General features: G+C 41.1%; 3 protein-coding genes, 2 non-coding genes and 2 pseudogenes across 10 annotated transcripts; 4 read left to right on the plus strand and 3 right to left on the minus strand.

The window, feature by feature from the left end:
* The first annotated feature begins 8785 nt into the window (after positions 1-8785).
* On the plus strand, positions 8786-16419 carry LOC105481366 (RNA binding motif protein X-linked). The gene is made up of 9 exons (XM_011740893.2): positions 8786-8941; positions 10083-10213; positions 10408-10514; positions 11407-11578; positions 13143-13295; positions 14218-14332; positions 14421-14546; positions 14634-14716; positions 15353-16419. Exons 2-9 carry the CDS (start codon positions 10105-10107, stop codon positions 15661-15663), a joined length of 1176 nt encoding a protein of 391 aa, XP_011739195.1. The 5' UTR covers positions 8786-8941; positions 10083-10104; the 3' UTR covers positions 15664-16419.
* On the plus strand, positions 10261-10332 carry LOC112426592 (small nucleolar RNA SNORD61). The gene has a single exon (XR_003017970.1). It is a non-coding gene; the product is annotated as a small nucleolar RNA SNORD61 (small nucleolar RNA).
* Positions 16420-17526: 1107 nt separating the features above from the next.
* Positions 17527-90693, plus strand: LOC105481367 (GTP-binding nuclear protein Ran-like; annotated as a pseudogene).
* LOC105481456 (ras-related protein Rab-28 pseudogene) lies at positions 39785-40435 on the minus strand (annotated as a pseudogene).
* Positions 90694-111999: 21306 nt separating the features above from the next.
* Positions 112000-231413, plus strand: LOC105481369 (Rac/Cdc42 guanine nucleotide exchange factor 6). 5 transcript variants are annotated; one of them, XM_011740895.3, is made up of 22 exons: positions 112000-112657; positions 113888-113971; positions 145739-145823; positions 147989-148113; positions 149550-149751; positions 160733-160803; positions 179653-179747; positions 184620-184715; positions 186360-186482; positions 206626-206764; positions 209371-209430; positions 211379-211525; positions 214372-214458; positions 215246-215324; positions 216338-216483; positions 217547-217684; positions 219261-219281; positions 220491-220584; positions 221787-221876; positions 224848-224947; positions 227444-227498; positions 228754-231413. In XM_011740895.3, the coding sequence occupies exons 1-22, from the start codon at positions 112493-112495 to the stop codon at positions 228892-228894; spliced, it is 2343 nt and encodes a 780-aa protein (XP_011739197.1). In that variant the 5' UTR covers positions 112000-112492; the 3' UTR covers positions 228895-231413. The 5 variants fall into 5 exon arrangements, with proteins under 5 accessions (XP_011739197.1, XP_011739199.1, XP_011739200.1 ...); XM_011740896.3 differs by having other exon boundaries at positions 112008-112657; positions 217559-217684; XM_011740897.3 differs by lacking the exon at positions 113888-113971 and having other exon boundaries at positions 112001-112657.
* LOC112426590 (U6 spliceosomal RNA) lies at positions 119219-119325 on the minus strand. Its single transcript, XR_003017968.2, has one exon. It is a non-coding gene; the product is annotated as a U6 spliceosomal RNA (small nuclear RNA).
* Positions 231414-236542: 5129 nt separating the features above from the next.
* CD40LG (CD40 ligand) lies at positions 236543-248762 on the minus strand. Of its 2 annotated transcripts, XM_011740901.2 has the most exons (5): positions 248487-248762; positions 246504-246635; positions 242489-242546; positions 240506-240568; positions 236543-237895 (listed from the first exon to the last, which is right to left on the minus strand). In XM_011740901.2, the coding sequence occupies exons 1-5, from the start codon at positions 248640-248642 to the stop codon at positions 237519-237521; spliced, it is 786 nt and encodes a 261-aa protein (XP_011739203.2). In that variant the 5' UTR covers positions 248643-248762; the 3' UTR covers positions 236543-237518.
* Positions 248763-288358: the final 39596 nt, after the last annotated feature.

A 288358-nucleotide genomic window follows, 5' to 3' on the forward strand; every position in this document is an offset into this window, starting at 1 on the left:
AGGAGTTCAATATGTGAATTTTAGCTGGGTGTAGTGATCAGTGCCTGTAGCCCCAGCTATTCCAGAGGCTGAGGCAGGAAGATCTCTTGAGCCCAGAAGTTGGAGGCCGCAGTGAGCTAGGATCACACCACCGCACTCCAGCCTGAGCGACAGAGTGAGACCCAGTCTCTTAGAAAACAAAAACAAAAACAAACAAAAAACGATGAAGAGTCTGGGCGTGGTGGCTCATGCCTGTAATCCCAGCACGTTGGGAGGCTGAGGCGGGTGGATCACCTGAGGACAGGAGTTCGAGAGAACAGCCTGGCCAATATGGTAAAACCCCATCGCTACTAAAAACACAAAAAATCGCTGGGTGTGGTGGTTCATGCCTGTAATTCCAACTACTCGGGAGGCTGAGGCAGGGGAGTCGCTTGAAGCCGGGAGGCAGAGGTTGCAGTGAGCCAAGATCACACCATTGCACTTCAGCCTGGACGACAAACCGAGACTCTGTCTCAAAAAAAAACAAAAAACAAAAACAATATATTAATCTGGGGAGCATACAAATATTTAAACCATAGCACCCCTTCAATAAAATGTTTGCACCAGGCAAGCAGGGACTGTTGTCTTTTTGTTCACTGATGTATTCCCAGCACCTAAAACAGTGCTGGCACATAGTAGGCATTGAAAAAATATGTGCTAAAAGAATGAATAAATGTATAAATCGTCTTCATGACAAGATTATAAAAGCATCTACCCATTTTTTTCTAGTCTTCAATGGTTTTAGTGTTTACATTTAAATCTTTGAGCTGAAATTTATTTTGGAGTAAAAAGTGTGGCATGGATCCAGATTTTTTTTCCCTTCAAATGGCTAATTGTCTTGACACAATTTATTAAAAAATTCATCACACCCCCTCCCCACCAAATGTTTCTTTTTTCTTTTTTATTTTTTAAATTTTTTTTAATTTTTAATTTATTTTTAATTTTTAAATTTTTTTATTTTTGAGACGGTGTTTTGCTCTTGTTGCCCAGGCTGGACTGCAGTGGCACAATCTTGGCTCACCACAACCTCTGCCTCCTGGGTTCAAGCGATTCTCCTGCCTCAGCCTCCCGAGTAGCTGGAATTTCATCATGCGCCACCATGACCGGCTAATTTTGTAATTTTAGTAGAGATGGGGTTTCTCCACGTTGGTCAGGCTGGTCTTGAACTCCTGACCTCAGGCGATCTGCCCGCCTTGGCCTCCTGAAGTGCTGGGATTACAGGCGTGAGCCACCACACCTGTTTTTTTTTTTTTTCTAGACAGAGTCTTGCCCTGTCACCCAGGCTGGAGTGCAGTGGCACGATCTCGGCTGACTGCAACCTCTGCCTCCTGGGTTCAGGTGATTCTCATGCCTCAGCCTCCCAAGTAGTTGAGACTACAGGGGCATGCCACCACCCCCAGCTAATTTGTGTATTTTTAGTGGGGATTTCACCATATTGGCCAGGCTGGTCTCAAACTCCTGACCTCAAGCAATCCACCTGCCTTGCCCTCCCAAAGTGCTGGGATTACGGGCATGAGGCACCATGCCTGGCCCAAATGTTTCTTAAGGCATACTTTGGTTCCTTTTAATTGGATATGAAGTTTGGTTAAAATGCATCGTCTCCATTGTGGAGAAAGATACAGTAGAATTTTATCTTTATTTAGTCAGTTCCAATATAGATACCAGAGCCATATGTTGGTTAAAAAGTTTTCATTTCTTGCTCTTTGTAGCTAAGCTAAGTAGGCTATCTTCTGGATGGCGGCTACTTAAAGTGGTTTGGAAAGTTTCCCAATTTTTAATCACATCTACTTCTTCCTTCCCTTCTTCCTTCCTGCTTTGCTCTAGATAAGACTTTTTTTTCTTTTCTTTTTTTTTTTTTTTAAAACATGTGGCAGGGCCGGGCACGGTGGCTCAAGCCTGTAATCCCAGCACTTTGGGAGGCCGAGGCGGGCGGATCACAAGGTCAGGAGAGCGAGACCACAGTGAAACCCCGTCTCTACTAAAAATACAAAAAATTAGCCGGGCGCGGTGGCGGGTGCCTGTAGTCCCAGCTACTCAGGAGGCTGAGGCAGGAGAATGGCGGGAACCCGGGAGGCGGAGCTTGCAGTGAGCCGAGATCGCGCCACTGCACTCCAGCCTGGGCGACAGAGCCAGACTCAGTCTCAAAAAAAAAAAAAAAAAAAAAAAAAACAAACAAACCATGTGGCAGGGTTATTTTTCTGTAGTTTGGAGAACGAGCATAACTGGAAACAGAGTGACATTACAAATGCCCTTCCTGTAAAAATGCAAGCCTGACAGGAGAACTTCAGTTTACTCATCCCAGAGTGATTCCCAGTTTGATGACTGAAAGTTTATTTCTTTTTCTTTCTTTCTTTTCTTTTTTTTTCTTTTTTTTTGAGATGGAGTCTCGCTCTGTCGCCCAGGCTGTGTTGCAGTGGCGATCTCGGCTCACTGCAAGCTCTGCCTCCTGGGTTCCTGCCATTCTCCTGCCTCAGCCTCCTGAGTAGCTGGGACTACAGGCGCCCGCCACCATGCCCAGCTAATTTTTTGTATTTTTAGTAGAGACAGGGTTTCACCGTGTTAGCCAGGATGGTCTTGATCTCCTGACCTTGTGATCTGCCTGCCTCAGCCTCCCAAAGTGCTGGGATTACAGGGGTGAGCCACTGTGCCTGGCCTGAAGAGTTATTTCTTAAATTTAGTTGGTTGCAACTTTTAAAAGTATGGGTTTGCATATTGTTATTCCTTTTTTAATATAAAATATGAGCCCCTTGTATTTAAACCGGGATTTAAGACAAGGCCACCAGTTATTTATTAAATACTTCCGGTCAGGTGCGGGGGCTCACGGCTATAATCCCAGCACTTTGGGAGGCCGAGGCGGGTGAATCACCTGAGGTCAGGAGTTTGAGATCAGCTTGGCCAACAGGGTGAAACCCCATCTCTACTAAAGATACAAAAAATTAGCCAGGGCCGGGCGCGGTGGCTCAAGCCTGTAATCCCAGCACTTTGGGAGGCCGAGACGGGCGGATCACGAGGTCAGGAGATCGAGACCATCCTGGCTAACACAGTGAAACCCCGTCTCTACTAAAAAATACAAAAAACTAGCCGGGCGAGGTGGCGGGCTCCTGTAGTCCCAGCTACTCGGGAGGCTGAGGCAGGAGAATGGCGTAAACCCAGGAGGCGGAGCTTGCAGTGAGCTGAGATCCGGCCACTGCACTCCAGCCTGGGTGACAGAGCGAGACTCCGTCTCAAAAAAAAAAAAAAAAAAAAAAAAAATTAGCCAGACGTGATGGTGCACACCTGTAATCCCAACTACTCAGGAGGCCGAGGCAGGAGAATCGCTTGAACCCAGGAGGTGGGGGTTGCAGTGAGCTGAGATTGCACCACTGCACTCCAGCCTGGGCAACAGGGTGAGACTCCATCTCAAAAATAAAATAAAATAAAATTATAATCAAAACTTCCTATGCACCCATCTCATGCTGAGTGCCATGAAGAATAAGAAGAGATTGCAAGTCAATTCAGCCATTTATTTAGCACTGATTATATTCCAAGGTTACCCAGTAGTGAAGTAATATCGTTTGACTCAGTGTATCTGTCGATCACTGAGATGGCATCTGAAGACAAAACAATAAGGCAAAGGAAAGATTATAGCAAAGAAAAAAAATGCAACTACATTTAATGACAATATAAAAGAGTAAATAGAAAGAGGCAAAGAGAAAAATCTAGAAGATCCATGAGGGGGAGGGATGGGATTCGGAAATTACTTTTGGGCAGTGTGAGACCTGCTTATCCAACTGCCTGTTGGCCAGAGTCCCTCACACTCAGCACGCCCACGTCCCCCTCTCCTGCATTACATCAGCAATACCCTTCTGATTTGTCTCCTTGCTTCCTGTCTCTCCCTCCCCCAATACAGTCTCCAGACTGCAACCACAGTAATCTCATTAAGATGAAATCTGATTACCATACTCCACCTCTTAAAAAGGCTCCCCTCTCGGCCGGGCTCAGTGGCTCACATCTGTAGTCCCAGCACTTCGGGAGGCCGAGGCGGGTGGATTACCTGAGGTCAGGAGTTCAAGACCAGCCTGGCCAACATGGTGAAACCCCATCTCTACTAAAAGTACAAAAATCAGCTGGGCATGGTGATGGACACCTGTAATCCCAGCTACTTGGGAGGCCGAGACAGGAGAATCACTTGAACCTGGGGTGCGGAGGTTGCGGTGAGCCGAGATGGCACCACTTCACTCCAGCCTGGTCAAAAGAGCGAAATACTGTCTCAAATTAAAAAAAAAAAAAAAAAAAAAAAAAAAAGAAGGCTCCCCTCTCTAATGCCCTTCGGATCTAGTCAGTAGCACTCTGCTTCCCCCTCAAGCTTCTTCTTTTTCATCTCTGTCCCTACTGGATGACATGGCCAACTGATCCCCTCCTACAATTCCTTTAACTTAGCCATCCCTACCCCACCCACTCGCTTTTGGTCCTTGGAAGTGGTGTTTGCACCCAACACCACCAGCATGCTACTTCTCCTCCCCCACATTCCTGGGTGTGAACTGCAGAGGCCAAAGTGAGCTGGTCTACCGGGATGCACATTTCCTTTTTGAGACCCAAGAGGACAGGGTTATCTATTGTCGAGCCTGCCCCATTCTGCCCAAGACTAGAGGAGACCTGATTTACACTCAGAGCCTACAGGAGAGTCCTGTAGTCTCTGTTTGGATTTGAGACAGAGAAAGAGAGTGCCTGCTTCCACAGGGTGAGGGATTTATCCTGGCTCCCTCTGGGGGTACAGGTTCTGCTTGCTGAGCCTGGTGTTTAAGTCATTTTTGCCAATTCTCAAATGGCTCCAGACTCGATAATTTACATAACTCATTCAAAAGGCAAATGAACATGCCTTTTGATTTACTTTTTATTATTTGGCTGGGGGGAAAAAAAAAAACAAGAACAAATATTCTCGTCCTACTGGGCATTACTCCCCCTATTAATGTTAATAATTCAGAGCTGGTTTCGAAGCTCCTTGGGGGCTTTTACCCATGACCTGAGTATTATTTACTACAACCTGCCTGGCATATATCAAAATTCACCATGGGCAGGTAATTGTAACTATGAAGAAGAAAAGGGCTGGCACGGTGGCTCATGCCTGTAATCCCAGCACTTTGGGAGTCCGAGGCGGGCAGATCATCTGAGGTCAGGAGTTTGAGACCAGCCTGGCCAATATGGTGAAACCCTGTCTCTACTAAAAATACAAAATTATCTGGGCATGGTGGCGCATGCTTGTAATCCCAGCTACTCAGGAGGCAGAGACAGGAGACTCACTTGAACCGGGTAGGCGGAGTTTGCAGTGAGCCAAGATGGCGCCAGTGCACTCTTGCCTGGGCAACGAGAGCGAAACTCCTTCTCAAAAAAAAAAAGAAGAAGAAAAGTGAAAATTGTCCATAAATTCTACCACTCCAAGATAAACTGGTAACATTTTGGCATATTTCCTCCCAGTTGTTTTGTCTCCACATATTTTTTTTAATAGCTCTTACTATGTGATCTTGGGCCTTCTTTTCCCACTGTACTTTCTTGTTTGGTGGTTTCATACATTCTGATGGCTTTTATTACATCTCTGAGATGATAATTTAGCACAGATCTATGCTCTGAGCTTCAGATTTTTCTGCCCCTATATCCCAAACTTGCTCCTCTGAAACCATTTTCGTAAATGACTGTTACCATCTGTCCCACTAATACCAGATACTTGGAGTCATCCATAATGATTTTCTGTTTCCGCAATTCTTCCCCACCCCTTTCCCATCTGTCTTAGTCCATTCCTGCTACTATAACAAAATACCATAAACTGGCTGGCTTATAAACAACAGAAATTTATTTCTCACATTTTTGTAGGCTGGTAAGTCCAAGATCAAGATGCCGGCATATTCAGTGTCTGGTGAGGGCCCACCACCACCAGTTTTCTGGTTCATGTAAGTGGTACCTTCTCACTGTGTTCTCACATTGGTGGGCAGGGGCCTCTTTTATAAAAGTGTTAATCCCATTCATGAGGACCCCGCCCTTGTGACCTAATCTTCTCCCCAAATCCCCACCTCCTAATGCCATCACCTTGGGTATTAGGATTTCAACATATGAATTTGGGGGATGACACAAACATTTAGACCATAACACCATTAATTGTTAGACATAGTCATCTAACAATTGTTCTTTCCTCCCCGTGTCCACTGCCACCACCCTAATTCAAGCCACCATCCTCTCTTTCTGGTCTGCTCCCACAGCCCTATTAGTGTCTTTTTCCCCACACTTAACCCCTACAGTCATTTAATGGGCTCAAAGGTCCTGCCAATCTTGGCTCCCTCATTTCATGCCCCTCGAATTCTTGTCACCTGGCCCTCTTTCTGTCCCTTGATATATGCCAAGCTCTTCTTCTCTACTTTGTGCTTAGTATTCTCTTCTTTTCCTGAAGGCTTTTCCCTCAGCTGTTCCCATAGCTAGTTTCTTCTCTTCCTTCAGTTCTGATCTCCAAAGTCACCTCTTCACATAGACCTTCCCTGATGTTTTAATCAAATTTGTTCTCCCTAATATTGTCCATCAAAGCAACTAGTTTATTTCCTCCCTGGCGTTAATCACAACATGACATTCTTTTGTTAATTGTATTCAATTTCTTTCTTTAACACAAAAATTAAGTTAAAAAATTTTGTAGTTTCCCCCTAACAAGTAGGATGGGCAGATGAAATATAGAATGCTCAGTCAAATTTGAATTTCCGATAAACAGTGAATTTTTAAAATATGAGATTTGGGACATAATATACTAAAAAAAGTATTTGTTATCTGAAATTTAAACTTAACTGGGCGTCACATTTTTGTTTTCTTTTTAGACGGAGTCTTGCTCTGTTGCCAGGCTGGAGTGCAGTGGCATAATCTCGGCTCACTGCAACCGCCACCTCCCGGGTTCAAGCAATTCTCCTGCCTCAGCCTCCCGAGTAGCTGGGGCTACAGGCACACGCCACCACGCCCGGCTAATTTTTTAATTTTTATTTTAGTAGAGACGGGGTTTCACCATGTTGCACAGGCTGGTCTCAAACCCCTGAGCTCAGTCAATCGGCCCACTTCGACCTCCCAAAGTGCTGGGATTACAGGCGTGAGCCATCGCGCCCGGCCGCGTTCCATATTTTTATTTATTTATTTTTAACAGCTTCGTAGAATAAATTAGCGTCCCGCATTTTCTTTTTCCTTTGAGACGGAGTCTCGCTCTGTCGCCTGCCCAGGCTGGAGTGCGGTGGCGCAGTCTTGGCTCACTGTAACCTCCGCCTCCCAGTTTCAAGCGATTCTCCTGCCTCAGCCTCCTGAGTAGCTGCGACTACAGGCGCGCGCCACCACGCCTGGGTAATTTCTTGTATTTTTATTTTTATTTTATTTTTTTTGAGACGGAGTCTCGCTCTCTTGCCCGGGCTGGAGTGCAGTGTTCGGATCTCAGTTCACTGCAAGCTCCGCCTCCCGGGTTCACGCCATTCTCCTGCCTCAGCCTCCCGACTAGCTGGGAACAGGCACCCGCCACCTCGCCCGGCTAGTTTTTTGTAGTTTTTTTTAAGTAGAGACGGGGTTTCATCGTGTTAGCCAGGATGGTCTCGATCTCCTGACCTCGTGATCCGCCCGTCTCGGCCTCCCAAAGTGCTGGGATTACAGGCTTGAGCCATCGCGCCCGGCCAATTTCTTTATTTTTAAAAAGAGACGGGGTTTCACCGTGTTAGCCAGGATGGTCTCCATCTCCTGACCTCGTGATCCACCGGCCTCGGCCTCACAAAGTGCTGGGATTACAGGCGTAAGCCACCGCGCCCGGCCTCGTATTTTCATTTCTTAAATCCGGCACCCTTACCCACAGGCCTGACTCTTGTCTTTTCCTGGGGTTTTATCTTCCTGGCCTAGCCCAGAGCCCACTATTTACAAGGTGCTCAGTAATTGTTCTATGTGAATTAACTATCTGCATGCTGTTTTGTATGTTTTTTTTTTTTTTTTTTTTTTTGAGACGGAGTCTTGCTCTGTCACCCAGGCTGGAGTGCAGTGGCCGGATCTCAGCTCACTGCAAGCTCCTCCTCTCGGGTTCACGCCATTCTCCTGCCTCAGCCTCCCGAGTAGCTGGGACTACAGGCACCCGCCACTTCGCCCGGCTAGTTTTTTGTATTTTTTAGTAGAAACGGGGTTTCACCGTATTAGCCAGGATGGTCTCGATCTCCTGACCTCATGATCCGCCCGTCTCGGCCTCCCAAAGTGCTGGAATTACAGGCTTGAGCCACCGCGCCCGGCCTGTATGTTTTTTACTCATCTGAAATTTACATGTATTTATTAGAAATGCCCACACCCACTAAAAACACTTGTTAAAGACAATTTTTGAAAATATATTATATTGCCAAAACTTCTTTGTTTTCCGTTCCTGCAAAATTGGTATAGTAGGAGTATCTTCCCTTATCATATTTTGACAATTAGAAGAGTTAATGGAAAAGTAAAAGTAAAGTTTTGCATCGTGCCCGGCCCACTAGGCGCTCAATAATTTCAGTTCTTTATTAAATGAAGCCTGTGCACCATTTTAGAGCAAAGCAAAAAAAGCGCGTTTGTAAAGAACGGGTGGGGGTAGGGAAAACGGTTAGAAAGGTCCGCCGACCCAACACGGAGGGCCCGGGAAAAAGGGAGGAGAGAAGAGTGAGTGACAGAGGAGGCAGCCAATGGGGAGACTGGGAACTACTTCCCCCCTCCCTTTGCGTTTCAAATTCTAAGCTCCGTTTCCATCCGGGTCCTTCAGCCTCGTTCCCGGGCAGTATAAAGTTTGCTGTCTCCTTTGTTCGCCCTCGTTGCGCAGTAGTGCTAGCGGCTTCGCGGTTTGGTCTTCCGACCGAGCAGCCGCCACTGGTGCTGAGCTGCTCGGAGGCCCGTGTCGGCGAGCTCGTTGGAGCTTGAACCCATTGTCACCCCTCCGGTACGTGTCTCCTTTCCTCAGTCCGTTTTTCGTGACACTCTCGCCGTGTTAGGACTGGGGATTATATCTCCCTGGAGATGGGGGTGGCGGGCGCCATTTTAAGAACCCAAAGGTTCCGACCTATTTAAATAAAGCAGAAGGGGTCGAGGGAAAACAAATGAGGGGGCCCGTTTGGTTGTATGCCTCTCGAGAAAGTTTGGCTGCCGCCTGCGGGAGTTGGTAGCGGAGGTCGGGGCTTTGTAGGCTGGAGCGGGGCGAGGAGCGACCGCACCACCGCGATACCTGCATTGGTATGGCGCTGGCGCTAATGATGGGCATGTGGACTTCCATGCGGGCTGCGGGCTACGTATTCATTGGCGGCCCCGGAGAAGAAGCCCTCTGAATGTTCCCAGCCAATGTTGGTGGTAAAAGTTAGTCCCCTGACCAGTGTCAGTGGTTCTGGGTTGAATCCAAGTGTCGCCATTTTGTCTTTTACACGCGGTTTTTAATGACGAGTTTTAATTAGGTTCCGCTGCAGTCACGGAGTGTCGAGTGTTAGTGTGTGCGTCCGCGTTCCGTTACTTAATAGGAAACGAGGTTGACAATTTGTTTTTATCTTTTTGGCTGGATAGTAGAATTTTAGGTAGGGCGGGGGCCGGTGGAGAAGAGGCGGCATAACTTGGCTCAAACTTCACATTTCTCCTTGGATTTAGTAGGGAATTCTAGATAGGAAAAGAGGACGTTGGAAGAGGGCTTGGTGTTAAGGTCCTGTGCCTGGCCTGTGACCTTGGGAGTCTTTTAAAACCCCATCGTTAGGAATGGCGTGATGAGTAATTGAATCTTTCAAAGGCAACAGAACTAGAACTAGAAGTTGGTTTTTCAGATGTTAAGCAGCTGTTGCTTAAGAACAGCTATGGGTGATCAAGGGTAGTGGTAAGAGTTAAACTGGCCCTTTTAACCAGTTTTATGTAAATTGCAGTGTTACTAATCTACTTAATTCAAATTGCTTCCTACTGTGACTGAGGCTTAGCTTGTTATCCTTTTCTTTAGTTATTAAGAAACAATGGTTTTAGTGGAAAATATGAAAAATGTGCCAAAGTAAAAGTGTCCAATAAACTTGAGGAACTTTTTGCAGTGAGGTAATACTATTCCTTTTCAACAGACTCACCGGCAAAAAAAAAAAAATGGTTGAAGCAGATCGCCCAGGAAAGCTCTTCATTGGTGGGCTTAATACGGAAACAAATGAGAAAGCTCTTGAAGCAGTATTTGGCAAATATGGACGAATAGTGGAAGGTGAGTTGTCTGGCAGTACAGGCTGGGCTATGATAATTAAAATATAAGCTATGATGAATTTGATTGCATTGATCGTCTGACATGATAATGTATTTTGTCCTCTAAGAAGTTCTGAGCTTTCTGTTTACACATTTACTTTGGTTATTTCATTTGAACTAGGGTAACACTTTATTTTTCTGAAAACTACTTTTTAGTACTCTTGATGAAAGACCGGGAAACCAACAAATCAAGAGGATTTGCTTTTGTCACCTTTGAAAGCCCAGCAGACGCTAAGGATGCAGCCAGAGACATGAATGGAAAGGTGAGATTGTCTACCCAATGGATGATAACCTCTTAACAGTGCATAACATAACATAGTTGCCCAAGTCTGGTCTAGGGCAGCTTTTGAGTTTTCGTCGTTTTTCAGTATATACCTCTCTGAGACTCATCCTGTTTGTGATCCCGTTCCAAAGAGTATTCTGTAATTGCAGAACCAAATCTGGTAGTGAGTTATATCTTAGGCTGTTAACATTCTCTCGGTTCAGAATAATTATGACATTACGTGATACCTGATACCTTTTTTTTTTTTTGGTAGTCTCTCTCTGTCACCTAGGCTGGATTGCAATGGTGTGATCTGCCCACTGCAACCTCTGCCTCCCGACTTCTAAATGATTATTCTGCCTCAGCCTCCCGAGTAGCTGGGATTACAGGCACGCGCGACCACACCCGGATAATTTTGTATTTTTGGTAGAGACGGGGTTTCACCATTTTGGCCAGGCTGGTCACAAACTCCTGATTTCAGGTGATCCACCCGCCTCAGCCTCCCAAAGTACTGGGATTACAGGTGTGAGCCACTGCACCTAGCCAACATGATACATTTTGTCTTGAGATCCATAAACCATATTTTGATAACTTGGCTTTTAGTTTTGATAACAAACTGATACCTACTTGGCCTTGTTTTAAATTTTACCATACAGTAATGCAGTGGATTCACGTTATGTTTCAATCCAGATCATCAGTATCATTTTCAAGTATTAAGAATTTTAAGTGGAAAAGCCCCATTTAACTGGCTATATTTGCAATGTTTTTTCTTAGACTAATTAGTGAGCAACACTTATCCATAACTGTATTTTGAAGGACCCGTTAGTGTCTCAGTGCATAGTAGATGTGCAAATTGTTAAAATCTTGATTTAACCATATCTTTTTTTTTTTAGTCATTAGATGGAAAAGCTATCAAAGTGGAACAAGCCACCAAACCATCATTTGAAAGTGGTAGACGTGGACCGCCTCCACCTCCAAGAAGTAGAGGCCCTCCAAGAGGTCTTAGAGGTGGAAGAGGAGGAAGTGGAGGAACCAGGGGACCTCCCTCACGGGGAGGACACATGGGTAATAACTTGCATAGACCTCGGGTTTGGTGTGTAAGTTAGGGACTGCAAGCTCCCACCAAATGGATGCTTTGGTTAAGTCCTTGAGGAAAGGTGCCAACTTTTGAAATTGACAACACTTGTTCATCTATCAAAGTGATTGCCAGTTGAAAGCATGGGAAGCATGTGAGATTATAGTGTTAAACCGTGGACAGTGTTACTTCTTGTCCAAGTAGTTTACTCTGTAGGAAAGGCATTTAAAAATTGATAAGCCAAGGTGTTGGACATGAAAATGAAATCATTTTTCTTTTATTTATTTATTTTTTTTGAGATGGAGTCTCGCTCTTTCACCTAGGCTGGAGTGCAGTGGCGGGATCTCAGCTTACTGCAAGCTCCACCTCCCGGGTTTACGCCATTCTCCTGCCTCAGCCTCCTGAGTAGCTGGGACCACAGGCGCCCGCCACCTTGCCCGGCCAGTTTTTTGTATTTTTTAGTAGAAACGGGGTTCCACCGTGTTAGTCTCGATCTCCTGACCTCGTGATCCACCCGCCTCAGCCTCCCAAAGTGCTGGGATTACAGGCTTGAGCCACTGCGCCCAGCCCATTTTTATTTTTTAAAGTTAGCTGGGCATGGTGGTGGGCGCTTATAATCCTAGCTACTCAGGAGGCTGAGGCAGAAGAATCACTTGAACTCGGGAGGCGGAGGTTGCAGTGAGCCGAGATCGTGTCACTGTACTCTCCAGCCTGGGGGAACAGTGAGACTCCTCAAAAAAAAAAAGTTTAAGACTACCTTCAGTTCTTACTTCCCCAGTCTATATAACTGCACTGCATGTTCCATCAAGTACAAGTGAAACTAGACTAGCCAAATTAATAATGGTCATTTTTGTTCGTTCGTTTGTTTTTGGGAGACAGAGTTTAGCTCTTGTTGCGCAGGCTGGAGTGCAGTGGCACGATCTTGGCTCACAGCAACCTCTGCCTCCCAGGTTTAAGTGATTGTCCTGCCTCCGCCTCCTGAGTAGCTGGGATTACAGGCATGCACCACCACACCTGGATTTTTGTATTTTTAGTAGAGACAGGATTTCACCATGTTACGCTGGTCTTGAACTCCTGGTCTCAGGTGATCTGCCTGCCTCGGCCGCTCAAAGTGCTGGGATTACAGGCCTGAGCCATTGTGCCCGGCCTAATGGTCATATTCTTCATGAAGCAAAGGAAATTTTGTAGTGGCTGAGTTTGGTGGTTCACGCCTGCAATCCCAGCACTTTGGGAGGCCGAGGCAGGAGGATCACAAGGTCAAGTTCGAGACCAGCCTGGCCAGCATGGTGAAATCCTGTATCTGCTAAAAAAAAAAAAAAAAAAAAAAACAAGAAATTACCTGGGCATGGTGGCGCACACCTGTAATCCCAGCTACTCGGGAGGCTAAGGCAGGAGAATTGCTTGAACCCAGGAGGCGGAGGTTACAGTGAGCTGAGATCCCGCCACTGCACTCCAGCCTGGGCGACAGAGCGAGACTCCGTATCAAAAAAAAACTCTCATATCTTTCTTGATTCTTGTGAGTAGTAATCTTTTTCTTTTCTATTCTTGATGTAGATGACGGTGGATATTCCATGAATTTTAACATGAGTTCTTCCAGGGGACCACTCCCAGTAAAAAGAGGACCACCACCAAGAAGTGGGGGTCCTCCTCCCAAGAGATCTGCACCTTCAGGACCAGTTCGCAGTAGCAGTGGAATGGGAGGGAGAGGTAAATGTTCCATGTATGACAATCTGTGCTACTACTGTAACAAAGAATTGAGAGGTGAATGATGCTTAAAAGTTTAATTGGCTGGGCGTGGTGTCTCATCCCTGTAATCGTAGCATTTTGGGAGGCCAAGGCAAGAGATTGAGACTATCCTGGCCAACGTGGTGAAACCCTGTCTCTACTAAAAAAATACAAAAATTAGCTGGGCATAGGGTGGGTGCCTGTAATCCCCGCTACTTGGGAGGCTGAGGCGGGAGAATTGCTGGAACCTGGGAGGCGGAGGTTGCAGGGAACCGAGATGATGCCACTGCACTCCAGCCTGGCAACAGAGAGACTCCGTCTCAAAACACACACACACACACACACACACACACACACACACACCCCCACACCCCCCCCCACTTTATTCGTGGAGTCTGGGCGCGGTGGCTCACACCTGTAATGTTGGCACTTTGGGAGGCTGAGGTGGGCGGATCACGAGGCCCGGAGTTTGACGCTAGTCTGGCCAACATGGTGAAACACTGTTTCTACTAAAAATACAAAAATTAGCCGGGCACGGTGGCGGGTGCCTGTAATCTCAGCTACTCTGGAGACTGAGGCAGGAGAATCACTCGAACCCAGAAGGCGGAGGTTGCAGTGAGCCGAGATCCCAGGACTGCACTCCAGCCTGGGTGACAGAGCGAGACTCCATCTCAAAAAAAAAAAAAAAAAACTTTTGGTCATGTGTTCTAGGTGATCTAGATAAATGGAATTAGCACTGAAAAAAATTTAAAATGTGAATCGGAAATTCTAGAAAAAATGAGATGATCTAGCCTCCGTAATGTCATCTTTGAAGTCAGTCTCGTTTTCATAGCCTGAATGTAAGTTCACGTTTTAACTTCTTTCTCTGACTGTGTTTAAAAAAAGTGATGTAATTTTCCTTAAGCTCCTGTATCACGTGGAAGAGATAGTTACGGAGGTCCACCTCGAAGGGAGCCACTGCCCTCTCGTAGAGATGTTTATTTGTCCCCAAGAGATGATGGGTATTCTACTAAAGACAGGTAATAGAAAATTGCAGCTTTTTAAATTAATAATTAAGGTTGAAGGAAAGCTTATCAAAAGCATGAACCAAAACTTTTGTGTTTGTAGCTATTCAAGCAGAGATTACCCAAGTTCTCGTGATACTAGAGATTATGCACCACCACCACGAGATTATACTTACCGTGATTATGGTCATTCCAGTTCACGTGATGACTATCCATCAAGAGGCTATAGGTAAGTGACTGCTTCTGTGGCTTGCATGTAAGAAAAGTTGCTATAAAAGTTGATGCTCTGGGACTTAAAGGTTTCTCTTTAATTTAGCGATAGAGATGGATATGGTCGTGATCGTGACTATTCAGATCATCCAAGTGGAGGTTCCTACAGAGATTCATATGAGAGTTATGGTAAGATACTGGTTAAGGGTCTTGAGTATCACCAGCTTGAGTTTTTAGGTTCGTGAGCCAGTTTTTTAGGCTGCGTGGTGCTTGCTTTTTAAAGGGATGTTTGCTTGCTTTTAAAGGGGTAACTTTATCAGCTGGGCTTTTCCTAGTTTTGTGAGGGGCTTTTTTTTTGTTTTTCTAAGTTTCTTTTGAGGCTGTTTGCTTGCTTTGGAGGGGATTTTGCTTGCTTAAATTGGCAGCCTTATGTGTTTTCCCCCAACAGTGAAAATACAATTTAAAAATTTTATTAACAAGATCAAATATTTACCATTGCAATATGAAGGCAAGTTCTACAGTTCAAAATTGCAACTTATCACTGGAAAGTGGCTGAGTGTCTACTATAAAATAACAAGCTCTCTGGAATATCCTCTTGAAATACACACCGTCTTCAGTCTTTTCAAACAAACATTAAAATGAATCCATTTCCATATCTCAGCAGATGAGCAAATCCCTGTTATGGCCAGCAATGGCAGAGTTTAAAACCTCCCACCCAGTTGAGAAAGTAAACTTTTAATACAAGAATTCTGTAAATTCAGATTTAAAATGTTGTATATATACAATTTATAGTGTTGCCATATTACCTGACCATTGACCCTGCAGGTAACTCACGTAGTGCTCCACCTACACGAGGGCCCCCGCCATCTTATGGTGGAAGCAGTCGCTATGATGATTACAGCAGCTCACGTGACGGATATGGTGGAAGTCGAGACAGTTACTCAAGCAGCCGAAGTGATCTCTACTCAAGTGGTCGTGATCGGGTTGGCAGACAAGACAGAGGGCTTCCCCCTTCTATGGAAAGGGGGTACCCTCCTCCACGTGATTCCTACAGCAGTTCAAGCCGCGGAGCACCAAGAGGTGGTGGCCGTGGAGGAAGCCGATCTGATAGAGGGGGAGGCAGAAGCAGATACTAGAAACAAACAAAACTTTGGACCAAAATCCCAGTTCAAAGAAACAAAAAGTGGAAACTATTCTGTCATAACTACCCAAGGACTACTAAAAGGAAAAATTGTGTTACATTTTTTAAATGCCCTGTTAAGTTTCCCTCCATGATTTTTATGTTCTTGTGAGGAAAAAAGTAAAACATGTTTAATTTTATTTGACTTTATGACATTGCTTTTCAACAAGCAAATGTTCTTGTGAGGCAAAAAGTAAAACATGTTTAATTTTATTTGACTTTATGACATTGCTTTTCAACAAGCAAATGTTAAATGTGTTAAGACTTGTACTAGTGTTGCAACTTTCCAAGTAAAAGTATCCCTAAAGGCCACTTTCTATCTTGATTTTTCCCAGTAAATGAGGCAAGCAATTCTAAGATCTTCCACAGAACATCTAGCCATCTAAAATGGAGAGATGAATCATTCTACCTATACAAACAAGCTAGCTACTAGAGGGTGGTTGGGGTATGCTACTTATAAGATTTCAGGGTGTCTTCCAACTGAAATCTCAATGTTCTCAGTATGAAAAACCTGAAATCACATGCCTGTGTAAGGAAAGTGCTATTCACCCAGTAAACCCAAAAAAGCAAATGGATAATGCTGGCCATTTTGCCTTTCTCACATTTCCTTGGGAATCTGCAAGAACCTCCCCTTTCCCCTCCCCCAGTAAGACCATTTAAGTGTGTGTTAAACAACTACAGAATACTAAATAAAAAGTTTGGCCAAAACCAACCATGAAGCTGCAAAGGTGCTTGCTCTTACTGTTTCAAATTTTTGCAACTCTGTAGTGTCTCACTTTTAAAGGAACAGCTTGATTGCAAAGGAGAAAATAGATAAGCAATGAAGTTATCTCCAACTTCCTAAAGGCTTATGACTTCTAAAAAGTGAATCTATCAGCATTCCACATCAGATTTAAAGCATCAAATGCCTGTGAAACAGCAAAGATGGTAAGCAAAGCAAACTAGTTTTTCCGTCTAAGTCGAAATTGAACACTTACCTTCCTCATAGTACAGTGAAACATACTGTACCTCAAGGCAATGGAAATGCCTTCTAGATTAAAAAAACTTTTGGAGAAAAGAAATATTCAATAGCATATTAGAAGTCTTCCAAATTCAACACTTGGATTCTTTTTTTTTTTTTTTAAGCATGTATGACACTTTATTTATTAATAAAGCTGTTGTTTACCAATGGCGATCTGGGGCTTGGGAGGGGGTATTTTTTTCAAAGTCCATTTTTGATGAAGACCTTTAAACATGCTTTATATATTTTAACATTTTTTTCAAATTAGTCTTTTAGTCAATATAGGAAATGGCTTAAGTTTGGGGTCCCCCTTTTTACCCCTGTAAGCCATTGCAAACTTGACATTTAGTTGGATGCCTGACTTGTTTTTAGTTCTATGAAACTACACTGTATGGAGAAAATCTATTGCAAGTGGTCTTTAAAAAGCAAAACCTGAGGCAGCATGACCCAGGTCCAGCCATGAAGTTGAAAAAGATGCTCTTGAATATAGTAAACTTGAAGACCTCCAACTAAAAATCCTTATACTGCACTTATTCCTTCAAATAAGTTTTGTTCGTTCAACTTATGGATTTAACGTGGCAGTGCACCATTGGAACAGAATGACAATCCATAAGCCATGCAACTTAACCATTTAAGCCATTCCAGTCCATCCCGAGCCAGTGAATCTTCCACCACTTAAGAGAAGTAGTAGAACATGAAATATATTAAGCTGCAAGTCTGAACTTGCCTTTTCTCTCTGGAAAAGAGGGCAGTAATAGGCAAGTTTTAAAGAATTTCCTTAAGAGAGATAACTAGTTTTCATTTATTTAACTTTTGCAGGTTGATGATTATGCTCATTATGGTCGTGGAGTGCTGATTGATTCACAGTAGATAAAGCTGGCAGTAAGAGAAATCAAATGCTAAGGTAAGTGTTGAAAGCAGTGGCCTTTGAAGGTTTAAATGCTGTGTAACTACCCCTTAGTTTAGCTGTGACATTGGCAAGTTACTGTGGTCCTCATTTCATCTGTAAAAATAGTGCTTGGAATTGATGAAATTAAGTGCTTGAATGTGTAATATCTGCACATTTCATGGTGAATATAGAGTGAGGTTACATTTTAATGAGTGTGGCTCATTCATGCGATTATTCTTAGCTACTTTTGAACTCATAAAGCTTGCTAATAGCTCTTCATATGCAAGCATTCGCAACAGGAAGTACACACGTAAGAAGTTTGCTTGGCTGGGCGCCGTGGCTCATGCCTTTAATCCCAGGACTTTTGGGAGGCCAAGGTGGGCAGACCACGAGGTCAGGAGTTAGAAACCAGTTTGGCAAACATGGTGAAACCTCATCTCTACTAAAAAAACAAAAACAAACAAACAAAAAAAACACGGAGAGTGGTGGCATTCGCCTGTAATTCCAGCCACTTGGGAGGCTGAGGCAGGAGAATTGCTTGAACCCAGGAGGCAGAGGTTGCAGTGAGCCGAGGTCACACCATTGCACTCCAGCCTGGGTGACAGAGCAAGACCCTGTCTCAAGAAGAGGAGAAAAAATGTTTGCTCAGTGCATTTTGTAAAAGGATATACTCTCATTGTTACTAGTTAGTGCCTGCTCATTTGCACAGCCACAATACAAATTGACTAAATGTGGAGTTAATGATGCAACTGTGGCTGCAAGTTCCCTGTTTGATTAACATGATTTTGACATAATGATGACATACTATGTAATTTTAATGTTACCAATTTTTTTTTTTTTTTTTTGAGACGGAGTCTTGCTCTGTTGCCCAGGCTGGAGTGCAGTGGCGCGATCTCAGCTCACTGCAAGCTCTGCCTCCTGGGTTCACGTCATTCTCCTGCCTCAGCCTCCCCAGCAGCTGGGACTACAGGTGCACGCTGCCACGCCCGGCTAATTTTTTTGTATTTTTAGTAGAGACGCGGTTTTACCGTGTTAGGCAGGATGGTCTCGATCTCCTGACCTTGTGATCTGCCTGCCTCGCCTCCCAAAGTGCTGGGATTACAGGCGTGAGCTACCAAGCTCAGCCGCCTGTGGTTGATTTTTAAAGCTTGCGTGTTCTTTTTTTTTCCTTTCTGAGGCAGTTTTGCACTTGTTGCCCAGGCTAGAGTGCAGTGGCGTGATCTCAGCTCACTGCAATCTGCTTCCTAGGTTCAAGCGATTTTCCTGCCTCGGCTTTCCAGGTAGCTGGGATTACAGGTGCCTGCCACTGTGCCCGGCTATTTTTTTGTATTTTTAGTAGAGATGGGGTTTCACTGTTGGCCAGGCTGGTCTTGAACCCCTAACCTCAGGTGATCTGCCTGCCTCGGTCTCCCAGTGTGCTGAGATTATAGGCGTGAGTCACTGCATCCGGCTTTCTTTTTTTTTTTTTTTTTTTGAGATGGCTTCTCCCTGTGGCATGATCTCAACTCAGCGCCGCCCAGGTTCAAGCGATTCTCCTGCCTCTCAGATTCCCAAGTAGCTGGGACTACGGGTGTGCACCACCATTCCCGGCTAATCTTTGTACTTTTTGTAGAGACAGGGTTTCACTATGTTGGCCAGGCTGGTCTCGAACTCCTGACCTTGAGTGATCTGCCTGTCTCGGCTTCCCAGTGTTGGGATTACAGGCGTCAGCCACTGCGCCTGCCCAGAGCTTGCTTTTTAAAGAAATTTTATTTTTAGCTAAAACAACAAAAAATACATTTAAATGATAGTTTGGGGGGAAGTACTTCACAGTAAAACAAATACTATGTAACAGGATCCCATGTGTTTTTCATTTTACAGAGTTGTTGAAGCAGAAGGCGGCTGATTGTCAATAAGTCACTACAGTTGCATAAGCAGTGCTGTCAGAATTGGTTTGGTGCAGGCAATAGATTTTGCCTTCAGGGGTTCCTGTGGATCTGAGGAAGGCATCAGTGTTGATTAACACTCATAACTAGGGAGCGAGTGGTAGTTACTTAAAGCAAGTAATTGGCCAAATGGAAAAGGGGAAGTAATTAAGGAAATTGGTAAGTGGAGGTAGTCAGGAAGTTCTTGTGGTTCTTTACATAGATTTTACAGCTTTGGCTTTCATTTTGTTTAGCTAAAGTCACGGGGACAACTCTTCAATTTAGAACTTAAGTTGAATTATAAAAATGATGGATATAGGTGGTAGCTCTATTTAGTGAAGTGTCTGTCAGAAAGTGAAACATTTTTTGGTGGTGACTTATCCACAAACAGTTTAGTTGTAGAATAAAACTTATGATTGACATCTGGAAAGTAACCATGCTAAGATGGTAAGCACACTGGAAACATGTAGGCCACTTGGCTTTGTTTTGCTGTATTGTTTTATAAGCCTACTTTACCTCCCAGTCTTGGAAACAAGTTTTAGTTTATTGGTTTGGAGACTAGAGCCAATAGTATAATGCTCTCAAAGGAAACAGACTTGAGTTGTTAGATTAGAGGAACTAACCCAACTTCTATGATTTTTTTTTTTTTTTTTTTTTTTGTCGTGTAGTTATGGCACTGTCTTGTTTGGAACATTTGCAACTGGGGATAGTACCACGTTTTTAACTCTCATTTGACAACCTACTACTAATCACAGACCCCAAGGTTAATGACCAAATTTATGTGGTTTTTGCACTTACATAGTTGTCTCAGCCCAAACCTTCTATACTCTTATGATTACTTGAGTTACAGCTTCTGTGAGGACCTTTTGGCTCTTGAGATATTTAAGGTATTTAGATATCTTTTAAGATAGTATAGGATATAGAGATTGTACCAAATAGGAATATTAAGTTCAAAGCAAGGAGTATGTTAAAATGACCAGATACCTGTTTGATAAATAGTTTACTGACCTAGCAGACGTGTGAAAAAAGAATCGGATCTTGATTCTTCTGGGTTTATACTGGTTGTAAAACGATACAGAAAATGTTTTCCTTGTTTAACTGGTAGTTGAACATAGAACTTGGGTATTATAGATCACTTTTCACTTTTTGGAATGTTTTGTATTGAAACTTAATAAAACTTTAACATGGCATCTTTTTTGTGGCAAGGGGCTTTTTTTTTACTTTTAAGAAATTAGGGGTTTATGTTTTTAAGTGTTTTTCCCATATCCGCCTCCCCCAAACACTAGCTCTGTTGCATTGATGACAATCAGTTTTGCATGGGAATGTCCAGAGTCATTGAGGCTGTTCATGTGACTAGGCCTCCTTTTTTTTTTTTGAGAGTAAGCTTCGGGCGGAATGTAGATAACTTCAATCCTCATTGTAAAAGTTAAGTGGAAGCACAATCACACACCTAAGAAGCAGAGGCTAAATAAACCAGGAATCAACTGTAGTGTTTTTATTTAATTCCTGCTTAACTCTTCGGGATAAACAGGTCAGCAGCTACTCAGTTGTGGCTGTGGATTCTAAATGCTTTGGGTTAAGCGAAGCATATGATAATATGTTTATGAATTTGTAGTTTTCAGTTTCTTTACCTAGTGTCCTGTATATATTTGATTAGTTGATGTTCATTTTTGCATCTAAAACTGGACATTGCATTTGGGTTATGTAGTCAGTTGAACAGAACTCATCACGTGGAGAAAGATGCAGCTAAGCTTTAAGATGGGAGAGAAAGCCCTAAGTATTGTCATTCTGTAAATAGCCTCAGCTCTACACCTATTGTTTTTTGGGGGTTTGTTAATGAGATGAAGTCTCGCTCTGTCCCCCGGGCTGGAGTGCAGTGGCGCCATCTCAGATCACTGCAACCTCTGTGTCCTGGGTTCAAGCGATTGTCCTACCTCAGCCTCCCAGGTAGCTGGGATTACAGGCATGTGCCACCATACCCAGCTTATTTTGTATTTTAATATAGACAGGGTTTTCATCATGTTGGCCAGCCTGGTTTTGAACCTCCTGACCTCAAGTGATCTGCCCACCTCGGCCTCCCAAAGTGCTGGGATTACAGGTGTGAGCCACTGCGCCTAGCCAACTCTATACCTATTGTTCCAGGAAAACATTACCCATCCCATCAGTACTTTATGTTGTACATGTCAATATAATTCCTGAAAAATAACTTGAACTTTTCTATCAATGAGTTCAACTTGAATCGATTTTTAAAATAGCATTTAAATCTGAAATTGTATTAAGTGTACCATTTTATGAACTGTGAGAAATGTGTACCCTATCAAGATAATTACCATCATCTCCAAATACTAGAGTTTTAGCCATGTATACATCAGTAGTTCCATATTGCCAAGTATGAGTGTAGTATGCTTTCCCATTCATGGAAACCTGTTTTTGGCTTTCATTCATAAAGTTGCTATAAATGTTCTTATACTAGTTTTTGTAATTACTGAGATGACAACGGGTGCAGAATTGCTGAATCAGGATAGATGTACATTTTTGAGAGATCGCTAGGCATTTTTTCCAAAGTAATATTTTGGAAACACTTAGCCAATGATGTGTGAGTTATTAATCCATGCCTCCTCAGTATCTGGTGTTAAAGTTTAGTCCTTATGGTGAATTTGTGGCTTATCCACTGAGGAATGAGTAGCACTTAAAAAAAAAAGTATATGGTGAAATGCACTGATCTCATGTACAGTTTGATCAGTTTTGAGAAATGCTTAGCACATCAAGACACAGAACATTGCTCCAGAAAGTTGTGTGTGCCCGTTCTCAGTCAGTAGACCACCTCCCAACACCAGCAACAAACACTGACCTGGTTTCCATCATAAGATGTTTTTTGCATATTTTGATTATGTAAATTCTGTTGATGTAATTTATGTCTAGCTGCTTACAGAATGTTTTTGAGATTCATCCACATAGTTGCATGTATATTTTATTGTGGAGTAGAATTGCAGTGTATGACGTGACTATTGATGGACATCTGGGCTAGTTCCAATTTTTGGCTGTTACAAATTCTGCTTTGAGTATTGTACGAGTCTTGGACGTAACAGTTTCGTTTGGATAAATATCTTGAGTGGAATTCATGAAGTGACAGGGTAGATAATACAGTAATCTTCAACATTGTTGAAGATTTATTGAAGGGTTCTTGGAAAATTTAATAAACCAATTTTACCATAGGCTAATTAACACAAGAATTAAGTTCCTACAGCATATTTGTAGTTAGAAACGTCAGACTTTTTTTTGAGACATCATACTCTGTTGCCCAGGCTGGCGTGTAGTACCATTATGACTTACTGCAGCCTTGACCTCCCGGACTCAAGCAATCCTCCCACCTCAACCTCCCAAGTAGCTGGGACTGCAGGCGTGTGCTACCATGCCTGGCTTGGTTTTTTTGTTTTGTAGAGACGGGGAGTCTCCCTTTGTTGCCCAGGCTGGTCTTGAACTTTGCAATCCTTCCTCCACCTCCCAAAGTGCTGAGATTACAGGTGTGTGAGCCACTGCACCTGGCACCAAATAAAAGCCAAAACACATCTAATACTAAACATTGAAATAAACGTGAGCTGTGCATGCATTTAAGTGGAAAAGTTGAAAAGCTATATAATAATTTGCCCAGTTCAATTTAAGAAAAATTGAAAAGCTATATAGTTATTCACCCAGTTGTTTCAGTTCAGAGTCTCAAGAAACTAGAACCTATCTAGCCAGCTGAAGGTCATCATGGTAACTGATCATGGCCAGGAGACCGTCCCATTGCAGGGCATGCTCACACCCACATTCAGTCAGATTGGAACCATTCAGACTTGCAAGTATACCTTTGGGATATGGGAGGAAACCTAGTACCCAGAGAGAAAGCCCATGCATACACAGAAAGGATGTATTAAACTCCACATAGTGGTCCCAGCCAGGAGTTGATTTTTTTTTTTTTCCTCAACAAAATGATGTTGACCAACCAAAATGACTTTTTTTTTTTTTTTTTTTTTTTTGAGACGGAGTCTCGCTCTGTAGCCCAGGCTGGAGCGCAGTGGCCGGATCTCAGCTCACTGCAAGCTCCGCCTCCCGGGTTTACGCCATTCTCCTGCCTCAGCCTCCTGAGTAGCTGAGACTACAGGCGCCCGCCACCTCGCCCGGCTAGTTTTTTGTATTTTTTTTTTTTTTTTTTAGTAGAGATGGGGTTTCACCATGTTAGCCAGGATGGTCTCGATATCCTGACCTCGTGATCCGCCCGTCTCGGCCTCCCAAAGTGCTGGGATTACAGGCTTGAGCCACCGCGCCCGGCCCAAAATGACATTTTTTAAGGACCCTGGTGTATGTTTAATTTTTAAGAAACTACCAATGTTTTCCCAAAGTGGTTGTACCATTTTATGCCCTCAGTAGCATTTTTTTTTTTTTTTTTTTTTTTCATTTGAGAGGGAGTCTCTCACCCAGGCTGGAGTGCAGTGGCACGATCTCGGCTCACTGCAACCTCTGCCTCCTGGGTTCAAATGATTCTCCTGCTTCAGTCTCCCAAGTAGTAGGGATTACAGGCACCTGCCACCACACCCAGCTAATTTTTGTATTTTTAGTAGAGACGAGGTTTCGCCATGTTGGCCAGTTTGGTCTCTGATATCAGGTGATCCACCCTCCTTGGCCTCCCAGAGGGCTAGGATTACAGGCATGAGCCACCGTGCATGGCCTCATTCGCAATTTGTGAGAATTCTGGTTGCTCCATAACATCCTTAACAACATGTGCTGCTGTTGATCAGCTTCATTTTAACCATTCTGGTGGGTGGAGTAGTATTGTGATTTTAATTCACATTTCCCTGATGACTAATGATGCTGAGCACTTTTTAAAAAAAGCTTTATTTGGGGATAATTTTAAATTTTCAGAAGTTGTAAAGTATAGAGTTTTTGTATATGCACTACCCAATTTCCCGTAATTTTAATATCTTACGTAACTATGGTGTTTATCAACTAAGAGACTAATGTTGGTAAACTCCAGACTAGATTGGGTATGATGTCTCGTGTCTGTCATCCCAGCATTTTGGGAGGCCAAGGCAGGCAATCACCTGAGCCCAGGTGACCAGCCTGGAGAACATAGTGAGACCCAACTCTACAAAAGAATACAAAAATTAGCTGGGTGTGGTATCAGGAACCTGAGATGGGAGGATGGCCTGAGCACAGGAAGTTGAGACTGCAGTGAGCCGAGATGATGCCACTGCACTCCAGCTTGGGTGACAGTGAGACCATGTCTTAAAGAAAAAACAGACTTTAGATTTCACATATTTTCTGCTGTCTTCTCTCCATTCCAGGATCTACTCCAATGTCTCACATTGTACTTCATACTGGGACATTTTGTTTTTTTGTTTTTGAAACAGTCTTGCTCTGTCACCCAGGCTGGAGTGCAGTGGTGCAATCTCGGCTCACTATAACCTCCACCTCCTGGGTTCAAGCAATTCTCCTGCAGCCTCCCGAGTAGCTGGGATTACAGGCATCCACCACTATGCCGGGCTAATTTAATTTAATTTAATTTATTTATATAGAGACAGAGTCTCACTCTGTTGGCCCAGGCTGGAGTGCAGTGGCATGATCTCGGCTCACTGCAAGCTCTGCCTCCCAGGTTCACACCATTCTCCTGCCTCAGCCTCCCGAGTACCTGGGACTACAGGTGCCTGCCAGCATGCCTGGCTAATTTTTTGTATTTTTAATAGACACGGGGTTTCACCGTGTTAGCTAGGATGGTCTAGATCTCCTGACCTCGTGATCTACCTGCCTCGGCCTCCCAAAGTGCTGGAATTACAGGCGTGAGCCACCATCTCCGGCCCATATGCCAGGGTAATTTTTGTATTTTTTCTTTTTTTTTTTTTTTTTTTGAGATGGAGTCTTGCTCTGTTGCCCAGGCTGGAGTGCAGTGGCGTGCTCTCAGCTCACTGCAACCTCTGCGTCCTGGGTTCAAGTGATTTTCCTATCTCAGCCTACTAAGTAGCTGGGATTACAGGCGTGTACCACCACGCTCAGCTAATTTTTGTATTTTTAGTAGAGATGGGGTTTCACCATGTTGGCCAGACTGGTCTCGAACTTCTGACCTCATGATCCACCCGCCTCAGCCTCCCAAAGTGCTGGGATTACAGGCATAAGCCGCCGTGCCCGGCAATTTTTGTATTTTTAGTAGAGATGGGGTTTTGCCATGTTGGCCAGGCGGGTGGGCAGTTTCTCACGTGCTTAGTTAGCCATGTGGCATAACTACTATCACAAAGTGTCTAAGACTTTTGTCCGTCTTAAAAATTGGGTTGCCTGCTTTTAAACGTTACAGAATTTCTCCATGTGTTCTGGATACAAATTGTCAGATGTGTTTTGAATTTCCCCTCCCAGTCTATCTTGCCTATTTTTTATTTTTTTCAATGAGCAAATGAAATCTAGTTTAACAAAAATGGTTCTTGGTTTCTGTGACCTAACAAAATTGCCTACTCCCTGGTCATAAATATTTTTTCCTGTCTTCTAGAAGTTTTGTAAGTGTTGTAAGTAGACCAGATCTCAAAACCTCATGACAAGGTTTCACCATGTTGCTTAGGCTGGTCTTCAACTCCTGGGCTCAGGGGATCCACCTGCCTAGGCCTCTCAACATGCTGAGATTACATACATGAGACACCATGCCTGTACAAGTTTTGTGGTTTTAACTTTTGTGTTATGTCTGTAATCCATTTTGAATTTTTTTGGGTATGAGGTAGGTGTTGAAATTGATTTTTTCAAATACAGATAGGCGTTTGAGTATCTTTTTTTGAAAAGACTAGTCTCCAGTACTTCAGTATCTTAATAGGAAACATACATACCTGTGTCCATTACTGTACTTAAAAAAATTGATCGGTAATGTCTATGTCTATTTTTATCTGGATTACTGTAGGATTTTTTTTTTTTTTTTTTTTTTTTTTTGAGACATAGTTTTGGTCTTGTCACCCAGGCTGGAATGCAATGACATGATCTCAGCTCACTGCAACCTCCGTCTCCCAGATTCAAGTGATTCTCCTGCCTCAGCTTCCCGAGTAGCTGGGATTACAGGCGCCCACCATCATGCCTGACTAATTTATGTATTTTTAGTAGAGATGGGGTTTTGCCGTGTTGGCCAGGCTAGTCTCGAACTGCTCACCTCAGGTGATCCACCAGCCTTGGCTTCCTAAAGTACTGGGATTACAGGCGTGAGCCTCTGCGCCCGGCCTGATTACTGTAGTTCTATAGTAAGCTCTCTAAGGATATTAATCTCTTAAAGTCCTAAAGTTTTCTTCTTGCAGAGTGTATTTCTTTTTCTTTGAAGTTACTATTGCTGTTTTTTTCTACTTCAAACTTATTAGGGACTTTCCTCAAATAATTGGAAAGTTTTGGCTCTGTGTTCATGATTATAAGAAGAGAGGAGATTAACATGTTTATAAGCTCTGAGGGCTTTTTTACTGAGCTTCACTGTGGATGCTGTTTGTTGGTGAACCCCTGTGCTATGGTTTGAATGTTCCCTCTGAAACCCATGGTGAAACTTTTTTTTGAGATAGAGTTTCACTTTTGTGGCCCAGGCTGAAGTGCAATGGCGTGATCTCGCCTCACCGCAACCTCTGCCTCCCAGGTTCAAGCGATTCTCCTGCTGCAGCCTCCCAAGTAGCTGGGATTACAGGTGGGCGCCACCATGCCCAGCTAATTTTTGTATTTTTAGTGGAGATGGGGTTTCACCATGTTGGCCAGGCTGATCTCAAACTCCTGACCTCAGGTGATCTGCCTGCCTCGGCCACCCAAAGTGCTGGGATTACAGGCATGAGCCACCGTGCCTGGCCCATGTTGGAACTTAATTCCCAGTGATTCATGGATTAATGGGTTAATGGATTATCATGGGAGTGGGACTGGTGGCTTTATGAGAAGAGGAAGATACCTGAACTAGTACACACAGCTTCTTCACCATGTGATACCCTGCACTGCTTTGGATTCTGCAGAGTCCCCACCAGCAAGGAGGCTCTCACCAGATGTGGCCCCTTGACCTTGGACTTCTCAGCAAGCAAAACTAAAAGGAATCAATTCTTTATAAATTACCCAGTCACAGGTACTCAGAAAACAGAATGAGATACCCTGATATCAATTTCTTCAGGGATTTTTTATTGGAAAGAATTCCTCAGGGAACATATGGCCAAATTCTTGCCTTGAAAGTATAGGTTGTATTGACCAGCTGAAGGTGTAGTTTTCAGGGTGGCCTGTGTACCTGCACATGTAATATGGTCCCCTGTTCAACTGGGCTCCAGTGCTGCCTAAATGGAACCCACCTCCTACTGGCTTGGCACAGATGTTCTTTGTCTTGCTGTGGTGATGAGGTGGGAGATGATCTTTCTGGTGCAATGTTGCAGGAGAAAGGGCACAATGACACATTTCACCCCTAGCTTCTCCTCTGTCCATGGAGCCCCCTCCTCCGTTTTAGGCTACCCTTACCTGACTTCGTTCCTACCCCAAACTCGCCCTCCCCTGTCTCTAGGTGTTTCTCTGTTCTATCTAGACTGAGTTCACATCCCAGTTTCAGCATTACCAGCTGTGTGACCTTGGGCAAGTTGCTTAACCTCGCTAGTTTTCTCATCTATAAAATGGGAATAATAATTATATCATTGGCTGCTAAGATAAATGAGTTAATAGTTCCTGGCATATGGTAAATGCTGCATAAGTGTTAGATTTTATTATTTTAATCAATTTTCTTCTTGTGTGTCATCTTTAGGGCTAGAATGAGGGGAAGGAACCAGCACTTTGTTAGATCAGTATCTTGTCAAGGACAGGATAAAGCTGAGTTTCTTCCTTTGTCTTCTGAGTTCGTCATACTCCTCAAATATTTTGGTGTATTCTGATTAGTACACACAGAGCCGTCCTCATTTTGTTTTTACTTTTCTTTCCCATTCCGACTCCCATACATTCACCTACCACTGGCAATCACTTTAATGCATTTAATGTATGTCCTTTTGTTGTATGTGTTTTTATGTTTTTGTTTTTGTTTGAGACTGAGTCTTGCTCTTGTTGCCCAGGCTGTAGTGCAGTGGCACGATCTCGGTTCACCACAACCTCCACCTCCAAGGTTCAAGCAATTTTCCTGCCTCAGCCTCCCAAGTAGACAGGATTATGGGTGCCCGCCACCATGCCTGGCTAATTTTTGTATTTTTAGCACAGACGGGGTTTCACCATGTTGGCCAGGCTGGGCTTGTACTCCTTACCACAAGTGATCCGCCCGCCTCAGCCTCCCAAAGTGCTGAGATTATAGGTGTGAGCCATTGCATCCTGCCAGGAAACTTTTAATACTGTTTCTTTTTCCTGGTTATTTAGAGGCAAAGTTATCAGCTGAAAGTGAGGAGTGAAAAGTAGAGATTTGAGGAGAGAGAATAAATGAGACAGTCATTTGAAAAGTTAGAAAGCAAACAAACTAGAGATTTGGTAATTTTGAGTCCCATTTGAGATTTGCATCATGAATTTATAGAGACACCAGTTGAACATGCTTATATATTTGTCTCTAGCAGTACTTGCAGCTCGAATCAGTGAGGGAGAAGTAAATGCTCGAAGATAACTTGATGTACCATGAGAAGGTAGAAAGGATATGGGACAGTAAAATCAACAATAACTATGCATTACGCTATGCTGTCCACATACTACCCCAGTTCCTTACTCTCCTTTGTGGCCAAATGTTTTGAAAGTCACTCATGCCTGCTGCCTGCAATTCCTGTTCCCACATTCTGTTTAATTTCATTTCAGTCAAGTTTTCACTCTCATCATTCCACTGAAACTGCTCTTGTCAAGGTCACCAGTGACCTGCACATTGTTAGATTCAATCCAAATTTTCCTCTTCCATATTTTGTTCCATTAGTCACTTTTTCCCTGATAGAATATCTTTTTTTGAATTTTAGGATAATACGCTTTTTATTTTTCTTTTTCCCTTTTGAGACGGAGTCTTAACTCTATTTCCCAGGCTGGTAGTGCAGTGGCGTGATCTTGGCTCACTGCAACCTCTGCCAGCCGGGTTCAAGTGATTCTCCTGCCTCACTGTCCTGAGTAGCTGGGACTACAGGCACCCGCCACTACCCCCAGCTAATTTTTTGTAATTTTGGTAGAGATGCGGTTTTGTCATGTTGGCCAGGCTGGTCTCGACCTCCCGACCTCAGGTGATCCAGTAACCTTGGCCTCCCAGACTGCGGGGATTATAGGCGAGAGACACCGTGCCCAGCCCAATTCCTTTTTCTTTTACCCCACTGATCACTCCTAGTCTCTTGCTGATCATCTTCCCTAACCACCCTTTTTTTTTTTTGTTTTCCTTTGAGACAGGGTCTCACTCTGTCGCTCAGGCAGGAGTACAGTGGTGTGATCTCTGCTTATGGCAATCTTCGCCTCCTGGGCTCAAGTGATTCTCCTGCCTCAGCCTCCTGAGTAGCTGGTATTAACAGGCGCTCACCACCACACTTGGCTGATTTTTCTTTTTTTTTTTTTTTTTTTTTTTGAGACTGAGTCTGGCTCTGTCGCCCAGGCTGGAGTGTGGTGGCCGGATCTCAGCTCACTGCAAGCTCCGCCTCCCGGGTTCACGCCATTCTCCTGCCTCAGCCTCCCGAGTAGCTGGGACCACAGGCGCCCGCCACTTCGCCCGGCTAGTTTTTTGTATTTTTTAGTAGAGACGGGGTTTCACCGTGTTAGCCAGGATGGTCTCGATCTCCTGACCTTGTGATCCGCCCGTCTCGGCCTCCCAAAGTGCTGGGATTACAGGCTTGAGCCACCGCGCCCGGCCTTGGCTGATTTTTCTAGTGTTAGTAGAGACAAGGTTTCCCCATGTTGGACAGGCTGGTTTCGAACTCCTGACTTGAAATGATCTGCTTGTCTCAGCCTCCCAAAGAGCTGGGATTACAGGCGTGAGCCACCGCGACCTGCCGAGGTACCGATTTTTAAATACCCATTGTTTCTTTTTGTCTTCCCGTGATAGAATATAATCTCCCTAAGATGAGGGATCTTTGCCTGTTTTGTTTATTCTTGCATCCCCAAAGCCTGAAGTGATGCCTAGAACATGGTAGGAGTTCAACAAGTATGTGTTAAATGAATATGCTTCACTTCTCATAGTTGTTCTTCCAAAAATATCTCTGGACACACTTTAACTGTTTTGCGTACATCTTCAAGTGTACTGCCTTACGGCCACCCCGAAGAAAGACAATCTAAAGTTCTGTGAATAGTTGGATTCAACTCCAAGTGTAGAATGTCTGTAATCTTACCTCCAAATTTTCTAATACATAAACTAAAAATGTTAAAATGTATCCCTAAACATTCTATATAAAATATTGGGAGAAGAGAAAACAAGAGTATGATACAGTAAAAGGAGAAATTCAGGTAGAGACTATAACTCTTGCTTAGGTAATTGGTCACAAGGCAATAACTGTTAATTACAATATCCTTCCTAAAATACCCATTTTGTATATATATTTTTTACCTTAGTTAATCCTGGCATTTTACTTGGTTTACTAAACCTTCAATCCAGAGGGTTCTAAGCCTGTGTGATGTAATACTCTTCCTTTAGCTTTTATGGTTTTTTTTTGAGATGGAGTCTCCCTCTGTCCCCCAGGGTGCAGTGCAGTGGTAGGATCTCGGCTCACTGCAAAGTCCGCCTCCAAGGTTCAAGGGATTCTCCTGCCTCAGCCTCCTGAGTAGCTGGGATTGATTATAGGCATCCACGACCACGCCCAGCTAATTTTTATATTTTTAGTACAGACAGGGTTTCATCATGTTGGCCAGGCTGGTCTTGTACTCCTGACCTCAAGTGATCTGCCCGCCTCAGCCTCCCAAAGTGTTGAGATTAAAAGTATTGAGATTACAGGCGTGAGCCACTGTACCTTGCCAGGAAACTTTTGGAAACTTTTAATATTGTTTCTTTTTCCTAGTTATTCAGAGGCAAAGTTATCACCTGAAAGTAAGGAGGAGTAAGTGGAGGTTTGAGGAGAGATAATAAATGAGACAGTCATTTGAAAAGTTGGAAAACGAACAAACTAGAGAAATATTTGGTAGTTTTGTGTCCCATTTGAGATCTCTATCATGAATTTATAGAGAAACTAGTTAAGCATGTTTATATATTTTTCTCTACCAACACTTACAGCTTGAGTGCAGGTGCTGGTTCCACAAAGCAAGTATACAGTGAGGGAGAAGTAACTCCTCGAAGATAAATTGATGTACCATGAGAAGGTAGAATGGATATGGTATAGTAAAATCAACAATAACTATGCACTACACTATGCTGTCCATATACTATCCCAGTTCCTTATTCTCCTTTGTGGCCAAATGTCTTGAAAGAGTTACTTATACCTGCTGCCTGCAGTTCCTCTTCCCACATTCTCTTTAATTCATTTCAGTCAAGCTGTCACTCTCATTGCACTAAAACTGCTCTTGTCAAGGTCACCAGTGACCTGCACATTGTTAGATTCAATCCACATTTTCCTCTTACTTCCATATTTGACTCTGTTAGTGTCTCCTTCCCTGATAGTATCCTAATTTTAGGATACTACACTTTCCTTTTCCTTTACCCTATTTATCACTACTATTTTCAGTCATTTGCTGATTCTCTTCACTAACCTTTTTTTTAATTTTTTTTTTTTTTGAGACAGGGTCTCACTGTGTCCTGGAGTGCAGTGGTGCAATCTTAGCTTACTGTAACCTCCGCCTCCCTGGTTCAAGTGATTTTCCTGCCTCAGCTTCCTGAGATTCTGGGATTACAGGTGTCCACCACTACACCCAGCTAATTTTTTGTATTTTTAGTAGAGATGGGGTTTCACCATGTTGGCCAGGCTGGTCTTTTAACTCCTGACCTCAGGTGATCCAACTGCCTTGGGCTCCCAAAGTGTTGTGATTACAGGTGTGATTCATGGCTCCAGGCCCAGACTTTGTTCTATGTACTTTTCATGAACATATTTGTTCCTCATTGCCGGGCGCGGTGGCTCATGCCTGTGATCCCAGCACTTTGGGAGGCCAAGGCTGGCGGATCACTGGAGGTCAGGTGTTCAAGACCAACCTGGCCAACATGGCAAAACCCCGTCTCTGCTAAAAGTGTAAAAATTAGCCGAGCATGGTGGTGGGTGCCTCTCATACTAGCTACTCAGGGAGTCTGAGGCACGAGAATCGCTTGAACCCTGGAGGTGGAGGTTGCAGTGTGCTGAGATCGCGCCACTGCACTCTAGCCTGGGTGACAAGAGCATGACTCTCAAAAAAAAAAAAAAAAAAATTTTTTTTTGCCCTCACAAGAACCTATAAGGTAAATACTATTATTTAGTATCCTCTCATTGAAGGCATGAGGAAATTCAGTTACATAAATTAAGTAAATTACCCAAGTTACATACCTATATACTGATAGACTTGGATTTCAAGTAGTGTTGTTCCAGAAATCATGTTTTTAACTAGTATGCTACATGACCTGTCATGTATATTAATACATGTAATACTTTATGAATCATTACTTAAGGTGACGTTTAGTCATCCACACAGAAATGTCACATGTAAAATTAGGTGTAAGTAATGAGGTTGCTGGAGTGGTATGGGTTGGAGGTAAATTTGGGAGTCATAAGCATGTGGATGGCACTATAAGGTATGAATATCAAAGTGGGTGAGATCACTCAGGAGGAATGTAAATCGAGAAGTCCAAGGACTGAATCCTGGCATGCTCCAACATTTTAGAGGCCCACGAGGTGAGAATGTAACATGAAATCTGAAAAGGAGTGGGCTCAGAGGTAGGAGGAAAATCAGGATAGTGTGTTTTCTAGAAAGCCAAGAGAAAGTTGCAAGAATGACTGTTGAATGCCACTCAGAGGTAAAAAGGAGTGAGCATTCGACACAACATGCTACATGGGTTGGGCGTACTAACATGCAGTCAACAAAAGCCATTTCAGGGGGATGGAGGGTGCACAACCGTATTTGAAGTGGGTTGAGGTGAGGATGGCACAGAAACAAAGACAAGAACTAGATTGAGCTATTTCGAGAAGTTTTGCTGTGGTGAAGGACAGAAAAGTAGGAGGATGTGGGGTCAGGGGAGGTATTTTAAAAATGGGAGATACTAGAATATCTTTATTTTTTATTTTTTATTGAGACGGAGTTTTACTCTTGTCGCCCAGGCTGGAGTGCAATGGTGTGATCTCGGCTCACGGCAACCTCCCAGGTTCAAGTGATTCTCCTGCCTCAGCCTCCCAAGTAGCTAAGATTACAGGCACACGCCACCATGCCCGGATAATTTTGTATTTTTAGTAGAGCCAGTGTTTCTCCATGTTGATGAGGCTGGTCTCAAACTCCTGACCTCAGGTGATCTGCCCAACTCGGCCTCCCAGAGTGCTGGGATTACAGGTGTGAGCCACTGTGCCTGGCACTAGAATATAGGTTTGTGGGACTGTTCCAGTAAAGGGGCAGAAATTAAGACATGAGAATGAGGGGATGACAGTATTAATGAAGTCTTCAGATAAGGGAAGATGGAAGCCAAAAAAGTTATAGGCTGACGTGAAGAACAGAAGTATTGGCCGGGCATGATGGCTTAAGCCTGTAATCCCAGCACTTTGGGAGGCCAAGACGGGCGGATCATGAGGTCAGGAGATCGAGACCATCCTGGCTAACATAGTGAAACCCCGTCTCTACTAAAAAAAAATAAAACTAGCCGGTCGAGGTGGCGGGCGCCTGTAGTCCCAGCTATGCAGGAGGCTGAGGCAGGAGAATGGCGTAAACCCGGGAGGCGGAGCTTGCAGTGAGCTGAGATCCGGCCACTGCACGCCAGCCTTGGCGACAAAGCGAGACTCTGTCTCAACAACAACAACAAAAGAGCAGAAGTATTTCATCTACCACATTACGAGGGAAGGAAGGCAAAGAATGAGAGTGGACAAGCAAGAGATTAGTAGATTAGGTTGTGGGAAAATAAGGAAATTTACTTATTTATTTATTTATGAGATGGATCACCTTCTGTTCCCCAGGCTAGAGCGAAGTGGCATGATCTCGGCTCACTGCAATCTCTGTCTCTTGGGTTCAAGGGATTCTACTGCCTCAGCCTCCTGAGTAGATGGGATTACAGGTGCCTGCCACCATGCCTGACAAATTTTTGTATTTTTAGTAGAGACAGGGTTTCACCATGTTGGCCAGGCTGGTCTTGAACTCCTGACCTCACGTGATCTGCCCGCCTCAGCCTCCCAAAGTGCTGAGATTACAGGCGTGAGCCACTGTACCCTGCCAGGAAACTTTGATTAGTATTGTTTCTTTCTTCTAGTTATTTAGAGGCAAAGTTATCAGCTGAAAGTGAGGAGGAGTGAGAAGTGGAGGTTTGAGGAGAGATAATAAATGAGACAGTCATCTGAAAAATTGGAAAGTGAACAAACTAGAGAAGTATTTGGTAGTCTTAAGTCCCATTTGAGATTTGTATCATGAATTTATAGAGAAACTAGTTAAACGTGTTTATATATTTTTCTCTACCAACACTTACAGCTTGAGTGCAGGTGGTGGTTCCACAAAGCAAGTATACAATGGGGGAGAAGTTAATGCTCGAAGATAATTGATGTACCATGAGAAGGTAGAATGGATGTGGGACAGTAAAATCAACAATAACTATGCACTACACTATGCTGTCCACATACTATCCCAGTTCCTTATTCTCCTTTGTGGCCAAATGTCTTGAAAGAGTTACGTATGCCTGCTGCCACAATTCCCCTTACCACATTCTCTTTAATTCATTTCAGTCAAGCTTTCACTAACAATGCAAAAAGACTTCGCATTTCAGTCAAAGCAGTCCTCAAGGTCACCAGTGACCTGCACATTGTTAGATTCAATCTGAATTTTCCTCTTACTTCCATATTTGACTCCTTCCCTGATAGTATCCTAATTTTAGGATACTACACTTTCTTTTTCTTCTACCCTATTGATCACTACTTCCAGTCTCTTGCTGATCCTCTTCCCTAACTTTTATTTTTTTTTGTTTTGGAGACAGGGTCTCACTGTGTCACCCAGGCTGGAGTGCAGTGGTATGATCTCTGCTCACTGCAACCTCCGCCTCCCAGGCTTGAGGGATTCTCTTCCCTCTGCCTCCTGAGTAGCTGGGATTATAGGTGCCCACCACCATGGCCGGCCAATTTTTGTGTTTTTAGTAGAGACGGGGTTTCATCATGTTATCCAGGCTGGTTTTGAACACCTGGCCTCAAATGATCTGCCCGACTCGGCTTCCCAAAGTGTTGTGATTACAGGTGTGAGCCACTGTGCCGGGCCGACGTACCAATTTTTAAAAACCCATTGTTTCTTTTTGTCTTCTCTTTTTTTTTTTTTTTGAGACGGAGTCTCGCTGTGTCGCCCAGGCTGGAGTGCAGTGGCGCGATCTCGGCTCACTGCAAGCTCCGCCTCCCGGGTTCACGCCATTCTCCTGCCTCAGCCTCCGAGTAGCTGGGACTACAGGCGCCCGCCACCACGCCCAGCTAGTTTTTTGTATTTTTAGTAGAGACGGGGTTTCACCGTGTTAGCCAGGATGGTCTCGATCTCCTGACCTCGTGATCCACCCGCCTCGGCCTCCCAAAGTGCTGGGATTACAGGCTTGAGCCACCGCGCCCGGCCTTTTGTCTTCTCTTGATAGAATTACAATCTCCATAGGATCAGGGATCTTTGCCTGTTTTATTCCTGCATCCCCAAAGCCTGAGATGATGCCTAGAACATAGTAGTAGTTCAGCAAGTATATGTTAATTGAATGAATATGCTTCACTTCTCATTTGTTCTTCCAAAAATACCACTGCCTAACATACTTTAACTATTTGGCATACATCTTCAAGTGTACTGCTTTATGGCTGCCCCAAAGACAACCCTAAGTTTTGTGAATAGTTGCATTCAACTCCAAGTGCAGAATGTCTGCAGTCTTATTTTTCCAATACATAAACTGAAAATGTTAAACTGTATCCCTAAACATTCTATATAAAATATTGGGAGAAGAGAAAACAACAGTATGATGCAGTAAAAGGAGAAATTCAGGTAGAGACTATAACTCTTGCTTAGGTAACTAGTCACAAGGCAATAATTGGTAATTATAATATTCTTCCTAAAATACCCATTTTGTATATATGTATATATTTTTTACCTCAGTTAATGGTTGGTATTTTACTTGGTTTACTAATCCTTCAGTCCTGAGGGGTCTAAGCCTGTATGATGTTGTAATAATCTTCCTTCAGCTTTTTTTTTTTTTTTTTTTTTTTTTGAGACAGAGTCTTCCTCTGTCGCCCAGGCTGGAGTGCAGTGGTGCGATCTCAGCTCACTGCAAGCTCCGTCTCCAAGGTTCATGCCATTCTCCTGCCTCAGCCTCCTAAGTAGCTGGGACTACAGGCGTCCACCACCACACCCAGCTAATTTTTTTAGTAGAGTCAGGGTTTCACCGTGTTAGCCAGGATGGTCTCGATCTCCTGACCTCGTGATTCGCCCGCCTTAGCCTCCCAAAGTACTGAGATTACAGGCGTGAGCCACTGCACCTGGCCTCCTTTAGCTTTTAAAAAACATTTTGGCTGGGTGTGATGGCTCACAACTGTAATCTCAGCACTTTGGGAGGATAGCTTGAGGCCTAGGCAACATAGACCCTGTTTCCATGAAAAATAAAATTAGCTGGGCATGATGGCACTTGCCTATAGTCCTAGCTACTCAGGAGACTGAGGCCAGAGGATTGCTTGAGCCCATTAAGCCTGCAGTAAACTATGATCACACCACTGTACTCCAGCCTGGGGTGACAGAGCGAGACCCTGTCTCATAAAACAAACAAAACCGTTTTTATTCTACCACAAAAATGGGCATGAAAAAGATTTTAAAAATTGAAGTGTAACACACAGAGAAGTAAACAAAGTAACTTCCACTTCTGGAAATGATGGAGTAATTGATACAGTACCTGCTGTCTCCCCATAAACAACTGTAAAACTAACCAACATATAATGAGGCAACTGTTTTGAGACATTGCATAATAAGTACTCTAGAAATACAATCCCTGAGAAAACCACATGAGGAGAGCCCCATGGAGCCCCATGTTCATTCAATTCTCTGACTAGGGGCAATTTTCTGATTGTAGCACAGGAAGGTGAAGTTCAAACACAGCACACTGTTCTCACTCACTGGACAAGGGAAGCAAAGATCACAGTTTGGGTTTTGAAGTGGAAAAACATAGTGTCCCCCAGATGTTGATGTGGGGGTTCCCTGTGGGTCTTTTAAAATTTTATTTTGATTTTTGAGACGGAGTCTCACTCTGTTGTCCAGGTTGGAGTGCAGTGGTGCCATCTTGGCTCACTGTAACCTCCATCTCCCAGATTCAAGTGATTCTCCTGCCTCAGCCTTTCGAATAGCCGGGACTACAGGCATCCACCACCATGTCCGGCTAATTTTTGTATTTTTAAGTAGAGATGAGGTTTTGCCATGTTGGCCGGCTGGTCTTGAACTCCTGACCTCAGGTGATCTGCCCACCTCGGCCTCCCAAAGTATTGAGATTATAGGCGTGAGCCACCACCCTATGGGTCTTTTAAGAAAATTTAAATTTGTGAGAGAAAAACATCTGAACATCAGGTACAGTCTGATTCGCAAAGATTCAACAGTATATCACTGCCCAGGTGTGGTAGCTCACACCTATAATCCCAGCACTTTGGGAGGACGAGGCAGAAGGATCACTTGAGGCCAAGAGTTTGAGACCAGCCTTTGAAACATAGCGAGACCCCATCTCTACAAAAAACTTAAAAATTAGCTGGGTGTGGTGGTACCTGCCTGTAGTTCCAACTATTTGAGAGGCTGAGGTGGGAGGATCACTTGAGCCTGGGAGTTCGAGGCTACAGTGAGTGTGGTTGTGGTTCTGCACTCCAGCCTGGGTGACGGAGGCCCTGTCTCAAAAACAAACAAAATCTGAAAAAATAAAACCCACCACCACAACAGACCCCCAAAACAAACAAAACCTATGTCATAACTCATTCCTGGACTATTCTTACGCAGTTTGCAGGAGAAATTCCAGGTGGAGCATCAGCTGAACATTTATCTAAATTCATAAAGTCATCTAACCTATTACACAATACATCATGACTACAGTCTACAAAATAGGCAATTTAGGCCCCATTTATTCATTTATTTATTTTGAGACGGAATTTCGCTCTTGTTGCCCAGGCTAGAGTGCAATGGCTCAATCTCAGCTCACTGCAACCTCCGCCTCAGCCTCCTGAGTAGCTGGGATTACAGGCGTCTGCCACCATGCCCTGCTAATTTTTTTTGTATTTTTAGTAGAGACGGGGTTTCACCATGTTGGCCAGACTGGTCTCGAACTTCTGACCTCAGGTGATCCATCTGCGTCGGCCTCCCGATATGCTGGAATTACAGACGTGAGCCACCGCGCCTGGCCAGGCCCCTTTTTAAAAATGAAAAAATATTTCTATTACAGGCTTATTTTGAGCATGTTCAGTTAGATGACAGCTTTATTTTTATTTGCAACTGATAGCAACAGAATACCTTCTCAAGTATCTATAGGCAAAATATGTTAGTTGTGTGATATTTGCACCCTGAAGTATACTTTGACATGTGTGTGTTCACATGAGAGAATGAAACCACTGTGACAAGATCCTGGCTGATGATCAAGACTAGGATATTTTTCATATTTGTTTAAAACATTTACATCAGGGAAAAAAGGAAGAACATACAGAGAAGCAACACCATTGTTTTTTCTTTTTTCTTTCTTTTTTTTTTTTTTCCCAGATGGAGTTTCACTTGTTGCCCAGGCTGGAGTGCAATGGTGAGATCTTGGCTCACTGCAACCTCCACCTCCCGGGTTTAAGTAATTCTCCTGCCTCAGCCTCCCGAGTAGTTGGAATTACAGGTGTACACCACCACGCTCGGCTAATATTTTGTATTTTTAGTAGAGACGGGGTTTCACCATATTAGTCAGGCTGATCTCAAACTCCTGACCTCAGGTGATCGATCCACCTACCTCGGCCTCCCAAAGTGCTGGGATTATAGGCATGAGCCACTGTGCCTGGCCAGACACCATTCTTTTTCAGTGAAACAGTCTAATTCCGGAGAATGAGCCTTCCAGTTTGAATGCAATGTGTGTGGTCCCAGTGTTTAATTCTTTTGAATCCAAGTACATGCCTACGGCTAGGAGGAACACACAAGGATGAAGCAAGTTTGGAGGAAAGTATTAACTGAACTACAGAGATGGTCACTGATAAAACAAGTTCTTAGAATTTCTCAGACACACCCAGAGGTGAAGGGCAGCCGGAACTATCAACACAATGGAAAAATGAGCTCACCCAGCTGCACACACAGAGCTTCTAGAAGGGTTAACAGCTCTTGCCATAGGTTCCTGGTTGTAGTTGACAATATCTGCCTTCACCACACTCTGTGACTGTTCTGTTTCTGCTTTGTTTAATTTGATTCCAAGGATTTCAGCAGCAACTTTTTGAAAACACAGGAAGACAGAGTCTGTTGCCTTGGCTGAAACCAAGTGGCTATTAAAACCGTTTTCCTGGCAAAACCGTAAGTGTTTTTCAGGTTTTACTGTTCGATTATGCTCCAAATCAATTTTATTGCCCACTAAGGCAACCAGTGGCTGAGTTTCTGACTCTTCACTCACTTTCTTCATTAATCTTCTAAAAATTCTCAAAGCTTGGATAACTTGTAATATCATATACCAAGAGGATTTCCTGTGCTCCATAGATGCATCTGTCCAACATTTTGCTTCCTATTGTCTGGCCTCCTGTATCCCAGACTAGAGAGTAGCATTCAAGTTTCCTGGCAATGTTATCGTTTTCAAAATAAATCAAGTCCTATAGTTTGTACTGGTTCCTGAAAGTTTTCTGAGCAAAATCTGCAGCTAAGGAGGTCTTCCGGGAGGTGCTGTTCCCCAGCACGATGATTTTCAGTGCTGTTCCTGGCTCTCTTCCTTAGAGTCCTACATGATGTCCCAGGAACCATGCCCACCCCCCTCCCCCAGGTGGAGGGAGGAGGGGAAGGAGAATGTCTCCAGGGGTGAGGGAGGAAGAAGGGAGGTAGTGGGGACAGTACCTCACTTGTCTGCTGGATGTCAGCAGCTACTGGAGAATCTCTTGCCAGGTGCCATCTTGCCAATCTCTTCTCCCTCTGCCCCCTGTGGGTCTTTTGTTGAGGGCTGGGCTGTACATGTGTAGTATGAGATCCTTTGAGGCCTAGAAAAGAGCAGCTGCTATGGGGTTGAAAGAAGAATGGAGAAGGCCAGGTGCAGTGGCTCATGCCTGTAATCCCAGCACTTGGGGAGGCCAAGGTGGGCAGATCAGTTGAAGTCAGAAGTTTGAGACCAGCCTAGCCAACATGGCAAAACCCCATCTCTACTGAAAATACAGAAATTAGCCGGGTATGGTGGCTCATGCCTATAGTCCCAGCTACTTGAGAGGCTGAGGCAGGAGAATGGTTTGAACCCAGGAGGCAGAGGTTGCAGTGAGCCAACATTGCGCCATTGCACTCCAGCCTGGGTGACAGAGCAAGAGTCTGTCTCAAAAAAAAAAAAAAAAAAAAAAAAATGGAGATACCAGAGGTTGCACAGTACTGAGAAATATGAGGTTCTGACCTCGCCAGAGTGGAGAGAACTTTTTAACATCATAGGCATTCACTTGAAAAACCACACCTTAGGGGAAAGAACCACCTCCTAGAGTAGGGACTACTCTAGGCGGGGCGTGGTGGCTCACGCCTGTAATCCCAGCACTTTGGGAGGCCAAGGTGGGCGGATCACGAGGTCAGGAGTTTGAGACCAGCCTGGCCAACATGGTGAAAACCCGTCTCTATCAAAAATACAAAAAAATTAGCTGGGCATAGTGACGTGCGCCTGTCATTCCAGCTACTTGGGAGGCTGAGGCAAGAGAATCGCTGAACCCCGGTGGCAGAGGTTGCAGTGAGCTGAGATTAGGGCACTGTACTCCAGCCTGGGAGAAGAGCAAGACTCCATCTCGAAAAAATAAAAGGCCGGATGCGGTGGCTCTGGCCTGTAATCCCAGCACTTTGGGAGGCTGAGGCAGGCGGATCATGAGGTCAGGAGATCGACACCATCCTGACTAACACGGTGAAACCCCATCTCTACTAAAAATACAAATAAAATTAGCCAAGCATGGTGGCGGGCGCCTGTAGTCCCAGCTACTCGGGAGGCTGAGGCAGGAGAATGGCGTGAACCCGGGAGGCGGAGCTTGCAGTGAGCTGAGATCGTGCCACTCTACTCCAGCCTGGGTGACAGAGTGAGACTGTCTCAAAAAAAAAAAAAAAAAAAAAGGACTAAGACTGCCGTAATAAAGCCTAAATTATGCCTCACTAGGATCAAGGATCAAGAAAATTAACTGCCTCTCAGAACAAAACTCAATACTTTTCAAAAGATGCAGCATAATCCAGATTCCTTACAACATATCACTCACAGTGTGCAATCTACAGTGAAACATTTACTAAACATGCCATGAAACAGGAAAACATGACCCATAAACAGAAAAAATGCCATAGGTTCCCGTTTTTTATTCCCTTCCTATCTTCCCTTTCCTTCTCTGCTTCTGTTCCTTTTCCATCTTTTTTTTTCTATGCACCTCTTCCCTTTCTTTCCTTTCTCTACCTATTTCCTTTCATTCGCCCCCCACCTCCAATTTTCCATCTGTTCTCATCTTTTTTTTTCTTTTTTTTTTTTTTGAGATGGAGTCTCGCTCTGTCACCCAAGCTGGAGTTCAGTGGCGTGATCTCAGCTCACTGCAACCTCTGCCTCCCAGGTTCAAGCGATTCTCCTGCCTCAGCCTACTCTGAGTAGCTGGGACTACAGGCGCCTACCACCACGCCCACCTAATTTTTATATTTTGGTAGAGACGGGGTTTTACCATATTGGCCAGGCTGGTCTCTAACTCCTGACCTTGTGATCTGCCTGCCTGGGCCTCCCAAAGTGCTGGGATTATGGGTGTGAGTCACCATGCCCAGCCCTCTTCTCATCTTTCTTTCCCTTTCCATGTTTTCTTTTATTCTGTTACCATCTATCTTTCCCATATAACCATCGTGTCCCACATTCTTCCTTTCCCTTCTCATTTCCCAATCCCTTTCTTTATTTCTTTCCTTTCCCTCACTGTCACTTCTTTTTTTTTTTTTTTTTTTTTTTTTTTTTTTTTGAGACCGAGTCTCAGTCTCTCGTTGTCCAGGCTGGAGTACAGTAGCGTGATCTCAGTTCCCTGCAACCTTTGCCTCCCGGTTCAAGTGATTCTCCTGCCTCAGCCTCCAGAGTAGTTGGGATTACAGGTGCCCGCCACCACGCCTTGCTGATTTTTGTAGTTTTAGTAGAGACAAGAGTTTCACCATCTTGGTCAGGCTGGCCTTGAACTCCTGACTTCGTGATCCACCCGCCGCAGCCTCCCAAAGTGCTGGGATTATAGGCGTGAACCACCGCCTCTGGCCCCTTTCCCTCACTTCTAATCATTTTTTCTCTTCATACCTTCCCTTCCCTGTATGGAAAAGTTGGCAGTGGGTCACCACGGGGCATCAAAGAAGTAAGGGGAGAGCTACACAAAGGCATATTGATAGCATGTTCACCAGAGTTCAAAGTTTTAGGGTCTTGGTGGGTAGAGGGATCATGAAGTGGCAAGAAGATGAGATTGCTGGTGTGGTGGGGTGGGGATTACTTGCACTGAGCAAATAAGTAAATGTATTGAACGGGCTCAATAGCAGAATGAATATGACAGAGGAAGGAATCAGTAAACATGAACATAAAATAATACAAATTATCTAATCTGAGGCCAGGTGCAGTGGCTCATACCTGTAATGCCAGCACTTTTGGAGGCTGAGGCAGGAGGATCACCTGAGCTCAGGAGTTTGAGATCAGTATGGACAACATGGTGAGACCCCATCTCTACCAAAAACTTAAAATTTAGCCGGGCATGGTGGTGCATGTCTGTAGTCCAAGCTACTTAGGGGGCTGAGGTAGAAGGATCGCTTGGGCTCAGGAGATGGAGGCTGCAGTGAGCTATGATTGTGCTGTTGCCCTCCAGCCTGGGGGACAGAGTGAGACCTTGTCTAAAAAAAAAATTAATCTGAGCAACAGATAGAAAGTAAACGTAAATATATGGCCGGGTGCAGTGGTTCATGCATGTAATCCCAGCACTTTGGGAAGCTGAGGTGGGCAGATCGCTTGAGCTCAGAAAATCAAGACAAGCCTGGGCAATGTGGCAAAACCCCTTCCCTACAAAAATGTAAAAATTAACCAGGCATGGTGGTGTGCACCTGTAGTCTCAGCTACTTGGGAGGATGAGGGTGAGAGGATCGCTTGAGCTTGGGAGGTGGAGGTTGCAGCAAGATTGTGCCACTGAACTCTAGCCTGGGTGACAGAGCGAGACAGTCTCAAAAAAAAAAAAAAAAAAAAAAAGAATAGAGCCCCAGAGACCTGTGGTACAATAACAAAAGAAGTAAATAACACATATTGTAAGAGTTACAGAATAAGAAGTGAGAGAAAATGTGGGGTTGAAAATATATTGGATGAAATAAGGCTAAAATTTTCCTAAATTTTGTGAAAGGTGTAAACTTACAGATTCAAGAAGTTGTGAATGAATGCCAGAGGATAAACTCAAAGAAATACATGCTAAGATACTTTTTTTTTTTAAGAGGAGTCTCACTCTGTCACCCAGGCTGGAGTGCGGTGGCATGATCTCGGTTCACTGCAACCTCAGCCTCCCCAGTAGCTGGGATTACAGGCACCTACCACCATATCCAGCTAATTTTTGTATTTTTAGTAGAGACGAGGTTTCACCATGTTGGCCAGGCTAGTCTCGAACTCCTGACCTCACGTGATCCCCCTGCCTCGGCCTCCCAAAGTGCTGGAATTATAGGCATGAGCCACCGCACCTGACCCGCTAAGACACATCTTAATTAAACTTTTGAAAACTAAAAGGAAAAGTCTTGAAGGTGGCTACAGAGAAATGATGTGTTGTATATAGGGGAACACCAATTTGAATGGCAGCAAATTTTTCACCTGAAACAATGGAGGTCAGAAGGCAGTGGCACAATATTTTATAAGTTATCTCAAGGAAATAACTATCAATTACAAATTCTCTCTCTGGTGACAATATCCTTGAGGAATGAAGGAGAAATAAAGACATTTTTAGACAAAGGAAAACAGAATTTGATGCTAGCGGACCTACCCTCAAAGAATGGCTGATGGAAGTTCTCCAAACAGAAAGGAAATTACAACAGAAGATGTGGAACTTCAAAAAGAAAAAAGAACAATGGAGTAGGTAAAAGTAGGAATAAGAATAATAGACTATCTTCAACAGTTCTAGAAATGTTTGGTGGTTGAACCAAAGTCATATCATCTGATATGGTGCTCAGTGTAGGTAGAAGAAATGTACATTGTCACCACATATGCTTTGCATATAATTATATTTTTAAATGGATGTAATATGTAAATATGTTTTAAGAGTGGGGAGGGTGAAGAGACTTAAATGGAAGCAAAGTTTCTGCACTTCATTCAAAACATAAATTGTATACATTGTTGATATCACTAGACTGTGAATAGTTATGTATTTATATTGTGATAGAGTGACCACTAAGCCAATACAAAGTGGTATGTTCAAAAATACTATAACTAATTCAAGATACAATTCTACAGAATGTTTAAGAAACTCACATGAGGCCAGGTGTGGTGGCTCACGCCTGTAATCCCAGCACTTTGGTAGGCTGAGGCGGGTGAATTACCTGAGGTCAGGAGTTCAAGACCAGCCTGGCCAGTATGGTGAAACCCCATCTCTACTAAAACTACAAAAATTAGCCAGGCGTGGTAGCTCATGTCTGTAATCCCAGCTACTCGGGAGACTGAGGCAGGAGAATCAGTTGAACCTGGGAGGCGGAGTTTGCAGTGAGCCGAGATGGCGCCGTTGCACTCCTATCTGGGCAACACAGCAAGACTGTCTCAAAAAAAAAGTAAAGAAAAACAGAAGAATGAGAAACTGAGAAACAGAAGGGACAGAAAAAAAATAAATGGCAAACATAAGCCCTAACACATCAATAATTATTATGAAAGTTAATGATCTGAATATACTAATTATAACACAAATTGGAAGAGTAGATACAGAATGTAATCCAACTATGTGCTATGTACAGTAAACTGATTTCAAAACATGGTTCACATAGGTAAGTTGAAAGTAAAAGGATGGAAAAAGATGTCATACAAGTATATAATGAAATAATCAGGAATGTATTAATATCAGATACAGTAGACTTCAAAGCAAAGAAAATTACTAGGGATAAAGAGGGGCGTTATTTAATGATGAAAGGATCAATCTAAAGAAGACGATGATCCTTAATTTTGTATGCACCAAACAACAAAGCTTAACCTTCATAAATAAAAACTGATAGAATTAAGAAGAAATTTAAACATCCATAATCACCAAACAACAAAGCTTAACCTTTATAAATAAAAACTGATAGAATTAAGAAGAAATTTAAACATCCATAATTGTAGACAGGGATTTCAATATCCACACTCAGTATTGACAGACTACTGTAAATATAATCAGCAAAGATATAGAAGAACTGAAGAATGTCATCAACTAAGAGGATCCAGTTGACGTTTATAGAACACTCTACCAACAACAGAATACACATTACTTTCAAGTGCCCATAAAATATTCGCCAAGATAGAATCATATCCTGGGTCATAAAACTCAATTAAAAAAAATTCAACTCAGAACATATTTTCTGTTGCTGCTGTAACAAATTACCACATACTTAGTGGTTTAGATAATTACAAATATATTATCTTACATTTCTGTAAGTCAGGTGTCTGACATGGGTCTCAGGTTAAAATCAAGGCACCAGAAGAGCTGCATTCTTTTCTTTCTTGTTTTTTTTTTTTTTTTTTTTTGAGATGGGAGTTTCACTCTTCTTGCCCAGACTGGAGTGCAATGGTGCGATCTTGGCTCACCGCAACCTCTGCCTCCCAGGTTCAAGCGATTCTCCTGCTTCAGCCTCCGGAGTAGCTGAGATTACAGGCATGCACCACCATGGCCGGCTAATTTTCTATTTTTAGTAGAGATGGGGTTTCACCATGTTAGTCAGGCTGGTCTCGAACTCCTGACCTCAGGTGATCCACCTGCCTCGGCCTCCCAAAGTGCTGGGATTACAGGTGTGAGGTACCGTGCCTGGCCGGCTGCATTCCTTTCTATAGGCTCTAAGGGAGAATCCATTTCCTTGCTCAATTGTTGACATACTTCAATTCCTTGTGGTTATAGGAATGAGGTCCATGTTTACTTGCAGACTGTAAACTGAAGCTGTTCCCAGCTTTTAGAGGCTAACAGATTCCTTGGCTTGTGTCCCGCTTCCTTCATCTTCAAAGTCAGCAATGGCAGATTAAATCCTTGTCATGCTGCATCTCTCTTTTTTGCTTCCCTCTTCCACTTTTTTTTTTTTTTTAGACCCAATTTCGTTCTTGTTGCTCAGGCTGGGGTGCAGTGGTGTGATCTTGGCTCATTGCAGCCTCCGCCTCCTGGGTTCAAGTGATTCTCCTGTCTCAGCCTCCCGAGTAGCTCTGATTACAGGCATGCGCCACCACACCCTGCTAATTTTGTATTTTTAGTAGAGATGGGGTTTCACCATGTTGGTCAGGCTGGTCTCGAACTCCTGACCTCAGGTAATCCACCCATCTCGGCTTCCCAAAGTGCTGAGATTACAGGCGTGAGCCACCTTGCTTGGCCCCTCTTCCACTTTTATGATTAGATTGGGCCCATGTGGATAAACCAGGGTAATCTATTTTTAGTAAACTGATTAGCATCTTTAATTTCATCTGCAGTCTTAATTCCTCTTTGCCATGTATCATAACATACAGGTTCCAATGATTAAGATGTAGACATCTTTGGGTGGCCATTCTGCCTACCACACAGAATATGTCCTCTGACTGTAGTGGAACCAAACTAGAAATCAGTAATAGAAATACATGCCACCACGCCTGGCCGATTTTAGTTTTGTAGAGATGGGGTCTCACTTTGCTGTTCAGGCCGGTCTGGAGCTGCTGGGCTCATGTGATCCTGCCTTGGCATTCCAAAGTGGTGGGATTATAGGCATGAACCACTGTACCTGGTCTAATTTACTTTTTATAGTGTACAATTCAATGTTTTGGGTTTTTTTTTTTTTTCTTTTTAAAGCATATTTACAGAGTTGTGCAACCATCACCACTATCTAACTTAAGAATATTTTAGCCAGGCATGGTAGGTAGCACGTGCCTGTAGTCCATGCTACTTGGGAGGCTGAGGCAGGAGAATTGCTTGAGCCCAGGAGGTTAAGGCTGCAGTGAGCTATGATCACACCACTGTATGTCAGCCTGTGTGACAGAGTGAGACCTTGTTTCCAAAAAAAAGAAAAAAATTTCCATCACCCTAAAAGGAAACCCCTTATTTACTCTTAGTCACTTTCTATTCCTTTCTGCCCCTGGGCCCAGAAATAACTACTTTCTATTTCTATGAATTTTCCTATTCTGTGCTTGCATATAAATTGAATCATACAATATTTAGTCTTTCATGACTGACTTCTTTTACTTAGAATGTTTTCAAAGTTCATGCACATTGAGGTATACATCAGCACTTCATCTCTTGGTCAAATAATATTACATTGTATGAATGTATCATATTTGGTTTGTCCATTCATCAGTTGATAGATATTTGGGAGTTATACTTTTTGTCTATGATGAATAATGCTACTATGAACATTCCTGAGCAGGTTTTGGTATGAACCCCTATGTTTTCAGTTCTTTGGGGTATATACCTCTGAGTAGAATTGCTGGGTCCTAAGGTAACTCATTGTTTGCCATTTTGAGGAAATACAAAACTATTTTCCAAAGTGGCTATACCATTTTACAATTCCATGAAAGAAAAATTTGTAATACTAAATGATGCTTATATTAGAAAAAAGGAAAGATCTCAAATTAATAATCTAAATTAATAATCTAAGTTCCTGATTCAAGCAACTAGAAAAAGAAAAGCAAATGAAACCAAAGGGCTGGGCGCAATGGCTTATGCTTGTAATCCCAGCACTTGGGGAGGCTGAGGTGGGAGGATTGCTTGAGCCCAGGAGTTCAAGACCAGCCCAGACAACATAGTGGGACCCTCTCTCTACTAAAAAAAAAAAAATTAAATATTAAAAAATAAAAATAAACCAAAGAAAGCAGAAGAAAAGAAACAATGTAAGAACAGAAATCACTGAGGCCAAGCGTGGTGGCTCATGCCTGTAATCCCAGCACTTTGGGAGGCTGAGGCGGGAGGATCACTTGAGGTCAGGAGTTTGAGACTAGCCTGGCCTACATGGTGAAACACCGTCTCTACTAAAAATACAAAAATTAGCTGGGTGTGGTAGCACACACCTGTAATCCTAGCTACTCGGGAGGCTGAGGCAGGAGAATAGCTCAAACCCAGGAGCTGGAGGTTGCAGTGAGCCGAGATTGCGCCACTGCATTCCAGCCTGGGCCTCAGAGTGAGACTGCCTCTCAAAAAAAAAAAAAAAAAAAAAAAACAAGAAAAAAAGAAAAATCACTGGAATTGAAAACAGGAAAACAATAGAGAAATCAATAAAACAAAAATCCGTTCTTCTAAAATGTGGTATATATACACAATGAAATTCATCCATAAAAAAAAGAAGAAAATCTTGTCAGCCGGGCGCGGTGGCTCACGCCTGTAATCCCAGCACTTTGGGAGGCCGAGGCGGGCGGATCACAAGGTCAGGAGATCGAGACCACGGTGAAACCCCGTCTCTACTAAAAATACAAAAAATTAGCCGGGCGCGGTGGCGGGCGCCTGTAGTCCCAGCTACTCAGGAGGCTGAGGCAGGAGAATGGCGTAAACCCAGGAGGCGGAGCTTGCAGTGAGCCGAGATCGCGCCACTGCACTCCAGCCTGGGTGACAGAGCGAGACTCCGTCTCAAAAAAAAAAAAAAAAAAAAAAAAAGAAAATCTTGTCATTTTTAACAGCATGGATGGAGCTGGAAGATATTATGTTAAGCAAAATAAGCCAGGCACAGAAAGACAAATATTGCATGTTATTACTCATATTTGAGAGCTTAAAAAAAAAAAAAATTGAACTCATGAAGATAGAGAGTAGAATGGTGGTTACCAGAGGCTGGGAAGGGTAGTGGGAAGAGAGGATAAAAAGTGATGGTTAATGGGTATAGAAATACGGTTAGATACAAGGAATAAGATCTCATGTTCAGTAGCATGATAGGGCAACTATAGTTATCTCTAATTTATTGTACATTTTGAAATAACTAAAAGAGAGGAATTGGAATGTTCAAAGGCTTGAGGTAATGGATACCTCAATTATCCTAATATGATTATCACACATTGTACACATATCAAAATATCACATGTATCTGATAAATAAGTACAACTATTATGTATCAATAGCAATTAAAATACGTTAAAATATATGTTGCAAAAAAACCTGGTTATTCTTTCTTTTTTTTTTGAGAGAGTCTTGCTCTGCACCAGGCTGGAGTGCAGTGGTGTGATCTTGGCTCACTACAACTTCTGCCTCCTTAAACCTAGTTATTCTTAAAAAATAAAAATAAAATTTATAAACCTGTAGCAAGATAGACAAAGGTAAAAGGAGAGACGACGTAAGTACCCCTATCAGATTCAAACAGTGAATATCACTACAGAGCCTACGGTTGTTAAAATGAAAAAATATTAGGATCAACTCGACACTTACAAATTTGACAACTTAGAGGAAACTGGTCAGTTTTTCCAAAACTGTGCAGATACCCAAACTAAATCAAGATAAAACAAATCGGGCCAGGCGCAGTGGCTCATGCGTGTAATTCCAACACTTTGGGAGGATAAGGGGAGGATCACTTGAGCACAGTAGTTTGAAAACAACAACGGCCGGGCGCGGTGGCTCGTGCCTGTAATCCCAGCACTTTGGGAGGCTGAGGCAGGCGGATCACCTGAGGTCGGGAGTTCAAGACCAGCCATGACCAACATGGAGAAACCCCGTCTCTATCTAAAATACAAAATTAGCCGGGCATGGTGGCACATGCCTGTTAATTCCAGCTACTCAGGAGGCTGAGGCAGGAGAATCGCTTGAACCCAGGAGGTGGAGGTTGCAGTGAGCCGAGATGGCGCCATTGCACTCCAGCCCGGCCAACAAGAGCGGAACTCCATCTCAAAACAACAACAACAACAAAACCCCCAAATCATCAGAATAGTCCTTTAACCATTAAAGAAAATGAATTCATAACTACAAGTCTTCTAAAAAAGAAATCTCCGTGCTTATATCACTTTGTTCACTGAAGAATCTTCCCAAACATTTAAAGAATTAACATCAATATTACACAATCTCCCCCCAGAAATAGAAGAGGATGGAACACTTCCTAGCTCATTTTATGAGGCCAGTATTACTGTGATCCAAAAACTGAAGAGAGCACAAAAACAAAAACTATAAAAACTATAAACTGATGTGTCTCATAAACATAGAAACAAAAATCCTTAATAAAATATTAGCAAATCAGGCTGGGTGCAGTGGCTCATGCCTGTAACCCCAGCACTTTGGGAGGCTGAGGCAGCCAAATTGCTTCAGGCTAGGAAGTCAAGACCAGCCTGGCTAACATGGTGAAACTCTGTCTCTACTAAAAATACAAAAGTTAGCTGAGAGTGGTGGTGCACGCCTGTAATCCCAGCTACTTGGTAGGCTGAGGCAGGAGAATTGCTTAAACCTGGGAGATGGGAGGTTACAGTGAGCCATGATTGTGCCACTATACTCCAGCCTCGGTGACAAAACCAGATTGTCTCATATATATATATGTGTGTGTATGTGTGTGTGTATTTCAAATCAAATGCAGTAACACACAAAGCAAATTATACACCACAACTGTGATGATTGATTTTGGGTGCCGACTGCTTAAGGAATTCTGGAAAACTGGTAGATAATTCATTATTATTAATGTTTCATTAAGCACTGAGCCCATCCCTCTTTTGCTTAAAGGGAAGCTCAGGTAGTTTGGCATTAGATTAGAATGATTTGGCTGTTCCAGGTGTGTCTGTGACGGTGTTTCCAGAGGAGATTGGCATTTGAGTTGGTGAACTGAATGGACAAGAGTTGCCCTCATGTTGCTGAGCACTGTTCAATCAGTTGGGAGCCTGGGTGTAACACAAAGTTGAGGGAAGGGAAAAATTCTTGCTCTTCTGGAGCCGGGACACCCTTCTTCTCCTGCCCTTAGATGTAAGAAATCCAGTTGTTTCTCTGGCCTTTGGGACTCACACCAGCAGCCCCCTGGGCTCTGGGGCCTTGAGCCTCAGGCTGAGCATTACACTACCAGCTTCCTTGGGTTGGAGGTCTTTGAACTGGAACTGAGCCATGCCACTGGCTTTCCTGGTTCTCAGACTTACAGATGGCCTGTTGTAGGACTTCTCAGATTCCATAATTGAGTGAGCCAATTCCCCTAATAAATCCCTTCTTATATATCTCTTTCTATGTGTATTCCATTGGTTCTTTCTGGGGAACCTTGACTAAAACAGATGAAGAGATTTAAACCAGTAATGCAAGACCGGTGCAATATTCAAAGATCAATTAATGTAGTCCACCGTATCAATAGACTAAGGAAGAAAATAGGCTGGATGCAATGGCTCACACCTGTAATCCCAGCACTTTGGGAGGCCGAGGTGGGCAGATCATTTGAGGTCAGGAGTTTGAGACCAGCCTAGCCAACATGGTGAAACACTGTCTCTACCAAAAACACAAAAATTAGCCGGGCATGGTGGCACACACCTATAGTCCCAGCTTCTTGGGAGGCTGACGTGGGGGAATCGCTTGAGCCTAGGAGGTGGTGGTTGCAGTGAGCCAAGATTGCGCCACTGCACTCCAACCTGGGCGACAGAGTGAGACCCTGTTCCCCAAGCCCTCCTCCAACCCCCCCAAAAAAGAAAATAATAATATATCGATTGATGCAGATAGCATATACAAGATTATTCAAAATTTTTCATGAAAAGGAACAGTCTCTAAAATACTTAAATTTGAGAAAGAATAAAGTAGGAGAAATTACTTGATGTTAAAGCCTAATACGCAAATCCTATAATCTGGACAATGTGGTATTTGTTGAGGGGTAGTCATATAGATTAATAGGACAGAATAGAGAACCCAAAAATAGACTCATACAAATATGCCTAAGAGATTTTTGTTGTTTTTTGTTTTTGAGGCAGAGTTTCGCTCTTGTTGCCTAGGCTGGAGCTCAATGGCGCTATCTTGGCTCACTGCAACCTTTGCCTCCCGGGTTCAAGTGATTCTCCTGCCTCAGCCTCCTGAGTAGCTGGGACTACAGGCATGCACCACCACACCTGGCTAAGTTTTGTGTTTTAGTAGAGATGGGGTTTTACTATGTGGGCCAGGCTGGTCTTGAACTCCTGACCTCAAGGGATCCGTCTGCTTCAGCCTCTCAAAGTGCTGGGATTACAGGCGTGAGCCACCATGCCTAGCTGCCTAAAAGATTTTTGACAATGGCATAAAAGTAACTCAAGGAAGAATAGAGTTTTTAATAAACAGTGCTGGAACAATTGGATATCTAGGTTAAAAATAAAAAAGCTAATCTTAACCTAAACCTCATGACTTATACAAAATTAATTCCAAATGGACCTCATATTTAAATATTAAGTGTAAAATTATAAAACTTTTAGAAAAAAAAGTATGACAAAACCTGTTGAACCTAAAGACAGGTGAAGAGTTTTTGGATTTGATACCATAGTGCAATCCACAAAGGAAACAAAATGGATAAATTGAACTTCATCAAAATAAAAAACTTTTGATCTACAAAAGACCCCATTAATAGAATAAAAAGACTAGGCAAAGACTGAGAAAATATTTGCAAACCACATATCTGACAAAAGCCCTGAATCTATAATATATAAAGAGCTCTCAAAATTCCACAGTTAAAAAAACAAGCATTTCAATTAGAAATTGAGCTAAAGAGTGCTGGGTGTGGTGGCTCACACCTGTAATCCCAGTACTTTGGGAGGCCAAGGTGGGTGGATCACCTGAGGTCAGGAGTTCGAGACCAGTCTGGCCAACATGGTGAAACCCTGTCTCTACTAAAAATACAAAAATTAGCAGGATGTGGTGGCAGGTGCCTGTAATCTCAGCTACTCGGGAGGGTGAGGCAGGAGAATCGCTTGAACCTGGGAGGTGGAGGTTGCAGTGAGCTGAGATCTTGCCACTGCATTCCAGCCTGGGTGACAGAGCGAGACTTAGTCTCAAAAAAAAAGGAAAAAGAAATTGAGCTAAAGATAGGAACAGACATTCACTGAAAAGGACAATGGATGGTAAGTAAGCACATCATAAGATAACATCATTAGACATTACAGAAATGAAAATTAAAACTGTAGTGAGATCACTATATCACTATCAGGTTGGCTAAAACTAAAAAAAAAAAAAAAATAGTGATAACCTGTATTACTCCATTCTCACACTGCTATAAAGATACTATCTGAGACTAGATAATTTATAAAGGAAAGAGGTTTAATTGACTCAGTTCTGCACGGCTCAGGAGGCCTCAGGAAACTTACCAAATCATGGTGTAAGGGTAAGCAGGCACGTTTTACATGGTGGCAGGTGAGAGAGTATGTGAGGAGGAACTGTCAAACACTTATAAAACCATCAGATCTCATGAGAACTTGCTCACTATTGTGACAACAGCATGGGGGAAATGCCCCCATGATCCAATCACCTCCTACCAGGTCCCTCCCTCAACATATGGGGATTATGGGGGTTACCATTCAAGATGAGATTTGGGCGGGACACAGAGCCAAACCATGTCAACACCATATGCTGGTAAGGATTTACCAAGCTGGATCACTCATACATTGCTGGTAACAGTGTAAAAATGGTATAGCCACTCTGGAGAATATTTTTGTAGTTTCTTAAAAAATTACACCTCACTTACTATGTGATGCAGCAAGTGCACTCTTGGCCACCACTTATTCTAGAGAAATGAAAACTTAGGTTCATAAACCTGTATGTGAATGTTGAAAGCAGCTTGCTTCCCTTTCCTTCCTTCCTTCCCTCCTTCCCTCCTTCCCTCCTTCCCTCCATCCCTCCATCCCTCCATCCCTCCATCCCTCCATCCCTCCATCCCTCCATCCCTCCATCCCTCCATCCCTCCATCCTTCCATCCTTCCATCCTTCCATCCTTCCTTCCTTTTTTTTTGTGAGACAGAGCATAGCTCTGTCATCCAGGAGGCTGGAGTGCAGTGGCACGATCTCGACTTACTGCAACCTCTGCTGCTACCACCCCTGGCTAATTTTTGTATTTTTTTTTTATAGACAGGGTTTTGTCATATTGGCCAGGCTGGTCTCACTCCTGACCTCAAAGCGATCTGCCCACCTTGGCTTTCAAAAGTGCTGGAAGTACAGGTGTAAGCCTCTGTGCCTGGCTGAAAGCAGCTTGCTTTCTACTAGCCCAAACTGCAAATGACCCTAACACATTTCAGTGGGTGAATGGTTAAACAATGTGCTATATCCATATCATGAAATACTACACAGCAAAAAAAAAAAAAAAAAAAAATGTACTATCAATACATGCACATACCTAGATAAATCAAAAGAGAATTATGCTGAGTGAAAAAGTCAACCTCAGAAAGTTGCATAATGTATGATTTCATTTAAATAACATTATTAAAATAACAAGATTATAGAGATGGGGAACAGATCAATAGTTGCCAAGGAGTGGGGCATGGAGGGGCTGAATGTGGCTATAGAGACTGAATGAAGGAGCATTATCATGATGGAACAATTCTACATTTTCATTGTGATGATTCCATGAATCTACAAATGTAAGAAACGTGTAGATTAACACCTGGCCTCTCATCAGAAACAAGGGATGCCAGCAGGCAGTAAGATGATATATTCCAAGTGCTTAAAGAAAAGTCTGTCAAGCAAGAATCCATATGCAGCAAAAATATTCTTCAAAACTGAAGGCAAAATAAATTCCCAAATGAATGATAAAATGTATTGCTAGCATAACTGCCTTACAAGAAATTAGAAGAATAAACCCAAAAGAAATGCCAAAATAAGTTCTTTAGGGAGAAAATAACACTAGATATTAAATCGAATCCACACAAATGAAAAGCACAAGTAAAAGTAATTATGTAGGCAATTATAAACAGTGTAAGGTGTATATATCTACACACACATACACACACACAGACACGGAGTTTTCTAAAAGTTCATGGAAATGCATATTATGAAAAAACTATACATGGATTCCAAAAATTTTAGCATCCAAATAAACCTGTACTAACTTGTTATAACATACCTTAATGCCCTAGTTTGAGGCATAAAAAGAATAAGACATCAGTTTGGAAATAGCCTCTATCAGAGCAACATGAATTCTGCTAAATTTGAAGTTAGAACAAACATTAAATTTATGGTGAAGCTTGGGTGGAAGAATGGTGAAATCGTTGATGCATTATGAAAAGTTTGTGGGGACAAAGATCCAAATAAATCAGCAGTTTACAAATGGATAACTCATTTCCTTTTTATTTTTTGGGACAGGGTCTTGCTCTGTCACCCAGGCTGGAGTACAGTGGCATGTTCGTGGCTCACTGCAGCCTCAACCCCCCAGGCTCAAGTGATCCTCCTACTTCAGCCTCCCTGTTAGCTGGGACTACAGGTGTACACCACCATGCCCAGCTAATTTTTATGTTTTTTGTAGAGGTAGGGTTTCACCATAATGCCCAGGCTGGTCTTGAACTTCTGCAAGTGATCTGCCCGCCTCGGCCTCCGAAAGTGTTGGGTTTGCAGGCGTCAGCCACTGTGCCCAGCATGGATAACTCATTTTAAGAAGGGATGAGACAATGTTGAAGATGAAGCCCACAGTGGCAGACCATCCACATCATTTTGTGAGGAGAAAAGTTGCTCCTTCAATTGGTACTCTTTCAATTAAGGCATGAGTTCATCTTGCTCATGCCCTAATTGAAGGAGTACCTAATAATCACCAATGATCAATGACAGAAACAATAGCCAACATCATAGACCCTTCAGTTGGTTCAGCTCACCCAATTCTGACTGAAAAACTAAAGTTGAGAAAATTTTCTACTTGATGGATGCCAAAACCATTGTAGCCAGATCAGCTTCAGACAAGAACAGAGCTTTCAAAGGAAATCTTAAATAAGTGGGATCAAGATTTTGAAGCACTTCTTTGAAGACTTGTGACAGGATATGAAATGTTGCCTTACCAGTACAATCCTGAAGGCAAAGCACAAAGCAATGGCTACCAACAGTTGGAGTGGTTCAGTCAAAGCAAAAACACAGTAGTCAAGAACAAAGGTCATGGCAACAGTGTTTACAGATGCTCAAGGCATTTTGCTTGTTGACTTTCTGGAAGGCCAAAGAACAATAAAATTTGCTTATTATGAGAATGTCTTGAGAATGTTAGCCAAAGTTTTAGCAGAAAAGCACCTAGGAAAGCTTCACCAGAGAGTCCTCCTTTACGATAACAATTTTCCTGCTCATCATTGTCATCAAATAAGGGCAATTTTGTGAGAATTTTGATGAAAAATAATTAGGCATCTGCCTTGTAGTCCTGATTTGGTTCCTTCTGACTTCTTTTTGTTTCCTAATCTTAAGAATCTGTAGAGGGCACCCATTTTTCTTCTGCTAGTAATATAAAACAGACAGCATAGACATGGTTAAATTCTCAGGACCCTCAGTTCTTTAGGGATGGACTAAATGACTGGTATCATCCGTTACCGAAGTGTCTTGAACTTGATGGAGTTTATGTTGAGAAATAAAGTTTATATTTACTTTTTTTTTTTGAGATGGAGTTTTGCTCTTACTGCCCAGGCTGGAGTGCAATGGCACGGTCTTGGCTCACTGCAACCTCCGCCTCCCGGGTTCAGCGATTCTCCTGTCTCAGCCTCCCAAGTAACTGGGATTACAGGTGTCCGCCGCCACATCCAGCGCTAATTTTTATATTTTTAGTAGAAATGGGGTTTCACCATGTTGGCCAGATTGGTCTCGAACTCCTGACCTCAGACGATGCATCTGCCTCAGCCTCCCACAGTGCTGGGATTACAGGCATGAGCCTCCACGCCTGACCTTACATTTTTGTTTTTAATTCCATTTTTCCCACAAACGTTTTGAAGTCCCTTATGTGTGTATGTGTACAATTAATCTTTTATTCTCTTAATAGATTTAAAATAATTCCATAAAACTGCAATTATAAAATCATATTCTTAGACTTTTAACATATAAAGATGTAATATATACGATTTTTAAAATTTTTAAATTTTTAACTTTTTTTTTTTTTTTTTTTGAGACGGAGTCTCGCTGTGTCGCCCAGGCTGGAGTGCAGTGGCGCGATCTCGGCTCACTGCAAGCTCCGCCTCCCGGGTTCACGCCATTCTCCCGCCTCAGCCTCCGAGTAGCTGGGACTACAGGCGCCCGCCACCACGCCCGGCTAGTTTTTTGTATTTTTAGTAGAGATGGGGTTTCACCATGTTAGCCAGGATGGTCTCGATCTCCTGACCTCGTGATCCACCCGCCTCGGCCTCCCAAAGTGCTGGGATTACAGGCTTGAGCCACCGCGCCCGGCCAAATTTTTAACTTTTTGAGACAGTCTCACTCTGTCGCCCAGGCTGGAGTGCAGTGGCATGATCTCAGCTGACTGCAACTTCTGCCTCCCGAGTTCAAGCAGTCCTCCTGCCTCAGCCTCCTGAGTAGCTGAGTAGCTGGGATTTACAGGTGTGCACCATCACGCCTGGCTGATTTTTGTATTTTTAGTAGAGGTGGGTTTCACCATGTTGGTCAGGCTGGTCTCAAACTCCTGACCTCAAGTGATCCACCTGCCTCGGCTTCCCAAAATACTGGGATGACATGCGTGAGCCACTGTGCCCAGCCAAAATGTGATATATATGATGATAATAGCATAAAGAAGGAGACAGGGATGAAACTACATTACAGTAAGTAAATGACACCAAAAAGAATTTGAAACTACAGAAAAAATTGAAGAGTACCACAAATGGTGAATACATAAGTTAGTACAAAAGAATTGAGCGATCACTAAAAAGAAAAAAACCCTCAAAATAGAGAAATCATTCAACAAAGGAATTAAAAAGGTACAGTAGAAAATATACGTTTAATACAAAAGAAGAAAATAAAAGAGGAACAAATGAACATAAAAGATGAGACATACAGAAAAAATTATCAAAATGGCCAACATAAATCCAGTCATACCAATAATATTAAATGTGAATGGATTAAACAACTGAATCAAAGGAAGATATTGTCGGAGTGGGAAAAATATCCCAAGATCCAACTATATGCTGTCTACGTGAGATGTACTTTAATTTCAAAGGCACAAGTAGGTTGAAATTAAGAGGATGAAAAACGATGGCCAGGCATGTTGGCTCATACTTGTAATCCCAGCACTTTGGGAGGCTGAGAAAGGCAAATCACTTGAGGTCAGGAGTTCGATCCCAGCCTGACCAACATGGTGAAGTCCTGTCTAAAAATACAAAAATTAGTCAGGTGTGGTGGCAGGCGCCTGTAATACCAGCTACTCGGGAGGCCGAAGCAGGAGAATTGCTTGAACGCAGGAGGCAGAACTTATGGTGAGCCAAGATCACGCTGTTGCACTCCAGCCTGGGAGACAGAGTGAGACTGTCTCAAAAAAAAAAAAAAAAAAACAAAAAAGAAAAAAGATGTACCATGCAAACAGTAAACGTAAGACTACTGGTGTGGTTATATTAATATCAGATAAACTAGACTCTAATACACAAGGAAATGTAACTAGAGAGAAATTAGAACATTATATAATGACTAAAGGTCAATTCATTAGAGATATGAATTGTAATGATAATTATAAACATGTACACATACTCACCACAGGGCCCCAAAATACAAGAAGAATAACAGAATTGAAGACAGAAATGAACAGTTCAAGACTTAATTATTGCTCTCAGTAATGGATAGAACAAATATTCTGAAGACTTGAGCAATGCTATAAACTGACGTTTTGTTTTGTTTTCAGAGTCTCGCTTTTTTGCCCAGGCTGGAGTATAGAGGCACAATCTCAGCTCACTGCAACCTCCACTTCCTGAGCTCAAGCGATTCCCATATTTTAGCCACCCGAGTAGCTGAGACTACAGGTGCGTGCCACCGTGCCTGGCTAATTTTTGTATTTTTAGCAGAGATGGGGTTTAACCATGTTGGCCAGGCTGGTCTTGAACTCCTGACTGCAAATGATCCACCCTCCTCGGCCTCCCAAAGTGCTGGGATTACAGGCATGAGCCACCACGCCTGACCAGTATTATATTAAATGTCCAGAAAAGACAAATGTGTATAGATAGAAAATAGATTAGTTGTTCCTTAGGCTTAAGGGAGTGGAGATTAACTGCAAATGAACATTAGGGATCTCCCCTGGTTGATGGAAACTTTGTGGTGGATTGTAGTGATGGTTGTACAACCCTGGAAATTTACTAAAAATTGTTGATTTGAGCAATTACACCAGTGAATTTTAAGGTATGTAAATTGTGCCTCAAGAAAGGTGTTTTTAATACATTGAACATGAAAATATGATCAATATCATTAGTTATGGAAATGCAAATTAAAACTACAATGAGATATCATTGCATATGTACTAGAATTACAGAAATAAAGAAAAAAGCACACAGTAAAGAATTGGGACAAAGATACAGAGAAATGGTAATCCTCGTAAATTCCTGATGGGCACGTACATGGTATACTCACTTTGGAAAACAGTTTGGCAATTTCTTAAAAAGTTAAACATAAATTTACCATATGACCCAGCAATTCCTCTTCAAGGTATATACACAAAGGGGATGAAAGCACTTGTACACACAAAGGCTAGTGCAAGAATTTTCAGAGTAGAATTATTCATGATAGCCAAAAAGTAGAAACAACCCAAATGTCCATCAACTAAGGGCTGGATAAACAAAATGTGGTATATTCAAACAATGGAATATTATTCAGCCATAACAAGCAAGGAAGTACTGATACATGCTGCAACCTAGATGGACCTAAGTGAAAGAAGCCAGTCACAGAATTGTACAAACGGTATGATTCCCTAGAGACAAGAAAGTAGTTGCTTGGTCCTCATGATGGGGAAAAGGAGTAACAATAAATGGGATCTTATTGGGGTTATAAAAACATTCTAAAGTGGATTTATGATGATAGTTAACACAGCATGGTAAATTTACTAAAAATCAGTGAATTGTACACTTGAAATGGGTGAATTATATGATACATAAAATATGTATAAAGACAGTTAAAAAAAAAAAACCGTTAAATGTTAGGAGGTTGTACTGATTACTGTTGTTCTGCCCAGATCCTCTCAGATTCCTTTAACAATTTCTTGAACTCCTTCCCTGGCTTTTGTGTTTATTTACTTCCTTTTTTTTTTAGACAAAGTCTTGCTTTGTCACCCAGGCTGGAGTGCCGTGAGACAATCTCGGCTCACTGCAACCTCTGCCTTCCGGGTTCAAGTGATTCTCCTGCCTCAGCCTCCGGAGTAGCTGGGATTACAGGCATATGCCACCACTCCCAGCTAATTATTGTATTTTTAGTAGAGACAGGGTTTCACTCTGTGTTGGCCAGGCTGTCCTCAAACTCCTGACCTCAGGTGATCTAGCTGCCTCAGCCTCTCAAAGTGCTGGGATTACAGGCATGAGCCCCGATGCCCGGCTGTGTATATTTACTTCTAAAGGCCTGCACCTTTGCCTCTCTGGCTCTCTTGGAAGCCTGTTTTCAGGAGCTGCTTTGCTTGTACATGCAGAGAACTGACAATGCCTGAGAATTTATATTCATCTTTTTGCAACCCCACCCTTTTCCGCTTGCAAGTTCTGGATAGTCTTTACCAAATGAAGGTTATTGGGTGAAAGTTTAATTCCTCTGTCTTGAGTAGGGACAAACCCTGTGACATAATTTATGCTCTGCATTCTCCTGTGGGATCATGTGGAAGCAACCCTCCATGGGATGTTGCCTGAAATTACACATTTGCTTAGCTACTTCCGCTTTCCTGTCCCACTTCCTCAATTTCCTTATTGAGGTCTCCTGGGAGCACTGCCTTAAATTAACTGCATGTACTTGAATCCTCATCTCAGAGCCTGCTTCTGGGGAGCCAACCCAAGACAAGGGGGATTACTTATTCCTAATTTACCCAGTTTTCAGGTGAAGGGACACATATTCAGGTCACACTCCAGGCTTTTCTATGCCCTTTGCTGCTCCTCATGGGAGGAGGAGTGACATGCTGAATTGTGATTTGGGACTAAGAATTTGGCATCTGTGACTTATCCCCTTTCTTTGGGGCATTCCTGACTGCAAGGAGCATGTGCTCTGGTCAGTAAGCTTAAGGAAAATGGCTCTGCCTTTGCATGAAAGGCCCAGAAGCAGAGCCTGAGGCAGGCATTTAGGTGTATGTGATTTATTGAGGGAGGGCTCTTTAGGAACAACCTGTAAAAGAATGACAGTAGGAAGATACGGGGGAGGAATGCGTGTGGTCATGGCCTGTAACATGTGTCAGGAGTTGTTTCATGTAGCAATGAGGAACTTGAGGAGTTCTTCCATTAGGAGGCAAGGAAGTTAGGCCTATCAGTCAGTCATTGGTCATTATTGTTGGTAGTGGTGTGGGGTGGGGGTGGGAGGTGTTTGAATTTCCCAGTTGTCTTCAGAAGAGGTGGCTCCTCTTAGCAAAGGGTAATTATTTGGAGATGTTTAAAGGTGTAAACTCTTAGCCACAGCACTCAATGTAGCTGGGGAATGGATGCACCAGTTAATGAAGGTGATCAGTGTAAGGCACCAACAGTGTCTACAGTTCATTCCTTGGACCTATCAGATCCACCTGCTACTTCCTATTAAGTTCACTGTATTTGGGCATGGTTTTTCCAGGATTCTAGTTGGTGGGAGATTTAAACAAACCACAGCCTTAAAGAGGAGATTTAAACAAACCACAGCCTTGACTGCTCTGATTGGTTCTGAGACTTTAACTGATATTCTCCTTTTCTTCTTTCATCACCCATTCTAGATTCCCCTAACTTGTTTGGTTCTTCTGCTGGTCTAGGTGGCTTTCCTGATGGGGTGACCTATACCTTTATTGCTGTGTGTCTGAGCTCGTTTTCATGCCCTTATCAGGTCTGTGGTTGCTTCACTTGCTCATTCATGGCTAAAACTGGGCATTACAGTAGCAAGAGATGCCCCATTTGGTCACATGAATGCCAAACATACTCTTCCCTGCTCATATTATATAGCAGCAACTTTACATCCTCACGATAATCTAGGGCCAATCCCCACTGTCAATATGGCAACTGTTTTTCATACCTACTGATCTATTGGCAGAAGGAGCCCAAGTGACCAGCTAATAGGTGTAGCTTTGGGTGTAGTCGGACTCCTACTATGTCCTTTTGTGGAAGTGATCCCCGTCTGGGAACTGGGTCTTCTAGATGCATAGATCCTAAAGTTGTGGAGACAGGAAGCATAAATTCCTCAAGTAGTTCATTAGGAGTGATGATGAGAGGGTCATTCTTACTTCCATGTCTTGGTTCTTACACCCATGTATTTACCCTGTTGGGGCCAGAACACTATATGATGATCTCTGAGTTAGAGCTAGAGTCAGTAAGCTTTTTCTATAAAGGGCCAGACAGTAAATATTTTAGACTTTGCAGTCCATATGGTCTCTGTTGCTGCTACTCAACTCTGATGTTGTAACATGAAAGCAGCCAAAGACAGTATGTAAACAAATGAGCATGGCTATGTTCCAATAAAATCATATTTATCAAAACAGGCAGTGGGCTGGATTTGGCATGTTGTCCATAATTTGCTGATCCCTGGTTTAGAGTACAGATGCTCCTCAACTTTGTTAGTCAAAAATGCATTAAATACACCTAACCTAGTGAACATTATCGCTTAGCCTAGCCTATCTTAAACATGCTCAGAACACTTATATTAGCTTACAGTTGTGCAAACTCATCTGGCAACGTTGTACACTGTAGAGGATTGGTTGTTTACCCTTGTGATTGCCCGGCTGAGTGGGAGCTCAGCTTGCTGCCCCTGACCAACATCACAAGAGAGTATCATATTACATATTACTTCCCCAGGAAAAGATCAAGATTCAATATTCAAAGTGTAGAAGTGTAGTTTCTACTGAATGTGTATCACTTTTGCACTATTATAAAGTCAAAAAATTCTAAGTGGAGCCATCATAAGTCAGGGACTGTCTGCAAATACTGCATCTTGAAGGATAGTGCCCTATCCTCACAGGGATAGTTTCAAAGCTGGTGCTTTGTCTGTGCCTTTAAAGTGCCTTTTTTAAAAAAATTATTTATTTATGTATTTATTTATTTTTTTGAGACAGAGTTTTGCTCTTGTAGCCCAGGCTGGAGTGCAATGGCACAATCTCGGCTCACTGCAACCTCTGCCTCCTGGGTTCGAGCGATTCTCCTGCCTCAACCTCCTGAGTAGCTGGGATTACAGACACCCACCACCATGCCCGGCTAATTTTTATATTTTTAATGGAGACAGGGTTTCACCATGTTGACCAGGCTGGTCTCGAACTCCTGACCTCACATGATCCACCCGCCTCGGCCTCCCAAAGTGCGAGGATTGATGACAGGCGTGAGCTACCGCAACCGGCCCTAAAATGCCATTCTATCACTCTATTACACCAGCAGCCTCTGAATGGTGCACAATGTTGTAGGGCCAATGAATTTCATTGTCATGTGTTCACTGCTGCATCACAGTTGTCATAAAGTGAATCTCTTGGTCTGAGGTGACATTAGGAGAGATTCTATGTTGGTAGATCAGATACATCATGATCTCAGGTAGTGGTGCTGACTGAGTCCTTGCAGGCAGTGAAGGAAAAATTCGTATGTGGCATATGTGGCAATCTCTGTCATAATGAACCACTGACCTTTTTAGAGGGAAGGGGTTGAATGTAATCATTTTGACACCACATGTCTTGATATCCTCAAGGGATGGTGCCATACTGGGGACTTGGTGTGGTTTTTGTTGCTAGAAGATTAGACATTCAGCCACAGCCATCTCTACATTAGTCTTGGTGAGAGGAAGCCAATGTTGTTGGGCATGCGTAACCTCCGTCTTTGCCACTGTGGCTACTCTATTGTGTAAGCACTGGGATGGCAGAGGACAGACTGGCTGACATCTGCTGGCCAGATCATCCTGTCCTCTTGGTCATTTAGTGCTGCTTCTGCAGCAAATGCATTCTGATTAATGTTAAAATAAAGAGACAAAACCCTTCACACTTTGTACCCATTCCCATAGTCCCACTCATATGCCTTTTCCCCAGACCTCCTTGATCCCAATCTTTCCATCTTTCCCTTCCAATCCCCTGACCAACTAGCCAAACCATTCACTGTTTCCCATGAATCAGTATAATAAGTTTGGGCCACTTCTTCCACACAAAGTGGGTGACCAAGTGTACCACCCAAAGCTCTGCTCACTGTCTTTCAGAGACACCTTTGAGTGGGGTTGTAGGGCAGTAGCTACATATTTTCAGCTGGTACACAAATACTGAGCCGATCTATCCATGAGCTAAATTTGAGATTTTTCCTTTTATGCCAGCTGATCATAAGGAATACTTCCCCTTCCGTGTGCCCATTGGTGTTAGTTAAGGAAGAAGCACCAGTGCATCAGTTGTGGGTGACATTGGTGTCTGGACCACCTGTTTCTATAGCTTGCTTGGGTCTTTTGGCCTGCTAGCACCCAATCCTGCTGGATGTACCACTTTATCTTACAATAAATTGCTGCTGGGGCCTGCCCAACCTTATGACGGGGTGGGTCTGACAGACCCAAGCTCATGATGAGCAATACTGGGAACACGGATACTTGATATCCAAAGGGCAAGGACTCAAAAAAAAAAAAAAAATATCTGGGCCAGGTGTGGTGGCTCACACCTGCAACCACAGCACTTTGGGAGGCTGAGGTGGGTGGATCATCTGACGTCAAGAGTTTGAGAACAGCCTGGCCAACATGGCAAAACCCTGTCTCTACTAAAAATACAAAAATTAGCCGGGTGTGGTGGCCCATGCCTGTAATCCCAGCTACTGGGGAGGCTGAAGCAGGAGCATCACTGGAACCCGGGAAGCAGAGGTTGCAGTGAGCCGAGATCGCACCATTGCACTTCAGCCTGGGTGACAGAGTGAGACTCCGGTTCTAAAAAAAAAAAAAAAAAAATCTGAAGAGCAAGTTCTCAGTCTCTACCAGGGCCCAGGAGCATACCAGGAGCTCCTTTCAAATGGTATATAGCTTTCTGCTTCTAGATGGCGTGGCCTTGCTCCAGAACCCTAAGGGTCTGCACTGCACGGTTCCTATTTGGGCTTCTTAGGGAGTCCACATTTTTCTTCTACCACAGATACATCTCATGTCAAGGAATCTTTTGGAGCATATTACCCAAGTGGTGCAATTGCATTTACTGCAGCTTGGACTTGCTACAGAGGCATTTCTTGTCCTGGGATCCACTCACAACTAGTAGCCTTCTATGTCATTCAATAAATGGGTTATTATGGTATTTCTAAGTGTAGACTATATTGCTTCCAGACCCAGAGTCCCACCTTTGGACTCTTTCTTAAAGGTGGGAGGTTAAAGGTGCAATAATTTGTCTATCACTTTGGAGTGGATGTCCCAGCATTCCCCAGACCCTAGACCACTGGATCCCTAAAAACTTCACTCATGTAGCTCATCCCCGAATCTTTTTGCAGGGTTTTTTTACTTTCTAGAATGTACATCTTATTATGACACCCAGGGTACTTCTGCTGCTTGCTCATCAGTTCCAGTTAACATGATACCATCAATAGAGTGGACCAATATGATGTTCTATAAAGTATTTAGTTGGTTCAGGTCCCGTTAAGTTATAAGAGAGAGCAGAGAAATAACTTAGCCTTGGGGTAAGACTGGGAATATATACTGCTGTCTGTTCCATGTGAATAGAACCAGTTTCTGATTTTCCTTCCTGACACGTATGAAAGAAATGTATTAGTCCAAATCAGTAGCCATATACCGTCTACCAGAGGTGTGTTAATTTGCTTTAGTAAAGATACTACATCAAGTTCAGTAGATACAACTGGGACTATCATGTTTACTGGGCAGGTGGTAGACTGATTAATTTTTTTTTTTTTTTTGGAGACAGAGTCTTGTTCTGTTGCCCAGGCTGGAGTGCAGTGGTGTGACCTTGGCTTGCTGCAACCTCCACCTCTCAAGTTCAAGTGATTCTCCTGCCTCAGCCTCCTGAGTAGCTGGAACTACAGGCGTGTACCACCAAGCCCGGCTAATTTTTGTATTTTTAGTAGAGGCAGGATTTCACCATGTTGGCCAGACTGGTCTCGAACTCCTGGCCTCAAGTGATCGGCCCACCTTGGGCTCCCAAAATGCTTGGATTACAGGTGTGAGCCACCATGCCCAGCCCCCAGACTGATTAATTAAAGAAAGATATGACGAGGACCATGCCTCCTGCATTATTTAATATTTTGAGGGTGACACTAATCTTTGCTATTTCTCCTTTCCCCCAGATGCAATATTGGTTTTTATTTACTGTTTTGGCCATTGAAAGGTTTTTCTTCGGGGATGGTGGTGACTTTCAGGGGCTTTCATAGGCCTTTTCCTATTATAATAGCTCTCACTCCATAGAGCAAAGAACTGAGGTAAGGATTCTGCAAACTGCTAATGTATTCAATCCGATGATTCATTTGGGAGTCATGGAGATGACTATTGAACTCATTGTGAGACAAACCTGGGCCAATATCCCAATTATTTCCTGACCCCCATAAGCTTCTCTCTAACAAGTGGGCCACAGTAACACTTTGGCCCCTGGGTATCAGTGTCTACTTATTTCCTGGGTCCAGCAGACTTGAAAGAGTCTCTGTATTCCCCTTTCCCCAGCTATCTGAGTAGATGGTCATAGACACTTTTGGAGAAGGCTTGGAGAATACTACTAAATATACTTACCATGTTGTTGTAGGGCCCTTTCTCATGGGAACCTGACCTTTTCTTCATTTTATGGGCTTGGGGTCTGAGAACTGGCTTAGGTCTGGAAGTTAGAAAAGAAGCTGTGACTTTCCATTGAGGCAACTGACTTCAGACTTCTGCTTATCTATATATTTATATATAGTAATACCCTTGCTGGCTGTTTATCTGAATTGCCCCTAGGAACACAATGTTCTATGGGCCATCTCATTAAATCCTTGTGAGTCAGGAGGCATCCCTTGGTGTCATTTCAACCTTGCTGCCTATACTTAGAACCAATTCACTTTTGACGGTTAAGTGTCGTCACCTAGTCTCCCCTATTTCAGAATCCTATCACCTCTATTAGCACTAGGGAGCCCAGTTCTGTATGAGCATCTCCTATCATCAGCTTGGTTTTATAGAGGACAGCTACTGCTATGGAGCTTTTCTTTTTTTCTTCTTCTTCTTTTTGTAGAGATGGGATCTCCCTATGTTTCCCAGGCTGGTCTTGAACTCCTGGGGTCAAAGAATCCACTCACCTTGGCCTCTCAAAGTGCTGGGATTACAAGCATGAGTTACCATGCCCAACCGACTATGAAGCTTTTATTTATTTATTTATTTATTTATTTATGACGGCGTCTCACTGTTGCCCAGGCTGGAGTGCAGTGGTGCAATCTCGGCTCCCTGCAACCTCTGCCTCCCAGGTTCAAGTGATTCTCCTGCCTCAGCCTCCCAAGTAGCTGGGACTATAGGCGTGTGCCACCATGCCTGGCTAATTTTTGTATTTGTTGTAGAGACGGGGTTTCACCATGTTGGCCAGGCTGGTCTCGAACCCCTGACTTCAAATGATCTTCCCCACTTGGCCTTCCAAAGTGCTGGGATTACAGGTGTGAGCCACTGCGCCTGGCTGAAGCTTTTCAATAATGCTTGTGTCCCCTCACTATCACCTTCCTTATTGTTTTGGTAAGTGAACTATACTCTGGGCCCCTCCAATGAACATAGTCAACTGGTCGGTCTTCTTGTCTCATGTAATAAATCCATCCTAACATGTTCACTTCTCTAAGCCTTTTGATCTATTCCTCTATAGTCTACCACTAAGTTCTAGTATTGCTACTTCATTTAGTGTGGACCACTGCTTTTTTCTGCCTTCCTAAAACCATTTCAAAACTGACCTCTGGGGCCCTTGCCAGTGTGCTGAATCCTGTGTCACAGGAGAGTACCTCCATATTAACACACTTTTCTCTATTCAGTTTTGTAATCCATCCTGTAGATCCAGCATCCTCAGATATACTCTTCCAGTTTTTGCTGGTAAATGTCAGCTAAGTTCTGTAGCTCCTTTTGTGTATGTAATGACTCTCTTTTTGTGTGTAATTCCTCTCCTCCCTCAGCAGGTCAAGCACTTCTCCAGTTATCCCATGTTGAAATTTGACCATAGTTGGGCCGGGCGCGGTGGCTCAAGCCTGTAATCCCAGCACTTTGGGAGGCCGAGACGGGTGGATCACGAGGTCAGGAGATCGAGACCATCCTGGTGAACACAGTGAAACCCCGTCTCTACTAAAACTACAAAAAACTAGCCGGGCGAGGTGGCGGGCGCCTGTAGTCCCAGCTACTCGGGAGGCTGAGGCAGGAGAATGGCGTGAACCCGGGAGGCGGAGCTTGCAGTGAGCTGAGATCAGGCCACTGCACTCCAGCCTGGGCGACAGAGCGAGACTCCGTCTCAAAAAAAAAAAAAAAAAAAAAAAAAAAAGAAACTTGACCATAGTTATTGTTCTAATTGCTGGGAAGGGAGGGGGTCAGATCCTGAGAAGGGCAGGCATTGTCCCAGACAGTGCCTCATTTGAGTTCCTTTCATGATCTTCAATCCAGAGGTGGGGGGACTGCTGTCCTCTAAAATGAGGATTGCAGCACTTCTGCATGTCCAGAAGTTTCTGGAGGATCTTGGAGTTCAAGGTTCCCAAATGCATCTACTCAGTGATCTCTCTTCCGAGTCTTAGGGTCCCATTCTTTACTGGGACCCTGATTTTGGTGTAGGAGACTCACCGAAACTGAGAATTCAACCTTCTCTGAATTTTGGCTGCTCTTATGATTTGCTTCTGATCCTTGTGATATGGTTTGTATTTGTGTCCCCAACCAAATCTCATGTTTAATTGTTATCCCCAAGGTTGGAGATGGGGCCTTATGGCAGGGGACTAGATTATGGAGTTGAATTTCTCATAAATGGTTTAGTACCATCCCCTTGGTACTGTTCTCACAATTGTGAGTGAGTTCTCTCAAGATCTGGTTGTTTAAAAGTATGGGGCATCTCACATGTACACACAAACATATACTATACATAGCAACATGTGCAGTCCAAGAGAGAAATATAAACAACAGTAGAGATGCAATGTTGAGTCATAACTGCATAAAATTAACTGTAGTATATACTGTACTACTGTAACAATTTTGTAGCCACCTCCTGTTGCTATTGTTGTGAGCCCAAGTGTTGTGGGCATCTGCTTAGAACTACGTGGGACACTAATCATCTCTGCATGAGTAGTTTGTCTCTCCAGTAAATTGCGTATCACAATAAAAAGTGATCCTTGCAATTTTCATGTGTTTTTCATTGTGTTCAGTGCAATACCATAAACCTTGAATATCACCATGGGACCTATGGTGGGACAAACCTTGAATAATGCCACAGGATGAAGAGCCACTAGTGATGTACTCCTAAGAAGCAGATAAAAATCATGACATTACAAGAAAAAAGGTGAATTGCTTGATATGTAACATAGATTGAGATTTGCAGCTGTGGTTGCCCACCATTTCTTTTTCTTTTTCTTTTTTGAGGTAGAGTCTCGCTCTGTCACCCAGGCTGGAGTGCAGTGGCATAATCTTGGCTCACTGCAAGCTTCGCCTCCCGAGTTCATGCCATTCTCCTGCCTCAGTCTCCTGAGTAGCTGGGACTACAGGTGCCCACCACCATGCCCGGCTAATTTTTTGTGTTTTTAGTAGAGACAGGTTTCACTGTGTTAGCCAGGATGGTCTCGATCTCCTGACCTCATGATCTGCCCGCCTCAGCCTCCCAAAGTGCTGGGATTACAGATGTGAGCCACCGTGCCCGACCTTTGGTTGCCCACCATTTCAAGATAAATGAATCCAGTGTAAGGACTAATTATAAAAAAGAAAAGGAAATTGATGAAGTTGTTGCTGCAGCTGTGCCAGTAGGTATGAAAACCTTGAACTTTTTGCAAAATACCTTTTTATGTTGTATTGAAAATGCAGCAGGCCGGGCGCGGTGGCTCACGCCTGTAATCCCAGCACTTTGGGAGGCCGAGGCGGGCGGATCACAAGGTCAGGAGATCGAGACCACGGTGAAACCCCGTCTCTACTAAAAATACAAAAAATTAGCCGGGCGCGGTTGTGGGCGCCTGTAGTCCCAGCTACTCGGGAGGCTGAGGCAGGAGAATGGCGTGAACCCGGGAGGCGGAGCTTGCAGTGAGCCGAGATCGCGCCACTGCACTCCAGCCTGGGCGACAGAGCAAGACTCCGTCTCAAAAAAAAAAAAAAAAAAAGAAAATGCAGCTTTTGGCCAGGCGCAGTGGCTCATACCTGTAATCCCAGCACTTTGGGAGGCTGAGGCAGGTGGATCACTTGAGGTCAGGAGTTTGATACCACCCTGGCCAACATGGCGAAACCCTGTCTTTACTAAAAATAAAAAAATTAGCTAGGTGTGATGGTGCACGCCTGTAATCACAGTTAGTCAGGAGGCTGAAGTTGAACTCGGGAGGTGGAGGTTGCAGAGAGCCGAGATCTCGTCACTACACTCCAGCCTGGGTGACAGAGTGAGACTCCATCTCAAAAAAAAAAAAAAAAAAAAAAAAGTCAAGATAGGCCAGGCATGGTGGCTCATGCCTGTAATCCCAGCATTTTGGGAGGCTGAGGCAGGCGGATCACTTGAGGTCAGGAGTTTGAGACCAGCCTGGCCAACATAGTGAAACCCCATCTCTACTACAAATACAAAAATTAGCTGGGCCTGGTGGTGTATGCCTGTAATCCCAGCTACTCAGGAGGCTGAGACAGGAGAATTGCTTGGACCCAGGAGGTGGAGGTTGCAGTGAGCTGACATTACGCCACTGCACTCCAGCTTGGGCGACAGAGCAAGACTCCATCTCAAAAAAAAAAAAAAAAAAGTCAAGATAACCGGAGAAGCAGCTTCTGCTGATCAAAAGGCAGCAGACAAGTTTCTAGATGTCATTAAGACAATCATTGAGGAGAAAAGATATCTGCCTGAACAGGTTTTTAGTACAGATTAAAGTGCCCTATTCTGGAAAAGAATGCCAGAAAGGACATTTGTTAGTAAGGAAGAGAAGCAAGCACCAAGATTTTAAGCAGGAAAGGACAGGCTAACTCTACTGTTTTGTGCAAATGCAGTTGGTTTTATGATAAGAACTGCTCTTATCTATAAAACAGCTAAACCCCTGAGCCTTGAAGAGAAAACATAAACACCAGCTGCCAGTCTTCCGGTTGTATAACTAGAAGGCTTGGACAACAAGAACCCTGTTTCTGGATTGGTTCCATAGATGCTTTGTCCCTGAAGTCAGGAAGTACCTTGCCAGTAAGGGACTGCCTTTTAAAGTTCTTTTGATATTGAATGATGCCCCTGGCCATCCAGATCCCTATGAGTTCAACACCAAAGGCCTTGAATTGGTCTCCTTGTTCTCAAACACAATGTCTCTAATCCAGCTTCTAGATCAGGTAGCCATAAGGACCTTTAAGGCACATTACACATGGTACACTATGGAAAAGATTGTCAATGCTATGGAAGAGAACTCTGATAGAACATCATGAAAATCTGGAAGGATTACATCGTTGAAGAAGCCATGGTTGTTATGGAAAAAGCCGTCAAGCCCAAAACAATAAATTCCTGCTGGAGAAAACTGTGTCCAGCGTGACTTCACAGGATTTACAACAGAGCCAATCAAGGAAATAATGAAGCAGATTGTGGAGGTGGAAAAAAAAAGGTGGTGGTGGGTGGTGGGAAGGGTTTCAAGATGTGGATCTTGGAGAAATTAAAGAGCTAATCAGCACCACACCAGAGGAATGAACAGAAGACAACCTGATAGAGATGAGTGTTTCTGAACCTGTGCCAGACAATGAAGAAGATGTAGAAGAAGCCGTACGAGAAAACAAGTTGACATTAGGCAATTTAGCAGAAGGGTTCTGATTATTCAAGATTGCTTTTGACTTCTTTTATGACATGTACCCTTCTATGATGCATGCACTGAAACTAAAGCAAACTGTGGAAGAATTGGTACCATATAGGCACATTTTTAGAGAAATTAAATAGCAAAAAAGTCAGACAGAAATTATCGTGTATTCAATTTCCATAAAGTTACACTAAGTGTGCCTGTGTCTCCTGACTACACTTCAACCTCTTCCACCTCAGCCACCCCGAGAAAGTAAGACCAACCTTTCCTCTTCAGCCTACTCAGCCTGAAGACGAGGACAAAGACTTTTAATTAATTAATTAATTTATTTATTTATTTATTTATGAGATGGAGTCTCGCTCCCATTGCACAGGCTGGAGTGCAGTGGCGTGATCTCGGCTCACTGCAACCTCCACCTCCTGGGTTCAAGTGATTCTCTTTCCTCAGCCTCCTGGGTAGCTGGAATTACAGGCACGCACCACCACGCCCAGTTAATTTTTATATTTTTAGTAGAGATGGTGTTTCGCCATGTTGGCCAAGCTGGTCTCGAACTCCTGACCTCAGGTGATCACCTGCTTCGGCCTCCCAAAGTGCTAGGATTACAGGCATGAGCCACTGCGCCTGGCCAAAGACTTTTATGATCCACTTAATAGCAAATACATTTTTTATCATGATTTTCTTCATAACATTTTCTTTTCTCCAGCTTTTGTTATAAGAATACAGTATATAATACATTTAACATACAAAATATTTGTTAATCAGCTGAGTTATCAGTAAGGCTTCTGGTCAACAGTAGGTTATTAGTGATTATGTTTTTGAAGAGTCTAAAGTTATATGGAGATTTTCAACTGCACAGGGAGTGCCTCTAGCCCCCACATTGTTCAAGGGTCAACTATATTTTCTTCATATATACGCGTGTGTGTGTGTGTATGTGTGTGTGTGTGTGTGTGTGTATATATATATATATATATATTTCATTGAAATTTCAATGAAGACTTTTGAAGACTACATAGACCTTTTAGCAGCTTCACGACCTAGAAATGTCTTTCTCAAAGACCTGGGAGCCATTTCTTTAAAGTGTAAACATCAAGTGAGGTAGCACCCCATCTCCCAGTTTTTGTGGGAGTGTAGAAATCTAACTTTGGTGGGCACCTTGCTCCAAATTGCAAAGCTATGTCCTGTTATAAAGATATGATTATTTTTTCCTCTAGATAAAGCCAATTAACTAGCACAGAATGTCACCTCAATTACTAGGTAAAGTTTGGGTGAAATATGTGTGACAACAATGCTGCCAAATCTTCTTACTTGAGGACTAGTCATCATTTATTTACTTGAAAACATGTAAACAATGGATTGTATCTGCTTGGCTGTATTAGCGGGTGAGATTCCTTTCTGTTTTTGCAGTCTCTTAGTGAGTTACTTGGAATGTGCATCATGCTCTGGTTTAATGCTGACTCAATAATAAAACGTTCTTTCTCTACTACCATTGTGGAGAGGAATTCTGGGTTAGAGAAGATTTTGTGTTTAATTATATTTCCCCAACAATTTTGTTGATGAGAACATGGAAATATGTGGTAGCTCCTGACATGAGCAGACAACTGACAGTCTGTAACCATAAAACAATCAGGTAGGAGACCTGGAATTATAAAAAGTCTTCTTTCTAGTGCTCTCTTTTTTGGGATTACTACCTAGACAATCCAACCTGTCCAAATTCAATATGTTACTATTAAATAAACATGGGTAATGTAGACTCTAAAATTCAATCAGGGTCATCATATGGTTGAAAAATATGGGAAGACAGGAATATTGCCTTCAAGTTTCTCTCTTAAATAGTTAATATCTCTCTGTCACACTTGTGATGGTTATGCACATGAGAATCCAGTTATGTAGTGGTGGGAGGATGGTTCTTTTGATTTGGATAGATTAACACATCCTTGGAGGGGCTTCATCCTGAACGAATGAGTTCCTGGTATTTATGGGATAAATATTGTTCTAAGAGTAGTGTTAAAAATGATTTAGGGCTGGTCAAAGTACAGTGCTGTTTACAACTAATTGATCACAACTGATTATAGATTTCTTGGTGTCTTCTCCACTCCCACTGTTTTACTTGACTAGCCTTAAAAAAGATTCAGATAGGCTGGGCATGGTGCCTCTCGCCTGTAATCCCAGCACTTTGTGAGGCCCAGGCAGGCAGATCACCTGAGGGCAGGAGTTTGAGGAGCAGCCTGACCAACATGGAGAAACCTTGTCTCTACTAAAAATACAAAATTAACCAGGCATGGTAGTGCATGCCTGTAGCTTGTGATGAGCCGAGATAGCGCCATTGCACTCCAGCCTGGGCAACAAGAGCGAAACTCTGTCCAAACAAAACAAAACAAAACAAAACAAAACAAAACAAAAGATTCAGATAGCCAGATGAAAAGAAAAAAGAGGGGAAATGCAAAAATTAAAGGCACTTTCTTTTTCATGGAGACCTCCTCCTCCTTTCTCTGCTGTGCCTGCTCCCTCTGCTTCCCCTGCATGTCCTTATCCTTCTTTGCTTCTAACTGACTGTAGTGGCTCCCAGGCAAGGGGGAGGTGATGATCTTTTAGAGAATAGATTTCCCTGTAAAGGGAGATGAAGGTACAACTTTCTACAACTACCTGCTCTATTTGAGGATACAAGTTTGCCTGGTGGCCTAGCCCTGAGTCTACTTTATGTTTTAGACCAGATTCCACCTCCAGGAGGTCTTATCATCTACATACCACACAACACACAACTAGAAAGGCAGAAATAATAAAGAGACATTATCATGGGATGATTGAGAACTTGGATAAAAGACTGTGCTGTGGTTTGAATGTGTCCTCCAAATTTCATGTGTTGGAAACTTAATCCCCAAATTCGTATTTGATAGTATTTGGAGGTGGGGCCTTTGGGAGGCAGTTAGGATTAGATAATTTCATTAGAGTAGGGCCCCCATGATGGGACTGGTGGCTTTATAAGAAGAGGAAGAGATACCTTAGCTGACATGCTGTTACTCTTTTGCCATGTGATACCTTCCAGCACGTTATGTCACAGCAAGAAGGCCCTCACTAGATGCTGGCTCCTTGATGTTGTACTTCCCAGCCTCCAGAATCATAAGGTAAATAAACCTCTGTTCTTTATAGATTACTCAGTCTGTGGTATTCAATTATAGCAACAAAAAATTGGCTAAGACAGACTGTGTTCCCATATGAGGCAACAGAATGGAGAGTAGCTGCACTTGTCACTTGGAAAAAGACAGGCAACCAAGGTATTAAACTTATGAATGTCAAAACTGGAACTGAAGTGTTGTGTAGTTTACATTTTTATTGTCTCAATGTGAGGAAAACCAGACCTTCCTATTTGGATAGCCAGCAAAGCTGATGCCATTGAGTAGCTAGCTACCCAGGACTCTTGGGTGGTTCAGATCCTTTTCTTACTCATTTAAAGGCTTCTCTTCCCTGTGCCCCAGAAATATGCAGTACTATGCAGCATGTTTTCAGTTTACAGCCCCATGTGTGGAGATGTGTACTGGCTACTGCATGGAATTTTGCAACGAGCAGACTTTGATCCTTTGATGGAGCAAGGATGTTGGTGCCCAGAAGATTACCACATCAGGGGTATGGTGGCCAAGAGAAGTTGACTATCCACCATCCCCCACAAATATGGATAATCTGAGGATAGAGGTTCCTTGAAACCTTTCTTGTAAAGAGGAACTGGAAGATATTGCAGGTGTTCACTCATACGACAGGTGAGTACCTCATTAATTTCCATCAGTGACTTGTTCAGGCATTCTAAAAATTTATTGGCATGGATCCAAGGTCATATAAAAATTGCCCTCTGGCTCTAACCACCTTTATTTTAGCTCTCTCACTGACTATCCAAACCCAAATTAAGGAAAAGGTAGTAGGATGGCAAAGGCAAACTATTATTCAAATCTTAGCAGCAGCTACTCAGTTTTGGGATAATCTAAGAACAAAAAAAGAAAAAAAGTGATTAAAGTTTGCTTTGTTCTCTGCTTAGTTAGAACTCTTTACTGAAGGGAATAACCCCGCAATGACCAATCCAGAAAGGGAAGAAAGAAAGATGGGAGGCTATATGTTGTTATTGCAAGAAGCCAGGGTGTTGGAAGAGGGATTGCAGAAGGACACTCTGGATGATGCAGAAACTGCAAAGATAAGAGAATTAGGAGAGCCTAGAACAAAACTTTCAGCGAGGAAATACTTGGCAGATGGTTCAAAATTGACAAATTGAGGGAATCCCAAAGGTGAGAACTAGTGGACTGTAATGTGTCAATAACTTTTCCCATCTGGTGACAGGTTAATACAGGTTATGAATGTTTTGGGTCAGCCTTCTACTTGTCCCCTTTCCTCTGTCACTCCCATAGAGATAGGTCCTTTGACTAAGGAACATGTGTTCTTCATTTCTCCTGAATCTCCTATAAACCTACTGGTGAGAGACCTGCTGTGCAACTTAATAGCTACTGGATTCTGTACTGTGGATGAAGTGTCTGTGGAGCCTTTTGGGAGAAGGCACCTGATTTGGATACTATATACTTCTGAAAGAAAAGAGGTATGGCAAAGAGTGGCAGTCTCATACTGTGCTGGAAAAGTCCCCACAAGCTGAAACAAGTCACTTAAATGTGAAGTAAAAAACTATAAATCTTCTAGAATAAAACACAGGAGAAAATCTTCATGACCTTGAGTTAGGCAAAGATTCTTAGATACAACACCAAAAGCATGACCCATAAAAGAAAAAATAAATAAACTGAACTTCATAAAAAATGAAAAAAAAATTGCATTTCAAAATATTCCATTGAGGAAATGAGAAGACAAGCCACAGACTGGGAGAAGATATTTGCAAATCATATATCTGATAAAGGACTTGTATCCAGAATGCATTAAGAACTCTGACAACTCAATCATAATAATGATAATAATAATCAGACAACTGAATTTAAAAGTAAACAAAAGACTTGAAGGAGCATTTAATCAAAGGGAATGACAATATTGGATTAATTTGAGATATAAAAAATAGCTTAACAAAAAGATGAGCCATGGCTATGTGTCAACAATATCCTTTGTTGAGACCTCAATTAAACATAATAAAACCAGTTATAAAAGAATTAGAAAAACATGTAATCCCCATGCTTTGGAAGGCCAAGTTAGGAGGATCAGTTGAGGTTAGGAGTTTGAGACCAGTCTGGGCAACATAGTGAGACCTCGTCTCTACAAAAAATAAAAATAAAAAAAAATTAGCCGGGCGTGATGGCAGGTGCCTGTAGTCCTAGCTACTTGGGAGGCTGAGATGGGAGGATTACCTGAACCTTGGAGTTTGAGGTTACAGTGAGCCATGATCACACCACTGCACTCAAGCCTGGGTAATAGAGTGAGACCCTGTCTCAAACAAACAAACAAACAAACAAAAACAAAGGATAATTTAAAAGGGGTACTTACCCTGTAGTAATCCCACATTTCCAGTAAAGAAGAAAGGTAAATTTGATAAAGGTGGGTAAGCTCTGTATAGATTTGTACTGATTTTAGAGAAGTAAATTAATTTGTTGTCCCATTAACACCTGTAGTTACTAATCCTTCATCTATTCTGATGTCAGTATCGTCTGAAAAAAATATTTTTGTTTTTCTATGCTCTGCCCTCCCTTCCTCTCTCTCTCTCCCTCCCTCCCTCTCTCCTTCCCTCCCTCATTTCCTTCCTCCCTTCCTCCCTTCTTTCCTTCCTTCCCTCCTTCCCTTCTTCCCTTTTTTCCTTCCTTCTTTTGTTCCTTCCCCCTCTTTCTTTTCTTGTAAGTGGACAAGTCTAAATTCTTATTTGCTCATAAAGGAGTCTGATGCTTATGGCAGACAATTCCTCAAGGGTTTTGAGACTCCCCCTACTGTTTTATCTAGTCATTTACAGAAACACTTAGAGAAATTTGTTTCACCAGAAGGATCTATAATTTTTCAAAATATAGATGATTTTGCTGGTAGCTTCAGAAACTAAGGAGCAATGCAAAACGAACACTGACTTTGTTACAATTCTTTGCTTCACAAGGGCATAAGGCCTCACTAGATAAATTGCAACATTGCTTTTCTGAGTAAACTATTTAAGGCATCTGTGTTCAGCTGTGGGCCTTAGAGTGGTACAATCTAAGAGTCATCTCATTTTGCAGATCTAACGGCCAAATGTAGTGCTGTGGTTGGAATGTTTATGTCTCATTCTCTCCCCAATTCGTATGTTGAACCCTAATCTCCAATGTGATGGTATTAGAAATAGGGCCTTAGGAGGTGATTAGGGTGTTGCCCTAATGAATGGGTTGAATGCCATTATAAAAAAATGCCTCAGAGACCTTCCTGGCTCCTTCCGTCATGTGAGGATGCAACCAGAAGGCACCATCTATGAGGAAGTGAATCCTTACCAGACACTGAATTTACCAGCATCTTGATCTTGTACTTTCTAGCCTCCCAAAATGTGATTAATAAATGCCTATTGTTTGTAAGCTACCCAGTTTATGGTATTTTGTTATAACAGCCCAAATGGACTGAGACACAGTTTTGGTACTAATACGGTATTAAAGAGAGTAGATTCCAGGTTTTGCAGAGTGGGCAAAACCTCTGATGGAGCAACTACATGATAATCCTTCAGATCTTCTGGTTTGGTTCCTAGAATCTGAAGAGGCTTTTGAACAGCAGAAATTGGTGATAGCCTCTCTGTTAGCTTTGAAATGTCCAAAGTTTGAAAAATCTGACCTGATTTATGTAATATTCCTGTTCAAAATGATATAATAATGTTTATGAATTGGTAATGTAGTATGGCTAAAAGTGACCCACTTAAAAAGCTTCCTAGCTGCAGCGACTTATCACATGGCTTCGGAAGCTTATGCTTTATCTGCAATTAATTCTGCATAAGCAGATGAGTTAATACCAGTTAGTAGAACTGCAATTCTTAGTTCTGGAGTAAAAATAAACATAAAAATATAAACATAATAAATATATGTTTGGTGTCTGTCATGCAACAGATAACATTTTTTAAATAGAGGATTTTTGACTTCAATAACAACTAAAAAAATCACATGGAAAATTGATAGCTGATTTGTTAGGGACTTCACACCTGCTTTCTCAGGTACCAGTAATTCATTTTGCTGATAGAGCTGTAAAAGCTGCTTTTATTTATTTTTTATTTTTATGTTTTAGATAAAGTCTCTCTGTGTCACCCAGGCTGGAGTGCAATGGCACGATCTTGGCTCACTGCAACTTCCGCCTCCAGGGTTCAAGCGATTCTCCTGCCTCAGCCTTCCAAGTAGCTGGGACTACAGGCATGTGCCATCACACCCAGCTAATTTTTATATTTTTAGTAGAGACAGGGCTTCGCCATGTTGGCCAGGCTGGTCTTGAACTCCTGACCCCAGGTGATCTGCCTGCCTCGGCCTCCCAAAGTGCTGAGATTATAGGCGTGAGCCACTGCGCCCTGCCAAAAGCTGCTTCTAAAACATGGCTGGCTCCAAACTTAGAAGCTCTATTTTTAATATGACAAGAAGTTTTTGTTCATTTTTTAAAATGTGCTTCACAAAAAGAAATGAGCAAATGAATTGAAAAAGGAGCTAAAAGAAATTTGATTGGACTGTGGGAATTACCTAACAGTAATTCCTATACTTCAGTCCCAATTTGCTTGGTTAGTGGTGGTGTGTCATCGACACAATGATGTGAACAAAAGAGGAATTTTAAAGGCATTAGACCCCTACTAGGCCTACCAAAAAGATACAATTGTTCACAACATATTAAAGAGATTTGCTATGTAATGTATGCTATTGATATGCTATTCTTTACGGGCACTCCATATATAAGCACAGGAAGTTCTCTGTAACCAACTTTACCAGGAACGTGGTGGCAGTTAGATTTCACAGAACTAATGCTTATAAAAGGCAAGAGATATTGTCTAGTTGTGGTATGTATGACATTTGGATGGCCTGAAATCTTTCTGTCTTCAAAAGCTGATCTTCAGTTAAGCAAGATGAATAAACTCTAAAGATCTACTGTACAACATTGTGCCTATAGCTAGTAATACTATATTGTACTCTCAAAAATTTGTTAAGAGGGTAGATCTCTTGTTAAATGTTCTTACCACAATCAAATAAAATTTAAAAAGCTGATGTTTGGAACAGGAAACCAAACACCGCATGTTCTCACTCATAAGTGGGAGTTGAACAATGAGAACACATGGACATGGGCAGGGGAGCATCACACAGTGGGGTTTGTTAGGGGATGGGGAGCAAGGGGAGGGAGAGCATTAGGACAAATACCTAATGTATGCAGGGCTTAAAACCTAGATGACGGGTTGATAGGTGCAGCAAACCACCATGGCACATGTATACCTATATAACAAACCTGCACGTTCTGCACATGTATCCCAGAACTTAAAATAAAAATAAAAAACTGATGTTCAGGCAGTGGTAAAGTTTCTCTTAAAACTCACAATTCCCACTTCTGGGATACCAGAGCACATTGACTAGGACAGAGGAAGTCATTTTACTTCTACTGTTGCCCAGGAATTATGCCAAATGTGTGCAGATTGCTATAAACCTCAGTCCTTTGGACAAGTAGAGTGAATGAATCAAACTCTAAAATTAAACTACTTGGCCAAGATTTAGTAATCTAACACGTTAAAATGGCTTAGAGCTTTGCCACTAGCCTTATCAAAAATTAGAGTGACCCCTGCAAGTAAGCATAGTATCTCTCCCTTTGAACTTATGGTTGGCAGGCCTATGAACTTGGGTCTGAGACCATGTTCTGTTCCCAATTTAACTGAATCCTCTCATAATAATGTTCAATAGTTAAAAGGCCTTCTCTTTTCCCTAGAAACCCTGAGACTTAAAGTTATAAGGACTTGCCTGAGTCAGTCTGCCACCCTTATAGAACAGTAGAGTTCATCCACATAAAGGTATTTCAAAGGAAAGACAGGTTGTCACACCATTGGGAGAGACCCTTTCAGGTGCTGCTGATCACTCATACTGCTCTCAAAGTGAAGGAGAACCATAGCTGGATTCATGCTTTCTATGTGAAGCCAGCACCGCAGGAGGACTAGACAGTTGTTCCCACAAAGAACTTTGCTAGAGTAATGGATATTGGTACTGAACTCAACTGAAAAGAGGTATTCTTTATTTTTAAAAAAAATTTTTCATACACGGTATCACTCTGTCCCCCAGGCTGGAGTGCTGGAGTGCAATGGTGTGATCTTGGTCACTGCAACCTCCGCCTCCCAGATTCTAATGATTCTCTTGCCTCAAAAAGATGTACTCTAAAAAATTGATTGCTATTCTCATAGTACTACTCAGGAAGAGGTTATTTGAATCACCACAATAAAGAATCACATTTATTGGAAAGCAAACATTATTATTACACCAAAATTTCTGCACTCCCAGTAATGGTTCCTCCAACTACATATTTCCAATGAGCTCTAAACTGTACTCCCATTGTGGATATGCTCTGGATTATTGGCCGAGTACAAGTGAGATCATCCTCATTAGTAATTTTTGATAATAACAAAGTTAAAGTAATTAGTATGCATCCAGGTACTCAAGTTCTAACTTTAACACAAAAATGTTTTATTAACTGGCTTGATTGAAAGAATGACATAAAAAAGAAAAATATCTAATTAACAGATGAACAGAAATCTGGCACCTACAGATTACTAGCAACCACAAAAGACAGATATAGTGTCACTACTAACATTGGGAGGCAGATTTTCTCCAGTATGGGTGGATAAACAAAGGTGGATGCCTGTTATTTATAGAGATTTAGCTGACTGTTATATAACTATTTAGACCAGTGGAAAAAATGGCCCATAGGATGGATTTTTCCTTAAGGCTTAAAACACTAAAGTTGGCTGGACATGGTGGCTTACACCTGTAATGCCAGCCCTTTAGGAGGCCAAGGCAGGTGGATCGCTTGAGCCCAGGAGTTTAAGACTAACCTGGGCAACACAGCGAGGCCTCATGCCCTACAAAAATATAAAAATTAGCTGGGTGTTGTGGTGTGTGCCTATAGTCCCAGCTACTTGGGAGGTTGAGGTGGGGGAATTGCTTGAACCCAGGAGTTTGAGGTTTCAGTGAGCTATGATCATGCCACTGCACTCCAGCCTGGGCGACAGAGTGAGACCTTGTCTCAAAAAACAAAACAAACAAACAAAAACAAAAAAAGAAAACACGAACAAAAAACCAAAAACCAAACACAAAGCAAATTAAAGTTGTGCACATTAAACACTAGAAGTTCAATCCGTACTCTAAAATCAGTGTCTTGTAAGATTTTTAACTAGATGATGGCCATGGATTTCTTTCTACTTCTCATCTTAAAACAAAGTTATTTAGGAAGATGGAGCAATCACTGAATGGCCTAAATTACCATGTAAATGTGATGTTACTCATGTAATTGATGGAAACTCAGGAGAAATTTATTGGGGCATCAAAGAAAAACTCTTAATTAAAAACTGAAATTAGCATGGTTCTGAGTTAAGCTACTCTATAGGCTTGGATTGGGCAAGACTTCATGAGGAACTACAAAATATTGCTCCATAGTTAATTATTTGAAAGTGCAAGCAATAAAGAAATCACAACAATTTGTAAAATTAATGTATGAATGAAACTTTTTTTGTTGCTAATTAAGACTTCGGGCTTCTGCCATCTTTTCAGCCTCAGCTGGATAGGCACAGAGACACTTCTGAAAGGAACACAATGGTGGCTGCCCAAGGACAGCCCCAAGTCCAGTTCAAATTGGTATTGGTTGGCGATGGTGGTACTGGAAAAACTGCATTCATGAAATGTCATTTGACCAGTGAATTCGAGAAGTGTGTAGCCACCTTAGGTGTTGAGGTTTATCACCTTGTGTTCCACACCAACAGAGGATCTATTAAGTTCACTGTATGAGATACAGCTGGCCAGGAGAAATTTGGTATACTGAGAAATGGCTATTGAATTCAAGCCCAGTGTGCCATTATAACATTTGAGGTAACATCCTGAATTATTTACAAGAATGTGCCTAACTGGCATAGAGATCTGGTATGAATATGTGAAAACATCCTCATGTTGTATGGCAACAAAATGGATATTAAAGATGGGAAACTGAAGGAAACATCTATTGTCTTCTACTGAATAAAGAATCTTCAGTATTATGACATTTCTGTCATAAATGCCAAAAAGTATAACTTTAAAAAGCCCTTCCTCTGTCTTGCTAGACAGCCCATTGGAGACCCTAACTTGGAATTTGTTGCCATGCCTGCTTGTGCCTCACCAGAGGTTGTCATGGACCCAACTTTGGCAGTGTAGTATGAACATACTCTAAATCAGAGGTTGCTTGGACAACTGCTCCCCCAGATGAGGATGATGACCTGTGAGAATGAAGCTGGAGCCCAGTGTCAAAAGTCTACTATTATAGGCAGCTGTTCTGTGATGTCAAGTGGTACACTGTGTGTGCCACTTTATTATCTAGCTAAGGGCAACATGTGCTCCATCTGTGGGATGCTAAAGGAGATGAATGGGCTTTGGAGTGAATGTGACAGTTTAAAAAATACCTTCATTGTTTGGACCTGCATATTTAGCTGTTTGGGAAAGCAATTGATTTCTTCTTGAGTTTCAAATGTAAGACTGCTACTGTCACATCACAATATTCAGTTGTGCCTAACTGGCATAGAGTTTTGGTATGAGTATGTGAAACATCCTTATGTTGTTCAGTGGGGAAATTTTGTTTGTTACTGTCATTGCCATTCCTTTTTGTTTAGAATCAGAATAAAAGTGTATTTCAAATATCTTTTAAAAATCTAATTTAACTATTCAGCATTAGTATAATATATTCAAAGGTTTTTTCCCCAAGGCAGATAAAAATATCTAAAAATTTCACTTTCTACAAATTTAGTAATTCTGATGTTCTATCATGCTTCTAATAATTGCTTTGCTTTGTATTTTACTACAGATTTGCTGATTTTAGATGGCTACAACTGCCCAGAGAAAGGGGAAAAAACCACAATAAAGATAACTAAAAAAAATTTCACGTTACTATTTTATAGTAATACAGGCAGGAGATTGTAAGGACAGATACAAATTAACAATAAGAGGCTTAGTTACCCCAGTTGAAAATAAGGCATTAGATTTCTCTCCCCTCCTTTTTTCCAGAACATTTATTTGAGAAAACTTATAATTGTAAGCACTTTCTCCTCTCTTTTAAATGTGCATAAATCCTTTTGCAGACTAAATAGGTCTTTTGACATCTTTGTGACCCACAAATATCTTTCTCAAGAATGAACCTAAGAGTCATCTCTTTGAAATGTAAACATCAAGGGAGAAAGCATCCTCATTTCCCAGTTCCGGTGGGAGGGTAGCAGCCTAACTTTGGTCGCCATCTTACCAAGTGTCAGAATCACTTCCTATCATAAAGATATGAGAATTTAATTTTTCCCCTGGATAAAGCCAATTAGCTAACACAATGGTAATGGTAACCTGGTGTCTTAGTCTGTTTGTGCTATTATAATGAAATACCACAGACTAGGTAATTTATAAACAACAGAGATTTATTTCTCATGGTTCCAGAATCTGGAAGGTCCAAGATAAAGGAATGGACAGATTTGGTGTCCGGTTGTTACTGGAAATGAGTCCTGATCCAGACCCCAAGAGAGGGTTCTTGGATCTTGTGCAAGAAAGAATTCGAGGCAAGTCCATAGAGCAAAGTGAAAGCAAGTTTATGAAGAAAGTAAAGGAATAAAAGAATGGCTACTCCATAGGCAGGGCAGCCCCGAGGGCACTGCCCATTTTTATGGTTATTTCTTGATTATATGCTAAACAAGGGGTAAATTATTCGTGCCTCCCCTTTTTAGACCTTAGAGGGTAACTTCCTGATGTTGCTTTGGCATTTGTAAACTGTCATGGTGTTGGTGGGTGTGTAGCAGTGAGGATGACCGGAGGTCAGTTTCATTGCCATCTTGGTTGTGGTGGGTTTTAGCCAACTGCTTTACTGCAAACTGTTTTATCGGGAAGGTCTTTATGACCTGTATCTTGTGCCAACCTCTTATCTCATCCTGTGGCTAAGAATGCCTTAACCTCTTGGGAATGCAGCCCAGTAGGTCTCAGCCTTATTTTACCCGGCTCCTATTCAAGATGGAGTTGCTCTGGTTCAAACGCCTCTGATGTGGGTGAGGGCTTGATCTCTGCTTCCTTGTTGCTGCATCCTCTGTCTTAGTTAGCCCAGAAAGACCCATGTTGGACTTCTACAGAACTTTAAGATAATACCTGTGTGTGTGTTTTTAAGTCACTAAGATTGTAGCAATTTGTTACTGCATCAATAGAAAACTAATAGAACAAGGTATTTCCCAACAACTGAGTGCAATTCTATGGAGAAGATTGCAGTTATAAGCTGTTAGCAGCAGCACTCCCAGGAACTGGAGGGTGGGTGCACTCGTCGTTAAAGGGTTGGCAGTGTCCACTTTAGTAAATCTGCCTAATTCTGGGATGCAATTTAAGGAAGGCTACTGTTTATGATTTTGGTTGCTTTTTGTTGGTTTGTTTTGGTTCTTTTTAGAGAGCTATTCCTTACCTCAAGGTAAAAAACATATTCTCTTACATGTTCTTTAAATACATTTTTAGTTGGGTTTTACACATATAAAGATTTAATCCATCCCTTCCAAAATTTGTGTACGTGTGTGGTAGGAGGTGGAAATTTACCTTTTTCCAGATGATAGCGAATTGTCTCAATTTCATTTATTGAGGAGTCAGTCTTCTTTCCCTATTGATTTGAAATATTATGTCTATCATAAACCAAATCCACAAATGCACGGGTTAGTTTCTGGGCACTAGTGATTTGCTCACCTAATCCCAAATCAGCACTACACTTATTTAATTATTATAACTTTACAGTATGACTTCGTATCTTATGAGTAAAATTTGTTTTCTTTATCTTAAAAAATTGTCTTGGCTTTATGAGGGGGTGATGATGGTATTGGTGATGTTGACTTCATCTCTTATTTAAATATATATATGTAAATATATATGTAAACAGCTTTATTGAGATGTAATTTACACACCATACAATTAACCCACTTAAAGTGTACAATTCAGATTTTTAGTATACTCACAGACATGTGCCAGCATCGCTGCAATCAACTTTAGAAACCCTGTACCAAATAACATCCTATGAAGAAACCCTGAAAGAAATTCCTCATTCTCCCCTCCCCCTGAGCCCCTGGCAACCTCTAATCTACTTCCTATCTCTATGGATTTGCCTGTTCCAGATAATAAATAAAAATGGAGTCATACAGTGTGTGATCTTTTGTGTCTGTCTTTTTAATATAATGCTTTAAAGGTTCATTCATGATGTAGCCTGTATTGGTACTTCATTCATTTTTATGAGTAAGTAATATTCCATTATAATGATAGTGACTGGAAGCAGCCAAATGCCTAGGCAGATAGAGGTGGGTCCCTGGTGAAACCCCACCTTCAAACCCAAAACAGCCTGAAACCCAGGGCCCAGAGTGAGAACTTCTATTCCTGTTTGCCTGCTCTCTCCTGATTGGTTCTTTCTGAATAATGCCTTTTAACCAATTGAATGTTGCCTTTTCCAATACTACCTAGGGCCCACCCTGCGCACGTCCTCTACCTAAAAAGACCCCAGACACGGTCAGTAGAGAGAAAGAGATGGCCTGACTTCAGGGAAGAGACCTCCTGACTTCAGGGAAGATGACCTGCCCTTCCCATTCCCTTTCCAGCTCTCTTCTCTGCTGAGAGCCATTTTAATTGCTCAGTAAAATTCTCTACCTTCACCATCCTTCAGTTGTCGGCGTGACCTCAGACGTGCACCACCACACCCGGCTATTTTTTTGTATTTTTAATAGAGACATGGTTTCACTATGTTGCTTAGGTTGGTCTCGAACTCCTGATCTCAAGTGATCCGCCCTCCTCAGCCTCCCAAAGTGCTGGGATTACAGGTGTCAGCCACTGTGCCCAGCTGACATTTGATATTTGACAAAAATACCAGAACAATTCAATGAGAAAAGATAGCCTTTTCAACAAATGGCAATGGAACAATTGAAGATCCATTTACAAAAAAAGAACCTCAAACTAAACTTCACATCTTATGCAAAAATTGATTAAAAATGTATCACTGACCTAAATGTAAAACATAAAAAGCATAGGAGAGAATTCTTTTTTTTTTTGAAACGGAGTCTCGCTCTGTCACTCAGGCTGGAGTGCAGTGGCACGATCTCGGCTCACTGCAAGCTCCGCCTCCCGGGTTCACGCCATTCTCATAGGAGAGAATTCTTAGGATTTAGGACAAGGCAGAATTTTTTTTTTTTTTTTTTTTTTTTGAGACGGAGTCTCACACTGTTGCCCAGGCTGGAGTGCAGTGGCGCGATCTCGGCTCACTGCAAGCTCCGCCTCCCGGGTTCCCGCCATTCTCCTGCCTCAGCCTCCTGAGTAGCTGGGACTACAGGCGCCCGCCACCGCGCCCGGCTAATTTTTTGTATTTTTAGTAGAGACGGGGTTTCACTGTGGTCTCGATCTCCTGACCTTGTGATCCGCCCGCCTCGGCCTCCCAAAGTGCTGGGATTACAGGCTTGAGCCACCGCGCCCGGCCAAGGCAGAGTTTTTAGACTAGACACCAAACATATGGTCAATAAAAGGAAAAACTGACAAATTGGACCTCATAAAAATTAAAAACTTCCTCAGCAAAAGCCTGTGTGGAGAGGATGAAAAGACAAGCTACAGACTGGCAGACTGGGAGAAAATATTTGCAAACCCCATATCTGACAAAGGACTAGTATCAAAATTTCATGAAGAACTCTCAAAACTCAACAGTAAGAAAACAATCCAACTAGAAAATGAGCAAAATATATAAACAGACATTTCACTGAAGAGGATATCCAGATGGCAAATAAGCACATGAAAAGATGTTCAATATCATTAGCCATCAGGTAAATGGAAGTTAGAATTATAATGAGATATCACACATGTATCAAAATGGCTAAAGTAAAAAATAGTGAGAACACCAAATGCTGGCCAGAATTTGGAAAAACTGATCACTTGTATGTTGTTGATGGGAATGTAAAATTATACAATCACATTGGAAGTAAATTTGATGGTTTCTTACAAACCTAAACATGCAGCTATCACACAGCCTACCAATTTCACATTTGGGTATTTATCTCAGAGAAATAGAAACTTATGCGTACACAAAAACCCATACACAAATGTTTGTACTTACTTATTCATAATAACCAAAAGCTGAAAGCAACCCGTATATCCTTTCATGGGTGAATAGTTCAATTAACTGGTACATCCATGATGGAATACTACTAACCAATAAAAATGAATGAACTATTGACACATGCCTTTTCAACAATCATGTGGCCTTCTCAATATCCAGCTAATGAACTTCCTTTGTAATTAACCATCCAGAGTCATCTCCTCTTGCTTGCAGCTAAGAAAACTGATTGATACAAAGAGAAATAAATGTAAGAGGAAACTACAAGAAACAAGAAGTAGAAGTTCTTGTTAAGGTTTATAGTTGCCTAAATAACCAAAGCCAAAAAATGATACCATAGATAAAACTAACAGTCAGGTGATAGGCTGAGAGAAGATCTTTTCAATGTATAAAATTGGCAAAAACTTAATATTCAAAATTTAAAAGGAATTCTTCAAAAACTACCTGAAGACTGGCAACACCATAGAAAAATGGGCACAAGGCCAGATGCAGTGGCTCATTCCTGTAATCCCAGCATTTTGGGAGTCTGAGATGGGTGGATCACTTGAGGTCAGGAGTTTGAGACCGGCCTGGCCAACATGGCAAAAACTCGTCTCTACTAAAAATACTAAAATTAGCTGGGTGTGGTGGTGGATGCTTATAATCCCAGCTACTCAGGAGGCTGAGGCCAGGAGAATCACGTGAACCTAGGAGGCAGAGGTTGCAGTGAGCTGAGATCACGCCACTGCACTCCAGCCTGTGTCACAGTGCAATACTTTGTCCCAATAAAAAGAAAGAAAAATGGGCAAAGCACTTGAATAAGCAAATCACGTAAGGGGAAACCAAAATGACTAAACGTGTATGAAGAGATGCTCTACCTCACAAGTAATCAGAGAAATGCAAATGAAAACAACAATGAGATATAAGTCTGGACCCATCACATTGTCAAAAGTAAGTTTAATGATCAAGTGGTTGTGAAAATATGAGAGGATGAGAGCAAATCCTTGGATTCTGCTAGTGTGAGGTTAAACCTGTGCAGCCATTCTGATGAGCAATCTGGCAGTGCCTAGTGAAATTAAGAATGTGTGCAACCCAGAGCAATTCGACAGGGGAAAGGAAAGTCGGTTTAATGGAGGGTACTTGAAAAACTGCATATTTATATGGAAGTTAAACTAGAACTTTGACCTCCCTACTCAATACAATACACAAAATAAATTTGAGAGAGATTACACACTTAAAGGAAAAACTAAAGCTATAATGCTCTGGAAGAAAACTGGAGAATTTTCTTTCTTTTCTTTTCTTTTCTTTTCTTTCTTTTCTTTCTTTCTTCTTTCTTTTTTTTTTTGAGACAGAGTCTCACTCTGTTGCCCAGGCTGGAGTGCAGTGGCAAGATCTCGGCTCACTGCAACCTCCACCTACTGGGTTTAAGCAATTCTCCTGCCTCAGCCTCCCGCATAGCTGGGATCACAGGTATGTGCCACCACACCTGGCTAATTTTTATATTTTGGATAGAGACGAGGTTTCACCATGTTGGCCAGGCTTTTCTCAAACTCCTGACCTCAAGTGATCCACCCACCTCAGCCTCCCAAAGTGTTGGGATTACAGGCGTGAGCCATCGCACAAGGCCGAAAACGGAAGAATTTCTGTATGACCTTGGGATAGTCAATGACTACTTAGAGGACACACGATACACTAATTGCAAAGAAAAATAATGGATAAATTGGACTTCATCAAAATGGAAAAATGAATGCTCATGAAAAGATACCTTAAATAAGCAAGCCAAACACTGGGAGAAATATATGTTTTTTAATTTTAGTTTTTAATTTTTGTGGGTACATAGTTGGTATATATATTTGTGAGTTACCTGAGATATTTTGATACAGGCATGCAACACATGTTAATCACATCAGGGTAAACAGGGTATTCATCACCTCAAATATTTATCATTTGTGTTTCAAATAATCCAATTATACTTTTAAAGTTATTATTATTTTGAGACAGGATCTCACTCTGTCGCCCAGGCTGTAGTGCAGTGGTGTGATCATGGTTCACGGCAGCCTTGACCTCCTGGGTCCAAGCGATCCTCCCACCTCAGCCTCTCAAGTAGCTGAGGCTACAGGCGTGTGCTATTACACCCAGCTAAATTTTATTTTTGTAGAGACAGGGGTCTCCCTATGCCCAGACTGGTCTTGAACTCCTGGGCTAAAGCACTCCTCCCACCTTGGCCTCCCAATGTGCTGAGATTACAGGCATAAGCCACTGCACCAAGCCTCTTTTAGTTATTTTAAAGTGAACTATTAAATTATTTTTTACTATAGTCATTCTGTTGTGCTAGCAAATACTAGGTCTTATTCATTCTTTCAAACTATTTTTCTGTATTCGTTAACCATCTCCCCTTCCCCCTCCAACTCCTGTCCTAGCCTTTGGTAACTATCCTACTCTCTATCTCCATGAGTTCAATTATCTTAATATTTAGCTCACTGGGAGAAATATCTACACTACAATGCACCTGACAAAAGTTTTGTATTCAAAATGGATGAAGAACTCCTAACTCAATAATATCAACAGAAACCAACTTTTAAAAAAGGGCAAAGCATTTAAACGCATTTCTGAAAGAAGATATGTGAATGGCCAATAAACACATGAAAAGGTGCTCGACGTTGTTAGCCAACAGAGAGATTACAATTACAACTACTATGAAATATCACTACACACAAGAATAGCTAAAAGCCAAAAGAATGATAACACCAAATGTTGGCAAAGATGTAAAACAACTGAAATTTTCATATATGCCAATAGGAGTATAAAATGATACAATCACTTAGGAAAACTGTTTGACAGTTTCTTAAAAAGTTAGACATGTATATATTTTACAGCACAGCAATCCTACTTCTAGGTATGTATTTCATAGAAATGAAAGCTTAAGTTTACAAAAAGTCTTGTATAAGGACAATCATAGCAGCTTTATTCATAAGAGCCCCAAGCTAGAAACAGAGCAGATGTCCCTCACCAGAAGAATATATAAACTATGGTATATTCATACAGTCAAATACTACTCACCGATAAAAATGAATAACTACTGATGTATGCAACATGGATGAATTTCAAAACTATCAGGTTGAATGAAAGAGGTCAGGTAAAAAGAAGTACATACTATAAATTCCCATTTATCTGATGTTATGGAATAGGAAAGACTAACCTATAGTGATAGAAATCAGATCAGTGGTTACTTCAGTCAGGAGGACATGGGATTAATTGGGACAGGGCATGAAGGAACTCTCTGGGGTGATGGAAAAGTGCATATCTTGATTTGAGTTACCTGAGTGAGTGCATTTGTAAAAACTGGTTGAACTGTACTTTCAGATCTGTGAATTCTGCTAAATGTAAATTATATTTCATTTTTTTCAAATACAAATATAAAACCTGCTGTTAGAATACACCTCAACCTCACAGTAGTGGTTACCTGGGTAAAGGAAGAAAGTAGAAGGAGCTAAAGTGAATGCCTTATCTGTACTCATAACTTGAAATGAAGAAAGAGAGAGAGTGTGTGTGTGAAAGGGAGAAAGAATGCATGTCCCATGAACTTGCTCTAGTATTCCTCCTAATTTTTTTTTTTTTTTTTTTTTTTTTTGAGACACGGTCTTGGTATGTCGTCGAGGCTGGAGTGCAGTGGCGTGATCTCGGCTCATTGCAACCTCCTCCTCCCAGGTTCAAGAGAATCACTTGCCTCAGCCTCCTGAGTAGCTGGGATTACAGGTGTACACCATCATGCCTGGCTAATTTTTTTGTAATTTTAGTAGAGATGGGTTTCACCATATTGGCCAGGATGGTCTCGATCTCCTGACCTCGTGATCCACCCACCTCGGCCTTCCAAAGTGCTGGGATTATAGGCGTGAGCCACCGCACCTGGCTTTTATTTTTTTAATTAAAGGATAACTTGCATACTGTAAATCTTAATGAATTTTTACATATAAATAGACTTGTGTACTCATCACCCAGAATACTGCCATCAACACAGACAGTGCCTCATGCCCCTCCACAGTCTATACCATCTACCAGAAAGAATCACTATTCTGATTTGTATCATTGTAGATTAGTTTTACCAGTTTTTGAACTATATCTGCGTGGAATTATACAGTATTTACTCTTTTATGTCTGTCCTCTTTTGTTCAAAATTATATCCATGAGATTAATCCATGTTGTTGGTCATATCAGCAGTTCATAACTATTAACATTTTGATGTATGTCTTTTCAGAAATTTTTCTATACACACTCAGACACTAAAATAGTGTCTATGTTATGACCTTTTTCTCTTTTTCATGTCATACAGGAATGTATCATCTTACAATTGTTTTGTTTGGGTTAAAAATTCAATACATTCTTACTGTATAAAATGAAATGCTACTGAAATACATAATTTAAAAAGAAAAAGTCTCCCACAATTTCCTAATACACCCACAATAGCACTAACATAGAGGAGGTCATGGACATTTTGGCATTTATCATTCATTCAACAAGCTTTTATTGAATGCCTTTTATGTGCTAGGCATTTTTTGACACTGAGGGTATAGCAGTAAACAAAACAAAGCCCTAGCTATCATGAAACTTACTTTATAGTGGGAGCTACTAACAAATAAACAATTAAATATGTAATGTAATATTAGGTTAGTGATAAATGCTATAATGATGTTAAAAAAAGAGAGAAGGAGTGATGGTGGATTTTCAATAGTATGGTCAAAAAGAAGGCTTTTGGAAGAAATAATATTTTATGAACAGAAAGAAAAGCAAGTGCAGGACAGGTGTGGTGGCTCACACCTGTAATCCCAGCACTTTGGGAGGCCGAGGTGGGCAGATTACCTGAGGTTGGGAGTTCGAGACCAGTCTGGCCAACATGGTGAAACCCTGTCTCTACTAAAAATACAAAAAAATTAGCCAGGTGTGGTGAGAACCTGTAATCCCAGCTACTCAGGAGGCTGAGGCAGAATTGCTTGAGCCTGAGAGGCAGAGGTTACAGTGACCTGAAATTGTGCCACTACACTCCAGCCTAGGTGACAGAGCAAGATTATGTCTCAAAAAAAAAAAAAAAAAAAAAAAAAGGAAAGAAAGTGCAAAGGCCCTGAGGTTGGGACCTGCATGCATGCAAGGAGGCCAGTGGGTCTGGAACAGACCAACCAAAGAGAACTGTAGTAGAAAATAGGGTTTGACATTCTGGACATAGGAAAGGGCAAAGATTTCACGATGAAGATACCAAAAGCAATTGCAACAAAAGCAAAAACTGACAAATGGGATCTAATTAAACTAAAGAGCTTCTGCACAGCAAAAGAAACTATCAACAGAGTAAACAGACAACCTACAGAATGGGAGAACATTTTTGCAAACTGTGCATCTGACAAAGGTCTAATATCCAGCATCTATAAAGAACTTAAACAAATTTACAAGGAAAAAACAACCTCATTTAAAAGTGGGCAAAGTACATGAACAGACACTTTTCAAAAGAAGACATACATGCGGCCAAGAAACACATGAAAAAAACCTCAACATCACTTATGATTAGGGAAATGCAAATGAACACCACAATGAGATATCATCTCACACCACTCAGAATGGCTATTATTAAAAAGCCAAAAATAACAGATGCTGACGAGGTTGCAGAGAAAAGGAAGTGCTTATACACTGTTGGTGGGAGTGTAAATTAGTTCAGCCATTATGGAAAGCAGTGTGATAATTCCTCAAAGAGCTAAAAACAGAACTACCATTCAACCCAGCAAACCCATTACTGGTAGGTACCCGAAGGAATAGAAATCATTCTGTCATACAGACACATGCACGTGTATGTTCACTGTAGCACTATTCACAATAGCAAAGACATGGAATCAATCTAAACATCCATGAATGACAGATTGGATAAAGAAAATGTGGTACATAGACACCATGGAATACTATGCAGCCATAAAAAGGAACAAGATCAAGTCCTTTGCAGGAGCATGGATGGAGCTGGATGTCATCATCTTATGAAACTAATGCAGAAACAGAAAACCAATACTGCATGTTTACATTTATAAGTGGGCGCTAAATGGTGAGAACACGTGGAGACATGGAGAGGAACAACAGATACTGGGGCCTAGTTGAGAATGGAGAGCAGGAGGAGGGAGAGGATCAGAAAAAAATAACTAATAGGCACTAAGCTTAATATCAGGGTGATGAAATAATCTGTACAACAAACCCCCATGACATGAGCTTAACTATATAACAAACCTGCACATGTACCCTTGAACTTAAAATAAAGGTTGAAAAAAAAAAAAATAAAAGAAAACTTGAAAGTAGGCAAGGGTCAGATATTGTAGGGCCTAGTAGTCTATCTAAGTCCTTTGAATTTTATTCTAAATATGATGGATCTATTCTAAATATGATGGAAAGTTCCATATTCTAAATATGATGGAGAGTTGAGAGCAGGTGAAGGAGATTACCTCATCTGTGTTTTGAAAGAATTATTCTGGCTCCTGTGTAGAGAATAGACTGCATAAAGGAAAGAATAGAACTGGGTACCCCAGGTGAGGAGTTATTGGCAGTGATCCCGGTGAGAGACAATGTGGCTTAGGCCAGGGTAGCAGCAGGGGAGGAAGTGAGAGGAGCATTGGTTCTGGACTTGTGTAGAACTGACAGGACTTGTTAGTTGCCCTGATACAAAGTGTAAGGAAGAGGATACAAAGTAAGAGGAAGTGAAGCACAACTCCAAGGTTTTTAGACTTGATGATTTCAGTATTCACATGGATCAATCAAACCTCCTTGCCTCCCAGTTCCTTTAGGAAGAACTGGCTTGATGCATGCATTGGGCGAAAAGGTTAGGTGCCCAATTTGGGTCCTATTGAGTTTGAGATTAGATCATCCAAATGGAGATAGTGAGTAGGCAATGGAAATATGAGTCTAGAGTTCAAAGTAGAGGTCAGGGCTGGGGATTTACTGCCATGAAGCTGGATGAAATCACCCAGGGAGTAAATGGAGATAGAAAACTGAAGCTGCCCAGGGCCTGAGTCCTAGAGCACTCCCATATTTAATAACCTGAAAGAAGAGGAGAAACTGGCAAAAGAGACAAACAGAAACCAAGGAGGCCAAAGGAAAACTGTGTGGAGTCATGGAAGCCAAATGAAAAATCTGTTTCAAACAGAACCACTGCTATGCCATATTATTCCTGTGTGAAAATAAAACAATACAAACCAAAAGCCCTATCTCTTCCTCAAGTAGAAGAAAATAATTAATATTCTATTTATTTCCAGTAAGAGTGGTTACAAAACCCACATACTCATTTTGTATAAATTGTACAAATCAAATATTGAACACAAAAGTATAGACAATCCCAAAATTTAATCACAATTAGCAACTCAAAGCCACCAGGATATAATAATTTATTATAAAATAATTTCACATCTTGCTTTTATCAAAACAAAATTCTTTATGGCGGTTTCAATGCTTGCTTGCTTGCTTGTCACTATACATGACAGTCTTTCTTTTAACACTGTACATATTAAGTAGTTCTTAATAAATTTTAATTTTGGGAAGCTACATTCTTTAATGGTGGTCATTGTTGACAAAATTAATATATCCTGAGAGCTCATGAGCTATTTGGAAATGTACTGATAAATTATTGCTGCAAATATGTTGCAGCACTTCAACAAGAGTCTTAATCGTTTTTTTTATTTTTTATTTTTTAAGACAGAGTCTTGCTGTGTCACCCAGGCTGGAGTGCAGTGGCACGAACAGGGCTCACCACAGCCTCAACCTCCTGGGCTCAAGCAATCCTCCCACCTCAGTCCCCCAAGCAGCTGAGACCACAGGTATGTGCCATCACATCTGGCTGATTTTTAATTTTTCGGTTTGTAGAGGCAGGGTCTCCCTATGTTGCCCAGGCTTGTGTCAAACTCCTGGGTTTAAGTGAACCTCCTGCCTCGGCCTCCTAAAGTGCTGGGATTACAGGCACAAGTCACGTCTGGCCTAGAGTCTTACTAGATTTTAGTAATCAACTTTTTAGTTCCAGATTTTAGTTCCTCACACATTAAAAATCATCAGTATCACTCTCCATATATATTTTCATCAGTCATTTCAATTGTAAAATTTTTGTAGATGTATTTGTTAATTTTATTATTGGTTTATGTTTATATTATTATTTTATAATAATTAAGTTTTATATGTTTTTTAGAACACTGTAAAGGTAATTATACTTGGCTGAATAATGGTCCCCCAAAGACATCAGTTCCTAATTCCTGGAACCTGTAAATGTAACTTTATTTGGGAAGCAGATTTTTGCAGATGTAATTAAGTTGAGGATTTTTTTTTTTCCCCCCCGAGAGAGGGTCTTGCTCTGTTGCTCAGGCTGGAGTGCAGTGGCACAATCTCAGCTCACTGCAACCTCCACGTCCTGGGCTCAGGTGATTCTCCCACCTCTACCTCCCGAGTAGCTGGGACCACAGGTGCCTGCCACCTTGCCTGGCTAATTTTTTGTATTTTTGGTAGAGACAGGGTTTCACCATGTTGCCCAGACTGGTTTTGAACTCCAGGGCTCAAGCAGTCTGCCTGCCTTCACCTCCCAAAGTGCTGGGATTACAAGCATGAGGCACCATGCCCAGCCCAAGTTGAGGATCTTGGGCTTAGGAGGTTATCCTGGATTGTCCAAGTGGGACATAATGCCATCACAAGTGTCTTTATAAGGAAGAGGCAGCGGGGAGACTACAGACACACAGAGGAGGTACTGTGAAAACAGACACAGATTGTGGCTACAAGCCAAGGAATGCCAGCAGCCACCAGAAGCTGGAAGAAGCAAGGAATGGATGCTTTCCTGAAATCTCTGAAGGAAGCATGGCCCTACTGACAGCTTGATTTCAGACTTCTGGCTTCCAGGAGACTGTGAGTGAATACATTTCTGTTGTTTTAAGCCACTGAATTTGTGGTAACTTGTTATAGCAGTCATAGGAAATGAATACAGCCATTATAATCTTTATTTTAAATTTTTCCTTTAAATATGACATTTTATTTACTTATCTATTTCAATTTGAAAGCACGTACTGTTTGTTAACTGACCAGATTAAAAAAATAATCACAGTAGACACCTTAGTTCATTCTTCTAAGAAGCCTGCTGATCTGGTCCTCCCTGTTGCCAGCATCTCCACCTTCTACAAAATGGGAGGTCTTTTTCTTCATTCCACCTCGTGGAGAGGATAATTTGAAGGGCCACATGAAGTTATTTGTTTCTTTGAAGCATTTTTCCAACAGTATAGATCTCATTAACAAGATCATCCCTGCAGATGATACTGTATTTACCAAGAGATCGAGCAATCAAAGTGTTATCTGTCAAGGCAACTCATTTCATTTCTTTTTTTTGAAACCCCAAGCATCAGTTTATAAAAGGAACTTTTGTCTTTTTTGTTTTTTAATTTTGTGCCACATTTTATTTTTATTTGTTTATTTATTTTTATTATACTCTAAGTTCTAGGGTACATGTGTACAACGTGCAAGTTTGTTACATATGTATACACGTGCCATGTTGGTGTGCTGCACCCATTAACTTGTCATTTACATTAGGTATATCTCCTAATGTATATCTGCTATCCCTTCCCCCTCCCCCTCCCCACAATAGGCCCCAGTGTGTGATGTTCCCCTTCCTGTGTCCAAGTGATCTCATTGTTCAATTCCCACCTATGAGTGAGAACATGTGGTGTTTGGTTTTCTGTTCTTGCGATAGTTTGCTGAGAATGATGGTTTCCAGCTGCATCCATGTCCCTACAAAGGACACGAACTCATCCTTTTTTATGGCTGATAGTATTCCATGGTGTATATGTGCCACATTTTCGTAATCCAGTCTCTCACTGATGGACATTTGGGTTGATTCCAAGTCTTTGCTATCCTGAATAGTGCTGCAATAAACATACGTGTGCATGTGTCTTTATAGCAGCATGACTTATACCTCTGGGTATATACCCAGTAATGGGATGGCGGGGTCAAATGGTATTTCTAGTTCTAGATCCTTGAGGAATGGCCATACTGTTTTCCACAATGGTTGAACTAGTTTACAGTCCCACCAACAGTGTAAAAGTGTTCCTATTTCTCCACATCCTCTCCAGCACCTGTTGTTTCCTGACTTTTTAATGATTGCCATTCTAACTGGTGTGAGATGGTATCTCATTGTGGTTTTGATTTGCATTTCTCTGATGGCGAGTGATGATGAGCATTTTTTCATGTGTCTGTTGGCTGTATGAATGTCTTCTTTTGAGAAGTGTCTGTTCATATCCTTTGCCCACTTTTTGATGGGGTTGTTTGTTTTTTTCTTGTAAATTTGTTTGAGTTCTTTGTAGGTTCTGGATATTAGCCCTTTGTCAGATGAGTAGATTGCAAAAATTTTCTCCCATTCTGTAGGTTGCCTGTTCACTCTGATGGTAGTTTCTTTTGCTGTGCAGGTGCTCTTTAGTTTAACTAGATCCCATTTATCAGTTTTGGCTTTTGTTGCCATTGCTTTTGGTGTTTTAGACATGAAGTCCTTGCCCATGCCTATGTCCTGAATGGTATACCCTAGGTTTTCTTCTAGGGTTTTTATGGTTTTAGCTCTAACGTTTAAGTCTCTAATCCATCTTGAATTAATTTACGTATAAAGAGTAAGGAAAGGATCCAGTTTCAGCTTTCTACTTATGGCTAGCCAAATTTTCCCAGCACCATTTATTAAACAGGGAATCCTTTCCCCATTTCTTGTTTTTCTCAGGTTTGTCAAAGATCAGATGGCTGTAGATGTGTGGTATTATTTCTGAGGGCTCTGTTCTGTTCCATTGGTCTATATCTCTGTTTTGGTACCAGTACCATGCTGTTTTGGTTACTGTAGCCTTGTAGTATAGTTTGAAGTCAGGTAGTGTGATGCCTCCAGGTTTGTTCTTTTGCCCTAGGATTGTCTTGGCAATGCGGGCTCTTTTTTGGTTCCATATGAACTTTAAAGCAGTTTTTTTCCAATTCTGTGAAGAAAGTCATTGGTAGCTTAATGGGGATGGCATTGAATCTATAAATTACCTTGGGCAGTATGGCCATTTTCATGATATTGATTCTTCCTATTCATGAGCATGGTATGTTCTTCCATTTGTTTGTGTCCTCTTTTATTTCACTGAGCAGTGGTTTGTAGTTCTGCTTGAAGAGGTCCTTCAATATCCCTGGTAAGTTGGATTCCTAGGTATTTTATTCTTTTTGAAGCAATTGAATTGCACTCAACTCTGCACTAAGCGGACCTAATAGACATCTACAGAACTCTTCACTCCAAATCAACAGAATATGCATTCTTCTCAGCACCACATAGCACTTATTCCAAAATTGACTACATAGTTGGAAGTAAAGCACTCCTCAACATATGTAAAAGAACAGAAATTATAACAAACTGTCTCTCAGACCACAGTGCAATCAAACTAGAACTCAGGACTAAGAAACTCAATCAAAACCGCTTAACTACATGGAAACTGAACAACCTGCTCCTGAATGACTACTGGGTACATAACGAAATGAAGGCAGAAATAAAGATGTTCTTTGAAACCAATGAGAACAAAGATACAATATACCAGAATCTCTGGGACACATTTAAAGCAGTGTGTAGAGGGAAATTTATAGCACTAAATGCACACAAGAGAAAGCAGGAAAGATCTAAAATTGACACCCTAACATCACAATTAAAAGAACTAGAGAAGCAAGAGCAAACACATTCAAAAGCTAGTAGAAGGCAAGAAATAACTAAGAGCAGAACTGAAGGAGACAGAGACACAAAAAACCCTTCAAAAAATAAATGAATCCAGGAGCTAGTTTTTTTAAAAGATCAACAAAATTGATAGACCTCTAGCAAGACTAATAAAGAAGAAAAGAGAGAAGAATCAAATAGACGCAATAAAAAATGATAAAGGGGATATCACCACCGACCCCACAGAAATACAAACTACTATCAGAGAATACTATAAACACCTCTATGCAAATAAACTCGAAAACCTAGAAGAAATGGATAAATTCCTGGACACATACACTCTCCCAAGACAAAACCAGAAAGAAGTTGAATCCCTGAATAGACCAATAGCAGGCTCTGAAATTGAGGCAATAATTAATAGCCTACCAACCAAAAAAAGTCCAGGACCAGACAGATTCACAGCCGAATTCTATCAGAGGTACAAGGAGGAGCTGGTACCATTCCTTCTGAAACTATTCCAATTGATAGAAAAAGAGGGAATCCTCCCTAACTCATTTTACGAGGCCAACATCATCCTGTTACCAAAGCCTGGCAGAGACGCAACAAAAAAAGATAATTTTAGACCAATATCCCTGATGAACATCGATGCAAAAATCCTCAATAAAATACTGGCAAACCAAATCCAGTAGCACATCAAAAAGCTTATCCACCATGATCAAGTGGGCTTCATCCCTGGGATGCAAGGCTGGTTCAACATACGCAAATCAATAAACGTAATCCAGCATGTAAACAGAACCAAAGACAAAAACCACATGATTATCTCAATAGATGCAGAAAAGGCCTTTGACAAAATTCAACAGCCCTTCATGCTAAAAACTCTTAATAAATTCGGTATTAATGGAACGTATCTCAAAATAGTAAGGGCTATTTATGACAAACCCACAGACAATATCATACTGAATGGGCAAAAACTGGAAGCATTCCCTTTGAAAACTGACATAAGACAGGGATGTCCTCTCTCACTACTATTCAACATAGTGTTGGAAGTTCTGGCTAGGACAATCAGGCAAGAGAAAGAAATAAAGGGTATTCAATTAGGAAGAGAAGAAGTCAAATTGTCCCTGTTTGCAGATGACATGATTGTATATTTAGAAAACCCCATCGTCTCAGCCCCAAATCTCCTTAAGCTGATGAGCAACTTAAGGCAACTCATTTCTCATTGATTTTTCCATAACCACGCTTGTAGCTTAGGTCATTTACTGACTTCAGCTTTGGGTACCCCCATGCAATATATGGTTTTACAATCATCAACTTGTTAATTGAATCCTTGTTGAGCTTCTCAAAGGTTCCATTGAAGAAAGTGAAGAAGCTGCAACACCTTTCGGACCTTTGGGCTCAGAGCATTGCTACCTCTGATCCTGATGATAAATGCCAATTTGGGTTTGTGGGTACATAGAAAGTTGCCAGCTTTTCTTGCCATCCTAGCTATTTTGATTTCAGCTCTGTACATTTATCTATATTCCTTGTGACAGTGCTTCATTTTTTTCATACAAAAACTTCCTCCTTGCCTTTCAAAGCATCTTTTGAGCAAACTTCTTTCTCAGGCTCTGCGAAATTCCTCCACTTTTTCTTAAGGGTTTCTGGAACAGCAGGAAACTTCTCTTCGATACCCTATGGTTTCAGCCAGAAAAGAGCTAAATATGATATTTTATACAATGCTTCTTTTTCTTTTGAGACGGAGCCTTGCTCTGTGGCCCAGGTCAGAGTGCAGTGGCATGTGATCTTGGCTCACTGCAACCTCTGCCTCCCGGGTTCAAGTGATTCTCCTGCCTCAGCCTCCCAAGTAGCTGGGATTACGGGCATGGGCCACCATGCCCAGATAAGTTTTGTATTTTTAGTAGAGACGGCATTTCACCATGTTGACCAGGCTGGTCTTGAACTCCTGACCTCAGGTGATCTGCCTGCCTTGGTCTCCCAAAGTGCTGGGATTACAGGCGTGAGACACCGCAATCGCCCAAAATGCCCATTGACCCCGACGTGATAGGAACGATTTTTTTTCTTTTTCCAACTTCTATTTTAATAATAGGTTCAGCGATTGCATGTGTAGGTTTGTTACATAGGTAAATTGCATGTCACAGGTGTTTGGTATACAGATTATTACCCCAGGTAATGAATATAGTACCCAACAGAATACCATTCTCAACATAGGCCCTGGCAAAAATTTCATGGTGAAAACTTCAAAAGTAATTGCAACAAAAACAAAAATTCACAAGTGAGATCTAATTAAACTAATGAACCTCTGCACAGCAAAAGAAACTATCAACAGGGTAAACAGACAACCTACAGAATGAGAGAACATATTTGCAAACTATGCACTTGTCAAAAGTCTAATATCCAGAATTTATAAGGAATTTAATATTTTAAAATTTGAATTTGAAATTGATCATAGATTGGCTCTATGGGGTTATATAGATCATATATGGGCTCAGATATACAGTTGAAATGAATTGTCTTTTGCCTTTTTCTAGTGTTTCTATATTGGAGAAGTTGGTGTCAATTTTAAGAGACCCTACAATTTGTTTAGCATTATTAATAAATTTTTCTTAAATAGTACATTCAGTTTTTGTCAAATAATTTCTAACTTCTTTCAATGCTTTAAAGAGAACCTGTACTTGGATGATAAATAGCCTTTTCAATTGTGATGACATGACATGCCAAACACTGAGCTCCTGATACTCACCAAACTCGCTGTTCCTCAAAGAACTGAGAAAATAGGATGTTGAATTGATCGTGTACAGTCATATTGAAATCACCAATCTGAAATCCCTGAGCTCTTAAACTTAGAGTCTTTGAATTGTAAAAATATTAAAATATCTGTGATTGTGAATAGCATTGCTTTTAAGGCTCTTGTGCAATGGACAACCTGAACCTCTTTTCTGCACAGAAAAGCGCATTACATACAGTATGAGAGAACATGGATATTTAATGACATTTATTATGCATATTAGAATGGCATCTGTGAGGGGAATAGTGTTTGTGAATGAAGGGAAAAAATGGGAGGAGAGTTTTTATATGTATGATAAACTGAGTGGTATGATCAATTTAACCTTCTGCATCTGAAGTTGAGGAAACATCTAATGAATATTCAGTAAAAAGAGCTGCGTTTCTAGTCCTTTTCTTTTTTTTGAGACAGGGTCTCACTCTGTCACCCGGACTTGTTTTGACTCACTGCAACCTCCACCTCCCGGGTTAAAGAGATTCTCCTGCCTCAGCCTCCCTAGTAGCTGGGATTACAGGTGTGAGCTGCCATGACTGACCATTGTATTTTTTTAAATAAGGACAATTAAGCATCTATTTTTACAAAGGGGATCAGACCATATGTGCTATTTTGCAATTTGCTTTTTAAACTTAGTATATTTTGGATATCTTTCCATGTCAGTACATGATTTATGTCATTCTTTCTAGAAGCTGCTTAAGTATTTGATTTGATAGGTGCATTATAATTTAAATCAATGCTCCATTGATATTTGATTTTTTAAAAAAGAGTATTTTGTGTATTTATTATTTTATGGCAGAATGCCCAACATAGAGCAATATTGCAAATATTCAACTGTGCAAAAATAGTGTGTGGTGGTTTAGTACAAGTGGGACTGGTTTTAAAAAAATACTGAAACAAAACTTGAGGGTACCATAAGAAACATTTAAACTAAGTGGTTTCTAGATCTGCTTAGCTTGAGATCTGTCCTCTGTAGACCTATAATGATGGTTGCTGCCCCCGACCATGATCAATATATACAGAATAATCAGTTCCAATGATCAAATGTGATCACAGCGGGTCTCCTTCTCTGTATCTTTCTACAGACATGTCTACAGACATGATCTGGCCTGGGTAAAAAGACAATGGAACTTTCTCAGTGGTTGAAAATAATAAGCATGGTACATATTCTCATGATTCTCTTGGTTCTCATTTCTATTTAGATTGCACTTAGATGGCTTCTTCAGTTTGTCATAAAGAATGAGCATTTCACCAATGCCCCTGAGAACATTGGACTATGCATCTTTGTTAAAGGCTTTTCCACATTCATCTTTAAAATCTTCAACTCACAATATATGAAGGTTCCATTATGTATGATGTCAATTCTTTGTGACCAGACTGCATCATCACCTACCCCATCGTGGTATGGAGTAGGGAAGAGAACACACTGGCCATCCAATTTGGTGATTTTACACAATAGTCTTCTATGCCTTTGAATTTTTTCCCCTTGGCAGATTTCCCAATATTCGTTGCCCAATGGGTTCTGGCAAAACCTAAGGAGTAGGAAAAGCTGAAAATGACTCCTGATGTACCACCAGAGGCCAGATTGTCAGCAAAATGCCTCCAGAACCCAAGTTGCCCCTCCAGAAGAAAAGTATTCACTTCTCCTTGGGAAAGCAGACTATATAATCCTCTATGCCTTTGTACTGTTTGTCAGAGGCAATATTTTTACACACACATTGTATCTCTGGCATTGTGAGACCACTGGGCGTCTTTCATTTCAAGAATATTATATAAATGAAATCATACAGCATATAACTTTTTGAGACTGGCTTTTTTTACTCAGCATAATTCCCTTGTGATCCATCTGAGTTGTTGCATATATCAATAGTTTATTCCTTTTTAGTCCTGAGTAGTATGCCATGATATGCATGTACCACAGTTTGTTTAACCATTTAACTGTTGAAAAGCTATTGTACATTATGTAAAGTGTACAATTCAATGGCTTTACGTATATTCATAGAATTGTCCAACCATCACCAAATCAATTTTAGAACATTCTTGTTATTGCTCCCCTTCCCCCTTAAAACCCTCATACCTATGAGTGATAACTTATCATTTCCTCTCAACACTCACCCCAGTCCTAGGCAACTGCTGTTCTACTTTTATGTCGTTAGGGGTTTGCCTATTCTGAATATTTCATATAAGTGGAATCATACAATATATTATCTTTTGTGTCTGACTTCCTTCATGTAGCATAATGTTTTCGAGGTTCATTCAAGATGTAGCATGTATCCGTACATCATTAATTTTTTATGACCAATATTCCATTATAACATTTTATTTATCAATTTATCAGGTGATACGGACATTTGAGTTGTTTTCAATTTTTACTGTTATGAATAATGCTGCTGTGAGTACTTGTATATAAGTTTTTGTGTGGATATATGTTTTCATTTCTCTTGGAGTGGAATAACTGGGCCATATGGTAACTATGTTTAACATTTTGAGGAACTGCAAACTGTTTTCCACAGCAGCCCCATCACTTTACACTCTCACTAGCATTGTATGAGGATTTCAGTTTCTCCACATTCTTGCCAACGCTAGTTATTGTCTGTCTTTTTTATTATTGCCATCCAAATGGGTATGAAATGGAATCCCATTGTGGTTTTGATTTGCATTTCTCTGATTGCTAAAGATGTTGAGCATCTTTTCACGTGCCTATTGGCCGTTTGTACATCTTCTTTGTAGCAATGTCTACTCAGGCCGAGGCAGGTGGATCACAAGGTCAGGAGATCAAGACTATCCTGGCTAACATGGTGAAACCCCATCTCTACTAAAAATAAAAAAAATTAAAAAAAAAAAAGTAGCCAGGCATGGTGGTGGGCACCTGTAGTCCTAGCTACTCGGGAGGCTGAGGCAGGAGAATGGCATGAACCCAGGAGGTGGAGTTTGCAGTGAGCTGAGATAGTGTCACTGCACTCCAGCTTGGGCGACAGAGTGAGACTCCGTCTCAAAAAAGAAAAACCAAAAAACCAAAAAACAAAACAAAACCACCACTACCACCAACAAAAAAACCCAAGAAATGTCTACTCAATTTTTATCCATTATACTTATTTGTCTTTTTATTATTATTTAGTTATGAGTTCTTTATATATTCTAGATACAAGTCCCTTATCAGATATATGATTTGCAGATATTTTCCTTCCATTCTGTGGGTTGTCTTTTCACTTTCTTGATGGTGTCCTTTTGATATGGTTTGGCTGTGTCCCCACCCAAATCTCGTCTTGAATTGTAGTTCCCATAATCCCCACATATCATGGGAGGGACCTGGTGGGAGGTAACTGAATCATGGGGGCAGTTACTCCCATGCTGCTGTTCTCGTGATACTGAGTGAGTTCTCACGAGATCTGATGATTTTATAAGGGGCTTTTCACCCTTTTGTTTGGCACTTCTTGCTGCCACCGTGTGAAGAAGGACATGTTCACTTCCCCTTCTGCCATGATTGTCGGTTTCCTGAGGCCTCCCCAACCATGCTGAACTGTGAGGCAATTAAACCTTTCCTTCATAAGTTACCCAGTGTTGAATATGTCTTTATTAGCAGCATGAGAATGGACAAATACACCTTTGAAGCACAAAAATTTTAATTTTAGTGAAGACCAATTTATCAATTTTTTTTCCTTCTGCTGCTTGTTGTGTTGGTGTTATATCTAAGAAACCATTGCCTAAGCGACATTCACATAAATAGTCATTCTGAACTATGAGGTGACAAGCTAAGTATGGCAAGGAGGCAGGAGAGTAGAATCCTGGGTCTCTGATGATTACGAAACTGCATTTTAGGCTTGGAAAGCCAAATTCTACATTTATTTTACACAAGAGTGAGATAAAGTATTTCATTTTTAAAAATTAAGACCCTCTGTTCCTTAAAAGACACCATAAAATGAAAAACAAAGATATAAGAAGATATTTGCAAACACATATAAATGACATAAATTTCATATCTTTAATGTACAGCAAACTTTCACAAACCAGTAACAAAAAGACAAACAACCCAATAGAAAAATGGGCAGTAGGAAGGAGTATCTCACAGAAGAGGAAACATATATGGCCAATAAGCATATTAAATGCTCAACCTCATTAGTAATCATAGAAATGTAAATGTCATACCCACGAAATAACAAGATTTTAAGTCTGAAATATCAAGTGTTACCTATGACATGGAGCAATGGGAAATCATACCCTGCTTGTGGGAATGTAAATTTGTATACTCATTTTAGAAAAAAAAATGATTTGGAGATACCTATGAGGTCAAGGAATTGTAGTGGGAGTAACAAGCAAGCTGGAAAGATGGTAGGTTTTTTAGAAAATGTAATGTTGGGCCAGGCGCGGTGGCTCATGCCTGTGGTCCCAGCACTTTGGGAGGCTGAGTCAGGTGGATCATGAGGTCAGGAGTTCGAGACCAGCTTGACCAACATGTTGAAACCCCGTCTCTACTAAAAATGCAAAAAAAATTGGCCAGGCCTGGTGGTGTGCACCTGTGGTCCCAGCTGCTCAGGAGGCTGGGGCAGGAGAATCGCTTGAACCTGGGAGGTGGAGGTTGCAGTGAGCCAAGATGGCGCCACTGCACTCCAGCCTGGGTGACAGAGCGAGACTCTGTCTTGAAAAAAAAAAAAAAGTAATGTTGGAATTCATGACTTAGGAGACAGAGAAATTTGTGTGATAAAAAAGTACAAGGTGTAACCTTCCAAGAGGTTAGCTAAAGTGGAGAGGAAGTATACATTTAAGATAATAAGATGTATCAGTTGGGGTCCAATCAGAACATAGACACTACATAGTAATTTTTTTTTTTTTTCTTGAGATGGAGTCTGGCTCTTGTCGCCCAGGTTGGAGTGCAATGGCATGATCTTGGCTCACTGCAAACTCTGCCTCCCGGGTTCAAGCTATTCTCCTGCCTCAGCCTCCAGAGTAGCTGGGATTACAGATGCCCCACATGCCTGGCTAATTTTTGTATTTTTATTAGAGACTGGGTTTCACCATGTTGGCCAAGCTGGTCTTGAAGTCCTGACCTCAGGTGATCCACCCACCTTGGCCTCCCAAAGTACTGGGATTACAGGTGTGAACCACCGTGCCCAGCCTATTACATAGTAATTTTAACAAGAAAAGTTTAACATAAAGAATTAACAATAACAGGGGATTGCAGTATTGAAGGATTGGCTCGTAATAAGTGAAGGAAACTCTGAAAAATATGGGATAGCAGATATAAATAGCAGACAATATAAAAATAATGTGTAATGGCTGATACCTCTAGAGCTGTGATAACCCTCCTCTCCACCCAAGGCTGAGATCCAGGCCTTATTGGAGAAGTTGCTCTGGTGCTGAGTCGGTGGAACTTATTGGACGTACATTCTCTGGAACTTGCTGAAATATATCCCTCTACGGTGCTGGTTCACATGGAAGGTGTCTCATCAGAGATGCTTTGCTGCCTAAACACTCAAGGGTAGTGCCTGGGGAGGCTGCTACCTGCTGTTTGTTGGGAAAACCAGTGCTGCAGTAGGTAGGCAATAGGAAAGCTGGGAGCTCGGCAGGAGCTTGTGGAGTGAGCACACAGAAAACAGGAAGTAAAACCCCTTCTTCCTGCAATGTCTCTCCACCACTGCCTACTGATAAAACTTCATATCATGCCAGCTGGCAAAGTCAAAAATATTTCAAGGCCCCAGGTCCATTTTCTCAGAATAGGCATAAAGGGGAAATGAGAGGTAATAAATTGATTACAGGTTGAGAAGGTCAAGGAACTGAGAGGTCATGATGTTGGATTGTTGTTCTTGTGGATATTGAAATGACCCAAGTGTTGGCAGAAATTAGAATGGGGTAGAAGGTTAGAGACCGATAAACTCATTTCTCTAAGTGTGACCTTGGTCTATCTGTATCAGAATCAAGTGGGATACTTTGAAAACACAGATTCCTTTATCCCACTGCAGATCTTCTGAACTAGAGTATCTGGGAAGAGAGCTCACAAATATTATTTTTAAATAAGTGCCTTAGTAGATTTGAAATGAAAGAGAATCGGTTAGTAACATTTTAAACACATGAAACTAAATAGTAAAACAGGTACCAGTGTACCCAGCATTCAGTCTTAATAAATGTTCACATTTGCCTTATTTCCTGAAGATCTTTTGATTTTTCATGAAATGTTACCTATTTTAGCTTACGTTCCACGCCTCACAGGAGATGATCATATGAACATTGTTTTCTGTCAATCACTGCTTTAGGCAATAGAGAGCCTTTGAGGGTTTTTGAACAGGGGTATTAACACTAGAGGTGTTTTTGGAAAATCAACCCAAATGTGCCTTGTTAGAGAGTTCATTAGGATGAGAAGATGGAAGTGGGAAAGCCCTTGAAGAGGCAGGTTCAGTGGCCCAGAGGGTGTGGTACCGAGGTTCTGAGGTAGGGTGAGAGATCTTTGCTTTTTTTTTCTCATGCTCTTGTGTGAAGCCTGCTCTTTGTGTTGCTGTGACCCCAGTCTTTGGATTCCCTCTCTCCCCACATTCCCTCAGTTCTTCAGCTCCTTTCTATCTTCATTTGAGTCCCTAACCAGCCTGGGTTTCGTGGGTACCCATTTCACCTATATGCTTGCCACTGCCCTGGAATTCCTAGATTTGTTGACATTTTAGCACACCAACTGTAACTTCCAATCTTTATACAAATAGAACTGGTTCTTTTGCCTTGAGGCAGTGGCCTTGCCATTCTGATATACTTTATGACTCATAGTAATATTTGCTGTAGTGAGTGTCCAAAATGAGGCCGAGTTTTATCCAGATGACCTTGGTGAACTCAAGCCTGTTTTGGAGGAGGCTGGGTTCACAAAATTTACTCAGGCTTTGTTCTTCATCAGAAGATGTAAGTGATACCTCAATAATACTGCCAGATTTTGTTTGTCTGTAGAGTAAAATTTTGATGAGCAATTGTGAAAACTGTTCAAATGACATATAAAAATGTGTTTAAGTTCGTCAGATTTGGGAATTTTATTTATCAACAAATGGATTATGTTTTTATTTCCATTACATAGATTTGGCCATGGGTCAACGTCAATGAGAACTTTTGATTGACTATACTTATTTTGCTTAAGTCACAAGTACATCAAACAAACCTTGTTATAGAACTATGGACAGACACAATAATATGAATGAGTCTGAAAATGATGATGTTGAGTTAAAGAAGCCAGGAAAAAGATAGTACCATACTGTGTACTTCCATTTATATAAGATTCTTGAAAATGCAAACTAATCTATAGACACTGAAAATAGATTGGTGGTTGCCTGGGATTTGGAGGCAAAGGGGAAAGAAAGAATTGAAAGGGCACAAGGAAGATTTTGGGGGTGATGGAAAGGTTTATCTGGATTGCATTTGTGTGATTGTATCAAAGATGTATGTATATGTCAAAATTCATTAAATCATATATATGCAGTTCCTTATGTGTCAGTTACAGCTTAATAAAATGGTAAAAATCATTAACGAGAAAAAATATTTGTTTTAAGTCATTTAAACTAACCAACAAACAAAAAAATCCTTGCTATAATCAGCTACTGTCTATATCAGGGACGCCGTCTGAATACATTCATTCATTTATTCATTCATTCATTCAACATTTTTTAACATCTACCATGTATACCTGGCAGTCTGCTGGTAACACAGTGTTAAATAAAACAAACAAGACCCCGAGTTTAGGAAGCTTACATTCTGGTGGAGGAGTCAGATCATCATATCAACAAGTGATAATAGTGAAGTGTGACAAGTGTCCTGACAGAGCAAGAAAGGGCAGCTTTGAAAATGTTTAGTAGGGTTATCTAAGCTGATTCTTTGGTAGTAGATGCCTGAAGCTGTGTTGAAAAGAATTCTGAGGCTTAGCAGGAAAGAGCTATAAATGATCTGATGTTTCCCATGCTTGAGGAGAGGTGATGATGGTAAGTGCCACACATTTGCCAACATAGAGTTATACTATTAAAGTTGGCCTTATCATACATTTCCCAATAGTATGCCTATTTCAAGTGGTTCTGAAAATGTTTGAGAATGATGAAGATCTCTTGTTATAGACTTTTTTTTTTTTTTTCAGAGCAGTATTTTGAGTGCAAAGTGTTTTTTTGTTGGGGAAATATGAATCTTCCACATTGTAGTGTAGATAGAGGACAAGTGCTCTTTTGTTCTCAAACATTCTATTTTTTCAAATGTATTTTACCCACTTATGTGACTGAGTCTGAGCCTTTGCTTAGGGTACTGCAGCTGGATTATGTAGTGGAACCAGGTCCAGAAAAAGAATTGCTAAAGAATGCAAGTAAACAGGATGTCAGATGTTATCCTTAGCCTATTTCCCTAAACATAGCTTTTTGGCTGCAAAGTAAAATGCCATTCTTCTAGCTTCTGCTTATACACAGTGATGGCTGGCAGCAGGCACAATCTTCGTTTGCTTGGCACGTTGTCACCATGCAACTCAACGTGTTTTGCAAGGAATCATCGTGACACACCATCTCTGGGAGATAGTATGAGGACGTCCGGTTATTTCTTGGAAGAATTTTCTGCCTACCTTCTTTGAGCCCTGTTGTGCCAGCGTATCTCCCCATGAGGCTCAGATCTGTCTGACCTAAGAGCCAGTTGGCATCGTCCTCCTAACAGAAGCCAGATTTTCACTGGGGCTAGACTATTTATTGACAGTGTTTTCCCAGACTGGCCCATGAGTGTCTCATTTCCAAGGTCCCCTGAAGTGCTGGCTCACCTCTGTTTCCCAAAGCACTTGCTTGCTTGTCTCTCCTCCCTCCCCAGCATCCTTCTCACTTTCTTCCCTTATAACTTCTCGCACTCTGTGTGCGTGTGTGTGTATGCATGTGTGCATGTGTTTTTCTTCCTCTTTTTTTATCCTAATGAGTTTGTTTTACAGGTTTTGAAAAGGAAAAACCAGTGTTATCCAGGATTGTTAGGTTAATTCTTATCTGTTTCCACGTCTTGGACCGTGATCTCTGTGGTTTTAAAATCCTGTATTTTGAGTGGGTTCCGCTGTTGTTTGAGAAAAGTTGCTTTAAACCTTTGCTCTGCAAGCACCCGAAGAGAACTCATAAAAAGGAAGACAACAGCAGATGCAATCGCGGATGTGGCTTAGTCCTTGCAGCTGCCCCAGAGTGCTGTTTGGAGTGTACTGTCCTCAGTAATGAATCCAGAAGAACAAATCGTGACATGGCTTATATCTTTGGGAGTTTTAGATTCCCCTAAAAAGACCATCTGTGATCCGGAGGAGTTTTTAAAGTCCTCGCTGAAAAATGGGGTAGTTCTGTGCAAACTGATCAACAGACTCATGCCCGGCTCTGTGGAAAAGGTAAGGGAAATTCGTAGTCTCTTTGGGATTGCTTATCACCAGAGAGTAGCAATCATATAACTCTTGAGATTTTTCTATTTCCCAGGCCGTGGGAGTCTCCTACTTTAATATTTTTCTAAGAGTTAGACATTTTTTCTTACTGTTTTTGTAGTTTGAAAATGTAAGAAAATGAAATGTTGTTCTTTAGTAATTGGCCCCCAAATTGTAGTATAGGGAAAACCTGTGACACTACTGGCAATAGGGGACAAGGAGAACACTCATATCACAAGCTTGCTCTATCGTGGAGATGCATGTTACATCTCCTTGTGTACCGAGGACATGTTTTGAACTTGGGGTACTTATGAGTCTGTGGAAAAATAGAATGATTTATAACAGATCTTGGTGGTGTTTTTTGGCAGTTTGACTAAAATCAGTGTAGATTTCGTTTTACAAAAATCCATTGAAGGAGAGACTATATAGCAACTAAGAGTAATAATTCAAAATGTCACATAAAGTTTGTAAAAGCAATAGAAACCAGATATATGTTTCGAATGCAATGTGCGTTCAAAGTGAAACTAACTTTACTCTCTTTAAAACAATTCAAGATTTTTAATAGCTGGAAACCCATGATCACAAGAATAGATAATTTCTTAAGTAGGCACTTTAAGTAGCTTAAAGGTACAATTTTACATTTACTTTCTTAAGGTCATCATGGACTGTGAGTATATCACTTTTGCCTGCATGGACCAGTTTGTATTTTTATTGAGCAAATAAATTTACTTATAGTTTCTTAAACTTGAGAAAGAGTGATTACCTAGTGATAAAATGTAAAGAAATGGGATCAAATGTAGAGAACAGCCAAGGGGAAATATAATTTTATTAAATTATCAGGGGGAAGCGAGGAGAGAGAGAGGTACCAGGGATTGCTTCCTTTCTTGAAAGCAAGAACTAAGCTAAAAAAACTGTCTTGGTCTCCCTAATTTGCCATCAGCACACTGGAATAGAAGGCATGAGAGAAAGCTTGTAAGTAGACATGACTTGCCACTAAAGGTTTGGTGACATTTGAAACAAAGATCGACCGTTTAGATTTTTGCATCACTTCCTTCAGTGGTTATTTCTCTTCCTGGATTGACAGCAGTGTTGCCCCATACCTTAAGAAGCCTGCTTTCTCTAGTTATCAGCAAATGATGAATATACTTTGCTTGGCATGGGATGACAATCTCCAAGTGACATTTCACTGTGTTCCTCTAGTTTTGTCTAGATCCCCAAACTGAAGCTGACTGCATCAACAACATCAATGACTTTCTGAAAGGATGTGCAACCCTCCAAGTGGAAGTAAGCCTACCCCGGGTGCCTTCCCTGTTGTTATTGTTTTTTTTTTTGCTCTGCTAATCAAGATTGGCAGTAAAAGTACTTGGTTTATTTTCACTGTCATTGGCCACTGAGTTCAACAGAGGTAGCAGACTGGTGGTCCCCAGTAATGGATTGCTAGTCTGTCTTTTCCAGAAACCAGTTCCAAGCAAAACAAAACAAAATCAAAACCCAAACAATGATGTCTTTTATATACAGCATCCAAGCCCTGTAAACAGGCTTCCAGTGACAAAGCTTGTGTGGGTGTGTTCCCCTACTAAGGGGGAACCAAAAGCAGGCCACTGACTGTTGGACAGGGTCACTGTAATCCTCCCAAGTTGAGAAAAGAGGAAAGGCCATTGTTACTCCTTCCCATTAACACTTTAGAACAGGGGCCTTGAAAAGCTGAGAGAACTTGGCTCTGAGGTAGAAATTGTGTAGTAAATTTTGTTGCATTATTTTATATTATATGGATCCCTACAGTGTGTATAGGAAGTGTTGCTGAAGGGGAGTTGATACTTCCACATGTGCATCAAGTTGCTTAACTTCTCTGTGCTTCATTATTTCTATCTGTAAAATGGACATACTAATAGCCAACTCATGGGATTGCTTTAAGAATCAAATAAGGCTGGGCATGGTGGCTCATGCCTTTAATCCTAGGCCAAGGCAGAAGGATTGCTATAGCCCAGGAGTTTGAGATCAGCCTGGACAGTGTGGTGAAATGGTGACTCTACAAAAAATACAAAAATTAGCCAGGCATGGTGGCGTGTGCCTGTAGTCCCAGCTACTCGGGAGGCTGAGGTGGGAGGATCGCTTGAACCCGAGAGGCGGAGGTTGCAGTGAGCTGTGATCTCACCACTGCACTCTAGTCTGAGTGACAGAAAGAGACCCTGTCTCAAAAAAAAAAAAAAAAAGAATCAAATAAGATACTGTGTAATAATTTAGGGCCAAGAGCTCCAACCTCATAAGATCTATGAGATAATTTATGTACAGTCCTTAACATAGGGCCTTGGGACAGAAGTAGTACTCTATATTAATTGATTAGCTTTAGTCATATTATCTGTGGACAAATAGTTGTGGTTTAAGCATTGACTCTAGTGCTAAACTTCTTGGGTTCAAATCTCAGTTCTCTCTTACTAGCAGCTTTGTGACCTTGGGCATGTTACTTAACTATGACTCTAGGCCTCAGTCTCCCGACCTACAAAATGGGAATAATAGTGGCACCTAACTCTTAGGATTAGTGTGACCTTTTGTAAAAATATTATTTCAATAGTTTGGGGGGAACAGGTAGGTGGTGTTTGGTTACATGGATAAGTTACTTAGTGGTGATTTCTGAGATTTTGGTGCATCCATCACTTGAGCAGTGTACACTGTACCCAATGTAGAGTCTTTTATCCCTCACCCCACTCCCACCCTTCCCCCTGAGTCCCCAGAGTCCATCATATCATTCTTAGGCTTTTGCATCCTCATAGCTTAGCTCCCCTTATAAGTGATAACATATGTTGTTTGGTTTTCCATTCCTGAGTTACTTCCCTTAGAATAATGATCTCCACCTCCATCCAGGTTGTTACGAATGCCATTATTTTGTTCCTTCTTATGGCTGAGTAGTATTCCATGGTGTGTGTGTGTGTGTGTGTGTGTGTATGTGTGTGTATGTATATATATATTACCTTTCCTTTATCCACTTGTTGGCTGATGGGCATTTAGGCTGGGTCCATAACTTTGCAATTACAAATTGTGCTGCTACAAATATGTGTGTGCAAGTGTCTTTTTCATATAATGACTTCTTTTCCTCTGGGTAGATGCTCAGTAGTAGGATTGCTGGATCAAATGGTAGTTCTACTTTTACTTCTTTAAGGAATCTTCATACTTAAGGTTTTCCATAGTGGTTGTACTAGTTTACATTTCCACCTGCAGTGTAGAATTGTTTCCTTTTCACCACATTCATGCCAACATCTAATATTTTTTAGTTTTTTAATTGTGGCCATTTCTGCAGGAGTGAGGTGATATCTCCTTGTGGTTTTGATTTGCATTTCTGATGCTTAGTGATGTTGAGCATTTTTTCATATGTTTCTTGGCCATTTGTATATGTTCTTTGAGAACTGTCTATTCATGTCTTAGCCCACTTTTTGATGGGATTATTATTATTATTATTATATTTTGAGACTGAGTCTCACTCTGTTGCCCAAGCTGGAGTGCAGTGGTGTGATCTTGGCTCACTGCAACCTCCACCTCCCCAGTTCCAGCGATTCTCCTGCCTCAGCCTCCTGAGTAGCTGGGATCACAAGCGCCCGCCACCACATCCGGCTAATTTTTGTGTTGTTAGTAGAGACAGGGTTTCACCATGTTGGCCAGGCTGGTCTCAAACTCCTGACCTCAGGTGATCCACCCATCTCGGTCTCCCAAAGTGCTGGGATTACAGGCATGAGCCACCATACCCAGCCTATTTGTTTATTTTTGTTATTTATTTATTTATTTAGTTTTGCTGATTTGTTTGAGTTCCTTGTCGATTTTGGATATTAGACCTTTGTCAGATGCATAGTTTGTGAATATTTTCTCCCACATTGTGAGTTTTCTGTTTGCTTTGCTGATTATTTCTTTTGCTGTGCAGAAACTTTTTAGTTTAATTAGGTCCCATCTATTTATCTTTGTTTTCATTGCCTTTGTTTTTGAGTTCTTGGTCATGAACTCTTTGCCTAAGCCAATATCTAGAAGAGTTTTTCCAATGTTACCTTCTAGAATTTTTATGGTTTCAGGTCTTAGATTTAAGTCCTTTATCCATCTTGAGTTGATTTTTGTAGAGAGGTGAGAGATAAGAGATGAGGTGAGAGATGAGGATCCAGGTTCGTTCTCCTACATGTGGCTTGCCAATTATCCCAGCACCATTTGTTGATTAGGGTGTCGTCTCCCCGCTTTATGTTTTTGTTTGCTTTGTCAAAGACCAGTTGGCTGTAAGTATTGGGCTTTATTTCTGGGTTCTCTATTCTGTCTCATTGGTTTATGTGCCTATTTTTATACCACTACCATGCTGTTTTGGTAACTATAGGCTTGTAGTATAGTTTGAAGTCGGGTCATGTGATGCTTCTAGATTTGTTCTTTTTGCTTAATCTTGCTTTGGCTATGTGTGTTCTTTTTGGGTTTCATATGAATTTTAGTATTGTTTTTTCTAGTTCTGTCAAGAATGATTATGGTATTTTGATGGGAATTGCATTGAATTTGTAGATTGTTTTTAGCAGTATGGTCTTTTTCACAATATTGATTCTACCCATCCATGAGCATGGGATGTGTTTCCATTTGTTTGTGTCATCTATGATTTCTTTCAGCAGTGTTTTGTAGTTTTCCTTGTAGAGATTTTTTTACCTCCTGGGTTAGGTATATGCCTAAGTATATTCTTTTTTTTGCAGCTGTTGTAAAAGTGGTTGAGTTCTTGATTTGATTCTCAGCTTGGTTGCTGTTGGTGTATAGTAGTGTTACTGACATATGGATTTTGTATCCTGAAACTTTACTGAATTCATTTTTCAGATCCAGGAGCTTTTTGGATGTGTCTTTAAGGTTTTCTAGGTATACGATCATATCATCAGCAAGCAGTGAGAGTTTGACTTCCTCTTTACCGATTTGGATGCCCCTTATTTCTTTCTTTTGTCTGATTGCTCTGGCTAGGACTTCCAGGACTATGTTGAACAGAAATGGTGAAAGGGGGCATCCTTATCTAGTTCCAGTTCTCAGGAAGAATGCTCTCATATTTTCCCTGTTCAATATAATGTTGGCTGTGGGTTTGTCATAGATGGCTTTTATTACCTTAAGGTATGTCCCTTCTATGCTGATTTTGTGGAGGGTTTTAATCATAAAGGGATGCTGGATTTTGTCAAATGCTTTTTCTGCATCTATTGAGATGATCATGTGATTTTTGTTTTTAATTCTGTTTATGTGGTGTATCACATTTATTTACTTGCATGTGTTAAACCAAGCCTGCATCCCTGGTATGAAACCCATTTGATCATTGTGTATTATCTTTTTGATATGCTATTGGATTCAGTTAGCTAGTATTTTGTTGAGAATTTTTACATCTGTGTTCATCAGGTGTACCGGTCTGTAGTTTTCTTTTTTGTTATGTCCTCTTCTGGTTTTGGTCTGAGGGTAATACTGGCTTCATAGAATGACTTAGGGAGGATTCTCTCTTTCTCTGTCTTTTGGAATAGTTTTAGTAGGATTGGTACCAATTTTTCTTTGAATGTCCAATGGAATCATCTGACGTTTCAATGAATTCAAATATATGAAAAGGCCCCAGAAGAGTGCGTGGAATGTAGTAAGAATTCTCAGCGTGGTAGATATTATTATTAGCAATACTGGTAGCTTTGCCCCAGATAAACTTTGCTTCCTTCACCATTTTTCCTAAAGTTAGCCCTAGGGCCAGGTTATATCTGACTCAGAATATTTTATTCCACTTTCCCCTGTTGCCCAATTTGCACCCTCTCTCTCAATCTCTGTTTCTTTCTCTCTCGCTGTTTATGTGTGGGTCTGAGTCTGTGACTTTTGAGGTTGGTGTGATGGGCAACCACTTTATATCCCTTATAGAATAATGTCTACTATGGAATTTTCTCTTTTTCTATTATGGTCCAGACTCTTCAGGAAATTTAAAATTTTTCTTTAATAAATGCTGAGATATTTTCCTTTTTTTTTTTTTTTTTTTTTTTGGGAGACAGAGTTTTGCTCTGTCACCCAGTCTGGAGTGCAGTGGTTTCATCTCCGCTCACTGCAACCTCTGCCTCCTGGGCTCAAGCGATTCTCGTGCCTCAGCCTCTCAAGTAGCTGGGATTACAGGCATATACCCGGCTAATTTTTGTATTTTTAGTAGAGACAGAGTTTCACCATGTTAGCCAGGCTGATCTCAAGCTCCTGACCTCAAGTGATCTGCCTGCCTCGGCCTCCCAAAATGCTGGGATTACAGGCATGAGCCACCGCACCTGGCTAATACCATGGTATTTTTTTTTTTTTTTTCAAATAAAAACATGGTGAAGTTGCCAATGATTTCTGCATTCTAAAGCTGCCAGAAGGTTTGCCGGGCTTCTTTGCAGTTCTAAGAATACTGGATGATACAGAAATACCTTCCAGGTTAGGCATTGTTCAGGATTTTTCTGATAACTAACGCTTACTCCTTTAAGCACCAATGCTTAAAATATTCTTCCACTTTGAATAGAAATATTTTTTTAAAGTTATGTTTATTACTTTTATTTTTTTATGGGACACTTCACAAATTTTTGTGTTATTCTTGTGCAGGGGCCATACAAATACTCTCTATCTCATTCCAATTTTAGTATATGGGCTGCTGAAGTGAGCACAAGATAGAAATATTTCTAAAATGTATGTCTTAATTTTCTCTCTTCTTAAATAAGAGACACTGGAAACATTTTTATCTCTTTTTGATAATTCTTGCTGACCTGAACATTATATGAATATTGTAATGAGGCAATATCTGGCATCGTGGTTAAGCACATGCCTTCTCTAGTTTGACAGACCTAGATTAGAATCTTGGCTTGGTCAATTACTGGCTGCATAACTCTGGGAAAGTTACTTGACCTCTCTATGCTCCTTTTTCCTTATCTGTATAATGGAGACATTAATAATATCTGCTGTATATGATTGTTTTAAGGATCAAATGAGATAATACATCCAAGGCACTCAATATAGCACTGCACATAAGGCATGCACAATAGCTGTTTTCTGTGGTGTTATTACTAGGTAATGTTCTTTGCATTGCTGTGTGCAAAATTATTCTTGTAAGGGATATATAGGAGCCATATCAAGGCACTCCTAGAACCCAGAAAGAAGTCTAATAGTCAGTACATAAGGAATGAGACCAAAAGCTGAGCTGGGGAGCATAAAGCAGCCAAGAAGACTCATCATCTTGTCTCAAGCTTCCAGGTAGCTGGAAGACAGACCTAAACATAAATATTTGCAAATGTCACTGGATAGAGTCTCTCTCAGGCCCAAAGTGCCTGGCACAGTGCCTGGCATAGGACATACCTAATGGATTTTTGTTGACTCTATAAAACTGTAGATGTACAAAAAGCAAGAAGAGCAGGACTTGATTGTTGCTTAGAACACACTATTATTTATCTAAAGAAAGAATACTGGCTTGAAATTGTCAGCTTGAAAATGCAGAAAAATGGAGCCGCAGATGCAACACCATACCGACAAATTGAGTATTGGGCTCTGAGGCATGGTGACCACATTAAAAAAGCTGTTGCCTTCTGGTCCTCTGGGTGGCCAGTTGGCTTCTCCAAGTGACCTCCATCTGTGTGTTCTCATATGGCTACAATGTCGTAGGGTCTTTAGAGGATCACACATTTAGTAACTGATCAGGAAAGTCTGTTGAGACATCTGGGAACAAAGCGCTCTCTGAAGCACCCCACCATCTTCTTGATAGTGTCCTTTGTAACACAATTTTTTTGTTGTTGTTGTCTGTTTGTTTGAGAAGGAGTCTCGCTCTGTCGCCCAGGCTGGAGTGCAGTGGCACAATCTCGGCTCACGGCAACTTTGGCCTCTTAGGTTCAAGTGATTCTCATGCCTCAGCCTCCCAAGTAGCTGGAATTACAGGCGCCTGTGACTATGCCTGACTAATTTTTGTATTTTTAAGTAGAGATGGGGTGTTGCCATGTTGGCCAAGCTCTCCTGGCCTCAAATGATCCACCTGCCTCAGCCTCCCAAAAGGCTGGGATTACAGGCGTTAGCCACTATGCCTGCCCCATAAAAGTGTATTAATTAGACATTTTTGTTTTTTATTTTCAATTTTTGTGGGTACATAGCAGGTGTATATATGTGTGGGGTACATGAAGTGTTGTGATACAGGCATGCAATGTGTAATAATTCCATCATGGAGGATGGGGTATCCATACTCTCAAGCATTTGTCCTTTGTGTTACAAACAATTCAATTACACTCTCTAAGTTATTTTAATATGTACAATTATTATTGACTATAGTCACCCTGTTGTGCTATCAAATAGTAGGCCTTATTCATTCATTCTTTTTTTTTTTTTTTCATTTTTTTGTACCCATTAACCATCCCTACCTCCTTCCCCACTACACTTCTCAGTCTCTGGCAACCTGTCTTCTACTCTCTATGTCCATTAGTTCAATTGTTTTGATTTTTAGATCCCACAAATAAGTGAGGACATGTGATGTTTGTCTTTCTGTACCTGGCTTATTTCACTTAACATAATGACCTTCAGTTCCATCTATGTTGTTGCAAATGACTGATTCTCATTCTTCTTTGTGGCTGAATAGTACTCCATTGTGTATACATACCACATTTTCTTTATCCATTCATTTGTTGGTGGACACTTAGGTTGCTTCCAAATTTAATTTGCGAACAGTGCTGTAACAAACACAGGATCGCCGTTATCTCTTCCATATACTGATTTCCTTTCTTTTGAGTAACATACCCAGCAGTGGGATTGCTGGATCATATGGTAGTTCAATTTTCAGTTTTTTGAGGCCCCTCCAAACTGTCCATAATGGTTGTACTAATTTACTTCCCACCAGCAGTGTATGAGGGTTCCCTTTTCTCCACATCCTCTCCAGCATTTGTTATTGCCTGTCCAAAAACTTTTAATTTTGATGAAGTCAAATTCATCTCTTTTGTTACTTGGGCTTTTGTTGTCATATCTAAGAAACTCTTTTGTAATTAAATGTCTTGAATTTTTTTCCTGTTTTCTTCTAAGAATAATATAGTTTTACATTAAGGTCTTTGATCTATTTTGAGTTAATTTTTGTATATGGTAGGAGATAGGGGTCCAAATTCATTCTTTTGCATATGCACATCCAGTTGTTTCAGTACCATTTGTTGAAAATACAACATTAACCAATTCCTCCATTGAATTGATTAATGTAGCTATGTAGTAAGTTTTAAAAGCAGAAGGTATGAGTCCTTCAACTTTGTTCTTCATTTTCAAAATCACTTTGGCCATTCTGGATCCCTTGCATGTCCATGTGAATTTTAGGATCAGCTTGTCAATTTCTGCAAAAAAGACCAGCTGAGATTTTGATAGTGATTGTGTTCAATCTATAGATTGCTTTGGGGAGTGTTGCCATCTTAATAATATTAAATGTTTGGATCCATGAACATGGGATGTATTTCCACTTATTTGTCTTTAATTTAGTTCAGCAATATTTTGTACTTTTCAGTGTACATGTCTTATACCTTCTTGGTTCAATTTATACCAAAGGATTTTATTATTTTTGGTGTTATCAAAAAATAGGATTGTTTTCTTGATTTGGTATTTAAATTGTTCACTGCAAATGTATAGAAATATAATTTTTTTTGAGACAAGATCTTACTCTGTTGCCCAGGCTGGAGTGCAGTGGTGTGATTATAGCTCACTGCAGTCTCAAACTCCTGGGCTCAGGTGATTGTCCTACTTCAGCCACCTGAGTAGCTGTGACCACAGGTGTGGAGCACCATGCTTGGCTAATTTTTGTATTTTTTATAGATACAGGATTTCACCATGTAGCCCAGGCTGGTCTTGAGCTCCTGCACTCAAGTGATCTACCTGTCTCAGCCTCCCAAAGTGCTGGGATTACAGGCATGAGCCACGGTGCCTGCCCAATTGATTTTTTCATGTTCATCTTGTATTCTTCACTTTGATAGAACTTATTCATTAGTTTGAATAGTTTTTTAGTGGATTCCCATATGGTTTTCTTATACAAGAGTATGCCATTGGTGAATAGGGATAGTTTTACTTCATCCTTTCCAATCTGGATGCCTTTTATTACATTTTCTTCCCTAATTTTTCTGGCTGGAACCTCCGGTACAATGTTTAATAGAAGTGATGAGAGCAGACAGTCTTTCACCATTGATATGATGTTAGATGTGGGTTTTTGGTAAATGCCCTTTATCAGATTGAGGAGGTTTCTTTATATTCTGAGTTTGTTATAAATGTTTTGTTTTGTTTTGTTTTTATCATGAAAAGGGTTTGATTTTGTCAAATGCTTTTTCTACGTCTGTTAAAATGACCGCTGGTTTTTGTTTATTATATTTGTGTGCTGTATTACATCAATTTATTTTCATATATTAAATCAATCTTGCATTCCTGGGATAAAAACCAGTAGATTATGTTATATATGCACATAGAAATTCGTGCACATCTGTGATTATTCTTGAAGGATCTTTCTTCATAGAAATTGGATTACTGTGTGAAATTATGATAGATAATGTCAAATTGCCCTACAAAAATGTTATACCAAGTTACACTCTCACCAACAGTGTACACAATGTCTTCTTCCTGTCCCTGGCAACACTGGATATTATTTGTCTTTAATGTTTGCTAAACTGATGGATGAAAATGGCACTTCATTTATTGCTGTAATTTGTATTTCATGATTACTAATGAGTTTGGACATCCTCTTATCCCTTTATAGTCTATTTGCATTTCCTTTTTGTGAACCAAATATATCTTTCTTATTTTCTTACAGAATGGAGAAGGCAGGGAAAAATGCTCAGATCCCAAGTGAAAAGTTTCCAGAATATATGGAAGAATCCTCCTGTCTAGGTAGAGGGTTACTGATGTCTCTCAACAACAAAAGTTCTAGCAATGGCAGTTTTATTTTTGTGTTGCCCCTGAAGTTGGTGAGAGTTGGGGGCACCTACAATTCTTCTGATCAGTCAAGAATGGCCTGGGTAGTACCTCTTTGATTGCATTGTCCTGGCTACAACTACATGATCGACTGGTCTCTGAAAGCTCTAAACCTATGGTTTTCCTCTTAGCCAATCCTTTCCACTGCCATATCCCCAGAAGGTAATCTGCCTTTGTCCTCTGCCACCATTACTACCAGCCCATTGCCAGGGATACCCTACCATCTCCAATTCTGCTCCTGAGCCAAGTTTATTATTTATTTATTTTTGAGATGGAGTCTCGCTCTGTCACCCAGCTGGAGTGCAGTGGCGTGATCTAGGCTCACTGCAGTCTCCACCTCCTGGCTTCAAGGGATTCTTGTGCCTCAGCCTCTCAAGTAGCTGGGATTACAGGTGCCCGCCATCATGCCCGGCTAATTTTTGCATTTTTAGTAGAGACAGGGTTTTGCCACGTTGGCCAGGCTGGTCTCGAATTCCTGACCTCAAGTGATCCATCTGCCTCTGCCTCCCAAAGTCCTGGGATTACAGGCATGAGCCACCGCACCCAGCCCCAAGTTTATTTTTTAAAAAGATATTTCATTCTGGAGGGATTTCATTGAATGTATATGAGGTTCAATTAGTACTTATTTCACTTTCTTTCTTCCTCCTTCCCTCTCTTCCTCCTTCCCTCACTTCCTCCTCTCTTACTCCCTCTCTTACTCTCTCTCGCTCTCTTTCTCTTTCTCCCCCTCTCTCTTTCTTTCCAGTACCAGCTGGTAGCAGTATGTTTTTTTCTCTGCCCCCACCCCCTCATTCCCTCCTGTCTCCCTGAGTCACTCCATCTGCCTTGTCACCGGAACAGCATGGGTGCCCTCCCCAAAGTGAGGTTTGTGGGATGGACGATTTGCCATTTCCCAGGGTCTGCTCTGCAGGGAAGGAGTTCTGAAAGTAAGGCAGCTCTACTAATGATTATGAGTCAAGGCTAAATATCTAGCAGCGCAGTGCCTCCTGGGAGGAGTTAGGCACACGGCCCAGCAACTAACCAGTAGTTGTAATGGGTATCAGCAGATCTTCTTTCAAGCCCTGACCCTGCCACTTGTGTGAAGTCAGGATCTCCTTTTCCAGGCCTCAGTTGAGTCATCTGTAAAATGAGGAGACTAGAGTAGAGGTTGGGTAATGTCTGGTGGTTGTAATGTCTGTTTTTAACTGGCCCATTTCCATCAGTTTCTGCTAGGCAAAGCTTTGCATATTTAGCTGCTCAGTTGGAACTAGTAGGAAGACCAAAGAGGATTTTGGCAAGTTCTTTTCTTCTGTTGTGCAAATCTGACATGCTTAATGGAATTTCCAAGAGTTACATTAAACGTCACCCATGAGTCTGGCCATCCTAATGTTTTACAGAGTGCATTGTATTTCTGTAAAAATTAGACTTTGAGTACGATTTTAAATATTTCCCATCTATCATGAACGTTTTCGTTCTCTCTCATAAGAGACTATTTGATTTGGGGCCTGTTATCGGAAAGGCCGGGAAGGGCATCGAGGATAGTTGGAGGCAGGGTGGTATGTGAAGGGCCTCTGGAGAGCCAGCGCTTCTCGGGTGTCTCGGCGGCTCACCCTAGAGTTTGGGGGTTCTGAGTTGCATCTGGGGGTGAGGGAGGAAGCAGGCCACCAGAAAGGGCTAGTCCATGAGTCCGGGAATCCCGCCTGAAGCTCTGGCAGTGACCCGCAGCATGCCAGGCACCACCGGCAGCCCTCCCGGTAGAGGCTGAAGCAGACGGCAGCAGCATGCGCAGTGTGGCCGCCGCCAGTACACCGCGGCTTTTGCTGCTGCCACAGCTACCAGGGCTGCTGCTGCTGCTGCTGCTGCTGCTGCTGCTGCTGCTGCTGCTGCTCTGCCTGCGCCGCTGTCACTTCCAGTTCCTACTTCTGCGATCCAGGTCCGGGTCACTGCTTACCCGCTGCTGGCCCAGTGCCTCCAGGCCGCTTTCCCTCCTCTGCTCGGCTCTGGCTCGGGCTGCGGGCAGGAGGGGACCGGCATGGGCAGCTGAGCGTGGTCTGGAGAAGCCTCGCGGGCTGGCTCCCCCGGCAGTCGCTACCCTCCAGTCGCCGCCCTGCGCACCCTCGCCCGGCTCGCAGCCAGCGCACCCAGCGGGGCGCGCCCCCGGCGCCCCCAGTTCGGCCCCGCGATCCTCCGCCCGCCAAGCGGTACGGCTATGGCAACAAGAACTTGAGGACAAGACTCTGACTTCCCTTTAGATTAAAAAATAATCTCTGGGCTGCAGAGGTTGCGGGAGCGGCACAGAGTTTGGAGACGGGCGCCCCCTCCTCGCCCGCGTCCAGGCGCAAAGTTGCAGCAGCCCCTCCCCGCTGGGGCGAGCCTAGCCCAGCTCTCCAGTTTCGCCCTGGTGGCGGCCGCGCTCAGGGCAGGGTCCCAGCTCCGGCTGGGTTGATCGGTTCCCGCAGCCTTGGCACAGGCTTGCCCGCCCGCTCGCCGGCCCCGTGACTCGGGAGGGCGAGCGGCTTCCAGGAGGCGGCGGCGGCACGGCTGGAGTGAGGGAGCAGCCGGAGGACAGGCGGGCAGCGGCCGAGCCAGGTGACCTGCCTGGGGGCAAAAGGGTCAGGGGAAGGGGAGCGCGCGAGGGCCCGGGGGTGGGTGCCGAAGGACCCCCTTTGGAGAGGAACCGCCCTTCTTCCCCACTGCCGTGGCTCGCAGCCCCAGCTGCGGGGTCCGTTCTCTGCCAGGGCCTCACAGTTCGCTAAGATCCAGGGTGCCGGGAAGGGGGAGATGGGGGCCGAGGGCGCAGAGCGAGGACGCGCCAAACTTAGGGGCGAGTTGTCCAGCTCTGGCCGCAAGGTTTGCATCCCACTGGATTCTTTCCTTCCCCCAGAACCAGAGCAGGAGTTAACAGTACCATTTTTAATACTAATTTGATGCCCTCCCAACCCCGAGCATCCATACATTTGGGGATGTTTTCTGCGTTGAGTACAGAGATCTGTCGCAGAAATGGTTTGTGGATGGAAAAGACCTGTATTCTACAAGCTGTTCCAAAGTGCCTGTAGTTAATTTCAAGTTTTCATTTTCTAGTCATTTAGGAACCCAACAGGTATATGAGCTATTTCGTTTCTTAGCTCTACGGCGGAGAGCCCTCAAGTTTATCTCTGCCTCTTCAAAGGTCTTATATTTTCATTTTTGATTTGTTATTGTTTTTGGATATAGGGAGAACTCACATGATATTTTTCCCTTTTCTTAATGTGTAGTGGGAGTAAAAATACAGTAAATGAATATATTTTCCTCTGCAATTATGTGTATTTTGGTCGATAAAAGCTTCGCATAAACAAAAAGAACCTTACAAAATAGGATAAATTTCAGTTGATGTTCTGTAAAGTATTAATAATTTTAAAGGCAAGATTCAAAGGTTGAAACTGTTTTTTTTTTTAACTTATATTTGCCTGGAAAACTCATAGTGTCCTTGGACTTCCTATCTTAATTTTGACATTGACCACGGTAAGAGGATCTCTGATGACATCATTTGCTCCAGGCACAGTCTGGAATTCTGTGACTGAGAGCACCTCTCTCCAAAACATAAGGCCTGGTCCTGCCCTTGTGCTTCAGCTGAGGCATTTCCAAGGATTTCTCTTCGCAAAGTATTATGCTACGTGCCAGGCAATGCTGCAGTCCCTGCTTACATAATAAGCCAGCTTCAGGCCGGTGTACACTTTGGGTGTGCTTAGAGCAATTAAAACAAGGGAGTGTTCTGTCTTAGTCTGGGTGCTGGGGCAGATGATTGGAGTTTTGGACAAAGTAAATTTCCAGCTACTATTGTCATATTGCATTTCTTTGGTGCTTAATTTTTTGAATGCCTTCTACTTATCTGAAACTCCCCATGCCCTTGGAAAGGATGTAGGAGAGATGGCATTACTTTCACTTGACAGAGAAACAGAAAAGTTTAGTTAATCGAAGTCATACAGCTTATCACTGGTAGGATCAAAACTCTAACCTGCATCTCCAGCTTTCAGCCTAGGTTTTTTCTTTGTTCATTTGTTTTTACTAAAACGTGACATTTTATACAAAAGTGTTTTGTTTGGCACATTTTATGGATGGTATGTCTTCCAAGCTACTAATTTTTCCTATTCTTTTTTGCCTACTCACATCTCAGCCTTGTCTTTGCTTGTGCAGGGCTGGTGCTGTTCTTAGGGGTAAGGACAAGAGCAGAGTTTTCCAAAGGATGGTCTGTGGTTTGTATTTACCTACAGTCTGCCTCCTCTCCACTCACATTCAGGGATAGCAGGTGCTGAATAGAGTGAGTAGCCAGGGCCCCGAAATTTCTGATATTCATTTGACATCATTAGTCCAAGTATAATATTACTTCAATCTTTACAAAGAAACTCATTCAGGAGAGGAAATTGAAGAGTATGAGTTTTGTTCCTTTATAGCAATCTGTTTATCACTGTGCTTAGGACCGTAGATGCAAAGGAGGAAAAGGAGTTGAGTATCTACCATTTCTCAGGCACCTCCTATGTTCCAGGCACTATGCTAGGTGCTTTAAGTCTATTATCATATTTAACCCTTGCAACACTCCTGGGAGGTAGGTGGCATTGTACTCATTATACCCTGGTGGAAACTAAGGTTTGGAGATGATCCAGACTGATGCCTCATCCTGCCAGTACCAAGAAGAACCGGAATGTAATCACTGATGTACTTGACTCCAGAACTCATTCCCTTTGTCTTGTGCTAGGCTGTTGCCCCCAAAGCTAGTAATAAATATAGGAACAGCTAGCTCCTTTGTGTTCAGACATGGCTGTACATTGGAGTCACTTGGGATGCTTTTTAAAAATACAAATGTTGGAGTCTTGTAACCCAGAGATTTTGAGTTAATTGGTCTGCAGTGAGGCCCAGCCACTGGTATTCCTTTTTAAAAAAATGCTTAAATCAACTTTATATTTACATTCAGGAAATTGCACAAATCCTAAGTATATAGTTTGGTGAATCTTCACAAACTGACACACTTGTACAGTCTGCACCCTTACTAAGAAACAGAACAGTATCGGTGCCCAGAAGCTATCCTCGTGCCCCTTCCCAGTCACTATGCCTCACCAAGGGGCACTACTATCATGACTGTCCACCACTATCATAGTAGATTCTCTGCCTTCCTGCCTGTTTTGATACTCTATATGAGCGGACTCATACAGTATGTACTCATTTGCATGAGGTTCCTTTCACTCAGCATAATATTTGTACAAGTCACCCATGTTGTTGCAGGTAGTAGTGGTTCACTTTTTTTCTTGCTGTATAATATTTCATTGTGTGGCTATACCATGTTTTGTTTTTCTATTCACTTGTTGATGGACATCTACATTGTTTCCAGTTTTTGTTTGCTGTGAACAATGCTGCTATGAAGATCCTTGTGAGTGTCTCCTGGAGCATATGTACACCCATTTCTGTTGGGTTTTATGTATTACAGTGGCACTGGTAGGTCATAGGGTCTGTATGTGTTCAGCTTTAGTAGGTACTGTCCAGCTGTTTCCCAAGTTGGACAAGCCTCGTGATTTTTTGTTTTGAAAGCTCTGCAAGTGATTCTAATGTGCATGCAGAGTTGAGAACCATTTCCCTGGTTTATCCATAGTTCAGCAACCTAGTGACCTCAAGTGTCTGCCACTAAACTGAGAACCATACAGAGGGAGATCCCAACTTTCTTCTCAGCCTGGAATCTTCTGGGCAGTCTTCTCAGCAAAACTGGGCAGCTTACACCCATTTTCCCATAATCCCTTGTGCCAAGCTACCTTTATACTGCTCGTCCACCCTTGCTTTGGTTTATCTGTGAACACATCTGCTAATCTCAGAACTTTTCAAAGGTAGGAACTGAAGCCTGATCATCTTTATTTTATTTCTTTATTTATTTTGAGACAGAGTCTCACTCTGTTGCCCAAGCTGGAATGCAGTGGTGCGGTCGCTGCTCACTGCAACCTCCGCCTCCTAGGTACAAGCGATTCTCCTGCCTCAGCTTCCTGAGTAGCTGGGATTACAGGCGCATACCACCACACCCGGCTAATTTTTGTATTTTTAGTAGAGATGGGGTTTCACCATATTGGCCAGGCTGGTCTTGAACTCCTGACCTCAAGTGATCCACCCGACTTGGCCTCCCAAAGTGCTAGGATTACAGGCGTAAGCCACCGTGCCCAGCCCTGATCATCTTTATAACCCTAGCACCCAGTACAGGACATGGCACAGAGCAAGTGCTTAGGAAGGGTTTGTTAGATGAAAGATTGATAGAATGACTGAGTACTCAGAGAAGATCTGGGCTGCAAAAGAGACATCCCATCTTTGCACTAAGAATTATGTACTTTATTCATAGGACACTGCTTCAGGCCCTCGCTCAAAGCCTAATTGCTTTTACTTATCTCAGCATGTTAGCATTATGGGTAATCTGGTTGCTTACCCTGAAACTGATTAGAAATAGCAGATTAAATGAGATGAGGTAAGGTATGTGAAAGCACACTGTAAACTGGAAAATAGCATCTAAATAGAAAGTTGTGATAAAGGGAAATGAGGGGCTGCTCTAGATTCGGTACACTGGCAATGGCAGAAAGTCTGTGTGTCCATGTATAACGTGGAAGAACTGAAATCAACAGCATGTCAGCAAAGGAGACAGAAAATCTATAAAAAGCAGACCCCCAAACACATAACTCTCTGGGGACTTTTGATGTGGTGTCAGGCATGCTATGTGGTCTAGTCGCTAGAATATGTTCCTTTTCCTGCCTTGGTCTGGGTTTGAGTCCTGGTCAGGGCAGCCTTTTTTTCTTCAGAAGTAGTATACCAGTGCAGGGACTAAAGAGCTTGAGCTTTGGACTTGGACTGACCTGGTTGGCCACTTATTAGGTATATGCTAACCTCCTAGGAGGTGGGAGTAATACCACTTATTAAGTATATGCTTCTGGCTGGGCGCGGTGGCTCACGCCTGTAATCCTCACACTTTGGGAGGCCGAGGTGGGTGTGTCACTTGAGGTCAGGAGGTCAAGACCAGCCTGACCAACATGGTGAAACCCCATCACTACTAAAAATACAAAAATTAGCCAGGCATGGTGGCATGAGCCTGTAATTGCAGCTACTTGGGAGGCTGAGGCAGGAGAATCGCTTGAACCTGGGAGGCAGAGGTTGCAGTGAGCCAAGACTGTGCCACTGCACCGCAGCCTGGATGACAGAGAGAGACTCTGGTTAAAAAAAAAAAAAAAGTATATGCCTCTTCCTAGGGTTAAATGAAAGAAAGCAAGTAAAGCACTTAGCACTGTCCTTGGCACTGAGTGAACTCTCAATACAAGCTAGTTCCTAATTGGAATTTTAATATATCCCAGTAGATCAGTGTTCTGGGATATATTAGATAAGAAACATTGCATTATTTAAAAACAAAAGTTCACTTAGTTCAGTTATGTTAAGCTAACTCTGTTTAAGAAGTGAGTCACTGATTTTTAGAAAGATTTCCTTTTGAAGATTTAACATTTAAAAAAATTGAAAGGGTAGGCTGACATGATGGCACACACCTGTAATCCCAGCACTTTGGGAGGCTGAGGCGGGAGGATCACCTGAGGTCAGGAGTTCAAGACCAGCCTGGCCAACATGGTGAAACCCCATCTCCACCAAAATACCAAAATTAGCTGAGCATGATGGCAAGTGCCTGTAATCCCATCTACTCAGGAGGCTGAGGTGGGAGAATCGCTTGAACCCAGGAGGCGGAGGTTGCAGTGAGCTGAGATTGTACCATTGCACTCCAGCCTGGGCGAAAAGAGCGAAACTCTATCTCAAAAAAAAAAAAAAAAAAAAAAAAAATTGGAAGGGTAAACTGTGGGCTTTCCAAGAGTTCTGAGGTTTTACTAGTTACATTTGGAATTTAGACAGGGCTAAAACTTGAAATAGGAAAAACAAAATCCAGCCATCTTGTCTCTCAGTTCTATGCTCTATTCGGCAGAGAGCACTTGTTTTTGAGAAAACGTTTTTAAAAATAAAGTCAAAGGTAAAATCCTCAAATATTTTCTAATACTTAACACATCTCTAGAAGGCAACACAAAGTTGAATATTTCTGGGCTTCTTAGATGAATAGTGATGTCAGACTTGGCCTCTGTTCTCCATGCTTAACAGCAGAAATTAATCCTTCAACGTTATTAGCATCTTTCACTCACTATTAAAGTGCTTTTGTTTCTGAGTTTAAAAGTCTCTGTGTTTTCATCATAGAAATAATTCAAATTTAGATTACAGCATGTTGAAATGTGTTTAAAATAATTTGGATATTATATTTGATTGGTTTTTATATTTTATTTGGAAGGCTACATAAAGACAGTTTAAATTTCTGTGATATTGCAGCCCAGTGATACCCATGGAACAGAGATTGGAATTTTAAACTACAGTTTCAGACAATATACATGCATTCTGAAGAGTTTTAGGAACTGCTTGTAAGAGTTCTTGTTCTTTCCCTAGCTTATTGACTTGCTGTTGCTCTCAGTGCTTAGCATGGTCAATTTTTAACTGCTGAAAACAATTTGTGTATGGTTTCCTTTATAACAGCTCAGGACTAGAAATATATTTGGGGATTCAGTTGTAAAGAGGAACTGGAGAAGACAAAGCAACTGAATTCTTCAGAGACTATGAATTATTCAGTTGTTAACCACAGTAACTTCTTGAGCTACCATTTTGTGTTCTAATAATAGAAACAGTTTGGATGGATTCCTCTGGGTATTGAAAAATCAGATCTTTTCATTCTTTTCTAGTCTATGCATAAACTAGAAGAATGTGAGAAAAGACTATTTTCAGTTGCTCATGTTTACCTGGATGAACTAGTTTAATTTTTGTCTTTTAAAACAGACATATTTATTTTAAAATTAAAATAGCTTGAAATTTAAAAATCCACCCCAAAGCAAGATGATCGTTTAAGTTAAGTTAAACAATGCAGTGAATGGTCTTTTATTTTTGGTGATGATTGCCAAAAACCTCCCCCTCTTGCCTTCAGGAAATAAGCAATAAACCTGATGAATTGGGCGTAGTTGAGGGGGAAAATAAAAATCAATGGCTTCTATTTAAAAAACACAGTATGTAATATCTAAAAAAGAAAGACATTGTTTCTGAATTGGAGTGAATGTACCAAATATATACCAAAAGGAATGCATTTTGTTAGAAAATTTGATTAATTATTAGACTCTTCCTGACTGGAGATGTAAATTATCTTGTTTTAAATCTAACTCACTCTAATTTGGTTTTAATGTTGACTGTAATCCAGGCTGTTTCTGGGGACAACAAAACACAATACACCTCTTTATTCAAACGACATAATCTTGGCCAGCTATCCCCTACTCCAGTCCCATTCTAACTTGGTCTTAGAGTTATCATTGAGGTGGCCCTCAAGGATCAGTCTGAGAGGTGATGGGATGTTGCCAGCACAGCACAAGGTATGCAGAGAGATTGGTGATGACATCTGGGGTTAGTACCAAGAGGAAATGCAGGGTCGGGTCTTTGAATTGCAAATGAGGAAGTGTGAAGGCACTTGCCAGTTTCTTAGGGCCCTCACTTTACCAGCTTTTTAGAGGAGGTAGTGTATGTCCACTTAGTCCAGAAACTACTCTGTTTCTGCATTTCAGCATGGGCAATGGCACTTCCTCTGCTGTCAGCTGGAAGAAAGACCTATGACACTAGACATCTGTCCGATTAGCTCCAGGCTTTGTCATACCCTGGCAAACTGGGCCTTATCACACAAAGAGATGTATGGGCTTAGAGTGGATCATCCAAAACAGCATGTAGTCACATATCATTTCTGTTGGACTTCTGGCAGAAGATTTACCTTCCTAATTAAGTTCTACTTAGGCAAATCTGGTAAAATCCAAGGTTGATACTTTCTTGGGGACTTGAATATTATTCCAGAGATCAGACATGTCAATTGAGTGAGTGAATAGGGCAACAGGGAAAAGAAGGAATTAAATTAAGGTGAGATAAAATGCAGCAGTTTGCAAAGTGGCAAGTGAAACTATTATTAAGGACTTGTCTCAACCTTGACAATAACAAAGATGTTTCCCTACTTCTTGGAAGCATGGACGTTATTTTAAGGGGCATTTTTTTTTTTTTTGAGAGAGAGTCTTGCTCTGTTGCCCAGGCTGGAGTGCAGTGGTGCGATTTTGGCTCACTGTAACCTCCGCCTCTTGAGTTCAAGTGAGTCTCCTGGCTCAGTCTCCTGAGTAGCTGGGATTACAGGCACGTGCCACTATGCCTGGCTAATTTTTTGTATTTTTAGTAGAGCTGGGGCTTCACTATGTTGCTCAGGCTGGTCTCGAACTCTTGATCTCAAGTGATCCGCCCCCCTTGGCCTCCCAAAGTGCTGGGATTACAGGTGTGAGCCACCGCGCTGGCCTTAAGAGGCATCTTTAAGGTGTCAAACTCTTAACATCGTTTATGAAAAGCCCTGCCTGTGAAGCAGGCCTGAACACTAATTTGTATGTTCTTCATGTGGAGGTCTCCAGCAAAAAAGAGGTATGTACTAATAATTTCTGAGAAATGTATGCAAATCAGGAGACTGCAGTCTTTCACTAACAAAAGAAGTTTAACGACTTCTTTGTGAGAATATACATTGTGATAGTGGAAATAAGCATTTACACTGTTTGTATAGCCACTTTGCATTCTCTGAAGAAGGACTGGTATTTGGGAGTGTGTTGTGTATTGGGGCAAATCTTGATTTGAGATTAAAAAATCACCTTCAAGTAGAGACAACAGAATAGAAAATGGTTTTAGGGCTAATATACCTGTGGGTGACTTCATTTGCCAGATTTTATATAGTGTTCTTTTTATTTCTCATCTTAAAACAAATTTATGTATTACTGCCTGGCATAGACACCAGGTGTTCAATAAATATTTGCTGAATGGATAATGAATGAGTATTTGAATGGCAATGAACTTTTAAAATTTCATTGTAGACAGCTTGTGTATTTAAGAGTCTACATGTAGATGGTCAGGAGTTGACTTTTATTCATAAAAATGACTCTTTAATGGGTAAAAATGAGGACAGAAAGAAAGCTGGGTTTCCCCTAAGATAGCATTACTTTATGCCAAGCTAGAGTACTTGTTTCAAGTTTTTTAAAAATTAAAAAAAAAAAGAAAATTAAAGGTGTGAGATACTAGCTCCTGTGATGTCATATGGAAGCCTTTTTCTACCTTTCCAGTCTCTAGGCTACTTCTTATTTCTTCTATTACTGAAACTCTCTTGCTTTCACTGGGCTTTCAAGCTGTGAGCTCTGCTTGTGAGGATTCTCTAACTGTGGTTTTCTCCAAAGTGATCCCAGGCAGTAACTTCACTTCTTTTTGGTGAGGTAAATGCTTTGTCAGCATTCTTTAATCATATTCTTCAAAAAAAAAATTTATTTTTGGCCAGGTGCAGTGGCTCACGCCTGTAATCCCAGCACTTTGGGAGGCTGAGGCGGGCAGATCACGAGGTCAGGAGATCGAGACCATCCTGGCTAACACGCTGAAACCCCATCTCTACTAAAAATACAAAAAAATTAGCTGGGCGTGGTGGCGGGCGCCTGTAGTCCCAGCTACTCAGGAGGCTGAGGCAGGAGAATGGTGTGAACCCGGGAGGCGGAGCTTGCAGTGAGCTGAGATGGCACCGCTGCACTCCAGCCTGGGTGACAAAGCGAGACTCCATCTCAAAAAAAAAAAAAAAAAAAAAAAAAAAGAATGTATTTTTACCAGGTGGTGGAAAATATATGAGCCTTGATTTATCAAATTCTACTAGAAAAAAATTTGCCTTTTCCTCCTCTCTTTCCTTCTGGGAAAGGCATGCCCAAAGGGCAGGTGCTTCTGGTGGAAGAAATACCTGTTTGAATTTTCGATTGGGAGAGAAAACTGACACTTAGCAAGAACTTGTTCAATGTCTGTAAAGTGAGCACCATGCCTGGCACTGTGGGCTCCTACCTATTGGACAGAGGCAGCATGTGTGTGTGAAAGAGTGGAATTTAACAACATTTAGCAGTGTATGGTTAGGTGTCCAAGTTAGTGGTTCTAGAATCTAGAGTCTAAATTCAAGAGGAATTCAGAAATAGGGAAGCCTGTTGTGTACTGACACATAGTGTTTGGGGAAAACAGCATGGAAGGGAGTAATTTGGGATGGGCCCTGAAGGATAGCTAGCATTCAGATGATTGAGGGAACTTTCTGAAGGAGAAGTATAAATGTCAGAGAGAGGCACAGTGAAGAAAGAAGATTCTGGAGCATATAAAGAGATGATGGTGAGAAACGGTGGGCCTGCTAAGGTCTGTCTTAGAGATACTTGAGAAGAAATTATTTTAAATTTATTTATTATTACTATTTTTTGAGATGGCATCTTGCTCTGTCACCCAGGCTGGAGTGCGACAGGCTAGAGTGTGACAGGCTAGATTGTCAAGGCTAGTGGCGCGATCTCGGCTCACTGCAACCTCTGCCTCCCAGTTTCAAGCGATTGTCCTGCCTCACCCTCTCCACTAGCTAGGATTACAGGCATGTGCCACCACACCCGGTTAATTTTTGTATTTTTAGTAGAGACGGCCATGTTGGCCAGACTGGCCTTAAACTCCTGACCTCCAGTGGTTAGCCCACCCCAGCCTCCCAAAGTGCTGGGACTACAGACATGAACCACTGCGCCTGGCCTTGAGAAGAAATTTGAATGCTAGTCTGAAGAGGGTGGACTTGATCTTGGGTTATATTAGGCTTTTTATTGGATGCCTTTGCTGTATTTTGAGAGACATGAGTGCTAACTAAAAGCACCATTTCTGATGTCTCTGAGATCTGAGCTCCTGAATGCCCACCTAACAGTGTTTGGATTGTTTCCTAAGTGCAAATCCTGTTTGGAATAAGTTGGAGTAGGATTCATTAATTAATTGATGTCTGTTAGGCATTGATGAGTGTCTCTGAAAATGACATACTTTTGAAAAAGTGAATCACGCAGATATATAAACGGGAAGAGCCAAAAGTCTTTGCCAAATGAATGACTGAAGGTAATCTCTAAGTAAAGAGAGAAAATAATAATAACTTTGGCACAGCATCCTTTCCTCCAAGTTTAGCTGGTGTTAGGAGGATTTGGGGCATGTGAATTGTAGTCTTTCCAATTACACGTTACCCCTTCTTGCTGCTGGTAAGTTGCTTTGCCATGTCCCGTTGTGCTCTGGCTGTGAGTTGGAGCTAGTTTTAGAGCATGGGCATGAACAGGGGAGGGTGGCTTGTAGTGTTTGTCATTTATTCAGTTTTACAACAAAAATGGTTAAAAATATAACCAATTCCAGAAAAAGCAGTAAAATCCCACAATTCTTTGCAGCTTCTCTTCTCTGTAATGATGAGGTCATGGTGCTTTGTGATGACATTTAGAGGAACCTCTATTACCTGGGACAGGCAAGCAATTGCGGATGTTGCCCACACTCAGCACACAACTTAAAAAATTAGCAACCATAGAGTTTGAAGCACCTTTGGTCACCTCACGGTCACACAGCTTAATTTTGCTGATGAGTACAGGTACATCTAATTTTAGATGTTCCATGTTTCCTGGAAAATTGCGTGGAGATTTTTTTTTTTCTTCTCTAAGTGATATCTCTTTCTGAGTTTATTATACTTTCTGCAATGCTTTTTCTTCAAGTATGACTAATTATCTATTGATGAGAACATCTAAACTCTCATTAATTAATCAAATATCTGTTGAGTGCCTACTATGTGACAGGCACTCTTCTAGACACTGAGGATCCAGAAGTGAAAAAAAAAATTGAAATCATAGGGCTTGTGTTTAGGCATAATTTACCTTTAAGTCTCTCTGACAGAGCATCCTGTCAATCAACCAATGAATGGTTATTTATCAAGTATTTTGTATATGTTGAATACTGGGGCCAGGGCTGTGGGGGAATGTGGACTTCAAAGAGCCTACCTTTTAATAGGAAATTCAGGAATAATCTCAACACCTGCATAATGAATAAAGAATACTGGGCTGATAGACCACTGAGAGCTTAAATTTACAATATCTCTACAGACTGTAAAGCTGTAGCTGTTTGGAAAAAAAGAAACATGAAGGTAGGTCAGTGAGGACATTATGGATAGCAACAGGTGATACTACTGGAAGGGCTACTGCTGAAAATGACTAGCAGTGGCTCTTTTGTTTCATGGCCCTTGTTTCTCCCTAGTCTTTGTGTGGGGCTATTTACCACCAGTCTCTGCTGTAAATTCTGGTAGGCTCTGGGGCTCCCACCCTAAATCTTAGTAGCTGCTAGGAAAGCAGGGACCAAGGGAGCCCTCTCTCCATAGGTGAGGCTCCTCTCTAACTGCCTGGATTGTTAAACAGGCAGAGAGGAGCTGCTGACTACTGAAATTTCTGAGGATATTCTCATAGACTTCATATATTTACCTTGATTCTCTCATCACTAAGAGTTCTAAAATAAATAGTACCCTGAATGTCTCGGGCATTTGTTCATCTTTTCTATGAAAGGACAAGGAAAAAGCATAAAGGATGTTGGACATTGATTTGGGAACACATGTCTGGCCACTCTTCAATATAAAAACAAATTATTTTCCAAAAGTTCATTTTTAAGTGATTATTAGGGACACAGAAAACATTTTCCCATAGAAACAAGGCTCTACACGGTGATTATGTTTTCTGGCTGGCCCGCAACAGCCTGTTGAATACTTCATGTGGCTGAACTATAGAACTCACAGAGGCTAAGTGGCAGGTGTGATGCTGTTTCTGGGAAAATGTGTTCCGCATTCCAATTTGGAACACTAGGGAGTCAGTCCCTGTTTCTGAAGAGGTGGGAGTGGGGGCATTGGGGAAGACACCCTCAGGTCTGGCACACAGATGCTCCAGCAGCTGAGGGTTCACCCATCCACTCCACCCCGCAAAACTGGCAACCAGTGTGCTTTTGCAAAGGCTCTGGTGACAGGAGCACAGGAGGAGGGGCAGGAGCCGGCCAAGCCACAATGGCTGGCTGACTGTGAGGCAGCTGAGTCTAGGCCTCCTGCTTCCTGTCCTTGGCTTGGCAAGCGCTATTGACGAGAGATACTTCATTTTTCCCTTTCCTTCGTGCCTACTCTCTTTTTGATGAGATTATTCAAAACCATTTGTTCCTTCTTCTTTTTTCTTTTCTTTCTTTTGATTTTTCTTTTTCTTCTTTTTCTTTTTTTTTTTGTTTTGGGGTGGGGTTTTGCTCTGTTGCGCAGGCTGGAATGCAGTGGTACAATCTCAGCTCACTGCAACCTCCGCCTCCCGGGTTCAAGTCATTCTTCTACGTCAGCCTCCCGAGTAGCTGGGATTACAGGTGCCTGCCACCATGCTTGGCTAATTTTTGTATTTTTAGAAGAGACGGGTTTCACTATGCTGGCCAGGCTGGTCTTGAACTCCTGGACTCAAGTGATCCACCTACCTCGGCCTCCCAAGGTGCTGGGATTACAGGTGTGAGCCAGTGTGCCCAGCCATCAGTTGTTCTCTTTTGCTCTCCCTTTATTTAATCCTGTGACTGGCCCCACTAAGATGCCTATATTGTTCCTCATTAATTCCCCTCTTACCTGAACAGTTATTACTCAACTAAAGATAAATCTCTGTTATAGAGAAAGGGGTTCTCCCCTATAGGAGTGCTAACAAGGAAGAATGAGAGTCCTATGGTGATGCTGAGGTAGCCATCAGGAATGAGATTGGTGACTTTTAACGAAGAGTGAGGGAGCAAGCTCAGATCTTGGCTTCTGTCATAGGAGCTCCATGGAGCTGAACTTCCTGGCTCTGGATTCCATGAGGTTCGAATAATCTAGGAGTCCGTATTAGTTATGTAAAGTGACTTTATAGGAATCCACAGAGCCAAAAAGAAAACATAGAGAGTTAAAGCTGTCCATGATCACAGTCCAAATGCCATGATGCAGTGGCAGCAAGATAAAGCCAGAATTTATAAATAGGCCATTTAAAAATGACATTTTGAAAATCAGCTTGTAAACAGGTTATAATCATGTTAGGCTGCAATACCCCAGACTCTCTTTGCTCTGATTCTGTAGTACTCAACACAGTTCTGATTATAATTTAGCTCACCAGAGAGATTTCTCTATGGGGAGAGAGTGCTCTGGCCACAAAATGGGAGTATTTAGTCTCCTTAGTGCTTCATTTATTTTTAGTAAAAATTAAGAAATTGGCCTTTTGGTTTATTCATTGGCCTTTTGTGAGCTTGGCTTGTGTGAGTCCATTCTCAAGAGACTTGAGAACTGAAGACCAGATTCTGGGCTTTGGGGACCCAGCCAAGATGCTGCCTTTAAGAGCTCCTATTTAGATGATGGACCACAAGACCTCTCGCTGAGCTCCTTTGCTCAAAGACACTTTCCAGATGGGAAATGGAGCCTCATAAAGGTAGTGTTGCTTTCCTAAGGTCCTCACGACTGCTCAATAGTGACAAAGCTGAGATTGGAGTCACAGTCTTCTGACTCTCACATCAGTGCTCTTTCCACAACACTGTATGTTGTTTCAGCTACAGGCACAGATTAGATCTTGGAGAGAAAGGGAGGAAATAAAAGTTGAGAGCCGGGTTTGCTCCCTTTTAAGTTTGGTCCATATCAAATAGGAACAGCTATTATTTAAAACCAGGCAGAGTAGAAATGCCACCCACTATATTCTAGTAAGTGGAATACCAGTGGGTAATGAATCCAATTTCTGAGCTAAGAGCATTATTTGTTGCTGACTTTGTGACTGCTTTTAGTAGGAGCTATGTGCACACATCCCAGATCACGTTCACAGAGCCAGGAGCGGTACCACCCAGTGAAATATGACTAAGCAGCTCAGATTTGCTTGCTCTGTTGCACTATGTAATGACATTTCCACCAAAGTTGAGGGGTTAACAGAGGCAGTGTGCTCAGCTGTGAGAATTAGAGAATGTGATTCAAGATGAGCTAAGTTAATTTAAGATTTTGTTCAATAAGAGCAATAAGAACAAGGAAGAGCTGGAATGTTCCTAAATATTTGGAATCTTTTTTAAAAAACAGGCTTGAAGTATAAGCTATATGTCCTTGTGGTCCCAATGAATCACTTGCTTTTCAGTTGATTAGACTTTTAACTCTTGAGTAATGGAACCTATTATAATCACCCCCAACCTTAAATTACCTTTAAATAGAAGTTGATTGGGTGTTACTGAAACCACATGACGTTAAGGATGACCAGTTCTGAACCAGGATAGGGTATGCCTTCTTTTCTTAACCAAGATGTGGCTAGACGGCTGTGACTGGTTAACTCAGGTGGTTAGAGCATGATGTCAAGAAAATCAGGAGGCTAGGTGTCATTGCACATGGCCCAGATGTTTTAGCTTGGTTCTGTAATCACGAGCTGGACCCCTACCAGACCAGGACCTCACAAATATGGGCCATGGCTCATGAGGCAGACCTGGTTCAACAAATAGGAGGAGCTTAGTGCAGTTTTTCCCCTCTTTTGGCAAATGTGGCCAAGTGCCTCCTGGGTGAAGGCTGACCCTTGAAATGAGAAGGACAGCACAGGAATTAGCAAGGCCCCTGTGGAGACAGTCTTGTAATATGGAAGATTTTCTCTTTGCTGTGATTAGTTGAATTAATCATTTTAGAGGCTATAACAAACTCGATGCAGATGACACAGATGCTACTTGTATTGACAGAAGCAAAGGATTTCTTTTTGTATACAGACTCATGGATTGCTTTTTCATTTTTTCTCTATGTCTCATGGAAACATAAGGCGTGCATGGAGGACTACAATGCCCCTCAGAGCACTTTCTTGTGTATCTTTATTGGCTCCATCATTTTCTTGCCCTGTGACTTAACTACTCTGAGTCTTAGTTTACTCATCCATGGAATGGGGAAAATAATTGTACTGACATCATGGGCTTGCTGGGAGAATCAAATGCACAGAAAAAAATATATTTGTATCTTAGTCTGTTCAGACCACCAGAACAAAATGCCATAAACCAGGTAGCTTATAAACAACAGAAGGATATTTCTCATAGTTCTGGAGGCCGGAAATCCAAGATCAAGGCATATTTGGTATCCTGGCGAGGGCCTGCTTCCCTATTCGTAGATAGTACCTTCTCTCTATTTCCTTACATGGTGGAAGGGACAAGGTAGCTCTCTGGGGACCTCTTGGATAAAGTCAACAGTCCCATTCATGAGAGCTATGCCTTCGTGATCTGATTACCTGTAAATGCCCCCACTTCCAAATACCATTATACTGGTGATTAGGTTTCAACATATGAATTTGGGAAGGGCACAAACATTCAGACCATAGCAGTATGTATGTGATGTCCAAGCGTGGTGCCAGGAATATAGCAGGAGCTCAGTAAATCAGTGAACAGTAGCTATACGATAAGTGAGGGAATGGAACAGGGAGCTGGGAAAGTTTCTTCTCATATGCTTTCTGGCTTTTCTAAGTTTAGGGAAAGTGTCATAAAATAGCATACATGTTGAAACTAAGAACTACTCCAAAAGGTTCTATTTGTAATGCTGTAGAAATATTAACTTCTTGCAGTTTACATTGGCAGATCCCCAATAATTCGCAATTAACACCTGGTGTTTAGTGGTTTGCAAATAGGTTTTGCTGTCATTGCGGATATCTAGAATAAAAAGCTGTGAGGAAACATTTAAAAATTAAATGTCTGGGCTGGGTGCAGTGGCTCACGCCTGTAATCCCAGCACTTTAGGAGGCCGAGGTGGGCGGATCACTTGAGGTCAGGGGTTCGAGACCAGCCTGGTCAACATGGTGAAACACCGTTTCTAATAAAAATACAAACAAAAACAAACAAAAATTAGCTGGGCATGGTGGCAGATCCCTGTAATCCCAGCTACTCGGGAGGCTGAGGCAGGAGAATTGCTTGAACCTGGGAGGCAGAGGTTGCAGTGAGTCGAGATCGTGCCACTGCACTCCAGCCTGGGGGATAGAGCGAGACTCTGCCTCAAACACACACACAAATAAAAAATAAATAAATAAATAAATGTTTGATTTCATCTGCTGATGTAGGAATGCAACTTCGGTTGGCTATATGTAAATACTTAAAATATCTTTAATAAAGTTTAATCCCTGTCTGTCCTATTGGTTAGAGTAAATGTTTTTATTGTTGTTAGATTTGAACCTTGCATCATCTGATTGCAGGAATGATACCTTGACACCACCTAGCAGTAGTCTAAGAAGTAGTACTTTTTTCTTGTCTGAGTCACAGTAGTGGTAAGATGAATGGAGGGAGGGAATCCTGCTGTTCATCTGGCCTTCACGGATCCAACTGGAACTAACTGGCTTTTTGTGCACCAAAATAGGTATAAAGAAAGTTCAGCTAATCTGGGACTCAGTCACAAGCCAGAGACACTGAACAGACTAGTGAGGCTTGCACAGGGTACTAGAAGATGAGTATCATCATGACTTTGCCATGATTTGACTTTGACTTTAAAATTTCATTGAAAATGACTTACGAAAATTACATACAGCATAAATGTGCAAATTTACATTAGCTTTTTAACAGATTCCAGTGCTTTGCAGGCAGAAAGGGGAATTGGTTCTCTATTTTGAATGTATAAATGAGTGGGTACTGTAATCTACCTTTCCCTGTTCTTCTCACACCCTCTCTACACGGAATTCTCCTTTGCTTTCTCCTTATTTGGGGACCAGAGCCCTTAGTCTTTCTCCACATCATCATCTCTAAACTTGGTCTCACACTTCTCATTTCCACTAAGACATAAATGACTGATAGTGGCTGAAAATGTGATCCCTCCAGATAATATTTCCATTTTCATAGGGGAGCTCTCTGAAGTGCATGGAAGAAAGATCTAGGGTGGAATTTTCAATATCGTTCAATTTGGGACTCAGAAGGGTATAGTGTGGTGGAGGGTGTTTGTGGTTGTATCTGATTCTCCAGTTACTCTGAAATAATAATGCTTAGGCGTTGCTTTCTCTAGCAGTTCCCAGAGGCTTCTTCCAACTCCTTCCTGTGTAGTTTCTAGTGCCTCAGAATAGGCTTGCAGCAAGAAGAACAGTATCCATGGATAAACTTGAGTATATTGGGGTTTTCTCAAAAGAGAACCGGGTACAGTTCAGGAAGCTTCCCTCAGGCAGATGCAGTGACTCTTGTTGATGCACATTTCATTTTCTGATCAGTTTATTTATTTTCAAAATCAGTCAAGTACCAGTACAAATGAATAATACCAGTGTTGCCATGTATAGCATTTAATAACCCTGGATAAGGAACAACTAAAACCAGAGGGAGAGGTTTTTTTAATCACAACTTTTGCTCTCATGCCTTATTCTGCTAATATTTAACTTTTGCTTGTTATTTTAGATCTACTCATCTCTACCACACCCACCCAAAACATGTATCCACATGGACACACACATGCACACTCCCATTAGGACTGGTGGGCTAAAAACAAGTGAATTTTTTGCTTTGCTACTATTTTGGCATACATGTCATTAACATTTTCCCAGTTGATCAGTTCTAAGGGAGATTCAATAAGTCTGAAATCCCCTGAGATACTAGACACTCTCTCTAGTCTATTGCCTCTTGTTCACCCAGGCTTTGACAAACTAAAACAGAACTCTTGTCAATGTATTTCTGGAAAACTTTGAATTTTATGTTGTAGCATTCAGAAATATATTTGGATTGTGTTGTTGTTTAACTCTTTAGTAATATTAGTATTACTCTTTTATCAGAAATATATTAATGTCTCATTTTTAGATGCAACTGGGCTTTTTGGTCATTTAAAGTTTGAATGCAAAACATTCATTGATTAAATGAATAAAGCGGTGAATCCTAGAATAGGCAGACTGGTGTAGGTTTGCATTTGCATGTATCTTTATTGACCCCCCAAAACGTGAAAAAATTGATATTACATATTTTCATTCTAAAAACAGATGATAGGTTTTCAAGAACATGTACAAAAAAGATAGAAATTTGTCTTGATATGGTTCCCAGAAAATATGCAGATTAAAAATGGAACAAATGCCTCTACCTAATGGGAAGACAGACCCTTCAAAATCCTATGCCCATTACCAATCATGTCCCATATGAAAAGGTACATTTTATTTCCGTCACCACATTTGGGGAAAAAATGATGCAATCTGTTTTCTTTAGGAGACTCCTAGACATCCGGGAACAAAATGTTTTTAGAAGGGGCATTTCCATCCAGAAAGTGGGCATCTGGTTACCTACAGATATACATATTTACATTGTTGGCTGGTACATTAATAGATTGTACCTGTGCATGAGAACACTTCTAATTTCAAATATACGTATTTGGGATTCAATATATTTTAACACACTGACTACATTTCAAAGGTAACAGTTAAATTGCATTGTAAACAACAACATCTGATTGGTATCTTCACTGGGGACAATAGCGTATCAGATTGACAGTTGACTGGTAAAGTGAAATGTATTTACTTAATGTGTTTTTTGCCAAGAGTTGAGTAGTATCACACAGGCTAGAGGTCATATTTGGAAAAGTCATCTAAAGCCAGGAAGAGCCCATAGGCCCAGGCAGGCAAATACTCGAATTCATGATGAGCTGAGAGGGGCAAGGTCAAGCAGCAGAAACTGGGAACTGAAGCTGGGAGCGAAGGGCAGACCTGGGCAGAAAGTTTGGGCAACATGGAATTGGGATCCTAGGCAGTTGGGATGCAGCGGGTGGCAGTGGGGAGGAAGGAGAGCAGAGAAAAAGGCACTTCTGACAATGACTCAACTAGGCACAGCTAATAAACTGTACAGATGCAAGCATGTCAAAAAGGCTCCACCTCCTTATTTGTGGACTGTCCAGGACATTCTGTAGGTGATGGACATTAATTGTAACCCATGCATATGAGCTTCCTGTAACTGGGCTGAAACTATTGATACATTCAGGTCAGAAGAGTGGGTCTGAGTATGCGCTGTTCATTTCCTGGTGGGCGCTGCCTTCTCAGCTTGGCTCTCATTTCCCATTACTGCTTTGCTCTGACTCACTGATGGCCTGCCACATGTCATTAGGCAGCTCAGCTGCTGCTCTCATTTCTCCCAAAGGTATACGGAGGTTTGTGTCTTGGCTTTTGCACCTTTTTTTTTTTTTTTTCCGGAGAGCTGGAGGAAGTGGCCTTTTGATAGTTTTGTTTGTTGAGTTGAATACTTGTAGTGTCTTACGGTTTCAATTTTCCTTTCTCATAGGTATTTGATCCTGATGACCTTTATTCAGGGGTCAATTTCTCCAAGGTTCTGAGTACTCTCTTAGCTGTCAACAAAGCAACAGAAGGTAAGCTGGGCTTGTGATTTATGTGTTCTGGGTGACATTTTTGAATCCATGTGTTTGTGATTACCCTAGGAGCCAACTCTGGCCAGGATTGTTCTCTTGATGCAAATTTTCCCCCTGCTCCCCCAAATACACCCCAACAAATGTCAAATGCTTGAATTTTTCATAGCTTAGGATTTAAAACATACCTATGATAGATGTTATTCTAATGCCCTTAATATAATGATAAGAGCCAAGAAGTTATTCCATTCAAAGCTCTGAATAGCCAACTGAGTATAAAAAACTAGAAAAGAAAAAGGAAAGACCAGTTCCCTTTTTCATAGAGTTTACAAAATACAGCCGTCACTTCCCTTTCCCCACTAGAGACATATTTTTCTCATTGTTTTCTGTATGCCTTTGTCCATGTAAAGGAACCCTTCAGTAGCCTTGCACCAAAAATGAAATCTTGGGTTCATAGGGAGTGAAAATAATATATTTTATTTAAATGTTTAACACCTACCACACTAGAGGTATTAAATATAAACGCTAGTAAATGTGAAGAAAATGACGATACATGTAGAATGTAACTTCACTGCTTCCCTGGTATAATATTTAACCAACAGCTGGATAGTAATAATCATACTTAAAATGCTTTGAGCTCTTGCCCTGGATCTAGGCTGTCAGAAGAGCCACAGGTGATCTCATTCAATCCTTGAAACAACACTGGGGGCAGGTATTATTATTATTAGGTCCATATTACAGATAAGGAAAGTCAGGCCAACAGTTGCCCAACTAGAAAGTCAGTGGCTGAGTTGGGATTCAGACCCACATCTAACTGACTGCCGAGCCCTTATGCCCAAGCACGAGGCTTGCTGCTTAAACTGTTGGAGAGTCAAGAGGCTGTGTAGCCAACATCACCAGGTGCTACAAAAAATGTCAAAGCTATGGTCCCTGCCTTTGAGAAAATTACTGTCTATTTAAGGAGACTCAACTTACCCATGTGAAACAATTAGAGGACAAGAACAGACAATATAATCAAGTGCCAAATAGGTTAGAGCATCTAGGAAGCTATCGAGTAATTATAGTTTTAGTCCAAAGAGCTGTATATAATAGCAATACATGTAAAAATACTTCTCCAAAGTTGTTCTTTTGCTATTTGGAAAAAAAAAATGCTTTTGAGCTATTGCATGGCGTATAGCTGAAAGTACAGCTAATTCAAGTAACTATATTTAACACACATGACAACTATCCAGTTCTAGTCAGGGAGGATCGTGTAATTCTAACATTATGCCACACAAATTATACGTTCTTTTGCCAAACTCTCCTAGCAAGTTTTACAGTCTCTTCCCTTGCCACAGATATTTATAAAATACAAGGAGGTGAAAGTTAAAACCCACAGCATCAAGGAAATTACTTGGATACTGAGCTTGTCGCCTAGGGAATGTTTGGGCTTTAGACTTTTGCAGTTTATATCTTTTAAAAATAAATGGAGAGGAAAAGAACCCTTATTTAAATTTGTCAAGAAGCCAGCTTCTCTCTTTTGTATACTCTCAACAAACTGAAAACATCCAGCTCAGCTCTGGCCTGGTCGAATTTCACAAGGTTTCAAGGAAGAGAAGACTCTTGAATCTGATTGTTAAAAAAAATTATTCTAGTATCAAGATTGCATCTTTCCCAAACACACCTTCTCTTTCACTCTCATTCTCCACCCTGCCCCACACACATCAGGGAGATTTTACATTATATATGCCACACATATTGTTACGTGTGAGTAAGAAATGAGCCACTGAGTTATGGGCCAAAAAACAAAGAGAGAAATTTGAAATATTTCAAAGTAATAAGAGCCACAAACAGCTGTTTGGTGCCCAATATAGTTCTGCCTTGGATAACAGGGCATAGTGTTGCAACTGGTTCAGGAGGGAAGAGTTGTAGGGAAATGGTTAAGAGAAAATGTGGTTCTGTCGCTGTTTTTCATTCTACTGGAGCACAATGGCCAGTAAGGTTACGAACAGGAAGTTGGCCACCAAAAAGGGAAGGGGGATTGAAATACACTTGCCGTGTTCATGATGATAACAGTTAGAATTACAGCCAGGATGCCTCTGATAGTATCCCGAGAAAGATAATGTTATGTGGTAGATGTTTTTCTGACCTGAGTGGTTCCTTTAACATGCCTTTTCCTCTTTTCACAGATCAGCTATCAGAAAGACCATGTGGACGTTCCTCTTCTCTTAGTACTGCTAATAATTCTCAGACAAACCCACAGGGAGCAGTTTCTAGCACAGTTTCAGGGCTGCAAAGGCAGTCAAAGACAGTGGTAAGTATAGTCCCCAATTCTCCGTCTGTTTTAAAATCCATAAAATTAGATTGATATCCTAGTCGCATCTCCATATGTGGTGAGACAGCCATCCGGTTTGTTTTGGGCATCACTGAGAAAACTAATTATAAACTGAGCACCAATTCAGGCTGGCCCAAAGGAGCAAATCAAAGGCATGTGGTGGGGGCAAAAATCCAGATTGACGCTCCAGCTCTGTCCCTTACAAGAATTAGGCAAGTCACTTAACTGAGAATGCTATGCAAACGGAAGTCATTATGGCTACTTTCTGATGGCAATTTGCTATTATTTTCCCTATCCTTTGTTTTATTAGAACTAAATAGTGCCTGACACATAGTAGGCAATCAATAAATATTGATCAGTATCCTCATTATTATTGTCATTTTTATTTTTCTCTTTCCATTCCTAATGAGGAAGGCCTGATTTTAAATTTCAGTCTATGATGAGCTTCTATATTGGGATCTCCCAGTTGCCTTTTCACTTGGTCTTATTGGGAGCTTTTATTTGGGAGGAAATGCCTCATCTTCTACTCTTTGGGTGAAACCTTTATTTCCTGTCAAAAGCTACCCACTTCTAGTGAGACATTATGACCAATTACTTCCAAAGCATTTGAGTATGTGGTTCTTAACCTTTTTAGATCACAGATCCTTTGAAAGGCTGATGAGCACTATGGCTCTACACCCTGGTACCCTCTTAAATTGTGTACAAAAGCCCATGTGTATGAACTCGTTTAGACAAAGATCTGTTGTGCTTATCAGATTCTCTAAGGGGTCTGTGACCCTCAGAAAGGAAGTCCAGTTTATACATGACAGATTAGAAATTCCTGACTTCATATATCCATGTAATAAAACTGCAGTTGTACCCCCTAAATCTATACAAATAAAAAAATGGAAAAAAGAATTCCTGACTTAGGCAACTATGGGGTATTTGATCTTTGCATATAAATAAGTCTTAGCCAAATTAAGATATCCTTAGTAATTAGGAGATGGGAGGCAGATTTTTATGGAGGGTAGGTTAGTACATCTTAGTTATATAATTATGTGGACTGTTTGTGTGTTGAGTAGAGGCAGGGTGGAATAGCTTATCCACGGTGGAATAGCTTATCACTCTACTTTGTTATCTGGCTTAGTTAAATAGATAATCTTTAGATAATGGGGAGGGGTCTGGAGAGAAAAATGAAAGCTATGACCCACTTCAAAATACACATTCTCACAAATGCCAAAGCTTATATACTGTTTTGAGGGATTTATTAATCCCTCTGAGACCCATTCATGGACTCCTAAGTTAAAAACTCAGGACTGAGATGGATTTGGGGTTTTGTCTTTGCTTCCTCCACTTTATTTGCCTAAATCCATATCATTTCTACCCCTGCCTTATTTAGATGAGTGCTTAATCTGGTGTGGCTTTTGTTTCTCTAGGAGATGACGGAAAATGGAAGTCATCAGTTAATAGTAAAAGCAAGATTCAACTTTAAGCAGACTAATGAGGATGAACTGTCAGTTTGTAAGGGGGACATCATTTACGTCACTCGAGTTGAAGAAGGAGGCTGGTGGGAAGGCACATTAAATGGGAGAACAGGCTGGTTTCCCAGTAATTATGTCCGTGAAATTAAATCCAGTGGTAAGTGAAGTTTTTAAAAGCCTTTTTGATTGTGACTCTTGTACTTTCTTGGTATTCTTACTGAAAATTGTGTAGTTTTAATTGGTTAACAGAAACTGTTTATACTTGTATGTGTATGCCAAAAATAAGAGTAGAACAGAACTGGGAAAAATCTGTGATTAGATATTTTGAAACAAATTGTATTTAGATTACATTAAGGCAGCAGAAAAATAAAAAAAGCAAAGGAATTCAAAGCTCAGACAACTGGTCCACCCTAACTGTATCCCTTTATGTCTACTAATTCTAGCCCATGTTATATAGTACATAGTCCTTCTTACTACTCTAAAACTTACCATGGCAGAATCCAATAATAAGAGAGGCCATGTGCTAACTTCCTTTTTTTAGCCCTAAGCCCTGTAAGCAGACCTAAGACTAAATGCCTCAGACATGAGAGATGATAATGATAGGGCTGCAGGAAGCTGGCCACTTTGATTCTGAACAAGATTGCCCTTAACTCACTGCATACTGCTAACTGTTTACCTTTGTTTGGTAACAGTAGCCAGAGAATGACATCGAATTGCTCTTCAGTAGTGTTTTCTTCTCTCTCTTTCTCTCTCTCTTTTTTTTTTTTTAGACCGGGTCTTGCTCTGTTACCCAGGCACAGTGCAGTGACTATCACAGCTCACTGCAGCCTGAACCTCCTGGGCTCAAGTGATCTTCTTGCCTCAGCCTCCCAAGTATTTGGGACTACAGGTGCACGCCACCACACCCAGTTAATGTTTAAACATTTTGTGGACAGGATCTCCCTATGTTGCCCAGGCTGGTCTTGAGCTCCTGGCCTCAAGTGATCTTCCTGTGTCTGCCTCCCAGGGTGCTGGGATTACAGGCATGAGCCACTGCGCCTGGCCACTCTTTAGTAGTTTTCCTTAGAGTTCTTTTGATAATTCACTTGCCCTATATTGTTTAAGAAGATAGGCTCCACTGATATTGCAAAAAACCCAGCAAACCCTTATACATAAAAATATGTCACAATACACATAAAACAGCATTTAGTTATTCACATGACTACATCTCTTTACCTTTCAAAAATATTTACACAAGGGCTCTTTTGAGTGGTTAGCTCCTCATCGCATCATCTAGATATCTTATTGCTTTTTCAATGCCTCAAAATTGATACTATTAATTAATTAATAAAATTATAGGCTCACTGTAAGTAAAACGAAACGTCGTGGAAATATACAGTTGACTCTTGAACAACATGGGAATTAAGGGCACTGAGCCCCCATGCAGTTGAAAATCCATGTATAACTTTTGACTCCTCCAAAACTTAACTTCTAATAGCCTACTGTTGATTGGAAGCCTTACTGATTGTATGTTATATGTATTATATACTGTGTTCTTATAATAAAGTAAGCTAGGGAACAGAAAATGTTATTAAGAAAATCATAAAGAAGAGAAAATACATTTATTATTAGTTAGGTGGAAGTAGATCATCATAAAGATCTTCATCTTCATTGTCTTCATGTAGAAATGGGATGGGCCTGCAAAGTTCGAACCCATGTTGTTCAAGGGTCAGCTGTATAATGTAGATAATGAAAGTTCCTCTTCTCTTTGCACCCTCCCCCAGATAACCAGAGTTAGGAGCTTTTTCCTAAAGTGTTTAAGATAAAATTAATTTGCACACTTTTCTGTGTTCTGTGTTGTGTTAAAAGGGGTATCTCCTTTAATGGAACATGTTTACTAGCAGACTTATAATTATATACCTATATGGAGACTTCTCAGCATTTTTAATTACTGGGAATCAAGAAAGTTCTGTTGAGCCCTGGAGTATTTCCACAGGCTTTGCCTGGAATTTCCTTGGTTTTGATGATATTCACAGACGATATTCACAGATATTTTTACCTCTCACTACATCTTTCAATTGATTCAATTTTGTTGACAGGATCCCTGAAAGATTTTCCAGATTCACTCTAACATTGTTCCCTGATACAGTGTCTTTATCTGCAAAACTGAAAGGAGCAGTAATTTTGTCCAGGAATCCCAAGCACTGCTGAGGGGACCTGGGAAGTGAACAGCACACCCTCAATTTGACGACTCTCCTTATAATGTCCCTCACTGTGATTCCTTGTAGCAGTCCGGCCACTCCCTTATAGACTGCCCCAGGTTATTTGTCCTGGTCTTAGGGCTCTTCTTTTTAAAATTTCTTCTATATTCTCTCTGGTTTAGGACTCAGCTTAGGATTCATGTGGCAAGCTCCAGCTCTGATTTGAGCACTTAGGTAACCCTTAGAAACATCTAACCCAACTGTCAAGGACAGGTCTGAGTTGCTTGGGCCAGGAAATGAGTGCTAGTCAGGGAAGGCCTGGAACTAGTAGTGTAAGGAACAACCTCTCTCATTTAGCTTATGACAGCAGCTTCCTAATTGGCATCTCTGCCCCTGTTTTTGTCACTCCTGTAATCCAGTCTAAACTCAGTACCCAGAGTGATTCTTTCAAAATGTATCTTGGGGCCGGGTACAGTGGCTCATGCCTGTAATCCCAGCACTTTGGGAGGCTGAGGCGGGCAGATCACTTGAGGTTAGGAATTCACGATCAGCCTGAGCAACATGGAGAAATCCCATCTCTACTAAAAATGCAAAAATTAGCTGGGCATGGTGGCGCATGTCTATAGTCCTAGCTACTTGGGAGGCTGAGACAGGAGAATAGTTTGAACCCAGGTGGTGGAGGTTGCAATGAGCTGAGATTGTGCCACTGCACTCCAGCCTGGGTGACAGAGCGAGACTCTGTCTCAAAATAATAATAATAATAATAATAATAATAATAATAATAATAATGATGATGTAACTTTTGTCATGGCTCCCCATCTCAAAAAAAGAAAAGGCCAAGGTCATCACAATAGCTTCCAAGGCCCTCCAGGATCTGGCCTTCCATTGCCCTTCTGGCCTCCTCTCTCATCTCTCTTCCCCTCACTCATTCCACTTTAGCCACACTGGTCTCTTGGCTGCCTGTGCCAGACAGGCTCCTGCCTCACTTGGTGTCCCCCTGTCTGAAACACTCTCCAGCTGTCAGCGCGGCTGGCTCCCTCACCTCCTTCAGGTCCACTCACTTGTCCACTTCACAGGAGGGCCTTTCCTGGTCACCCAGGAGAAAATTTAACCCTATCCCCACTCCCTCTATCCTCCTTCCCTGCTTAAATTTTTTTGCTTATTATTTTTCCCCATCTAACATAATACACATTTACTTATTTATTTCCTTTACTGTTTATATTTCACCATTAGAAATGTAAATACCACAAGGGCAGAGACCGTTCGTTTTGTTTATACTCAGTAAATATTTGTAAAATGAATGAATATTATGGGATAGGTAATTCAATTCTGTTCAGCCTGTTCACTGAGTACCTCCTAGGCACTCAGGGGGTCTATAACAATCTATACCTCATAGATGCCGTCCCCTAGCACCTTACAGTCTAGTAATCAACACAGGTTTGTGCACAACTAACTGTTACAGGCCAGGACAGAGTAAGTAGCACAGACAAAGGACTGAGTAAGATGCTGTAGGAACAGTGAAGAAACAATTTGATTAACAATAACATAAGGAGTGGGGAAGCACTTGAATTGGGTCTTGAAGGACAGAAGAAGCTTCTGAATGGGAGAAGAAGATTAGAGGGAATTTTTAAGTTCAAGCATGGAAGTAAGAGTGGATGGTGGGGTAATTTGGGTTGAGAATCAGATGCATGACGATAAGGAATGGGACCTTGAGCTGGAACTACATTAAGAGGTGGTGTCAATGTCAAGTTTTAGGCAAGGGATAACATGGTTTAGGAAGATCTTTCTGGAGGTAATGTGGGGGATGGATTTCAGGGAAGTGGTGGGAATAACCAGCAAGGGTGTAGAGAAACTAGCAGAGGCTACTGCTAAGGTCCAGGCAATCCAGATAGTGGTATGGACTGCTGTGGGGATAGTGGGGAGGAAGAGAAGTGGATGGTTGCAGTATATACTGTTGAAATGAAATTTTAAAAACTTGCTGATGATTAATTTTGAGGATAAGGGAACAGATGAGAACAATACCAAGTCTAGAGGTCCAGCTTGATGGTGAGCTCCTTAATGGCATGCAGTGTCATGCACCTAGCCAGCCCACAAAGGTTGATTTCTCTTAATGAGGGCGTCAATCTCTGTCTTGGACACTGGTGTGGTGGAGAAGCCTAAGTCATGGCTTTTGCCTTCAGGGTGTTGATACTCCATTGTAGAAAGACATCATTAGAATACAATATGATAAGTTTAGTGATAGAGCTAAATACAGGATGCTATGGAGAGGTGGGAGGAGAAGAGAGGAATATAACTCATCTTGACAGGGAAGTCAAGGGGACTTATTCATCTTTGTATACCGTCTTGTCTCCATATGCCTAACATGGTGCTTTAGACATAGGAAATGTTTGATGTGTGCTGAACTCTGTTAATAGAGAAGATAGGAGGAGGCAGAGGTTGAGTGTGCATGTTTCTCTGTGTGTCTGTGTTGGGGGGGTGATTGGTACTGAAAATGATGAAGTGTTTTGTACTTGAGCAGAGGTGCACCGAGTCATAGGTCTGAAGATTTCTAGCAAGTAGTTGGCAGTATGGTTATGGAGCACAGGAGAGAGATAAGAGCTGGTGATGAGGCAACTGACAGTATAAGTCAGTGGACAATGAAGTGTGAAATATATAGCAGAGCATCGGTGTTCAGAGACAGAGAATGCGTTGTGCCTAAAGAGGTTAGGGGAGGCTTCATGGAGGAGACAGGGCTTAAGCTGAACACTGAAAGACAGATAGGCTGTGAATAGGCCCAGAAGAGAGGCAAGGACAATCTAAATCATAGTGATTGTTCAGGGAAAACAAAACACACGATGGTTCTGTGGTAGGACTGAGCAGAGTGAGCTTGAGGGACAATGGAAGAGACTAGCTTCAGGTAATAAAAATGTCTTGCTGGGAAAGTAGGTGCTCAATGAATCTTTGTTGACTTGAATTCTTTCCTACCCCACTCTTGCCACCACCACAAAATAGTAGGTAAGCCAAAACCTATCTAGGATGCTGCCAAGGAATATTTTAAATTAAATGCTATGTTGTGTTACGTTTGGTCTAGAAAATACTTTTCCATTTTTAATTAATTAATTAATCTTTCTCTCTGTCTTTTTTTTTTTTTTTTTTTTTTTTTTTTTTTTTTTTTAAACACGGTATCTCACTGTGTTGCCCAGGCTGGTCTCAAAACTCCTGGGCTCTAGCGATCCTCCTGCCCTGGCCATCCAAAGTTCTGGGATTACAGAGGTGAGCCACCATGCCTGGCCTTCATTTCTTTCAACGAACTCCATACTGATGTATATATTTTTTTCTTTTTTGAGATGGAGTTTCACTCTTGTTGCCCAGGCTGGAGTGCAATGGCACGATCTCAGCTCCCCACAACCTCTGCCTCCCGGGTTCAAGCGAGTATCCTACCTCAGCCTCCTAAGTAGCTGGGATTGCAGGCATGCGCCACCATGCCTGGCTAATTTTGTAATTTTAGTAAGGAATGTTGATCAGGCTGGTCTCAAACTCTCGACCTCAGGTGATCTGCCCGCCTCGGCCTCCCACAGTGCTGGGATTACAGGCGTGAGCCACCGCGCCCAGCCAACGTAGAGTTTCAAACCCCATTGCCATACAACCTTTTAGGCCATTTATAAAATTCAATCAGGCATGGAACTAAAAATCTTTAGTGATCTCAGTCTGCTTACTATTGGGTCAAACATATAACACTGTGGCCACTCGAAGAGTCAGTAATTCTGACACATTCATACATGCAGCCTGGAGGGCGGAGGGACATTTAGCCTGATACTACACATTCTTTTGTAATGTCTTAAAAGCAGAACAAAACAAGCCCAAAGCCATACAACCCTCACCCTGCAGATTGCTGTGCCATGGGAGTGCTGTGCATAGTTTTCCTCCCTTCAGTCTGTCATTGACAAGAGCACTTTGTGCTCTGGTAAATTTGCCCTTGGAGAGTGGCGTTTTAAGTTTTGGATTCCACTGTAACTCTCATCTAGAGATAATTATGGCCAAAGCTCTGGGGATAGCTTTTTCCCGCTCTTTGAGAAGAGGCTGATTTCAGAGGTTGTATAGCATAAAGAATCACCCACCTAATACTATAGAAAGTTAAGAAATAGAAGACTTGAGTATGAAACACACACAGACACGCACACACACACACACACACACACACACACACACACCTCTTTTTAACATGAGCTTGTGGCTGAAAGTAGAGTAAGTTTTTGTGACCATGATGATAAAAGCCTCTCTCCAAGGATGATTGAACCTGGACATTGATGACATCATGAAGCCATTGTCATCAATTCTGCTTGCCTACCTCTGGATTTCCTATTACATGAAAAAAAAACCCCTATTTTGACCAAAAATATGTTTTTTTAAGGATCTTATTTCATGAAAAATACATGTATTAATAACTTAGTCATTATATAAGTTACAGAACATTTTTTTTTTTTTTTGAGACGGAGTCTCGCTCTGTTGCCCAGGCTGGAGTGCAGTGGCCAGATCCCAGCTCACTGCAAGCTCCGCCTCCCGGGTTTACACCATTCTCCTGCCTCAGCCTCCCGAGTAGCTGGGACTATAGGTGCCGCCACCTCGCCCGGCTAGTTTTTCATATTTTTTTTTTTAGTAGAGACGGGGTTTCATCGTGTTAGCCAGGATGGTCTCCATCTCCTGACCTTGTGATCCGCCTGTCTCGGCCTCCCAAAGTGCTGGGGATTACAGGCTTGAGCCACTGCGCCTGGCCTACAGAACATATATTAAGGGGCTTTGCTCTTGTATTTCATTTGAGCCAGATACATTATAAATGAGAAAATTAGCCACTTATATACAATTTTCCATTCTCTCTTAAAAATCAGTGGTAACTTGTAAGTTAACTTGTTATTAATACATCAAAGTAATTTCTGCTAGTACAGTGGCAACATAATGGTGATTATATCCTTTTTAAATTTTTGTCTCTGTTCTGTTACCTAGAAAGGTTGAGGGTTTTGTTGGTACTTTGCATTAAAAATTTCCTGGCAAAATTTTTAAGCCAAGAAATTATTGAGGCAAGTGCGATTGAGCAGATATTTTAAACAAATTCTATTTTCTCCCACTGATTCAATTAAGAGGTCATCAAATCCTTCTTCTAAAACTTCTTATTAGCAGTAAATATAGATATCAATTGAGGGGATTAGGTACATGGTTAATTAAATTTGTATTAAGGCAGATTAAGAAATCAGTCTTCCTGCTCATTATAAACCAAAGCTAGGATTGAGTTTTATATTTAGACTTCCTGTTTTAATCCCCTGGGTGTATCACATAGATGTTTCCTGTCCAGAGAGACTATTTGTCACTCGATTTCTTTTTGTCCTATCACCACCAACAGGCAATAGTAATCTGCACACCAGCAAAGGAAGAGAAAGAATCAAAAATTAATTGGAAAGGGATCTTTACATCAGAATCAGGAGGATTTCTTATGCCTGTATTTGTGTGACACTCTTGTTTGAGTTATATCATACAAACAATCCACTGGAATTCTTCACTATATTGACTGATTTCCCCCCCCCCCCCACACTGATTGGATTACCCAATCTCCTCATTGCCTTAGAACACCACCTAAAATGTTTACATTTTCATGTTCGTTCTAGTTAGGTCACTTTCTAATCCGCCACCAGGGACTGAACTTGTCTCCTCAGAACCTCCACATATTCATTCCTTCTTTGCATGTTGCTGAGTGTGGGTTTCAGAGAGTCTTTCACGTGGCGGGAGTAAGAAGTGGTAGGGGTGGGGGTGGGGAGCAAAGAAGGAACAAGAGGCCAGAAACTGTCACTGAGGTCATAGTGCTGGTGTTTTTCTCTTTGCATTCCCTCTTGTAGTGTTTCATGGAGCCAGTCATTTGCAAGGTCTACGTTTTTTTAGACTTTCCAAGTTTATCCTTCCAAATCTGTCTCCCTTCTGTTCTTTGTGTTAATTCCCCAGCTTAGACTAAGACTGCAGAGAGAGCTAGAACTTCAGTGCTATGCTGAATTAATAGTGGTGAGAACATGCATCCTTGCCTTGTTCCTGATCTTAGGGGGAAAGCATTTAGCATTCGGTCTTTCCCCCTTTTATAAGATGCTAACTGTAGGTTTTTTGTAGACACACTTTATTAAGTTGAAGAAGTTCTTTATTCTTATTTTTTCCATGAGTTACTTTTTCTCAAATAGGTGTTTAATTTTGTCAAGTGCTTTTTCTGCATCGATTAATATTATCATGTGACTTTTTTCTTTTAAGAATGTTAAGATCATGGGTTACATTAATGGATTTTAAAATATTTAACCAACCTAGGATGAATCCCATAGTATACAATTCTTTTAAAATATTGCTGAATTCTACTTGCTAATATTTTGTAAATTTTTTTGCATCCATATTCATGAGGGATATTGGTCTGCAGTTTTCTTTTTTGCACTGCGTTTGTATGGTTTTGGTGTCAGTGCAATAGTGATTTCATAAAATGACTTGGGAAGTGATCTCTCTTTTATTTTCTATGTGACATTATATGGAATTAGTATTGATTCTTCCTTAAACAGTTAATAGAATTCTCCAGTGACACCTTATGGGCCTGGAGATTTCCTTTTTCAGAGTTTTAAATTTACAAGTTCAATTTCCTTAATAGTTATAAGGCCATTCAAATGATCTATTTCATATTGGGTGAGTTGCGGTAGTTTTTGTTTTCTGAGGAATTGGTTCATTTCACACCTAAGTGTCAAATTTATGTGTGTAGAGTTGTTTGTAGTATTCCGTTATTATCCTTTTTATATCTCCAGGGTCTGGACTGATGTTCCCTGTTTCATTTCTGATAGTGCTCACATTTTCCCAGGAAAGCCTTATGAACCACCAGTGGATCCAGGTGGATCTTGAACTAGCATAAAGCTTCCAGGAACTGGCTATGCTCCACTTGTCCTCACCGGGGAGTGACAGAATTGTCCCTCATTGCTACTTTTCTGCCTTATTTTCACTCTGCCTAACCTGGTCCCACTGGATAACTCACTGTCACAAGAACAGTTCTGCCTTGAGCATTGCCATTTATACATCTGTGTTTCTGAAATCTTCCCCGAAAAGAAAACTCTGTACTGCCTTCCCTGCCTGTTTGAATTCCATCTGCCCTTCAGGGCCAGATCGAGTACCTCCTTCCCAGCAAGGTCTTCTCTAACCATCCCAGATCAAACTCATAGCCTCTCTGAACTCCAGCAGGAACCCCGGTCCATGCCATTGACCAAGCCCTTCAGTAGCTTTATCTCTGGGTATCATATTGGTTAGGAACACAGGCTCTTGTCAAGACATACCTGGGCTTCAGTCTTGGCTCTGCCATTTCCTAGCTGCATGACGTGAGACAACTGACTTCACTTCCTTGAATCTTAGTGGCCTCTTCTGTAAAATGAGAAGATAGTCTGCCTGTCAGAGTTGTTGTAAAGATCAAATAATGTGTCTTAAATGCTATTAAGTATGAAATAAATATTAGGGACATTCCAATACAATAATAATTAAAAATCAAGGTTAAATGGGAAAATATTTATAAAATAATATTGTAATAGAAGAATTATAAAACTGCAGGTAAGGTTAGAAAGATCCAAGAGTGTGTGCATGTGTGTGTTCACAAACATACAAAAAAGAAAGGGAAGACACATTTCAAAAACAGTCTAAATGATGATGGTTAGCTCTAGGTAATGGGCTAATTGCTGGGTTTTGTTTTCTGTTCTATATTTTAAATTTTTGAGGGTGGGATTGCAATAGATTTATAATTTGAAAATATTATTTAAAAAAGAAAAATGAAGATCTGATGATATGTTATTATTTGGTTATTTATACTGCACCATACTTTAGAAAGGGTTTAAAACAGCATACAGTATAGCAAGTTAAAATTAAAATATAAAACAAAGTGAAGCAGAGGAGAAAATGCAGGTAGGAAAGATGCTATGTTGTGACACTGCTAAAAATTTGTTATGAATGTCTCATATTTTTATTGTGTGTTTTTTTTTTTTAAAGAATGTCCTAGGATTTCCTTTAGTCATGAGTTTAATAAGTAAGATTAATTTAGGTAAAAGAAGGGCAGCATTTTACAACGCAATGGAATAATATTAAAATTATACTTAAAAGAGAATAATGTCCTGCTAGTTTTCATCGAGTTAAACCTTCTGATTATTTTGTTGTTGGCATAGTAGACACACCCAAGAAAAGCATGCTTGCCATTATTTATATTTTATTATACTTGTATAGTAAATTGCACATTATAAGTACAGATGCTTCTTGACTTACGATGGGGTTACATACTGATAAACCCATTGTAAGTTGAAAGTATCATAAATTAAGAATACATTTAATACACCTAACCTACTGAACATCATAGCTTAGCCTAGCCTACCTTAAATGTGCTCAGAAAACTTACAGTAGCCTGCAGTTGGGCAAAATTATCTAACACAAAACCTATTTTATAATAAAGTATTTATTAGGTCATGTACACAGTAGTTTGCCAAGGCAGGAAAATGTCAAAACAAATTATGATTTCTACTGAATGTGTATCACTGTTGCACCATTGTTAAGTTGCAAAATCATAAGTTGAACCATCATAAGTTGGCGACTATCTGTATGCATTTGGCTAGTATTGGTTTTGCGTATCTGTTTTGAATAAGTTGAATGGAGAGGGCAGACAAACCCCAACCGGGAGTAAAGTTCTTGCCCTGGCCCTGCTATTTCTTAGTTAGGTCTTAACTCCTTGGCTTATTCCTCCTTTGGAAATTGAGGGGTCTAGACAAGAAGGTCTAACTTTGACCGTCTATAGTTTAGCACAGTTGTAGTTTCACTTGTTTAAGAATGTACATTTCCATTGATCCTTCCACTGGGAATCTTTATAGCATGTTGGTTGACCTATGTTATAAAATGTTCATAATAGCCTTCTGTGATATTAACATAATTTAAATGTCTTTTTCACAGAGAGACCTCTTTCCCCCAAGGCCATCAAAGGATTTGAAACTGCTCCACTTACCAAGAATTATTATACTGTGGTAAGTGTTCAGATGATGAATAAAAATTTTCTTGACTCTATATGGAACTTTTTCACTTGTCAAACCATTGATGTGTTGAGGTGACACAAAGGAAAGACTGAATAAAGTTGCATGCATGAGTCCAATGCCATTCGCATTACAGTGGAGCTCTTCTACTTATATGCTTCTTACAGATATCTAGAAGTCTTATATCTACCATGCTGAAAAATTCAAAGGTAGCATGGATTCAGAGCAAGCCCTATTAAACAGCATGAAATAGAAATTGGCTAATATGTAAGAATTATGGTGAAATTCAGCAGTTAAATATACCCTTAACAGATATTTAGAAGGTGAATTTCCAAGTTCCTGTAATGCAATAAATTTTAAGTGGTTGCATTTTGTGATTTTACTTCAGAATCAATGACTTCATTATTATATCCTCTGGAATATTATCATCCTTTAAAGAGAGCCCAAAAGGAAAACTGCCCTTTGGCACAGTGGGAGGAATGACATGGCTCTGGCTTAAACACAGATATGTCAAAATATGTTAGCTATAAATAGGGTATGTGCAATACTCAAAATAAATCCCTATTTGAAAAAGAAGTCGCATCATTCTCCTTCATCTACTCTCTGCTTTCTCTTCACGTCTCCTTTCCAGACTTGGTCCAGTCACTAATTAAAAGGTCAAGTCATGATTAACCTCTAAGTTTCCCTGTCTGGTAGCCTTGTCATTCCCCTGGCCCCGCCTCACTACCTCAGCTGAAATACAGTTTCACTTTTTTACCCAGTGTTCTATGTGCATTTGTCTTGCATACTCATCTCCCTTTGTGCATGGATAGAGTTTTTAAACATCTCTATACAGGTATGTGAATATCATTTTGTTTCAAAAAGTTGAATTTCACTTTTCAGTGAATTTGCTCCATAATGATGACATGAGCAATAGAGAATATGAAAAATCAAGAAGGAACTCACTAGCTAACATGGACAATAAATAATCACAGGGGACTATTTTGTTAATATCTTTTATCTTACGTTTCCAAGGCTAAAATATATTACCCAGCAGAGGTAGATTCCCTTCTCCCTTACTTCCTGATCACTTCTTTTAGCTTTTAGATAACTCCTAATTATTTAATTTTTAAAGAAAGGTTGTAGTGGAATGATGGATGAAAATATTACCATAGCTGCTTCTACCTGTGGGTCTGGAGCATATCATCACTCTGCTTTGGATCTCTCTCTGCCTCTGCTGATTCCACCAACTTAAAATGTGGTTGGGATTATCCGAGGCAGAGTAAACTCTGTGATTCTCATGGAATTTATATCAATCCTATATATATAATGGTCGAACTCTGGACATGCTGCAGTTTATATATCCCACCTCCTGTTGGAAGACATGTTGTTTCTAGTTCCTTGCTGTTATAGACAATTCTGCATTGAATAGCTTATATATATATCACTTGTCAAAGTATATGAGGATCTGTATGGTGAAAGTTAAGTGCTTAGGTCAAAGGATATATATGTTTAACAAATTTTTTTGGTAGATATTATCCCAAACCTCAGACCTAATAAAGAAAACAAATGTCTTGGGGGAACCATGATAGCCTGTGAAGAACCTGTAGAACTTTGATGTGAATATTGCTTAATTATTGACCAGCTGGATATATTGTAACTAGATATGGATGTGAAGAGATTTTGGTTGGTTGGGTTTTTTAAATCCACATTTCTTTGGCCTTGAATATTTAGGCAAATTTTTAGTGTCAATTAATTCAAAATATGTTTTGAGTGTTCTGATTGTCCTCCTAATCTGTGTTGAATAAAAAAAAATTATTCCATCCACAGGATTTGTAGACTTGTAAAATCAATTTCACTCACATGAAAAGTGCCCTCGGCCGGGCGCGGTGGCTCACGCCTGTAATCCCAGCACTTTGGGAGGCCGAGGCGGGCGGATCACAAGGTCAGGAGATCGAGACCACGGTGAAACCCCGTCTCTACTAAAAATACAAAAAATTAGCTGGGCACGGTTGTGGGCGCCTGTAGTCCCAGCTACTCGGGAGGCTGAGGCAGGAGAATGGCGTGAACCCGGGAGGCGGAGCTTGCAGTGAGCCGAGATCGCGCCACTGCACTCCAGCCTGGGCGACAGAGCGAGACTCCGTCTCAAAAAAAAAAAAAGAAAAGTGCCCTCAACTGATGGTATATTAACTCTTCTTCCCTCCAAGAGTCATTAATTGTAGATATTTTCTGTTGCTAGATCTATAAGAATACTAATGACTGATTTTTACTTCATTAAAAAAAGAAATAACATTTTTCTCTTATATAACTAGTTATATAAACAGCTGTTTTTAAAATATCAGACGATACAGAAATAATACAAAAAAGAAAGTAAGTACCACATGTAATCCCACCACTTAGAAATAATCACTATTAACATGTTAGTGAATCTCATGCCAAATTTTCTTTGAGGTAGGTGTATGTGTATCCATATATATGCATATATATGTATATATAGCCTGTAATATATGTGTGTATATAATTTTTCAAATAAAACAGGAAATTACGTATTTTCTTTTTCATAAATATTTTTCTTTTTTATTTTCTTTCTTTCTTTTTTTTTTTTTTTTTGACACGGAGTCTCACTCTGTTGCCCTGGATGGAGTGCAGTGGCACGATCTCGGCTCACTGCAACCTCTGCCTCCCGGGTTCGAGTGATTCTTCTGCCTCAGTCTCCTGAGTAGCTGGGACTACAGGCAAGTGCCACCACGCCCAGCTAATTTTTGTAGTTTTTAGTAGAAACGGGGTTTCACTATATTGGCCAGGCTGGTCTCGAACTCCTGACCTCATGATTCGCCCGCCTTGGCCTCCGAAAGTGCTGGGATTACAGGCATGAACCACTGCGCCTGGCCCATACAGACTTTTCTATCCCCACACCCCAATAATACTTGTCTCTGACCAGGCCTATTCTTTTTTTTTTTTTTTGAGATGGAGTCTCACTCTGTTGCCCAGGCTGGAGTGCAGTGGCATGATCTTGGCTCACTGCAACCTCTGCCTCCCAGGTTCAAGCGATTCTCCTGCCTCAGCTTCCCGAGTAGCTGGGATTACAGGCATGCGCCACAATTCCCGGCTAATTTTTGTATTTTTAGTAGAGACAGGGTTTCACCATGTTGGCCAGGCTGGTCTCGAACTCCTGACCTCAGGTGGTCCTCCCACCTTGGCTTCCCAAAGTGCTGGGATTGCAGGTGTGAGCCACTGCACCCAACTAGACCTGTTCTTATGCTCTTCCATTTAGTGAGTCTTTGCCAGCCCAAGGCTCCCTTTAGTTTGGTCCTGTGTATTAGGTTTCCCAGAGAAACAGAACCAATAGGGGGAGAGAGAGAGAGAGAGAGAGAGAGAATGAATAAGGAATTGGCACATGTGAGTATGGAGGCTGAGAAATTCCATACTCTACTGTCTCAAAGCTGGAGACCCAGGAAAGCTGGTGGTGTAATTCCGTACAAGTCCAAAGGCCTGGGAACCAGAGAGCTGATAGTGTTAATTTCACTCTGAGGTCAGGAGAAGATCAATTTTCTAGCTCAAATAGGCAGACAGAGAAAGCAAATTCTCCCTTCTTCTACCTTTTTGTTCTATTCAGGTCCTTAGCAGATTGGATGAAGCCCACTCACAATAGGGAGGCAATCTGCTTTACTCCATCTACCAATTTAAATGCTAATCTCATCTGGAAAACCCTTACAGACATACGCAGAAATAATGTTTAGCGAAATATCTGGGCACCCTGTCTATCCTGCCCAAGTTTACAGGATTACAACTTGGGTCGACACATACAATTAATCATCACATCCTGTGAACTTGGGCAGGATAGAGACCTCTGGGAATTTGTAAATCTGCAGACATATTCTCCCCCTTTTCAAGTTTCTAAGGGATTATCTGCTGATTTCAGCCCCATTTAGGCCTTGATGCAATTCTGGTGTCATGTCAATTTTGAAATGTTAAGTAGTTGTCCATTGTGACCAAGGTGGCTGTGGCACCCAGCTCAGACCCACACCTGCCACTAGGCATGTTTAATATGGGTAACTGAGACTTGGCCACTCCTGGCCTGTTGAATAGGAACTTAGCATCCTTGAGAGTCATGGCAGTCCAGATAAAGCTTTTACTGCCCCGACCTTGGTTCCTTAATTGTCCTCAATTATTGCTGCCATATGTTAAACTTCTCTCACTATTAATTATTTTTTCTAATAATCTTCTTCTGCCCATTGTCTTTCTTTGCTCATTGTAACTTAATGTTATATACCAGGAAGATTTAAAAAGTAAAAATCAGAGAAAGGAATTGATGCAGCTTGGTTGTGAGGCTTTATTTGTATGCAGCACTTAGGTCTTGGCACCCATGGTCTCATTGGGAGGGCAGGACAAACATGATAGTGTAAGCCACATGGTAGAGAATGATGTAAGGTTGTAAAGTGTTGTAAGATGGGTTTTTCAAAATGCAGTTGGGATCCTTTGTCTCGGAGGCACCTGGGGAACTTGTTAAAACTACAGACATACAGGTGTGGTGGCTCACGCTTGTAATCCCAGCACCTTGGGAGGCCAAGGCGGGTGGATCACTTGAGGTCAGGAGTTCGAGACCAGCCTGGCCAACATGGCGATACCCTGTCTCTACAAAAAAATACAAAAATTAGCTGGGCGTGGCGGCCCGGGCCTGTAATCCCAGCTACGTGGGAGACTGAGGCAGGAGAATTGCTTGAACCTGGGAGGCAGACGTTGCAATGAGCCGAGATTGCACCATTGCACTCCAGCCTGGGTGACAAAGTGAGACTCTGTCTTGAAAAAGAAAGAAGGAAGGAAAGAAAGACAGGAGAGAGAGAGAAAGAAAGAGAAAGAAAGAGAAAGAAAGAGAGAAAGAAAAAGAAAAAGAAAGAAAGAAAGAAAAAGAAGAGAAAAGAAAAGAAAAGAGAAAGAAGAAAGAAAGAAAGAAACTACAGACATCTGGGCCACACACCTGACTTGCTACATCAAATTCTCTGGCTGTTGATTCCAGGAAATAGCATTTTTAACAACTCCTCCCACTCCTTCCTTAACCACTTCCCCTTAATGCACAGGTGGCTCTGATGCTCACTTCACCTAAAATATGAGAACCAATCAAGGAAAAGGTTGAATGGAGGATGTAGGATTCAAGGCAAATCTTGGAGGAAGGTCGGAAGTTAGACAAGCAGAGAAGAGCTGAAAGTTTATTCAGACAGGGGGAGCTATATGAGCAGATTCTCCCTGGCAAGAGTGTGCCTGTCTGTAATTAGTCCCTGCAGGTCAGAGAGTGGACTGCACTCTCTTCTTCTCCCATCCAAATGTCCCTTGTAAGATGAAATTCTTTATTCACTGCAACTATTGCAGCACACTTAATAAAGCTGTCCTTTGTGCTGTCACAAATAGGCCAGACTCACAGTAATCTTAATATTCAACTCTGGGGATGAGCATCTGTGTGCAGAGTGAAAGATGGTATTTCCCCACATCCAGGTAGGAAAATATAATCACTAAGGACCAATGTAATTTATTTTGTTCTTGCTTTCTTCTACTTTATGTAACATATGGTAGATGCCTTAAGGGCATGTTTTATAGAACTTGCCTGCGGTAGAAAAGGTGGGAGGAAGGCTGTGGCATGTTACATTACAAAAATCCTAGGAAGCTTTGGGTAACCTTTGCTGTAGCTTCCCGTTTTCTGCTCACCCTCATTTTCTCTCTCACTCATCTATCTACCCTCTCACTCCCACCCTGGATTTTTCTACCTTTCTACTGCTCACTCACCTTTTCAATTCTACTAGCCTAAACTACCTTACACATATATCCATTGATTCTCTTTTCCATATCCGCTCTTACTTCTTTCTTACCCTCTTCCCATCTTACTCTTCCATTCGAGGGCTGGAGGTGGAGGAAGTGACAGGATCCTAGGGAGTTCGTGAATCTGTCTGTGGATAATGGGGACTAGTGCTGCTTGTTTTGTGAAAGCCAAGGACCTGGGCGTGCGGAATCAATCACTGCAGGCGGTTCTACTGGCATATAAATCAAATATGACATAAATATTATAATATATTGCTCTTTTTGTTCTCAAAGAACTTCACCAACATTAGCTCATTTTCATAGGCATCGTAATTATCTCAGAATTCCTATAATGTAATAATTTTGCTTTGATTTAAGGTTTCCTGAGACCATTATAGACTCCTTTATCATTGGAGATATCTCTATTTTCAGCCATTGTTTATGCATTTTAGTTTCTTAAAATAATTTCTTTATACTTTTATGACTCCTTCCCTTTGGAAAACGTAGTTATACAAATGAACTCACTCTAAAGCCTCTCCAGGAAATGTAGGAAATGTGTTTTACTGGAAAATCAATAGCCCAGGATGGCGGTAGCAAAGGCCTCCACCTTTTTTTTTCCTATGGTTTCTCACTATCTATTTTATTCTGAATTCAGGCAAAGGTTGGTTGAGCAAAAGGATGCCCAGTTGTCCTTGGGAAGACAGAGTCAGGGAGGCAAAGGCAGTGTCTGGACAGAGTCTATTTTAGTGAGTTCGAATGGATTTCATCAGATCAAATTGTACTGCTCTGAAGTTGCTTGGCCTGCCAAACTCCTTGCCTTCTGACTCACCACTGAGGCCTTCTGTTTGGGAGCACATAGCCTTCTCTGTCTGCTTCCCTTCTTATCCTTTTACATTAGATGCCCTGTGGCCTGAAAAATAAAGAACCAGTCTCAGAAGTTCATCAGTTGATATTTTGAGATTGAAGAAAGCAATAAAGTTCCGAGTGACTTTGGGAAGGAATCCCAAACATCCACCCTGATGAGCATTCCTGCTCATCCAGCCACAGCAAGAGAAGTTCTGTTTAGTATATTACTACTCACATGCATTTTTTTGGGGGGGGGAGGGGGGCATAATTTGATAAAAAGACTTATTAACCACTTTTGTCATGTTAATTTTGTAAAGTCCATTCTGCCACTCTCAAAACTTGCAGTCATAGGAGTTTAATGTATATTTCCATTTAGCTCTCCAGATCTCACTCCAAGGCAGCAGGAAGTGTCTGTGTGCCTCCCTCCCATGGGAAGTAACTGTCCTATGCCAGTGGTTCCAGCAGAGATGGGTCTCCTAGAAAGTTTGTTGCCTCACCTAGCAAATAAACCCACTGGAGCAGGACACTTGGCATCTTTCTTGAAGAATCTTAGCAATTTCATGTACAAGAGCCCCATATGATAGCATTTTAAAGGGAATTGAAATATTAAGGCTATTTCAATGGCGGAGAAGGAGAGTGAATTATATAAACAATGGAATTAAAGTAGTGTTTGTTTTAAAAATCACATTTTATGATGAAAATAATATCTATGATTTTACTAATTTAAAAAATTCCCTTCAAGCTATGACTGTTTGCTGTTGTTTTCCTTTATTTCAACAGATATTATAATTCAGGGACTATGACAGTTATATACGACAGTGCTTTAAGGGAGGGTGACAGCTGGGCATGGTTACTCATGCCTGTAATCCCAGAACTTTGGGAGGCAGAGGCATGAGGACAGTTTGAGCCCAGGAATTCAAGACCAGCCTGGGCAACATAGTGAGACTCCGTCTCAACAAAAAATTAAAAATTAGCTGGGCACGGTGGCTTGTGCTTGTAGGCCGAGCTACTCGGGAGGCTGAGGCAGGAGGATCATTTGAGTCTGGGAGACCAACACTGCAGTGAGCCAAGATAGCGCCACAGAACAATCACTGGAACCCAGGAGGCAGAGGCTGCACTGAGCCGAGATTGTGCCACTGCACTCCAGCTTGGGCAACAGAGTGAGACTCTGTCTGAAAAGAAAAGAAAAGGAAAGGAAAGAAAAGAGTGAACAAAAAGATTAGAAGACTTAATTCCCTCCCAAATATAAGAGGGCCCCATCCTTTTTGATTCCCAACACCAATACTATAGATAACCAAGTAAATATTTTATTTTTATTTTTATATTTTTTGAGACAGACCCTCCCTCTTTCACCCAGCTGAAGTGCAGTGGCGCGATTTGATTTGGGCTCACTGCAACCTCCACCTCCCAGGTTAAAGCAATCTTTCTGCCTCAGCCTTCTAAGTAGCTGGGATTACAGGCGTGTGCCACCATGCCCAGCTAATTTTTATATTTTCAGTAGAGATGGGGGTTTCACCATGTTGGCCAGGCTGTTCTCAAACTTCTGGCCTCAAGTGATCTGCCTGCCTCAGCCTCCAAAAGTGCTGTAATTACAGGCGTGAGCCACTCTGCCTGGCCCAAATAAATATTTTAAATAAATGTGCATATGAGCCTTACCTCCTCCTTTTTACTTAATAAACTATAGTACTGTTGAATTCTAGTGCATTTATCTCTATTTCTATGAATTAAAAAAATGAATATCAGTGCTGAGTATAAGTGATTACTTGAGGAACTGCAGTGAACAACAACCCAGATGGACAAAGAGCTATCATGATGAACAAGCTTGAGTATTGAGGGCCATGACCCTGGATAAGGACTTGGAGGCAGAGAAAAAACAGAAGAGTTTTTATTGACAGGTGAGAAATTTGTGCTTTGTTTTTAAATAATAGCTTTATTGAGGTATAATTCACATAGCATAAAATCCACCATTTTAAAGTGTATAATTCACTGTTATTAGTGTATTCACAGAGTTGCACAATGATCGCCACTGTCTCATCTAATTTCATAACATTGTTATCACCCCAGCAAAAAACCTTCTATCAATTATCAGTCACTTCCCATTTCCCATTCCCTTCAGCCCTTGGCAACCACTAATCTACTTTCTGTCTGTATGGATTTTGCCTATTCTGGAAGTTTTACATACATGGAATTCTATAATATGTGATATTTTGTGTTTGATTTCTTTCACTTAGCATAGTATTTTCAAGGTTCATCCATGTTGTAGAATGTATCAGTACTTCTTTCATTTTATAGCTAAGTAATATTCTATTGTATGGTTAGACCAGCTTTTATTTATCCATTTGTCAGTTGATGGACTTTTTTTTTTTTTTTTTGAGACGGAGTCTCTGTCGCCCAGGCTGGAGTGCAGTGGCGCTATCTCGGCTCACTGCAAGCTCTGCCTCCTGGGTTCACGCCATTCTCCTGCCTCAGCCTCCCGAGTAGCTGGGACTACAGGCACCCGCTGCCACCATGCCCGGCTAATTTTTTGTATTTTTAGTAGAGACAGGGTTTCACTGTGTTAGCCAGGATGGTCTTGATCTCCTGACCTCGTGATCCACCCGCCTCTGCCTACCAAAGTGCTGGGATTACAGGCTTGAGCCACCGTGCCCGGCACTTTTTGGTTATTTTTAAAAATGCTGCCGTGAACATTCATGTACAAATTATTGTGTGGACATATGTTTTCACTTCTTTAGGAGTAGAATTGCTGGGTCACGTGGTAACTTTGTGTCTGACTTTCTGAGGAACGGCCAAACTGTTTATCACAGTAGCAGTACCATTTTACATTCTTACCAACAATTGTAAGAGTTTCAGTTTCTCTATATCCTCACCAACACTTGTTATTATCTGTTTTTTTCTTTGTAATATAACCACCCTATTGAGTATCAAGTAGTATCTCATTGTGGTTTTGATTAGCATTTTCCTAATAGTTAATGACGTTGGGCATGTTTATTGGCCATTTGTATATCTTCTTTGGAGAAATTTCTATTCAAATTCTTTGCCAACTTTAATTGATTATTTTTATTGTTGAGTTGTAATAGTTCTATATATATTGTGGATACTAGACTCTTATCAGATATATGATTTGCAAATATTTCTTCCATTCTATGAGTTGTCTTTTCACTTTCTTGATAATGTCATTTCACACACACAAATTTTTAATTTTGATGAATTTCAATTTACTTATTTTTGTTTTGTTATGCTTTTAGTGTCACCCAAGAATCCATTGCCAAATTGAAAGTCATGAAGATTTCTTCCTCTGTTTACTTTAAGACTTTTGTAGATTTAACTCTGAAATCCATTTTGAGTTAATTTTTGTATATAATATGAGGTACGGGTGTAAATTTTTTCTTTTGCATGTGAATATCTAGTTTTCTCAGCACCATTTGTTGGAAAAAAATGTTCTCTCCCCATTGAATGGTCTTTTTTATAATTGACAGATAAAATTATATGTATTAATTGTGTACAACATGATGTTCTGTCATGTTTAGTCATTGTGGAATGACTAAAGCTAGCTAATTAACACACATATTACCTCACATAGTTATCATTTTTGTGGTAAGAACAATTAACATTCCCTCTCTAGGCATTTTTTAAGAGTACAATATATTGTTATTTACTATAGTCACAATGTTGTACGAGAGCTCTCTTGAACTTATTCCTTCTAACAGATATTTCATATCCTTTGATCAACATCATCCCAACCAGGTCCCCCAACTGCTGCAGCCCCTTGTAACCACCATTCTATTCTCTAGTTCTATGAGATCAACTTTTTAAGATTACATATATGATGAGATCATGTGGTATTTTTCTTACTGTGACTGACTTATTTCACTTAACATAATGTCTTCTAGGTTGATCCATGTTGTTGCAAATGGCAGGATTTTCGTCTTTTTAATGATTGAATAGTATTCCATTGTGTTTTGTTTTGTTTTGAGACAAAACAAATATTATTTGTATAATAGTATTCCATTGAGTTTTGTTTTGTTTGAGGGTCTTGCTCTGTCACTCAGACTGGAGTGCAGTGGTGTGATCCTGGCTCACTGCAACCTCTGCCCCTGGACTCAAGTGATCCTTCCACCTCAGCCTCCCAAGTAGCTGGGGCTACAGGTGTGCACCACCACACCTGGCTAATTTTTTAGTTTTTTATAAAGACAGGGCCTCACCATGTTGCTGAGGCTGGTCTCGAACTCTTGAGCTCAAGCAATCTGTTCTCCCCAGCCTCCCAAAGTGCTGGGGTTATAGGCATGAGCCACCATGCCCAGCCTCCATTGTGTTTTTATACCACATTTTCTCTGTCCATGCATCTGCTGATTTCATGTTTTGGCTATCATGAATAATGCTGGAATGAACATGGGAGTGCAGATATTAACATACTGATTTTATTTTTATTTTTGGAATTTGAATCTGTCAATATTCAAAAAATAACTTACTGAGATTGTGATTGGAATTATGTTGAATCTATAGATCAAGTTGGAAATAACTGACATCTTGATAATACTGAGTCTTTCTAGCCATTAATATAGGGTATCTCCCCATTTATTTAGTTCTTTGATTTCTTTTACCAGAGTTTTGTAGTTTTCTTTATATAGATCTTGTACATATTTTCTTAGATTTATACCTAAGTATTTCATTTTTAGGGGTGCTAATCTAAATGATATTATGTTTTTTTGTTTCAGATTTTAATTGTTTATTGCTGATATAAAGGAAAATGATTGACATTTGTGTATTGACTTTGCATCTTGCCACCATGTTATAATCACTCATTAGCTCCAGAAATTTTTTTGATTTATTCAGATTTTCTACATATACAATCATGTTATCTGCAAATAAAGACAGTTTTATTGCTTTCTTCCCAATGTGTATACCTTTTATTTTTTTCTTGTCTTATTGCGTTAGCTAGGACATTCAATATGATGTTGAAAAGGAATGGTGTGAGGGGAACATTCTTGTTTTGTTCCTAATCTTAGTAGGAAAGCATCTGGCTTCTTACCATTAAGTATAATGTTAGATGTCGGGGATTTTTTTGTTTGTTGGTTGGTTTTTCATTTTCTTTTTTCTCTTATTTTTTTCATAGCTGTTCTTTATCAAGTTGAGAAACTATTCCTAGTTTTTTGAGAACTAAAAAAAAATCATGAATGGATGTTGTATATTGTCAAATGCCTTTTCTGCATCTGTTGATATGATCATGTGATTTTCCTTCTCTAGCCTGTTGATGTGATAGATTACATTAGTGATTTTTTGGAATGTTGAACTAGTCTTGCATACTTTGTTAAACCACACTTGGCTGTGTTGTAGCATTCCTTTTATCTATTGCTGGATTTTATTTGCTAATATTTTATTGATGATTTTTGTAACTATATGCATTAGAGATACTGGTTTGCAGTTTTCTTGTAATGTCTTTGGTTTGGGTATTGGGGTAATTCTGGCTTCATAAAATGAGTTAGGAAGTATGTATTCTCTGTGCTTCTATGTTCTGGAAGAGATTGTAAAGAATTGATATAATTTCTTCCTTAAATGTTTAGTAGAATTTACCAGTGAACCTATCTGGGCTTAATGCTTTCTGTTTTGGAAGGATGTTAATTACCAATTCATTTTCTTTACTAGATGTAGGCCTATTCAGATTATCTGTTTCTTCTCTTGTGAGTGTTGGCAGACTGTATCTTTAAAAAACTCCATTTAATCTAGGTTATCAAATTTGTAGGCAGAGTTATTCATAATATTCCTTTAACATTATTTTAATTTCCATGGGATCTCTAGTGATATCCTGCCATTTCATTTCTGATATTAACAGTTTGTATCTTCTCTCTTTTTTTCAATGAAGTTCACCAATTTTATTGATCTTTTCAAAGAGCCAGCTTTTGGTTTTATTGATTTCCTCTACTGATTTTCTGTTTTCAATCTCATTGATTTCTGCCCTAATTTTTATTATTTCTTTTCTTCTGTGTGCTTTAGGTTTAGTTTGCTCTTCTTTTTGTTGTTTCCTAAGGTGAAAGTTTAGGTTGTTTATTTTAGATCTTTCTTCTTTTCTAATATATGCATTCAGTGCTATAAATTTCCCCACAAGCACTGCTTTCACTGCATTCCACAAATTTTAATAAGTTATACTTTCATTTCCATTTAGTACAAAATATTTTAAAATTTCTTTTGAAATATATTTTTAGAAAAGAAATGTGTTATTTTGAGATGTGTTGCTTAATCTCCAAGTATTTTCCTGCTATTGATTTCTAGTTTGATTACATTGTCATCTGAGATCATAGATTGCATGATTTCTATTCTTTTAAATTTGCTAAGGTGGGTTTTATGGATCATAATGTGGTCTATCTTGAGGAATGTTTCATGTAGGCTTGAGAAAAATATGTAATCTGCTGTTGTTGGATGAAGTAGTCGATAGATGCCAACTATATCCAGTTGCTTGATGGTACTATTGAGTTCTAGTATGTGCTTACTGATTTTCTGCTTGCTGGATCTCTCCATTTCTGATAGAGGGGTAGTGAAGTCTCAACTATAATAGATTTATCTATTTCTACTTGAAGTTCTAGCAGTTTTTGCCTCACATTTTTTTTTTTTTTTTTTACCGAGTATTAAATCACAGGAGGAATTTACTCCAAGAATGCCAATCAACATACTGGACAATGTCTTTAACTATAGTTTACAACAATAGTTTACAACTATAATGGCCTTTCATATAGCTGCTTCTAATGTCAGTACTCACTGAAAGGCATAATATGAAAATATAACTCAGCCAAAGAAAATGTTTCTTTTGTTCACTTCTTTTGCTCATTTCTTGGAATAGCAATTAGCAAGTACCAATGTGTATAAAATGCCTAAAAAATACATGATGCCATTGTCGCATATGTTTGAAAAACACAGTATCATATTGGCCCTGCTTAGAGTTTCAAAATATACTTATCATACTAAAAGTTCTAAAACGCTATGCATAAAGAAATTTGTATAAATTATTTAACAGTTTTTCATAATTGTTATTGTTATTCTTTGGGAAGTTAGATATATCAATATACTCTCAGATTTATCAATATACTTTATTCACCTGATCTTTGAATGAGAGTAGGTTAAGTAAGCAAATTTATTGTCATTTGCACTGACAAGGAACTAGAGTGTTCCTTTTTTTTTAATTATTGATTGAAGGGAGAACATTTCCACCACAACTTTGATGGAAGAGTTTTCATTTGATTATAAAAGTTGTGCCCCGTGTATTTTGATTCTGTTTTTAGGCACATGCATATTAAGGACTGTTATGTCTTGTTGGAGAACTGACTTCTTTATTATTATGTAATGGCTCTTTCTATTCCTGATAATTTTTCGTGCTCTAATGTTTGCTCTGTCTAAAATTAACATAGCCACTCCAGCTTTCTTTTGATTAGTATGAACATGATACCTCCTTTTTCATCCCTTTATTTTTAATTTATAAATGTCTTTATATTTAAATTGAATTTCTTATTAACAGCATATGGTTGGGTCTTATTTTTTGATTCACTCTGAAAATGTCTGTCTTTTCATTGGTACATTTAGACCACTGACATTTAAAGTGATTATTGATATAGGTGGATTAATGCCTATCATACTTGTTACTGTTTTCTATTTGTTGCCCTTTTCGTTGTTCGCTTTTTGTCTTCCACATTTTTTTGCTTTTTGTTTTAATTGAGCATTTTATATGAGTCCATTTCTGTTTTTTCACATATCAATTATATTTCTTTAAATAAACATTTTTAGTGGTTGCTCTATGCCTTTATAGCTAGTCCCAGTTCGCTTTCATATAATACTATACAAAGATATACACTATATTCACAGGTAGTGCAAGTACCTTATAATAACATAGTATTCCTAATGATTACCTCCCATCCCTTGTATGATTGCTGTCATTCATTTTACTTACACATAAATACACATTAGTATATACACACACATAATCAAATACATTGCTGCTATTATTATTTTGAATAAACTGTTATCTATTAGGTCAATTAAAAATAAGAAAAAAAGTTTTTATTTTATCTTTGCTTATCCCTTCTCTAATATTCTTTCCTTCTTTATGTAGATCCAAATTTCTGACCTATATTGTTTTTCTTCTCTGTGAAGAACTTCTTTTAACATTTCTTGCAAGGCAGGTCTAATGGTGACACTACCCCTCAGTTTTTGTTTGTCTGAAAGTCTTGATTTGTCTTTCGCTTTGAAGGATAATTTCACAAGATACAGAACTCAAGGTTAGTGGGTTTTTCTCTCAACACTTTAAATATTTCACTCCACTCGCCTCTTGCTTGCATTGTTTCTGAGGAGAGGTCAGATGTAACTTTCATTTGAACTCACGTATAGATAAACTTTGTTTCCCGTGGCTTCTTTCAAGAATTTTTTCTTTATTTTTGATTTTCTGGAGTTTGAATATCATACGCTTAGAATTTTGTTTTGCATTTATCCTACTTGGTCTCTGAGCTTCCTGGATTTGTGATTTGGTGTCTAACTAATTTTGAGTAAATTCTCAACCATTATTGTTTCAATTATTTTCTCTTTCCTCTCCTGATATTTCCACATTACGTGAATGTTGCACCTTTTGTAGTTGTTCCACAGTTCTTTCGTATTCTCTTCTGTATTTTTCCCCCCAATCTTTTTTCTCTTTGCTTTTTGGTTGTAGCAGTTTCTATTGACATATTCTCAAGCTCAAAGATTCTTTCCTCAGCCATGCCCAGACCACTATGGAGCCTATCATGGGCAGGCATTCTTCATTTCTGTTACAGTGTTTTTAATCTCTAGCATTGCTTTTTGATTCTTTCTTAGAATGTCTGTCTCTCTGCTTATAATGTCCATGTATTCCTGCATGTTGTCAACTTTTTCTGTTAGAGTCCTTAGTATATTAATCACAGTTACTTAAAAACACTGGTCTGATAATTCTAACATTCCTGTGTTATCTGACTTGAGTTCTGGTGCTTGCTTTGTCTCTTCATACTGTATTTTTTGCCTTTTAATATGCCTTGTAAATTGTTGTTGGAAGCCTGACATGATGTACTGGGTAAAGGAACTGTGGCAAATAATCCTTTAGTAATGTAGTGGTAAGGTGTAGAAGGAGGGGAAGCATTCTATATTTTCATGATTAGGTCTTGGTTTTTAATGAGCTTGTGTCCTTGGACCATGAACTTCACCAGTGCTTCCTAGTTCTCCCCCTTAGGTGGGACAGGATGACTAGAAAGGACTGGAGTTGGGTTATCTTCCTTACCCCATGTGGAAGGCTAGAGCTGGCTGGAGTTGCTTATTGACCTTCTCCCATAACAGTTAGTATTTGATAAAACTTCAATAGGTTATGCTTGGGCGGGGCGCAGTGGCTCATGCCTGTAATCCCAGCACTTTGGGAGGCCGAGGCAGGCGAATCACCTGAGGTCAGAGGTTCGAAACCAGCCTGACCAACATGGTAAAACCCTGTCTCTACTAAAAATACAAAATTAGCTGGGCGTGGTGGCGCATGCCTGTAATCCCAGCTACTAGGGAGGCTGAGGCAGGAGAATGGCTTGAACCCAGGAGGCGGAGGTTGCAGTGACCCGAGATCCCACCATTGCACTCCAGCCTGGGCAACAAAAGTGAAACTGCGTCTCAAAAAATAAAAACAGAAAGAAACAAAGCAAACAAACAAACAAAAAGTAGGTTATGCTCTGGTAAAATAGTTTCTCCTGAGGGCAGACCTCGTTAAGAAGAAGAGAGTGCTCTGGCATATTCAAAAAGGCAACTTTTTCCCTCCCTCTGCCTGAAGCATGAGGGTATTTTCCTCTAATCTTCACTGAGAGAACCTGGAGCTTAAACTCACAAAACTGTGGGTGTGCTGTCTTAATATTGCCCCCCTGGAGTTCCTAACTCTCAGACTTGTGCATCCGGAGCCCCCAGAAGTTTGTCAATTACAGTGTAGGTTTTTCTATCCTAGTGCTGGTTCCTGTGGAGGCTTCTGCTTGTGAACCTCTCTGCTCTGGTGATTTGTGATTCTCTTTATCTGCCTGTCTGTTTCCCCAATTTTTAGAGTAGCAGTTTTCCCTGTGACCTCACTTTTCTGACAGATTTAAGAGAAAACGATGGTTTATTTCAGTTTGTTTAGCTATTTACTTCCTGTTACGATGGAGTAATGACTTCTAAGCTCCTTACATGTCAGACTGAAAAACGAAAGTCTTTTTTTCTTTTTTAAAATAGGCATTTATAAATATATAGTTTCCTTTAAGCACTGTTTAACTGCACCCTGTGAGGTTTTGTATGTTGTGTTTTCATTTTCATTCATCTCAAAGTAGTTTCTAATTTCCATTCTCGCGCTTGGACTTTCTATGGAGGGGAATATTTCTATTCCATTACTGGGTTAATTTCTGAGAACATCAATACCTCCAGAACCCTGCATTTACACTTTTAGAGGGTAGTTTCTGAGGAATAGAGGAACTGAAAGTAGACATGAGTGGCTCGGTATAGGGGCTGCAATTTAACCCCGAGCTTTTGAAGCCATCCTGTGTTCTTCTAAGCCAGTGATTCTCAACTAGGGGCAATATTGCCTTTCAGGTGACATTTGGCAATGTCATGGCAATGATATGGGCATTCCGTCACAACAAAGAATTATCTGGTTTGAAATGTTAATAATGTTGCTATTGAGAAACCCTTTTTTAACCCTTTAAATTGGTAGGTCTGTTTCCCACTTACCCAGCACCTATCTGTACAGTGTGTCACTACATCTTCATAATGGTCCCCAAGGTAGGTGCAATATCATAATCTGAGATGATGTAAGCAAAGTTTTAAACTGAAGCAACCTCTCAGTCAGCAGCAGAGTCAGAACTACCACCCTGCACTCCAGTTGTTTCCCAGAAAACCCACGGTTACCAGGATCTCCACTTGTTTTGACCATTCCACCTTTCAAAAGCAGATCATCATGCATTGTCTTGTGAGTATATGGCTGGCATATTGGTAGGCTAATACACTTCTCCTAGTTAAGGAGACTTCACTCCGTATTGTAACTCTCTGTTTAATGTCTCTGCAAATACAGTATAAACTCCCTGTGGGCAGCACAGCAGTTGGCAGAGTAGGCACTCAGTCGATTTTGTTGAATGAATTAGAATATATGAAAGAAAATTATACCAGAATGTTAACTGGGTTGTCTCTAAGAGCTTAAATGAAGGTTTTTAAAATTATTATGCTTTAAGTTCTAGGGTACATGTGTACAACGTGCAGGCTCGTTACATAGGTATACATGTGCCATGCTGGCCCACTGCACCGCACCCATCAACCCGTCATTTACATTAGGTATTAAATGAAGGTTTAACCTGCCACCAGAAGAGGCTTGGAAATGGGTTGTGACATGACCCTAGAACTGGTGGGGGAAGAGAAATTGTGAACCCCCATATTGGTTGTTTTGCCTATAGGATTTTAATTACATGATTAATAATAATGATAATTTTTATTTCTCTTGTTAAATTTCTCACACTTCAGCCTACTTTGTTCTTTGAATTGTTCATGGTAGCACCTTCTGCCTTTAATAAAAGACTAGTTTTAACTCTGCTTAAAAATTCACTGTATCCTCAGATTTTATTCCCTAAAGGTCTTATCACAAACATAACTTAAACAAAAATCTCTTGTGATGTTTGATATCACAGTGATCCTTAAATTATACTGACATTAAGTCTCTGTGTCTAAGGTAGCTGGCCTCAATTTTCTCCTCCATAAAAGAGGAGTAATGATTCTTTGTTAACTGAGAACTTCCTGAGGATAAAATGATTTACAGCACACGAAAACATTTTAAACAGTACTGTGGGGTTTGATGTGGGCTCACACCTGTAATCCCAGCACTTTGGAAGGCTGAGGCAGGAGGATTCTTCCAGACCAGGAGTTTGAGACCACCCTGGGCAACATAGAGAGATCCTGTCTCGACAAGAAATAAATAACCAAGCAGTACTGTGTAAATGGCAAGGCCCATTCAGTTATGGGTAACTGAAAAATTTTATTCATATGAATTGTGCAATATAACCAGTTGTCATGCAATAATTAAAGTAGTTTGCTAGATTGAAAGAAAGCGCATTCAGATTTTGTGTTCTTTGCTTGCAATGGTAGCCTGAGTAAATAGGACCTTTTCTCTTCCTAGTAACTTGGTTAAAAGATCAAAGCTACATTTTGCCTTAGACTATTTTGATGATTATAATATATTGACTTTTTTTTTTTTCATAGGTGTTACAGAACATCCTGGACACTGAAAAAGAATATGCTAAAGAACTTCAGTCTCTTCTTGTTACTTACTTAAGACCCCTGCAGTCCAATAACAAGTAAGATGTTTATTTTAAACCCCTCACTAAGTAAAGCAACATAATGTCAGCATATGGATTCATTATTCGTATGTCAGTCACTGAATAATTGATTTTGCCCTTTAGAAGAATTTCCACAGATCACAGGTTGCCAAGAACATGGTCAGGGCAATAGAAATTATGCAAGATGTTGCTTTTGGAGAGCTTGGCTTTCTTTCTCTTCTGGCTGTGAAAGGAATGAGCAGATCTGTGTTTCTTACTGTCACAGTTTTTATCTTGTACATTAAAAAAAAAAAGTGATGTGCCTGGTTTTACCTTATAGGAAAAGAATTCCCTGGTTCTTTTATTCAGAAAGCACATCAACTGGAAATTCTCATGCTCACTCTGACCTTTGTTTGCCAGGGCAGAACTTCTTTCCCATGCTCTGAGAATGGAAAGAGTACGGCATTTTGTGAATGCTCATAAGAACTATTCAAGCCATTATTTCACCCAGGCAAATGTGAATGATAAAGAGATGCTAAAGTGTTTTTAAAGACAAAATGTTCAAACTTTACTCTGGTCTTAGAAATCTGAAGTGATTGTGTAAAGCCTGAATTGAAAGCTTCAGTTTTCATGAAAGAAAAGTAGCGACCATTTTTTTTAAATCCTCGTAGGCACAGCATATTTAACAAATAGTGGTAAACTGCATTTATTTGTTTTTATTTTAATTAATTAAATTTCACTAGAGATCATGATCAAATAGAAAATTTACCAGTCAGCCCATATAATGGAGAACAAAAACCTCTCTTTTTACCTTGGAAAGAGTTTACTATTGATAAACAGTTGCCTAAACTATCAGCTTCAAACTTAAATAAGTTAATGTATTTGAGAAATTTGGCCAGGTGTGATGGCTCAAAATCCCAGCACTTTGGGAGGCTGAGGCAGGCAGATCACTTGACGTCAGGAGTCCAAGACCAGCCTGGCCAACATGGTGAAACCTTGTTTCTACTAAAAATACAAAAGCAAATTAGCTGAGCCTGGTGGTGCAAGCCTGTAATCCCAGCTACTTGGGAGACTGAGGCACGAAAATCGCTTGAACCTGGGAGGCGGAGGCTGCAGTGAACCAAAATCACATCTGCATTCCAGCTTGGGAGACAGAGCAAGACTCCATATGAAAACAAACAAACAACAACAACAACAAAAAACCAAGCAGACAAAAGAAAAAGAAAAGAAAAAAATATCGTGAGAAAAATTCTCCCCTTTTCCAAATTATGCTTGTTTAGTTATAATGTCTTTTTTCTTGCTAAATTTCCCACTTGTTTATTCTCCTGGCACCATGGAAATCTACTTCAGTATGAAAAGATTTTCTATTCCTGTGTTGTAAGAGTTTAAACATGATCCATAACAAAGTGTTATTTGGGGCAGGCGCAGTGGCTGGCTGGGCACGTTGGCTCACGCCTGTAATCCCAGCACTTTGGGAGGCCAAGGCGGTGGATCACTTGAGGCCAGGAGTTCAAGACCAACCTGGGCAACATGGCGAAACCCCATCTCTACTAAAAATACAAAATTAGCTCGGCATGGTGGTGCGCACTTGTAGTCCCAGCTACTCAGGAGGCTGAGGCAGGAGAATCGCTTGAACTCGGTAGGCAGAGGTTGCAGTGCACCAAGTTCATGCCACTGTACTCCAGCCTGGGGGACAGAGTGAGATTCCATCTCAAACAAAACAGAACAAAAAACAAAGTATTTTTTATTCTTATCATGTGAAATATGAAGTGTTCTGTGAATCATAGTTCTTAGAGCTGAAGTAAATCAGTAAATCATTGGGTCTAGTATCCTGGGAGAAATGACTATCTCTATTGGATAGAGAAGAAGCTGAAGTCCAGACAAGTTTACTCCCTTGCCCATCACACAGCCAGTACGTGGCCAGGCTGGAGCCACTGTGCCCCCTGCTGCCAAGTGAAACATGCTTTCTGTTTTCTGGAAGTGACAGGCAGAGGAGATGGAAACTGAAGTGGTAACTCTGGGAGGGGAGATGGTAAGATTTTAAATGAAGGAGGGACTGATTAGCGATCAAAAAACAATACAAGGATTTAATGAGTTCTTTTCCTTTGGCTAAATACTCAGTAGTGAGATTGCTGGATGGAATGGTAGATCTACTTTTAGGTTTGAGAAAACTCTGTAGTGTTTTCCAAAGAGGCTGTACTAATTTACATTCCCACCAGCAGTGTGTAAGTGTTCCCTTTTCGCCACATCTACGCCAACATCTATTTTTTAAAATTTTATTTATTTATTTTTATTTTTTTGAGACGGAGTCTCGCTCTGTTGCCCAGGCTGAAGTGCAGTGGCGCGATCTCGGCTCACTGCAAGCTCTGCCTCCCAGGTTCACGCCATTCTCCTGTCTCAGCCTCCCGCCACCACGCCCGGCTAATTTTTTGTATTTTTTTAGTAGAGATGGGGTTTCACTGTGTTAGCCAGGATGGTCTTGATCTCCTGACCTCGTGATCTGCCTGCCTCGGCCTCCCAAAGTGCTGGGATTACAGGCGTGAGCCACTGCACCCGGCTGCCAACATCTATTATTGTTGACTTTTTAATAATGGCCATTCTGGCTGGGCGGAGGTGGTATCTCATGGTTTTAATTTGTATTTCCCTGATGATTAGTGATAGTGAGCATTTCTTCATATGTTGTTTGGCCATTTGTAAGTCTTCTTTTGAGAAGTGTGTGTTCATGTCATTTGCCTACTTTTTGATGGGATTATTTGTTTTTTTTCTTACTGGTTTGTTTGAGTTCTTTGGAAAAGAGTCAGGGCTGAGGAGGTGAGAGACCTGAGTCAGACCTGTACTGTTCCTAAATGAATTCAGAATGCAGTGATAGTAAGTTTCCATTACTTCTGACTGTCTTGTTGGCCCCAAAGTGATTTGAGCAAACCAGACTGACTATTATCTGATCGCGAAGGGGCCAGATAAGCCCCCAGTCAGGTTCTGATAAGGCCCCAACTTAAGTTCTCACTGCTCTGAGAGAGCAACAACGAGGGAAGTTGGTTGGCTAAAGGTTTCACTTTAGAATAGGGGTTTTCCAGCTTGTGATTCAGGATGGCATTACAGCAGAGGAACTAGCAGTTTTTTATTCTCTCAGAGTTACTGGTAATGTTTGTTTTGGTCTTCTTCCCTTTCTTTCTTAGTCAGCAAAAAAATATTCTCTTGGGAATACTCCCCTGGTATTTTCTATATATAATATACATATATAATATATTATATATTTAATATATGTAATATATAATATATAATAAAAAAATAAAATATATAATATATTATACATATATATATTTTGAGACGGAGTCTCACTCTGTCCCCCAGGCTTGAGTGCAGTGGCGAGATCTCGGCTCACTGCAACCTCTGCTTCCCAGGTTCAAGCGATTCTCCTGCCTCGGCCTCCTGAGTAGCTGGGACTACAGGCATAGGCCATCACGCATGGCTAATTTTCTATTTTTAGTAGTGATGGGATTTCACCATATTGGCCAGGCTGGTCTTGATCTCCTGACCTCAAGTGATCTGCCCGCCTTGGTCTCCCAAAGTGCTGGGATTTCAGGCGTAAGCCACCACACCCGGCCTAGTATTACCATACACTCCAGGAGAAGAACATGTGGCAGACAAGGGCGTTTGTGTGTGTGTGTGTGTGTGTGTGTGTGTGTGAGACAGAGTCTTACTCTGTCACCCAGCCTAGAGTGCAGTGGCACGATCTCAGCTCACTGCAACCTCCGCCTCCTAGGTTCAAGCGATTCTCCTGCCTCAGCCTCCCGAGTAGCTGGAATTACAGGCGCCTGCCACCACACTCGACTAATTTTTCGTATTTTTAGTACAGATGGGGTTTCACCATGTCAGTCTGGCTGGTTTCAAACTCCTGGCTTCAAGTGATCCACCTGCCTCGGCCTCCCAAAGTTCTGGGATTACAGGTGTGAGCCACCACGCCCAGCCCAAACTTGGCTTTTTAAGCAAATCTTCAGAAACGTTTTCTCCCAAAAAGTGGTTAAGAGCATGGACTCTGCAGCTAGAATGTTTTGGTTCAATTTCTGTCTTTGGCATTTCCTGGCTTTGTAGCTTTGGATGATTTGCTTAACCTCTCTATGCCTGGGTTTCCCCACCTGTAAAATGGTAATAGCCCTGGCATAATACCTACCTTATAGAGTTATTATAAGGTTAAAATGAGATTTTAATTGTAAAATGCTTGTGTAAGTGTTCAGTGCTCTATGAGTGTTGGCTCTTGTTATTATTATCACTTACTCTTTGGTAGGGGAGGAATGGATAAGAACATTCTTCATACAGAGGCCCTGGATAAAGTGGTTCAGTTTGCCTTTATTTGACTTCACTCCACTCTAAAAACTTTATTTGACTTCACTCCACTCTAAAAACAAACAAATCGATACTATTTTTTCCCTCCTACTTCATCTCATAAAGATTTCCTTTAATTGATATATGAGCATTTTAGTTTAGGAGAAAGTTGATTTTGCTATTTTTTCTTGTGTATTATATGAGCATATATAATGTCTTTCAATTACTTTTCCAGTTCATCCAGTGGAAGGTACTCAAGGGTTTTTTTACACTTATTCATAGCTATGATGTATTTTTATCTATTTATATACTTCAGTATTAAACACTTGTTTTAATTTACTCCTTGCTTTATAAAAGACCTAAATGTCCCTTATGACCACTCCTTTTCTTTAGGATCATTATTCTTATTATATAAAAGAAAATCAAGGGGAGAAGCTTAAGAAGTTGCCCAAGACAATAGAATTGTTGTAAATTGAAAGGCAAAAGTTAAAATACAGGGATTACTTCCCTTGTATTTACCATATGTTTGCAAACTATTCGCCAACTAGACTAGAAGAGATAACTACAAGTACTGTATTTTTTTTTCAGTCTGAGTACTGTGGAGGTTACGTCTTTACTGGGAAACTTCGAGGAAGTATGCACATTTCAACAGACACTCTGCCAAGCCTTGGAAGAATGTTCAAAGTAAGTGTGGCATATTTCTGATAGGATAGCCAGCAACATTGCTGTTTGTGTTTTGTTTTCCTTTTACCTGTTGCCTTAGGTAAGGGCACTTCATAGTTAGGTATTTGTTACAGCTTTGAACAAAGTAGCAATACATAGGCAATGTACTAGGTGGCAGTGTTCACAGTGTCAAACCACTAGTTGTGTATTAGAATTCTGTATCTCGTAAATTACTTTTGACTTTATTTAAAAATACCTGAGTTTGCTGTTTCTGGTCAGTATAAGAGACAAATAAGGTCTTTTTAATTTTTTAAATGTTTCTTAAAGTTCTGGGATACATGTGCTGAATGTGCAGGTTTGTTACATAGGTATACATGTGCTGTGGTGGTTTGCTGCACCTATCAACACGTCATCCAGGATTTAAGCCCCGCATGCATTAGGTATTTGTCCTAATGCTCTCTCTCCCCTTTCCCGCCACTCCTCGACAGGCCCCAGTGTGTGATGATCCCCTCGCTGGAGACACATAAGGTCTTAATTGACCATGAATGACACCTCTGGCACTGATTACATATTTTCTTTTGTACATTGCAAATTACTTGGAAAAGTCATTCAAATGATTCATTCAGTTTAACAGATTTGGTCTCTTTGAATTGCTCCTGATACTGTGTCTATTATATTAAGAGTTGAAACACACAGAAAGTGAGGGAAGGAAAAATATATCTTTATGTGAACCAACACATTTTTGATGGTTAGCTAGATTGTCCAGATGTTTAACTTCATACTACAGAGTGAACTATAATGATCATCAGGCAACATGTTTCTATAGAAAGACTAATTTTTCAAGTAGCTTATCTTGAAGAAGTTGGCAGCTTTCATCTCTACAGGGAAACTGAGATGATTACCTGTTATTTAAGCTTAATGGGACAGAGGTGGTTGTCCAGGGAGAAAGATGGAGAGGGCCCACACTAAAGGGACTTGAGGGACCAAGAGGGATCTAGATTATTGATATGAAAAGATGTTCACTAAGCGAGAAGGGCAGATTGCAAACTAGATTCATAATCCTTATGTTTTCCATTTTATAGAGAAACATTAGAAAAAAGCCCAAGAAATATGTCAACATTTTTAGAGTCAGTATCTCCAAATGGTGGGAGTCTGAGAAATTCATTTTTCTTATTATGCTTTTCTGATTTTTCTACAAATGAAGACAGGTGGCTTATACTTTAAAACATTAATTTAAAAACTTTTGAGGCCACCCTGCCTAGCAAACACCAGGCCTCCAAGATTACATAATATTCTTTTGTGGTATGTCATTTTTGGATTTGATTAGTTTTGTCTGTACTCAAACTTTAGATAAATTAACCAAGAGTATTTTTAGTGTACCCAGCTAAATTTGAAAATAATCATCTTAAAAACAAACAAGCAACCGTACCTACTAATTCCAAGTGAGTATCTGACTCTATGTATTAGAACTACGTTTGGTGGCTAGAGTTTAAAGCAGTGGGCAAGAATATGTGTTTCATGGGTAAAATGGTTATAATATAGTTTCTCTTTTAACCTTGGCAAAATATTCAGAAGGCTTTCATGCTGCCAGATATAATTGGAATAATCTTCCTTTGCCTCCTGTTTCCTATTTTGCATTCTGTGTTTTGTCCATTTTATTTACAGGTTTCCAGAAAACCAGCAAAAAGTAGGAGGTTGTCTACTGAGTCTCATGCCTCATTTTAAATCTATGTATCTGGCTTACTGTGCAAACCATCCTTCAGCTGTAAATGTACTCACTCAGCACAGGTAAATAGTTAACATTTCCCCAACTAAGTGATTTTACAATGAGATCATTTCTTAGGACCACGTCATTTGGAAATCCAAGGTCTTCAGTTGGACTCTTGATTATCCCTGTTCATGATGCCAGGAATTGATTCATTGTTACATGGATTGATTGTCCATTAATCCAACAAATAAATTCTTGAGCACCTACTATGTGCAAGGCCCTGTACCAGTTGATGGGGATACAGGAATGAACAAGGAGGAGGAGGTCTCTCCCCTCATGGAGCACAGAATCTTGAGGGAAATGCAGATATTAAATTAAACGTTATAAACATGGCATATTATGAAACAGTAAATTAAAAGGGTTCTGTGAGACAACAGTAACATGATATCAACTTCGTGGGATGTGGAGAAAGGGTCAGAGAGGGCTTTCCTGAAGCAAAATTCTATTTAGAGCCTATCGTTTAGCTTTCCCTTGCCCCAGTGAATGTTTTATCTGAGTTGCTGACACATAGCTAAACTGCGTAGGTTCATCTCTTTTTGCCTTCCCTTGTCTGTGTAGAGAAAGTTTTAGGCAATGATTAGCTACAAAGCAGGTGTGAGCTGTGTGACAGATACTTTAAGCAAAGGGCTCTGATAATAATTATACATGACTATAAGTTGCTTCCGATTCATGATGAACAATAGAATAGTGTCTCCTTTAAGAATATGAGTCCTTGCAAGGGACCTAGATAAGTGCCACACCTGTCTTGCTCATCTTTAGCTTCTGACTACCCAACCCTGACACATTCACTGACACATTCATCTGGGCCAGAAAACTGTAGTGTAGGCTTGATGACAGAATTTTACCTTTGAAGTCATGTGCTGGAAATCCAGGTGGGACAAAAGCAAGTCCAACATAGAGACTCTTCACTTAACTTGGAGACTAAGATGCAGAATGGACATGGATTCTGGAAGCTGTTCAAGACTGAAAAGAATATTCTCTTAATCTGACCTAGATTTGAGCTCCCAGAGCTAGGCTAGAACATTAGTTGACACCAACCTCCAGAAATGACAGAATTTTTTTTTTTTTTTTGTCACTCTTCTCAACAATCTTTATTTTTATTTTTATTTTATTTTATTTTATTTTATTTTTATTATTATACTTTAAGTTCTAGGGTACATGTGCACAACATGCAGGTTTGTTACATATGTATACATGTGTCATGTTGTGTGCTGCACCCATTAATTCGTCATTCACATTAGATATATCTCCTAATGCTATCCCTCCCCTGTTCCCACTTCCTGTGTCCAAGTATTCTCATTGTTCAATTCCCACCTATGAATGAGAACATGCGGTGTTTGGTTTTCTGTTCTTGCGATCGTTTGCTGAGAATGATGGTTTCCAGCTGCATCCATGTCCCTACAAAGGACAAGAACTCATCCTTTTTTATGGCTGCATAGTATTCCATGGTGCATATGTGCCACATTTTCTTAATCCAGTCTGTCACTGATGGACATTTGGGTTGATTCCAAGTCTTTGCTATTGTGAATAGTGCCGCAATAAACATACGTGTGCATGTGTCTTTATAGCAGCATGACTTATAATCCTTCGGGTATATCCCCGGTAATGGGATGGCTGGGTCAAATGGTATTTCTAGTTCTAGATCCTTGAGGAATTACCACACTGGCTTCCACAATGGTTGAACTAGTTTACAGTCCCACCAACAGTGTAAAAGTGTTCCTGTTTCTCCACATCCTCTCCAGCACCTGTTGTTTCCTGACTTTTTAATGATCGCCTTTCTAACTGGTGTGAGATGGTATCTCATTGTGGTTTTGATTTGCATTTCTCCGACGGTGAGTGATGGTGAGCATTTTTTCATGTCTGTTGGCTGCATAAATGTCTTCTTTTGAGAAGTGTCTGTTCATATCCTTCATCCACTTTTTGATGGGGTCGTTTGATTTTTTCTTGTAAATTTGTTTCAGTTCTTTGTAGATTCTAGATATCAGCCTTTGTCAGATGAGTAGATTGCAAAAATTTTCTCCCATTCTGTAGGTTGCCTGTTCACTCTGATGGTAGTTTCTTTTGCTGTGCAGAAGCTCTTTAGTTTAATTAGATCCCATTTGTGAATTTTTGCTTTTGTTGCCGTTGCTTTTGGTGTTTTAGACATGAAGTCCTTGCCCATGCCTATGTCCTGAATGGTATTCCCTAGGTTTTCTTCTAGGGTTTTGATGGTTTTAGGTCTAACATTTAAGTCTCTAATCCATCTTGAATTAATTTTCATATAAGGAGCAAAGAAAGGATCCAGTTTCAGCTTTCTACTTATGGCTAGCCAATTTTCCCAGCACCATTTATTAAATAGGGGATCCTTTCCCCATTTCTTGTTTTTGTCAGGTTTGTCAAAGATCATATGGTTGTAGATGTGCGGTATTATTTCTGAGGGCTCTGTTCTGTTCCATTGGTCTATATCTCTGTTTTGGTACCAGTACCATGCTGTTTTGGTTACTGTAGCCTTGTAGTATAGTTTGAAGTCAGCGTGATGCCCCCAGCTTTGTTCTTTTGGCTTACGATTGTCTTGGCAATGTGGGCTCTTTTTTGGTTCCGTATGAACTTTAAAGTAGTTTTTTCCAATTCTGTGGAGAAAGTCATTGGTAGTGTGATGGGGATGGCATTGAGAAATTTTGGTTCTTGTCCTGGTTTATTAAGGTGCAATATTTATTGGCTTTACAAAGATGTTATGTAAGGACATTTTAAAGGTTGAATTGCAGTAAGTCCTGTTTGAAGGTCAGTTTTATTCCTCTGATCAAATTTTGAACTCTTACGGAATAGCAAATATGGAAATTGTAGTTTAAAGAAAGAGAAGTCATGAACTTGGAATTTTTAGGCAAGTGGCTCAACTGCTTATAGCTGACATTAGCTAATAATAGCACTGACCATGTGCCAGGCACATGATGTAAAAGCCTATGAGGGAGTTGTTATTATTGCCATCTCTGCTTTACAGATAAGACATTGGAAGGCTTAGGTTAAGTAATGTGCCCAAGAACTCAGAAATCTTAAGTGGTTGAACCAGAATCTGGGTTTGTCAGACTTCTAAAAAATGCTTTTATTAAGATATATATTTTATCCACAGAAAGAATAATATAAATGCAAATTTAAAGGATCACAATAAAATGAGCACCTGTGTATCTACCACCCAGCTTATGCAATAGAAAGTTTCCTTCCCTTTCCCTTTCCCTTTCCCTTTCCCTTTCCCTTTCCCTTCCCTCCCTTTCCTTTCCTTTCCTTTTTTTTGACAGAGTCTTGCTCTGTCACCAAGGCTGGAGCACAACTGCAACCTCCACCTCCCAAGTTCAAGTGATTCTCCTGCCTCAGCCTCTAGAGTACCTGGGATTACAGGCATGCACCACCACATCCAGCTAATTTTTGTAGAGATGAGGTTTCACCATGTTGGCCAGGCTGATCTCGAACTCCTGACCTCAAATGATCCGCCTGCCTTGGCTTCACTTGACAGAGCAAGACTCCGTCTCAGACAAAAAAACAAAACAAAACGACAACAACAACAAGAAAAGAAAGTCACTGCACCAATTTATTTTCTCACCATCTGTGTATGAGGGTTTCATTTTCTACACACCCTCACCAAACATTTGTTATTGGCAGTCTTTTTGATTATAGACATATTAGTGGATATGAAGTGGTTTCTCATGGTGAGATTGATATGCATTTTCCTCAGGAATAATGATATTGAGCATCTGATATGGTTTGGCTCTGTGTCCCCGCCCAAATCTCATCTTGAATTGTCAACCCTACATGTCGAGGGAGGGACCAGGTGGGAGGTGATTGGATCATGGGGGTGGTTTCTCCCATGCTGTTCTTATGATAGTGAGTGAGTTCTCACGAGATCTGATGGTTTTATAAGGGGCTCTTCCCCCATCGCTCTTGCTCTCTTTCCTGCCACCTTGTGAAGGAAGTACTTGCCTTTCCTTCGCCTTCCACCATGATTGTAAGTTTCCTGAGGCCTCCCCAGCCATGTGGAACTGTGAGTTGATTAAACCTCTTTTGTTTATAAATTACCCAGTCTCAGATAGTATCTTTATAGCAGTGTGAAAATGGACTAATACAGCATCTTTCATGTACCTACTGGAAGTTCGTATGCCTTCATTCAAAGAAATGTCTATTCAGATCCTTAGCGTGTTTTTAAATCAAGTTATTTGTCTCTTTATTGAGATATAATTTACATAACATAAAATTCACGATGTTAAACTATGCAATTCAGTGGTTTTTAATATATTCACAAGATTATGTAGCCATCACCACTGCCTAGCTCCAGAAAAACCCGTCTCCAGTAGCAGTCACTCCTTGTTATTAATGGCTAATGATGTTGCACATCTTTTCATCTTGCTTATTGGCTATTTTAATGTCTTCTTTGGGAATATGTCTATTTAAATCTTTTGCTCATTAAAAAAAATTCAGTTAGCTGTCTTTTCATTGTTGAGTTGCAACAGTTTTTTATATATTCTGGATATTATATTCTTATCAGATACATGTCTACCTTGGAGATACTGTGCATTTGGATCCAAACCACTACAGTGAAGTGAATATTGCAATGAAGTGAGTCACATTAAATTTTTGGTTTCCAGCTGAATATAAAAGTTGTGTTTACACTCTACTGTAGTCTATTAAGTGTGCAATAACATTATGTCTAAAAAACCAAGGTACATTCCTTAATTAAAGAATACTTTATTGGCTGGGCGTGGTGGCTCACGCCTGTAATCCCAGCACTTTGGGAGGCCGAGGTGGGCAGATCACTTGAGGTCAGGGGTTTGAGACCAGCCTGGTCAACATGGTGAAACCCCGTCTCTACTAAAAATACAAAAATTAGCCAGGCGTGGTGGTGCATGCCTGTAATCTCAGCTGTTCAGGAGGCTGAGACAGGAGAATCGCTTGAACCTGGGAGGTGGAGGTTGCAGTGAGCTGAGATCGTGCCACTTCACTCCAGCCTGGGTGACAGAGCAAGACTCCGTTTCAAAAACAAAACAAAACAAAACTTTATTGATAACAAATGCTAATGGTCATCTGAGCCTTCAACAAGTTATAATCTTTTTGTTAGTGGACAGTTTTCTCTTAACGTTGATGCTTGCTAAATTATCAGAGTGGTGGTTGCTAAAGGTTGGAGTGGTTGGGGAAAATTCTTAAAATAATACACCAATGAAGTTTGCCACATCGATGGATTCTTCCTCTCATGAAAGATTTCTCTGTAGCACGTGATTCTGTTTGATAGCATTTTTACCCACGGTAGAACTTCTTTCAAAATTGCAGTCTTTTCAAACCCTGTCACTGCTTTATCAACAAAGTTTATGGACTACTAAATTCTTAGTTGTCACTTCAATAGTGTTCAGAGCATCTTCATGACAAATAGATTCCATCTCAAGAGACCACTTTCTTTGCTCATCCATAAGAAGCACCACCTCATCTATTCAAGTTTGATCATGAGATTGCAGCAATTTAGTCACGTCTTTAGGCTCCACTTCTAATTCTAGTTCTCTTGCTGTTTCCACCATGTCTGCAGTTACTTCCTCCACTGAAGTCTTGAACCCCTCAAAGTTGTCCATGAGGGTTGGAATCAACTTCTTCCAAACTCCTGTTAATGTTGAAATTTCGACCTCCTCTGCGAATGTTCTCAATGGCATCTAGAATGGTGATTCTTTTCCAGAAGGTTTTCAATGTACTTTTCCCAGATCCACCAGAGGACTCACTATGGCAGTTATATATAGCCTTCTGAAATGTACTTCTTAAATAACAAGACTTGAAAGTCAGAATTACTCCTTGATCCATGCACTGCAGAATGAATATATTAGCAGGCATGAAAACAACATTAATCTCCTTGTACATCTCCATCAGAGCTCTAGGTTGACCATGTGCATTGTCAATGAGCAGTAATATTTTGAAAGGAATCTTTTTTTTTTTTTAATCTGAGCAGCAGATCTCAGCAGTGGGCTTAAAATAGTAAACCATGCTGTAAACAGATACGCTGTTATGTAGGTTTTGTTGTTTCATTTATAGAACACAGGCAGAATAGATTTAGCATGATTCATTTTTAAGGGCCCTAGGATTTTCAGAATGGTAAATGAGCACTGGCTTCAACTTAATGTCACCAGCTGCTTTAGCTCCTAACAAGAGAGTTAGCCTGTCTTTTGAAGCTTTGAAGCCAGGCATTGACTTCTCCTCTCTAGCTATGAAAGTCCTAGATGGCATCTTCTTTTAATAGAAGGCTGTTTCCTCTACATTAAAAACCTCTTCTTTAGTGTAGCCACATTCATCAGTGATCTTAGATCTCCTGGGTAACTTGCTGCAGCTTCTCCATCAGCACCTGTTGTTTCACCTTGCACTTTTATGCTAAGGAGATGGCTCCTTTCTTTAAACTTCATGAACCAACTTCTGCTAGCTTCAAACTTTTCTTCTGCACCTTTCTCACCTCTTCCAGCCTTCATAGAATTGATGAGAGTTCAGGTCTTGCTCTGTATTAGGCCTTGGCTTAAGGGAATGCTGTGGCTGATTTGATCTTCTATCCAGACCATGCAAACTTTCTCCATACAACAATATGGCTGCTTCGCTGTCTTATCATTTGTGTGTTCATAGGAGTGTCACTTTTAATTTCCTTCAATAACTTTTCCTTTGTATTCATAACTTGGCTGACTGGTGCAAGAAGCCCAGATTTCAGCATATCTCAGCTTTTGACATGCCTGCCTCACTAAGCTGAATCATTTCTAGCTTTTGATTTCAAGCGAGAGACGTGTGACTCTTCCTTTCACTTGAACACTTAGAGGCCACTGTAGAATTACTAACTGGCCTGATTTCAATTTTGTTGTATCTCAGGGGTGGAGTAGTCAGAACACACACAACATTTACTGATTAAATTCACTGTCTTATATGTGCATGGTTCATAGTGCCCCCAAACAGTTACAATAGTGACATCAAAGATCACTGATCACAGGTCTCCATAACAGATATAATAATAATGAAAACGTTTGGAGTATTGTGGCTGGGCGCGGTGGCTCATGCCTGTAATCCCAGCACTTTGGGAGGCCAAGGTGGGTGGATCACCTGAGGTCGGGAGTTTTAGACCAGCCTGATCAACATGGAGAAACCCTGTCTCTACTAAAAATACAAAATTAGCTGGGCGTGGTGGTGCACGCCTGTAATCTCAGCTACTTTGGAGGCTGAGGTAGGAGAATCACTTGAACCTGGGAGGCGGAGGTTGCTGTGAGCTGAGATCGTGCCATTGCACTCCAGCCTGGGCAACAAGAGCAAAACTCTGTCTCGGGAAAAAAAATTAAAAAAAAATTTAAAAAAAGTTTGGAGTATTGTAAGAATTACCAAAATGTGACACATAGACACAAAGTGAGTATACACTTTTGGAAAAATGGTACCGATAGACTTGCTCAACACACAATTGCCACAAAACTTCAATTTGTAAAAAATGCAATTATCTGTGAAGTTCAATAAAGTACAGTGCAATAAAATGAGGTGTGCCTATATATGATTTGAAAAAATGTTCTTTCATTTTTTGGGTTGTCTTTTCAGTTTCTTGATGGTGTCCTCTGAAGAACAAAAATTCTGATTTTACATTTGAATTTTGATGATGTCCAATATGTTGTTTTGTTGTTGTTGCTTGCACTTTTGGTGTTATATCTAAGGAATTATTGCCTAATCCAGGTCATGTAGATTCATGCCTATTTATTTTCTTAGAGTTTTATAATCTTAGCTTTTATATTTAGGTCTTTAATTAATTTTGAGTCAATTTGCACATATGGTTCCATTTTATTCTTTTGCATGTGGATATCTAGTTGTCCCAGCACCATTTGTTGATTTCTATTCTTACAAATTGAAGTTGTGTTTTATGGCCCATAACGTGGTCTATCTTGGTGAATGCTCCATGTGAGCGTGAGAAGAAAGTGTGGCTGTTGATTAATGAAATATTCTACAAATGTTAATTAGAACCACTTGATTGATGGTTCTATTCAGTTCAACTGTCTACTTACTAATTTTCTGCTGCTGGATCTGTCGATTCCTGATAGAGGGATGTTAAAGTCTAACCACAATAGTAGATTTATCTCTTTTTTCAGTTCTATCAATTTTTGTTTCATGTATTTTGATACTCTGTTGTTAGGTGCATTTACATTAAGGATTATTATGTTTTGTTGGAGAATTTGCCCTTTTATCATTGTATATTTTTCCCTCTTTATCCCTGATAATTTTCCCTGATCTGAAGTCTGCTTTGTCTGAAATTAATATAGCTAGTCCAGCTTTCTTTCAATTATTGTTAATAGGATATATCCTTCTTCATCTCTTTACTTTTAATTGTCATAGATTAAAATATATGTTGTAGACAAAATATAGTTGAGTCTTGCTTCTTAATCCTCTCTGACAGTCTCATTCTTTTAATTGGCATATTTAGAAAATTCACATGTTAAGTGATTATTTATATATTTGGATTAGTATCTACCATGTTCGTAACTGTTTTCTATTCATTGCAATTGTTCTTTGTTTCTTTTTTACCTCCCTTTTTCTGCCTTTTCTATTTTTAGTAAACATTTTATATTATTTTATTTCCACTTTTCTCTTAGTAAATTATACTCTCTTTAAAAAATTTTACCAGTATCCCTAGAGTTTATGTCATGTATTTACAGCTAAATCTAACAACACTTTCACATAACACTACACCATTTCATAGGTAACTTATAACAGAATATTCTCAATTCTTCCCTCTTATCCCGTATAATATTATTGTAATTCATTTCACTTTTCCATAAAGTAAAAATCACCCAATACACTGTTGCTGTTATTACTTTGAACAGTTATCTATAAAATCAATTAAGAATAAGAAAAATGAGGCCAGGCGCAGTGGCTCATGTCTGTAATTCCAGCACTGTGGGAGGCCGAGGCGGGGATCATGAGGTCGGGAGATCAAGACCATCCTGGCTAACACGGCGAAACCACGTCTCTACTAAAAATACAAAAAAATTAGCCGGGTGTGGTGGCGGGCACCTGTAGTCCCAGCTACTCGGGAGGCTGAGGCAGGAGAATGGCGTGAACCCGGGAGGCAGAGCTTGCAGTGAGCTGAGATCGCGCCACTGCATTCCAGCCTGGGCGACAGAGCGAGACTCCATCTCAAAAAAAAAAAAAAAAAAAAAAAAGAAAAATGAAATATTTTGTTATACCTGCATTTATTATTTTTCTGATACTTTTTTCCATGTATATCCAAGTTTTGTTTGTTTGTTGTTTTTTAACCTATATCACTTTCCTTCTCTCTGAAGAACTTCTTTTAACATTTTTGCAAGGCAAGTCTTCTGGCCACAATTTCCCACATTTTTTGTTTGTTTGAGAAAGTATTCGGAATTCTAGGTTGTCATTTTTTTTCCTTCAACACTTTAAATATTTCATTCCATTCTGTTGTTTGCATGGTTTATAATGAGAAGTCTGATAGAATTCTTATCCTTGGTCCTCTATAGGTAAGGTGTATTTTCCTCTCTGGCTTCTTACAAGATTTTCTCGTTGCTTTTGCCTTTCTGCAGCTTGAATATGAAATGGCTAGGTATAGATATGTTTTGCTATGTATTCTGCTTGGTGTTCTCTGAGATACCTGGATCTGCAGTTTGGGGCCTGTCAATAATTTTGCACAATTCTTGGCCTAATAGGCTCAACATTTTAAATATTTATTCTCCTTTCTCTTTCTTTTCTGTGTATATTCCCATTATGCACATATTACACCTTTTGTACTTGTTCCACAGTTTTTGTGTATTCTCTTCAATTTAAAAATTTTTTCTTTACATTTAAGTTTAGGAAATTTCTGTTGACATATCTTAAAGCTCACTGTTTCTTTCCTCAGCTATGTTTAGCCTATTTATTAGACTATCAAAGGCATTCTTCATTTCTGTCACAGTGTTTTTTATTTCAGGCATTTTCTTTTGATCATTTCTTAGTGTTTCTATCACTCTGCTTACATTACCCATCTTTTATTACATGTTGTCTGTCTTTATCCATTAGAACCTTTAACATATTAAGTATAGTTATTTTGAATTCCCTAATAATTCCAAGATCTGTGTCATATCTGAGTCTGATTCTAAAGCTTGCTTAAAGCTTGCTTTGTCTCCTCAGACTGTTTTTTTCTTGCCTTTCAGCATGCCTTGTAATTTTTTTGTTGGAAGGTAGACTTGATAAATTAAGTAATAGGAACTGAGGTAACTAGGTGTTTACTGTGAGGTTTTCTGTTAATCTGACTAGAATCTTGCCTGTGTTTAATGTTTGCTGTAGCTGTACGTATGAGGGGCTTTAGATTTTTCTTGTTTCCTTTTCTTCTCCCTTATTAGCTTTGGCCTCCCTCCCTCCCTCCCTTCCTTCCTTCCTTCGTCTCACTGTCTCCCAGGCTGGAGTGCAGTGGTGTGATCTCAGCTCCCTGCAACCTCTGCCTCCCAGGTTCAGGCAATGTTCATGCCTCAGTCTCCTGAATAGCTGGGATTACAGGCATGTGCCACCATGCCTGGTTAAATTTTTTGTATTTTTAGTTTAGACAGGGTTTCATCAAGTTGGCCAGGCTGGTCTCAAACTGCTGACCTCAAGTGATCCACCTGCCTCAGCTTCCCAAAGTGCTGGGATTGCAGGCCTGAGCCACCGCGCCCGGCCTATCTTTGGGTTTCTTAAGAACTCCTTCTTAAATGGAGTCTGTGTCTTGCAGATCCCTCCCTGTTATTATATATTGGGGCCCTGTCAATGTGGTGATAAGGTGTTGGGAAGGGGATACATTCTATAATGTTATGAACAAGTCTCAATTTTTTAGTAGACCTGAGTCCCTGGAAATTGACCTCCAGAAGCAGTTCTTAGCCTTTTTTAGTCCTCTCACATAGAGCAGGAAGATGAGAGAGGGCTGAAGCTGGCCTATTGTACCTTCCCCAGGTCATATAAGACTTGGCAACATAGTTTCCCTTTGTTTTGGACAGGCCTTTGTTTTGGGAAAGGTTCTGGGATTATTTCAAAATGGATGCTCCACCCCGCCCCCACTCCTACCCCAAAACGTGAGAGGATTTTTCTCTGATCTTCACTATGAGAACATTTTTGGGTTTTTGGATCCCAAACCCACAAAAGTGTTGCCCCACCTCCTCAAGATGGTTCTCCAGGAGTTTTTAAATCTCAAGTTGGGGTCCACATTCAGACTTCAGGAATTCATTAAAATCACTATGCAGGTGTTCCTGCCAGTTACTGGGTCCAGTGGCTTCTGCTTTAGAGAAGCTAATCTCAGCTGTAATTCTCTGTATTCACTGTCTCTCCAGATTTTGAGGTGGTGATTTTTTCTGTGATCTCAGTTCTCAGTAAATCTAAGAAAAGTCATTGATTTTCAGTTTGTTCAGTATTTTTAAAATTATGACTATAATGTGATGACTTCTAAGCTCTTTAGATGTCAGAGCTGAAATCAGAAGTGCTTTAATGATTTTTTCACTATATTTTAATTTTCTATTATTTTAAACGTTTTTGTTATAAATATTCTCTACAATATTTCACTATATTTTGGGGTTTCTTTCAGTGGTTACTCTAAAACTTTCCATATATATCTTATGAGAATGGACTTCATTTTTTATGCTAACTTAATTCTGGTTATATACAAAAACGTGATTCCTGTATAACTGTTTCCTCTTCCCTTTTTGTTATTATAAATATTAACTCCATATACACAATAATACATGTTATAATTGTTATTTAATTTTATGTCCATTAATACAACTGAGAGAAGAAAGGAAAGGAAAAATATATTTATAGTGTTTGTTATATTAACTTCCTTATTTACCATTTCTGTTTCCCTTCACTTTTTCCTGTGAATTTGTGTTACTATCTGGTGGTATATTCTTATTCCAATAGACCTTTGCTCCCACCCATCTCCTTCATGCTGTGTTTTTCAAATATATTAAATTTATGTGTGTATAGGTCCAACAATGAAATTATAAAATTTTGCTTTGTCCAATTGCTTTTATATCAGTTAAGAGAAGAAGAAGCACGTATTTATACTGTCTTTCATAATTGCATATTTACGTTTATTGGTGCTCTTTGTTTTACTATGTGAATTTAAATTTAAATCTGGGTTTACTTGCTTTCAGCCTGAATGTCTTCATTGAGTGCTTATTGTAAGATGGATTTTTTAGAAAGGATTCTCTCAGTTCTTGTCTGGGAATGTTTTCACTCCACCTTCCATTTTGAAAGAGAGTTTGGGATGAATACAGAATTCTTGGTTGGCAGTTCTGTTGAGTATGTCATCCCACTGCCTTCTGGCCTCCAAGATTCTGATGAGAAATCAGCTGTTAATATTATCTAGGTTCTCTAGTTCATGACTAGTTGTTTTTATCTTCCTGCTTACAGTTTTCTCCTTGACTTTCAGGATTTTTATTATAATTTGGGCATGGACCTCTTTGCATTTATCCTACTTGAAATTCATTGAGCTTCTTGTATGTGTGGGTTGATGTTTTCCTCAAATTTAGGATTTTTTAGTCATTATTTCTTTGCATATTTTTTCTGCTCCATTCTCTCTCTCCTCTCTTTTTTAGTACTTCCATTATGCATATGTTATTTTGCTTAAAGATTTTCCAAATTTCTCTGAGGCTCTATTCATTTTTCTTTATTCTTTTTTCTCTTTTTTTATATTGCATAATCTCAATTGATGTATTTTAAGTTTACAGATTCTTTCTTCTGCCAGTTCAGATCAGCTGTTGAGCCCCTCTAATGAAATTTTAAATTTCAGTTATTTTACTTTTAAACTCTAGAATGTTCATTTGGTTCTTCTTCTTTCTTTTTGTTTACAATTTCGACATCTTTATTGATGTTCTCTATGTGGTGAGACATTGTCATCATAGCTTCCTTTACTTCTTTAAGCATGGTTTCCTTTTGTTCTTTGCACATATTTATAATGGCTACTTTGAAGACTTTATTAAGTCTGACATTTTGTCTCTCTTACTGACAATTTCTATTGTTTCTTATTTGTGTGAGTTACACGTTCTTGTTTCTTTGTGTGCCATATTTTTTTTGTTGTTGTTGAGAACAAGGCATTTTAGGTAATTTTAGATTTCACAACTGTGATACTGATTTCATTCCCCACTCTCTGGGACATGTTTCTGTTGTTTTTGTGTGTTTATTTAGTAACTTGATTGGACTATTTTAGTGAAGTCTATTTTGCTCACAGTGTACAATCTCTGGCATCACTCTTCAGAGGGCACAGCCTTGGTCAGCCATGCAGTCACTCTGGAATGACAGTGTTCTTAGCAGAGCTCTCTTTGACTGTCTCACTCCCTGATCTCTCTTTTAAGCCCCATTGGTATCACACCCAGGTGTTAGGCTCTCCTAATTTCCAGCTGATTGGCTCTAATGTTTTAGACAATTTCGTGGGGGCATAAATTGCTTCACCATCTGATCTAATTAAGTTCAAGTGGAGACAGTTTTTGAGACCAGACTTTGAGGTTTGTTCTGATCCTTCTTAGCACTTCCTAGGTGTCTCTTTTCCTGGCTCTCTCTCTGGTGACCTAGCTGGCCTATGGGTTAGCTTTTTGCACTTAAGTGACAGGAACTACCTGCCTCCTTTTATTTGCTTACTACCAAAATCTCCTTTGTTTTGGCATGAGCCCTTACGCTTGAATATCCCCACATGCCCTTTTCCAAATAAAACAAATTTCTTCATGGAGAGCTTCAGAATTCTTCTGTTCCCATGGACTGTGTCTCCCTCTGGAAAAAATCTCACTACTCTGGGAGCTGGGAAGCATGGGTACCCTCTGGTTACCTCTTCCAGCTTGCCTTTTCCAGCATGGAACTCTCTACCCTACACGTGGGCTGGGGTGAGGGTGATTGGGCCCACCCTCCAGCCTGTGTAGTGGCTGCGTGAAGTGAGCTTTTGACCTCTCAGGCACGCTCACCAGGAATTTAGTCTCTTTTACACAGAGTTGAAGGGGAGAGATGTGCTGATGGCCTGTCCCTCCTGGCGAGATATCATATTTTTTGACTGGTAGCTGAGAGGCCAGGGAGGCCTCTCTTCTTGGTCACAGTTGCCCAGAATGGAACTTCTGTCAAACTGAGTTGGGAGGAGGGAGAAGAGGGAGGGCTGGTCATAGCTCAAATGCTGTAAATTCTCCCTGTTCTTACTGAGTTTTAGTAGATTTTCCTGAATTTTTTTTTTATTTATCTTATATCATTAGGACAACTTCTAGATATTTTATTTATTTTTATTATTATTGGTTTTTTAGAGACAAGGTCTTGCTCTGTCACCCAGGCTGGAGTGCAGTGATACAATCATAGCTCAACACAGCCTTGAACTCTTGGGCTCAAGCAATCCTCCCACCTCAGCCTCCTAAGCAGCTGTGACTACAGGCACACACCACCACACCCAGCTAATTAAAAAAAAATTGTAGAGACAGGGCTTTCACTATGTTGCTCAGAGTTTGCTGGTCTCAAACTCCTGGGCTTAAGTGAGCCTCCTGCCTCAGCCTCCCAAAGTGCTGGGATTACAGGTGTGAGCCACTGCGCCTGGCCTAAATGGTTTTCACCTGTTATGCTTTTTTTTTTTTTTTTTTTTTTTTAACTGAGTAGTACGTCCAATGAGTCTCATGCCACCATCTCAAAAGTGGAACTCCTTACTGTTTCCTTTTACATCCTGTGCCCCTGCCTGATCTGAGCCTAAACTTTTTACCACTTTTATAATGTCTCACTTCACAATTCTACCACTTAGAGGCTGTTTTACCCAAGGTGATTCACTTCACTTCTAAGCCTTAATTTCCTCACTTGTAAAATGAGGGTCAAACCACCTACCTTGTAGGAATGATGTGAGGATTAAATGAAATAATGTATACTAAGCACCCAGTACAGTGTCACCATGCCCCATGTGTCCTTTAAACATTTTCTACCTACCAGCTACTAGTTTCTTTTTAGAAAAAAAAGTAGAAAATATTTCAAGCATACAAAGAACAGAGATAATATAAAGTACACCGATGTACCCACTATTCCGCTAACAAACAAATTATAGATGCAGTTCAAGTGCTGTGTGTCCTCTTCAATATTTCCTGCTCTTCTCTCCCTCACCAGAGTGGACCACAGTCCTAAATTTGTTTTTGTCATTTCCAGGAATGTTTTCATAATTTTCTACATATCTACAATAAAGAAAAAATGATTCAGAGACATTTTTTCGTTTGATGAATACATAAATGTCCTGTATGTATAAGGGCAAATTCTTTAACACCGATAAAATGAGCACATGTTCTCCCTTTGATATGAAAACAGTATTCTGGATGAATACTGGAAAGAAATGGTTTACCTCAAGTGGCAGACTTTCTGTGGTGTTTAGAGAAGTTTCCATTGTAACTCTGTGTGTTAAAATGTTACTGACTACATTTACCTATGTTAGGAATTTAATTTTATAATTAAAATTAAGTAAAGGTTCCCTCAAACATTATGGTTTAAAGTTTGTTACACAGTTGATTTAAAAGATTCTCAACTTTTTGGTGAAGTATAATGCCCTGTTTAATTTTAGTTAATGGTGTTTTTGAGAATTTTACAGTATCCCTTGAAATGATGGAAGACTCAATGGAGTCCTCATAGAACTAAATTTTTATCTTACTGGTTTATTTACAGGTAAAAGGGATGAAAATTAAAATACTTGAGGTTTTTCTCACATGTGCTTTTAATATAATCTCAGCTATTTTACATGCATCTAGGTGGCAATTTATGCTGACCTATTAAAGGCAAAGCACAGTGAAATGAAATTCATAGAAAATTCACATTAAACATTTTTTAGATGAAGATTTTAGCTAAAATAGGGACATTGGTGGATTTCTGTTCTTTCCTTGCTGAAGCTGTAATGTTCAGGTGAATTTCTTTCTTTCGGCCTTTAGGTGGCAGTACCATACCAGGAATGCTCATAACAATTGGCCCTGAGAAGGGATCCAGCCTTAAAATTGTATGATTGCATGCAGGTGTCTTGTTAAAAATGCAGTCGTGTATGGCCTGAATTTGGATATGTAATCAGACCCCAACCTTGATGTGTCCCCATATTTGCATATCTTTGAATGGCCGCTCTAGTATTTTGTTGTGCCCTGGGTAAGGTCTTTCGGGGAAAGACCTTACCCAGGGTCTCTCCCCTGCTAGCTTGCTACGGTAGCCCCTGTTTCTTCCTGGGAATAACCTCTCTTTTACAAAAATACCCTCTTCTCTCCTGTGCTTGCTTCAGTGTGGCATTTATCCTTTTCACGAGGGAGAGGGTTAAATGAGAGATCAGAGAGAAGAGGAGTTGGTGCTAAGACAGATCCGGACCTCACTTCCGTCTCTGCTGTGGTGTGCTTTTGCTCTCCTTAGTTCTCTTCACTCTTTGTTTACCATGGTTGCCAGCAATGAAGACTTTGAGAACCCCCCCCGCCAAAAAAAAGTTGTGTACTCGCTCTGGGGACAAGGAGCACAGAAAAAATTCTGAGCCTGGGTTCTGTTCTTTTCTGTCTTTGAAGGACCAGAGAAGGGAGAAAGTAAGACTGATAACAAACCAAAGGTGGTAGGGACAAGGCCAGGCGCGGTGGCTCACACCTGTAATCCCAGCACTTTGGGTGGCCAAGGCAGGTGGATCACTGGAGGTCAGGAGTTCGAGACCAGGCTGGCCAATATAGCGAAACCCCATCTCTACTAAAAGTACAAAAATTAGCCGGATGTGGTGGTGTGCGTCTGTAGTCCCAGCTACCCAGGAGGCTGAGAGGCAAGAGAATCGCTTGAACCCTGAAGGCGGAGGTTGCAGTGAGTCAATATCGCACTACTGCACTTCAGCCTGGGCAATAGAACAAGACCATTCCAAAAAAAAAAAAAAAAAAAAAAAAGGAGTGGGGACAAAAAAAGAAGCAAAAGACGCACACCACCTAATCTCTGGGGCTGGATAAATGAAAAAGAGAAGAAAGGGAACCACTAAATCCAGTGTGAGTGGCACTCTTGAAATTTTCCACTGGCCAGAGGCTGTGGCAGCCAGCTCCTCTTGCCTCACCTCCCCTTTTGGGCCACAGTGATTTCCCCTGAAAGGACTGTTGGGGGAGTAATTGAGGTGGAAAGGAGGAATCTCTGATCTGCTAGGTAGAGTTATGATCATTCAAATTAGAAACCTATACAAAGATGCCACAGAAACACTTCTATATGAGATGGCTAAGCTCTGTAGCGTTATTGTAGTATGCATAATTTTCTTCAGTTTTCCAGTCCAACCCAGAATATCCCAGAGCCCCATCCACCATGCATTCTATGAAATAAATGTGTGTTGTTTTAAACAGCATTTATACACTGAGAACTGCTTCTATTGTATCACGCCACATACACAGAACATGTTAAGCTTGAAAAGCAAGTCTTAATCCACTGCTGTTTCAAATGGGCTGTATAAAATTAAAAACTGCATTTAAAAGATTGTTCTTTGGTATAATAATATATATTTATGTATTATATTTGTGTATAATGATACTAATTTGTGTATTATGTTTATTTGGCTAAATAAAATGTGTCTTTTAGGATCTATTTATCACAGACAAAAGGCATTTTAGGACAATTTTGTTCTTTTGTTGCCTTAGTAAAATTATCTTTTCTGAAGAACCAGTGTTTTAATCCAAGATAGTGATCTCATGTTGTATTGAAATAAATTTAAACTCTTTTATAATATTTAGCAAGCCTAGAAGTTAGAATGCTGCATGGAAATAATAAAGTACACATTAGCATTTGCTTTTAATTGCTGTAACTCTTGCATCAATTAGAGTAAAACGTTGAGGATGCGGGCAGTCATTTAGTCACTGAAAGAAAAAATAAAACTTGTTTACTAAATTGAAAATAAATTAGGAAAATGATTTTCTCCAAATTACTTTTCTACTCAAATGCACTCCAAACCCGAGTTATTTCCCTAATTATATTTTATATGCAATGAATTTTTAAACCTCTTTATGCACTTTATGCTCTTGGTTGGCAATTAAACATCAATTGAATTTCCATTAAGTTGGAAACCACAGGTACTGGTAGTTTTTAAAGATGTGATTTTAGCAAGGTATTTGTCTTGGGATAATAATAATAATAATGCATCCATTGACTAAAGTTTACAAAATACTGTCCTGCAGAGAGCCAGTATGGTATCCTGAAAAGACCTGAGACTTTGGCTTCAGACCTGAGTATGAATCCCACTGTAGCCACTTACTATCACTCTTCCTCTCAGCTTTCTCATCTGTAAAATGGGGAGAACACCTATGTTGAAATGTTGTTGTCATTAAACAAGAGTGAATGCATGTATAATTCTTAGCATGAAATAGTAGCGTTAAAACCCCCAATATTTAAGCTTTGCAATTTTATTAGGAAGTAGGTTTTATCTCTCTTATAAACATGAGTCAGTTGAGGCTCAGGCAACTCATTCAGGGTTGCCAACTCTGTTTTATGACTCCAAGTCTAGGACATTTCCCTCCTTTTGGCTACTTCTGGAACAAGACTACAAAAACTGATAAAAGGATTAGCAGCAGGGTGGGTGCGGTGGTTCATGCCTGTAGTCCCAGCACTTTGGGAGGCCGAGGTGGGAGGATTGTTTGAGCCCAGGAGTTCGAGACCAGCCTGGGCAACATGGCAAAACCCCGTCTCTGTAACTTTTTGTAAGTTTAATAAAAAGGATAGCAGCAATTGCTAGATATGACCTCTCATGTGTGATCTAGACTCCATTAAGGCAGCCATTCCCAGCCCTTATTTTCTCTGACATACGTGCCACACTGGGCTGCTGTTGCGTTAGCTGAAACTCCATCTTTTCTCTCCTGCTCAGAAAAACCCACGAAGGGAGAGTGTGGGTGGGTGTCTATAATTAATAGGGATAACCTGCAATCCGCTCTGTTTCCAGCCTCCCAGTACTTTATTACTTACAGCAAGTTTTTGGAACACACTTCACACCTTATAGCAGCACACCACAGTTGGGAACCATGGCATAAAATGTGTTCTAGGGAGAATAAGTAGGTCGCTTTGCAGTAGGGGTTTCCTGCTGGGGAGTAGTGAGAAAGATGGTGGAGCCAGTAGGAGTCTAAAAAGTCAAGACTTGATCTTGTAGGCACTCAGAGCTTGGGTAGGAAAGCAGTGAGGCTAAAATGGTAGTCTGCAGGACCTGGGAAAAGCCTGGAAGCCAGGAAAACAGTTGGTCTATTGAAGTGGGCCAGATGGGATGAGCTGAAGTCCTGAACTAAGGCAGTGGCAGCAGGAATGGGAACGAATCAACAGATCCAAGAAGATTTGTGACTGACTGGATATTCATGGCCAACCAAAGAGGTAAAAGGGCCATGTAATAAAGCAGAAGTTTCAACATAAACTGACACTTAGGCAGTAGCTTTCCTTCTCTAAGTATATTTTGCTTAAATGTGTATTAAAATGATCTTGCAGCCCCAGGACTCAATATCCCTGTTGGTGGAAAGTAAACAATCTGGAACGGTGCTAAACAGCAGAGAAAGCACCGGCTTAGAATTAGACATTTACAACACACAGTTCATAAAATATTAATACATTTTTTTCATCAAGTTACTGCCTTATGTAAGTGTTTGGTTAACCTGCTGCACTGGTTTTAGATATTGGGCTAAGTGACTTTGTGGTTAGTCATACAAACATGCTGGTGTCTAAATGTAGGAAGTGATTCTAGAACATTACAAGTGGGTGATACAACCTTGTGGATTGTTATCTTTAGGCACCTGACCAGTCCATAACTAGGACATTTGAAGTGATTAAGAAAATCTATTTTTTAAATTATACTTTAAGTTCTGGGTCATCTGATACACTGTATATCTCATGACCATGAATGTAGGCTCCTTAAGGGTGGGGATTTTTTTGTTTGTTTGTTTACTGCTGTAGCCCCATCAGAGAACAGAGCCTGTCACTTAGTAGATGCTCAATCAGCAATTGTTGAATGTATGACACCAGGAATCACGACTGTCTGGCTCACCAAAGGAGCCCTGATGCTGATTTTACAGAAGGAGCTTAATAAAGCGTGATTTAGTTGAGCCAAAACAAATTGAACAGCGTTTGGACTAGTGAAACGCATGTTTATTTGGCTTTATGTTGTGTGAAATACAGTAAAATAATTTTAGGTTGATAATTCTTTACATGAGATATTCAGCAGTAACAAAACTATATTTGTTCTTTTGCTAGTGATGAGTTGGAACAATTCATGGAAAATCAAGGTGCATCGAGCCCAGGTATCCTCATTTTAACAACAAGCCTCAGCAAACCATTCATGCGACTGGAGAAATATGTTACTCTCTTGCAAGAGTTGGAACGGCATATGGAGGTAAGGGAAGGTGAACTTTTTCAAGCTCCTGTGCCAAGTATGATCCTGTGCTCTGGAGGACGTAGCCAATTTGCCTCCAAAATGGCCTTGCAGAGGAATCAAGGTCTTGGATTCAAAGTTTACTTTATCTGTTCTTCCCTCCTCTCAGGCTTCTAGTTTTCCTCTTTATGCAGCAAAATAAGATCCTTATTCTTTGCTACTAGGTATTAATGATCATTTGCCCTTTTCGCTCTTCTCTTCCAAGCCTTGGTCCTGTGGCTTCCCTTAAGTCTATGCTTACTTGCTAACTGGGATTTTCTTTTGCCCTCTCAGTAGTTTGGTCAAAATCCAACTAAGAAATCTTCTCTGGTTCTGGTATATTAACCAACTTTATCGTGGGAGATAAAGCAAAACAACATCAGAATGTACAAAGAACAAGTTCACCATAGACAGGAATATTTATCTGTAGAATTCTGCCATCATTCAATTTCCTGACTCTGGATGACAATGGAAGATTCTGGTATTCCTTAAAGACCAATGAATGGGTACAATATTAGTGGTATCTCTCTACACATCATGCGTGTACATCAGAGTCCCTCCACATTTTTATTTATAAACCTACAGTTTACTTGCAACTCTTGTAGCATAGCTGTAATCTTTTCTAAATGTTAAGATTTTGCAATGAGGCCTGATAATTGAATATTTTTTCACCAAGAACCAAAGGCCTCGTGTTATGAAAAACCAATCAGCAGAGCTAGCTCCTTGAGGCTTTCTTTTGTGATTGTTCATGGGGGATTTAAGTGTGGGTGGGAGAGGAGGGCCTGCTGGAGGAGGCTGCATTTACCCTAGTTGCTCTTCCTGTGTCTGGGGAAAGGTTTTGAGGTTTCAAGGGGTTTGATTATCTTTAAAGAAAAAGGGTGCACCCGCACTTTGCCGGGCTTGTCAGCATTTGTCAGGATTGAAAGCATGTTCTCTGAGCGAAACCACATTCTCAGGGTATTTGACCTGCCTGAAAGCTGGAGGCAGTGGGGAGTTTGTGAGCAAAGCCTGTCAGTGTGAAATTTCAGTTAGGGCTCAGGAAGGTGTTGACCTCTGGATGCCTTTCCATAAGCTAAACCAGTTTGCTGAACCGTTTGAGGTTTGCCCCTCCTTGCTTATCACAAAAATCCAGAAACGAGTGGCCTCAGTTTCTATTACTTTTCAGTGTCGAAATACAAATATGCACTTAGTTTGGGGAGAAACAAATCCCAGACGCTCCTGCTGCCTGGATCCTATATCTCAGCCTTTCTTATAGTGGAGCCTGTTCTCCTCCTGCCTCCATTTGCTGTGGGTCACGTGTCTTTGGCTGCCTCTCATTTCCCATCATCAGAAAATACAAGCCCTTAGTACTAGTTCACCACTGTAAACTTTGTGCAGATTTCAGAGCATTTGGCATGGCTGGTAACAGTAGAATAAAACCTGAAATTCTTGGCTGTCAGTTGATTTGGATAAGGATAAATTTTACTGTAAAGGAATACAACCTTACTTTTTATGAGCAATGTAATTCTTGGCTTATATCAGGCCCTTAATCTGTTCAGCTCTGTATTTTATCACCTGAGACTAGTGGGGCAGGAAATTTAGTCGTCCCTTACTCCAGCTGAGTTCCAAAAGTCATACCCCATATGCCCCAATGTTAGGTGCACATCTACCCATAAGAATCTCTATCTTCCCTTCATAAACAGTTATGGAATTGTGGATTCCTCTAAGCCATTTTTGAATCTGTCCACTTTTCGGAATTGCAAGTACCACAGGATTGCAGGCCATGTGTAAGAGCTTGCTTAAGAAGGAAAATATGGTATGAAACTTGGAATCTTTTCCCATCTGCCATGTTCACACTGCTGAAAGAAAATGGAGGCATTTTAGGAAATGGAATTAGATTGATTTTTCTCTTGGATTTTTGTTGTTGTTGTTTGTTTGTTTCGAGACAGGGTCTCACTCTATCACCCAGGCTGGAGTATAGTGGCACAATCACAGCTCATCACAGCCTTGACCTCTGGGCTCAGCTAATCCTCCCAGCTCAGCCTCCCAAGTAGCTGGGACTATAGGCATGCACTACCATGCCCGACTGATAGATTGATTTTTCTCTAACCACGACTCTTGTTTCCACCATTCCCTACCTTCTGTCATCTACCAACAATATGACCTAATGATGTCCCCCGAATAATTATTTATTATATTTATTATTAAATAGTCATTATCCAAAGTATAATAGCAAAAAGGGAAATGGGAACTCTTGCCTTTTGCTACATAGTTACTAAATATATTATGCATTACCAACTCTCTTAATTTCTAAATCACCTAATAATTAGAGTTGCTGAGATTCCAGATGCTTCCATGCTGCTCTATTTTTTAATCTTTAAATTAGTATACAGTAAAATTAATATTTTTCTTCTGGTGCACAGTTCTGTGAGTTTTCACACAGGTAAAGATTCATGTTACCATGACCACAATTAAAATACAGAACAGTTCCATCATCCCCCAAAATTCTCTTGCTATCTTTGTGGCCATACCCTCCTTCTACCCCTAACCCTTGACAACTGCTGATCCTCTCTCCTCTAACATTGTTTTCAAATGTATTCCTTTCATAGGATACTCATCCAGATCACCAGGATATTCTGAAAGCAATCGTAGCATTCAAAACTCTCATGGTAGGTGATACTTTAAAATCACAATTCTCCATTTTGTATACTTTATTCCTGAAAGAGCAATTTGTGTGTAACATTTCTTTCCCTATACAAAGGTCTTTAGAATGGAAATAATAAGCTTTCATGACAGTATAGCAGTGATTGTTTCATTTAATTTTATCCTCCAAAAATCATGCTTACCTAAGAAAGGTTGCCAGGCTGAGGGTAGAAAGCAATCACATTTACAGTCTCAGCCACATTAAGCCACATTAAGCATTGGCGTGTAGGTGGGGGGTTTCCTTTTGTCTCTTTGTCTTTACCCCCATTGCTCACCTAATGACGAGTCTGTGTAACTCGTCATTCACTGATTTGCATCAATACTGGATTCAACTAGTTATGCCAAAGGGTATGAGTTTTTTCTTTGCATATGAAGAAGAAATCCTTCGTCAAATTTAAAAGGGGGGAAAAAACCCAAAGTACTAAAATGCAATTGCTTTATATAGGTTGCTATCAAAAGTACCTGTGATCTTGTATCTTCAGTATGATGGTTAATGTATCTTCTTGAACCCACTGATATAAAACCACTTGGTGCCATTTTAGGGGGAAAGAAAACTTCATTTTGGGCAATTGATTAAGCTTAGCTTCATTTTACACAATTCTGTAGCATTATAAGTGATTTGGACTAATGTTTAATTATTAATCCTTGTTGAAAGATCAGTAATTGACGTGTCTGTAGTTGAACAACAAGTTGAAGACCAGAGTATTAGGTTAAAATTGCCATTGTTATATGCCAAAAACAGTCCAATATTGGCAGTTTTACATGGTGCAAGCTAATAGAACAACCCAGTGAAACCCACAGCGTTTATTATAATTATGGTTCTATTTTTGCTTGTATAAATAGGAATGTAAAATGAGTCTTTTTGAAAACCTATATTTCTTTCTGATTATGTTATATGACTTGCCTTGATGGCTTAGTATATTTATTCCTACTATAGGTGCTCTTAAAATATGTGTACAGTGAATTTATTTCTTTGAGTTTCCATGTAGCTGAAAGGGACAGCAGAGATTTTGTAGAAAATATACCCCCCAGAATATTATCTTGCATTCATTTGGAAACAGTAACAGAACTAGCCATGTGCTTATTTTTTGTATTCAATTGGGAATGCATGCTGTTAAATTACTCTAAGATAAACTCAGTGTCTTAAGCTATATATATACATATATATATAGAGTATTCATACCCCACATAGTGTTGGCAAACTGTAAATTGTTTCTTGGTTTGAATTTTCAGTATGTCATCATGAAATTCAGTCGTATCTCTTTTTTTCCAATCCTTTTAGAAATAATAACTAATTTAGTATTTTTTTCATAGCAATCTTGGTCCTTAAAGAAAGTACGGTAGTGCCTAGGTTTCATTATCAGTTTGATTCACTGTGGCATAAAGAATTTAATTTTCTCTTTCACTATAACTCCAGGAGAAATTTTGTGTTTTTGATTATTTTCAGGATGTTACCTTGTTGGAAATTGAGCATATGTTCGAAATACAATTATTTTGCCACTAAAGCCCTATTTATGCAAAGATAGACAACGTAAGAGGAGCTCAAGCAGGGGCACCAACCAGTAGATCTGAATCTACTAGGTCCTCACCTGGCTCTGGTCAGTGTGATTTGGCTGCTTGCTTTCCCATGTTCTTTACAGGGAGGGAGAAATAAGCTCTTTCTAGCATTTTGTTTTGACGCTTTGGCAAAATGAAAAATAGGCCTCCCTCACAAAACTTTTGGGGGCTTAAGCCTAGAGATTTAGGGTAGTGGATCTTTCTGTCTATCAAAAACAGACCTGGTCATGGGATTCATGATGAGGAAATAGGGACTCAATGGGAACCAAAGAGTCAGAAGCCACATCTTACTTTGGTCTTATTTTAGTCTATTTCATAAGAATTCCTATTCCATTATGTTCTGCTTTGGTTCTGTAGGGGCAATGTCAAGATCTGAGGAAGAGAAAACAGCTGGAGTTACAGATACTGTCCGAACCTATTCAGGCATGGGAAGGAGAAGATATTAAAAACTTGGGAAGTGTGATTTTTATGTCACAAGTAATGGTGCAGTATGGAGCATGTGAGGTAAGGTGTTTCAAATCTCAACATCATTTCTTCCATCTTTCATATTTTTCTTCCTTTTTTTTTTTTTTTTTGACAGAGTCTTGTTCCATCACCCAGGCTGGAGTGCAGTGGTGCCATCTTGACTCACTGCAACCTCTGCCTCCTGGGTTCAAGCAATCCTCCTGCCTGAGCCTCTTAAGTAGTTTTTCTTCCTTGTTCTTCCATCAAAGTGAAATGGTACAACATTGAAATCAGAAGCTGAGCACCTATTCTTTGCTCAACATTCTGCTAGGTGCTGTGGGAGATAGGAGAAAAGAGCAAGAATGATCCCTGTTTTCAAAGAACTCATTAAAAACAGACTAAAACACAAGTTGCAACTAGCAAACAAACCAAATAGTCAACGTTCGATTTTGCAATCTCAACAATAGAGTCCATAAAAGTTCACAGGAGGGAGAGATCAAGAAGACCTTATGGAGACAGGAATTGAGGAGGGGGCACAAAAACAAAAGGGGAGGATTTCACAAGGCAGAGGTCATTGTTACTTAGGAGAGAATAGAAATGTGGCTTTGGTTTGCTGCAGCACAGTAAGGAAACCAGCCTGTAGGGAGCAAAAGAAGCAACTTGGCCATAGTAAAAGACTGATAGAGTCAGGTTGAATTAGATTATGCAGAAGCTTGACATCAGGCAAGAATAGTTCAGATGGATGCAGCAGGCCGTGGGAAATAATGAAAGAGTCCAGAGTCATAGAACAACACTCTGAAAGGGATGTTTCACACTAATCTGACACCCATATATGTCAAATGAACTGGAGGGAATGGACGAGAAGCAGAAAGGCCAGCTGGGATGGAAAGTGAGAAGGAGTCCCCTAAGACAGTGGTGACAGAGGGAATGGAGAGAAGGGGCAAATTGGAGGCATCTTTAAAAGGGAAAGTCAACAGGAAGTGGTGCCCCTGGGCTAGAGGAGATGAAGAATATAATTTTAGACCTGTAGATATCCGGGTGGAGATGTACCATAGGCAACTGTTAACGTAGTATGGAAATGTGAGTGAGAGGTCAGAGTTAGAGGCAGAGACTTAGATGTCCCTAACAGATGTGCCTTCCTAGGAAGCAAATATCCAGAGAGAAGCCCGAGGGGTTGGTGTGGGGGGGGAGCTGAAGATGGATTATTTCTTTTAAGAAGGGGCCAGGGAAAGGGAGAAAGGTTGATTATGGCACCTGGTTTGATTTATCAGGTGTTAGAATTGTCTTCCTTCTTCCAAAACATCTTCCTACACTCTCTGACACGTCTTTGGCAGAGATTCATTACTTTGGGTTAATAAGCAATCTCATTTAAAATGCAGATACCCCAGGGAAGGTTAATGCAGTGAGTCTAACTATTAGTCATTCACACCTTTGGGATAAACCTCTTGGGTGAAGGCAGGAGGAATCAGTGCCAGAAAAAATAAAAAGACAAAGAGGAAGGTAGAGAAGAACTGGGGGAGCATGGTGTCATGGAAATTCCACGAGGAGCATTTGAAAATGGCCAGTGTGCTGACTGCTGCTGAAGGTTCAGAGGGCAAGGAATGTGAGGACCAAGAGGAAGCCATTGGATTTTGCTAGAAGGCAGTTATTGATGACTTTGCAAGAGCAAGGAGGGTGCAGTTAGGGATGGATCAATGCAGAGAAAATGAAGGCAGCAAGTAATTTGGCAATAAAATGTCAAGAAATGGGATATTATGCATAAAGAGCCACATGGGGGCAAGCCAAGGTCTGTTAGGATAGGAGGTGTACATATGTTAAAGAAAAAGAGGAAAAGCTAGTAAAACAGAAGAGGATGCTGGGAGAAGAAGAGGAGATGTCTGTAGAGGAAAACTAAGTGAGACAAAGATGTGAGAGAATGTGGAGCACTTGTTAGAATAGTTAGCCTGGAAGGGTTGCTCTTCTCAAATGGAAGGAAGGAGATGGAGACAGGCATAAGGATAATTTCAGCTAAGATGACTGGGCATGGAAGCTAAATGTAATTTTTGCGTATACTAATTGCATATCTGTTGAAGGGGCTCACAGCAGCCCTCATGTGTCGAGGTTTCCTCAGTGCCATTAAAAAAGTGTATGGGAGGCCAAGGTGGGTGGATCACCTGAAGTCGGGAGTTTGAGACCACCCTGACCAACATGGAAAAACCCCATCTCTACTAAAATACAAAATTAGCCAGGAGTGATGGCACATACCTGTAATCCCAGCTACTTGGAAGGCTGAGGCAGGAGAATTGCTTGAACCCGGGAGGTGGAGGTTGCGGTGAGCCGAGATTGTGCCATTGCACTCCAACCTGGGCAAAAAGAGCGAAACTCCATCTCAAAAAAAAAAAAAAAAAAAAAAAAAAAAAAGTGTGTCTACTTTTACATTTTACATAAATCCAATAATTATCTTGTTCTTAATGACTAAAGTTAATTTTATGAATATGACTTTAACACGTTAGAGCATACTAAATTTCTTATCACCTGAAAACCCCTTCATTTTGCCATTTTTTCAAAGTAAAATATATTTTCATTTTGTGAACCTGGAGACTTATTTTGTGCCCAGGTCTAGCACATCTCACTGGCTGCATAAACTGTGGTGACTCCTCAGGCTTTCATACATGGAAAGCAAGCATGGTTATTTGTATTTAATTGTTATGTATAGGAAGAAGAGTGATAAACTGTGGGTTTATATCCATGTCAAAGTAAAATTCAACTAGTTTTATATTTTCAAGTTGGGTATCTTTTAAAAAAATTATTGTTAACGTTTCAGTTGTTTATATAAGGTCTATGTTATAAGGCAGTGATTCCAGAAATTTTCAACAGATAAAATGTCCAATTCTGTTCTTCATGTGTTATTGTTCATTCTCTCTCAGGAAAAAGAGGAGCGGTACCTTATGTTATTTTCAAATGTCCTGATAATGTTATCTGCAAGTCCTCGGATGAGTGGCTTTATCTATCAGGTTAGTAGATTTCACATAAAACACATAGCAGACCCGCTAATGAAAACAGGTTTCCATCCAGATGCAGTATCTCCACTATGGCATTAAAAGCTCAAGCCAGGAGAACCAGAATGTTCTGACCCTTCATTGTAATTAAAGAGCTTGTAAGAGCAGATGTTCCTTAGATCAAAGACCTTTGTATTAGTATAATGAGTTTATCTTGAATATATCCACCGCTTTAGTTATGCACTAGGTTTTGCATGCATAAATGGAAACTAGATAAATTAGCAGCAGTATTGTACAGGCCCATGTCATTATTGCTGAGAAAACATAAAGCTGGGACCTGCTCCTATGTTTGTCTTATTATAGTCACAGCACATGATTCAGGCTTCTAAGAAGCATGTTATTCCTTAGGAAATTAAACGTCCCTCAGTCAACTCCCAAGATATAGAGCATTGTAAGTTACTATTGCCTGTTACATCTTGGCCTGACAATTAGTAGTTTTTATAACATCTGAGCCTTCACTTTTTTTTACTGATTCTTATGAAAATATATTAGAAAAGGAAACTGCTTTGTAAATCCTGATCTTATAGTTTAGGGTGTGTTAGCCAAACACAATCCACATTTTCCCCTTGCTTTCTTAGTCTGATTAAAATTTAGAACAGGGAATCATATTATCTGCTCTTGACATAGTGGAAAAATACGTCTAGCCATAATTTTGCAGTGCTGAGAGGGTCAGCAAATCTAAGTGAAATAAACAGAGACCTGTATGACTGCAGAATTAATGAGAATGTTCTTTTTCTAATAGGGAAAAATACCAATAGCAGGAACGGTGGTGACTAGATTAGATGAAATTGAAGGGAATGACTGCACATTTGAAATCACTGGTAGGTAATTTTCTCTTTTTCATGTAACTACTTCCAATTCTTTTTGGAATGAAGGGGAATTTAATAAATAAATGCCATTATTTTCAGTTACATAGGCCACGAGCAAATTTTACGCAGGCATGGCAAAGTATATTCCATTTCCTGGGATAATTAGGGTACAGCAATAGCACAGAGAAGTCTCCTCTCATTCAAAAGCCATGGCTTTGCCATTAGTTTCAATCTTCTGTTGCATAAGAGCTACTTGTGAGAGCTAAGGAATAACAAAATGGACTGATGTAAATGCAATTTTCTTCCCTTCTGTCATTTGTTCCCTGGTGGCAGAGGAGCCAAAGATATGGACTTTTATCAGCAATTTTATCATCAGCCCATGAGTTAGTAAGACTTGGTTATATTTCTAAAAAGTTCTGAAAAGACATCAAACTTTCTTCACAAATTGAGCATAATGCCAGGCTTCAGTAATTCTCCCTGACATTTTAGCTTATGATCCCTTTTGCCAGGCCTGTGTCATTTATATGTAGTGGCTTCACTGTTGGTGCTGATATGGCACAGTGGCTAAGACTGGGATCATGGCCTTACTCTCTTCTTTCCCAAGAAGGAGCCTAAGGTTTAGTATTTGCCAAAAGGTTGTAAATAGTCTTAATTGGATCTTGTTCCAACATTGATACTGGGGGAACCAGTACAATATTCCCACTTTAGACTTAACTAGATGGACTATGTACTTACGTTTTTGGATTGCAAGTTTGTATATAGTGAAGTTTTACACTACTTTTAAGCTTCTGTAAGCAGTAAAAATCAAGGACAGTTTTCTAAATCAGACATGAATATTTATTTACTTTATCATCACAGGTTATCTGTTTCTGCTGTAGAAATTTGAACAGGGTTATCCCATAGGTATGAAAACCCCTGAAAATACACACCCAAGTCCTAGTTGCATGAAGTGTATTTATGAATGGGAGAAGCTCAAGTTTTTCCTTGCCTTCTGTTTTCAAATTGATCATAATTGGGGGATGTAGGTAACGTGGTGGAGAGAATTGTGGTCCATTGCAACAACAACCAGGACTTCCAGGAATGGTTAGAGCAGCTGAACAGACTGATCAGAGGACCTGCTTCTTGCAGTTCATTATCCAAAACCTCATCGTCATCATGCAGTGCTCATTCCGTAAGTAGTCCATGTGTTCTGTCCAGAGATTATTGAGTCTTTCATCAACTCCTGCCTGCTGGAGACTTATTTAGAAGAAGCAACAAGCACACCCTCAGCCTTTTGGGCAGCCTATATTTGTAGATTTTGAAGTACAGTTAAACCTCACTCATTCTGATTTCTCATTATGAGGCCCATCCAAATTAATGAAAAGGTTTACTTAGAGGTGTGCAGTTCTGTTTGACAGTATTCAGGTACCCCAACTAACTGCTAGCAAAGTATTTCTAACCAGAAGTCCTGCTAAAATATTTTAATGATAAGCAAGGCTTATTTCAATCAGCAATGGTTACTCTCCTACTAACAATGGGCTAAGTAGAAACAAATAGTTTACCTCCCTAAGTACTTAAACATCTCCATGTCATCTCACTCATGCTCTCACATATGCTCAGTAACCTTCTTCAAAGGTAAACTTTCAGCATTGTCTCTTTCTGAGTTATCACAAATTTACACTTTGGAATTTGAATTGATGAGATTTTACTGTACTTGCTGAGTGAGATGGAAGATATACTGTGTTGTTTGTTAACATACAAACCTATGATGCCAAAATTCCAGTTTTGAGCACTGTGTGTTGTGGTCGGAAGAATATGGGCTTTGGCTTCAGATCTGGGTTCAAATCTTGGCTTTGCCAATTACTAGTTAGTTACTTCACTTGACTGAGTCTATGTTTTAGGCTGTTCTCATGAAATAATCTATTTAAGCACCTACCAGAGTGCCAAACATATCACTGAACTCAAATGTTGACTGCTACTCCATTTTCTTTCCTTACAGAGGAAAGAAAATTAAATTAATTAAATTCCAGATGAGAAAGAGAGGACAGGATCATGGAATGTTGAGTCAATTTTGTGCTGTTTCTTAGAGACCCCGTAATCTTGACTGGAAAGAGCCAGTTCTCAAACTGGAGACTTTTGTTCTTCCGTCTATCCCTTTCTATGGCTGTCTTTGCTGATCCAATGAAGCTATTGTTGTTCTCTCACTGTGTGGCACAAGGTCGGGTTCAGATGGCAGATTGCCAACATCTCATCAGACATTTTCCCAGTCTTTTAGCTCTACTGGACAGCCCCGAGGACCCTTGGAGCCTCCTCAAATTATAAAACCGTGGAGTTTAAGTTGTCTACGACCTGCACCTCCACTTAGACCATCAGCAGCACTAGGTTATAAAGAGGTAATTTTGCTACCTATGGTATAAAATGCTTCTGACAAGTTAATTTCATAGCTTGTTGCAAATAGTTCTGTGGGAATGTGCTAGAATTTAAGATAGGTGGTATATGTGAGTCAGTCTTGAATTGCTAGACTCAGTGATTTGTTTGGTTTCTTAATTTTCCGTTTCCCATTATCCATCTGCAAATATGTACTGAATATCTATAGGATCTATGTGCACTGCCTGAGTGTTCCCAGTCTCCTCCTGAAGTGCCTCTGGTTTACCTTAATGATTATTATGATAATTCTTTAGATTCATTAATAATGTACACAAATCTCAAACAAGAGCTACTTCATTGTAGTTGAGTTGCCAATGAAGCAGACCTAATTCAGCATTTGGGATCATTTTGATCAATTTGAACCAAATTAGTAAAGTGTTATGGGACCAAGCTATGAGTCCAAACTATAAAAGTGATATTTGCTTCAATTGGAATGAGAAAAGAATTTGATGAAAGGAGTGTCTTTTAAAAAGAGGCTTCTCAGAGACAACCTTAAAGGCCATTTGATATTTGGGTAGTGTGGGGATTTAAAGGTTTTGTGTATTTTTTTTTTCTCTAGAAGTTGCAGTCAGGAAGTGTCACTCACTAGCTTCTGTAACTGTGTGGAGTATTACTTTTCCATCCAAACAGTGGCGTTATCCCTAACCTGTCTCAAATCATTTCAGATTTCAGAAAAGATACTCATTTATTAGTAACTGTTCTTTAAATCAGTCTCGTTGGGTGAAGATTAAGTTTGTGACAGTTATGAGATGAGTCTTAGAATTATGGGGCAAAGGCAGCATATATTTCTAGATCAAATGTGTGTTTTGATGAGTGATGCAGACTCAGCTCCATTTTGAGTGTTTTGATTTAAACCACCATGCTTTTGTTTCGATTAATTGTTGCTACCAACTCTAAGTGCAGTAAAAATAAGACAATATTTGGACACTGGAGGATGTTTTGATCCTTTCAACTTGACATGATAGGACAAACAACCCTTGAACTGAATCTTTGTTATATAACTGTATTTAGAATTTGGTCAGGAAGCAGTCCCACAGATTTACTTTGGAAATTTACCTGCAATTCTTGCAGTCATCCAATTTTCTTCTTTGATTATGTAAACCAGGAGTGCCACTTCATAGTTACCTCGGTCTCCTTTTTAATGACGGATATTTTGTAATTATCAGTTACTAAGTTCAAATTAAGGTGAGCTTTGAAGAGTAAAGTTGACTTAATCCTTCACATAACTAATCTATTAAAACTAAGGCATGATCACTTCGTTTCTGCTGGGGGAAAAGAGTTATTAATATATTCCTACTAGATAGTATGTATTTCAGTTGTTTTCAGCATTTGTTATTCTGCACAGAACTGTATTCCTCAGGCTTTTGCATGATAATATTGCATCTGAAACTAATGTGGGAAATGTGATTATATTCCCTCTGTGTAATTTATGATAACACTAACATTTCAAATGTTGTTTTAGAATTATTGATAAGTGGATTTGGTCATTATAACCATCGACCTCTCACGCTCATCTTCTCTTTCTTTACATATTCATTTTAGAGGATGTCTTATATCTTAAAGGTAAGGGTAGAACAATATCTTTGGCTTACAGTGACATCATAATGCTGTGCTGTAACCTTTGATGAATGAAGCTTTCCCTTATGCTTGTTTTGTCCCTTGTTGTAATTGGTGGCTAAAATATGAAGATGCAATTCTGACATGTAAGTACTTTGTTGAAAAAGCAGGCTTGTGTGAAATACATATAAAAATGTCATAATGCCCTAAAATGCCCCATTTTCCTGCGTTTTTTTAAAGTGCTGCTTTTTCCTGTTATTTTTGTCATGTGAGAGTTTTTCATATCTGTCTTTTTTCAAGTATAAGTACTGTGGCTGAGTGAAATAAATTAAATGATTTGTTTCCTGTATTTTTAAGCTACTATTAATAATTAATATCCATGCTCCATGTATACACATTTCTTGGACAGTTGGGATAAGGTGATCATGAGAGATTTTTCCTAAGTCTAAGTTGCTAATCTGTTTACAGATTATTGGATTAAGGATTAAGGATATTGTCAATGAGTATTTTTTTGACCTGCTGGTTACTCATATGGCAAAAACAAATTCAATACATTTATTTTGTCTACTAGTTAAATACATGGCTTTATATATGAAAAATTAAGTTTGGCTGTGGGTGTGTTACTTCTAACCCAAAATTATTTATTAGGAAATCCTTCATTTGATTCTTCTCTCTGCAGAAAAATGACTTAGTCCCTCTGCCTTAGTTTTCCTGTCTCACAAATGGAAATTATATTCTTCTTTGTGGGACTGTTTCTAAGGCAGAATTATTTAAATAGCTCTGAAGCTCTTTGAAAAGTGATCAATACTACTTTAGTGGTTACAGTGGCTTAGTTCCCCTAAAACTGTATCAGTGGGGAATGTAAGCCAAATTAGGAATACTGTTACGTTTTTAGGGTGACATCCCTTACTTTCTCTGCAGATGGTTCCCTAAAGCCATTTGGCCTCCAGGAGAATCTGCCACGTCTTCAGTAGGCACACTCCACTCTTAGTCCCACCTGTGTGCAAATTGAGAGGATAATGTCATTGCCTCTGTTTTATTTAACCTTTTAGAGTTTATTGGAACCATTTTAATTGTGCATAGTGTTAAACATTGATGTACTCCTAACTGAGACTGTCAAAATAAGGGAGAGGAATCCTATTTAGTTTCACTCGTGTTTTTACTTTTGTTTTTGAGGGAGAATTTTAATTCATTAAGAAACCTCTGTCCTTACAGGAGTCTAGTAAAAGCCCTAAAACGATGAAGAAATTTCTTCATAAAAGGAAGACTGAGAGAAAACCATCAGAGGAGGAATATGTGATTAGGAAAAGTATGTGTTTTGTACTTTCTGAAAGTTGTTTATGGATAAATTAACATGAGAATCTTCTTTTATGTGAGCATTTATTTGAAAGCAGATGATTGGAGCAATTTTTTCTTGACATTGTCTTTTATATATAAAGAAGAATGCATGGAAAGCTTTGGTCACTTCTTAAACATTTGAATAAGCTTCTTACAGCTGCACTTCATGTCATCTCAGGCAGATGTCATCTGTATCATTTTTGTGTTGAGCATTTTGCCTCACCTGGTTTAGAACCTCTAAAGGGACCCATTTCTTATGGATACATTTTTTTCCCTCTTAGTTTCTGATACTTGAGATATTTTTCTCCAGGGAGATAGACTAAATAGACCCGAAGGCTGAAGTCCTTCCGGAAGTCACACACTCAGTGATGCTCACAGTTACTCAGGGAATCAGCCTGCCCACATCTAGAAACATGGCTTCATTTGGAGACAGACTGCAAAGTCGGTCAGCCAGTCGATATGGACATATTTGGCTATAAGGCTGTCAACAAGGTACTTAGGGACACAAGGTACTTTAGGACACATGTGAAGGAGTAAGCGGTGTCTCACAAAGAGGTGGCAGAATTGTGTGTATCAGCTGGGAATATAGTTTGGATAAATATTTGCTCCACCCCAGCTTTGGCATGCCTCACCCTCCACCCCACACCTGGTTATGCACATTGGCATGTTCACAGGGTGCTGCCATCCAGCCATGGCAAGAATGAGTTTGGAGTAGAAGAGGAGGGGGGAGGGAGAATGAGTGACTACACTGACTGGTTAGAAAATTGGGTGGGGTTAATGAGGGAAAGCTTCCTAAAGGTGAACCTTGAACTTTAAAGGAGAGGAAGGCTGGGGTATATCGATGGGAACTAAGCTAGCAACAAGCTCAGTGCTGTGATTTTGGCCTCACTGAGACCACTGACAGAACACCACCCCGCTACTCTGGTTCCCAGTGTAGAGCTCTGGGCTTCAGGAGTAGGCCCTCCACTAAGCTGAGCTCACTGAGGCTGACTCCAAAGCTCCATGAGGATGCTGTCACTCTTCTCCATAAACAGCGTTGGACAGCTCTTTCTCTTGCCTTTCACAAACTCTACTGGTCAGAGAAGCCTGTCCCAGGCAGTAGAGTGCACTGCATCATTTTGAGGGTCCAAAGGCATGTATCTATGAAAAGTCATGATGAATTAAATTTCACAGGTACAGCTGCTCTGGAAGAGGATGCTCAGATCCTTAAAGTGATCGAAGCCTACTGCACCAGTGCAAACTTTCAACAAGGCCATGGCTCAAGTAGGTTCCCCCAAACTACTTTCTCTAGTGAGTGACGTTTCTTCTTTACTGCTTAGTGTCTTTTAGAAAAAGAAAAAAGCAACCCAGATGGGTTGCAGGGTGTGGAAAGCAGGTGACTTAGTGCAGAGGAGTGGTGCAGGACTGCATCTTTCAGATAAGGTGGTTTTAGCTACCAAGCGGTTTGTTTACCCACTGTTGTTTTTCACCCAGAAAGAGAGATGCAAGAGTAAAAGAGTTGGAGGTGATAGAAGTGAAAAAATTTTTTAAAAGTTGTTCTCCTTTGAAGTACACAGATACCTTCACCAGCACTAGTTAGGAATTAAAGGGCCCAGAGAGTTCCTGTGTCTGTGAACTGATGCTAATCTCTTCTTATAGGCAGATTTGGAAAGGAAGTCAAAATACTATCTTTGATCAGCTGCATATTTAAACGAACAATCTTCACCAAACTCAAGTTTCAAAGTTGCTCTGAAAATCTGGAAATGTAGCTGCTTAGCAGAGGTTGTCCAAAATGTATACAATTTATCAGGGAGCTATTGGGTTAGGGTATTTCCCCAAACAACTTTCAGGTTACAAACGAAAGCGAGATAATATTTTCTGATTCATCTTTATGCTTTTTAAAAGCCAGGTCACTTCGATTATGTCTTTTGTCTCCCATTATTATAGACATTCAGAACACCTTTTGTGAGGTTTTTGCACCTACATAAGAAATGAATACTCCACAGCACTCCATTTTGGACAGCCAGTGACCAATCATTTGAATGTGGGAGGGGATTTCTTAGGTGCCTTGACATATTCTTTCAGAGTAATGCATCTCTAAGGCTGACATAAAGGAAGCATTCTACTGGGCATGATAGCTCACGCCTGTAATTCAGCACTTTGGGAGGCCAAGGCAGGCAGATCCCTTGAGGCCAGAAGTTCAAGACCAGCCTGGGCAACATGGCAAAACCCTGTGTTTACTAAAAACACAAAAGTTAGCTGGGTGTGATGGTGCACACCTGTAGTCCCAGCTACTTGGGAAGCTGAGGCAGGAGAATCGCTTGAACCCGGGAGGTGGAGGTTGCAGTGAACCAAGATTGGACCACTGCACTCCAATGACAGAGTGAGACTCCATCAAAAAAAAATAAAAGAGAGAGAGAGAGAGGAAGAAAGAAAGAGAAAGAAAGAAAAAGAAAGAAAGAAAGAAAAAAAGAAAGAGAGAGAGAAAGAATGAAAGAATGAAAGAAAGAAAGAAAAAAAGAAAGAAAGAAAGAAGAGAAAGAAAGAAAGGAAGGAAGGAAGGAAGGAAGGAAGGGAGGGAATTCAATGTGAAAGTTGACACATTTGGCCATGAAGAGAGGACTGTCACACTCTGCTTCACAGAGAAAACCTGGCTGTGGCTTTGGGCATGCACAGCTCTGATAACATGTTTCAAGGAACCAGGAGAGGAAAGTGAGGGCAGTTTTTGTTTTGAGAACTAGAGAAGAGAGGGGGTCAAAGAGATACCAGAAGCATCCCTTCTACAAAATCTGACCTCATCTCCTCTTGCACCACCTATTTTTACATTTGACGGAGTGGATGGGTCTGCAGCTGGGAGGTGCAGCCAGATATTCTGGCTTAAAAAGACACATCTTCACCCTTGCTCCCTACCCAACCTTTTACACGTGGAAGATGTCTGGCACTGTGCTTGTCACACAGCAGATCATTTAGCATTGTGGGGACCTCCTATCTTCTATCCCTCTCTAACTGGAAGTCCTGTTTCTCTAGAACTGACTACCGTCGGCTCTTACTGCATTCAGCCAGTCATTCAGTTGGCTTTCCACTTATATTCGTCCCTTGGTATCTGCAGGGGATTGGCTCCAGGACCCCCAGAGATAACAAAATCTGACAATGCTCAAGTGCCTGATGTGAAATCGTGGAGTAGTTGCGTATCACCTCCATACATCTTCCCATATACTTTAAATCATCTCTAGATTGCTTATCATACCTAGTAAATGTAAATGCTATGTAAATGGTTGTTATACTGCATTGGGTTTTAAATTTGTATTGCTTTTTATTTTTTCTGAATATTTTCAATGCACGGTTGGTTGAATCTGCAGATGTGAAACCTGCGGATATGGGGGGCCACCTGTATTAAGCACCTACAAAGTGCTAGGGACTGGAGAAGGCAGAGACACATCTCACCTCAAGAAAGGGGAGGTGGTCAAGTGAAGGCAGTGAGTGTACACACCTCTGAAGGAACTTGGCCTAGAAGTGACTCAGGGAGACCAAAGATTAAGCACTTGAGCTCCGAGAGGAAGGATCCAGAGTGAGGGAGGTGCAGGAGAGCTGTTTGGTTGGGCCCCCATGCCTGTTGTGTCACCTCTTCTGTCCCAGAGCCTGGAGACATTCTGAGTAGTGGACATCTGCATCTTTGCTGATGATGTGATAATCTCCAAACCTCACTCCACCCTTGATTAAAATGGTCTTAGGAGACATATCTACTTTACCCTATAAGACTGTAAAGAGAACAAATGGGAGTGATGATGTTTCTGAGGCCCTTAAAGCACATTGTGTTTCAGTGCAGTGCTACTGTCAACCTGACTTTTGCTACAGTGACAAAACACTGTAGCATAGGATGTAGTGTGTCCTTCCCTGGAGATTTGCAGGGAAGAGTGATCACTGGTCAGCTCTTTGCTCTGGAGGAGGCAAAACAGGAAAGAATGGAGGTCTTGGTTGTGGACAGGTATTACAGGGGCTCTTTTGCTTTATTTTTCTGAATGCAAAATGCTTCCCACCTTGGGAAGATTGAATCAGTATATTTGGCCATTTAGAATTCTCATGTCAGAAAAATTTAGTCAGCAAATGATGGGTGACTGTCCTCTGGGTGTAATGTGGCAACATGCTATGAACAAAGACCCTTCTGTAACAATAGTGGAAAGGAACTAACACCCACTATTTCTACTCTTCACTAGTAACTCTCCCTCCTCCTCCCTCTTGCAACCCTTGTTTGTAGGTACTCGAAAAGATTCCATTCCACAAGTCCTACTCCCTGAGGAAGAGAAACTCATCATTGAAGAAACCAGAAGCAACGGCCAGACCATCATGGAAGAAAAGTGAGTAGAGCAGGCAAAACCTTGCCTCGTTTATCTTGGAGCTGGCAAGAAGGTCTGGTAGGACGGTAGGGCACATGGAGAGCCTGTGATGAGGGACAACCCCTCCTTATCTGGGAATGTGGCCTGCTTTGCTGAGCATGCATTTGGGAGACTTTAGAGGGCTGCCCACTAACAAAACGAAAGAGGAAGGAAAGGCAGAGGTGACAGAGCCCTCCAAAGCAGCTCCAGCTGGCAGCTACCCTTGTAGCCAGCTCCCCAGCCATTAAGTTGCTTCTGAGCACATGGGAACATCAGTGCCCTGGATGGGTTTAGGAAGTGATTGGGAATTCCAGCCACAGAACCGATTTCCCTGCCCAGACAGATGCCACTCACATGTTTTGAGTCAGAAGCTGTGCTTTCACATATTTGACATCATTTAAAATCCTACAGCAATCCGGTTAGATAAACATTACTCTCACCACTTTCACAGATAAAGAAATTGAGGTACAGGAAGTTCAGGGAAATTATGTCTCCGACTTACCTTTACACAGTAGTGTGGGTGACCTAATGGGGGAAAATCAGGTTAAGTACCTTCTGGCTCATAAAATTAACACAAAGTAGCCAAATAATTCATTTGTCTAAACTTGAGTCATTTCTGAAGTCAGGCCTAAATTTGCATGGGACAGCATATTTCAAGGTGCTTGGCACTGTCAATGCATTTTACATCTGCTGTGTGAAGTGATACAGCAAAATGGTTAAGTACTTGGGCTCAAGCGAAAAACAGTGTGGTTCAGCTCCCAATTCTGCTACTCATTAGCTGTGTGACCTGGGGCAAGTTGCTTCACCTCTCTGTGCCTCAGTTTCCTCATCTGTAAAATAAGGATGATGGTAATGCTTTCAGCGTTGTTGTGAGGTTAAATGAAGTAAGTATAAAGGCTAGCACTCAATAAATAATGATAGTTAATTCTTATTATAACTATATTCATTTTTACAACTTTGTGAGGTTTTCAGAAAATGTGCTATTATCCCCATTTTGCATGTAAAGAAACTAAGACGAAGGGAGGATGAGAAGGAAACTGGTTCCCGGAGAACAGAGGACTAGTAAGTGGCAGGATCAGAACCAAAACTTAGATCTCCAAAATCTTTGTCCAGGGAGAGACCCAGAGAGGAAAAGGCTATTACGCAACCCAGCCAGGGTGCTTCATCCTTTTTTGGGTAATATTTGACTGGGATATTCCAGAAAGAATGCCTCTGACTTTGTGTCATGTGCAGTGGAGAACTGAAAAGGGCAATGTCACAGCACAGATATTGTAGAATAGGCAGTCTTCTGATACCTCTCATTATGTGATAGGTGATGTTCATTCCTGCCCCAAAGCTAGATAAATCAAAACCTTATGATGGGAATTGAAAACATCGAACTCCTAAAAACAGAGAGCAGAATGGTGGTTTCTAGGGACTGAGGGGAAAGGGGAAATGGGGAGATGTTGGTCAAAGGGTACCAAATCTCAGGTATGCAGGATGAATAAGTTCTGGAGAACTAATGTACAGTATATTGACTACAGTTGGCCCTCTGCTTGCATGGGCTCTGCATCTGTGGATTCAACCAACCCTAGATTAAAAAAAAAAAATTCAGATAAAATGGATGGTTGCATCTGTATTGAACATGTACAGATTTTTTTCATACCTAATAAAGGTTTTCTTTTTCCATCTTTGTTGAGGAATAATTGACAATGGTGTTCAATGTGATGTCTTGATATATGTATGCACTGTGTTATACCATATTGTTTTTTCCTAAGTCATATGGTATAACAACTATTTACATGGCATTTACATTGTATTAGGTATGATAAGTAATCTAGATATGATTTAAAGTATGTGGGAGGATGTGCGTTGGTTATATGCAAATGCTATGCCATTTTATATTAAGGACTTGAGCATCTGTGGATTTTGGTATCCATGGGGGTCCTAGAACCAATACCCCATGGATACCGAGGGAGGGAAGACTGTATAGTTTACAATGCAGTATACTTGAAATTTGCTAAGAGTGTAGATTTTGAGTGTTTCTGCCACACACATACGAAAGGTAACTATGTAAGGAGATGGATATGTTAATTAGCTTGATTGTAGTAACCACTTCACAATGTATACATATATCAAGACATCACATTGTACACCTTTGTCAATTATCCCTCAACAAAGCTAGAAAAAGAAAAACTTAGTGATGGGCCCTAGTCTCTTGTGTTTTGTTCACCCAAGCTGGGAAGTGAGTAGAAAAGGAGGAGGGAAGTATAGAAAAAGTGTAATGACATTGCATTTGGCTAAGCATGTGTGGTGGTGGTTGTTCTTCCACCAAAATGAAGAAGATGGAAGCCATTTAGAGCAGTACCATTCCCAATCAGCTAGAAAGTTCACTGTTTTTCAGGATCTGTATTTTTATAAAGTGGCTTTTATTGTTTAGTATTTTAACAGTACCTCAGTGCAAGCCATTTGTCTCTGAATTTTATCTTTATGTTCTAGGAGCCTTGTTGATACTGTTTACGCCTTGAAGGACGAGGTCAAAGAACTGAAGCAGGTAATAAAATATAAAAGTCATTTTCTTGGGTAACAGAACCATTCTCTTTTCCTTGCCTCACACTGCCCATGCTTTCAGGGAAGGCCTAGGAGGAAGGTAGCAAGGGGGCATTTTTATTTTCCTTGTGTCATCAAGGTAGGTTTTGTTTGTTGATTTTATCATGTAGCCTTGAATTTAAATTTCTGAGGCTTGCCTGTATTTCCATGTAGTAGTTCACAATAGAGTCCCAAAGTTAGTTACAACGTTCCTGTTCTCTGACATCCATAAACAGACTTTAAGAAAAGACTAGTCATTCATCAGTGTGTAAGTGTAAAGAGAACCATTAATCATGGTTTGTGGGCTTTTCTGCCGATGTGGTCCAGCATCACTGCCGATATGGCTCAGTGATGCACACTGTCACACTGTGCCTTGTATGTGAGGACTGACTGTATCTGATGACAGAGTGAAGGATGGATGGGAGGGGAGAGAGATCAGGGACTAGAAGACCACTTAGGAGGTTCTTACAAAACTCAGGGTGAGATCTGTCAGAGTCTTGAACTGAGGCAGGGCAATGAGGCTGGGGAGGAGGAAAATGAATGTAAAGGATGGCATATTGCAGAGTTTGAACCTATGGACAACGATAATGTGATTTTGAGATTAATATTACCCCCCTTCATGGGGATCAATAACCGCAGGAGGAGGAGAAGTGTGAGGTGTTGAGAGAGATACTGAGTTCACTTTAGGACCTGATTAGTTTAAGGTGACATATCTAGGTGGAAATACCAAGCTGCTGCCAGGTAATCTCAGGTACATGAGAGGATCACTTAAGCCCGGGAGTTTGAGGCTGCCGTGAGCCATGATTATGTCACTGCACTCCAGCCTGGCGATAGAGTGAGACCCCATCTCTCAAAATAACAATAATAATAAAAAGAAATACCAGGCTGGCAGTTGAGATTGTGGACCCGATTCTCAGGAGATGAGGTCAGTACCGGAGATATTTGGGAGTCCCCTTAATAGACACTTGGATTGAAAGAGAAGTGACACTAAGTGAAAAGCGAGTTAAATTAGAAGAGGGTCAGGGCAGGGAAGAAGAATCCAAAAGGTTTCCCAGAGACAGGCAGGAGGATCGACAGGCTGGTTTGTCATAGATGCTGAGGGAGGGAAGGTTGAGGAAGGAAAGAGAGTCAGTGATGAAAGCTGCCCCGAGGATGAGCAGGAGGAGCCCTTGGAAGGGCCCCCCTCTGTTTCGTAATCAAGAAATCTTTCCCCATCATAGGAAAATAAAAGAATGAAGCAATGCCTGGAAGAAGAATTGAAGTCAAGAAGGGACCTAGAAAAGCTGGTGCGGAGGCTTTTGAAGCAAACAGATGAGTGTATTCGAGCCGAGTCCAGTAGCAAGACCTCAATTCTTCCATAACCATCACTGTGCCACCGGGTGGAGTGTGCCTTCAGGCCATCTTGAAATGTCCCGCTGAATGATTTGACTCAGTTTGCTCACTTCTTTGGCTTTTGTTTTGTGTTTGAGTCTCATTCTCTCTCTCTCTCTCTCCCTCCCTCCCTTCCTCCCTCCCTCTCTCTTCTCTCTCTCTCCCTCTCTCCCCTCTGTGTGCGTGTGTGTGCGCACGTGTGCGCGCTTGGGCATTTGCTGTTGTTTGGTTATTGGTTGGCTGTTCATTTCTTTCTCAACAGGGTAAAAAGCAGGAGGTGGTGGTAGAAATGGCCCCAGAGTCTTTTCCATTCAGTGAGAAAGAGAAAGGGAACACAGGCCAGTTACTTCAAAGGTCTTCAGATTGCCTTCAGTTCACAGTGCCTCTGCAACAGCCATTGCCCTCAGGTCACATTCTTTGGGCTGGCTGCCCTTGCAAAGCAGCTGGCCAAGGCTTATTAAATGTGAACCCAACTTTTCCCCCAGTGCTTTCCTGTACCTGCAAGCCTCTTAGTACTTAATTTACTGAAGGCAGATATTCCAGACTATGGCTAGAGTAGGATGAAGGACAAACACATCTGCCCAGTGATCCAGCTGCCCTTCCTTAGACCATCACATGCCTCCCCTCAATCACAGGTTTTAAAATTACTGCCCTATGTCGTCTCTAAGACCAAGAAAACTGTAGTACCCTTATTCCTTTTATGTCATGTAAACTGTAACTCACGGGGGCAGAAGCTCTGGTCACCCACACCAACATCAAATCCATCAGCAAATTCTACTGGACAATCCCCCCTTTCAGTAGCAGAGTTGACCGCCTTTTCCCATTGCATGATAGGTTTCTTTCCCTCATCTTCTGCCTAGTGTGTAAGTTTTCTATTTCCCCAGTGCTTTTAGCCAGCCGTACCAAGTGGTGTGTAAACTAGTATGTATGTGCTTTGCTTACTTTTAAAAAAATGTAGTTAGACTGTGAGCAGTTACTTTATGTATGTTGCATATTCAAACTGTGACCTTTTATCCTTCAAAACAATCTGTATTAAGGAGATATTGTGCCCTAGTAGACAGCTTTCATTCACTTTATTACTCTCTCATATATGCTGTGAGAAGTTGTAATATTCATTGGCCTCTTTGGGTGGGACTCTAAGCAGTGTTTACAGAAATATGCTTCTGGTCCAATTTGTACATCCAGAACAAAAGGGCCCCTCTAATAGCTGTGTGCTGGATTATTTGGACTGATTAACTCAAATTGCTCATTGAATCGCACCATCCACTTTATCCCAGAAACTAGAACCGTGAGAAACCGGGTTTAGAAGACAGTCACAGAACAGCACACATCCAAATTCAGCACCGTTGAAAGTTGGCCTAAGGCTCAGTGCCACTCACCCCTCTCTTCCCCAAAGACAAGAGAAATTTGGCCAGATGGGGAAGGTCACTGGAAAGTGAGGCCAAAGGGCTGATCAAAATTGCCTTTATAATAAATTTGATGGATGCCTATAAGTGTGGGTTTTGCAAATGTTTAAAAACCAAACTTGAAGCCAGGCATGGTGGCCTACACCTGTGGTCCCAGCTACTCAGGAGGCTGAGGTGGGAGGATCATTTGAGCCCAGGAGGTCAAGGCTGCAGTGAGCTGTGATGACACCACTGCATTCCAACCTGGGTAACAGAGAGACACCCCTGTCTCTGAAAAAGCAAAACTTGAAGTTTGAAACCCCCAGCTTGCGAGGAGCCCTTTTTATTTTTGGTACTGAGACTCTCAAGGTCCCATAGCTATGTGGTACAGGGCTATTGTCTGCTTGCTGCACAGCAGAAATTATACCATCCACAGGAAATGGACTATTCTTGCAGTCCAACATCAGCCAACCACACACAGCCGTGTTTGGAAGCTGAAGAGTAAAGAAATTTCTAGGAATGACTGTTGTTCTGTTTTTTAGCACAGCCATTTAGATATAACATCCTTCACTTAAAAATTAAAAACATCATCACTACTACCACCACCAATAACAACATCAACACAGATCTTCACATCTGCCCATTCTGTGGTTAGTCAATGGCTTGCAATAAATGTGCAAACTGCATCTGTAGGAAACATTTTTGTGATTATGAAATACTTTAGTTGATTGCTGAAAATATTGAAAGGTCTTCATTTTGTAGCGATGTGTACATATGCATGTTTTGGGGACTTGGCCCTTCTGATGAGGGGCCCTCGGTACTCTGAGTAACAAAGCTTGTGCAGAGTGGTAACCATGCTTACACACTAAACAATAATATAAAGGAAATGAAGCCATGTTAACCTGAGAGCAGTGTCGCCATAGTTGTGTTGTTTACAATACTCTATAAATGGGTTCCTGTTGCCCTGTAATTAAACTGCTGCCCGTAGAGGCCTTTCGGTTCCTTTTCTGTCCTGTCCCTTCTTAACACAAGCTCAAATTTTCTAACTTGTTTTTATTTTGAAGACTTTTAAAATGGACATTTTCAATACATAAAAATAAACAGTGCTTTATAAAAATAAGTCTTTTGCTTCTTTTTTTGCTAGCCGGTGTGCAGAAAGATTTCTTGTGCTGTGTCAGCTTCCTCTCTCATTTCCCTCATTAGCTAGTCTGCTCTCACCAAGCCCTCTAGCCAGTCTCAGCCTTTTTCACTCAGGGCAGATGACATTTGCTCCCAACTTTACAGAGATAATACATGGCCTGAGATAGAACCTTCCTTAACTTCTCTACCTCTCTTCTTCTGGCCCAAACCTATAAACCTATAAACTATATCCCTGCTCACCATCTGCTTTTCAATATTAGAGAAAAATATATTTTCCTGCTCAAGTTTATCCCTTGATATTTATTCCTGTCCTGATTCCTCTTTGAATTTGGCAGAATTTTGTCAATCAGTGATAATCCTATATTTTGACCGCAGTTGGAATGCTGGTGTCAGCACTCAGGATGAAAATATTCGTTCCACTTAAAGATTGATGAGGTGGAAATTATCTGCTGCTCCACATGCATTCCTACCCCTTTTCTGTTTCTTTCCAAAAACATAAAGACTGAAAAATCCATTTCCCAGACTCCCTTCCACCTAGGGTTCTGGATAAAATGTGGGTTCAGATACATGTTCACTTCTGCCAACAAAATTTGGAAGGCTTAAGTTGGGCAGAGGCTATCTTCTTGGGGTTTGGTGGCCAGCAGGCGATTCCAAAGATGTGTTTGTGGCTTTTGTACTCCACATTCCAGTGTGTCTATTTACAGCTTTGTGAGTGAGAGACTGTAGTGGTGGCAGCAGCCTCCTAACATGTGGATCACAACTGCAGTGATATGACCTTGAAGCCATATGACCTTGAAGTCCAGTGGCAGCCTCCTGACTTCCCCCTACTTCCACTTCTGTAGCCCAGTGGTTTTGTAGACAACTAATTATCTTCCTGCATGAGATACCTTCAGTGGTTTATGATTCCTGCTCTGAGCCAATAGATAGAACATGGCACCTCATGTGTGCTAGGCACTGTACTAAGTGGTGTATACCATTAAGCTCATGTAAGCCTCACAACAACCTTATTAAGTATTTACTATTGTTATCTCCACTTACAAATGAACAGAGGCACAGAGATGTTGAGTAACATGATAGTACATGGTGGAGCTGGGATTTGAAACCCTAGTCTGTCTTCCTGTCGGACTCATGCTGTCTCTAGCACATATCCTCCTGTGCACTTGGTTCATGCTAAGGTTCCTACCTCAGCCATCCACCTTTGTGAAGTCACCATTAAGTTTATAATTGACAAATCCATGGGCTTTTTGATCCTCATCTTGATGTCTCTGCAGTATTTGACCCTTGCCTTCTTGATAAATCTCTCCTTCTTTGGTTTTCATGAGCCCATACTTTCTTGGCATTCATTCAGTCATCCCTCAGTCTCCTTTGCTGGACCTGCCTCATTTGGCTGTCCCCTGAACATTGCTGATCCTCTTTTCTTCGTCTCTTCCAATCTGTAGACTATTCCTGGACAACCTTGACTACCCCCATAACTTCATTTATCAATGTCCACAGTTTTCCATTCTGACATTTCTCCTAATCTCCAGACCCATGGATGCAGCTACCTTATAGATAACTCAGTGGAACTGCAGGAGTGGGGCAGGGAAAAATAACTACATATTTAGCTAGTTTTCCTGAAAGTTGCTGAATTGCTTGAAGAATGACTCAGAGGAGTGCGAAAGTGTGGTATGGAAGGGGGAAGTTTGTGTGCTGATGCCCCTTAGACTGGGAATCAATGGTCATCATCTTTTAAAGAAACATTCCTAAATATAGAACTTCGGCTGGGCACGGTGGCTCACGCCTGTAATTCCAGTACTTTGGGAGGCTGGGGTGGGTGGATTACGAGGTCAGGAGATCGAGGCCATTCTGGCCAACATGGTGAAACCCCATCTCTACTAAAATCCAAAAAAAAAAAAAAAAAAAAAAATTAGCTGGGCGTGATGGCACGCACCTGTAGCCCCAGCTACTCAGGAGGCTGAGGCAGGGGAATCGCTTGAACCCAGGAGGCAGAGGTTGCAGTGAGCAGAGATTGTGCCATTGCACTCCAGCCTGGAGACAGAGTAAGAATCCGTCTAAGTATATATATATATATACACACACACACGCACACACACACACATATATATATATACACACACACACATACATCTTCTCAAACCTATCGAAAAATTTGGCAACTCCAAGCCCCCTGCGCTTAACATTTTTTGACAATAAAACTATACCACAAAAAAAGGGTCTTTGCTATCCACAGGTCTACTGTAATGTTTGCTTTTTCTTTCTTTCTTTCTTTTTTTGGTTTCACTTTGCTTCACATTGGGTGTGGTCTTTGATCTAGTACATGAGCAAGGGCTCTCATGTATACCTGGGTTGCCAGGCATTCTCCTTGGTCTCAGAGGTTTCAACCATTTAAGATGGTACCCTGTCCACTTGCACCACCGAATGCAGACAGGTGTGCTGGGGACCATGTAGAGACCCACCTTAGTGCTTCTTACATGGTGATCTTCTCTAGAGAACAGATTCTGCTGAGGACTTTCTGTGGACAATCTCACTGAATCTTTATAAACTTTTTTTTTTTTTGAAATGCAGTCTTGCTCTGTCGCCGAGGCTGGAGTGCACTGGCGCCATCTCGGCTCACTGCAACCTCACTCTCCCGGGTACAAGTGATTCTCCTGCCTTAGCCTCCCACGTAGCTGAGATTACAGGCAAGTGCCACCATGCTGGGCTAATTTTTGTATTTTTAGTAGAGATAGGGTTTTGCTATTTTGGCCAGGCTAGTCTCGAACTCCCGACCGCAAGTGATCCACTTGCCTTGGCCTCCCAAAGTGCTGGGATTACAGGCGTGAGCCACCATGCCTGGACCAGCATGTCTTCTTTTTATTCCCACTTTACAGATGAAGACACTGAGGACTAGAGGAGGTGAAATGACTTGCCTGTACTTATAAAGCTGGTTAATAGTGGAGCCTAGATTAAGACTATATCTGTCTGACTCCAGATTTAATTACTACACTACAATGAGCATTTCTGGTTTTGTTTTGTTTTGTTTTAATGGGGATATGGTTCACAGAGAAAAAGAACATAAAAATCATACTTAGTTCTATGTTTCTGTGTCTCAAAGTACTTCAGACTACTTTAAAAGTCTAAAGCAGTGCAGTTCCCAACACAGTGGCATTAGGCCCTGTGAAAATAGTTGAATGTAGCACAGAATGTATTCCCTGCTGAAGCCCAAAAGTTTACATGTCATTTCCGTTTAAGTGGGGGCGCCCTGTTCTGACAGCTTGCTAGAGCACACTGTTTGCATTTTGTGGTCATTTGCTAATCATCAAGTAACAGAGGCAGTAATATTTTAGCCTTTGTTTATTTTCTCTTTACCTAGAAATAAAAATTATTGGGTATTTCAAACATTCCCACCCTCCCCCTTAGATAGAAGGCAGAAGTCACATGATTATAAAAACGGAACTAAGTTAGATAATTTATGACCAGACTATTACAGGTAGATCAGAAATGTACTCGAGTCTTTTTCATTTATAGGAAAATGCTGAAATTGTTCAATTGAAGTTTGGGACAAACATATTATTTTGCAAATTATCATGAAATATATAATAAAAACATTATTTATTTTTAGCTACAGCATAATTCTCAGTTATTTTTTGCTCCATGAGTGCATTTTTATCATCTAGATATTTTTGACACAATAAGGATCCTTTCAGTGTTGCAAATTTTTACCTCAGCCAACACACGGTATTATTTCCTGGGCTATTGGGTTATAAGCAGCTGTATTTATTCATTCATTTACTCCTTCATGCACCAAATAAAGGGCCAATTCAATGCTGGGTCCTGTGGTAGACGCTGAATGTATCATGGTGAACGGGACAAGGTCTTGGTCCTCAAGAAGCTCACAGTGTAGTAGGGAAAACTTCAACCATGATAAGTGCTGTGAAGCACTTGCTAAGTGCAGGGTGCAGTGGGGGAGAGAAATGGGTCTTGCAAGAAGAGAAAACAGCATTCCAGGGCCCTAAGGTAGGAAAGCATTTGTAACCTTGCTTAGAGGAACTGAGGGCTAGAACTTAATAGACCGAGAGAGGTGGCAGCAGGAGATGAAATGGATTATTTTGGTCTTTATTACAAGATTCATAAGAAGCAGGGGACTGGCTGTGCTTGGAGAATGGATGGAAGGGAGCAAGAGTGGAGGCAGGGAATCTAGGAGGCTGTCGTACTATTCCAGAAGAGAGATGGTGATAGTTGGGACTAGGATAGCAGTAGTAGAGATAGAAAGAAGTAGATTAACTCAAGGACTACTTAAGAGATAGGGTTGATGAGTATAGGCTGGAGGGATTGAACATGGGGGTGATGAGAGTGAAGTCAAGCCAGTTTCTGACTTGAAAAACAGGGTAGATGAAGACACCATTCATTGGAATGTGAAACATTGAACACAGATCCCATTGTGCGGGGGGAAAAATTAAGAGTTCCGTTGGAATGTATTAGGTTTGAGGACTAGGTCCACCCTTTGGAGATGCAGGCAAATTCTAGGAGACAGTTGAGAACAAAAGGCATGGCATTAGTGGCTCGAAGGTGCTGCTAAGTTCAAACCATGAACCCAGGGAGATAACCAACAGTGAGCATGTAGGACTTACCCAGTAAAGATGAACACTCCGCTCTGAGTTTCTTACATGAAAAATTCCTCTATTAGAGGTGACGAGAAATGGCTCCATTGACTTCAGTGGAAGACTGGGGGACCAATACTTCCCCTCAGATTTTCCCAGCTCCATTTCCTCTTGCCTAAGTGGAACCACCTAGACAGCTATTAATAAGCTATGCCACTACTTCTCATTTAAGGAACCCCTCCAGCCTCACTTGGCTGTGATTAATTAAAAAAATGTTCTATCAATCTCCTGCAACTTTTTCAGAAGAAGCTGGAAATAAAGACCTAGATTGCTTTTCACTGAATAGGCTAGCACATCATCCATCAAAGGCTGTCACAGACTTCCAGAAACCGTGCTGCCACCAAGATATTTTATAATATAAGTAGCTTGAGAACAAAGTTTATGAAAACATCACAAAGGTTGGGGAAATTCCCTCCAAGTGCTTCCTCTTTTCCCAACCTGACTGGGAGCTTTAGATACTCAAACAACAACGATAATGTTAAGAGGTCTTTATTATCCAAAAAATAAATAACAAGATAATTACAAGTTCACTCTGGAAACAATGGAGACTGCAGGTAGATACAATAGATTTCCTTTAAATACAGTCATTTCGTGATGAGGAGTGGGCAGGCTCAGGGCTGCACTCCCTACTCCTCACCCCCATCTATAGTGGTAGAGATAGGGACAGGGTGGAAAGAAGAGAACTGACTAGCAACGGCCTGACTCTGTGTGTGTATGCGTGTGTGTGTGTGTGTGTGTGTGTGTGTGTGTTAGAGAGAAAGAAGGATTGAGAAGAGAGACTGGGGGAGAGAAGAGACTAACAGAGGGAGACAGAGAGATTGAGAAAGAGAGATTGGAAGAAAGAGGTTGAGAGAGAGAGAGAGAGAGAGACTGAAAGAGAGAGATGGACAGAGAGAGATGGAAAGAGAATGAATAACTGTCCGAGTGGGTGGCAGGGTGGGGTTTTTCGGTTCTCCGCTGTGTTAGACGTTCTAAATCTTGGCCTCCTCCAACAAGGCCACAGGAACCCAGAGTCAACCATAACTGAATGTGAGCTGAGGCTACCCATTTCCCTTCTGCATCTTCACTGATAAACCAAATGCATTATCCATGGAAAGACACTGCATGCAAAGAAACAAAACTGAACTTGCCAAATTATCTGCTGTTTACTCAGAATTCAACCTGTGCATAATGGCCTTGTCTTTTCATAGGACTCTCTGGATGTCTGCATCAGTGGGGTTGCTGCTTCAGATATATAAGCTCTTATGGAGCAGGGCCCGTTTTGGTTTCATGTGACCTGTAATTCACTTATTACAGTTCTACATGCCTTGGAGTGTATAATAAATAGCTCTCCATAAGGAGGATCCTAGGGTTATAAATAGGCAGTTAACAGGGGGTGGGCTTAACTGCTGTGCTGTATTATGAAGACTGCCAGCGTCAGCTCCACCACAGCCTGCAAGGTGACACTGTTCAGAGTTTGAGTAAGCCAAAGGACGTGAAGCCAGTGCCATGGCTCACTTGGCTTGGATCAGTCACATTGACAAACACCGAAGCACCTGGTTGCAATTCAAATACTCCTCCCAAGTGAATGGATTGTTGCCCGCAAGGTTTGGCGGAACTGTGGGTATTTGCAGCTCTGAGTAAGATTCTCTCGAATCTACCGGGGGACTTTAGGCAGAGGCTGGCTATAAATGGAGCTTGACTCGAAGCTTCCCGATTGGAACAGAAGGTGACTTGGGCATAGATATAATAGAGTCCTTGTCTTTTAACGGTCAGCTGTTTCCCATTTTCCAGGGTTACCAAGTTGTTGCTCATGGTGTAGTATCCTTTTTCAGCCCACTGTAGTACTGTTACAAAGAGAGGGAAAGTTTGTGGTGAGGTGAAGCAGAGCATGGTTCACATTCTGACAAAAAATATAGTTTAATGTTAGATACTGGCTTTGTATAGGAATGGATTCTCAAGGCCCCTTCCATGGGCTTCAGAGTCAGACAGAGCTATATTCCAATCCAGGCTCTATTTAAGCTTGGGCAAGTCTCTAAATCTCCCTGAGTTTCAGTTCCTCATTTGCAACACTGGGCTCATATTGGAGCATATTTCAGAGACTTGTGAAGATTAAATAAAGTAAGAGATCACAGTGAGTTTCTTTCTCTTGTTAGAGTTCTTATAGCCAATTTGCCTTGAACTTAAGAAGGCACACGTGATTTCGAAATTTGACATAATAAATTATACATACCAAGTTACTCAGACCAAATTTTTACTAATATTACCATGAATACCTTACTTGCCTTGAATTTTACAAAGTCAAAGAGTTGTCAGTCTACCTAGCTCAGCCTCAGCACAGAGAAAAGACCCCATTTCTTCCTACCTGATCATGCTGTTGCAAACCTGATCTGCCTCCCCCAGCAAGGACTAAAATTAGGCAAGGAAGTATGAAAATAAACTGTGTGCTCATTTCACGGTATGTTTTGATCTCCCATTGTAGTGGGTGCCACCAACTTGAAAGTACCAGTATTCTTGTGGCTAAGCCAGAGTACCCACCAACAGTGTGCCATTTTCTCGGCTGAGATGTTGAGTGGGTTCAAAGTAGTGTGTGCACCCGGCTTCAAATCTCAGCTCCCACAGAAAGCTAGACTGACTGATGGGGGTGAGGGGTGAGGAAAAGTGAAAGTACTGATGTGTTTGCTTCCTTGAGCTTTAAACAAAATAATTCATATTCGATAGCCTTAGGTCTATCAGGGCACAAAATCCCACCTGCTAAGACTCACCCTTTACTAATAGGGAGACATCCTGAAATGCCTGACAGATCTGGGCCCTCCAGACCACTCCAGAAACAATGTTTCATTAGAATGTTTGCCCTTTTGAACCATTTTATTGAGGAAAAAAGGGCAGGTTCTCAATATTTTAGTTTAGTAAGTTTACTTTGGTACGTCCTTACCTAATTTTAGTACTTGCCATGGGATATAGGGCAAGATTTTAGCAGCATGGCTAGGTAGGAAGAAGAGGTCTGGGACTGGGGTGAGGGTGGAATGTTACTGTCTTCCCACCTGATCCTCTGGAAATCTATTGTGATGCAGACTGTAAGATATTGTAGGACTGATGTCCATTATGAGCCTTTTGGGAGAATCTGAGCTCTATGACATATATCCAAGAGCAAGGGTTTAGATACAGGTGAAAAAAGACCAGTGGGAAGCTATTCTTCTAGGAGATTGCTCTGTTGTTGTCATCTGATCCAGAAGAGAGAAGGGGTACTTGACAAAATTATTAAATATTGTGTAACTAACTGGTATTAATGAGGGGCTTTATGTCACTCTTTTGACATCTAAGCCATGGTGAAGTAAACTAAGTAGTGTCACCTTACAGCACTTGACAGCATCACTTTCAGCCATATTAGCTGATTTGATGCTCAAAGTCACCCTGTAAAGTAGGTGAAGTAGAAAACTGCCACATAGGTAAAGGGTCTTGCTCAAGGTCACCCAGCAAGCGGTGGTCATTGTCCTTGAATCCCAGCGTTCCAAAACTCCCTATTCAGTGCTCTTACTTTGGTACCATGATCCATGATAATGATAACTGTCCATGTGTTACACTTACTGAGAAGCCCAAGCCACTTCAGAGATGAAGTGGTGTCTTTTCTGTCTCTCTGTCTCTCTTTCTCTCTCTGTCACACACATACACACACGCACACACACACATGCACTGTTTAGAACTCCATTCTGGAGTACTCTGTTGAATTTTTGAAAGACTCCTCTGATGCTCTTGCCTTTATGTTGATGGGGGACTTTATGTTAGTGTGCATGTTTCCATCCATTTATCAGATATGACATATTCTCCGGCACCAGTTATTGCAAGGTGAACATTTGGGAAAAAATATCTAAAGGCTAGAATGGAGGCAGAACGTATGTGGAAATAAAATCGTTCAGAGTTGAAAAGATCACAATATGTCGTCTGTTGTTACTTCATTGGAAAATCTAACGTCTTGGGACCTATTGATCTTTACAGAATGATTTTACCTTTAATTTCCCTGAGGTTGGCCTCAGTGAGGCTGAGCTTAATCATACAGGGATTGACAGATGGCAGGAAATACCCCACGAGGCCCATTTCCACACAGTGAAGAGGGGTTAGGAGGAGGGATGCTCCCAGTCAGGAGGTCACTACCTGCCATTTCTTCTATGTTGTCAGAATAATGGTCCCTCCACCCAGTAATTCATCATTTAGAATCAGCCACTGAACAAGAACATAATGAGAACATCGAGATTGCATTCCACCTCCTTTTGTCCCTCTAAGTCCCATCTGTGCATTTGAACTCACTTTGAAGACAAAGAAAGGAACAGGAGAAGTGTAGGGGTAGGTTTGTAAATTGGGTCCCAGGAGAAAAGAGGAGTTTAACCATTAGGTAACATGACTTCGGCATCCCAGCCTTTCCCCGTGGGTGGCTACCACTCAGATGCTGTGTGACTTACCAGATGTTGTTTTACTACTGGCCTCACTTATGACATGTGCCGCAATTTGAGGATTCTGATCACCTGAAATGAAACCAAAAACAAACTGTCGGGCTAAAATAATGCAAAAACTGCCCACAAAACTATTCGGTCCAGTTGTGTAATAGAGACTGTGCAAAAATAGATTATGTAAAAGGAAAGATAAAATGATCTGAAATCTCTCCCACTGAAGGAAAAGTTGGTTTCTAATATCTGAGTAATTGAATTGGCTGTTTCCATTGATCTCATTCTCCTAATAGTTGATCAATACTCGATTCCATTTTGCATAGATTGACACAGGCTAAAAACGCTGGTCTTCATCAAACATACCGTGAATGTTGCTTTTAGGAACAATTCCATACACTGGGGATTTTAGTGGGCTCCAAAGTCTGTACGCTTAGTAAGATTCTTATGGTTTCTGATTTGGTCAGGCAACTGGCCAAACTATTGAATCTATCTTTAATTATTTCTTGCGTTAAAGCCCTGCTCCCTAATGAGATGTCCCAATCTTCTAAGGGCAGAGGCTGTGTGGAAGTTTCTTTTTGTCCAGTATGAGCTTGATATTGGGCACTTTGTAAGTGCCCTATAAATGTTGAGTTAAATTGCATGACTTAAATGGCAAGTTTGGTTAATGTTATAATTTTCCTGAAGACTTCTAGACAGCATCTGCATAAACTGTTTCCTCAGATTTCTCTGTAATTAACAGACAGCATGGTACTATTACTCAACATATCTTGCAGTCATTCTGAAGATAAAACCTTCATGGAAGTCAGATGGCCATTTAGTATCCAGAACAACAGTTAAGGCAAGTTCTGAGTACTCTCTTTGCCTCAGAAAATAGTATCTCTATCTCTGTGTGTATGTATGTTTTTGTGTGTATTAAGTTTGCAGAAGCCATAACATCATGTTCACCCACTTTGTGATATAATATTCCCTCTAACAACACCCGCTCTTTCCCATAATCTGCTGCTGAAGTTACTTCAGGCATTATTGTATTGGTTGGCGGTACCAAATTCTAAAAGAACAGGAAAAAGTCAGTGTGTCCAAGAAAAGGAGGTGTGTGGCAGAGGGAAGGGCCTGGAAAGGGTCATAGGCGAAAGAGTGGAAGACATCAGGGATCTTTAGTCTGGAGAAGAAAAAGCTCAATCAAGGCTTAGTGGCCATGATTGCTGTCTTCCATATCTGGATGGCTGCTGGGTAGGAGAGCAATTATACTTTGTTTACTATGGCCTCAAAGAGCAGAACTGGGACCAGTGAGTGGAGATTATAGGAACAAAGTTTGACTTGAAGAGGAAAGACTTCTCTCGAGTAGTATAGTAATCTTAGTATTATTAGAGCCATTCAAAGATGGATCAGGCTGCCTTATGAGGTGGAAGGTGCCTCATTCCTAGACATGTTTGATCAGAGGCTGGATGGTCAGTGCTATTGTGAAGGAGATTTTTGTTGTGGGGATGGTGCTGGATTTGAGAACCGTCAAGGTCTCTTCCAACCCTGAGATGTTCAGGATGCTCTGACTTTAAGAACAGGGCAAATAATAGAACACTGTGACATTGTCACTCCTTGATCCCAGGGGCTCCACCGGCCACTGTGCCCCATGAAAAACTGTTATCAGTGAGTGATGAATGCCACTGTTACCAAATGATGACTTTCCTGTCTTCTCATTCCACTGTAGGTGGTACCAGGCTATATGGTTGCTTCTATTAAGGTACTGAACATAATGGGATTTCTTCAGATTTGGTATCATTGGCATTAAAGGAACACATCCTTTTTTCATAAATATATATGTACAAAGCCTTTCCAAATCACAGGGACCAGAGAAGGTGTCAATTTGACAATTGTGTTCCTGTTTTATTTCCAGGGCTAAAAGTTCCCTGATGCAACAACACTGGGTTGTTCAATATAATCAGCCTAAAGCTTCCTTTTAGTTTTTAGGCATTCATAGAAATTAGTAAATAGCAAACCTACCTTTTTGCATTTCAAAGCTGTTTTCTTTCTTCTTCTCCTCTTTGTTTAGCATTATATCCTAAAATAAGAATCATTGCAAGAGGTCATTTTGACAGGGGTTCTGCTGTGGGGTTTTAAAGTTATCATTTGTGTTGCATCTGTCATTACTCTGTTGTCTGTTTCTGGTGAGGATTATAATATACACTCAGATCCTGTCATTAATTCCATCATGCCAATTGGGAGTCCATGGATCTGACAGACGAGCCGACAACCCAGAAAGCCAGGGAAGAATCTGGAAGTAAAATCCAGGCCTTATTATCTCCATTCCAGTGTTCTCTCCAGACCAGAGGCTGTGATCCTGACCCTTCCTATGACCCCAACCTCCTTGGCTTTGACAGATATTGACAAATAGTGTTGAATGGGGAGATGATTCTACCCTGGGAACTGGCGTATGGAATGTTATTAAACATAAAGCATGGTGTGTATCTATTAGAATAAGTTTGGTCTGAAATCCTGTAGGAAAAGATAATAGTAAGTTTGACCTTGGGAGAGAAATGCCAGACTACGAAAAGACCCTCAGACATTTTTAATTTTTTTATCCCTTTCAATGGGCTGAAGAGATTCTCTTGTTGATAGTTGAACTGTATTTATTTAGAATAATCAGCATTTAGGAAACACAGGTCATCTCCCAATGGTGCTGATGTTCAAAGGCAAATGCAACACTTCTTAAAAGGTTTCTTTTCACTTTTAAACTGAAGGAAGCCTAGAGGTATTTAAAGAAGCTAACAAGAACTTCCATCAACACAGGTTGGAAGATAATAAAGGCTATTGCTGCCACTTTAAAGAGACTGAGCAAAAGGCCTGGAGGGCTTAACTGGTCAGTATGAGGTCACCCAAAGAAGCTGAGGTTTAAACCAAGGATGGAAACTGTGAGATGACATTCATAGGCTGGGCTTAGCTTATTCCATCTGTCTATCCTCTGAACACAAGGGAAGAAGACAGTAGTATTTTCACATCTTATGAAATCACAGTCCTGTGCTCCTTCCCACTCCTGGAATCTGTTGTCTACAGGACCTTTCCTTTTCTTTCCTCCCCTAGAAGGAATTTGTGTTGTCACTGTTGAGTGCTGGCTGTAGGCTCAGCTCAGTTGCCAGATTTAAGGGTGTAGTTCACAGAGCCTCCAGGGGAACCTGAGCCTCAGAACGCTCACATGGGCCCCAGAGCTTCAACTTTCCATTTGAGCTGAAGCGCAGCGCTATGAAGATGTGGTGACAGGAAAATGTTTGTGAGATCACAAGTAAACAAATGACTATTTAGTGTCTTTTCAAAAAGTAGAGTGTGGTGATCAAGGTTGAGATACTTTTAGGCTAAGTTGTTGCATTGGTGTTGAAGCCTGGCCAAGATGAAAACATGAAGTCAGCAAAGCTTGTGTTTCATGAACCCAGCCTAGCCTTTCCGTGAACTTCCCCCAGCCACACTCCCTAGAGCCTTTTTTTTCTTACTTCACTCCCCACCTCAACTGAAATACTTTTTAAGTGGACTTTCAGAAAATCCAGAATGAGTTATTTCTCTCTTAGTGGGAGTTCCACGTGGCAGGTATGGACAGGTTGCCCTTTAACTTGATATATGCTTTGACTCTCTCAAAGGCATCACAGGCATTGGTGGGCAAATAATCCTGGAACTGAATATTCTAGCAGAGGTGGGGTGGGTTGTAAGTTTTAATATGAAATTATACTACTCAAAATAGTACCTCTGCTTACCCTCACTTGAGCCCGGAATACCGTCTTTTCCCCAAAATAACAGATCGGTGCTACCTGCCTCCAGAGATAATGAGTTCCTTATCATTAGAGATGTTCAAACAGAGATTGGATGACCACTTAGTCAGGAGGTGGAGAGAAGCCTGAAGTTGTGGATTGAGAATTGGATCTGATGACTTCTAAGACCTCATCAAGCCCTAGGATGATTCAAAGACCCCAAATTCAAACTTTAGGTTGCTTAGGTGCGGCCAGATTGTGGCCCGGAAAGAAAGCCTGCTAACATTAGCTGAGAAAATATGAATCCAACCTGGAGTTATTCTATAACTGGCCTATTGAGTTTTTTCAAAATCTAAAATATTGTTTTAGAGTGAGCAATTTGGGGGAAAGTGTATTGGAAAGGGAATCCATCATTTGGGGAGGATTGAATAGCTGGAGGACTTTGTATCTACTCATTGTGCATAATCTTAGGTATAGGTGGTGTTGACTAGGGTTCCACACCTGCTGCAGTAGAGACAAGGGGCCTCCTTAGTTGTGTGTAAGGAGGAGATTCCTGGGGCCCTGGCTGACATGCCTGAGAAGATCTGCCTTTTAAGAATATGAAACATTGGAGCTGTCACTTTTTTCATACAAGCATAAGCAGGGAGGCCAAACTGACTGTTTTCCTTACTCCTATCCTTGGTAGCTGATTTTGGGAGCTTTACATACATATCCAACCCGAAATATTGACGTGAGGAATTGACAATTCACCCGTAAAAGTCTCCGTAAGAAACGAGGGGGACTGACAAGCCACTCTCACTGCCATTGGAGGGAACTGAAGGCTTATCACATAATTATAGAATGTCAGAGCTAGTAGTGCCCTTACAGATAATCTGTCTTCTCATGTTATAGATGACAAAACTGAGGCCCAGAAAGGTGAAGTTATTTACTCAAAGTCACACAGCCAAGCACATTCAGTCTGTTATTTGGATTATTAACCATTGTTTTGAAAGTGCCTTTATTCACATTTAATCTCATAACACCTTCCAATACTCTGTAATACTGGCCCAAATCCTCGAAGAACCGAAGAAACTCAAATCGTTTTCCTAGCTGGCCAGTCTTGCAAAGAAAGGGTTTAGGAGTTTCATCTACAGCCTAGATTAGTGTAAAGAACCTGAAGGCGAGCAGTGGATTTGAGCTGCATTCTGATCTCCGTAGGTGACTCAGGAATAAGCTGTTAGAGTCTTCACTAATGAATTAAAATGACACCTCGGTAACAGTACAGGAGGGCAGGAATAAGATCAGAAATAAGATCTTAAACATTTCACACCTGCATTAAATTACACATAATCTATATGTGAGAACTAACTCCTGTTGGTTTACCCAGATACCCACCCATCTGGCCCAGAACTGTCGTCAATGTGGAGTGCTGCCTCCTAGAAAAGACCCCTAAGTGAGCCGAGGCCCAAGGGTATTTGACTCAGTGTTCTGAGAGGGACATAGGCAGAAAGAACTCTTGATGTTCTGCCTCAGGAGAAAGAGCCTCTAGACCCCATGTCTGTGACGATGGAATTAATGTAAAGGTTGTAAAAATTCTTGTTTTAGGTATCTGTTATAAGCCACAGTCACTGCAGTGACTTCATGCTGGCTACCAGCCTGGTGGGCTAAAAGGCTTTGAACCCTCTGTGCCTCTGGTCATGACCAGTCATAGAGTGGGTGGGCTTCATGAGCAAGTGATATTATATAGAACCTGGTTTGAGCGGCACTGAGAATGTCTATTATTTACTCCCCGCACCTCTCTCCCCAGTAAAAGGGAAAGATCTTACTGTCAGGACATCTAAAATTCCATCATCAGAGAAGCACCACAGACTGTTACCAGTCTTCAGGAGTCCCTTCACTTGTGGCCTGCTACCACAGCAGCTGTCGATGGCTATTGCTTCCCTAGGAAATGGGGATCAGACCATGGGTCCCCAGTGAGAGAGCATCAAGGTTTAGATGGGGAGACACAGAAATGCAAAAACCAAGCTTGGTGGACTTTATCATTTTGCCTAGTGGTAGCTGCATATGTAAGCTCACAAATATGTTTGACTGTGCCTCTAAGGGTGTGTTTTCCCCAGAGAGTGTCTTTTTTTTTTTTTTTTAACACACACACACACCCATGTATGAGTGTATATATGCATGTTTGTGTGTGCGTGTGTCTGTGTCTGTAACCAATCTTTAAATATTGGCATTGTCAGTTTCCCAATTTAGAAAATGTAGTAGAACATTTCAATGACACTTTTACCAGCAACTAAGCTCCTTACCTTCACGAAGCCTTCAAACTGGCTTTTAATCTCCTCACAGTTCAGTAAGGATAAGGATCTTTCTCCTGTGTTGCATCTCTGTATCGTTTTCATGAATACAAAATCTTCATGAAGATTCCTTTCATCTTCTATCTATTTTGAAATAACAAGGATATGAGAAATGTCATTCAGAAGGAGAATACAGCTAATGATATCTGTCTCTACATTCATTTCCATGGCATCAACAAGAGGAGGACTTTCAGGCATAAATGGGGAATAATAAGTTATTATATTGGCTGATTGCTATTTTGTATTTGCAGTTTAAAAATCTATAAAAGCCAGCAATTAAGATGTCATGTTATCAGAAACTCCAGGTAGAAATCAGAGCTATTCTACTAGATGTTCATTACAAAATGCGTATTTTTTTCAACATACTATAGCAGCAATATTCTGTAATTGTCACATTTCTCATTGCTTCAGTAATGATTGGTCATTATAAGCATCAGCCTAGAAAATAGTTTTCTGCAGAGCTAATTTGCCCACTTCATTTTAGTGTTTGTGATGCAGTGCTTTATAAAAAGAAGTTAATTTGCAACGTGTCAGTTAATGAGTTCTAATTACATCTCTCTCCCTTTTAACTTTAGTATTTGTAGAAAACATTTGCATTTTTAAAGAGATCATCTTTTATCCTCAAAGTAACAATATATTTTATTTTCCAATGTCTTAGAATAATTAAGTGTATAGAATTCACTTGCACTATCAACTAATTTTGCACCATTTTCTTGCTTTAAGAGTAGATTTTTTTAGATTCAAAACAAGATTCAGTTAGCTGGCAGCTTTTGCTGTCATTAAGAGCACATGTAAATAATATGGTAAATATCAGTCCACCGAGGTCACTATTGAAGCTAGGTCTACGTCCAGACATTTGACTGACAGAGCACATCAGGCCAAACACAAATAACCAACCAGACCAGAAGCCCCCTCTTTTTTCAGCAGTGAAACCTAAAATTTGGATAACCCAGTGGATGACTTCAGCCCTCACTATCTCACTTTATCCTGATAGAAAAATCTCGTGACATTAATTCTAGGTCCAGATCCTAACAGAGGACACTCAAGTATCCCTGATAAAGTGCAATCATCCAGATGCTTTCTAGCCACAGTTCCTGCATCCAGAATTTTAGGAACAGCCAGAAAACTAATCAACTTTCTGCTTTACATCTATGATTGGTGTTTTGTCAACACCAGCCAATTATACTCCTCAGTGGAAGTGAAAAAATTCATGAAAACAAAATAAATCCTGATGGTTTTCTTTTCCTAAGAATGCAAAACAGCCTACTAAGTTACTCTGCTCTTTTGTTCCTGCAAGTCTAACCATTTAAAAATGTAAAACATCTCAGAGGGAAACTGAGCATCTTGCAACTACAATCAGTGTTTGCGAAGAATTACACAGAGAATGCTACTTTTACTAAAAGACTGCAAATTCTGGGACTTATCCATGTCTGTTAATCCGAAGCACTATGAAATTTTAGATCAAATTGACACTCTTCTTGCCTAGCTGGAAATTTAAAAGAAAAAAGTTGTCTCCATAAAATAATAGCTTACTTTTCAAGCAGAACTTTAGCAAATAATTATAGCTAGTGCGTACATAGTGCTTACTATGTATCAGACCCCCTTCTAAGCTCTTTACAAGGCTAAACTCACTTGATCTATGAAATGGACACCAATGCCATCCCCATTTCTCAGATATGGAAACTGAGGCACTTGCCCCAGGATAACAGAGATGGCATGGGCAGAGCCAAGATTTGAGCCCAGGCAGTCTGACTCCAGATCCCAAGATCCTAACCAGAGACAAGAATATGAGGCTTCATCGCTAGGCAACAAACATTATGCCACAAGACCATTCTTCTATTTGGTTTCTACCATCATCCATCATTTGGGTAGAACCAACCTATGAATTAGTAAGGACCCCAGATTTAGTTAATAAAGGCTTGTGGTTCATCTTACCTTGTCCAACCTTCTATGAAGATACACAGCAAAAAGTGCTGACCCAATCATCTGGGTGATAAGAAAAATAGTAAGTAAATACATAAAAATTTTCATTCTGACGGGCAGTCCAGTGGCCGCAGATCGGGGAGAAGTTTGGTTGTATGTTTCGATCATGCTGTGTTAAAGTTGAAATGGTATCTTCTGGCAGAGAAGGTGGCAGAGGCAGCATGAGAAGACTGTCAAAGTGGCCACCTTACTCAGGATTAGTTAAGAGCGCACAATCGTTGCAGCCCACACTTCCTGGAAAATGTGCTTCGTAGTCTTCTCTCCCAGCAAAAATGTTACGTAAAGGTTTTTTTTTTTTTTTTTTTTTTTTAAATTATACCCATATCATTCACTTCCAGGCTTTCCTTTTTGTTAGTAAAGAAGAAACAAGTTTCTTCTTCCATATATTCATTCTTGCCTTGAAATGTCATAGACTTCTTAACAGACAATGGCAGTATTTTCCTATCACTGTCTAACTTTTTGGGTTCACCAGTTTCAAGGAAAGTGACAAATTCATCCACCAGCAATAGACTTATTTCAATTTCAATCTTACTAATATCAAGCGGGAACCTGGTATATGGGGAAAGAAACACATGTCAACAAAAGTTTGGATTGATTTTATGACTGGTGTCCCATCAACTAATTGCTTCTCAAAACTTTACTTCTTTAATCGCTAAACTCAATGAAAGCCTGGCAGGTTTTCAGGTCAAGTCTACATGGCATAAGGCAAAAAAAGGATGCTGATGGTTATTAAATAAAATGTAGCTGGAAAGATAATGCAAGAAAAATAAATTTCTTAAAGGCAAAGACAAGTAGGATCTTGAGGGAAATCAGGCCAAGACTCTGGAATTGAAGTTAAAGTAAAAATCGTGGCTTGATGTAGCTAAGTTGCCTGTGTACACTGTTCCAATCTATTAGATAACTTTTGATGCTGATGTAATGGTTCAGAATCGGGAAAATAGGCTGCAGTTAAGAGATCTGAATTCTAGTCTTTGCTCTACCAATAAATTGCTATGAGCCTTGGGCAAATCTCTTCATCTCTTTAGACCTCAGTTTCCTCATACCCAAAGGAGGCACTTGCACCTGTCTTGCTTATCCCATAGGTTGCTGTGAAGATCTAATAAAGAAGTGCATGGAAGAAATTTGAAACACGTTAAGCAATAAACAATTCTCATCCTGAATTTTTTGGAATTTATTTAGCCTAAGACATGAGTTTTACAAATAATTGCCAACTCCTTACATGTTGGTAAAAACCAAATGAACAATAACGATATTAAAAACACCTTAAGTTTTGACAATGAATTGAATCACTGAAGTGTGTAGGATTACACATTTCTGAAGGACTTTTGCATCATCTTATCAGATTTCCTTCAAACTAAAAGCAGCTGTGGAAATCCCTACCTCACATCCAAACCTGGTCTAGAAACCATGATAAAATTACTTTGATGATTCCTATAAAATTGTTTTGAGAGACAAATAGGAAATGTAAAAACTGCTCCGATAGGCATGCTATCTATATAGTTAGCACCTGCTTTCTTCCCCTCCCACGCCCCAGCATCCTGTCCTGGGCCCAGATCTATGTAGCTTTTCACTACATCTGCCAAGTAGGTGGCTTCAATGCACGTGATGAACTTTGATCAGTCAAGTCAGAGACTTCGGTTCTTAGACAAGTAACCTTAGTTCCACTGAAGGAAAATTATCATGAGAGCCAAAATGGGCTCAAGGACTTCTGCACTGACAGTTTTATACAACTTGAGAGTGCCAGAGCTGCAGGGGCCCTGCAATCAGCTCAGCCAAGACCCGAGGGAGGGGATGCTGAAGGAACCACAAAGATGCAGACAATGTCAGGATTTGTTCACGTGACCAACTTGAAAAAACAGTTGTTGTCCAACCTCCTTGCCTCAATTTCTTGATCCCCAGTCTCCTACAGTCTGACTTCTGCCCACAATATTCCCCTGAAATTGATCCCACAATTATTAGCTCAATAATAGTTTTGGCTGAATACTTCTTAGGGTTTATTTTTAGTGACCTTTCTATTACTCTGTTGACCTATTATCCTGTTGTCATCTTCCTGAATGCTCTCCCCGCTTGAATTCTATATCACCCCATTCTTAAGGGCTTCTGCCTCTCAAAATCCTTCTTCATGTTATCCTCTTTTCTCTTCATACCCCTTAAAACTTTGGTGTTCCTTCTCACTATTTCCTTTCTTTTTCCCTTCTCCTCTCCTCCCCTCTCTTCTTCTTCTCCATGGTTTCATTGGGTGATTCGTGGGTTTCATGAACTTTCATGGGTTTCAATCTCACCTTCATTGTGATAAAACTCAAATCTATAACTGAAGTCCTGAACTTCAGAGTTGTAAGCACAGTTGCCTCTGAAAATCTCTACTTGGGTATCCCAAAGCCATCTCACATTTGGTATGCTCCAAACTTAATTTATCTCCCCACTCTAATTCCAATCCAGACCTGTTCTCCCTTAAGGTTCTCCATATCTCTGTGAATGGTCCCACCACTCACCTAATTGCCCAAGTCAGAGATCTGGGATCCACTCATGATTCTTCACTCTCTTGCCCCAGATTGCCCCACTTCTAGTGGCTTCTTCCTCCGAAACCTTTGGTTGCCACCACTTCTCTCCATGGCCCCTGCCGTCATCTCCAGGCCCATATATCCTCTCTTTTGTAGATTACTGAATTGTACCATCCTAACTTATCTTGTTTCTCTTTCTGTCCCACCCCATCCATCTTTCACACTGACAGCAACTGACTCCAGAATGCCCTGCTCGTACCTCAATTCTTGAAGCCTTCTCTTTCTCCCATCCTTCTGCCTGGTCCTCTACCAAAATGCCACAATTGGCTACCTTTCCAGCTTCCCAATTTAGGCTGTTATTTTGATTTCTGATTCTGTATCAGAAGTCCTTTGTCTCAGAACCTCTCATGCCTGTTTCTCCCCAACAGGGAGCGGGCTCCATTTTAACATCTTCAGCTGCCTAACACATCCAGAAATGATTATCAAATTTAGTTTCCAAGAAATGTATACATGTATAGGAGTGCATGAAAGTGTCTATAGCCAAAATCAAATATTGGCCATCTTTTTCTAAGTTTATAGAAAGAATTAAATTAGTGGATTGCAGTCTCATTTTCAGTTATTTTTACACAGAATTTTCTCAAATATCGGTCACCCTTTTCTACTACTATTTTTCTGCTAGCTAGTGATTGATCTGTAGCAAATATCAAGGGAAAAATAAGAAAAACAATGGATCGTACTTCAACAGTTTGTTTTTGATGTGAATATGCTTGTGGTTGTGATTTTATATTGATAACCCAGAACACAGTCATAGTTTCTGCTTGGAAAATTATTTCCAGTACATATGAAAGAGTTAAATATATCAGTATTTTGTTTGTTGTACAAAGGGCCTCCTAAGGGTTCTTTTCCCTGAATATATCTGAAAAGCTCTAGACTGGAGGAAAGGGTCTCGATACTTAACAAGGCAGATGAACTGACCCCTGCCCACATTTCTCTCCTCATCATCTATGACTCATTCAGGTTCAATCCTAAGCATCAAGCATTTTAAGCTAGTTTTATTTCCTGAAATGTTCTGTGCTTATTAATGCTATTCCTGTGCCCAGGCTAATTCCCTCCTGTCTTATCTATTAATGTTTTTTGTTTGTTTGTTTGAGACAAAGTCTCACTCTGTCGCCCAGACTGGAGTGCAATGGAGCTATCTCGGCTCACTGCAACCTCCGTCTCCCAGGTTCAAACGATTCTCCTGCCTCAGCCTCCCAAGTAGCTGGGACTACAGGCGTGTGCAACCGCGCCTGGATAATTTTTAAAAATTGTTTTTAGTAGAGACGGGGTTTCACCATATTGGCTAGGCTGGTCTCAAACTCCTGACCTCATGATCCGCCAGCCTTGGTGTCCCAAAGTGCTGGGATTACAGGTGTGAACCACAGCGCCCAGCCATCTATTAATGTTTCAATGAAATATTCCGCTCCAGCTGACAAGGTGCTCTCTGTACTTAGTATTTTTTGTTGTTGTTGTTGTTGAGACGGAGTCTTGCTTTGTCACCCAGGCTGGAGTGCAGTGTCATAATCTTGGCTCTCTGCAACTTCCACCTCCCGGGTTCAAGTGATTCTCCAGCCTCAACCTCTCGAGCAGCTGGGATTACAGGCGTGCACCACTCTGCCTGGCTAATATTTGCAAATTTAGTAGAGACAGGGTTTCACCAAGTTGGTCAGGCTGGTCTTGAACTCCTGACCTCAGGTGATCCACATGCCTTGGCCTCCCAAAGTGCTGGGATTACACAGGCATGAGCCACTGCGCCCCAACTCTTCTGTGCTTAATCTATCATAGCATTTGCCACATCATATCATAATGGACTTGTCTGATTTTTCTACCATTAACTATTAGAGGAAAAAGGTAATTAAAAAAAAAAAAAACAAACCCAGAACCTTTGGTTCCTGACACATTGTAAAGAGTTGTGACACATTGTAAGGCGTCAGTAAATATTTGCCAAATTACTAAATATTATTTTATAGAGATAGAAGGGGAAGCTGTAAACCATTCTAACCTGGGAGAATAGTGTTTGGCTAGCTTTTCGAGCAGTATGTGTCAGAATATATTTACATTTTCTTCAATTCCCTTAATTCTATCTCTTTCCTCTGGGCCAGTTCCTTTTGTTTACTTTTCCTTTTCATTATGTTGCTAGTTTTTCTCAAATGCTTGGCGATTTATTTATTTATGAATGAAAACCTGTGTTGGTTATTATGGGTAGATGGCATGAGTTTCCTCTGCAATTGTGTTGATCTATCTGTTTCCCCCACAAACCTCTCTCCGGAATGGGAGGGCTGACTGTGGGTTCTGTTTAAGTGGGTAGGAAATGTCAACAGTCAGGCTTCCCTTTAGGTTATGTGGGTGGAGAGGCAGGAAGACCAGGGACCCCCACAACTGATGAAGTAAGGAGGGCTTTTCTATGGGGGCGGAGCCTTGTAGAAGGTTTCACTCTTGACTAATACTGGTTTTCCTTTTGGTTTTGTCCTATCTGTTGTGGAGGTCTCAGCATCCTTCCTAGAGCCCTCTCTAGGCAACTTTAGCCTGAGGGCCAACGCCAAATGCCGCTCCTAACAAATGGTCCACTGGGGGAAAGGAGAGAGAGGGAGAGGGCCACCTGTCCCAGCTGTTTCCACTGCGGCTCTTCAATGACTGCCTCATAGCCCACCTCTGCTCCTCACATTCATTGACTCTGTGATTAATGCTTCTTTGGGAGAGCATACTCTTACAACTTATTGAATTGCAGTGTTTACTGCTCTGATCTCTCTGTTAGTCCAAATTCATGGCCTTTCTTGCTTGTCAAAATTTATGTCACGTTGATGTCACTTTTTGTATTTCCTATGGTTGTTGTGGTTTCTTCCTTTTTATATTTATTTTTGACTAAATAATACATTCACATGGTCTAAAATGTAAATGAAAGAGTATGAAAGCGTATGTAATGCAGTCTTTTTCCCCATCTCTTCCTTTCAGTCTTCCATTGTTAACCAGTGTTGTCAGTTTCTTATGTATCTTCCTGGGATGCTTTTATGCACCTTCAAGCAAATACATAGATATTCCCTTTCAGCCTTTTAACACACAGCAGTATATAACACATTGTTCTACATCTTAACAATATATCTTGGAGATTGTTCTAGGTCAGCAAAACACTTCTTTATTCTCTATTTTTTTTTTTACAACTTCATAGTATCCCATTACATGAATGATGATGTACTACACATTTTTTAACTAGTCCCTTATTGATGAACATTTAGGTTGTTTCCAATCATATGATATTTTTAAATGCTGTAACAAATAACCTTGTACTTACTCATTTTTAAAAGCTTTTTTTTTCAGACATTTTCATGGGCTCTGGAAAGGCTAAAATTTACATATATTTTAACACTGACCAATCAACTTTTATCCTAAACACATTACACTTCAAGAAAGATGATGTATGGGCTATTGTTTATTTTCCATTAGTGAGATTGATGCACAGTAAATTTGTGTTATACGCCCTCTTCAAAGCCAGACATCACATTTTAAAGTGTCCAATGCAAAGTCCTATCTAACATTAAGGATTTTAGCTGCACCATGTGTGTTTCTTCATGTGGATCTGTGGCAGAAAGCTGAAGATGATGTGATCTCTGGTACCTCCACTTGGAATACTGCATTTGTTGGCTAGATTGGAAAGAAGCAACTTCAAGAGACGCTTCTTTGAATCAGTTCATTTGTTCACATCAACATTCACTGAGTGCCTACTGCAAGCCAGATGCTGAGCTGGACCCTGGGGATACAAAGAAAAAGATGACAGTCCCTGCTTTGACAGGAGCTTCCAGTTCAGAGAAGCTGAACAATACATGAGCAGACAGACAACCATAAATGGTGTGAAAAGCACCACTGTCGAAGTGAACACAGAATGCTGTGGGAACAAGAAGGAGGAGTACCTATACACCCAGGGGTGGGGCAGGGTAGGGTGGGATAGGATGTATATCTGCGAAGCCTCTCTAGAAGCAAAGACACCTGTCATAACTTTGCATCCTGTCTTGCAGCACTCCACTGACAAATCTCAACATTCAGTGTCTATCTGCTGTCCTCGGCCTTTCTAGTCTGGAATCTTCCATCCTTTTCCATTCTGCAGAAGTCTTCTAGTTGGTTACGTTTATTCTGGCACTCCAATGGCTCAGGAAGAGTAACATAGGAGGGGTGTGGGGATAATCATCTCCAGCATAGATGAGTGTGGTTGGGAATGGGGATGGTGGGTGTGTTGATCTGGTTTCTGGTATTAGTTTTGATAGTGTGACCAGAATCCTCAGTCTCTCTTTCTAACAGATGCCTACCTCCATCCCAGGTTCCCAAGGTGAGCTCTCTTGCTACATGTCCACTCCAGAGTTGTATCCTAGAGGCAGGATTCTGTCCCCTCACCACTGCCACACACTCCCCACCCCAAACACAGCAGGAGAATCATGCTTTGAAGGGAATTCTAGAAGAAATTTCTAGTCATAAGTGGGCTCTTGCGTGCTGTTGTAACCCTTGTATGACTCTAACACCTATTGCTGTGAGTTTAGCCAAACAAACAAACAACAACAAAAAAACAACAAATCCATAAGTTCCCCACCCCGTCTCTCTATATAATTCCAAAAGGTTCTCCCATTGATGTTTCCTATGGCAAGACTGTCTGAGGGGCCTTGTGTCTAACATTGAGTAGTCAATATCCTTTCAGTAAGTATGTTCCCAGCATTTGGCAAGCACTAGGCTCTCTGATAGGTCTGGGAATCCAAAATGAAAAAGACAGAGCTGCTAGTTAAGGGGATACAAAAGCCAGAGTGGACTACAGTGCACTGGGTAAGCACCCACAGTAGAGAATTGCAGGGGTTTTGGGAGCATGCAGAAGGAGTGAAGGTGAAGAGGTGACAGACTCAGGGAAGACTTCTTGGAAGAGGAATCCCTGAGGGAATTTTCTGGGTCAGGAAAGAATACATTCCAGGTACAGGAAATAGCATGTGGAAGAACCCACAGGCCGTAACTCATGGGCTCATTCTTCTCTTAGAGTTGCAGGCTTAGGATCAAAGCCTTCCTCTTGTCTCTGTACAGCACCTCAGGTTCTCCAGTCAACCCTTAATGTGGAACGTGAAATATCAGGTTTTTAAAGAACAAAAAAATTCCCTTTCTTCCACGGTGAAGAGTCTCAGGGATGGTGTGCTCTGCAGGTGGGTACACAGTTGGCACTTGTTTTCCTTCAAATATCAGCCTGACATGATTGAACATTTAAGACTTGTCTGTGTGGTTCTAGTCCATTTTTTAAACCTCCCTTGCTTTAGTCTCAGCCTGCCTTTTTTTTTTTTTTTTTTTTTTTTTTTTTGAGACAGAGTCTTGCTGTGTCGCCCAGGCTAGAGTGCAATGGCGCATTCTCGGCTCACTGCAATGTCCGTCTCCTGGGTTCAAGTGATTCTCCTGTCTCAGCCTCCTGAGTAGCTGGGATTATAGGTATGCACCACCACGCCTGGCTCATTTTTATACTTTTAGTAGAGACAGGGTTTCACCATGCTGGCCAGACTGGTCTGGAACTTCTGGCCTCAAATGATCTGCCCACCTTGGTCTCCCAAACTGTTGGGATTACAGGCGTGAGTCACCATGCCTGGCCTCAGCCTACTTTCTGAATCTCCCCTAGAGCACCAGAACTTTAGTAGGCTAGCCCCTGGCTCCACTGCCCAGAAACCCCTCTCCACAGCCTTTCCCTGCCTACCCTGCAATTTACCTCTACCATGATCCTTCTTCTTGACTTAACTTGTTCAGGGCTCTCTCCTCTCTTTTCAACTTCTAACTGCTGCCCTCTTTAGTTCGGACCCCAGGCTTGAGCAGTCTCTGTCTCTCTGATTCTTCCTGAGGTCTGCTGCTGACAATCCCTTGGGGGCTGTTTGTGAAATGCGCCCTCTGCTTCTAACTCATCTCCTAGGTATCCTCACAGGAGACTGCCTTCTTAGTGGGGGCCTGACTCAGAAGACCTCTAGTTCTTCCACAGTGTATTCTGGGGCCAGGTCCGCTGTTTCTCACCGAGGCTTGGAGAAAGGCAATGACTTACCACGGTCATGCAGCATGTTAGCGGCAGAGGTGAGACTACCCCAGGCCTCCTGACTTCCAGCCCAGTAGTCTTTTCCAGGAATCAAGCTGCCTCTCGGAAGACTCAGGTCTTCTAGCCAGCATCAGCTCCCACCCACTGACTACACTGTGCACCCATCTCTGTTAGCACTTCCTTCCTGAGCCACTCTATTAAAACTGAAGCTGGCCCGTCCAGGCTTCTGACTCAGCAGCCCCGCAAAGAACATCCAGCCATGTCTGCATCTGATTAAGGAAACGCTAGGGGCAGGAAATTTTTTTTTTTTCCTGATTGAGTTGAGGAGTGCAAAAAGAGGTGGAGAGATTCAGTAAAATAGTTAAGATTTGAGAAGAAGGTAATCTCTCAGCACAAGATGTACCACAGGGACCACAGGGGTGGAAGAGAAGTGGAAGGCCTTTATCAAAAGATTTAGAATTACCAGTTAAATACATTTGGTACAGAAGGATACTTACTGGCTTAGAAGGACCCCTGTGATACACTGATAGCGCAAATATCATGGCGGAAATAGGATGTTCCCAGTTTTTTGTTTTGTTTTGTTTTGTTTTTGATGGAGTTTCACTCTTGTTGCCCAGGCTGGAGTGTAATGGCCCGATCTCAGCTCACTGCAACCTCCACCTCCCAGATTCAAGTGATTCTTCGGCCTCAGCCTCCCGAGTAGCTGGGATTACAGGCACCTGCCACCATGCCTGGCTAATTTTTGTACTTTTAGTAGATACGGGGTTTCGCCATGCTGGCCAGGTTGGTCTTGAACTCCTAACCTCAGGCGGTCCACCTGCCTCGGCCTCTCAAAGTGCTGGGATTACAGGCGTGAGCCACTGCAACTGGCCCAGTTCCAGTTTTGTAAAAATAAGTTGAGAGTGTCCCCAAAGTGCTTATGAGTAGCAGCTAAAAGTTCCCCTCCATGCTCTGCACCCATGTTAATTTTTGCCCACAGGTAGATAATTGGAAAACAATTACCACAACCTTTAATAGCTATTGTGGCAAGGGTGTTCCCTTGTGAATAAGTGGAGTTGGGAATCTTTCTTCATCACAATGCCCCACGGTGAGCTGCACCATCTTGGTAAGCGTGGACCTGCAACAGTTTCCACTAGATCTCTTCCACATAGAACTCAATAGCCCCTCTCTTTGACATCAAGATGTTTTCTGACTGTGAGGAGGACATCCTGGTACTCCTTGCCACAAGGTGACTGATGCTTGGAGCCCTGTCTCTCCCCTGACATCGGGGAACCAACCACATCTGAAGCAGTTTCAAATAAGCAGTGGGGTTGTTATCTGTTCTGGGTTGAACAGTGTTCCCCTTCCCAAATTCATGTCCATGTGGAACCTGTGAATGTGACTTTTTTGCAGGGGAAATACTTTGCAAATGTAATAGGGAAATTAATATAAGGTCATACTGAATTAGGGTGGACCCTAATTCAATAACTAGTGATCTTATAAGAAGAGGGAAATTTGAACACAGACAAACACAGAGGGAAAACAGTCACGCAAAGACAGAGGCAGGGATTGGAGAGATGTGTCTACGAGCCACAGAACATCAAGGATTGCTGGCAACCATCAGAAGCTAGGAAGAAACAAGGAAAGACCCTCCCCTAGATCCTTTAGAGAGAGCATGGCCCTGTCAACACCTTCAAGTTCAGACTTCTGGCCTCCAAGACTGTAAAAGAATACATTTCTGTAGTTTTAAGCTCCCCAGTTTGTAGTAATTTGTTATGGCAGCCCTTGGAAACTAATACAACGCTTCTGTAGAAGAAACCGGTTCCATCTCTTGAAATGCTGCTCCAGTCATGACCTGAGCAGAAAGGTGCTCATCAGCACAGGACACACAGCCAAGTGGAGGAACCGCATGGCTCTTTGATTATGCTCTACACTCATCTACATGTGCATACAGAAACAAGTCTGCAAGGTACCACAAGACTTGTGTCTGGGTGATAGGCTCTGGGGTATCTTTACCTTTTTGCTTTAACTTGTCTATATTTTTGAAGTTTCCCACAATGAATATGTGCTACTTGTATAAAAAACATGTATTTATAGCTATATCTACCCATCATCTATCTATCTATCTATCTATCTATCTATCTATCTATCTATCTATCTATTTACCTATCTATCTGTCTGTCTGTCTGTCTATCTATCTATCTTTAAGTGTGATAAAAGCAAACTCTTCTGGAGAAGTATCTTCTGCCACTAGGAACATTTTTGTTCAGGCCAGGCTGTTGTGCTCTGCAGAAGGCAAGCAGGGCTGCTGAAGGGGTCCTGCTCTCTTTCCAATCTCTGTCCTTCCACAACCTGGCCCCCAGCCCCAGGTAAGAGTTAGCTAGTTCCTAGAGCTGGACTCTCACATCATCTACAAGGAAGCTTCTACGTAGGGTGGTTCAAGGCGGGACTGGAAAAGGCTCTTTGTCTAAAAATAGTGACACTCGGCAAAAAGATCCAGGGACAAGGGAAGGGCAGGCCGAATGATTTGGGACTGGGACAAGGAACAGGACACAGCAAAAAATATTCAGGGACAAGGTAGTGGAAAGGTGCATGGACAGTTTAGGAATAGAACAAGAGGAGTACAGAAAGTGTCCAAAAACAAGTCAGGAAGGAAAATCTTGGTGAAACAAATGGGAAAAAGGAAGGTGGGAGTAGTGTAGGCAAAAAAGTCTTGTCCTCCCCACCCAACCACTGCCCCGCCCCAGACCAACCCTCCTTCACACACTTTCTCCTCAGGATAACCTCCCACTTCCTCCACACAGGTGGCATCTTCCCACCTGGAGGCTGTGTCCAGGTCTTCTAAAGGACAAGCTTTGTACAGAGGGGCAGGCTCCCTCCCCAAATGTCCTTTTTAAGTGCAAATCCTCCTGGGAAAGCTGTCAGGGAGTAAATTTCCAGGAAGCCCTAAAGCTGCCCCTTCCCCTGCCTGGGAGGGTGGGGATGGGGCTACTCTCAGTGCTGGCAAGGACTGAGTTGGGAGAAGCTGGGGAATTTGAGAAGCAGAGGGAGTTCAGGGGGCCTCCGAGGGCTGGGGTTAGGGGGCAGAGCTCTGGGGACTTTGAGGATTTCACAGTCCTTCTCTCCCCTGGCCCTCTTCCACACACCCCAGGATGGGAAGAGGAAGCTTAAGGAGGATTAAGGGCCAACTAATTATAGGTAAGGAAGTTACCTTAAAAAATCAAACTCACAGCACTATCTCAAGGGCCATGTCTGGCTAATTTACTAGACAAGGGGAGCGGTGTGGTTTTGATAGCAGGAGAGCACACATTTCTGAGTCCAGGTAGACCCACAGGTATTTGGGGAAAGGAAGTCTCCTGGAGACTTTGAGCTATACCGGTGGGGAGTCACGAGGGTGTTTTTCTTCTCTTCCAACATTGCATACCGCTGTCCCCAGCCTTCGATGGGTTCGCAGCACTAGTAATCACTAGGTACAAAATGCCAATCCGGGATTTTACTCATGTGGCTGAACTCGAGAATTAACGCATTTCGTCATTTTTCAATGCTCCTATTTCCATCCTTCTTAACGAAAACTTATCTCAAAATCCTCTTCCACCTGGGAGCACAATGCTTATTTGCAGCTTAGGACACATAAGGATTTTCTGTCACTGGGATGAGATTTGGGAATATCCTTCACAGAGTGAGTGAACTGTAAAAAATACTGCATTTTCAGAGTTAGCTCCTCTGAAACCGGAAATGTCAACAGAGCTGACTTAGTGCTAATACTTTCTCTTACTCCTGTAAGAAAGAGGAAAGACTGTGCTAGAGTTAGCAGTGATGTGCGAAAACCACAGTAGAGGTTTTGTGAAGAAGAGCATTTGTGGCTTTTGCACAAGTTATTCCTAAACCAAGGCTGGGGACGGCATATGACACTTTTCAAAGTAGCTTCTTGATTGGTATTTCACTGAAATAAAGATCTTTCAGCAAGACCGGAAAGCCAAAAATCTACGTTTCATGACCTCTACAGGAAAGTAATAGTTGCATTGTGGAACATTCTAGAATGGCAGGCTCAAACCATGGCCCGGAAGAACTGTAGGCTTTTGGGGGTGGGAGGGGGGTGAGGCAGGGAAAATCTAATTCCCAATAAAGGTTTCTGATCGGTTTCCACTCACTCTCCCCACCCCCTCACCTAGTTCTGTGGCTCTTCTCCAGCCACCTTCTCTAGCACAGAGGCTCCTATTAAATAGCTGGGAAAGAGAAGGTAGAAGAAACAAAGAAGAACAATTAATGCTAATCTCAGGAAGTCCATAACACTTTTAACTCAAATGTTGCTTGCATATGCAAATAATTTGCATCAGGTACCCAATTATACTGTGAGTGTTCCAAAGTATGTCATGCACCTAGATGTGGCCCTGGAAAAAGTCACTGTTGTTTTGTAATTAACCCAGACTTGTATAAGAAGAAAAGAGGGATTTACCAGGTAAACATATGTTTATCACTATTAATAAAAGTGAATGAGAAGAGGAAAGAAACAGCCTAATGGAGTAAAATGAATATCTTTGCCTCTTTGGGCTGATTTAAGTCCCTATGGAATAAACTAGTATTTTTAATGTCCAGAGAAAACTGTGTTTTTTTGTTTTTTTGTTTGTAAGACAGAGTCTCACTCTGTCGCCCAGGCTGGAGTGCAGTGGCATGATCTCGGCTCACTGCAACCTCCACCTCCTGGATTCAAGCAATTATCTTGCCTCAGCCTCCTGAGTAGCTGGGATTACAGGCCACACCACCACACCTGGCCAATTTTTGTATTTTTAGTAGAGACAGGGTTTTGCCATGTTGGCCAGGCTGGTCTCAAACTCCTGACCTCAGGTGATCCACCCAGCTCAGCCTCCCAAAGTGCTGGGATTACAGGCGTGAGCCACGGTGCCTGGCCCAAACAAGGAGTGTTTTTAAATAGCCAATTCTCCTAAATAACATCAGGCTGAGGCAGTTTCATTCATGAATTCTTTCAAACTTTCAAGGAACAAGTAATTTTGATACTTTTTCGAATGTTCTAGAACAGAGAAAACCAAAAAAAATTCTCATTAAAAAAATCAAATCCAGCATATCAAAATCTGACAAAGAGCATAAAAATTAAGCTGCCTGCAGTCTTACACATAAATATTTATTGAAAATAAGCCAAGTAAAATATTAGTAAATGGAGTCTAGCAGTATGTGAACAGAGTTATACCTTCACCAAGGGGGACCCATTCAAGTAATAAGAGGATAGTTTAATGTTAGAAAATTCACTAATCTAATTCACTTAACAGAACAAAGAAAAAACATTATTGTGATAAATGGTGAAATAGCAAACAATTCAACAATAATTCTTGGTGATGTTTTCAGAAAAGGAAGAATGGCAACGTTCTTCATTCCTAAGATGAATTAATATTTCTATCTTACTATCCTCATAACTTCAGGCATGTCACTTACTCTTTGTGCCTACGTTTCCTCATATTTAAATAGGGATGCTTCTCAGTATTGTAAGGATTCAATAATACATTTGTAAAGTGGTATCACACTACACCCAATTCCCCCCATCCTCTCACCACCTAATTTTCTCACCTATGTAATGCCTATTAAACTGTGTGGAACACACTAAGGGAGGTGATATACTATCATTTTTCTGTTTTCCTGTGTTTTCTTCACTTGCATCAGTGAATGTGGAGTGTTTTACTGCTGCACTGGCTTATGTTTATTAATGCACGGTGTCAAAGTCAAATAAAAATATAGAGTCAAATATCTAAAACAAAACATTTTATTTGGAAAGCAAAATTGCAATTTTGGGCATACATGCAGACTGGGTTGGCCTTCGGTGTGTCCAAAGAACAAAGAGAAGGTTGGGGGTTTTAGTAGAAAGAGAGGCCAGGCATGGTGGTGTGCACCTGTTGTCCCAGGCACTCGGGAGGCTGAGGTGGAAGGATCACTTGAGCCCAGGAAGTTGAGCCTGCAGTGAGCTATGATCGCACCACTGCATTCCAGCCTGGGTGTCAGGGGAAGACTCTGTCTCAAAAAGTTAAAGAGAGAGAGAGAGAGAGAGAGAGAGAGAGAGAGAGAGAGAGACATGTTACATATTATTTTGAAAGAAAACTCATTGGAACTAGCGAAAGTTTTGGGAGTGGGCAAGCTCTGATCAGTGAGTGATGGCAGTGGATAAAACTGGTCTTAGGGTTATGGCAGGTCATTTTGGTAGCTGGCTTGTGGCATAATCTCTGGGCAGGTGCTTACTCCATGGTCTCTCAACTCTAGCTGGGTATGACAAGATAACTCCAATTCTCCAATTCATAGAATCAATTTTCACAATAGTTTTATAAACAAAGTAACATTCTTCCTGACCACTTAGGCATTTGGACTACCTCCATGCTACTCCTAGACTCCCTTAAAGTAAGATTGTATTAAATGGCTTCGTTGATTGTAATAACCCAATGGTTCTCAGCCCTGTTTGCACATTAGAATCACCTGAACAAGTTCCTCAGGTGATTCTATTGGGTATCTAGAACTGCAAACTGATAAAGTAGTCATTTCATTCCAAGTTACAATACTTTTACTAGCTGTACACAGATTGATGTATATGACATTTGATTTTGAAATCAGCTCTGATTCCTTGCTAAAAATTAATTGCATGACTTCATAATACTCTAAAAGGCCATTCATCAGAATGAATGCATTGTCAAAAAGAAAGAAAACTTAGAGGACAGAACAGGGTGCAAGTAACCCAGCTTTGGGGACAATCTCAAAATTAGGTAAAAGAAAAAAAGAGAAGCAAGGAGGGATTTAAAAACAAAACAAAACAAAACAAGAGAACCAGGATTGGGAGGTACCACAGAAACCAAAGTGGGAAACAGATGCAAGAAGGACTAAGCTCAACTTTCTTTTCCCCTCAAACATCTCCCATTCTAAAAGGAAGGCTTTTTCTGGGCTAGTGGGTGTGGCATGACCCTCAGAACCAAAACCACACTGCCTGGCTTCAAATCCCCACACTACCATTCCCCAAGAATACAACATTGGACAAGTCACTAAACTCGCTGTGCCTTTATCTTATCACCTAGGAAATGGGAGAATGGTAGTCTCTTCCTAGGGCTATTGTGAGACCTAAGCAAGGTACCAAGAACAGCACCTGAGAAACAGTATATATTACGTTGAGTGTTAGCTATTTTTATTTAAATCGTGCCATGCATTCCCCTTCTGCAGCATTAGTCCCAGTTGTCATCTTACAATTTCTTTTGTGATTAAGTTGACCCACCCTGTATATCCTCCCTTTTGAATTAACTAAGAGTCAACTAATGTGGGACCTTAATTACATCTGCAAAATCCCCTTATCTTTGCCTTAAAATGTAACCTAATAACAGGAGGAATATTCCATCATATTCACAGATTCTCCCCATAGAGAGGGAAGGGAATTATACAAGGCATGTACACCAGGGATAGGAATCTTAGGGGCCATCTTAGAATTACCTACCACAGGAACTGCAGTTGACCCTTGAACAACTGGGGGTTAGGGAAGTTGGCATCCCATGCAGTTGGAAATTCTTGTATAACTTTCGACTCCCCAAAACGTAACTAACAGCCTACTGTGGGCTGGAAGCCTTACCAGTAACATACACAGTTAATGTATATTTTGCATGTTACATGTATTATATACTGTGTTCTTAAACTAGAGAAAAAGTGTTATTAAGAAAATCATAAAGAAGAGAAAATAATTTTACTATTCATTAAGTGGAATTGGATTATAATAAAGGTCTTCATCCCCATCATTGCCTTCATGTATAAGTGGACCTGTGTAGTTCAAACCTGTTGTTCAAGTGTCTACTGTATTTGAGTAATCTCTCTCTCCCCCACTAGATCATAAACTCTACAGGGGACTGGGCCATGTCTGTTTTGTAGAATGAACAAACCAATGAATGAATCAAAAATGAAAGAGAACCAGAGAAAAATAGCTGTGTATATATCTGTTTTGATTTACCAAAAGCCTACCAGTATGTTCAAGAAACAGAAGAAGCCCCTACAACCTCACAAAAAGCTGTGGAAAGCTATAAAGCTGATGCCCAGGTGAGCAGCGAGACTGAACCCCTGTTTGGTGCTCATCACATTCCCTGGAGGCAATGGGGGAACTGCCTGGGACCTCCGCTGGCTTGGGCAGTTCTCACACCACAGGGTCTCCATACGCCCAGCTCTAGCTCCTTGACAGCACCTGGAGCATAACACTTGGTTCTCTGAACACAGGGGCACCCTCTGATCTCAACTGTTTATGAAGAGATCAAGGGCATCCTGAGTGAGGAAAGGAAGGGGAGAAATGGTATTTAAGGCCAAACCTAAGAATTTCAGAGAAAGAATTCAATATCTTACCTCAAAGGCACCCAGAGTATTTTTTTCTTTTCCTTTTCCTTTTTACTTGGGGTGTATGAAGTGCCACAATTGCTATATGGTCTGAACTGTATATCACCCTATTGTTCTGTCATGCACTGGCCCCATTCCTTTCCTAGCGACTGAGCCCCTGTTCTGGGCCAGGACCCAGGATGGGTCCACTCAGTATTTTTTTGTAACACCATTTTTGAGATACAATTCTCATACCCTATGATTCACCCATTATAAAATGTATAGTTCAATGGTTTTTAGTATATGAGTTGCACAACCATCAGCACTATCTAATTCCAGAACATTTTTTAAACACCCCTTAAAGGACACCCAGTCCCCTTTAGCAGTCATGGCCCATTCCTCCACCTTCCACCCCTCACTCAGTTTTGATTGAGGCAGGATCCCTGCCCTCAAGGGTCTCTCAGCCTAGTACCACATCACTGGGCTCTGGGGGACAAGAAGGCCAAGATTGCAGTACTGGCTGTGCTCCTGACTAGCTAGGTGACTGGCCTTCTTTTTCTAGGGCTCAGTTTTCTTAGATATAAAATGATGGAGCTGGACAATTAAAAGGGAGTTTGCTGCTTGCATATCTTATCCACAAACTACTGCTGTGAGCAAGGTAATAGTCCAACAGCTTAGCATTCTTCCTGCCTTCATAATGCCTTCACTTTGGTTCACCTCACCTCCAATGCTTTCTCTTCCTTTAGAGCCACCTCAGATGTACTTCTTCCAGCAAGTTTCATATGGCATCCTCTTTTATCTAAACTCCTATGGCAACTAACCGTCTACCACACAACTTGGTCCTTCCTTATCTAGAGAAAGTCTGTGCTTCTTGTGGATGGCGAGGGTATGGTATCCCACAATGTCATTATCTTTCTTCACCCATGTTTTTGCAATTCTTTCCTCTTTGACACCTAGCAAGATATTGTAGTACTTCAGAGTGTGGCTTGGGTTGGGAAAGAAACAGGATGGGGCTAAAACCGTGTGGGTACTTCTTATATGCCCAGTTCGTGCTAAGAATCCAATATGCCACACTGGAGGCTCCCAGTAGCAACTTGTGCGGTAGAACCAAGGCTGGGAAGGGTCAAATTACTTGACCAAGCTAGTAAGCAACACAAAAAAGATGAAAATCCATCTGTGTAAATCCTGGGTTTGTGCTTTTAACCTCTATGCTATGATGTCTCTCACTACAGTAGGAGATGCTGGAGGGATGTAGTCAGATAAAGTCCAAAATCTTCCTGTAACTAATGGACATTGGACTCACGACAGACAGCAGTGACCTATGCAGCTCCATCACAGCCAGCACCACGCTGGGCACACAGTAGGTCCTCAGCTCCTGCTCGCTCAGGCTCTGGGTGAACTGTGAAGACACTGAGATAAGACAGCAGACTTGTGGGAGGATGTAGCTGCCCCCTGAATCTCAGTAGAAAAAAAGTTTACCTCAAACAGGCCTAATTTCTGTTAAGAATTCATTTTCAGGTAGCCAAGGATTTCTTTAAAATTGCTTTTAAACCCACCTTATTATTTTCGCGGAGAAGCTCTACATTTTAGAACGCTTCACCCACCAATGCTCGATGGAGCTCTGGTTTTCTGATGAGAAAAGTGATAAGTGTTCATTGTGGGAAACTTTAAAATGCAGAAAAATATAAAGAAGGAAACAAAAGCACCCACAACCTAAAGATAACCACTGATAACATTTTGGAGTATTTCCTTCTAGACTTGCTGGCTTGCATGCATTCTCTCTCAATAAAGACATAAATACACATATATTTGGCATCACTGGAATCATATGGAGTATATAACTTTGTACCCGCTTTATCCCTGTGCATTTTTTCATTGGTTTCCAAATTTGTCCCTGTTAGGAACTGATTTTGTAAACAAGTTGACTTGAGCACTGACTCTCAGGCACTTTCCATAACGATCGAGTACTGAAACCTAATCAAGTGGCAAGAGCTCCAAAGCCTGGAGGGTGGCAGAGTAATTCGCAGAAGTTGTTGTTCTGATAGCCTAGGAATTCTCTTCCATTCACCTGGCACTTAATTATGTAGCACCAGGCAATGGTACTTAACTGTTTTTTGTCTCCTCAATTAGTTTATGAGCTGCAGAACAAGTGCAAGGTATGAATCTTTGGTGCCCTATACACTCTGCATTTTTTCAATAAACAATGGCTAAATGGGCTTAAACATATTTTTGAGATACTTTTGGTCAGTATAGTAAGCGGCCCCTACAAAAATAGTTTGGTAAATCTGGTGATTCGTTTGATGATCTGTGAGACCAGGGAAAGCTCTAAGTGGAAAATCTTAGCCACAAAGGTCATCTTCCTTCCCAGGAAGAGGAGACGCCATCTTGTACCCAATACACATGTCCTCTGTCTTCCCTACTTGAGGAACACCCACATTGAACTGAAATTGGGCTCTCCCAACTGTTCCTTATCCTCCTCCTGAGACTCAGCTTTCTAAAACCACCCTGGCAGGCACTCATAAAAATGGGTTGCACCAAGGCTTCAACTTAGAGGAACAGAAGGGAATGAGGCTGATGGCTCTTGGACTGGGGTGACTCAGTTTCTCTGGGCCTTGTTACTGAGAGCCAAGAGCCCAGCTGAGTGCCTTTCCTGGGCAACCCTTTGAGGATGAATTATTGCTCACCCCATTGAGATTCTCTGTTTCTGGAAGATTGGGGTAGGTGAGGGGAAAAATCAACTCATGCTTTCAGCCTAGGGACTTGATTGTATAATACCTGCACAGAAACCCCTCTTTTAAATAAAATTCTAAAAAAGCATAAAAGTAATTTAACAATATTACCAAAAAAGGAGAAAAGGAATACAATTACCAATTACTCAAAAACCTACCTTTCTGACATAACTATTGTTGTCATATTTCCCTCTTAGTCTTATCTTTATATATTTTTTCCATGGTTATAATAATAGAATATATGTAATTTTTGCATCCTGCTTTTTTTCACTTAGCCTTTCCTAATAAGCATTTTTCTATGTTGCTTCATATTTTAATAACCACTGTTTTAAAAGGCAAGATGATAAAATATTTCCTTTTAATGACATCACATCACTGTGAAATTGTGTTTTTTCTCCTATTTCTCTGCAATAGATACAAGGTTAAGAGGTTCAAGACATGACTTCTGTCCTCAAAGAGCTTTTACTTTTTCTGGCGGGGATAGTCATTTCTTCAAAGACCCTTAAGTTGGAGCTGCATGAGCCGCATCAAGTTCACGAGAAATGGAGTATGTATGAGTACAACTGGATGAGTCATTTTTAGTGACCCAAGTCTCCCACCCTCAAACTTAGATCCTATATTGGCACCTATCACCTACATGACCTACTCCTAGCTAAAGAGGTGTTTCAGTGGCCTTGATGTGGGGGTTGTGTGTGTGTAAGCCTCTCCCACATCCTTTTAATCTGGTTGTTTGGTTTGCTGGAGAGTGTGCCCCGGTGGGTTTACACCCCACCCCCGTGGTAACCAATTAAGAAGATTCTAGCGTCTTGGAGGACATCAAGTTAAACCCCGACATGAGAAGCAGAATCTTTCTGACACCAACTGGCTCAGCTGATGGAAGTGTCACTGAGACGCTATAGTCCTGATAAGAATGACTGCATTTTGTCACATTGCTGAAAACCTCTAACCCTAAGTTTTACTTAGAGGCCAGTTAATGCTTAGGACTTTTTGAAATCTATAATTTGTGGTTGTTGATTTGCACAGGCATTGCCAACCCAAACCATTTGCATCATGGGCCTCTTTTATTAGGATGGACCCTCTTTAGTATCCTAGATTACATGAAAGAAGCATGTTCTTGATACAAGGAAATCTTCATCACTGGCTGCCAAGCCTCAGGAAATAACAAAGCCACCAGCACCATTGTGTTCTCAAGTGAAAAGAGCCATTTGAACATTTGGTGGCTTTGGGTATACTAAGAGCTATTCCGACTTCTAAACAGGGTACTACTCCTTTAGCCAACATTCTGCTAAAAAAAAAAAATGACCTTTCTGTGCTTTTCTAACTGACTCTACCGTATGTTTTTAAACTGAGCCCAAGAGTTATTGACTTTGGTCAATAGTTTCCTAGATCAATTGAAATAAGCAGCTTTTCCTGAGGAACCAAACTCAGGCATCCCAAGTACTGGAATGTGGGCAATGCCAGATGATTTGAAAATCAAAGTTTAAACTTTGAATTATAGAAAGACTGTGAAAAACAGATGTCACAAGAAGGCCCAGGAAAACATCCTTCAATGCCATTCCCTACAGTTCATCAGAGGGAATCTTGAATACTCACATTTTTTTCCTCATCTTTAAGAACAACTTCTGGTCATTTCCTTGCTAGAAGGTGGCAGATGGTACTCCACCCTTACAAAAAGTCTCTCCCATTTGAATTGCCTACTTAGCTTCCTCAATAAAATATTTCAATAGTTTGTCCACAGCCATTAGTCTTCCTCTAATTGCTCTGACTCAAATGAAGATTGACTTTGTGGTTGGAAATTTCGTGACATTACCAAGAAAGCTCAGTCAGTACCAGGACTCTTCTCAAACTTCTATTTGCAAACCCAAGGAAAGACCTTTAGCAGGAAAGGACAAAATACTGATATGCAAAACAATTAGGTGATGTTTGGTAGAACTCAAATGATTAGCGAACCTACCCTTCTGTTTTTTTTTTTTTGTTTTTTTTTTTTTTTGTTTTTTGTTTTGTCAAAGGAATGAGTTCAAGGAAATAGTGAGGGTACCTACTGATCCTTTGTGCTCATGAGGGACAAACAGGTTCTGGAAAATTAAAAGCCAGGCAATATCAAAAGTTTATGTTAAGCTAGTAGCTTCAAAACTATTTCTCACCAAAGCTTTATTTTTGCTTTTCTCCTTGCTCTGGGATCATTCTTTGCTGGAAGTGGAAATATGGCTTTCACAGCTAGAAAGCACTTGAGGACATCATCAGCTGTATTAAGGATCAAACTAGAAGCTAAGAGCAGCATGGGGTCCAGGCATGATCCTGTTTCTAAATAGATGATGGGGATGGGGCAGAGTAATATATCATAGACTCATGAAATGTGAAGGCGAAAGAGATCTTAGAGCAATGAAACTTATTAAAAATGCAGATTCTAAGACTCTAACACCAGAGATTCTGATCCAGTGGATCAGGGCTGGGAACAAGTACATCAAGTGATTGTGTTGGCAGTGGTCCATGCTGGGCTACTTTGAGAAACCCTACCTTAGCAGGATGGTTATAGAGCCAATTTATTTTACAAAGAAGGAAACAGAGGCCCTGAGACATTGGTCATTTGCTCAAGGGCCTTGAGAACAAAATTAAGATGCCAGGTTACTCAGCCCAGGGCCTTTTCTTCTCTGTGATGGTCCTAGTGAGAGTCCTTTTTCCTTCTGGGCTCTCCACATGAGTGTGTACCAATGGCCAAGGATTCCAGGTGGCCTGTTGTTTCCAGCTACAGCCAGTATTACTGCTCATAGAAGCTTTAGACTGGATGGGCTGTGCTAGCAGGGGAGGGACACCCACAAAATGGATCTGGCCCCCTCAACTTCATTGTTCCCTGTAAACTGACTGAACTGCAACACAGGCTTCCTTGGGGCCAGAGTGCCAGGCTGTAAGGACAAAGTGCCATTTCTGTTGGCTAAGCCAGCCAGCTATTTCACATCCAGTTACACATCTGGATCCCTGGGTCCTGGAATATATCTATTCTGTTGAGGACTTTCCCCAGGAGACCCGACCCCTTGACATATACACAGTATTAAAAACTTGAACATTTGGTCACCTTACCTAGCCAAAAAGAAAAATATTAATTGACCACACATATATAGTGTATTAGTTTGCTAGGGCTGCTGTAACAAAGTACCATAAACTGGGTGTGGCTTAAACAACAGAAATTTATTGTTTCACAATTATGGAGACTGGCAGTACAAAATCATGGTGTCAGCAGGATTGGTTCCTTTTGGAGATGCAGAGGGAGGGTCTGTTTCAATCTCTCTCCTGGTGGTTTGCTGACAATCTTTGGTGTTCCTTGGTATGTATATGCATCCATCACGATCTCTGCTTTCATCTTCACATAGCATTCTCCCTCTCTCTGCCTCTCTCTCTCTCTCTCTCTCTGTGTATGTCTGTGTATGTGTGTTTGGTCTGTCTCCTGATTCCCCCTTTTTATAAGGACAGCAGTTATATTGGATTAAGAGCTCACCCTACTCCAGTGGGGCCTCATCCTAACTAATTACATTTGCAATAACCATATTTCCAAATGAGGTCATATTTTGAAGTACTAGGGTTAGGACTTCAATCACCAGCTGTACTAAGGATCAAACCAGAAGGCAAGAGCAGCACAAGGCCCAGACATGATCCTGTTTCTAAATAGATGATGGAGATGGGGCCAAGTGGATACTATGTCATAGACTCATGAAATGTGAAGGTGAAAGATCTTACAGCAGTGGAACTCATTAAAATGCAAATCCCAAGACTCCAACACCAGAGATTCTGATCCGTGAATTTCAAGGGACACAATTCAATGCATAACATGGCATCTTTGTTTAGTCCAACAATAAATAGGAGTGAGCAACTGGTAGTGGAGGTGAGATGGGTGAGGAGTGGAGAGAAGAGCAGAAGAGTAGAAACAAACCTAAGTATAGGGCTGCTTAGTGAAGAGAGAGGTGTTTGTTAAGCAAGAGAACTCAGATGTCAGGGAGGAAATTCCATCAATTCAATGCTAAAATTATGCACCATATACTTTTTATTTGCACTAAATTCAACATTTCATAAGGACAGATGAATGTTTTGTGAAAACTCTCCACATGCATGAAGTAATATTTTGTTGACAAAATGTGCTTTCTGAATCAAGAAAAAAGTTAATCATGACCTTGGAGCTTTCTAATATAGTGTTCTCCAAATCTCCTAACTTTAAGAGAAAAATAGAAAACATTAGCTTAGAGATTAAAAAAATATATATATAGACGCATTTTACTACTGAGAACGTAAATAGAGATGTTATAGACCTCCTATTCAGATGCTCCAAAGGTGTGGTTTGCTACGGCTGACTTTGAAAAATAGAAGATATAGCTCAAGGGTAGCCTGGCAAGAGGAGGGAGGACCTGTTATCAGGAGGGGGATGGAAAAAGCCAACTTGGTGATGACAAAAGTGTCTTGAATCAGTCCTACAGTTCACTAACAAAGATTAGGAAGCTATTTTTATTAGGAGAGAGAGGGGCCACCCAACAGACACTGCCAAGATCACCCACTGTTGTGGTTAAGGCTAGCCTCGGGCTTAGGGTACTACAGGAGAACTAGCAAGTGAGGGCTGAGTCACCTACTCAGAGTTTCTAGAAGACAGAGGTGGGCAATTCTGGGGTTTGGTGGTCACAGAGTGTGGCTTCTGGTGGGCCACAGTCTAACTACTCCAGATCTCAACAACAGTGAAAAGAGGAAAGAGAAATGCTTGGTGCATGGATGTTATAACTTGAAGGTTTAACCTTCAACTTAATGCTTCTGTTTTTTCTATTTAGTGGCCTATCCATGGGCCAGTTTTTAATCACAGGTTCCTTTATTACCTGAAGCAGCATAATCACTTATGTTGCGTTTACTATGTGCCAGGTGCTATGTACTTTACAAATAATAACTCACTTAATCCCCACAACAGATGAGGAAATGGAGGTACACAAAGATGAAGTAACTTGCCTAAGGTTATTGTGCTAGCAAGTTGGCAGAGCCAAGATTAGAACCTTAGCAGCCTGACTTCAGAGTCTATGCTCACCATCACTGCAACTGCATACTGCCTACGCTGCATATGAAGGAAGATCGGTGGAGGCAAGCAAGTCCACTATCCAGAACCATCAGGGGAAACACTCTTCTAGAGAAGCTCATTTTTCAAATACAATCAAGGGCTGCATAATGACATTTTGGTCAACATGGAACTGCATATACAAAGGTGATTCCATATGATTACAATACCGTATTTGTTTACTGTACCTTTTCTATGTTTAGATATGTTTAGATACACAGATACCTAGCACTGTGTTACAATTGCCTATACCATTCAGTACAATAACATGCTGTACAGGTTTGTAGCCTAGGAGCAATAGGCCATACCATATAGCCTAGGTGTGTAGTAGGTGATACCATCTAGGTTTGTGTAAGTGCACTCTATTATGTTCATACAATGATGAAATTGCCTATCAATACACTTCTCAGAATGTAATCCTGTCATTAAGCAATGCATGATGCTAGTTGATGGCCAGTCTTTTACAGGTGGAAACTTCCAAAGTATAGCTGTTGTTGGAAAGAAACTTTCTAAAATGTTATGTCCCAACAGAAGACTCTAAACATGTGGTCATGTTTTCTTGAAGATTAAATGTTTCATTATGAACATTATTCATGCATTCACTCCACATTTATTAAGTGCTTGTGCTGTTATTGTAGATGCCAATGGTGACTGCACTGAACTCTAGCTGAATGAACTTTTTGGTCACTATAGGACAACAGAGCCCCAGTGTTCTACCTGAATGTTGCAGCATACCAGTTGACATGTCTTCAGCTGGATTGGCTCTATAATTAGATAGACCCTAGGTGGTTCATGTTCAAGTGACTCTACCACTTACCAGCTTTGTGACTTTAGGTAAGTCAATGAGCTTTAGTTTCCTCATCTGTCAAAGGAAGATAATTATGTCTTGTCTCAAGAGTTGTGAAGACCCAAATGTGATAATGCAGGGGAAGCACAGTGCCTGGCCCCTAGTGAACCCTGTGATCACAAGCCAAGCAGAAGATTCCTCTCATTCTACATAGGAAACCCACCCTTCTTAAGCACTGGGTATCACCTCAGGGGCTTTGGTCTTCCCAACTCTGTTTTTTTGCGGCTGCAAGCTCAAGTGCAGCTTCTAAGCTATTGCAGAAGCCTTTCCTCATCCTGAGCCAAGCAAACCTAGGCCTGTCTGAATGGGAGAAATAACATGGGCTAATGGTTGACACTGCTCAAGCATTATGCCTTGTACAAAGTAGGCACTCAATGAGTGGCAACTCGAATGAAGTAAAGAGTAAGCGAAGTGGTTGATTCACCTTGCTTGCCTCACCCTCACCCCGCCTTGGCTGTGCCTCACTTTCTCCGCCTGTATGTGAGCCTAATAATACTTGCCACCTACACACCTTATTGCTGTTGTGAGGGTTATTGTGGGCAAAGGCCATAGAGTGCGGGGGATCATTAAAAGGTGTACATCTAACAAAGTGGAAACCTTTGAACTTTCAGAGCTGTGGGGTTGTCATGCGGAGACCTGTTATCTTCATCTTTCAAACTCCTCTTCAGCATTTCAATTGTGTTAGAAGTGAAAAGTGTTCCCTTCCGGCATTGAGCCAGTGCGTACATATCCAGGAGGGTGTCTTGGCCTCTAGGCAGCCTGTACTCCAGCTTACCTCTCACCAAAAGTCCACTGAAGTGAAATAAGCCAGGCACAGAAAGACAAGCATCACATGTTCTCACTTATCTGTGAAATCTAAAAATTAAAGCAATTGAACTCACGGAGGTAGAGAGTAGAAGGATGATCACCAGAGGCTGGGAAGGGTGGTGGGTAGAGGAGGAGGTTGGGAGGGTTAGTGGGTACAAAAAATAGTTAAAGAATGAGCAAGACCTAGTATTTGATAGCACAACGGGGTGGCTATAATCAATAACTTAATCGTACATTTAAAAATAATTAGAAGAGTGTAATTGGATTATATGTAACACAAAGGATTGATGTTTGAGGGGATGGATACCCCATTCTCCATGATGTGCTTATTATACATTGCATGTCTGTATCAAAATACCTAAAGTATCCCATAAATATATATACCTATATATTTATTTATACATAAATATATGTACCCACACAAATTAAATTTTTTAAAATACATACATAAATAAAGTTCATTACATGACAGTGACTAACTGACCCACACTTCCTATCACTGCCACAGCCCCATGCTAGTTAATGTTAAGGGAGAACAAAGGGTAGTCTGTTTGCCCCATAAAAAATGTATGGGGTCTGAATTGTCAAAGGCTATTGGGAAGGGTGAATGATTTATTTTCAGGAGACCTTGCTTAAAAATCATTTCAGTTCATTATTATTTCATTCGCATCACAAATATTCATCAAGCACCTATTGTGTTCCAGGCACTGTTCTGTATCCTGAAAGATACACGAGTAAACAAACGAACGAAATCCCTGTCCTCATACACATTATTGAGAGAGTAGACAAACAATAATCAAATAGATAAATTAACAAGATGCTTTCAGGTAGTAATAAAGATTATGAAGAAAATGAAATGGGGTAATTGGTTAGATGACCAGGATGGGGGAGATCGTTTCATTGGAATAATTAAGAAAGGTTTCACTTAAACTAACTGATTTCATCCTGAGGCTTGGAGACGAGAGGTCACAGGGCTTGGGTGTCCATTTTAGAGATTTCTCACCCTATCTGAGATTCTTTTCAAATTTTAAGTACTACCTAAAGGGGTTGCACCCACACTACTCATGCCTTATTGCGAATTTGGTGTCAAATCCTTTTCAATCCATCCAGAGGGATGAATCAAAACGTGGGCTGAGGAACCAAGTGGGGTAGAGGATGAGGTGGGGTAGAGAAGGAACCCTTTGCAGCCACTGTGTCATCGTTTCCGCCTTCATATCAAGGTGCTTTACCCCTCAGGAACAATCTTTAGATGACGAGTGACTAGAAATTGGTTTGAGAGGTTTCCAAAGCCGTAGATCTTGTGATCACTGTTGCCATACCTGCATTCTTCCCTTCCTATCAACAAACACTGGAAAAGCTCTGATTCAGGGCAATGGGCTTGCCATGTGGGCCTCTTGTTCTGAGTCAGAGTGGAAGAGCTTGGAGGCCTTCGGTTGGTAGGGCTTAGTAATGAGGAAGGAAACGGTTACTAGGAAATGAAGAGTGACATTCATCAAAGTGATCAGTAACCAAAGAACGGTGACTTGGTTCTTTGTTACATGGTGGAATAGAAAAGAGTAGGTGTGTGACAGAACCAGACTCAGATGACCCCGCAATCCACAAAGGGCCAGTGCCAGCTTCCTATGAAGCTGCCTAGGAAGTAGGTGGGGACGGCCCCAATTGGACCTCCATATTGTTTATTTTTGCTTTTCCCGAAACAAGCAATCTCAATCTTTAATTTCCATGTGGAAACACTCCCCACTTTCCCCTGCCCCTCAAATGTGGGTGTGTAGAAGAACAAGAACATAAAAACAATGTCAACAATAGATTTTGCAGGCAGTAATCAATGACCTGAATTGGGAAATTTTACTCACTGCGGCTCTTTTCTTACCTGCCTTTGAATTGTTTTGTCATTAATGGCTACTTGCTAACTTGGCAGCCAAAGTCAATTGAACGTTCTAGAAACATCTAGAATTCAGCAACAATATACATAATATACATCACTAAATATGTGCTTGGCTGTGTTTGAATCACTTTCTATATAGATTAAAACACATTTAATCTTGCAGTAGCTCTGTAAGGTAGCAATCCGATTATCATATCCATGTTACAGATTAGGAAACTGAGGTCCAAGGAGGTTAATTAACTTGTCCAGCTACAGAATGGTATGGCAGGATCTAAATCTGATTCTCCCACTGTCTGTGACGGGTGTTACCCACATATCAGTGTTTCTGGCTCTTCTTGTGTATTTGCTTCAACTCTGCCTCTGCCACTCATTTCATGTGTTATTTATCTCCTCCGCAACTACTTCCAGAAAATATTGGAGGCAGTGACTTAGCCTCTAAGGATTCAACCTACCTAGAGGAATGTCTACCAGCTGGCTTATAGTTATTTGTTACCCACACAGACTTCCCCCAAGTGTTTTTTTGTACTCGCTCCCTCCTTAGAGAATCAGGACTGTGAACTTCTGAAGCCCAAATGAGCACCATAGTATTATCTGAAAACCATGAGTTGAGTGGGCACCATGCCCAGAGATGGCCCTGGCAGAAAGTCTACTTTTTAGAGATTATTGATTTTATTTTCAGAAACTCTGAGCCAAAGCAAAATCTTGCTGAATACTGGGATGAGAGCCCAGAGTTTGGTTATTACATATAGTGAGAAATCCTGCCTATGTCTCTTAGGGAAAACAGTTCTGTAGTTCAATGGGATGGCTTAGCTATGCTACGTTAGCTGATTGAAGCGGTGTGCTTATAATGATAGGGTCACGAGTTTTCTGTTAGGTGCAAGGGTATGATGGTTGGGTGCAATTTGGGTTTTGCCCCTAGGGATACAGACTAAGGGGAAGAATCTGAAGCTTCAAACCAAAGATGTGTCCACATTCCTGGAGGAACAGGTCAAAGGGAAAACAGGAACTGAAGAGGCACAACTTAACTGGCATTTGTAGTATGATGGGATGAAAGAGTCCCAGGGAGCTGGGTGCCAAACTTGTACTTGTTTACTGTAATCCACAAGTCAGTTTCGACATGTCCTTATAGAATAAAACTCAGTAAGAGTGCAACCTCGAATTCCACATTCCCTTCTTCTCAGAGACCTATCACTTAGGTGACCTGACTCAGTTTTCTCTCTCTTCTTGACCATACTTTCCAAACCCCTTTTTAAAATTCTGACTCCATAAAGGGGGTTTTTGCCCAGGGGAAGATTAAAATCTTGTCTTCTTCTCCACAGAGAGAAAAACAAGAGGATATAAGTTTACATTTAAGAAAAGGGGAATTTGCCTGATGACCACTCCCAACATCCTCTTCATTCCTTGATTAGGGATCACTTCAGTACTTGAGTCATTAATTTCCAGTTTATTACTTGACATGTGGCCATCTGTTGCTTCAAGATGGTAGTGCCAGGCCGGGCATGGTGGTTCACACCTGTAATCTCAGCACTTTGCAAGGCCGAGGCAGGCTTGAGCCCAGTAGCTGGAGACCAGCCTGGGCAACACTGGGAGACCCAGTCTCTAATAAAAATTTAAAAATTAGCCAGGGTGTGGCGTCGTTTGACTATGGTCCCAGCTACTCGGGAGGATCACTCAAGCCCAGAAGGCACAGGTTGTAGTGAGCCAAGATTGCACCACTGCACTCCAGCCTGGGAGACAGAGCCAGACCCTGTCTCAAAAAAATAAAAAATAAAAAATAAAAATAAATAAGATGGCAGTGCCTGTTTTTTGTTTGCTTGTGTGTTTGCTTTTCTTAACAAAGTCCTTTGGGGCTTCTCACAAATCTAAGTCAGGTTTCAAACATTCAAAAATTTGGACGATGTGAAGCAAAAACCTAGAGGAGCTGTTTTTGGGTTTGAGAGAGCAAATGTTACCCATTCCCATGTGGGACAAGTTTGTGCCCGGTTTGTGGTAGCAGTGGTTCTCCAGGTGTGTGCTGGCCTTTTTAGCAATCACTTTATACTTGGTTGTGCACTGTCAAGCACTGAGAAGAGTATAAAAAGTCTGAGATGACTAATGAGCTCCACTATTTAAAAGACACCAGTCTTCAACACATCAGAACCGCCCCTTTTACTGAACACTGAGGGGAAGGACCCTCATCTGAGCACACCAGGAAGTCAAATGAAGGGTAAAAATGGTTTCTGTTTATAAAGCACTTGCTGTGTTCAAGGAATTTCACCAGGATTGTCTGTTTTTATCTGCACAGTAGCTCTGTGAAATAGAAAATGTTAGGATCATGTTTATTTTACAGGAAACTGAGGATCAGTGGGATTTAAAAGCTCACCCAAGCTTAATCAGCTTGTAAATGGCATAGCTGGGACTTGAACACAGACTAGTGAGAGGCCACCACCTGTGTTATTTGCCACCACACTATACTGTATCTCAGAGTTTCACAATGCTTGAAGGTGGGCCTGGAATTGGACCATAGGTACCATTTAACCACTATTTGGATTTCCTCAATTATAAGATACCATCGGGTATCTTAAGAGGCATAATTGATTTCAAAACAGCTTTTGGAGTCGGGTGCGGTGGCTCACACCTGTGATCCCAGCACTTTGGGAGGCCAAGATGGGTGGATCACTTCAGGCCAGGAGTTCGAGACTAGCCTGGTCAACATGGCAAAACCCTGTCTCTACTAAAAATACAAAAATCAGCCAGGTGTCATGGTTAGAGTCATTGACTCTGCCTACTTCTGCCACCTAATAGGTGTGTGTGTGGGTATGTGGGGGTATGATACCTCGGAGAACTTAACTTGTCTGTGCCTCAATTTCCCCAACTGTCAAAAAGAGTATAATAACTATATTTAACTTACAGGGTTGTAAATGAACTAATATAGATACAGCACTTAGACTAGTGCCTGGCATATATTAAGTTGCACCTAAGCATTAACTATTATCATCATCATCACCGCCACTGTTATCATAATTATACAGTCTGATTTCAGTAATGATAAGATGTGAAAAAAAAATGTGTTTATTTATTTATTTGTAACAGAGTCTCGTTCTGTTGCCCGGGCTGGAATGCAGTGGTATGATCTCGGCTCACTGCAACCTCTGCCTCTTGAGTTCAAGCAATTCTTATGCATCAGCCTCCTGAGTAGTTGGGACTACAGGTACATGCCACCCCACGCAGCTTTTTTTTTTTTTTTTGTATTTTTAGTAGAGACAGGGTTTCACCATGTTGGCCAGGCTGGTCTCGAACTCCTGACCTCAAGTGATCCACCTGTCTCGGCCTCCCAAAGTGCTGGGATTACAGGCATGATCACGCCTCCACACCCGGCTGAAACATGCTTTTTAAAAGTGAGAAAATAAAGATAGTGATCTGATTCAATGACTACTGGTCTAGATTGTGCATATTATCTTATAACGTTATCATCTATGTGACCTAAGCACTTGTCACTTCTGCCACCCCAATGGTCACTTTTTCCCTAAAATCTTGGGGAAAGAGGTTTTGTCCTCTCACACTTACTCTTCAGTCAGATGGTCACTGCGCAGCCACTTCTCTGAGTTTAGATCCCTCCAGGCCACTCACAGTGATTTTTCCTTGCAGGCCACTGCTCACCTCTGAGCTGCGCTTGTCACCACATGGATCTCCTAAACGGTGGCCTTTCCTGATGTGCTGCCACTCCTCTGCCTAGACCTCAGCCCAACATCAAATGTGGTGCAGGCCCTTCTCCCCTTCCTGCTCACTCTAGTAATCCCCACAAGCCCACCACAGAGTTCTGTAGGAGCACTGGACTGTACCGAAGGGTTGGGAGTAAGGGTAACTAAGAGAATTACAATGAGGGAGGGAAGGATACAAAACTGTACACTCAAAATGGCTTTTGTCTTTGTGTTGTGCAACAGAAAAACATGAAAGAATTTATCCCTACACAAAGGTCCTGTGTGAGCATTCCGAGTTCCTAGACTTGCTCTCCCCTGTTGAAGGCTATGGGGCCCCCCTTCTTAATAAGGCCTCCATTTTCAAGGTGGGAATTACTACCTTCCTTTAGGGCAGAGATGTCCCATCTTCCACATTGGAAGAAAAAAATTGTGTTGGGCCATACATAAAATACGCTAACACTAACCATAGCTGATAAACTAAAAAAAAAAAAAAAAAAAAAAAAGCAAAACAGAATCTCATAATGTTTATGAATTTGCGTTGGGCCACATTCAAAGCTGTCCTGGGCCACATGCGGCCTGTAGGCCATGGATTGGACAAGCTTGCTTGAGGGAAATCACACTGCCTCATAGCAACCTTTGAGCACTTACTATATGCCAGGCACTGCTCTAAGTACCTGATCAGTATTAACTACCGTATCTCATTGATTCTGAAATAAATGCATCTATTTCACATTTTAACTTTTTTTTTTTGGGACAGAGTCTCACTCTGTCACCCAGGCTGGAGTGCAGTGGCACGATCTTGGCTCACAGCAACCTCCACCTTCCAAGTTCAAGCGATTCTCGTGGCTCAGCCTCCCAGGTAGCTGGGATTACAGGCATGCACCACCACACCCACCACACCACACCACAAAATAATTTTTGTATTATTAGTAGAGACAGAGTTTCATCATGTTGGTCAGGCTGGTCTCGAACTCCTAACCTCAAGTGATCCACCCGCCTCATCCTCCCAAAATGCTGGTATTACGGGCGTGAGCCACCGCACCTGGTCCACATTTTAACATTTCTGAAACCAGGATGTGTCTCAAAATCAGTAGCATATAGAGTTTAAGGGGCAACTTGTTATTTTCTTAGTGGTACATAAAATAATTGTTTATCTTATAATTGATGATGCCTTAGAATCAATGAGATGTAGCAATTTAATTGTCACAATGACTCCATCACGTAAGGACTATTTTTATCAACACTTTACAGATGATGGAATTGAGGCTCAGGGAGCTTACACAGCTAATAACCTCAAGGTTGCTCAAGGTCACACAGTTAGTAAATGGTAGATTTGAACCTAGGCAGCCTGACTCAAGAGCTCATACCCTTAGGAAATGATCTGCTTCTCCTGGATTAATACCTCTCAAGGGTTATCAAGGATGGTCCAGTCTGATTCATACTGGAAAGGAGAGAAATTTTTTCCAAAGCTTCACAAAACCTGCCCAGCTGACCCTGCAGAGCTCTGCTTCCCCTTTCAGAATGTGCCCAAAGGGGCAAGGTAGAAGGACATTCCAGAGGCATAAAAAGTAGGCCTATCCCAGAGTCACCAACCCCAAAAACTAGCAGAAGAACTGGAAAACATTTTCTTTATTTTGGAGGCCAGGTCAAATTCCAGGGACAGGCTCTCTCCTGCAATCTCTGAGAATGGAGGCTGAATGAGGATTTTTCTGTCCTAGCAACCCTGGCATAGAGAGATGAGGGGACAGGCAGTGGCTATCATTCCAGTTACATATCTTTGTCATATAATGCATTGTGTCTTGTCTATTAAATGTGTGTTTTTCATCTGTTCTTTCCCCATGAGCCTGTGACGGAAAGAAGGAACTTTAACACCAGAAGCAGAGATTTATGTCTCTCAGACTGTGTCTGTATCACAAACAAAAAACCAGAATACTTCTAAGTAGGGATGGCCTATCCCAGCCCCACTTTCTAAAAATTGGAGAGAAACAGCTATTTCAACAGCTTATGAAATAGTTCATGAGTTTGGGAGCAGTCTAGTTTAAGAGTTGCAAACGCTGCAAAATATGCATTTTGTGTTCTTCCTTTTGTTACACAGAAATTTGTAAAACAAGAAAAAGCAAACTGAAGAATAAACGTAGTACTATACCTGACATAAGGATAATGGAACTTCATTCTTAATATTAAATGGGTGTTACAGGATATCTTTTGAGAAGGAACAGTTCACTGTTCTCATGTGTAAATGTTTTGTGTTCTATGTCATATTTCATATAAAAATGTAAATATATATTATTCTATCTTGTTATATTTTGCAGTTTTTAGTATTAAAGTGATATAGTTTCTTATTTTTAGATGCAACAAGAAGTTGCCCAATAGAAATAGGCAACATTTATTATTAATTTTTATTGTAGATGTTTAAGGTACTCAACATCATGTTTTGATACACTTACCTTGATTTAATTTCTCTATTTAAAAATTCTTGGCCAGACGCGGTGACTCATGCCTGTAATCCCAGCACTTTGGGAGGTCAAGGCAGGCAGATTCCTTGAGGTCAGGAGTTCGACACCAGCCTGGCCAACATGGTGAAACCCTGTCTCTACCAAAAATACAAAAAAATACTATGCAGCCATAAAAAAGGATGAGTTTGTGTCCTTTGTAGGGACATGGATGCAGCTGGAAACCATCATTCTCAGCAAACTATCGCAAGAACAGAAAACCAAACACCGCATGTTCTCACTCATAGGTGGGAACTGAACAATGAGATCACTTGGACTCGGGAAGGGGAACATCACAATCCGGGGCCTATCACGGGGAGGGGGGAGGGGAGAGGGATTGCACTGGGAGTTATACCTGATGTAAATGACGAGTTGATGGGTGCTGACGAGTTGATGGGTGCAGCACGCCAACATGGCACAAGTATACATATGTAACAAACCTGCACGTTATGCACATGTACCCTAGAACTTAAAGTATAATTAAAAAAAAAGAAAAAAAAAAAAAGAAAAGTACAAGAATAAGAAAAAAGAAAAAGAGTAAATGTTATATGATTTCATTTATATAAAACTCTGGAAATTTCAGACTAATTGATAGCGACAGAAAGCAGATCAGTGTTTGCCCTGGAGATAGCACGGGGAAGGTGGCTGATTAGAACGTGGCATGATAAAACTTCAGAGGGAGTGGATATATTTGGTATCTTGGTTGTACTGATGGTCTCATGAGTGTACACTTATGTCAAAACGTCTAATTAAACAACTTACGCTGTCTGTTGTAAAAAAAAAAAAATTAGCTGGGCATGGTGGCGCACGCCTGTAATCCCAGCTACTTTGGAGGCTGAGGCAGGAGAATTGCTTGAACCCAGGAGGCAGAGGTTGCAGTAGCGGAGATTGCGCCACTGCACTCCAACCTGAGTGACAGAGTGAGACCCTGCCACACACACATACAAACACACACACACACACACACACAATTCTGTAATAAAGACTAAATCAGCATATGAATCACATCTTGCTCATATTTGTAAGCAACAACTAATTGGGAAAACTATGTTTTGCTTTCTGCTATCTGCGTGTGCTATCCATGGGCACCTGTTGGTGTGTTTGCAATAGATTATAATTTTAAAGTATTTAATGGCTAAATAAATTTGAAAACTCCTAACAGACATGCTGAACTTTTAAATTGAGAACCGAGTAATATAAGTCAGGCTTGCCGGGCACTGGGGCTCATGCCCGTAATCCTAGGACTTTGGGAGGCTGAGGCAGGCAGATTACCTGTGGTCAGGAGTTCAAGACCAGCCTGGCCAACGTGGTGAAACCCCATCACTACTAAAAATACAAAAATTAGCCAAGCATGGTGGTGGGTGCTTGTAATCCCAGCTACTTGGGAGGCCGAGGCAGGAGAATTGCTTGAATCTGGTAGGCAGAGGTTGCAGTGAGTCGAGATCGCGTCACTGCACTCCAGCCTGGGCGACAGAGCGAGTCTCCTTCTCATAAACAAACAAACAAACAAATAAATAAATAAATAAATAAGGCTTTCTGGGAGTCACTCCTGAAAAAGTTTGCCCTCTAGTTTTTTTTTTGTTTGTTTATTTTGTTTTTTTTCTTGCATGACACACCCCCTCTGTACAGGTCTTTTCCCTGTTTTTCTTTTATGCTATTAGCTGTAGAAACACGATACTGCTCTGCTTACCTTTATAAATACTATGAGATAATAGCTATCCTGAATGAGGTTCTACAGATTCTGCTGTTGCAGTAGTATCACTCCGCCTTATCCACGGGGGATACGTTCTGACTCCTGGTGGATTCCTGAATCCGCAGATAGTACCATATACACTCTGTTTTTTTCTATGTATACATACCTATGATAAAGTTTAATTTATAAATTAGGCATAGTAAGAGACTAACAACAATAACTAACGAGAGAATAGAACAATTATAACAATATACTGTAATAAAAGTTATATGAATGTGATCTTCATTTCTCTCTCTCTCTGAGTTTTTTTTTTTTTTTCTTTTTTCTTTTTTGAGACGGTGTCTTGCTCTGTCACCCAGTCTGGAGTGCAGTGGCATGATCTTGGCTCACTACAACCTCCGACTCCCAGATTCAAGCTATTCTCCTGCCTCAGCCTCCCGAGTAGCTGGGATTACAGGCACCCGCCACCACGTCTGGCTAATTTTTGTATTTTTAGTAGAGACGGGGTTTCGCCATGTTGGCCAGGCTAGTCTCAAACTCCTGACCTCAGGTGATCCACCCGCCTCAGCCTCCCAAAGTGCTGGGATGACAGGCGTGAGCCACGGTGTCTGGCTGTCTCAGAATATCTTATTGTACTGTACCTTGGGTAACGGAAACCGCGGAAAGCAAAACTGCAGATAAGGGATGACCACTGTACAGGGAAAATCACTCGGTCAGTAAAACAAGTTGAGCCATGCTCTGCCTTCCAAAATAAAGAGTTATGCCCTTCCTGCCACCCCCTGCCTAACATTGGCTGCTTTGACCTAAATATGATGCTTCCCACAGGCAAAAGCAATTGCTCTGTTGTGCTCCACCAACTCCTTGGCAAAATCTGATGCCATCATCCATGCGTATATCCCCTTACACTTTCATTCTTCCTACTAGTGTGGGAGAATCCTGAGCTCTGGCATGGAATTTCACTACGATGCTTGACTATCTTTTGCTGGGATTCGTACCTCTATTTCATGAGTTATCTTATGCCCAGGCAAAGCTTATTGGAAGCTAGAGAGTGTCCAATATTTTTCTTTTACTTAAACAATTTCTCAGTAGTCCTAGAAAAGTCTTTTTGCAGTTCTGCCTCTGAAATTTTGAGAGATGTGAATTTTTATATACTCACAGATCTGTGCAATCATCCCCACAGCCAACTTTAGAACATTTCCATGACCTCAAAAAGAAACTGTGTACCCTCTGGCTATCTCATTCTATTGCCAAGCCTCCCAGCCTTTAACAACTGCTAATCTTCTTCCTGTCTCTTCACTATTCTGGACTTTCATATAAATGAAATCATATGTCTGGGGGCAGTGGCTCATGCCTCTAATCTCAGCACTTTGGGAGCCTGAGGTGGGTGGATCACTTGAGGTCAGAAGTTCGAGACCAACCTGGCCAACATAGTGAAACCCTGTCCCTACTTATATATATATATACACACACACACACACACACTACACACACACACACACACACACACACACACAAAATACAAATTTAGCCAGCCAGGTGTGGTGTCACACGCCTGTAGTCCCAGCTACTTGGGAGGCTGAGGCATAAGACTCGCTTGAACCTAAAAGGTGGAGGTTGCAGTGAGCTGAGATTGTGCCACTGCACTCCAGCCTGGGTAACAGAGTGAGATTTTGTCTCAATAAATAAATAAATAAATAAATCAACAAATAAATAAATAAAAGGAATAATTTAGTATGTGATATTTTGCATCTTGCTGCTTTCGCATAGCATAATATTTTCAAGGTTCATCCGTGCTGTAGCATGTATCAGTACTTCATTCCTTTTTATGGCTGAAAAATATTCCGTTGTATGAATAGACTGCATATTGTTTCAACAAAGAAACTTAAATGGAAACAATGGGGACCAGTGAACAGGGGCTAGGACAGGCATCAGCAGGCCTGATGGGCCTTAGGATCTGAAAATTCTGGGAGTTTCTGAGACTAGATGGAACACATGAATATCATGCAGGATTTTCAAATACTGGTAGGTAGACAGAGCCCACGGGTCTAGGTTTTCACCAGACCAGTTTCCAGGCCTACTGTACTAGAGATGCTTATAATTTCCCTGCCCACCCATAGGGGATCTGTTCATCACTCCTGGGATCCTAAATGTCTATAGAAACTGCCCCCGTTCCCAGTCTTGTCTGATTGCAGCAGGATTGGTGATCATCTGATCTGATGATGGCCCCCTTTTAGGCAGGTTCATGTTCTATGTAGAACTTCTGTGGTCTGGAGCTTGGGAAATCGGATTTCTCTCTTGGGGGTACGGTATTGGAAAGCCAAGAGTCTGGGAGTCTGAAAGACTAATATACTGAAACTGAAAGGCTATAATACAGACAAGGAGCTCGGTCAAACGTGAGGGGCCATTTATGGGCAAAAGTTCTGAGTAGATCAGTCAGTAGAAAGAGGAGAATGAAGCAGGTATACAGTGAGGAGCAGAGACACCAATAGAAATATCATGGGCCTCTGGAGAGAGAATCAGACATTGTAGCTGCCTTGCTACCTGTTCCAGGTCCCACTATGGTGGCCATCTTGGGAGTGTCATGAGATCTTGGTCTCCTTACAATGACCTGTGTCCCGCCTTCCTGCCTCACCAACACCCACAGCTTGTTGTTGAACCAGCTCGAATGTGTCTCTGTTCCTTGAGTCCAAAGGAGCCCTGACTGAAGCCTATGCAGAATGGGTATGGAGTCAGGAGTTTGGAGTGCAGAGGGAGGCAAGTCGCAACAGTGGAATGATGGACATTGGCCAAGCAGCACTGGGGCCATCTGGCAACACGGGAGTGGGTGAAGGAAGAGTGCCTGGTAACAGGGTAAAATAAAGAGGGGCAAAGGCTTCTTACAAGCTTCCTGGCCAGAGCTAGATGTGTGTGTGTGTGTGCATCAGCATGTGTGTGCACACGTGTGCATGTCTCAGTGTGGCAGGTTTTGGCAGGGAAGGGGATCTCACGGCAAAATCTTAACCCAAGGTGGGCTTTGCAGCAGATCAGGCAGAGTGGCACAAAGGATAGTCAGACTTGGCTGGCAGCAAGAGCACTGCCTCGCCCTTCTGCCTTCTGCCTCGTCCATATATCATGGTATTGTTCATCTAACCATTGGCTTATGTTGGCAAGGACAAAACCATCCTGCTTAGAAGTTCCCTGGTGAGGACAGCTGTTATAAAACGGAGAAGAACCTTGAGGAAGTGGGAGAGGGAAAAGTGTCTAATGAACACATTTTTCTAGATTTTTCTTCTTCAAATATGCATCTATAGAGATGTACACAGACTACAGTCATGAACCTATGAAGGCTTCAAAACAATAATCCCAAACTCCTCAGCTAGTACCTGGGAAATTCTTAGCAACCTGTAGAAGTCATTCTAGAGCCCACTGACATTGGTAAATTTGAATGCCTGGTTGACTGTCTTGACTGTCCAGAAGTCAGCTGCAGGCATTTCCTTGGGGTTCTCAAAGGCAGGGCAATGCCGTAGAATCCAATGAATCAAAACATACAGGAAGGTACAAAGAAGATTTTACAAATGTGAAGTTAAGTCCACAGCCACTGATGTCCAGGGGCTACACCGTGCTGTATGTTAATTGCAGCTCTTTGCCCCATATTCACACCACTCTTCCTGGCATTGTGCCAGTGCCAGGCCGGCATGTACTTGGGCTCTGGTGCACACTAGCCTGGCAAAGGGAAGCAGAAGTTGAGGCA

Source organism: Macaca nemestrina, chromosome X (genome assembly GCF_043159975.1).
Source record: "Macaca nemestrina isolate mMacNem1 chromosome X, mMacNem.hap1, whole genome shotgun sequence".
Lineage (NCBI taxonomy): Eukaryota > Metazoa > Chordata > Mammalia > Primates > Cercopithecidae > Macaca > Macaca nemestrina.

Coding starts and splice junctions, on each gene's coding strand:
- CD40LG (XM_011740901.2), bottom strand. CDS start 248,642: ATGATCGAAACATACAACCAAACTTCTCCCCGATCTGCGGCCACTGGA. Junction 246,636..248,486: donor TTCATAGAAGGTTGGACAAG/GTAAGATGAACC, acceptor ATTTCAAAATAG/ATAGAAGATGAAAGGAATCT. Junction 240,569..242,488: donor CAGCTTTGAAATGCAAAAAG/GTAGGTTTGCTA, acceptor GTTTCATTTCAG/GTGATCAGAATCCTCAAATT.
- LOC105481366 (XM_011740893.2), top strand. CDS start 10,105: ATGGTTGAAGCAGATCGCCCAGGAAAGCTCTTCATTGGTGGGCTTAAT. Junction 10,515..11,406: donor CCAGAGACATGAATGGAAAG/GTGAGATTGTCT, acceptor TTTTTTTTTTAG/TCATTAGATGGAAAAGCTAT. Junction 14,717..15,352: donor AGATTCATATGAGAGTTATG/GTAAGATACTGG, acceptor TTGACCCTGCAG/GTAACTCACGTAGTGCTCCA.
- LOC105481369 (XM_011740895.3), top strand. CDS start 112,493: ATGAATCCAGAAGAACAAATCGTGACATGGCTTATATCTTTGGGAGTT. Junction 113,972..145,738: donor GTGCAACCCTCCAAGTGGAA/GTAAGCCTACCC, acceptor CCTTTCTCATAG/GTATTTGATCCTGATGACCT. Junction 209,431..211,378: donor TAGCATTCAAAACTCTCATG/GTAGGTGATACT, acceptor TTGGTTCTGTAG/GGGCAATGTCAAGATCTGAG.